The 275,939-nt window shown below is 53.2% G+C and overlaps 11 protein-coding genes, 1 long non-coding RNA gene and 1 pseudogene across 26 annotated transcripts; 9 read left to right on the forward strand and 4 right to left on the reverse strand.

The window, feature by feature from the left end:
• The first annotated feature begins 8,502 nt into the window (after window positions 1-8,502).
• DES (desmin) lies at window positions 8,503-15,565 on the forward strand. Its single transcript, XM_020904836.2, has 9 exons — window positions 8,503-9,154; window positions 10,129-10,189; window positions 10,308-10,403; window positions 10,523-10,684; window positions 10,856-10,981; window positions 11,401-11,621; window positions 12,904-12,947; window positions 14,462-14,544; window positions 14,764-15,565. The coding sequence occupies exons 1-9, from the start codon at window positions 8,577-8,579 to the stop codon at window positions 14,803-14,805; spliced, it is 1,413 nt and encodes a 470-aa protein (XP_020760495.1). The 5' UTR covers window positions 8,503-8,576; the 3' UTR covers window positions 14,806-15,565.
• Window positions 15,566-22,442: 6,877 nt separating this feature from the next.
• Window positions 22,443-80,888, forward strand: SPEG (striated muscle enriched protein kinase). Of its 10 annotated transcripts, none has more exons than XM_070458686.1 (43): window positions 29,032-29,522; window positions 30,512-30,554; window positions 31,516-31,545; window positions 32,115-32,204; window positions 32,287-32,623; window positions 35,449-36,749; window positions 38,781-38,924; window positions 39,298-39,480; window positions 49,494-49,669; window positions 49,901-49,989; window positions 51,028-51,203; window positions 53,670-53,930; window positions 55,049-55,207; window positions 55,310-55,499; window positions 55,609-55,832; window positions 58,251-58,370; window positions 58,610-58,714; window positions 59,572-59,778; window positions 60,176-60,299; window positions 60,413-60,588; window positions 63,066-63,178; window positions 63,468-63,636; window positions 63,864-63,960; window positions 64,062-64,262; window positions 65,603-65,660; window positions 66,240-66,317; window positions 66,423-66,601; window positions 67,112-67,138; window positions 67,760-67,912; window positions 68,089-68,131; window positions 69,422-69,490; window positions 69,731-71,732; window positions 72,239-72,370; window positions 75,444-75,560; window positions 75,710-75,877; window positions 75,976-76,098; window positions 76,248-76,415; window positions 76,543-77,158; window positions 77,613-77,852; window positions 77,935-78,158; window positions 78,996-79,071; window positions 79,296-79,445; window positions 79,820-80,888. In XM_070458686.1, exons 1-43 carry the CDS (start codon window positions 29,490-29,492, stop codon window positions 80,010-80,012), a joined length of 9,564 nt encoding a protein of 3,187 aa, XP_070314787.1. In that variant the 5' UTR covers window positions 29,032-29,489; the 3' UTR covers window positions 80,013-80,888. The 10 variants fall into 10 exon arrangements, with proteins under 10 accessions (XP_020760496.2, XP_070314785.1, XP_070314792.1 ...); XM_070458689.1 differs by having other exon boundaries at window positions 29,482-29,522; window positions 31,511-31,545; XM_070458685.1 differs by having other exon boundaries at window positions 29,030-29,522; window positions 30,512-31,545.
• Window positions 80,889-83,939: 3,051 nt separating this feature from the next.
• Window positions 83,940-85,489, forward strand: SPEGNB (SPEG neighbor). The gene is made up of 3 exons (XM_020904710.2): window positions 83,940-84,333; window positions 84,932-85,073; window positions 85,258-85,489. Exons 1-3 carry the CDS (start codon window positions 83,940-83,942, stop codon window positions 85,304-85,306), a joined length of 585 nt encoding a protein of 194 aa, XP_020760369.2. The 3' UTR covers window positions 85,307-85,489.
• A 520-nt stretch (window positions 85,490-86,009) lies between these two features.
• Window positions 86,010-93,074, forward strand: GMPPA (GDP-mannose pyrophosphorylase A). Of its 3 annotated transcripts, none has more exons than XM_070458694.1 (13): window positions 86,010-86,092; window positions 86,982-87,042; window positions 87,148-87,245; window positions 88,168-88,271; window positions 88,535-88,721; window positions 89,076-89,135; window positions 90,201-90,331; window positions 91,385-91,519; window positions 91,626-91,723; window positions 91,890-91,936; window positions 92,140-92,232; window positions 92,343-92,511; window positions 92,793-93,074. In XM_070458694.1, the coding sequence occupies exons 2-13, from the start codon at window positions 87,003-87,005 to the stop codon at window positions 92,891-92,893; spliced, it is 1,263 nt and encodes a 420-aa protein (XP_070314795.1). In that variant the 5' UTR covers window positions 86,010-86,092; window positions 86,982-87,002; the 3' UTR covers window positions 92,894-93,074. The 3 variants fall into 3 exon arrangements, with proteins under 3 accessions (XP_070314795.1, XP_070314794.1, XP_070314796.1); XM_070458693.1 differs by having other exon boundaries at window positions 86,039-86,329; XM_070458695.1 differs by having other exon boundaries at window positions 86,039-86,329; window positions 86,988-87,042.
• Window positions 93,075-99,208: 6,134 nt separating this feature from the next.
• ASIC4 (acid sensing ion channel subunit family member 4) lies at window positions 99,209-123,548 on the forward strand. Its single transcript, XM_020904711.2, has 10 exons — window positions 99,209-101,556; window positions 117,173-117,317; window positions 117,406-117,533; window positions 117,723-117,885; window positions 118,397-118,453; window positions 120,208-120,361; window positions 121,831-121,922; window positions 121,998-122,077; window positions 122,393-122,497; window positions 122,680-123,548. The coding sequence occupies exons 1-10, from the start codon at window positions 100,600-100,602 to the stop codon at window positions 122,791-122,793; spliced, it is 1,995 nt and encodes a 664-aa protein (XP_020760370.2). The 5' UTR covers window positions 99,209-100,599; the 3' UTR covers window positions 122,794-123,548.
• Window positions 123,549-123,710: 162 nt separating this feature from the next.
• CHPF (chondroitin polymerizing factor) lies at window positions 123,711-128,865 on the reverse strand. The gene is made up of 4 exons (XM_020904847.2): window positions 128,316-128,865; window positions 126,497-127,070; window positions 125,819-125,998; window positions 123,711-125,410 (listed from the first exon to the last, which is right to left on the reverse strand). The coding sequence occupies exons 1-4, from the start codon at window positions 128,627-128,629 to the stop codon at window positions 124,151-124,153; spliced, it is 2,328 nt and encodes a 775-aa protein (XP_020760506.2). The 5' UTR covers window positions 128,630-128,865; the 3' UTR covers window positions 123,711-124,150.
• TMEM198 (transmembrane protein 198) lies at window positions 128,764-135,218 on the forward strand. Its single transcript, XM_020904849.2, has 4 exons — window positions 128,764-129,987; window positions 132,170-132,745; window positions 133,786-133,988; window positions 134,345-135,218. Exons 1-4 carry the CDS (start codon window positions 129,822-129,824, stop codon window positions 134,480-134,482), a joined length of 1,083 nt encoding a protein of 360 aa, XP_020760508.1. The 5' UTR covers window positions 128,764-129,821; the 3' UTR covers window positions 134,483-135,218.
• A 976-nt stretch (window positions 135,219-136,194) lies between these two features.
• On the reverse strand, window positions 136,195-157,336 carry OBSL1 (obscurin like cytoskeletal adaptor 1). Of its 2 annotated transcripts, XM_020904842.2 has the most exons (20): window positions 156,034-157,336; window positions 154,223-154,492; window positions 153,884-154,135; window positions 153,416-153,718; window positions 152,943-153,239; window positions 150,966-151,238; window positions 149,573-149,845; window positions 148,635-148,907; window positions 143,430-143,702; window positions 142,375-142,650; window positions 142,007-142,294; window positions 141,540-141,815; window positions 140,687-140,956; window positions 140,270-140,542; window positions 138,997-139,263; window positions 138,187-138,299; window positions 137,485-137,641; window positions 137,167-137,328; window positions 136,776-136,880; window positions 136,195-136,472 (listed from the first exon to the last, which is right to left on the reverse strand). In XM_020904842.2, exons 1-20 carry the CDS (start codon window positions 157,049-157,051, stop codon window positions 136,195-136,197), a joined length of 5,697 nt encoding a protein of 1,898 aa, XP_020760501.2. In that variant the 5' UTR covers window positions 157,052-157,336. The 2 variants fall into 2 exon arrangements, with proteins under 2 accessions (XP_020760501.2, XP_020760503.2); XM_020904844.2 differs by lacking the exons at window positions 136,195-136,472; window positions 136,776-136,880; window positions 137,167-137,328; ... (7 more) ...; window positions 142,375-142,650; window positions 143,430-143,702 and adding an exon at window positions 147,927-148,212 and having other exon boundaries at window positions 156,034-157,326.
• Window positions 157,337-157,349: 13 nt separating this feature from the next.
• Window positions 157,350-161,178, forward strand: INHA (inhibin subunit alpha). The gene is made up of 2 exons (XM_020904851.2): window positions 157,350-158,341; window positions 160,206-161,178. The coding sequence occupies exons 1-2, from the start codon at window positions 158,080-158,082 to the stop codon at window positions 161,024-161,026; spliced, it is 1,083 nt and encodes a 360-aa protein (XP_020760510.2). The 5' UTR covers window positions 157,350-158,079; the 3' UTR covers window positions 161,027-161,178.
• Window positions 161,179-166,511: 5,333 nt separating this feature from the next.
• LOC139032125 (UBX domain-containing protein 2B-like) lies at window positions 166,512-167,815 on the reverse strand (annotated as a pseudogene).
• Window positions 167,816-169,158: 1,343 nt separating this feature from the next.
• Window positions 169,159-174,679, reverse strand: LOC139032189 (uncharacterized). The gene is made up of 2 exons (XR_011484706.1): window positions 174,603-174,679; window positions 169,159-169,428 (listed from the first exon to the last, which is right to left on the reverse strand). It is a non-coding gene; the product is annotated as an uncharacterized lncRNA (long non-coding RNA).
• On the forward strand, window positions 174,650-189,518 carry STK11IP (serine/threonine kinase 11 interacting protein). 2 transcript variants are annotated; one of them, XM_020904846.2, is made up of 25 exons: window positions 174,650-174,733; window positions 174,918-174,990; window positions 177,736-177,941; window positions 178,143-178,217; window positions 178,494-178,589; window positions 178,984-179,091; window positions 179,216-179,287; window positions 180,300-180,426; window positions 180,690-180,793; window positions 180,912-181,007; window positions 181,256-181,297; window positions 181,496-181,642; window positions 181,807-181,891; window positions 182,437-182,718; window positions 182,880-183,085; window positions 183,385-183,501; window positions 183,600-183,777; window positions 185,366-185,596; window positions 185,678-185,781; window positions 186,732-186,829; window positions 186,926-187,104; window positions 187,311-187,392; window positions 187,583-187,653; window positions 188,141-188,388; window positions 189,091-189,518. In XM_020904846.2, exons 2-25 carry the CDS (start codon window positions 174,930-174,932, stop codon window positions 189,238-189,240), a joined length of 3,165 nt encoding a protein of 1,054 aa, XP_020760505.2. In that variant the 5' UTR covers window positions 174,650-174,733; window positions 174,918-174,929; the 3' UTR covers window positions 189,241-189,518. The 2 variants fall into 2 exon arrangements, with proteins under 2 accessions (XP_020760505.2, XP_070314797.1); XM_070458696.1 differs by lacking the exons at window positions 187,583-187,653; window positions 188,141-188,388; window positions 189,091-189,518 and having other exon boundaries at window positions 174,704-174,990; window positions 187,218-187,387.
• Window positions 189,519-203,442: 13,924 nt separating this feature from the next.
• Window positions 203,443-217,952, forward strand: SLC4A3 (solute carrier family 4 member 3). Of its 2 annotated transcripts, none has more exons than XM_070458697.1 (23): window positions 203,443-203,510; window positions 204,052-204,195; window positions 204,542-204,704; window positions 205,294-205,568; window positions 205,694-205,809; window positions 206,209-206,408; window positions 208,013-208,161; window positions 208,319-208,499; window positions 208,917-209,052; window positions 209,335-209,518; window positions 209,908-210,007; window positions 210,466-210,650; window positions 211,262-211,487; window positions 211,671-211,889; window positions 212,411-212,559; window positions 212,744-212,938; window positions 213,340-213,558; window positions 214,133-214,222; window positions 214,751-214,917; window positions 215,373-215,626; window positions 215,944-216,113; window positions 216,270-216,443; window positions 217,613-217,952. In XM_070458697.1, exons 2-23 carry the CDS (start codon window positions 204,145-204,147, stop codon window positions 217,688-217,690), a joined length of 3,681 nt encoding a protein of 1,226 aa, XP_070314798.1. In that variant the 5' UTR covers window positions 203,443-203,510; window positions 204,052-204,144; the 3' UTR covers window positions 217,691-217,952. The 2 variants fall into 2 exon arrangements, with proteins under 2 accessions (XP_070314798.1, XP_020760511.2); XM_020904852.2 differs by lacking the exon at window positions 203,443-203,510 and adding an exon at window positions 203,568-203,896.
• The last annotated feature ends 57,987 nt before the right edge of the window (window positions 217,953-275,939 follow it).

Here is a 275,939-nt window from a genome sequence, read left to right on the forward strand (position 1 = left end):
AAAGCGCCCAGCACGGCAGGGATATGACCAAACTGGAGGGGTTGAAACCAAAAAAAGCCTGTGAAGAAAGACAAAAGGAATGGGGATAAATCAGGAAGAAGAGAGGGCTGAATGATGGCACTAAGAATGGCAGAGAATCCCAGGGAAGAAAGGAAGCTCTATTTCTCTATCTGGTTAAGGTCCAAGAAAGAAGGAACTTATATTTGAGCAGACAGGTTAGAGTTAGGCCTTGAGCGTCTCTCTAGGGTATGAGTCCGTAGGTAGGTAGAGAAACCCATGAAATCTCCTTTGACGGAGGTTGGAGCAGGGCTGGGTGCCACCCTACACCAGCTCAGCTGCTCCCAACTCACCCTGACACCTTCCCACCCCAGTTCTCACACCCCTGCCCCTCCTCCACCCTGATAAACCCCAGTCTGATCAAGGAGAGTTTTCTCTTATTCTCCTTGGGTTTCAGCTGAGGGGACAGTGCATATCTGTGTTGGGAAGAGACGGCTCCCCTGCCTCTTCAGGAAATGGCTCAGGACTGAGGGGACTTGGAGAATTCAGGGGTGTCCTCCCAGACGGCTGGGAACTGTGGGGAGGTGGCTGGATGTGGTGGGGGAGCAATGTACCAGGACAACTGAGATGCCAGGAACTCATGAGGAAGTGGGGGCTATGTCTGTTTTGTGGGGCAGGACCAGGTGCTCACACAGTGAGGACAGAGACAGCGCGGGCAGGAGGAACCTGCGGGGAGGGAGAATGTGTGTCTACGGACGAGGCTGATTCCATTTCTGCTGGCAGGGGTAGCCACCTCTCATCAACACATGGTGGGGTTGGGTCTGTTCTAGGCATGCACCAATGTCTGGATTTGGCTTGATAGGAGTCTGTCTGAGCAAAAAGGCTTCAAACGAGCAGCCCAGGGAGGCACCTTTTCATAAGAAAGGGCCTCACTCCCTCCTCTTTTGGGGGTCAGGATAGGTAGGGACGTCCAGGATATTTCATTTTAAGCAAGGAGAAACTGCAACCCAGAGAGGAGATGCAACCAGTCCAAGGTCACACAGCTTATCCGGGGCTGACCAGGACTCTGGCCTCCTAAACTTCCAGCCATATGCTGCTCCCAGGGCACCAGGATGCCTTCCTGGGGACCTTCCCTTCATGCTAGCAAAGCCCCCTCCTCTTCCTTCAACCTGACTTCCTGTCTCCATCCTCCTTGCCTCAAACCTCTTACTGATTCGAATAACACCTGAAATCTACCGGATGCGCAGAGTCCACAAAGCACTTTCACCTCCATCTACTAGCTCCTCCCCTTGAGGCTCAGCCTCCCTGTCCCCACCACCTCCTCTCCAGCCTGCAAGGCAGCCTATTTGGTGGAAGTCAAGAGCCGAAAGCCGGGAGGAGGTGAGATCAGCCTCAGACTTCTCCTACTTTGGCAGAAAACCCGCAGCGCTCCATGTCTGTAAAAGGAGCGTGGGGCAGGAGGGGGTTGGAGCCAGCCTGTGGGGCCTCCCCAGAGAAGGAGCTAGGTCAGCGGTGTGGGGGTGACGAGGAGGAGGTGTGGGAGGAATTTATAAGAGCTGGGGTGGGGGTGCCATGAAGGAGGGGTCCCAAGGGAGGGTCTGGGGTCAGAAGGTGGAGAGAGGTGGGAGAGGGAGGCCTGGAGGTCTTAAACCAGTGAGATGTGGAGGGTGGCGGATGAGAGGGGTGGATTGCTGGCTGAGCCGAGGCCAGGGGGGCCAGTGCAGGGGGGAGGCCGGGGTGGCGGGGGATGAGTCTCAGGGATAAACCTGACGCCACCATTCCAGCCGGGGCCCCCCAACTCAACCTCCCCCCTGGTGATATCAGGAAGAAACAATTGCCTCTGGACATTCCTTCCCTTTTACAGTCACTCTGGCTCCTCAGCCGCCTGTGGAGGTTAAGCAGCCCTACAGCTGAGAGGAAGGGGGTGGGGGGTGGGGCAGCATGGAAGGGACTGTGGAGGGCTGGGGCTCTGGGAGCACTGAGGCGGGGAGGGCTCTCCAGGGACCACTCAGTGTCCCACCCCCTGGGCCCAGAGACTCAGAATGTCAGAAGCTGAGGGGGCTTTGGAGATGACCGGGCCTGATCCCCTTTCACACCTGGACATGCGGGGCCAGGCAGGAAATGGGACTTGCCCAGGGGGTACAGATGGCTAGTGGGTGAACCTCCATGCTAAGCAGCCATATCTTAGCTAGCCTCTGGCTGACTGCCTCACCTCCAGACCCCCTTGCGTGGGCCTCCTACCTCCCCACCAAGTGCTGAAGCTCAGGCAAGAGCCAGGGTCCCAGAATCCACACCTGCCACACTGTCCCCAAGCTCTGACGCCACGGCTGACTCCTGGCCCAACCCAGCTTGGGATGGAAGCACAAAGATGCTGGGAAATAGAAAGAGGAGGAGGGGTCCTGGGCAAAGGGACAAAGGCAGCCCTGGAGGTGGGGGTCAGCTGGTGGAGAGGGGGTGCGTGGTGGGGAGGCACCTGCACTGTCTTGCGTCTGGGGTCCTGGAGTAGAACGGGGCTGGGGGATGCTCCCAGAGAGGGCAAGGTGGAAAAGTCACTTCTGGCTCTCTCCTTTTTGACCTTTTTCAGTTTTTTCCTCAATTCAGATGCGCTGTGGTGGCCAAGTCGGTGTCCGCATCCTGGTGATTCATCCATACCAGCTACCTGCTCCCTATCCATGCCATCCATGGGGCCTGGGAGGTCCTATGGTACCAGGGCCCTTGTCTTCTAAGGCGCCCTCCATGAGGTTCTGAGGTCTACCCAGGCATCCACAAGCCCTCCAGTCACTGAGCTTAGAGGAAGGCAGGGAAAAGCTTGGCAGTGTCAGCCAACAAAAAAGAGGCTGTGTGAGGTGAGCCCAAAGGAGAGGTGAGTAAGCTGAGGTTAGCAAGATGGGCAGGGCCAGTTCTGTGGGGCTTTGGAGGCTATGATGAATCTGGGTTTTGCTGGTCCATTAGTTTAGGGAAGGGAGAGAAATTGGGAATGGTGAAATAGGCAAAGTCTCCAAAAGATGTGAGCACTACCCCCAACTATTTGAAGTTGAAATATTCTGAAAGGGATTTCTTTTTGCTCTGTTTGGCTCCCAGGGCAGAATAATAGGTATAGCAGAGACATCTCCTGGGTTCAAATATAAGGAAATGTTTTTGAAGAGCAGGACTGTCTGTTGTCCCATGACCAAGGCATGTTAGTTACCCAATACTCTTTGTGGAGTGGAGTGGGCACCCTGAAGACACTGCATCCCCAGGCAGTAGAGGGATTCAAAGTGGAGCAGTGCTTGTTGGAGTCATAGTAGAAACATTTTAAGCCTTCACTGAGAAGCGGGGGTGTGGGACTGGTTGACCTCGTGACTTATGAAGTTACTTCCAACCTTAAGTTTCCAAGACTCTCCAAGGTTAGAGTAATGTGGGCAGATTTCAAGCAAACATTAGGACTGACTTCCTTTAACGGATTCAACAAAATATATTGGTAATGTGCATTGTATTAAATACAAGGGACTGTTCCATGAACACACATTTATAAATTGCCCCCCTTTTCTGGCAAATGATGAATGAAAAGGTCTATCTTGGTGGACCATCCCATTTCCAATATCACTTAGCTCAGGTGAGAGATGTGACCATAAAATAATGTGATACCTTACCAAAATAATAAAATGCCTTCAGTTCAGTTCAGTTCAGTTCAGTCGCTCAGTCGTGTCCGACTCTTTGCGACCCCTTGAATTGCAGCACGCCAGGCCTCCCTGTCCATCGCAAACTCCCGGAGTTTACTCAAACTCATGCCCATCAAGTCAGTGATGCCATCCAGCCATCTCATTCTCTGTCGTCCCCTTCTCCTCCTGCCCCCAATCCCTCCTAGCATCAGGGTCTTTTCCAACGAGTCAACTCTTCGCATGAGGTGGCCAAAGTATTGGAGTTTCAGCTTCAGCATCAGTCCTTCCAATGACCAATAAAATGCCTTACCAAACTTTATATATTCAGAAGTTTGTCCTGGGACTTCCCTGGTGGTCCAGCAGTTAAGAATCTACCTTGTAATACAGGGGACATGGGTTTGACCCCTGGTCAGGGAACTAAGATCCCACATGCCAAGGAGCAACTAAGCCTGTGTACCACGACTGAAAAGCCCCTGCACCACAGCTAGAGAAAGATCTCTCATGATGGAATGAATATCCCATGTGCTGCAACTAAGACCTGTCACAGCCAAATAAGTAAATAGATATTGTTTTAAAGTTTTGTTCCAAGGATGTTCATACCAGCATTGTTTATAATAGCAAAAGATTGGAAATATTTATCAATAAAAAACTGGCCAAAGATGGTAAATACATACAATGAAATACAAATGAGGATATTAAGAAGAATGATTAAGAAGAATGACTCAAAGTCTCCCAATAAAGAAAAGAGTAAGACAAGATGGCTTCCTTGTTGAATTCTACCAAACATTTCAGAATTAACAACAACCCTTCTTAAAATCTTCTAAAAATTTGAAAAGGAAGTATTTCTTAACACATTCTATGAGGCTAGCATTAGTCTGATACCAAAGCCAGACAAAGACATACAAGAAAATAAAGCTGCAGATCTATATTCCTTATAAATATTGATGTTAAACTTCTCGACAAAACACTAGCAAACCAAAACTCAACAGCATATTAAAAGGATTATATACATGATGACATGGGACTTTTTTCTGGAATGCAGGGATGGTTTAACATATGAAACCCAATCAGTATAATATATCACATTAACAGAATAAAGGGAAAAGCCCTTATTATCAACTTCATCTACAATAGCATCAAAAAGAATAAAATACTTAGAAATAAACATAACTAAGGAAGAGTAAGGCTTGCACATTGAAAGCTACAAAACATTTCTGAAATAAAGAAGACACAAAAATTGAAAGACATCCAGTATTCATTGATTGGAAGACTTAATATTGTTAAGCTTTCAATACTACCAAAGGGACCTGCAGATTCAATGCAACCCCTGTAAAAATCTCACCAAAAATTTTTTTTAAGAAATAGAAAAATTCATTCCATTTAAAATTCAAAATGGAATCTCAATGGAACCTGTATAGCCAAAACATCTTGAAAAAAAACAACAAAGTTGGAGGAGTCACACTTCCTGATTTCAGAAGTTATTACAAAGCTATAGTAATCAAGGCAGTATGGTAGTGGTGTGAGGACAGATACCTAGGTCAATGGACCATAACAGAGAGCCTAGAAGAAAAAAAAAACACTTTGCATATATGGCTAAATTGTTTTCAATAAGAGGGAAAGGACAGTCTTGTCAACAAACGGTGCTGGGAAAATTATCTATCATATAATATTCATATAACATTAATATGAAAAAGAATGAAGTTGGACCCTTAACTTATACTGTGTATGAAAATTAATTCATAATGGATCAAAGACATAAAACTGTAAAGCTCTCAGAAGAAAACACAGGGGATAACATTCTTCACATTAGATTTGGGAATGATTTCTTGGATATGACACCCAAAGCATAGGCAATAAAGAATACATAGATGAACTGGACTTCATCAAAATTAAAAACTTTTGTGCATCAAAGGATACTATCAAGAGAGTGAAAAGGCAATCCACAGAATGAGATCTTTTGCATTTTATGCTAAGTTCATTACCCATCCAGATAAATTATCATTATTTTTAGCATGTCGAGTTCTAAGAAGTCCCAAGGGGAGTCTAAACTCTTACTTCAGTGGTGCTGCCTGGTTCAGAACATGCTTTGGAATGCTACTCTTTCACCTGCCTTCCGAGCCTTAGTGTTGTTTTGCTGCCCTCCATGGTAGCAAATCCTTAGGGGTGGAACCACATTTTGGAAACAGCTCCAAGTGGTTCAGAGCCAAGTCTGGTAGATGTTGATTTTGACTAGAGAATAGACGGTATAATTTATTTCTTTGCTTTCTGTCTCATTTCACTAAGGAACTGAGGCCTCAGGCTGGTCCAAAGGGCAATTTCCTTATGTGGTCTGGAGACTGTTCACAGAGAGGAGTCCCAAAAGTGTTCTGGCCTCTTTAGTGTTGTGGAAATGGGCGCACAGTCTCCTTATAGCATATTAGCCAGGGTTGTTTTGATTACAAATGGCAGTAGCCAATACCAAGTCTCTTCAGTTTAAAAAAAAAAAAAAAAAGAAAAGTTTATTGGCCCCAAACCCAGGAAGGATACTGGGGGAGCTCACAAAATAGAGAACTGAAGAACCAGGGTCCCAGGAGATGGAATTTAGGACTTCCAGCCTCACATTCTCTTTCTCTCTGGGTGTCTCTGCTTCTCCCTGCATGCTGACCTCTTTTTCTTCCTATGCCAGAAAGACCTCCCCAGTGGGCAGGAAACATGGCTGCCAGAGGCTCCAGTTTAGTAATCCCAGTTCCGTGTATAAATTCCGGGGTGGGTCTCTGATTGGCCCTGGTCAGGTCCAGGCCTGCCCCTTGAGCCAACTGCTGCAGTCAGAGGGGTGCAGTTATAAGAGTGGCTGGGATCGCCTGTCCACTCGTGGACAGGTGTGTCTCATGGACGTGTGTGTTTGTGTGCACGCAGCATATATTAACAAAAGACGGGGATGGGAAAGAAATCTTGCAGGCTACTTTGAACAAGGACGGTGCTGCCTGTCCAAAGGGGAGTGCAAAAGAGTCACATGGTCTCCCAAAAATTCTCCAGGAGCCTACAATCTAGTATGGGAGACGAGATACAAAAATAACCAGAACACAACAGCTTGCACTGACTCGAAGGCTGGATAAGAATATCTGGAACTCCCCACCCACCTCATAAGCTTGTCTCTGGGATAAAAATTAGAAACTGAATGTGAAAGGGCTTTGCAAAGACAGCAGCCACAAAGCTCTTTGCAGTTAACCTGGCACATTCACACATACCCTGGGGACAAGCATGGGCTCTGAAGTCAGGCTGCCTCAGCTTCCTGAGCTGCAACATGGGGTGTCAAGAGAACTGGGGATCATGGATGGGGAGCGCTTAGCAGAGTGACACATGGTAGGTGCTCAGAATACACAAGGTAGTATTATTTGCATATTGTTACTTGAGCCTCTTCAAACCCATAGCCGGTAGACACTGCCAGGGTGACCATTCCTACTTTATAGTGAGGACTCAGAGAAGGGAAGGACTTGCCTGCTTGTAATTACATCTTCAGGTGATGGAAGAGCTAGGATAAGACCAGACCTCTATTTCCAAACTTTGCATTCCTAAAGGGTCAGGCCTAAGAGAGACCTGAATAGTGCCAGGTGGAGGTATGGAGAGACAGCCAATATTCATGGAGAAGCGGAAATGTCCTTAGGGGTCAGCCAGTGCCTTGTACTAAGGAGGAGACCTGTGAAGGGATGGACAAGCCCTATTCGGGGCTTCTCTGCTGGGGGCTTGAAGCATGAAGTGGGTGGGAAGTGATTGGGGCTCATCACCTCAAGCCTTCCTCCACCATCTGACACCCATGTCTTCTCAGGTACCCCACCCCCACCCCCCAGAGCGCCTCTCCTGTGTGCTTGTTCCCCGGACTGATGCATTCTCCTCTATAAATACCAGCTCTGGTATTTGGGGTTGGCAGCTGTTGCTGCCAGGGAGATGGCTGGGTTGACATGAGGCTCCTGACAAAACAGAAACCCCCGGTGTGTGGGGGTGGGGGAGGAAGGGGGATGAATCAGAGAGGGGGTGGGGTGGGCTCAGGGGGACAGAAGCCCAGAGAAGTTGGCCGTGTGGGGGTGAGAGTGTACAGTTATAATTGTTATAATTGGAAACTGAGAGCCTACCAGGCCCTTTCTGGAAATCACCCTGCTGTTTATAAACTTGAGTCTTCACCCTCACTGGTAGGGGTGGGGTGGCAAAGGGCCTTCAGGAATCCAGAGGGAAACTGAGGCTGGGAGCTGGAATGCAGGTGCTAGTGGACTCCAGCGGGGATGGCTGCCTGCCCCAGGGAGGCCTTCCCATTCTCCCTGCCTGTCAGAGACCCTCCTCCACTAGGCCTGGCTGGGGCATTCCTGGTCTTTGCCTGAGCTCTCCTAAATGTTTGCCACATTAGAATCTTTAGAGAAAAAGAAAAAGAAAAAAGGTCATTTGGAGACTGTCTTGGATATAGGCCTTGTCTCTTCAGGAAATGACCCAAAGTATCTCCTTGGAGCCAAAAGAAACCCCTCAAACTAAATGGAAGCCTCTCCCCAGCTCTCTCCCCTGACCACCCCAGGAGGAGGCAGGCACCCAAAGACTGAAAGGGGTCTGGCCGGGGGCTCCAGACAGGCTTGCGCCCCGGTGAAGCGCCTGGCAGGCCTGCCTATCCTTTGCCCTCCTAGGTCCACCAGCCTCTCCCACATCCCGCAGGGGCCCCCACCCACCCGCCGGCTGAGGGGCTCAGGACTCTTGCGGGGGAGCTGGCCTCCCCGCCCCCATGCCAGGGGCCGCCCTTTCCTGGCAGGACAGCGGGATCCTGCAGCTGTCAGGGGAGGGGCGGCGGGGGCTGATGTCAGGAGGGATACAAATAGTGCGGACGGCCGGGGGCCCTGTCTCCCCTCGCCACATCCACTCTCCGGCCGGCCGCCCGCCGCCGCCTTCTCCGCGCCGCCCAGCCTCGCCCGCGCCGCCACCATGAGCCAGGCCTACTCGTCCAGCCAGCGGGTGTCGTCCTACCGCCGCACCTTCGGCGGGGCCCCCAGCTTCCCGCTCGGCTCCCCGCTGAGCTCGCCGGTGTTCCCGCGCGCGGGCTTCGGCACCAAGGGCTCCTCGAGCTCGGTGACATCCCGCGTGTACCAGGTGTCGCGCACGTCGGGCGGGGCCGGGGGCCTGGGGGCGCTGCGGGCCAGCCGGCTGGGCTCGACCCGCGTGCCCTCCTCCTACGGCGCGGGCGAGCTGCTGGACTTCTCGCTGGCCGATGCCGTGAACCAGGAGTTCCTGACCACGCGCACCAACGAGAAGGTGGAGCTGCAGGAGCTCAATGATCGCTTCGCCAACTACATCGAGAAGGTGCGCTTCCTGGAGCAGCAGAACGCGGCGCTTGCCGCCGAGGTGAACCGGCTCAAGGGCCGGGAGCCGACGCGCGTGGCCGAGATCTACGAGGAGGAGCTGCGCGAGCTGCGGCGCCAGGTGGAGGTGCTTACTAACCAGCGCGCCCGCGTCGACGTCGAGCGGGACAACCTGCTGGACGACCTGCAGCGGCTCAAGGCCAAGTGAGCACCCGCGAGCACCCCCAGAACCCCCTCCCTCTCCAGGGGCCGGGCACGGGCTGGGCCTGGGGCTGGGTCCAGTGGTCAGTACCCCGTCGTACCCAGGGTGAGGGTGGTCTAGCTGTGTTCCCGGGAGAGGGGTGAGAGACGCCTTGCCCCTCTCTCTCTGTGCCCTCAGGCTGCAGACGAGGCTATGGTCCCAGTTTTCTTGGGGACATCATGGAGTGGTAATGGGCGACCTTGGGAGACCAGGTGCTTCTTAAAAGCATCTTAAGATGCTGGGGTGATGTTTCTGGGTTCAGGTGGGCACATGGAAGAAGAAAGGAGGCCCATAGGCAGTGGGAGGGAGGGGACAGGTTGGTAGGAGACAAGGAAATCTGGGGCCAGCAGTAGCTCTCAGTTCATCTGTGATGAAGCCCTGTGGTTCTGGGTAGAGAGGGGATCTTGACCCCTGGGCCAGACTTAAGCTTTACAGGGAGGGATGGATAAGCTGGAGGAAAGGAGAGAGTGAGTGGGGGTGGGAGGTTGCAGCCCTCAGACAGATTGGAAGACTGATTGTGGGCTCCACCAGGCTCCCTGTGCTTCAGGCAGCAAGAATAGAGCAAATACTGGTGGGTCCTGCTTTTCTGCCCAAGTGATCACTGTCCTACCACCCAGGTCACAAACGTTAAATGAGCACCTGCATGGGCCAGGCTGGGGCTGGGGCCCGGGAACCTGGAGGTGGATAAAATAAGAACCCCGAGGTGGATAAAATAAGACGCGGTTCTTAATCCCAGGGAGGTCACAAACTAGCGAGGACACAGACTTCCAGGGTGTGGTTCCAGGGCAGAGATTGGAGCCACTTCCTGTCCCCTCCCTGTGTGGGCGGGCCCTCCTCACTCTATTCTGAGCCCACTCCCTGGGCAGCCCCCAGTCAGTCTTCTCTGCAGCCCGTTTGATCCTCACCATCTGTCTGTCCTTCTGCCTGTGTCTGCCAGGCTGCAAGAGGAAATTCAGCTGAAAGAAGAAGCGGAGAACAATTTGGCTGCCTTTCGAGCCGTGAGTCCTCTTGGGTCTCCAGCTGCCTTACCCCTTCTGTCCCCTGTGTCACGCGTGGTCTCCCTCTGCCCTGCCCGGGTGATCAGTGTCCTTCTCCCTCTCGCTTGACCTTTCCCAGGACGTGGATGCAGCCACTCTAGCTCGAATTGACCTGGAGCGCAGGATCGAATCTCTCAACGAGGAAATCGCGTTCCTTAAGAAAGTGCACGAAGAGGTACTACGCCCTGGCGAAAGTGGCTGGAGTGGGTGGTGGTGCTGCTGGACTCTGGGAGTTGGGGTGTGAGGGTACATATGGGGGCTGGATGGGGACTGAAGCCTAGCCATACCCTGCAGGAGATCCGCGAGCTACAGGCCCAGCTTCAGGAACAGCAGGTCCAGGTGGAGATGGACATGTCGAAACCAGACCTCACAGCTGCCCTCAGGGACATCCGTGCTCAGTATGAGACCATCGCAGCCAAGAATATCTCGGAAGCCGAGGAATGGTACAAGTCAAAGGTGAGACTCTGGCGGCCCCTCTGGCCCCCTCATTCCCAGTTTGGAGGTACTTCCTATGGCTCCATCCCTGGGGAGGAGGGTGAGCCCGGGGTCTCCATGCTTCCTTGCCCACCCCTTCCGGTATCCTGCATCCTCCCTGTCATCTCAGGGACCCTCTCTCTTTGCCCTTAGGTGTCCGACCTGACCCAGGCAGCCAACAAGAACAATGACGCGCTGCGCCAGGCCAAGCAGGAGATGATGGAGTACCGCCACCAGATTCAGTCCTACACCTGCGAGATCGACGCCCTCAAGGGCACCGTGAGTCCCTGCCCACCTCGCCTGGCCCAGCCCTTCCCATCTGCGGCTCACGCTCTGTGACCTCCGGCCCACCACACACCCTCTCTGGGCCTCTGTCTCCTCATATCTACCACAGGGGTAGAAACAGACAGGTGGACTCCCGGGGCAGGGGGATGCTCTCAGGAATCGTGGGACTCCTGCGTGGAGGCAGGGAGGGTGGGCAGCCGTGCTCCCTTGTATCAGCTGTATTCTCTGAGATTCCACATAAGGCTTCATTTGAGTTCTGAGTCCCCTGGCTCAGAGGACTCTGACAAGTCCTAGGCTTGGCCATCTGGGGTGCCTCGCAGCCCAGAGACTGTGCCTCTCTCCATCCTGGGCCCCACGTGTCCCCCCGACCACCAGCACAGCCTGTCCTTGACCTGGGCACCCCTCCCCTGCAGAACGACTCACTGATGAGGCAGATGAGGGAGCTGGAGGACCGCTTTGCTAGTGAGGCCAGCGGCTACCAGGACAACATCGCCCGCCTGGAGGAGGAGATCCGACACCTCAAGGATGAAATGGCCCGCCACCTGCGCGAGTACCAGGACCTGCTCAATGTCAAGATGGCCTTGGACGTGGAGATTGCCACCTACCGGAAGCTGCTGGAGGGCGAGGAGAGCCGGTGAGGGGCAAGGCAGAGGCTGACTGTGGGGTCCTGGAGGGGGTTGTGCTGAGGGCCCCTTCCTGCCCTGAAGCGGAGCTCAGGATCACCATCACAAGATCTAGAAACAATATTATACAAGAGGCCACCACTCCGCTAATTACAGAAAATTAACCAAAGCCACCTGGGTAAAAAGTGATTTAATTAATAGCTTTTATAAAAAGAGAAATATAAGTATTCCCACATCCACCTTCAGAATTAAGAACCAGAAGCATAAAACCGTATTCAGCAACTAGTAATAAAACATCACTGCCAGTCAAGGGAGAGATAGAAGCAGAGCCGGGAGTGATGAGGAAGGAAAGGGAGGGGGCAGAGAGAGATGAATAGAGACAAATGGAGCCAGGACATAATAGGCTAGGAGAGAAGGTGCAGAGACTCATGCTCAGAGGGTGCACACACACACACGTGTACACACACACATATGCTCACAGGAAAAGATGCAATGACACGCTCAGAACAAATCACCTTTAGACACAAAAACACCATACAACCAAAAAGGGACACAAGGGAACCTTCATTGATGGAAATGTTCTATATCTTGATTTGGACTGGTGGTTACTTGGATGTAGACACTGATCAAAACTCACTGGATTGAACTGTAAAGATCTGTACATTTCACTATGTAAACCTAATGTTAATTCAAAACAGGTCATTTACTCAACAAAATGATGCCCACTGATGCTCACAACAATGATAAAATCTGAAGTTTAAAAAAATCAGCTGACATATTTAGATACAGATGTATAGAGAGGAAGATTTCAGATACTGTAGAATAATATCCGCATATAATGACCCCTTAAGGTAGCTAAGGTCACATTGCATTTTCCCAGCTCTAGGCATAAACAGGGATGGCAGTTCCTGGAACTTGCCTTCATGTGAGTGGACCAGAGATTCCCAGACTGACTGGAGGGTGGGCACGTGCAGTGGATGTCATCCACAGCTCCTGTTGATACACCCTGCAATGCCAAGGGCAAGAAAGACATCCGGGTACAGTGGAGGTTGCAGTGGGGATCCTAGTGTCACACCAGCAGGTCAGAGACGGACTGGGTGATCCTTCCAGAAGGGACAGTTCCTGGGACAGCTCGAGTTGGCCTTTGGCCCCATGCCCCAAGCAGTGTTGAAGTCAGTGGGACTGGGACAGCTGAGGATGGTGTTTACAGAGGATCAGGGCAAGCTTTGAGGGGTGGTGATGAGAGAGATGGAGGGTCCTAACCCTTTGGGGGCCTGGTCTCTCTCCTTTTAGGATCAACCTCCCTATCCAGACCTTCTCTGCCCTCAACTTCCGAGGTGAGTGTGTGTTAGCAAGTGGAGGCTGGAGCGGCAGTGGTAGAAGGCCAGCATGGGCACTGCCCAAGGCCAGCCAGGAGGGGAGGATACACCACAGGGAAAGGACTGGGGTCTGGGGAACAGAAAGGGGGCTGCTACAGGAGAATGGGGAAGTTGAGGTAGAGGCATCTTCTGACAAAAGAAGATTTTTATTTTATTTTTTTATTTCACGGTGTTGTATTGTATGACCATGTCCCCTGCATCTTCTGAGAATATTAAGTGGCCAACAGTTTCTTTTTTCTAATATACCCAAACTCTGAGGAGGTACTAGTGGTATCCTTGGGGACCTGGCAGCAGAAGCATCTAGAACCCTATGCCTGAGCTACAAGGCACCCACCACTTACTGTCTGTTTGATAAGATGCCAAGCACCCCCCACTGCCCTCCAGCTGCTTGTTGAATATTTCCAGCTTTCTGGAGCAAGATGTTGGGTGCTTGCTTTAAAAAATGAAGCCAAACCTTAGCAAAGCCAAACAATTAAAAGAACGAACTCCTAGGGCATTCTGCCATTCTGACATTAGTAATATGCAGATCGAGTGGCTTTCCAACCCCGGAGAGCAGAAAAACATGCTCTAATGATACATTAGGAAAGCAAGTTGGAGTCCTTGGCAGCTTTGCCTTTCCTAGATCAAATCTTTTATATATTCGATGTTCATTTCCATCAGAAAAAAATACACGCTGTGCTCCACCGAACTGCAATGTTCATCACAGGCTGGCTGACTGCTAAGGAGATTTATGAACACCAAACTCATAACACCAAGGACCTAAATTTGACCCTTCCAATAAAACTCAGAATGGCTCTTTTCGGTTAGCAGTTTATGCAGATACCAAGTGTGAGCCTTGCATTTAAAATCGCTTAATGCTTTTTCAAGTCGATAGTTCTGGGCCATGACAGGGCAAGTACCGCTGTTACCATTCATTTCACAGTGGGGAAACTGAGTCATGGAGGGGCAAGTGACTGGCCATCCACACATCAGTGACTGATTCCTGTCCATCTCTCTTTCATTAAGACATCATGTTGTTCATCTGGAGACAAAGGGGGCTGGGGACCATGAGATCCTTCAAAAGAGTGCCTTGGTTCTGGGCTATAGGGTCCTAACTGTCAGGGTACAAATTCCTGCAGGGATCTCCTGGGGACCAGGGGTGGAGAGGGAGTGAGGAGGGGTGCTGGTGGGGGTGGAATGCTGGGTGGCCTGGGGCCTAGGTGGTCCCCACCCTCTTAAACCTGCCAACACTGGAGCACACCTGTAGGCTCCTCGTCTTCTGTCAGCCCTGGGACAGCCCCTTGGGTCTGCAGAGCCACCTACTGCAGACCCAGGACAGGTGAAGATGTTTTGCTGAAAAAGTAACAGGCCCATATTGAGGGGGTGGGCGTCTTCCGGGCTCTGCCCGGTGAGACCAGGGAAGGCCTCCCAGCCACAGAAACAGCCCAGGTCTGGCCTCGGTCAGGCTGAGTGTGTGGATGAATCTGTTACAGAAACAAGCCCCGAGCAGAGGGGTTCTGAGGTCCATACCAAGAAGACGGTGATGATCAAGACCATCGAGACCCGGGACGGGGAGGTGAGTGGTCTGCGTGGTCCCCTTACCCCTGAGGTGGGGGGGCCTGTGGGGTGTGTCTGGGGGGCAGCTATCAGCCAGGTGTCTTCTACCAGCTGTGCTGGTTCTGCCTGGGGGCAGAGGCGTTTGCCATGCTGGGAGCGAGGCGTCCTGGGGTCGTGACTCCATCTGGTCATGACTCCGGCCAGCCTTGGCTTAGACTGGGTTTCTCTTCCTCTCCAGGTCGTCAGTGAGGCCACACAGCAGCAGCATGAGGTGCTCTAAAGCCAGAGACCTCTCTGCCACCAGAGACCGTGCTCACTTCTGTCCTCACTGCCTCCTAAAGCCAGCCTCCCTCCGTCCCAGGGCACCACCCCCAGCCACAGTGCTCCCCTCACAGCCTCTGACCCCTGCTCACTGCGACCACCCCTCCTGGTCCCCACAGGGGACATGGCCCAACCCTCCCGGGCACAGGGAGCCCCTGCTGTGTGAGGTCTGGATGTTGAAGTGAGGGGGCCTGGACCTGGGCCGCCTTTGGAGTGTGCTGGGCAGGGCCAGGCTGGAGCCAAGACAAGGCAACTGACCCTGCCCTTCCCACCTCCATGACCTCAGGCTCTAGTGTGTGGCTTTGGAGAGGACTCCAGAGCAGGACGTAGGATCCCCTAAGGGTAGGTCAAGCCCTGTGGACCTCCCCACTGCCCCCTCCCCAGCCTGAGTCAGAAAGGCAGCAGCCTTAGCAAGCCGGGCAGGTAACTGGGGACATAGTCCCCCCCGTGGGGACTGGGGGGCTTGAGACTGACCCCATGGTCCCTTACTTTCCTGAGGTGGGCTTACAAAGCAGGGGCTGCAAGAGAGAACCCCCGAAGGTGCCAGATGTGGGAGCAGGAGATGCAGAAAGAGAGAGGGTGGGCGAGATGCTGGAGAGAAGAGGAGAGAGGAGAGAGCGGTCTCAGGCAGGTGGCAGGGGGGCCCACCTCCCCGTGCCTGCCCCTTCCCTGCTGCAGGGGCTCTGAACAGAAACAATAAAAAGTTAAGCACAAGCCTAGTACGGCCCCTGCTGTTTTGACTGCCAGGTCTTCTCTGAGAGTGCCCTGTCGCACTACCTTTATTTTTTTTTGGCCACATAACACAACATGTGAGATCTTAGTTCCCCGACCAGGGATGGAACCTATGCCCTTGCGAGGGAAGCATAGAGTCCTAACCACTGGACCACCAGGAAATTCCTTGTATCACTTCTTGAGGTGGACTGTGTGCTGCCCTCCTGCCCAGCCAGACTGTCCCCCAGGGCCTGTCACCCCTTTGGTTCCCAGAGCCTCGCAGCCTGGCTGTATGTGTGTAGCATATGGTGGGGGGAGCTTTTGTTGGGGACTCACACACACCTCTTGTTAGGCCCCATTACCAGGACTGCCCCCACGGACTGCTCTGAAGTAGGGCTCCTGCGGTCCTTGCCTAAGGTAGCTTACACCCTCTTCCCACTAAACCTGCATCTTCGAAGCTCAAAGGCCAATTCAGGAAAAATAACCTTGTTAAGAAAAACAGAAAGCTCTATCTCATCCTTGGAGAAGAAGACTCACTGCTCTAAAGATGTCAAGTCACCCTATGTTAGCTTATAATTTCAGTGTAATGCAATCTTAATTAAAATACCAAAAGGAAATTTTGGGAGAATTTGGGAAGATAGAAGGGGATGTAGGACATATGGAAAAAAAAACCCAGAAAATCATAAAATAAAACATTACCACATATCTTAAAGGTTTCTGTGGGGAAACCTTAATTATTCAGTACTGGGCATGGTAGCTATGGACTGGGGCAGTGGTGAAATCCGTCTTTTCACTCCTTCCAAAATATAAATTCCAGGTGGATCAGAGATTTAGGAAGCTTGATAGATCCATGTAGGTCTCTGTCTTCCAACCACCCTTCAGATTTAAGAGGTTACCCTTGAGAAACAGGAAGAGGGTAGAGATCACAAACATGATAAATTCGGACATTTTGTAAGGGAAATAAATCCAATAGAGATTTAGTCCTAAAGTCCTTAGTATGCTGTTCCTAACTGGCTTTTCTCAGAAGGTTCCAAAAGCCTTTCTGGTGTCTCTTTCTCCCCCTTCTTGGATGCAGCCCTGGCTCATGAGTTGCCAGGCTCCCCCCTGTAACTTGTGTGGTCCCTCCCTCCAGGGCTCCAGGAAGGACCCCCTTTTCAAGGTATGCTATCCTTCATCTTGCCCTGGGAGCATCTGGGGCTAAACCTCATGCTCCCCCACCCTCCCTTCCTTTCCCCCCAATCCTCCAACAGAGTGAACCCTGCAGGCCCTAGAACACTCTGTCCCCCCAATCAACCGGTGGTGGACCCCCAACAGAAATGAGCAGGAGCATTTCCCGTGCACACTGGAATGGAGGCGGGTGGCACCTTCTTATCCTGAGCCTATGGGGGGCCCTGGAATTTGAGCTCCTCTCTGTGTGAGAGAGACTCCTGGGTGAGGTGGGCCCATGTGGATGTGGTGGTGTATGTGTATCTGTGAGTAACCTCCAGAGTCTCTCAGCTTGCTCTTCCCCTTGCATGATTTCCGAGCACTCATCTACCCCACCAAGGATAAAGGGACATGAGGTCAGAGAAAGGCTTAGAGGCTTCCCTACCTTCCCAAAAAAAGCTTAGGTGCAGACTGGTCACTAGAAGGAGAGAGTGGAGGACTCTAGACTGGCAGATCCAGACCTCAAAGGCCCCCAGGCCATGACTTACCCCCTGGGGCCTTGCCCCACATCTTGACCATCTGTCCTCAGGCTCCGCTTGAATGTCTCTGGGGTCTAAGAACACATTGCCACTTCAGGGGCCCCTTCTTGCTGGGACAGCTCTGAAGATCAGAAAGCCCTTCTCACACATGTCTGTCCCTGTGATGGCTACCCATCTGTCCTCAGAGAAGGGAGGAGGCCCAGGGGAAAGCATGGTCTGAGTTGAGCCTTCCTGGACTGGAGCTTCTGGTTCCAAGCCCTCTGTTTTGCCCGTCCCCCTGGAGGTTGGACAGTGACCTAGGAATCTGGGGCAGAGGAGATGCATGTGGCCTGACCCCAGAGAATGGACAAAAATAAACTGAAAAAGATCTGGGTCTCCAGTGGTCATACACATACACCCAGATCTTCAGGTGCACCCACGCACACGTACACCCCATCCCCTCCATGACTAAAACTCTCCCTACTCCTTGGGAACTGGTGTCTGAACACTGAAAAACAAGAGGGTTCAGAGGGCTGACCAGCTTCCCACCATGGGAGCAGTTCCAGACCAACTCAGACCCCTCCTGAGCACATGGAGTGGGAAGGACTGTGAAGGCAAATATGTCCATAAGCCAAGAACTGACGTCTCAGCAGGCCCTTTCCTATCCTGTCTGTCCACTCTGGCTATCCCGCCACCCCTGCGCCTGGAGACAAAGCATTCCACTCACTCACTTCTCTCACTCCTCCTCTGACCACCAGCCTGCCCAGGACTCATATGCAAATCACTGACCTTTGATTCAACACCTAAAATGTCAGCTAACCAAGGGCAAGGTTTTCATTCATTTTATTCACTACTCCTGGTGCCCGGAAGAGGGCTTTGTCCATAGAAGGTGCCCATCAAATATTTAAATACTTGTTGAATGAATACCCACTGGGCACTTTTATTTACTTTTCTCTAAATTAAATATTTACCAGAAAGGTTGACGGTCCCCACTTCATTCACTGATTCATCAGTGAGCTTTTTCCATGTGCCAGGCACATGGTGCCTCATTATGACTTGTAGGAATCTCCCCACGGCCCAGAGAGATGGGTGAACTGCCAAGGTCACACAGCGTATCATTGGCAGAGGACGAGGGCCCCTGCTCCTTGGCCTCCAGAGCGCAGATTTCTTTCCATGACACCACAGGCTTGTGATTGCAAAGCAGGGCAGGCTGGCAGCACACACCAGCCGGGCGCCAGGCCGCGGGGCACGGTGGGGCCGCTCTGAGGGACAGATGAGCGCCTTGCAGCCAGCTGCTCTGGGTGAGGGCCCTGGCGAGGGCCGGAGGGTTTCCGGCGTCACAGCCAGTGCGGGCTCCTCCAGGAGAGGGCGCCCGCGACTTGCCAGGGCCTGTGCCCTCCTGACCCAGGCCTGCACACTCCTGCCCACACCTCAGCAAAAGCCCCCAGTGTGGTCATTCAACCAGGAGAGGATGAGCGACGTTCCAGGCTCTGTGCCAGGCCCTTTTAAATAGTTAATATTTGTTTTAATATTTAATGTAATAATTTAAAGCCATGACAACAACCTAAGCCAGATCATGTAATTCCTCGGCTCAGAATCCTCTGAGATGGCTTCTCGTTTGACTAGGAATAAGAGTCATGGCCTACAAGGTGCTAGGCTATCTGGCCCCTGCTGCCTGTCTGCCCTCCTGTCCCTCCAGCTCCCCACACTGCCCTCAGCCCCGCTCTTCTGGAGCCCCCAGGGTATATGCTTCCTGGAGCGGTCCTGCCCAGACTTCTGCTCCCTTTGCCCCCTCACCCCTTCAAGATTGACTCAACTATTCTGCGTGAGGCCAATTCCTACCACTCTGTTTCAAAGTGCAAGCCCCCCACCACAGTCTCATCTCCCGTGTGTGTGTGTGTGAAGTCACTTCAGTTGTGTCCAACTCTTTGTGATGCTGTAGACTGTAGCCCACCAGGTTCCTCTGTCCATAGGATTCTCCAGGCAAGAATACAGGAATGGGTTGCCATTTCCTCCTCCAGGGGATCTTTCTGACCCAGGGATCGAACCCAAGTTTCCTGCGCCTCCTGCATTGGCAGGTGGTTCCTTTATCACTAGCGCCACCTGGGAAGTACCCCCCACCCCCATCTCCCTTATCCTGCTTCATTGCCTCAGAATACTCATCTTCTACTGATCTTTATAATTTGTTTCTCTATAGTTGTCTCCTTCCTTGAATATAAGCAACACGGGGGTAGGAAGCCTTGTCTGTTTCTTTTTAAAAATTTATTTATTTTTGGCTGCGCTGGGTCTTTGTTGCTGTTGCAGTCTTTCTCTAATTGAGGCGAGTAGGGGCTACTCTCTAGAGGTGGTGCATATGGGCGTTTCCTTGTGGTGGCTTCCCTTGTTGCGGAACACAGGCTCTAGAGCACAGGCTCCAGCAGTTGTGGCATGGGATTAGCTGTCCTTCGGCAAATGGAAATCTTCCTGGACTAGGGATCAAACCCATGTCCCCTGCATTGGCAGGCAGATTCCCAATGACTGGACCACCAGGGAAGTCTCCTTTGTCTGTTTTGTTTGCTGCTATTTCCCTAGTGGCCAGCACAGTGCCAGGCACACAGGAGGAACTCAAAAATGTTTGTTGAATGAATGAATAAACCCTGAGTTGGGCTACTCCCAATTTATAGTTGAGGAGACTGAGGCTTAAAGATGTTAAATAACTTGATCAAAATCACAGAGTTAATTTATTCAACCAACCAGCCAACATTTATTTGCAGACCACCTACCACATTCCATGCAAATTGTTGAGGTATAGTGAGGTATAGGAAGTTTTGGGTTATTGTTTTTTTAAGAATAGTCTCAAATCTTTCAGTCTTGATGTTCTGTGTGCTTACAGTGTCTTCCTCCCCTCCCCATTTTTACTTTATAGAATTCAATTTACGTTTGCGTATTCAACATCAGTGGTTGCCTGAGTTGGTGGAGGGGGCATGGTTGACTATGAAGGAGAAGCTCGGGCCCATCTTTAGGGTGATGAGACTGTTCTGTACGGTCCTGGGGAACCAGGGTCACAGTTGTCTGCATTGTCAAAACCAGCAGAACTGCACAGTACGAAAAGTAAGCATTAATAGATGTAAACTAAAGTCAAAGATTTCATTCCGCAAGGCTCTCGTCCCTATAGACAATCCAGTGTTTACATGGTTTCTTCTCTGCCCTCTGAGTGTACACATAGACACAAGCACACTTTGACTTGAGCCTCCCAGAATGACATTAGGGGTGGGGAGGGTTAAGTTCCCCCAGTGGCTCAGAGGGTAAAGCGTCTGCCTGTAATGCAGGAGACCTGAGTTCAATCCCTGGGTCAGGGAAGATCTCCTGGAGAAGGAGGGTTGGCAGGGAGGGATAAGGGAAACTTTCTCCATATAATGACTCCCAGCTTCTCCCTGCTTTTCCCAGGCTTCTTCCCTCAGGGCTCAAGGTCAGGTCTGGGTCTCTCACCTAAACTTTTTTTAAGCTTTTTCTTTTGAGATCATTGTAGATTCACATGCAGTTATAAGAAACAGTACAGAGAGATCCTGTGTATCATTCACCTGGTTTCCTCGAATGGTAACATCTTAGATAATTCTAGTGCAACATCACAGCCAGGAAACTGCCATCAATACAGTCCACCATCTTCTTCAGATTTTATTAGTTTGTGCACTCATTAGTGTGTGTGTGTGTGTGCAGGTATTTGGTTCTATGCAATTTTATTACATGTGTAGATTCACATGAGTACCACCAGAGTTAAGACACAGATCATCTCATCATAAAAGTCTCACTTAGACTTTTAAAAGCAATAATGTCCTCGCTTGACTTTTCTCAAAGTATGGCTCTCAGGTGCATCAGAGTCACTGGGCTACTGACGGGCCAGTTTTGGGGCCCCCCCCCCAGGGCCCCATACTTTACCTGCACCTCTGGGAGTGGAGCTTGGAAAGCTATGCTTTTAACAGAGGCCCATGGACAAGGGGAGCCTGGTGGGCCATGGTCCATGGGGTCGCAAAGAGTCGGACACGATGGAAGCAGCCTGGCACAGTACACAATACTTTGAGAACCACAGGTTCTAACTGGCTTCCAAGTCTCCTATCTCGAATCCACCCTCTCCACTGTGGCTGCCAGAGGGATCCTTCTAAAAAACAGCTCTGACCGTATTATCCTACTGCTTAATGCCCTGCAGTGCGCCACTGCCCTGCCTCGCCCCAGGCCATCAGGATAGAGACCTTAGCGAGCAAAGGTCCCCCTGTCAGGTCCCACCTCTCACCTGGCCCACTGAGGCTCAATCCTTGCAGACTCCTCTGATTCTCCCTTTGGCTTCGCTGGGTGGCTTGCGAGATTTTCCTTCCGATACCAGAGCTCGAACCCTGTTTGTTTGGCAATCAAAGTGCGGAGTTCTAACCACTTGTCGGCCAAGGAATTCCCCGGACTCCTCTCATTCTTAGCACACATCATCTACTTTCACCATGCTCTGATTTTGGCCATGCTGTTCCCTCTGCCTGGAACATCCTTCCCACTCTTTTCTGCCTGTTGCAACTCTGTACAACGACTCAGTTCTTACAAATGAGGATGTGGAGGTTGAGAGAGGTTTGATGTCACCCAGCAAGTAAGGGCAGGGACTAGCTGGGCGCCGGTCCACCTGACTCCCTGCTCCAGGTCTTTCTGTTCACCACGGCCGTCATGGAGGCTGGGGGAAGCCACTGGTCCCTCTTCCCCAGCCTCTGCTCACCTCCACTTGGGCCTGCTTGCCCATCTGCCTCTCAGAGGTCTCACCCGGACCTTCTCTCTCTCTCTCTCCCCCAGCCGCGTGGGGCTGGGAATCAGAGACCCAGGAGGAGGGAGGAAGGGAAATGGGATTTAGCCCAAGGGTAACCCGACTCCATGAGTGGGTGGCTGGGGGGCGGGGCACACCACAGGGTAGAGGGTTTGGAAAAGGCCTCGGGGACCCCTGTAAGCCAAGTGGGGGGGCGACGGGGACTCCTAAAGGGGGGAGAAGAAGCAGAGTCGAGTCCAAGTCCCCTCCTCTGCCGCCCCCTCCCCCCACTGCGCCCTCGAAACCCGAGCCGGGGGGCCTAAAAATAGCCCCCGAGGCGCAACCGCGGCCGCCCCGGTGACCTTCTGGGTAGCACAGGCCGAAGGCGGGCGGGCGGCAGGAAGGCAGGGCGCCGGCCCCCCAGGACTCATCTCCCAGGGCAACATCCCCCGGGTGCCCCCGTGGCCGTCCAGTTCCGGCGTCTCCCCAGCTCAGCTCGCAGAGGCCATGCAGAAAGCCCGGGGCACGCGAGGCGAGGACGCGGGCAGCAGGGCACCCCCCAGCCCCGGGGTGCCCCCGAAGAGGGCCAAAGTGGGGGCCGGCGGAGGGGCGGCGGCCGCGGTGGCCGGGGCGCCGGTCTTCCTGCGGCCTCTGAAGGACGCGGCGGTGTCTGCGGGCAGCGACGTGCGGCTGCGGGTGGTGGTGAGCGGGACGCCCCAGCCCAGCCTCAGCTGGTTCCGGGATGGGCAGCGCTTGCCCCCGCCGGCCCCCGAGCCCAGCTGCCTGTGGCTGCGGAGCTGCGGGCCGCGGGATGCCGGCATGTACAGCTGCAGGGCCCAGAACGAGCGGGGCCAGGCCTCCTGCGAGGCGGTTCTCACTGTGCTGGAGGTCGGAGGTAATGGGGAGGTGGGGACCAAGCCGGGGGGAGGGGGGTGCTCACAAGTAGAGAAGGTTACCCGGGCCGGGCCGCCGCTCTGTGGAGGCGTCTGTTCATCAGTCTTTCTCTGGGTGCTCTGGCTTCTCAGCTGTACTGACCCAGGAGTGCCCGTCAAGAGGAAAGTGCAGGAAAAGCCGGTGTCAAGGTCAGAGGTTAAGGGTCAGCGTTTGGGAAGCCAAGCCTGAGCCCCACTCAGGCCTCTCTGAGCACTGCATAGTGGGAACCCTCCTAGTTTCCCCGAAGAGAGGGGCATCCTGGGGAAACTGTTTTCACCGGCTCTGATAATTTAGACTCGGAATCTGCCTCTTCAGACGTGCCTGCATGTCTGAAGGAGGAGGCGGGCTCCCCTGGTCTGGCTGTGGTGTTCAGGGGATGGGTCAGAACTCCTCATAGTCCATTGCCAGGGTAGGTTGGTGTGGTCAGCACTAGGCTGGTTGGAAGGGGCCAGTGGGTGGACAAGTACGGATAAGGTGCAGAGCAGCAGGATAGGGTGCAGAGCAGCAGGCGGTAGAGCCTGGGTTGGGGGTTCCCAGCACAGATGGAGGGGAATGCCTGAGAATCCACACGCAAGCATGCCCATGTGCATGTGCACGGGTGGGCAGTGCAGGGGTCTGGTGGGGCCAGCAGATGAGGGGTTTGTGGAATTGGTATGGCAAGTGCATGGGCCATGTCTACCCGAGGTCCAAAGGGCATGGAAGGGGGCATGGCCCTGCCTGTGTGTGTGAAGGGGTGGGTGATTGTCCCAGGTGGAAGGGAAGGGGCATAAGACTTGGCCCTGTGCTCAGGGTCCTGCTGGGGCTGGTATGGGTGCAGGCCAGGGCCGAATCTCCTTGGGTCAGTGTTTTAGGCTTCCTTTTTGTCTTCCTCGGCCCCTAAACCAGTTCTTCTCTAGGCTGAAGACAGAATCTCAGGAGACTGAGTCTTAAGAAATAGACTTCTGAGGAAGAAAACTGCAATTGGGGGAGATGGCAAAGAGCTTGGAGATCATGAGTTTGTCCTGGACATTTTCAGGAGGGAATTCTTACTCTGGCTGGGTAGTGTCATATAGGGGGACATGCTGAGGGGCTGAAGAGGAGGCATACCATGCTCTCCGGGTATAGCGGGCTGCACGGCTCTAGCATCCTGAAGGAACTCAGCAGCTGGAGGGTGAAGAAGGCCGTGGGGTGCTGCTGTTGGGAGCTAGAGCAGGGGCTCGGCCTTCCTCTGCCAGCATCTCCACTCTCTCTCTAGCTCTGCCCTGCCCACCTTCCTCTTCAATGACCGAGAAGGCCAAGGCTGGCTTGTCTTGGTTGGCTTCACACCTGGCCAGGTACAGGCTTTCCTTGAACCCACTCTGGGTTCAGGGGCTGGGGCTCGTCCTGGCAGAACTCTGAGCTGGGGAGGGATCAGACTCCTCGGGGGTCTTTGTTCAGGGGCAAAGGGGGCTGAAAACAGAACATAAATAAAGGCACAATCTATAGGTTGATGAGAATACACTTGGAGGAGAGAGATACGGGGCAGAGCGAAGTGCTGAGAAGGAGCTTGGTGTCATTATGTTTGTTTAGAGTCAGAAAGAACCACAGAGAACTGCACGTCCAAAGGCTGCCTTTTACGGGTGAGGATGCTGTAGTCCAGAGCAGAGGGGGAGGTCATGACTAGCTGTCTGCTTAAAGACAAACAGCTAGTTATGCCCATCCCAGATCTCAGAACCCAGTCCTCTGAGTTTGGGTTCTGGGGGCCTTTTTACCTCTTAAGTTCTGGAGGGAGGAGAGAGAAAAGGGAGACGGAGCTGTCCTTTGTATGGAGGGGAGGGCCTTTCTGAAGATGAGAACCTCCTTGGTCCCCCAGAGTGGGGGGAGTGACAGGATGCTAGAGCCCCCAGCCCCTCTGGAATCCAGGTGGCAGGGTCAGCAGAGCTGAGCCCTGGCTGGACATACCTAGCCAGAGGCCACGAGGCTGGTCTGCAGGCTGCTCTAGTGGAACAGCATGTTTGAAAGGCTGGGGTGAGGAAAGGACCCTGGGTGCTGGGGGACTGGATTGAAGACCTTTTGCCACTCATGTCAAAACAGGAAGAGGGTTGGGCTGCAGCAAGTCACATCTGAGAACTTTTTCATACTGGTAAAAGCTTTGCCCCAGTAGCAGCTTTGCAATTACGATTCATTGGTAATAATTCTTAGTAGCAATTTTTAATAGTATGAATAGTTACTAAGCTGCTGTGTGGCAGGCAATATGCTGTTGTACCCTTTGATATATCATTTAAGTCCCACAGCAGCCCTAGGGAACCTGAGGCCCAGAGGGCTTAAATGAAGCATCTTGGTTGTACTGATAGGAGGTGGCAAGGCAGGGATGGAAGCCTGGGTCTGTCCCACTGCCAAGAACCACAGACTTGACTACTATGCCCCTCCCACCTGATTGGCGAGGGAGGGGCTTTGCTTTGGTGATGTTGGCTGAGTCTGGCTTCCTCCTCTTCCTACTACCCACCTTCCACCAGTCCCTGCCCAGCGAGAGGTCTCGGTCAAGGTCAGTTGGGCAAACAGCTCAGCATTGCTCAGACTTCCTCATGGAAAACTTTCTTGGTTGGGATCAATACCAGGAGGACTTCAGGGTTCTCGAGGAAGTCCAGCCAGGACCTGGCTGCAGAGAGAAGGAGGCAGTTTCCTGGCTGGGATTGCCATCTGGCTCGGCAAGACGGGGTGATGCTAAGGTTCCTGGCACTTCTGAAGCCCAAGATGTTAGCTCAGGGATACAGGGATATTGGCATGGTTGGGGAAGCTGGGGCCTTGAGAAGACAAGAGGGCTGCAGGCTGGAGAATTTGGAGGATGTAAAATAGGAGGGTGGGATTTGGGGGTATAGAAATGAGGAAAGACTAGGAATAGTGAAGATGGCAGAGATGCAGGATACTTGTAGAGTATTTAACATGTGTAAAGCACCCTGTCTCATTTCAGTATTTAATCTTCTAAGTTCCAGGTTACTGTTATGACCATTATACATAGAAGAAAAACTGGAGTTCAAAGAGGGAATTTACCCAGCGTCACATAGCGAATGAGGTGACAGAGCCAGATCTGAGTCTAGGTCCACAGTGCCTGTGGAAGACTGAGGCCAGGATCTAGCAACTATCCCTCTGTCGGTATCCCCAAGTATCCCTCTGCCAGCATCTCCACTCTCTCCCTAGCCTCTGCTGTCTCCAAAATAGGCAGGCATTCTTCTCTGTCAAAACATCAGGCCCATGTGGATGGGCTGAGAAACTATGTGCCAGTCAAGTAATCAGGGCAAGCGCCACCCTCAAGCTTGGGGCATGTGTGACTGGAGAGGGAGGCCTGTACTGAAGGGTGGGGGTTAAGGAGAAGAGAGGACAGCCAAGGGAAGGCACAAGCTGATGATGCTCACCGTGTTTGGCAGTCAGAAGTCTCACAGCCAGGGCCTGGGGGACCCCAGTGCCAACCAGAAGGGCCAAAGGTCAACAGATGGTAGTAAACCATGCAGGGGACTTGACGGCATGGAGAGGAGAGATTAGAGAGGAGGGAAGGCCAATTTAGCAAGAGAAAGGTTGGGGACTCCAGCAGGAACTGCCTGCAGCTGGATGATGCAGTATCATCTTTTTCACCTAGAATGTGGACAGTGTGGAAGAAAAGCCAGGAGGAAACCAGCATGGAGTTGGGAATGGGTATGGAGAGTGGCCCCCTCCATTCATGCCAAGTCCTAATTAGGAAGAGGAGGAGGGGCCAGATCGGGAGCAGTGAGGAGCCCTGGAAGGGGAGAAAGAGAAGAACAGAGAGGCTGTGAAGTCAGCCAAAGCCCACACAGGAGAACTTTCCTAAAGGGAGGGCAGCCCTCCCAGGAAGAAACAAGATGGTCACGTCTCCAGTTTCTAGAAAAGGGTCTGGGTCAGTACAGAGACGGGAGGAAGACTGGAGAATGACCTGCTCCAGCAAGATTCATAGTCCCCATCGCCCCACCCCCATCCTCACCACCAGCAGCTCTGTGCCCCCTCCCATGTGCCACATGTACAGAGTGTCCACCGAGTGCCCGTCACTGTGCTAGGTGCTTGAGATTTATAAGTGAGGGGGAGGGGGGACGACCAAAATCCCTGTCGTCTTAGAGATGACATTCCAGGGAGGGAACACATTATGTATGCAATAATCATAACTATATGAAAATTATATAGTATGTCAGAAAATCAGAGCAGGAGGAAGGAAGGGAGAAGGCTAGAGCAAGGCAGGAAAGAGGGGGGTGTGGGTGTCTGGCTCAGTGGAGGGTCTTTGTGAGAGATGAGACGTGGCATGATAATGGCTTTTCTGTGGTTAAGGGGACATGCTGGCGGGGCAGAAGTTGGAAGTCTGGTGTGGAGAAATGGCAGGGCGGCCCAGCTGCCCAGCCTTGGAAGAAAATGGGGCATTCAGGGGCCAGCTCGGGGAGGCCCACCCTGAGAGCATGCCCCAGGCTGGCCTGCGTGGGTGAGCAGCGAGAGCCCAGAGCAGGAACCGAGTCTCATGGGCCCCTCTTCAGCCCAGCTGTCCCGTCACTCACGCCTGCTGCCCATTGGTTATTTTTGCTATGGAATGTGCCAGCCCCTCGGATTCTCCTGGGGAACAGGGGCTCAAGTTACCCCCTCTCCTCACTCAGCTCCCCCATCTGTGAGTGGGTGTGTTTGGGGGTGGGCAGGGAAATTGCCTATGTGTGTCCAGAGTCCTCCGGCTGGAACTGATAAAGACATACACGTGTCCCCTTCTCATTGCACGTCCTGTGTGTGTGTCTGTAGGTGCAACCTCTGCATCTGGGGGCCTGGGTAACAGGACTGCCTGCAGGCAGTCAGAACATACAAGACATGACCCTAAAACTTTAAAATAAAGAGCCACAAAACTCAAACAACTTCAGGAGCCAAGTAGAAACTGAAAAGGAGAGAGGTGGTCTTGTCAGCAGTTGAATTTGAGCAGGCTTGCCCCATTTAAAATATTGTGCAGGCTGAACACAACTCATCAGTTTGCTCAGTATTTATTTTGGACCCATGCTTTAAAGAAAAAAAGTTAGGGTCCTCCTAACCAATCAGCATATGAGGTTTTATGGCATGGTGGTCAGTAACTCAGTCACGGTGCCTGGGAGAGAATCCCTGGCTCCCAACTACAGGCTCTGTGACCTTGGGCAAGTAACCTCTCTGTGCCTCTGTGCACAGATTGAGTTTATTCATATAAAGTGCCTAGGCCATTGCTCGGTAAATACTAAGCATGCTGTCAGTGTTAATGATAATGACTTTGTAGTCACATCTCAGCAACCAGGATCGGCACTACTTGCGTGTACTGGGGTGGGGATTCGGATCTGGGCAATCATGGAGGCACAGAACCTGTGTGGCTTTGGCTAAGTGATAGGACTTGTCTGAGCCTTAGTCACTTGTTGATTACATGGAGTCAGTTAAATGTTCATAAGAGTTTCAAGCTCACAGGGTTGTTGTCAGGGAGGTAACGTTTATAAAGTGCCTGAAGTTGCTCAGTAATGTCTGACTCTTTGTGACCCCATGGACTGTAGCCCTCCAGGCTCCTCTGTCCATGGGGCTTCCCAGGCAAGAATACTGGAGAGGGTTGCCATTCCCTTCTCCAGGGGATCTTCCAACCCAGGGATCGAACCCAGGTCTCCTGCACTGCAGGCAGATTCTTTACCATCTGAACCACCAGGGAAGCCCGATGAAGTACCTGGCACTTAATAAATGTTTAGGAAACTTAATTATAATGATTGTGTGTGGCGGGGGGAGGGGTAGCATTTTGTGCAGGCAAAATATGCATGGTACGAAATGCCAGGAGGATAAAGAAAATTTGATGTGTGCTCACCCACGAATGAGAAGTTGGGTTATATTTGTGAATAACAGGAAAATCTTTGGGCACCTTAGCTCGTGTGTGTGTGTGTGTGTGTGTGTGTGTGTGTGTGTGTGTATGCCAGGGTGCAGGGACAGAGGACCTAAGATCAGGGAACTTGAGGGCCTTCTCTGACCTTCCTGAGCAGCCTGAGGGGGTTCGCGTTCTGGGTGCAGGTCACTAGGAGGACCCGTGCCCTGTGTATGATCCGGGCGCCCCCGCCCGGCGCCGCGGCCCTGCGATGTGTCGGGTACTGCCTGGTAAGGCGGACGCGCGCGCATGTTTGTGGAGTGAGCCAGTGGAGATGCGGCTGACCTTCTGGAGCGGCCCCGCGGGAGGCGGGCGGGGTGGTTTGGACGCCGCGCTGGGCGGCCAATGAGCGAGTGGCCCGAACTCTCCTAGGGGCCACTGCACCCTTTTCTGTGCCTCAGTTTCCCCATGTGCCCAGGATCCAGGAGGCCGATGCGGGGTGGGGGAGCCGAGAGGCAGGTGATCGCCACCCCCGGGGACGCAGGGCAGCCGGCAAGGGAAGGGGCTCTTGGGGGGGTGCGGGCTGGCGGGGGAAGGGCGGGCTCCGGCCGCCGCCGCCGCCGTCGTCTTCCCCCCGCCCGGGCTCCCGCGGCCCCGAGGCTCCTTCCGCCACCGGCGCCGGCCCCCGCCAGCTCCCCGCCTCGCCCCCGGCCCCGCCTCCGACTCCGCCCCGCCCCCGCCCGTCCCCTCCTCGCCCGGCCGCCGGCCCGGCCCCCTCCCCCGCCATGAAGAAGCTGTGGGTGAAGAAGCGTTTCCAGGTGAGGGCTCCGGGGGCGGGCGGCGCCGGGAGGGGGCAGGAAGGGCTGGGCGCCCCGGAGGGAGGGCGGGTCGCCGCGGCGGGGCCCGGGGGAGGGGGCGCCGGAGACGAGCCTGCCCCACCCCGGCGGCCGAGGCGGCGGGCAGGGCGCGCTCCAGGGGGCTCCCCGGCCTAAGTCAGGCCCCTCCCCGCGCCCAAGGGCAGAGCCCCCCGCCCCCCCAACCCCCAGCACCCGCGATCGCCGCGACCCCCGGGGGCCCCCCCCGCAGCCGGCCTCGGCGTGGAGCGCCCACGGGCTTCTGTACCACCTCTCGCCGCTGTCCGACCCCTCCGTGCCCCTGGCTGGCTCTCCCCAGCCCCCCACTCCGGAGCCTTCCATCTTCCGGGGCTCCTGGAAGCAACGGCGCAGGGATCCGCGCTGAGCTCAGTGCATTCCACTAGCCCTGCCCTGTTCTCCGTGGACCCGGGCCTTCTTCTTGCTATCCTGAGGCTCCCGTCCTTTGGGGGACCTTGCCCTCTGCCCTTGCATCACCCTCCTGCCCTCTTGACACCTATCTCAGGTGTCTGTCCTTCCCCGCCTCCCCAGCAGGAATCTGTGTCCTTGTCCCTCCATCTCCCAGTCATCCAAGCATGCCCCCCCTCCCAATCTCTTCCTTCATATCAGTCAGCCTCTCTATCTCCGGGAGTGTCTCTCAGGTCCCCAGTCCTCTGACCAGCATTTGACCCTTAGTCCTACCTCCTTCCTCCCCAGCTCCTCCCCAGAGCTTCGCAGGAGCTCCAGCTGGGAGGGCTGACAAGCAAGGAAAACTGGAGATATTTATTCCCTTTAGGGGAAGCTGCCTGCCGGGGTCTTTTCCACTTCCCCTGCTCCCAGTGACCACTGGGCCGAGTTTCTGATTGATACAGAGGTTTGGACAAGAGGTATAGGGAGGTCGGAGCATCAGGAGCAAGCCTTCCCCTCAACTCCTCATTCTGGCTTTTCTCTTTCAGAAAACCGGCCACTCCCGCCGGGCCTTTGGCCGACTCACCCATGGTGCGTGGACCGTGAGCTGCCTGCTCTAGCCCGTGCACACTCCTCCTCTTGGTCCATGTCCCTTCATGAGGCACCCAGGCCTGAAGACGGCCCATGAGATACAGGACCCCCACATTCCCTCACCCACCTACCTACCTAACCACCTACCCACCCACCCAAGAAAACCCCTTGCAGCTGAGAAAGGACCTAGCAAAAGGGGTGGGGGTTAACTGGCACACCCCATCATGGGTCCCGGACTTAATTATTCTTCATCTGTGGGCCAGGTGGGGATGAGTTAAGTGCCATGCTTCTACAACCAGCACGTGGCTCCTGCTTGTCATGGCACTCAGGGAGAAACTGAGGCACAGAACCTGATAGAATCTGGGAAAGTTAGAAACATGCCCAAGAAACTTTGCTCCCAGCCTGACCTCATTTTTGAGGACCATTCAGCAGTAGCAGAGAGGGTTTGGGAAGAGGGTGCAGGTCACGTCATGATGCCAAACAGATGGAGAGGTTCTTTTGAGAGGTCAAAGCACAGTGCAGATATTGTACCAGAAGGTGGGCCTGACCCGTAATGGGGGGCCTGGGTCTATGGCTGGGCTGAGTACAAGTGGGTGTGGGGGTGTGTGTGTGTGTATGCGTGCGTGTGTGTGTGTGTGTGTGTGTGTGTGTGTGTGTGGCCAGTGGGAGCACCGGTGAAAGTGTGAAGGGTGCAGAATCACTGATGTCATTGGAAGAATCCCCCAAAGCACACTGGCTCTCTAGTGCTGGGCCCACTGGGGCCGGCAGGCAGGCAGCAAATGAGAGATGCTTTGCTTATCCCAGGTGTCTCCCTCCCCCGACTCCCATCCCCACAGGGCATCTTTGGGCACTGGGTACCCTGATGGCCCCTCTGTCCTGCCTACCCACCATGCCCTACCCCACAAACGCTCTGATAACAGTCTGTCCATGTCTCTCTCCTGCTGCTCCTATGGAAGCGAAGTTTTCCGCTCCTGCAGAAAGCAAAGTTACGGTAGGAAACTGGCTCCTGGCCTAGCCCTCCACTCCCCTGCTTCCCTGCCCGGCCCCGGCCTCTCCTCACCCTGCCTCAGCTGCACCCTGATGTGTTCCGGCTGGTTTGGGGTGAAGGACAGGCTGGCCCTGCGGTTGGTCGAGTGCCCTGACAATACGACTCTGAGGTGACTCCCCTTTGTTCCTGGGTACCAGAACCCAGACTTTAGAGCCTTGGAACCTAGGATCTTGTTATTTGGGGGACTGTGCGGGAACTTAAGTTATCACTGACGGAGAGGAGGGGGAGGGGCTACAGCCCTGCAGTCCATCAAGTGGCCGGGTGGGGGGGCTGCAGGTAGCTTTGAGGGCACTCCCACGGAGGCAGGGGTGAGGAGCCAGAGGACCAGCATGGGAGGGGTGACCCTGAGGCTCCCAGGATGGGCAACGGGATGTGGGGAGCTAAAGGGGAGAAAAGATAGATGCTGGGAGTCCTTCTGGTGGTGATGCGGAGCCTGCTGCGGGGGAGGCAGGAGGGAAGAGTCGGAGTCAGGGGGAGGAGAGCCCTGCCCACACAGACCCCTTCTCCTCCAGACTCGGAGACGGGCGAGGATGACATCAGCGATGTGCAGGGGACCCATCGCCTGGAGCTTCGGGATGACGGGGCCTTCAGCACCCCCACGGGTGAGCTCTCTGGGGTGCACACAGAGCCAGCAGGTGGTCTTCCCTCCAAAGGTGCCTGGCTTCACCGTGTTCCTCTCCCTAGGGGGCTCTGATACGCTGGTGGGCACCTCCCTGGACACGCCCCCGACCTCCGTGACAGGCACCTCAGAGGAGCAAGTGAGCTGGTGGGGCAGCGGGCAGACGGTCCTGGAGCAGGAAGCGGGCAGCAGGGCTGGCACCCGCCGCCTCCCGGGCAGCCCAAGGCAAGCACAGGCAACCGGGGCCGGGCCACGGCACCTGGGGGTGGAGCCGCTGGTACGGGCGTCTCGAGCTAATCTGGTGGGCGCAAGCTGGGGGTCAGAGGATAGCCTTTCGGTGGCCAGTGACCTGTACGGCAGCGCATTCAGCCTGTACAGAGGACGGGCGCTCTCAATCCACGTGTAAGTAACGGCCTTACCTGGGCCCTTCACTGTCCCACCTCACCATGCCGTCCCGCACTGCCCCTCACCGTCCGTCCGTCAGCGTCCATGTCCCACGTCCCCTGCACCATCCATCCCTCTGTGCACTTCTCCACCGCCCCCCATTGCTTCGTCTCCTAGCCCCAGCTGCCCACTCTGTCTTCCCACACGGCTCCATCCTCCTCCTGTTCCATCACCACCCACATGCTCCTGCTCCCACCTGTCCTGGCTCACTGTATCATCTCCATGGTCTCGTGGACCCCTCTCTCCCTTCCTTATCTCCTGCAAGATTTCCACTCTCCCGGGGGCCCTCTCCCGCCTCACCCATTCAGGCTCCAGTTGTCCCCAGGATCCCCACTCCCCCCCCCCCCCACAGGGGCCCCTCCGTGCCTGCTGTCTCAGCAGCTGCTGCCTTTTCATCTCTGCACATTCCTGTTCCCATGTGGGCCTTTTTCTGGGAGGAACGGAACCTTTCTGCACGGCAGCTCCCGGGAGAGCAGGAGGGAGCGAGCGAGAGCACAACCAGGAGACAGAAGAGAGCGAGGTGGTCAGGGGGTTGTTGGGGCCAGGGGCCTGGGAGAGCAGGGGGATGTGAAGTGTGTGGGTGGCAGGGTGCTGGGGCAGGGTGGGATGGAGATTGGGGGTTTGGGGGGCTAGGCTGGAGGCAGAGGGCTCGGAGTGATGGAGGTGGGGGCATGTGAGGACCCCATGTGGGAGACGCCTCAGGGTGGGGTTGAAGGTGGTCCTGGGAGGCCATGGTGAGGCGCCGAGGTGTTGGGAGTGAGGCGTTGGAGCCGGTTTTGGGTTTTGGAGATGTGGGACTGGCAGATACAGAAGGGAGTGCTATGGTAGAAGAGGGGAGTGGCTGATGAGAGAGGTTGTCAGGGGGCATTTGGGGAGCTGAGGGGGGCCTGATTTGTGATGGGTATGGGTGTGTGTGTGGGGGGGGAGGTACCACCATGGAGGAGAAAGAAAGAGCCTGGTGGGGGGAGGCCTTTTTGCGGGTGGCTGAGGTGGCTGGTGGTAGGCAGGGAAGAGGTCTGGGGGCAGGTGCAGAGGAGGCGCCCTTGCTTTATCTGGCTGGCATTAACCAGGCGCTCCCATGCCCTGGACTTGCCTTTTCCTTCCCTGCCTTTCTTTGCCAGGCCCCAGCCGGAGCCTGGAGTTGCTATGGCAACTTCCGCGGAACCCATTTCCTTAGTGATGTCTGTGGTACATAGGCTGGCCTGGAGCTTGAAACTGCCAGCAAGAGATCTCCTCCGCTGTCCCCAATTTCTCTCCCTGCCTCACCCAGTTCCCACAGGCCATTCCTCAGGGACTCTGCTGTCCCTCCCCCAGAGTAGACTCTGCCTCCCTGCAGGTGGCTGGTTGAGGTTTTTCTCCCTAGGGCACTCTAGATTGCATGCCCCTCACCCCCACCCCACACCCTGCTGGAGGTTAGGTTTGCTGTGTAGGTGACTGATCCAGGTAGCCTGACACTCAGGCACCGGAGAATTTATGTTCATGGCCAATACCATGCTATTTCTTCCCTCTCTGTGCCCCCAGAATCCTAGACATTTTGGAGGGAACAAGGGCTTAGAAGCCAGACTACTGGGGTTTCAATCTAGTACCAACTATTTCCTAGCTGTGTTACCTTGGTAAGGCACCTCACCTCTCTAAACCTCAGTTTCTTCATCTGTAAATGGAGATAATAACAGTCCTTGTCGCAAAGGATTGTTGTGAGGATTAAATGACTCAATGCATTTTAAGCATTCAGTACATGCCTGACACACAATAAGTACTCAATGAGCCATTTCATAAGTTTTTATTAAGCTCTCTCTAATGTGTTAGGTAAGACGCTAATATCTCCAATTCCTTTTCTTGCTAATCTCTATGTTTGGTGTGCCCCCAAGAGTCCAGATGGGGGAAACTGAGGCCCAGCTCTTGGGCATCAAAGTTCTGGAGGTGAGAGGGGCAGTCTGGGGCTGCCCAGCTCCTTCCTTCCTCCTCTCCTCCCACACCCACTGTTCAGGCCCACGCAGTAGTTATTTTGGAGCTGAGTTATTCCTGAGCATACCCCTTTGGGGAGCTTCTGTGTTTCTCAGGGGGTGGTTTCCAAGGACTTAAGGTAACTTTCCCAGGGGCAGGACAAAGTCAAAGGCCTTGTACCGGGGCCAGAATGATCAAAGGGCATGGGAACCTGGGTACCCTCGTCTCCCACTCCAGGGACCTCAGCTGTCACCTGCTGTCAGCAGTGGTGGGGGCTCAGGTCTGAGGAGGTGCTAGGCAATCCCGGGGATGAGGGCACTGCTCCTGGAAGGCATGGGTCTGTTCTTCCTGGGGCACAGTGAAGGGGTATGCCCTGCTGAGGAAGGGCAGGGCTTTGGGGGCCAGCTGGGGGCAGGAATGAGTGGGAGGCTGAATTCCTGAGAGGGCCCCGCCCCATCCCACCCTTCCGCCTTCCCTGCCCACTTCATCTTTTGGGTCTTCAGCCTCATCCTTTTATTTCCCCCCACCACTCAGTTTCTGTTTCTGCCCTTTCCCAGCTTCTGGGGCGGGGGAGAGGGGGCTGGCCAGAGCCCCTGGGACTGAGTCTGTTCCTGGACCCAGCCACCAGCCCAATCTTCCGGGGCCAGAGCCGCCAGCCTCTCCCCAGCACCTGCTCTGGCTGTGCCTTCCTCTTCGGGGGGGTGGGGGCGGAGGAGGGGCTGGCCGATGTCACCCCCAAGCCTTCCCAGCATGCCCACCGCCCGATTCCTGTCACGACCCGAAGGTCTGGGAGGGGAGGCCCCCTGAATCTCCTGCCCCTCTTCGTCTTGGTCCCGCAGCAGTGTCCCTCAGAGCGGACCGCACAAGGAGGAGCCTGACCTTCAGCCTCAGCCCGCCAGCGAAGCCCCCCGTCGCCCAGCCCTGCCGCCCCCCTCCAAATCCGCGCTGCTGCCCCCACCGTCCCCTCGGGTGGGTAAGCGGCCCCCGCCGGGACCCGGCAGCCAGCCCCTGGCCACCCCCACGCCGCCCCACCGGCGCTCTCGGGAGCCGGTGCCTCCCGAGGACGCCACCGCCGAAGAGAAGCGAGGGAAAAAGTCCAAGTCGTCCGGGCCCTCGCTAGCGGGCACGGCGGAGTCCCGGCCCCAGACGCCCCTGAGCGAGACCTCGGGCCGCCAGTCGGCGCTGGGGCGCTCCCCGAGGCTGGTGCGCGCTGGCTCCCGCATCCTGGACAAGCTGCAGTTCTTCGAGGAGCGCCGGCGCAGCCTGGAGCGCAGCGACTCGCCGCCGGCGCCCCTGCGGCCCTGGGTGCCCCTGCGCAAGGCCCGTTCGCTGGAGCAGCCTAAGTCTGAGGGCGGCGGGCCGTGGGGCACGCCTGGGGCCTCGCAGGAGGAGCTGCGGGCGCCGGCGGGCAACGTGGCCGAGCGGCGCCGCCTATTCCAGCAGAAGGCGGCCTCGCTGGACGAGCGCACGCGTCAGCGCAGCCCGGCGTCCGACCTCGAGCTGCGCTTCGCCCAGGAGCTGGGCCGCATCCGCCGCTCCACGTCGCGGGAGGAGCTGGTGCGTTCTCACGAGTCCCTGCGCGCCACGCTGCAGCGCGCCCCGTCCCCCCGAGAGCCCGGCGAGCCGCCGCTCTTCTCCCAGCCCTCCACCCCCAAGACCCCGCGGGCCTTGAGCCCCGCCGCCGCCCAGCCGCCCCCTGCGAGCGTCGCGGAAAAGCCCGGGGATGAGCCAGGGAGGCCCCGGGGCCGCGGGCCAGCGGGCAGGACGGAGCTGGGGGAAGGCCCGCAGCAGGAGGTTAGGCGCCGGGACCAGTTCCCGCTGACCCGGAGCAGAGCCATCCAGGAGTGCCGGAGCCCGGTGCCACCCCCCACCTCCGAGCCCCCCGAGACCAGGACGAAAGCTCCCCCGGGTCGGAAGCGGGAGCCCCCGCCGCAGGCCGTGCGCTTCCTGCCCTGGGCCACGCCAGGCCAGGAGGGCGCTACTGTACCCCAGACCTTGGAGAAGAACAGGGCGGGGCCCGAGGCCGAGAAGAGGCTGCGCAGAGGGCCGGAGGAGGACGGTCCTTGGGGGGCCTGGGACCGCCGAGGGGCCCGCAGCCAGGGCAGAGGTCGCCGGGCCCGGCCCACCTCGCCTGAGCTCGGTAAGGCCTCGGGGAGGGTAGAGAAGGTGCTGACTGGGACCTGGGTGGGAGCATGTCTGGAAAGAGCGAGACTGCTGGGCAGTTGCAAGGGTGTGGTTTCAGAGGAAAGGCATGGTCCCAGGTTCCAGTTTGAGTGAAAGATTGTTGAAGGCCCCTTGTGTATGACCTGTGCGATGGTGAGAGTGTGAGAATGTTTTGATGGACGCTGGGCGGAGCCGAGATATGAGCAGAGATCCCATGCCCAATGCCTCCTGTAACGTCCCTTGGGCCCAGTGGCCTGCTGGGCTGTTGGGTCAAGGATCTAATGGTGGGGGGAAACCCTCGACACCCCCACTGGTCTGTGGGGGAAGAGACCAAAGTCCATCTCGATGAATAATTGGTCATGTCCCTCTTACTGTTGAGCTTAGGGCCAGCCAGCTCTCAGTATTGATCTTCTCATCCCCACACATCGCCTGACGTCCATCAGGGCTACTAAGATCTCACCCAGCCTCCCTTCTAGCCTCATCTCTCCTATCTTTTGAGTCCCTGCCTGGCTGAGCTGGCTGTGATCACATGCCAAACAGTGTGTTGTCTCACACTCCTGTGGATGGTGGCCAGTACCCCAAATGCCTCTGCCCCTAATTCTGCTCAACTGAACAGCAACTTGGGGCCACTTCTGGTGCGAGACTGAGGAAGCCATCCTTGGCTCACTCCTGCCTCTGCTGTTTTTCCAGGCCAGATATGTCTAACCTTTGCACTTAAGACACATTGTCGGTGTCTCTTTTCAGTGCACTTACTTCCCCCCTTTTTTTTCATCATTTTATTTTTCATTTTCATATTACTGTCTCAAAATCTTTACAGATGATTAGACACCTGTTCATCGTTCCGTTAGCCACGTTATTGCGTGTCCACAGCCATGTTCCAGGCGTTGTGTGAACTGGGTGTGTTACTTTATTTTAATCTACATGCCAGTTCTCTAGGATGTTGGGTGTTATTTATCAGCTCCATTTTATAGATAAAACTGAGACACAGAGATTATCTAATTTGTCCAAGGTTTTGTAGCTAGAAAACAGCATAACTGAGATCTTCATGGCTCTTTTGACTACAGACACTGTGCATTATCTAGCTCGTGTGTTGTGTTAAGTCACTTTAGTCATGTCCGACTCTTTGCGACCCCATGGACTGTAGCCTGCCCAGGCTTCTCTGTCCATGGGTTTTCCAGCAAGAATACTGGAGTGGGTTGCCATTTTCTTCTCCAGGAAATCTTCCCAACCCAGGGATTGGACCGGCATCCTTTAGTTCTCCTGCATTGGCAGGCGGGTTCTTTACCACTATCGCCATCTGGGAAGCCCGTTATCTAGCTTATAGGATGTCAGAATTAGAAAATACCCAGAGAGAGTCACGACCGTGGAGTTTTATGGTCTCTTCGTGTATACGAGCTTCCTGTAAGCAGGGGCTGCCTCTTATTTCCTACTGTGACCCTGGTACCCATACAGAGTAAGCAGTAAGTGCAGTCTTACTGTTTGGTGAATGGACAGTCAAAGCTGACCTTCATGAGGCCTCTCCTGGCTACTGGAAGCACCTGCTGCTCCCGTTTTTAATCCAGTGGCTTCATTAGTTTGACAGTTTACCACACATTGCCCTGTCACACTAGCGTTGCTTAAGTCTTGGGTTGCTATTGGCTTGTTCTCTGTGTGGAAGCTTATGAAGTCGTGTGTCCCTCAAAGCACCTTGCACAGGGCCTGATCTACGATCGTTGATGACTGACTTGTATAAAGACACACACAGCGTTGTCCCTGTCGTCCTCCAGAAACCAGCCCCCTAACTGTGGCTAAAATTAAGCAGCCAAACCAGCATAGTCTCGCCGCCCTGTTCTGTTTGAGAACTCCCTTCTGTTTTCCTTTCTTCCCTGTCTCAGGAGGTTCGGGAGAGAGACCCTTTGCTCTCCAGCCCTTGCCTTCCAGAAGGCGCTCTCTCTGGGCTTGCCCCCTCTCCCCCGAGTCATCCCCACCGGGACGTGTCCCCTCACCCTCTTGCTCATGTGTCCGGCAGAGTCTTCGGATGACTCCTACGTGTCTGCCGGAGAAGAGCCCCTGGAGGCCCCTGTGTTTGAGATCCCCCTGCAAAATGCAGTGGTGGCCCCGGGGGTGGACGTGCTGCTCAAGTGTATTGTCACCGCCAACCCCCCGCCCCAAGGTGAGCTCTAGGCCTGGGGTCAGGTTAAGACTGAGAGAAGGAGGGGAGATTCCCCCCTCCCTGCCTCCCACCCCAGTCCTTGGGGGGAAGTGGGGGAGGGGGTACGGGGGGCAGACGGGGAGATCATCCATTCCATGGGGCTGGCTGGACTACTGTGTCGTGTGTGTGTTTGTGTGTGTGTGTGTGTTAGGGGGTCACAGTCCCTGGAGAAAGGGGAAGGTGGGCCTGGACTTTTGTGACTGAGGGGCCAGTCCTCGGGATTCCCTGGGGTGGGGAGAGGAGTGCTGTGGGCCCTGTGTGGGGTGGGGGGAGATTGGCCCCAGTGGGCCCCTGTGGGCAAGGACAACCTGGTCACCCTGCTGCTTCCCCACAGTGTCCTGGCAGAAGGATGGGTCCCCGCTGCGCAGTGATGGCCGCCTTCTCATCCGGGCAGAAGGCGAGCGGCACACCCTGCTGCTCCGGGAGGCCCGGGCCGCCGATGCCGGGAGCTATGCAGCCACTGCCACCAATGAGCTGGGCCAGGCCCGCTGTGCTGCCACGCTGGCCGTGAGACCTGGTAGGGAGCCCGCGGGCCCCGGGGCTGGGCGGGGTGAGCAGTGACCCTTCCCACTCCTAGCCTGGTGCTTGGGCTCTCAACCAGTGTGCATTCTAGTCCATTCTCCTGTGTTGGCTGCTCTAGTGGAAGCATTTTAAATGGCCTTGGCCCCAAGGCAGTGGCCAAATTCCCAAGGCACATGCCAGAGAGGCCAGTTCATGAAGTCATTGAAGTGTGTCTTTCAACATCCTCTAAGTGCCCTCCTCCCGTGGCATTTCCCTGAACCAGGTTCTGTGGGGAAAGCAAATTATCCTTGAGTCTCAGAGATAAATCATCTCCCAGCTCAAAGGGTTTAAAAGCCATCAGGAGTCTTCTGAGGACATTTCCTCTCTAGAATGGCCACCTGATTCCCACCTCCTGTAAAAACAGATGCTTTTAAGTGCCACAGCCTTCCTCTGCTCCCTTGCTCCTTCAGTTGAACCCAGAGCCCAAAAGAAGATGCATCTGAGAGTACCTCTTGGGACGTAACTGAGGCTGCCTCGTTTTCTATTTTTATGAAAGTCCTTTCTTGGTGTCGGACTACTTCCTTTGGATTTGAGCCCGGTTTCTTTCAGGTTGAGGAGTGGTGTCAGTGTGCATGGCCAGTTCAAGTCATTCAGGTTGCTGGGCTGACAGAGTGCTGGCCCTGGGCAGTGGGGGGTGGGGTGGGGTGGGGTGGGGTGGGGAGATGAGAGAGGGTAGAGAGTGTTTCAAAAGGAAAAGTCTCACATGGACTGTAGCCTACCAGGCTCCTCCATCCGTGGGATTTTCTAGGCAGGAATACTGGAGTGGGTTGCCATTTCCTTCTCCAGGAGATCTTCCTGACCCAGGGATTGAATCTGAGTCGTCTGCATTGTAGGCAGATGCTGTACCATCTGAGCCAGCAGGGGAGTTCATTAAGATTACCACTGGGTAATCAACCTAGGTCAGTGGACCTGGGATAGAGGACAGTGCAGGGTAGATGAACCTGGTCTCTAGACTGGCCAAGCGGTCTCTTGGTGTTGTGAGAGCCTGGACTGAGAGAGATCAGAGCCCTGAAGGAGCCTGGGAGTTAGACGGGCGGGGGGGGCGCTGGGCGTGCCTGGACGGGAAATAGTACGCCTTGTTCTGTCCTTCACTTTCACTTAGTTCTGCCAGAGACAAGATTACAGAGCCCATTTTGCTGTGGTCCTGGGCCCTCAGCACCTTCACAATCAGAGAGATTAGGGAATTCTTGGTGGTGTCTGACCTGTGTCCCAGTCCTGTCCTTTGGGTGGCACCTGTCTGGCTCTGCAGGCCTGCCTCTTCCTTAGCTTACATCCCCCTCCCAGGAGCCCACGTGTTAGGTATTCTCCTGCTGCTCGCCCCTCCCACCACGCTGAATCATACCCATCCCTCCACTGCATGCTTCCGTCCTTCCATCACCTCCGGGATCTGGCTTCTGACTCAGCTCCCTGCTCCCCTTAGGGGGCCCAGGCCTGGCTCCAGGACCCCGGTCAATACCTGGCTTGGGCTGAGATTTGGCCGAGGGTTGTATTTGCGTGGTGGGGGCGGGGGTGCGGTTTGCCCCAATACTGGCTCAGGGCCATTTGAAAGCCTTTTAAGGTTGGGAAGGAGGCTTGGGGCAAGGCAACTGTCCGCACTTGACTGGGAGTTCTGTGTTCACCACTCTGAACCTCCCTGTACTTTAGTTTCCTCGTTTGTAAACCAGAGATAATTATACCAGCCTCACGGAACGAAAGCAAATGTGTGAACGAGCTTTATGAACTGTAAAGCTGTAGACAAATGTTAGTTGTTAGCATTATTAAGGGGTGACGTTGAGCACAGGAGCATGGGTTTCCAGGAGGCTTCCAGGAAGCTGCCGCTTCCTTTTCTGCCCTTCCTTCAGCCTACCTGTGCCTTGGGGACTCCTTCCCTGCCCTCCCCAGGCCTGCGGCCCACAGCCCCTCTGTATTTCCCAGTCCCTGGGTCTTCAGCCAGCCACAGCATCTCTGTGTCTCCTCCAGCCTGGGGAGTCAGAAGGCCTCATCACATTAGTCAGCCGCACCAGGCACTGCGGCCAAGGAGCAGTTCCCATAAGCCAGGCCGGCTGGAGGGCCCCCAGGCTTGAGGGACAAGCACGTGAGTCTAGACGCGGCTGTCGTGGAGAAAGCAGATTTTCTTACCCTACAAGGCGCTGTTTGGTCCAGAGCAGCTGGACAGGGGCCAGTGGACCTAGAGAGCAGCAGGAATGGGCGGAACCTGTGGGTGGCACAGACATTTGGCAAAGGAGGGGGTCCCAGGCCTGGAGTCTGTGGGGATGGAGGGGGTGGGGCAAGGGTAGGGTGTCAGGCAGTGTGGGAGTGGGTTGAGGGAGGGAAGGTAGGGTGTCTTGTAGGAAGAGGCCTCTTGGAACCACCTTCCTTTTTCTTGCTTCTTCTTGCTCCCCCTTGGTCACCAGGGGTGGCTGCCCAGTGCCCTCTTGGGGATCCCCCCCTCCAACAGGACAAACTTTTGAGATCCGACAGATCTCAGTTCCTGGCTGGGAACTTTGGGATGGGATAACTGAAGAAAAGAGTTGCCTGGGTGCTGGATGTGCAGGACAGAGCCTGCCCTCGCTGCCCCTGCAGCCCCACCCCAGCCCTGGTTCCCTCCCCACCTGCCCCACCCCACTGGATAACTCTGTGGAGACCCAATCATGCTCCCAAGGGTTGTGTGTTGGGGGTGGGGGGCGAGGGGTGGGGGTGTGTGGGAGGTGTGCCTAACTGAAGCTAAGCATTCTCAATGCTGCCCGCATCCATCACACATGCATTTACTGAGCACCAACTGGGTGCCAAGTACTTCATGTCTCTGAGGAGTTTCTTGTGTTTGGAGAGTGCCAGATACTTTTTTCCAAACCCTTTCACATTTCTCCCTTCACTTAAGCTGCATCCCACCACATATACCCCTTGGAGAGGGACATCTCAGGGAGTAACATTGCCGCTTTACAGACGGGATGATGAAAGGGTAAAGTGACAGAGTTAGCACAAGGGCAGCAGCCTTTATTGAGCATCTGTAATCTGCTTCAGAATGTTAGAAGCAACAGGTGATTTAGAGCGATGGAAATACTCACCCATGAAACAAACAAACTTAGCATGGATGGCAGAATAAGGTAACATATTGTTGTTCTTCAGTCAGTGAGTTGTAGCCGACTGTTTGCAACCCCATAGACTGCAGCACGCCAGGCTTCCCTGTCCTTCCCTGTCTCCTGGAGTTTGTTCAAACTCACGTCCATTGAGTCAATGATGCCATGCAGCCATCTCCTCCTCTGTCACCCGCTTCTCCTCCTGCCCTCAGTCTTTCCCACCATCGGGGTCTTTTCCAATGAGTCGGCTGTTTGAATCAGGTGGCCAAAGAACTGGAGCTTCAGCTTCAGCATCAGTCCTTCCAATGAATATTCAGGGTTGATTTCCTTTAGGATTGACTGGTTGGATCTCCTTGCTGTGCAAGGGACTCTTCAAGAGTCTTCTCAAGCACCACAGTTTGAAAGCATCAATTCTTCGGTGCTCAGCCTTGTTTATGGTCCAACTCTCACATCCATACATGACTACTGGAAAAACCATAGCTTTGACTATACAGACCTTTGTCAGCAAAGTGATGTCTCTGCTTTTTATGTGTACCAGGTGTTGATTGGGTTCTCACATGTAATCCCACCTTGGGGGGTAGGCTTTATTATTATGCCCCTGTCGTTGTTGTTGTTCAGTTGCCTAGTCATGTCTGACTCTTTCTGACCCCATGGACTGCAACATACCAGGCCTTTCTGTCTCTCACCATCTCCCAGAGTTTGCCCAAGTTCATGTCCATTGCATCAGTGATGCCATCCAGCCATCTCATCCTCTGACGCCCTCTTCTCCTTCTGCCCGCAGTCTTTCCCAGCATCAGGGACTTTTCCAGTGAGTCAGCTGTTCACATTAAATGACCAAAATAATGGAGTTTCAACTTCAGGATCAGTCCTTTCAATGAGTGCAGGGTTGAGTTCTCTTAAGGTTGACTGATTAGGTCTCCTTGCTGTCCAAGTGACCCTCAGGAGTCTTCTCCAGGACCATAGTTCAAAGGCATCTGTTCTTCTGCTCTCCGCCTTCTTTACGGTCCAACTCTCAACATGAGTTGGGAAGACCATGGCCTTGACTATGTATGGACCTTTGTCAGCAGAGTAATGTCTCTGCTTTTCAGCACACTATCTGAGTTTGTCATGACCATGTTACAGATGAGGAAACAGAGACTTGGGAAGCCTTAGCAAATTGCTCCAGAGCATCACTGATCATAGAACTTCCTGTGATGATAGAAACGTTCTTACTTGCTCTAATAGTGTAGCCACTAACTATAGGTGGCTGTTGAGGACATGAAAGGTGGCCAGTGTGACCGAAGATCTGACTTTTTTGTTTTATTTCATGTTAGTTAAAGTGAACTGAAATTGTCTCAGCCAGCTGGTGACTACCCTGTTGGGTGCTCAGCTCTAGGAGCAGAGGCCGCTGGAGGCCAGATCATGATTTGAAGCTCTGTCTCTGGGTCTCCCGAGCTTGTCCTCCTGATCACTGCACTGTACCATCCCCTCTTCCGCTACCCTGAAGGGGTCAAGGCTCGAAGCACAAGGTTAAAATTGTGCTCTGGAGCTCCAGGGGCGAGGGGCAGAGACTGTCCATGCCCGCTGTGGGTGGGTCAGCCTGGGGGAGGGTTTCTGTCCTTCCTCTCTGAGTCCCCACCTTCCCCGTGGCTATGGTGCTCCTTTGTTTCCCTGCGTACCTGGTGGCTGTACTCAGCTCTCCCCCGCTGCAGGCTCTGGTCAGGAGGAGGGGAGACGGGGATTCATGCACCCAGGCCTCCATCCAGCTGCCTTCAGCCCTCCCCTCAAACACAGGTCTTCTATATTTGAGTCTCGGGTTCTAGCATTTTTCAGCTGAGACCTTGGCCCTAGCTAGCCGCGTGTTCTTGTCTACAAAGCAAGGGTCAGTTTGTAACTCCTGGGCTGCTTTCCTTGGGAAGATTTGTGAGGCTCTGTGGGGCTAATGATTAGGCTAAGGACATTTGGGCCAGAGGATAAGGCTTAACAAAGCTCATTCTGGTCCCACTAATAGGACCAACACTATCATAATAGGGAAGAAGTGGTTTATTGGAGGTCATGAGTGTAAAAGGAAAGGAAGAAGAAATCATGGCACCAACATCCGCCCCCCCCACCCCCACCCCTGCTTCTTCTGGCCTCTGGTCTTAGCCTGTTGCTGCAGAATCACAGGTTTTTCCTTGGGAAGGCAGCAGCTGCCCAAGGATGGGACCTTGAAGTGCCACACGGCCCTTTTGTCCATCTTTGCTGGGTTGGACAGCATCTAAGCAAGCAGTGTGGTCCCTTGACCTGACTCAGCCCACCCCCGCACTGCTCTACCGGAAGCAGGTTGGCCCACAAAAGCTGCTATCCCAGAGTGGGAGTCATCACGCACAGCTGGCAGAAGAATGAGGGGGTGTCCAGTGGTTAGGACTTCGTGTTTTCACCACCGAAGGCCCTGGGTTCGATCCCTGGTCGGAGAACTAAGATCTTACAAGCCATGCGGTATGGCCAAAAAAGAAAAAAAAGGAATGGGGACCTCATCCACCGTTAGTGCCAATTTATCTAAATGTGTGGCAGCCCCAAGTAGGGAATTAACCGCTTCCATGGCTAGGTCAGGCCGACCACGTGAAATTCTCTCCACTTCCAGGTCCATTTTAAGCCAAAACAGAAACACTCTCAGCACAGCCCTTCTCCTTCTCTAAGAGGGGACACTTCCTGGCAGCGCCTGTGGACGCTGCCAGCTGCAGGCCAGCCTTTGCCCTCCCTCCCCTCACTTCCACGGCAGGGTTACCCAGCAGACACTTAGAGGAATCACCTCTAGAGGACCTCCCGAGACAGTGCGTGTGAAGAGCGGGCTGTGAACAACCCGACCACATGTGTCAGTGCTGTGAGCCTCCGGCACGTTACACCTTCCTCAGGTACCTCCTAGAGGTCCCCTTTGCCCTCAGAGTGAAGGCTGCACCCCTGAAGCAGACCTTGACCACCTGGGCCTGAGCATGACCCTGCGATGGCCAAAGACACTGACACTGTCACGTCCCACTTCTTTCTTCTTTACCTAGTTTTGAGCCAGAAGGATGAGCTACAGCTCACTGCACACGCTTTTTGCCTTTGAGCATTTGCTCAGCTGGTTTCCTCTGCCAGGAATGCTTTTCCCTACTTAAACCAAACTATGAATTCTAATAACCACCCTTCCATCAGTTCTCCCTTCTTCCCTGAGCCGAAAGTAACATCCTGTTCTCTGTATTCATCTGGCCCTTATCAGTAAGCCCCACTCTTGCCACCTTATTCATGCTTGCTGTTATAGTCCTGTGTGTATCTGGTTTGTCATCTCAACCAGCTGGAAGTTTCCTGAGGACACCACTCTTGTCTTTACCCCTGCCAGCCCTTCCAGTCATACCTGGAGGCCCTCCTGGGCAGCCAGGGCTGGAGTGGTAGAAGTGGCAGTGAGGGTAGAAGCTTTCACAGCCCCCTGGAAAAGCCTCGGTCACATGCAGAGGCTTGGTGGGATGCAAATCTGCCAAGGGTAATGAGGATCTGCCTGAGAGTGGAGGTTGGGATGGCAGTAGAGACCATAGAATAGTGGTCCCCCAGGTGTGGACGCCAGACCAGGAGCATCAGCATCAGCTTGGGGATGTGTTAGAGATGGAGATAACAGCCCCAGCCATTCATACAGCATTAGAAACTCTGGGGCTAGGGCCCAGCGAACTGCGGTTTAAGGAGCTCTCCACATGATTCTGGTGCCAGGTGAACTCTGAGAAGCACCACCGTGAGTCAGGGGCCTTGTGCCAGGTGAGAGGCCAGTGAAGTCAGTCCTCCAAGGTTTGGAGCTTGGCCTTGAAGTTTGTTGGCCGGCTGAGGTGGGGCTTAGTGATGTCACTTCTTCAGGTTGTCCTCATCTGCTGAGGGTCCTGGGGTCCCTAAGTGTTACTATGCATAAGAATCTCCCTGGGGACGTGCCATTTAAAAAATTTTTTCCTGTTTCAGGAAATCTTAATTCTTCAGGTCAGAAATCTATAGTTTAAATAGGCTGCCAGGTGGTCCTGATATGGGTGGTTCAGGACCACTTTGAGAAGCCCTGATATAGAGGCTTTTCATGTAGGTGGTTGTGACTGTATCTATACCAGCAACACCTCTGGGGATGTTGAGATGCACTGGTCTTAAGAGGGAGAGCTCCCCGAATTGTGGGCTTCCTAATTCCCAACCCAGGAATCGAACTGGGGTCTCCTGAGTTGCAGGCAAATTCTTTACCAGGTAAGCTACCCAGGAAGCCGCTAAGGGACTTGAAGGTGAAAGTGAAAGTCGCTCAGTCGTGTCCGACTCTTTGCGACCCCATGGATTATAGAGTCCATGGAATTCTCTAGGCTAGAATACTGGAGTGGGTAGCCTTTCCCTTCTCCAGGGGATCTTCCCAACCCAGGGATCGAACCCAGGTCTCCCACATTGCAGGCAGATTCTTTACCAGCTGAGCCACAAGGGAAGTTCAAGAATACTGGAGTGGGTAGCCTACCCCTTCTGCAGCGGATCTTCCCGGCCCAGGAATCGAACCGGGATCTCCTGCATTGCAGGTTGATTCCTGAATCACTTGATCACCCCATGCCCCAGGTGCTATTCCCCCAGCCACCACCAGGGGTCCCAGGCTCTCTGCAAACCCTGCTGGTCACGCTCTAATCTCTGCAGTCTCTCTTTGGGCACTTGGGCTGCCTCAGTGCTGTCCAACCTGCCGGTGACCCCACAGGTCACCAGACTCCACGGGGGGGAGGGGGAACACCTGCCTCCAGGGCCTAGGCCTGTGATCTCGGCATCAACTAGTGGTCAAACCCTGAGCAGATGCTCATCAAGTGCCATCCTGACTTCCCTCTGCACCTCCATGTCAGGACAGCCAACCTGAATGGCGGGCCCTCCCCCCTTCTTCACTGGCAGTGCTGGGAAACACAGGTCATAGCTTGGGAATGTGGCCGCAGGGCGGGGGGTGATTGCAGGCGGGGGAAGGCCGTGTGACCTCTCCTCAACAGCTCCCCTGCTCTGCGTCTCCAAGCCCCAGCCCATCCAAGTGCAGATGGGTGCTAGTGGTGAGGGGTCACTGTGGGCAGCGGCCTCTGTCTTCCTGGCCTGTTGGCTCTTGTGGGCAGAGAGGGTGAGGGATGTCGCTGACAGGTCCCTGGTAGAGCCTGTAGAGGAAGGGGCTGGGTGCAAGGCTCAGGAACCCATGGTCGCTGCGGGGCCACACCTGCTGTGGCAGGCCTGGGGAGGCAGAGGGGGGACTCTGGTCCCCTCAAGTGGAAGTCAAGGGTCCCGACAGCTCTCTGATCCTCAGCACCAGGGAGGACTGGGTATGGCCCAGCTCTAGCAGTTGAGGCTTGGTGGTGTGGATTGCAGCGTCAGGGAGCTTGGCCATTTGGTCAGGGAAAAGGGCATCATAGGGGCCGTTTGCCGTCAATACCTCCTGGTGGACACTGCGAGACAAATGGGTCAGTGCAGGTGTTTTGATTGCTGCAGCCAACTGTCACTCTCGTCTTCCCCTGGGGACTGAGTGCCCCCCCCCACCCTTTGAGCTGAGACACCGTTAAGGGGGCTTCTTGTTTGTCAGGGTCCAGAAGCCGTAGGGAGAGAAAAGGCAGATCCCGCCGTTTGGGAATGAGCAGGGTGGCTAAATAGGGAGGCTGCTCTGCCCCTCCCCTCTCCGCCCCCTCCACTCCAGGGCCCAGGCACCACCTCCCCCGGCCAGCTGCCTGCCTGCCACCCAGCCTGTCCCCAGCCAGGCCAGCCCCTACCTCCTCCTTCCCCCTCCCCAGGCTCCTTCCCCTCCCCCCGGACCTCGTGCAGAGCCTCAGCAGAGTGAGTGGGGCTGGGCAGGCTGGGCTCCGGCTCCCTGGGGAGCCGGAGGGGTAGGCAGTGGGCAGTGGGCAGGCTGCAGGAGGCCTGGTGCCAGGACAGAGCCTTCAGGACAAGCGCCGGCTGGGGTCCGTGTGCAGAGTCTCGTGGGGTAAGTTGGGGTGCAAGCCCTGCCCCTGGGCGAAGCCAAAGGGGCTTGGGGTGGGGGACCAGGAGGAGGGGCCAGGGGGCTGTGGCAGATTCATGTCTGTATTTGGCAGTCGGATTGGAGCCAGCTCAGTGAGGCTGGGCCCTTAGCCAGTTGCAGGGGAGGGCGTCAGGGCCCTGGGGACACCCCTCTCCCAAAGCAGTGCTGGCGCCCCCTCCTCTTCCCCTGAGCCGCCCTTCTCTGTGGATGACTCAAAACTCTGCCTTCCCAGCCTCTCAGAGTTTGGGGGTTTGTGCTCCAGGGCTGGGGCCAACAGGTGCCCCTGGGGTATCTGGGGCAGGAAGCTGAGAAGGGAGTGGGGGAAGGGCTGGCTGGACAGTGCCACCTCATGGGCCCTGGCACTGAGGTCAGGATGGGGCTTGTCTGAGGTGTGTGTTCCTCTGCACCAGGCCCAGCTCACCCGAGAAACGGGTGTCCTGATTGTACCACTCTGGGGTCCAGAGACATGAACCACCTGCACTGGGGCCTGCAGTTGGGTGCTGGGAATGCGGGTTCCCTGCTCCGGGGGAATCCTAAGTCTCCCACAAGGTCCAGGAACGGCCCCTCTGGGGCCCGAATTCTTTGCCCCAGGCCGCTACCTATGGTTGCCCCACTCACGAGGATCAGCAGGGTCAGGGCTGGGAGTGTCTGGCAGATCACGAGTCCAGGGCTCTGGGACAGGAAACACCTGGGCAAGGTCACACAGCGAGTGAGTAGGAGCCCCGGGATGTGAAGTCAGGGCAGGGCTGGCCTACGGAGCTTCCTTGGCTCCTGGGCCTTTACAGAGCTACCGCAACTCCTGGGCTCTGACTTTGCAGACCTTATCAGGTCCTTGACCCCAGGCTGTTCCACCAGCTATCTCAGTCTCCCTGCCCACCCCTCCTCTTTCTCCCAGACATCTCTCTCTATGCCACTGTTTCTCCTCTGTCTCTTCTCTAGGTGGGTCTACATCTCCTTTCAGCAGTCCTATCACCTCTGACGAGGAGTATCTGAGCCCCCCAGAGGAGTTCCCAGAACCTGGGGAGACCTGGCCCCGAGCCTCCACCATGAAGCTCAGTCCTGGCCAGAATCGCCGTTCCTTGGACACTGGCTCCAAGGCGCCCCCTACCTTCAAGGTCAGACCCCCTAAGGCCAGCCCCCAGCTCCCTGTTCCTTTGTGTGGCCCTTTGTTCTTGGAACCACACCAGGCTCCAGCAAGGCCTGGGGCTTTTTGTCCCATCAACCCTTCTTACCCGGAGTCGGCCTCTGTCAGACTGGTGTGGAAAAGACCTCTGACCCAGGGTCCCCCCACCGCTAGGAGCCAAAGCTGGGCCCTGTCTCATCTGACACCTCGGGGTCCCCTGTAGGTCTCACTTATGGACCAGTCAGTAAGGGAAGGCCAAGATGTCACCATGAGCATCCGTGTGCAGGGAGAGCCCAAGCCGGTGGTCTCCTGGTGAGTAGCAGCCCCTGACTACCATCTTCCAGCTTTGCTCACTCCGGGCTGGGCCCTGTGAAGCCTGGCTTAGGGTGGGGGGGGCAGTGAACCCTTTGTGGACCTCAGTCAGTCTGAAGGGGCATCATCCCAGGCACAGTGGGATCCCAGGCTACGCGCACCGTGGCTCCACCCCTGCCCTGGTGTTCACACTCACTCAGGGCTTCCCCTCTGTGAGGGATTTGGGTAACAAATAGTCTCCTGTCTGTCTGCTTGGCTTGAATGACCAGGTGTCCTCTCACTCCTGAAGAAGCCTCCCAACTCCCATCCCAACCTCAGCCCTGTGGTTGACAATAGAGTGATTTTCTGAGGCCTGTGCCCAGCCCTGCACTGGGCCCACACTTAATAATTTGTTTCTGAGCTGCCAGCGCCCAGAGTTAAACCTGAGCCTTAGCTGCAAGTCTCATCGCAGGTGCCATTTGATGACTCATTTGACTTAGCTTTTTATTGGTTTGGGTTCTCTTTTTCAATTTTAAATGATTATCTAGTCCCCAGTGTGGTTTTTTTTTTCCCCAGTATGGTTTTTTAACACCGTAAGTTATTTCCTATTCCTTTTGGGAAGTGAGAAAGCTATCTGTCCATTAACATAAGTAAAAACAAGACAAAATCTAAGGATTATCAAGAGCTGAATAGCTTGGTGTTACTGTTAACTGCAGTTGCCCAGAAAATCCCATGGACAGAGGAGCCTGGCGGGCTACAGTCCATAGGGTCACAAAAAGTTGGATGCCAGTAAGCACACACACACACGGACACACAGGTGCAGTTAGGTTCCAAGAAGGGAGTGATCCAGGTGGGCAGAGGGTGTCTTGGAAGTTCCTGGGGGGACATGGTGGTGGGATTGTGCATCAGGGTCAAAAGCAAGCCCTGTAACTCAGGGGTACCCATGCCCGGTGAGACATATCTGGGGAGTGGACAAACGATGTTGGGGTGGGAGGCCTGCTTGGCTCTGCAGCCCCATGCTCACGAGGCTCGGGGACTGAGTTCTCTCCCTCCCGACAGGCTGAGAAACCGTCAGCCCGTGCGCCCAGACCAGCGGCGCTTTGCCGAGGAGGCAGAGGATGGGCTATGCCGGCTTCGGATCCTGGCTGCTGAGCGGGGCGATGCGGGCTTCTACACCTGCAAGGCGGTCAACGAGTATGGCGCTCGACAGTGCGAGGCGCGCCTGGAGGTCAGAGGTGAGTACCTCATGCTCTCTATGAACCCCTCACCCTGGCCCCGGCCTCATCCCTGCCCAGTTGCCAATTTTTACACAAGCTTAGTTAATGGCGTGCCACAACTAAAAGGGCCTTCGAGGTCCCCAGGTTCAGCTGCTCATGCTGTAGTAAGCTGAGACCCAGAGAGGGGAGGCAATTTGCCCTAGGTCACACAGCAAATTGTTGAGCGCTTAGCTTACTCCACAGTACTGCCCTCCCAATGCTCCATCACGCCTGCTCTGGTGCCAGCTGGAGAGACCCTGCTTCCTGTCGCCGGCGGTCCTCATCTCACACTCTTCTAGGCCTTGGTCACCTCGCCAGGCCCCTTCCTCACACCTACTCCCTGCTCCTCTCTTGCCTCTTCCACCCATCCCATCGCTGTGTGGGCGATACCGTGGTTGGGGGTGGCAGTGGGGAGTGTTTGATAGTCGGACCCGTCCGGAGGGGCCCTCGGAGTGACTTGGGCATGGAGCATTGCAGGGACCCCGGGGTCACCAGGGTGAGCAGAGCTGGGAAGAGATGGAGAGGACTGGGCCCCTGGAGTTGGGGCATAAGGGCAGGTGGCCTCTAGGCCTCAGGGACGGCAGGCAGCCCCGTGGGGCTGATGCTTTTCCTCCCTAGTGCAGGCCGTCTGCCTTATCTTCTACTCCCCCCCACTTCCCTGTGGGCAGTTCAGGGCCAGGAACCCCTCTCCCCAGCTCCACACTCAGCCACCACCCCCTCCTGCTGGCAGAGGCCAGCTCTGAGGAGCCCCCCAGCCCCCTGTTGGAGCCTGGACCCTGAGAGTCATGGTCACCTCCCCAGTCCCCACGCGCTTAGTGACCGACCATGCCCATGCCTGCAGTGCCTGGGGCTGCCACCTCTTCCATCTCTGAATTCTTTAGCTCTCCTCCCACTCACACCCTCCCCAAGCCCAGCCCCCTTCCCTGTCCTGCTCCTTCCCCCAACCCCCACCCAGGGCCTGGCTCTGCCTTGCTTTTCTGTGTTAACCCACGTCTCTCGGTGCTTCTCTCTTTGGGATTCCTCCCAGTGTCCCCCAGGCTGTGGGGGTGCTCCTGAAGCCTAGGAATGCCTTTCTCTTGGTTGCCCAGGGCCTCTGCCTGCCCAGGAACCCTGGAGACCTGGCCTCTGGCTGACTGCCGCCCTCTCCCCCCAGGGCTGACCTGGGGGGGAGCCGAAAGTAGCCATGCCGCCCTGGCAGTCTTAAGAGGGGCCCTAGCCAGGTCTGCGTGCGTGTGCGTGCCTGTGCGTGCGTGTGCGTGTGCCGCACTAACCTGCCGCTTGCTGACTGAGGTTTTTGTCTGTACACAGGCGAGTGAGCTCAGGGGGCCGCCTGCGCTCCCCCCGCTACCCTCCGAGCCGCGCCCCTGTCTCAGGCACCTCTCGGACCTCGCTGTGTTTCACTGCCTCCTGCCCACAGACCCTGCCGGCCCGGACCCTGTCCCAGCCTCCCCTCCCCTCCCCACCCATGCAGCGTCCTGGGACAGCCCATGAGCCCCTATGGACCCTCCCTCCCCAAGCGGACACATGGTCGGGCAGGCTGGGAGCTCCCCCACGGACTGGGTGCCAGGAGGGGGGGGGGCGGCTGTGAGGGGTATCAAGACCACCCCCCAGTCTCTCCCCGAAGGGGAGCACCCAGCGAGTGCATGTGCTGCCGCTGCTATAGGCCCTGTCTGTCTTTCCGTTTGTCTGTCTGTGTGTCTGTGACAGTCAGGGAAGGATGCCCCCCATCTGGCGTGGGGTCAGGCAGAGGGGGAGAGGACGTGGCCTGGCGTCCGTAGGAAGGATGGAGGGAACCAGAGGGGCGGGGGCTGTGGGCAAGGGGCTCAGGGGCACTGACCATTCCAGAAATGGGTTTCAAATGGCACAATCCTTTCTATTTCACAAGAGACCAAAAACCAGAGGCCCTTCCTTGGGCCCTGTGCTGATAAGGAGGCCTGGCTGAGGCCCTGCCCTGGGCGGCAGGCTTAGGGCCCTTTGGGGCTCCCTTGTTCACCATCAGGGCCAGGGATGCTCTATTGAGAATGACAGTTAGCCAGGCTTGGCGCAGGAGTAGGGGCCTGCTATAGCGGGTGTGGACGTATTCAGAGATTCCTGTTTCTTAGTTCAAATAAAGTCCAGTTTGTACCCAGCTGGTGTGCTGTGTCTTCTTTTTCCGCCGCCGTCTCTGTCCCCATGTGGCCCTCTCGGTTTTCATGCCCTTGATTCCCTCCTGCTTCCCCTGAGTCCCTCCTCTCTGGCCCAGGTGGGATGGCCATGTGAAGCCAGGCCTGGGAGCTCCTTGCTGTCTTGGCCTGCTGGGCGGGCGGGCGTTCCCTGTCTCCAAAGGAACAAAATGCATCTCTCTCTCTGTGTCTGTCTGTCTCCCTGTGTGTGTGCGTGTGTGTCTCCCTCGCCCCATGTTTCTCTGCTCCGTGTGTGCCCCCTCTGGCCGCTTCCCCCACCCAGCACACCCTGAAAGCCGGTCCCTGGCCGTGCTGGCCCCTCTGCAGGACGTGGACGTGGGGGCCGGGGAGATGGCGCTGTTTGAGTGCCTGGTGGCGGGTCCCACCGACGTGGAGGTAGACTGGCTGTGCCGAGGCCGCCTGCTGCAGCCCGCACTACTCAAATGCAAGATGCATTTCGATGGCCGCAAATGCAAGCTGCTGCTCACCTCTGTGCATGAGGACGACAGTGGCGTCTACACCTGCAAGCTCAGCACGGCCAAAGGTAATTGCCCACTTGGGCCCAAGGGCTACCGCCGGCTCCCAGGAGCTGGAGGGAGGGGAGTGGAAGTGAAGGAGCCCTGATGGAGCTGGTGTCGAATAAGACGACCAGGAAATGGGCCTCCATCTCCGGGGAAAAGAGCTGTGGGGTGGGAGAGAGTGCAGTACATCTGCCTCCATCAAGTCAGCACAAAGCAGATGTTTGACATGGTGCAGTGTTCACTCTCGTTCCTCTTGGGGAAGCCCACTGCCAACGTGTAGCAACCACACCTGGACTGGGGTTCCAGGTCTTGCCCTACCACACGGCAGCCACGTAACTGGACAAGTCACTTCATTTCTCTGAGCTTCAGGCCATTCGGCTGTAAACAGGGACCGTGATAATGCCTGCCTCATAGGAGGAGCGCTAGGACTAATGAGATAATGTATGGATGGACAAAGCTGAGCACCTGGTGAAGGATGGTACCTAATGAATGTCTGCTGTTATTATTATTAATGACATCTCTGACCTGGTCCCTGTCCTCGTTTGAGGAGCTGAGATAATGCCTCATCTGGTTGTGGTGACGTGCACCTAAAGGGGATACTGAGGCCTTTATAAGCAGGAAGGGATCAGGTCAGTGTCAGGGGCTGCTGTTTTCCCCAGAAGATCCTGTGTGCAGTGGTAGTGTGGGGCACAGGGGCATGTGCTCTGGGTCTGGGATGGGGGCGAGGGAGTGTGGGCACGACCTGGGCATAGAGGAGAGTTCCAAGTGTAGGGGGAAGGGGTGTCGAGGACGGAGTGGGCTTGGCTCTAGGCCCTTCTCTTAGAGCTGTGCTGAGGTTCACCCTGGGTGGGCAGGACGAGGTGAGGAGGGGAGAGCCAGGCCATGCCCTGGTCTCCCACGTGTCCCCACTGCCCCAGCAGCCTGCTGCCTCCTCTCGCTGCCACCAGCCTCTGGAGAGGGTCCGGCGTCTCGATCTTGCCCGTGGCCTCAGTCTGGTGCCCCGGGACCTGGCTGGGCTCTTCGCAGGCTCCAACTTTTGTCTGAGCTCCTTTTACCTGCCTAGCACGAGGGCGGGACTGGCGGGTTGGGGTGCCAGGGCTCCACAGCCTTCCCTGCCCCAGTGCTGACCCCTCCCCACCAGATGAACTGACCTGCAGTGCCCGGCTGACCGTGCGGCCCTCGCTGGCACCCCTGTTCACGCGGCTGCTGGAGGACGTGGAAGTGCTGGAGGGCCGCGCGGCCCGCTTCGACTGCAAGATCAGCGGGAGCCCGCCCCCCTCTGTTACCTGGACTCACTTTGGTATGGCCCTCCACCCTGCAGATGTCAGGGGCAGGGAACCCCCAGGGGTCAGAGGGCAGGGCCCCTGGCTGAGGCTGCCGCCTGCCCCCCTGTCCCTCACAGGCCGCCCTGTGGAGGAGAGCGAGAACGTGCGGCTGCGGCAGGACGGGGGCCTGCATTCGCTGCACATCGCACACGTGGGCAGTGAGGATGAGGGGCTCTACGCGGTCAGTGCCGCCAACACCCATGGCCAGGCCCACTGCTCGGCCCAGCTTTATGTGGAGGAGCCTCGGACGGCTGCCACCGGCCCTAGGTACCACCCTGGGCACCCCCGCCCCACGGCCAGGGCTGCCTCTGGGGGCCCCAGCCCTGTGGCAGGAGGCATGACTCTGGGCCCCTGGGCCACTGTGTGGTTCTTACAGCTCCAAGCTGGAGAAGATGCCCTCCATCCCTGAGGAGCCGGAGCAGGGTGAGCTGGAGCGGCTGTCCATGCCTGACTTCCTGCGGCCGCTGCAGGACCTGGACGTGGGACTGGCCAAGGAGGCCATGCTGGAGTGCCAGGTGACCGGCCTGCCCTACCCCACCATCAGCTGGTTCCACAACGGCCACCGCATCCAGAGCAGCGATGACCGGCGCATGACACAGTGTACGTGTCCGAGAAGGGACCCTGGGGCTGTCCCCTCCAGCACCCTCTTTACTTGCAAGAGCCCATCCCCTCTTCCCACCCTCAGGCCTTCCTTCTCTCACCTGGTCAGGGCTGGGGGTGCCTGGGAGCCCTGAGAGGCTATGGGGTCACAGCCTCCTGCCTTGAGCCCACCCGGCCCCCATCTGCTGGGTCACCACTCTCGGCCTCAGAGGCCCGTTAGTACTTACTGGCCCAGCAGTCCAGCCTGGTACTGACTGTGGGCAAGTTACAGAACTCTCCAGGCCTTAGTTTCCTCGTCTGCGGTAGGCTTGTTGTGGGAATTGAATCAGTTAATACACAGCGAGCACTTAGGGCAAATAGCAAGGGGCCAGTGAGTGTTAAATGTCACTGTTATGGCTGCTGTTGTTACCATTACCATCATCCTTGTTGATAAAGTGATGCTGCTCACACCCTCCTGGAGAAATTCCAGTGAAAAACCCGATGTGGGTAGCGTGTGCATCAAAAGGATGCTTGGTCCAGGGTTGTTCAATAACAAATAAAGAAGAAAGAGCAGCAGGAAAATTACAGAGGAACATATTTGGGATGGTGTTCTCCTAGCCCGGGGTATTTTCTCAAGGAGTAGCTCAGTTCCATCCTTGAAGGAATCTGAGCCTCATGTGAGAAGGTCTACCTATACCCTCTCAGACAGTGCCACCCCGAGACCCGTGATGGGTTCCTCTAACTGCTGCTGCAGTGTGACAAAACTCGCCTTTGGTAAGCACTTCTTGAGTGCCAGGCCCTGATGCTAAAGGCCTGATATGAGAATCCCACCTTCCTCACCACAGGCCTGTAAGGCAAGTATTATGGTCCCTGTTTACAGATGGGAAAACTGAGGCTTACAGAGGGAGAGATTTACCTAAAGGCAGACAAATACCATCTGACTTCCTAACCAGGACATCTCCTGTCACCCATGCTCTACTCACCCCTCCCTTCCCCAGTGTCACCGCCTTGGTGCTGACCCTCCCCTCCATCCCCATCCACCGCTGTGTTTGCTCAGTCCACAGGCTTCCCATCTCCCAATCTGCTCTGAGGCCCAGGCTGAGTGTCTGTCTTAGGGTCTGAGCCGGCGCCTCTGTTTCTGTCTGTATCTGGGGTCAGCAGTGGCCCTGGGCTTCTCTTCCTTTATAAATAGTATCAGCAGAGATAAATGAATGGGTGGCTGTTCTGGGCAGAGATAACCTCTAAGAGTGGGGAGGGGTGTTTGGGGACAGCCCTGACTTCAAGGAGGAAGGACAATGCAGATCTCTTCCCCTTCATGTCCCTCTGGGGGGTGGGCTCCTCACCATCATTCAAGAAGCACGGTGTAGAGAGAGACCTTGGGAATCAGAGGGAACCAAGTTCGAGCCATGGCTTCATTGACTATTAGTGGTGTGACCTTGGAACAAGTCTGTTAATGTCTCTGGCCTCATTGGTAACATGAGGACACTTTTGCAGGGTTGTTGAAAGGATATGGAGAAAGAAATGCACGTCAAATATCTGGCACGGACTGGGCACAGTGCTAACAAATTTTATTGTAATTTATAATCTAATGTATTTGGCATTTACTGCATGCAAGGCATTCAATTCTGAGCCTGGTAGGACAAATCAGCTCTGTCTTCAAGGAGCTTACAGGAAGCAGGACACGTGCAAGAAAAGAGGAAGGGCCACCTGAAACAGTGGGCTGGGTGCTGGGGATCCTGGGGAGGGAGTCAGAGATGGAGGTGCCGAGGGGACCAGGGACATGGAGAGGAGTGCCCAGGGGTGGCGCTCACTAAACTACATCTTGAAGAAGGAGGCCTCAGGTAAGAAAAGAACAGTCCGGAAGAGAGGAATTTTGTGAGCAGAGACCTGGAGATGGGTCTCATGTGGCTTGTTCAGGGACCTGATGGTGGGTCAGGGTCAGGACATGGAAGAAGAGCAGGAGACAGGGGTGGATGAGAATTTGGACTGAGGGATTTGGAGGCCACCTATTTGGCAGTAGTTGCCATGAAGGGCCTCAGATAGAGAGATCACACGTGATGCGGCTGGTAGGGTGTGGACCACACAAGTGGAGGCTTTCATGGACTCTGCGCTTGAGATGGGATGGGCAGTGGCGCTGAGGATGGAAAAGAGAGAACTGTCCGGGGTAGGAACCTGCAGAGGGTGAAGTGTTGTGGAGGATGATGAGAAGGTCTGGGCCTGAGTGCTGGGGGACTGGGAGGGAGGGGCAGGGCCGCAGGTGTGGACGGGCAGCCTGGACCTAGAGTGTGACTCCCTTCTGTGTCTGCCCTGCCCTTCCTTCCCGCCTATAGCGGGTTGGGCGGGAGTGGGCGGTGAAGGGCCAGGCCTGGATGGCATGGGCCTACCCTCCGGAGTATCCTCCCAGCTCAGGCCCAGTGTCATGTCCCTCCCCGCCCCCAGACAGGGATGTCCATCGCTTGGTGTTCCCCGCCGTGGGACCTCAGCATGCTGGCGTCTACAAGAGCGTCATCGCTAACAAGCTGGGCAAAGCCGCCTGCTATGCTCATCTCTATGTCACAGGTGAGGCAGGTACCCTCCAGTCAGCTGGGTACACAGTCTGGCCTCTGGCCCACCTGGGGACCTGGGTGAGGGCAGGGCCTCTGCCCCAGCTCTCTTTTTCCTCCGTTCTCTGGGGAGCCACCTGGCCTTGCCTGTGCCCCCGGGGCTTTACCTCCAGCCCGTGCCCCAATGCTTGGCGATCCTGTGGGGACTGTTGGGCCCTAAAGGACCCCCACGGACACTGGACCTGTGGCTTTCAGATGTGGTTCCAGGCCCCCCAGACGGCGCCCCTCAGGTAGTGGCTGTGACCGGGAGGATGATCACACTTGCATGGAACCCCCCCAGGAGCCTGGACATGGCTATCGGTGGGTTCCAGCTACATGGGGCCATGGGTGGGGAGGGGGGGCGTAGACAAGACAGGCTCAGGCAGGGCACCCAGGGGGCCAGGAGAGGAAGGCAAGGCCCAGGGGGACATACAGGTTGGAGTGGGGATGGATGGAGCATTGGGAACAGGACAGAAGTGGCTTTGTGGGCCCCCTCTCTGCAGTCGACAGAGCCCTGGCTCTGGGTCGGGGGGGAGACAAAACGGGGGCTGCCATGTTGCCTTCTCGTCTCAGAGGGACTGGGTGCCTGGGTTGTGGTTCGTCCCCTTGCACAGTTTCCTTCTGCTCTGTGCCTCAGTCTGTCTACCTCGGGTGGTAGCAAGGAATTAGAACTAAGTTAAGCTCCCTCCCCTCCAGGACTCTTGCCTGGAAAATCCCATGGACGGAGGAGCCTGGTGGGCTGCAGTCCATGGGGTCTCTAAGAGTCGGACACGACTGAGCGACTTCACTTTCCTTTTTCACTTTAATACATTGGAGAGGGAAATGACAACCCACTCCAGTATTCTTGCCTGGGAAAACCCGGGGATGGCAGAGTCTGGTGGGCTGCCCTCTATGGGGTCGCACAGAGTCGGACACGACTGAAGTGACTTAGCAGCAGCAGCAGTAGCTAGCACCCTCCCTGCCTATAACTGGACTGCATGCCTGACACCTCGTGGGCTCTGAGCCTTCCCCCGCCTGTGGTTGGGCAGGAGCATGTGGGGGAATGGGCAGAAGTGACAGGAGAAACTGAGGCAGGTCCTCAGACCAGACTGATGATGAGTCCCTGGGTCCCGAGCTAGCAGAACGGGGGCAGGGGGCACCCCAACGAGGCCCGCCTCTAGCAGCTGCCTCCCCACCAGACCCAGACGCCCTGACCTACACCGTGCAGCACCAGGTGCTGGGCTCAGACCAGTGGACGGTGCTGGTCACGGGCCTGCGGCAGCCCGGGTGGGCAGCCACCGGATTGCGAAAGGGGGTCCAGCACGTCTTCCGGGTTCTCAGCACCACCATCAAGAGCAGCAGCAAGCCCTCACCCCCGTCTGAGCCCGTGCAGCTGCTGGAGCGCGGTGAGCCTGGTGTTCCTGGAGGGGGCAGGCGAGAGCCATCGGGCCAGGGGACTGGGTGTCCGTAGAGGAGGCTCCAGGGCTGGTGTGGACGCAATAACTGGCAGGATTGGCATGGCTGGGCACACCCCCTGCCTGTCAAGAGTGCTTCCTTCTCCCTCCTGAAAGCTGCACGCACTGTGGTTGAGGCTGAGGCTCTGGGTCAGAGGAGCTGGGGGTCCAATCCCAGCTCTGCCGCTCCTGGCTGAGTTCCCTAGACAAGCTGCTAAACCTCTTTGAACCTCAGCTTCCTCGTCTATAAAAAAATGGAGCTCACATGATGATGGGGAGGATTCCAAGAGCAGTGGGTGCTGAGGATCTGATGTCAGGCTCAGCACTGAGCCAGCCCTCCTGTTCCCAGGCCCACCCCTGGAGGAGGCACCCACTGTGCTGGACAAGCCAGACATCGTGTATGTGGTGGAGGGACAGCCCGCCAGTGTCACCGTCACCTTCAACCACGTGGAGGCCCAGGTCGTCTGGAGGAGGTGGGCCCTGCCTTGCCTGCCCTACTCCTCACATGAGGCGTCCGGCTCCAGCTGGCCAGGCTGACCTCCCTGGGGCTGGATCCTGGGTGACCGCCCCGTCCTGTGTCCCTCAGCTGCCGAGGGGCCCTCCTAGAGGCCCGGGCAGGTGTGTACGAGCTGAGCCAGCCGGATGACGACCAGTACTCTCTTCGGATCTGCCGGGTGAGCCGCCGGGACCTGGGAGCCCTCACTTGCACTGCCCGCAACCGCCACGGCACACAGGCCTGCTCGGTCACCCTGGAGCCGGCAGGTGGGTGACTGTGGCCTCTCTGTCTCTCCCTGCTCTGAGGCCCGCAGCTTTCTCCTCATCCCCCGGGGGTACGCACCCAACTGACCATCCTAGGTGCCTCTGCTCAGGCTTGTCCATCTGATGGCCATGATACTGCAGCAGTAGTAAAAGTAATGGTACTAGTACTAATAAGATATTAATTGAGAATTTATTGAGTATGTGGTAGGCTCGGTGTTGAGTACCTTACATTTATTATTCGTTTAATATTTAGATCAACCCTGTGAGATGGAGTCAGCTATTATCTGCATTTTACAGATGGGGAAACTGAGGCCCAGAGAATGTGCTAAGTAACAGGCCTGGAGTCACACAATGTAATAAGTCAGGAGCTAAGATTCAAGCCTGGATGCCCTACTCCAAAGCCAGACAGTGTTCCTAGCTCCTGTGTTAAACATAGCAGGAAATAGTACTTCCAGAATAACAAACTGGGGTGGGGGCGGGGATGAAGGTGGAGAAAAAGGCCCAAATGAGAGCATCTTATCACCAGACTCCCAGCTCTGGGATCCTGGCTGCTGCCCTTTTGCACAAACCTGTTTGACAGAGCCTCCCAACCTTTGCAGCGAGGTTTCTCCTTTCAAGATGTAGTCTCTCAGACCATAGTCTGCATTAACTAGTAATTGTCTTGTTTTCCGGTTTGTTAATTAACTCTAGACACATGTAACTGCCACTCAGAATTTCGGATCAGCATGAGCAAACAGTTACCTGCTGAGTAGATAAGATTCCAAGCAAATGCAAAGAAAGTGACATTTTAGTTAGCACAGGCCATCTTATCACCGGGTAAATGTGCATCTTCTGGTGCTTTAAAGAAATTGTTGAAACTTTCTGATCCTTTTGACCTTCGTAGACTGACCTCTGCCACCACCTCCATCCCATACCCAGCATACTAGGGACCAGATTCCTAGAGGGCAGGACGGGCAGCTTTAAAGTGGGAGAGAGGTGGCCGTAGGGTGTGTGAGGAGGAGATATGGGGGCCCTTCTGACCCTGCTGTGGATGGTGGATGGGGTGGAGCCACTGATGGTCTGGGTCCCTGGTTTCCGTTTACTGTGTCTTCCCCTCTGCCCCGCATCCTCCCACCCTACCCCACCCCGGCACTTCCCACTCAGCCACCCCTTTGCTTCTTGGTTGTGATTTTTTCTGTTTTGGGGGAGGTTTTTTGGTCATACTGCATGACTTTTGGGATCTCAGTTCCCCAACTAGGGATCAAACCTGAGCCCCAGGAAGCAGAGTCCTAACCCCTAGACCACTAGGGAAGTGCCAACCACTTGCTCCTTGTTAGTACCACCTGTAGGATTCATCTTTCTTCCCAGGTGTAGGCGGAGCCCAGGGGTTTGGGGGGGCCCTGGACACTGAGAGAGCAGCAGCCAGCCTTGGTGGGCAGTGACTGAGGGAGACTGAGTCCCATTTGCCAGATCTAGAGCAGGCCTGGGCTTGGACCACACCCCTTTCTGTTGTGCCCACCCCTGTCCCCCAGGCAGTGGAGTGGTCCCTTCCCTCCACACCAGGCCATGGATGCATTTTTCCCAGGATGCTGCCCCTTTTGTTCTGTGCAGAAGTCGAGCTGTGTGCCTGCGGCTGGGTGGTGCTCCCCGCCCAGCACCCCTGCTTCCCCCCTACTCCCCTTAAAGCCCAGATCCTCCAACACTCTGAAAGGAGGGGGAGGGCACCAGAAGTTTCTCCAAAAAAACACAAGCACATTGGAATATGTATTGAATTCCGTCATGAGAATTAGGAGCTGCTTTAACCAGGAAATAACATGGTATGTGTGGAGAATAAAATCAGTCACATGGGGGAGAACTAAACTGAGAATCGGTGACTATTCATCTTGCCATCTTCCAGATGGTAGAAGGCCCCTTAAATATTTAAATAAGATTCAGAGAGAAAACCTCAAGATGGAAGCTGTGCCATCCGTGAACTCCACGCAGGGTCACAGACTGAGCCGCCCACCAGGCCCTGGATGGGTACAGTCAGAGAAGCCCGCAGCAGGACTGTGCTGAGGGCCACCACCCACAGGGGGCAGTGTCGGGCCACTCCGCAACAGCCCATTAATGCAGTGGGAAGCAGCTCAGGACAGCCAGTCCTGTTTTTCCAATAGAGGCAGGAAATCCAGATTTCTTTTGTGTGTGAAAATCTCCTAATTTCAAAGCTGGCCAATGAATCCTGAGAGCCCAACAAAGCAAGCCTGCACCCCCTGGCTGAGGTTTCCCGAGATTTGCAGAACATCACGTTTAGATTTACAGGGAGAGTGCTTAGTTCAGGCCAGGAATTCAGGTTCTTCCGGCCAAGTTTGAGAGCCCCAGGGTGGGGTGTTGGGACTCAGAGGGGTGTGGGAGGGGGGCGGGGTCTGATGTTCTGCCTGAGGGAAGGCTCAGAGAGGGGCTGAGGAGGGAGGCCCTTGTGACCCCGACATTCTGTTTCCCCACCACCACCACCCGTGTTTCAGAGGCCCCTCGGTTTGAGTCCATCATGGAGGATGTGGAGGTGGGGGCTGGAGAGACGGCTCGCTTCGCCGTGGTGGTGGACGGGAAGCCCCTGCCGGACATCATGTGGTACAAGGTCAGAGGCTGGCTGCGGCCTCCTTCCGAGCATGGGTGGAGGTGGGGGGAGTGGAGGGATGACTTCTTGGGTGTGTGGAGGGGGTCAGGGAAGCCTGGACAGAGAGGAGGAGGAAGTGGGACCCAGAGGCGTTGGTGACGCTGGGAAACAAGGGTGGCGCCAGGCCCCTAGGGGAGCTAGCGCTAGGCCCTGAGGGCAGGGTGAGACTGGGTCTCTGGTGTGGAGGTAGAACTGGGTCCCAGGCAGACAGGAAGCCAGGCCTGGGCTGGGGTGACGGCCACCTCTGCAGGACGAGGCGCTGCTGACCGAGAGCAACCATGTGAGCTTCGTGTACGAGGAGAACGAGTGCTCCCTGGTGGTGCTCAGCGCGGGAGCCCAGGATGGAGGGGTCTACACCTGCACGGCCCGTAACCTGGCTGGCGAAGTCTCCTGCAAAGCAGAGCTGGCTGTGCAGTCAGGTGGGCTGGAACTCAAGGGGAGCAACTCCGAGTGCTCACCCAGGGATCCAATGATGTGGCCCCCAAGCGGGAAGCATTCTCCTAGCCCTTCACTCTAGACCACCCCCTCCTCCAGCCCCAGCTCCAACATTAGCGCTTCTCTTCTGTGCCCTCCATCTGCCCCGCCCAGCCGAGTCTCTGCCCCTTGTCTTGTCCTCGCCACCTAACACCAGGCATCTCTTTCTCAGCCCAGACAGCTATGGAGGTGGAAGGGATCGGGGAAGACGAGGAGCAGCGAGGAAGGAGGCTCAGCGACTTCTATGACATCCACCAGGAGATCGGCAGGTGTGGGGCTCAGAGTGGGTACGGTGTCTGGGGGCCAATAGAGGCTGGGCCTGAGGCTCAGCAACACCTGAGCCCCGTCCTCTCCTTGCATCCTCACCCAGGGGTGCCTTCTCCTACCTGCGCCGTGTAGTGGAGCGAAGCTCCGGACTGGAGTTTGCAGCCAAGTTCATCCCCAGTCAGGCCAAGCCAAAGGCATCAGCGTGGCGGGAGGCCCGGCTGCTGGCCCGGCTCCAGCACGACTGTGTCCTCTACTTCCACGAGGCCTTCGAGAGGCGCCGGGGACTGGTCATCGTCACCGAGCTGTATCCTGGGACAGGCTGGGCGGGTGGGGGACACGCAGCCTGAACAACTGGTCCTTGGAACAGCCAATTAGCAACATGGTTTACACTTTACAAAGTGGTCCCGTCGACAACTGGGATTTCTCGAGGCATCTTTATTTTTTTTAATTTTTATTTATTTTTGGCTGCACTGGGTTATTTTGTGGCTGCGTGCAGGCTTTCTCTAGTTGCAGAGAGCCGGGGGTACTCTGATACGGCGCACAGGCTTCTCATTGCAGTGGCTTCTCTTGTTGCAGAGCACAGGCTCTAGAGCGCATGGGCTCCAGGAGTTGTGGCACACAGACTTAGTTGCTTGGAGGCATGTGAGATCTTCTCAGACCAGGGATCAAACCCGTGTCCCCTGCACTGGCAGGTGGATTCTTAACCACTGGACCCCCAGGGAAGTCCAAGACATCTTATAAACACTTCACAGAATGGAGTCCAGAGACGTGTCTGAGGACCAACATTTTTTAGCTTAAATTTACAAAGTACTTGATGTGTGCCTGGCAGTGTTCTGGGAGCTTTACCAATATCTGTTTCATCATCATATATATTTATCTCTCGGAATTTTATTTTCCCCATTTTATAGATGATGAAACTAAGGTGTAGAGAGATAAAGTAACTCACCCAAGATCACACAGTTGGCAAGAGGCATATGATTTTTATCATGAAATGCAGTACAGTATATCCAAACATTTGCAGCAACCGCATTTCAGATACACGTTAATATTTGGCTTTATTTTGGAGGCTCTTCTCATACAGACGGATTTTATTTTTTCATAAGAGCTGTAGTTAAACAAAGTCACACTGAGGTAAGGATGCTAGTGACTTGTGACTGCCACTAGCAGGGTGACCATGTCTTACACACTAGCTTCCTAGTCTGCACTGTTAGAACCCAGACCTCAGCAAAATGACAAATTATTATGTGTCATGGGCCTTCTGGGTCATTCTCAAATAGAGTCAAGAGGTTCCATCCACAGTCAACAAAATGCTGCTCTAACTTGAGCCTTACAGACACTTCACAGGGTAGGTGAGAAGAACATTATCCCTATTTGACACTGGTAGGAACCTTGGCTCAGAGAGGTTAGGTGACTTGCCTGAGATCCCACAGCAAGTGAGAGTTCAAGCGGGGTTGTCCCATCTACACACCCGGATGACAGGGGATGGGGACGATACAGTTGATAACTGGTAGCAGATACGCTTTTGGGGGAAAGAGAACCCTGTGCTGAGCTGGGACCCAACCGGAGCTCTGGGAGTGGAGGGCACTGCCTAAGGTGGGCCCAGCTGTTGGCACTGGTCACTGTTCTCCTTGATCCAGGACATAGCTGCACAGAGGAGCTTCTGGAGCGAATGGCCAGGAAACCCACCGTGTGTGAGTCTGAGGTGAGGGCAGTGGGTGGGAGGGGCCAGGCTGGGCAGGCTGGGCACCAGCATTCACCCACCTGAGCTCTGGGACCCAAGGGGTGCATCCTGGGCATACCATCTGTGCCCATAAACAGGCCAAGGTGGTGTGGATAGCACTGTCAGGCAGGCAGCAGAGCCTCCTTCCCTGCTCAGAGCAGACCCCCACGCTGGGACTTGGACTGTCTTCTGTAAATCTCAGCACCCGCCCTGGCCCCCAGCTCTGTTGTTTTTCAGCCTTCCTCACATAAAGGTCACTCACACGTTACCCCAGGAGCCCCATCCAGACTCGTCCAGTCTCAGTGCTATCCTGCCGTGTAGGGCTGTACAAATTGTGCACTGCACAATTCTCCTTATTATCATGTAAATGGTGCCCTCCTCTAATTGTGCTCTGCTCAGCCTGTGCAGCTGTCCATGGAAACCCTGGACCTCAGTAACCCCAAGCCTGTGTTTCGGCCCCCTCCTGAAGGCCACTTCCCAGGCATAGCCTGGCTTCTTGCCACAGCCCTGGTGGCGATCAAACATAATACTCCCCGGACTCTGGGCCTCCTGTCTCCACAGATCCGGGCCTACATGCGGCAGGTGCTAGAAGGAATAGGCTACTTGCACGAAAACCACGTGCTGCACCTGGACGTCAAGGTGAGATGCAGGTGGGGGTGGGAGCAGGCAGCACCTGTGGGAGCCAGGCCCTGGGGTGTCCTCCCCTCGGCCCTCAGCTCCCATGTCTCGCCTTGTGTCCTGCAGCCTGAGAACTTGCTGGTGTGGGATGGTGTTGAGGGCGAGGAGCAGGTGAGGATCTGTGACTTTGGGAACGCTCAGGAGCTGACACCGGGAGAACCCCAGTATTGCCAGTATGGCACACCTGAGTTCGTGGCGCCCGAGATTGTCAACCAGACCCCTGTGTCTGGAGTCACTGACATCTGGTAACGTTGGCATGCTGGGCTGCTGGGGTGGGCCGGGGCAGCTTCCCCCCATGCCATGCTGAGGACTCACTCGGGCAGAGGGGAGCTTTATTAAGCCCGGATGCCTGCCTTCTCTGACAGTCAGCTGCTGACCTTGCTCACAGGTCTCCTGCCCTTGTTACTATCTCCCTCTCCTCCCGCAGGGCCGACCTAGCCACTCAAGGCCTCAGCCCTGTAGTCCTGGGTGCTGGGCCTCCCCACCAGTGAAGCAGGCACAGTCTCTTGGTCCCCAGATTCCTCCAGACTTCCTAGGCCAGCCCTGCCATGATCCTTGAGTCCTCCAGGCATGTCGTGACCTCTGGGTTCAGGGTGTTCCCCCAAAGGAGGCGCCCCTGTGCCTGTTTGTCCACGGCAGTGTTCACAGGGAGGACCCTTCCTCAGTCGATCAGCGGATCAGCGGTAGTGAGAGGATCGCTCACTTCTGATGGGGCGGGGCTGCCCTCTTACCCGCTTACTCTCCTTTCCCCACAGGCCCGTGGGTGTCGTCGCCTTCCTCTGGTAAGAAGCCCTCTGCTCTCAGGAACCCCGTCTCCTACCAGTTTCTCGTAGCAGGTCCAAACGCTAGCAGAGCCCGGAGTAACAGAACATTTGAGGGCTGCAGCCTGCCTCTTCTCTTCCATACCCTGGCTGCTTCCTGCCCTGGAAGGGGCCTCACGAGCATAAACGTGGACACCCTGCCTGCATGTCCAAGCTTTGTCCACCACCATGTGTCTCCATGAGGGGCGGACATACTGATAGCATGCTTGGGAAGGCCAGTGCTGACTCAGAGCTATTAAGACTGGGGACCAGTCCAGAAGATGGGCTAGAAAGGGAAGGGCCAGGCTCCGGGGGCATATCCCCTTGGCACAGACTCCTCACTGCAGGAACGGGCTGCGGCTGGGGGAGGGCTGGCACAGGTATGCTAGAGCGTGGGCCGAGGGCAGGGATCTGGCTGCCCAGGGCTCAAGGCAGTGCTACCATCAGGGGGACGAGAAGGGGCAGGACAGGCAAGATTCTGCCCGGATTCTCCCAGCCTCCGCCCACCCCCTGTCCCCAGCCCTGTGCTCCTGCTGGCATCCTACTCTGTCTCCTCTCAGCCCCAGGCCCCCCCTCTCACTCCAGCCCTCTCCACCCCTGCAGCCTGACGGGAATCTCCCCGTTCGTTGGGGAAAACGATCGGACGACACTGATGAACATCCGAAACTACAACGTGGCCTTCGAGGAGACCACGTTCCTGAGCCTGAGCAGGGAGGCCCGGGGCTTCCTCATCAAAGTGCTTGTGCGCGACCGGCTGTGAGTACAAGGCCCTGGAGCCTCCCCACTGCAGAGCTCCCTCACACCGCCCCTGCTCCGGCCCAAGGCCTTGCCTGTAGACAATCAGTCCCCCAACTCCTTAGGGGCCCCGTTTTCCCAAACATTTACTGAATGAATGAATGATAAATGCCTTTTTAATACTCCTTCCTTTACAGGAGGCCTACTGCAGAGGAGACCCTTGAACATCCTTGGTTTAAAGTGAGTCTTGCAAAATGGTGGTAGAAGAGGTGGAAGGAGAGAACATTATTAGCAGCTCCGTTTATTGAGTCCCTCCTGTGTGCAGTAACCATGCTATGCATTTTATTTACTTATAATCTGTTACAGATTACTTATAATCTGTTAGCCTCACAATAGCTCTATCACTCCGCTTTGGCTGATAAGGAATCTGAGGCTCAAATTGGGGTATCACAGACTATCACTATTACAGACTGTAAGGCACAGGTCTGACCCGCCCCCCCAACATCCTAGGCATCCTCATGAGAGTTCTCCTTGGCTCCTGAGACCAGTCCTGGGTGTCCTCACTCCTTGAGCTCACCTCTGTCCTGCCCGGGTCCTGCATACTGTGGTTGGTGGGTGGCCTGACTGGTTTGTCCTCTTGGTTTTGAATTCTCTGTGGACAGAGTTCTCACTCATCTTCAGACCCCCAGCACTGCAGGGCATAGCACCAGGCAGAGAGAGGGGTTCAGCAAATGACCCAGTCAAAGCAAACTGTTCAGGGAGAACTGTGCTGGGTCAACAGAAGGCTGAGGTCATTCTGGTATCCGTGCTTGGAATACAAGCCTGGTCACTCAGATCAGAAACGAGCTCTGAAAAGGACAGCCTGGGTGGGTGGCTGAGGAGAGTATCTGAGGTCTGACCCACAAAGGCTGCAGATGTCTGGGGCTCTGGCTCTTCAGGAAGACAGTTGGTAAACTGGGGAGCAGGTTTCAAGTGAGACGCCTGAGCACAGGCCTCCCAGGGCAGCCAGTGTACCATGATTGGGCCTTGAGCCCTGGCATACGGTCTGGAGTCTGGGAGCCACCGATTTCTTCTCTCGGTACTTGCATGTGCTCAGTAGCTTCAGTCGTGTCCGCCTCTTTGCAACGCTATGGACATTAGCCCACCAGGCTCCTCCATCCATGGGATTCTCCAGACAAGAATACTGGAGTGGGTTGCCGTGCCTTCCTCCAGGGGATCTTCCTGACCCAGGGGTTGAACCCACATCTCTATGCTCATTCTGCACTGGCAAGCAGGTTCTTTACCACTAGCACCATGTGGGAAGCCTGAGGTGCCTCTTCATTTAGGTTCAGGGGGTAATTTGTCCACATGTGGGCACCTTGACAGTGGGAGTTGTTGTGACAGATCCCCTGGGAAGGGAGCCTCAGGAGCCCAGACTCGATGCTGCTGTATCTGCTGTCCCCTCCTGTGGACATTATCTCTGCACTGCCGAAGCTGGAGGGTTAGGGTTGACGGAGGACTTTCCCTCAGGCCCTCTTTCTTGGTTTACAGGCACAGGCAAAGGGTGCAGAGGTGAGCACGGATCACCTAAAGCTATTCCTCTCCCGGCGGAGGTGGCAGGTGAGCTTGGCTGGGCCCCGCCTCTCTGTCTTCATCTTCTACATTCTGCAACTTTCTGTCTCTAATGCTGCCTTTTCTGTCAGATGCTCTCACTTCTGCGCATCTGTCTTCATCCACTTTTTAATTCTCTCAGCTGCCACATCTGCCTGTGTTAAGCCTTCTCCCCCGGGGATGAGTGGGCCCGAGCGGTCGTTTGGCCCTGGAGGGCTCTCAGGTCTGACTCTGGCACCCTGTCTCTAGCGCTCCCAGATCAGCTACAAGTGCCACCTGGTGCTGCGCCCCATCCCGGAGCTGCTGCGGGCGCCCCCGGAGCGGGTGTGGGTGGCCGTGCCCCGAAGACCACCCCCCAGTGGAGGGCTGTCATCGTCGTCCGACTCTGAAGAGGAAGAGCTGGAGGAGCTGCCTTCCGTGCCCCGACCTCTGCAGCCCGAGTTCTCGGGCTCCCGGGTGTCCCTCACTGACATTCCCACCGAGGACGAGGCCCTCGGGGCCCTGGAGGCTGGGGTGGCCACCCCCATGGATTGGCAGGAACAAGGAAAGGCACCCTCTCAGGACCAGGAAGCCCCCAGCCCTCAGGCACTCCCCTCCCCAGGCCAGGAGTCCCCGTCCGGGCCCAGCCCCAGGCGGGGAGAGCTCCGCAGGGGCAGCTCGGCTGAGAGCGCCCTGCCCCGGGCCGGGCCGAGGGAACCGGGCCGGGGCCTGCACAAGGCAGCGTCCGTGGAGCTGCCGCAGCGCCGAAGCCCCAGCCCGGGGGCCACCCGCCTGACCCGAGGAGGCCTGGGCGAGGGCGAGTATGCCCAGAGGCTGCAGGCCCTGCGCCAGCGGCTGCTGAGGGGTGGCCCCGATGATGGCAAGGTCAGTGGCCTCAGGGGCCCCCTGCTGGAGAGCCTGGGGGGCCGGGCTCGGGACCCCCGGCTGGCGCGGGCGGCCTCCAGCGAGGCAGCACCCCACCACCAGCACCCACCTGAGGCTCGGGGCCTGCAGAAGAGCAGCAGCTTCTCTCAGGGTGAGGCGGAGCCCCGGGGCCGGCACCGCCGAGCGGGGGCACCCCTGGAGATCCCCGTGGCCCGGCTGGGGGCCCGCAAGCTGCAGGAGTCCCCCTCCCTGTCCGCCCTCAGCGAGGCCCAGCCACCTAGCCCCGTGCGGCCCAGTGTGGCCAAGCCCAGCACCCCTAAGGCTTCAGAACCTCCTGTGGGCACCCCCAGTGAGGCTGCACAGTCCCCAGCACCCCAGCCTGCCCGAGAGAAGGCCCCAGAATCCACACCAGAACCAGCCCGGGCCCCTAAGCCCGCACAGCCCCGGACAGCTCTGCAAACCCTCGCGCCTCCGCTCACTCCCTACGCCCAGATCATGCAGTCGCTCCAGCTGTCAGGCCAGGCGCAAGGTCCCCCGCAGGGCGCAGTCGTATCTCCTGCATCTCGGTCTCCAGCATCTCGGTTGGAGCCCAAGCCCCACCCGGCTGTGTTCTCCAGGGTGGCCTCCCCACCTCCGGGAGCTTCTGAGAAGCGCCTGCTCCCGGGAGCCGGGGCAGCCCCCGGGCCAGCCGAGAAAGCCCGGGTCCCTGCGGTGCCCCGCAGGCCAGGGAGCAGTCTCAGCAGCAGCATCGAGAACCTGGAGTCGGAGGCCGTGTTCGAGGCCAAGTTCAAGCGCAGCCGGGAGTCGCCCCTGTCGCGGGGCCTGCGGCTGCTGAGTCGCTCGCGGTCGGAGGAGCGCGGCCCCTTCCGCGGGGCGGATGAGGAGGACGGCATCTACCGGCCCAGCCCGGCGGGCACGCCGCTGGAGCTGGTGCGACGGCCCGAGCGCTCGCGCTCCGTGCAGGACCTCAGGGCGATCGGGGAGCCGGGCCTCGTGCGCCGCCTCTCGCTGTCTCTGTCCCAGCGCCTGCGGCGGACCCCGCCCGCGCAGCGCCACCCGGCCTGGGAGCCCCGCGGCGGGGACGGCGAGAGCTCGGAGGGCGGCAGCTCGGCGCGAGGCTCCCCGGTGCTGACGGTGCGCCGGAGGCTCAGCTCCACGCTGGAGCGGCTGTCGAGCCGGTTGCAGCGCAGCGGCAGCAGCGAGGACTCGGGGGGCGCGTCGGGCCGCAGCACGCCGCTGTTCGGCCGGCTGCGTAGGGCCACCTCCGAGGGCGAGAGTCTGCGGCGTCTGGGCCTCGCGCACAACCAGCTGGCGGCCCAAGCCGGCGCCGCCACGCCTTCCGCGGAGTCCCTGGGCTCCGAGGCCAGCGCTACGTCTGGCTCCTCCGGTGAGAAGGGGTCCCCGGGGGCGAGTGGAGGGTGAAAGTGTAAACAGGTGTGGTGGGATCTGGGGATGCGGGGCTGGGATGTCAGGTGCGCTGAGAAGGAGAGGGCCAGGGACTCCCAGCGCAAAGAAGCAGAGACATTTCTGGAGGCCCCCAGGACAGAACTGGCAGGACTGGGGCCGCGGGAGGCTGAAGGGTAGAGGCTCTTGGAGGAGTCGGCCAGAGTCGAGGCTGTGTGTTAGTCGCTTCGTGTCTTTGGGACTCTTTGGGACCCTATGGACTGTGGCCTGCCAGGCTCCTTTGTTCATGGAATTCTCCAAGCAAGAATACTGGAGTGGGTTGCCATGCCCTTCTCCAGGGGATCTTCTAGACCCAGGGATTGAACCCTGGGTTTCCTGCATTTCAGGCAGATTCTTTACCGACTGAACCACCAGGGAAGGGTCAGGGCTAGAAGTCCTCTATTCCCCGGTAGAGGCCGGGCAAGTGCTCACAGGGTTGGTTCTTCCCAGCTCCTGCAGAAAGTCGAAGCCGCCTACGCTGGGGCCTCTCTCGGCTGCGGAAGGACAAGGGGTTGTCACAGCCAAACCTCTCTGGCAGTGTCCAGGAGGATTTGGGTCACCAGTATGTGCGCAGTGAGTCAGGTAATCCAGGCCTGCTGGGTGAGTAGCCCCCTGCAAGCCCCAGGGAAAAGTTACAGTTGGGTACAACGTGGCTACAAGTTGTAGCTTGGAGGAGCCCTGGCAGTGGTGGAGGGGGCCTGGAGTCAGGAAAGAACAGCAATCATCTAATAGCTTCAGCTGTCATTAATTAGTGGCACCAAGTGTCCTTTAAGCAGTTAACAAGCATTGCCTCACTCACCCCTCGCATGTTTGCTTAGGAACTAGTCTAAAATGTCATCTGCCCATTTTACAGGTGAGGGAACAGAGGCTTAGCCCTGCTAAGTAGCTTGTCCGAGTCACAGAGCTGGTAGTAAGTTGGACTCTATGACCCTCTGCACCCAGAGCCCAGAAGTGCCTTTGTGACATTGTACTCATGCCTTTCTTTGGCCAGCCACCCTCCCCCCAGAAGGTCTCTGTCCCTGGGTGTGGTTCTGAGGGAGCTCAGGATCGGACTCCCTGCCCCTCAGCACCCCCTGATGCTGTGTGTACACGGGATTGTTGTGTGTGTTCTCATTTGCATCCAACGCTTTGCAACCCCATGGATTATAACCACCAGGCTTCTCTGTTCATGGAATTTTCTAGGCATGAATACTGGGGTGGGTTACCATTTCCCGCTCCAGGGGATCTTCCCGACCCAGGGATCGAACCCCGTCTCTTGAGTCTCCTGCATTAGCAGGCAGATTCTTTACCCCCTGAGCCATCTGGGAAGCCCGTGAACATGCTCCCAAAGACACTCTTTCTCTCCCAGCCTGGAGGCCCACAGTCTGGACTGTGCCTTCAAGCTTCCATTTTTCTGTAGCCCCAAACACCTGATCACCCCTCCCTGTCCCCTCTGCCCCCACTGAAGACTCTGCACACAGACAAGCCTCCTCCGGGGCTCTTTGCTGGGGGGAGCAACACCTGGGATATGCCCTGGTCTCTCTCTCTGCCCACATGTCCCGGGGCTGCGGCGGGGGAGGTATTTCCTCCCTGGGTGACCTCAGTCCTCCACTTGAAAGTGGGGAGCATTACTCATGGGTGGCAGAAATTCAGGAGGCCAGGGTTTCCAGACCAACCTGCAGAGAGGGGCAGGTCCACCACACCAGGCTACAAGCAGGGCCTTTATCAGTCACCGATCTCTTCTTCTCCAGTTTCCGATAAAACTCAGAACTGTTCCAGATGCATCTCAGCAGGGCTCATGACTGAACATGTGACCTCGTCCCTCCTTGGCCAGGGGAACCTGGGCATCTCACTCTAAGCAGTGGGTGGAGAGGGCAGTAGTGAGGGAAGAGGAGGGACGGAGGCCAGATGGCGGGGGCAGGGGCAGTGAAGGAGGTGCAGGTGGGGGAGAGTTGCGTAGAGAGAGAAACCAGCCCGAGGCCTGGGGACAGTTGATCCCTTCCCATCTGGGGCCCCCCTCCCGACTGTTTTGCTTGTGCAGCTGGTTTCTTGCCGAGGCTGTGTCTTCTTACTTCACCCTCTGCCTTTCTCCCCTCGGGAAGAAGGCTGTCCCACATCCACCTTCCCAAGTCAGGCTGGCCCCTGGGAGGATCATGAGTGGGACTGGCAGAGCTGGACCAGGGTCACCTTTCATCTCTCCTTCTCCTTGGCTCCCTCTCTCTCCCCACTACCCAGTATCCTCCCTTGATCTGAAGGTGGTCATTGACAAAACCATATTCCCTTTATGTTGATGGCACCTGGGTGTGGGAGCCCTCCTAGGGGAACCCTGGGGTACAGTAGGAAAAGGGGCAGGCTGACGTCCTGTCAGCCTCTTCTGCAGACCCTCTTCTCCCAGCTCATCCACACCCCACCCCCTGCTGGTTCCACAGACAGGCAGGAGCCAGGGCTCCCAGGTGTATCTACCTGTCAGTCCACATGAAAGAAATCCACCTCCCCCCCACACCACTACCATCCCCAGACCAGGATGGGATTTTTCTAAAAAGACATTCCCAGGGAGCAGGAGTGCAAATCCTTAGGGCACTAAGGAGCCACAGGCCAGCAAAGACCTGGAGCAAAGACAGTGGCCATCTGCAGCCCTGCCGTGGGCTCATTCACCAGCCTGCTGTGAAGCCAGCTTTGCTGAAACAGCCTCTTCCTCTGGGGGTCTGTGCCTGGCTTCTCCACTGGGCATGTTAACGAGATAATAATCACAACAATAGAAGCTAGCATCTATGAGCGTTTATTATATGTTAGACATCTGCTAAGTGCTTTACTTGCCTCTTTGAATGCTCATGACAACTCTGTGAGCTTGGTATTATTTTCCTCAATTTACAGACACGGTCCAAGGTCATGCAGATCCGGTGTCCTTCCTTTTCAAAAGCTCTCGCCACTTAGCGGATCTGCGGGAGGGTGTAGAAGGTCTGGGACAGGTGCCCCAGACCTTGGGGGGACGAGGGATGGGGGAGACTGACACACTTTGGGGGTCTGCCCCAGGTTTGCCTTGACTTTAGGTCTTTTGAAATTGCACATTTTGATTGAACATATGTTCAGTCTTGGGAGTCTCAGGTCAGGTCACCAGCTCCTGTCACTTGCCCTATGGTACCCCAGAACGAATGGGTATTGCAGGAGCTTAACCATTGTAGTTTTTTAATATTTGTTTTCATCTTATTTAGCAAGTGCTTATAGGGATTTCCCTGGGGTTCCAGTGGTTAAGACTCTGTGCTACCACTGCAAAGGGGCGCCAGTTCAATCCCTGGTCGGGGAACTAAGATCTTGCATGTCGTGCAGCATAGCCAAATAAACAAAAATAAAACAAAACCAGGTGTTTGTAGAGCACTTAGTGCCAAGCTGTGCTTAAAGTGACTTCTAAACATATGAGATAGCAACTACGGCATGTCTTCAATAATCAGTGAAAGGAAAAGATCGTTCTACACACAGCAAGTGCTTGGGAAAGTGATGCTCACCCCAAAGGAAATTATCAAAGGCAACACCTCCTTCCCCTATCTGTCTGAGAAGAGATGGCCTTTCACTCTGCTCTCTGCAGGCAGCGCTAGCTCTCGCATGCCTCCTCCCTTCCATCAGCGGTGAGGGAGCCAGGGTCCCCGCAGACCCATGACCATCTTTGCTCTTGCTCCAGACTTTCCCCCAGTCTTCCACATCAAACTCAAGGACCAGGTGCTGCTGGAGGGAGAGGCAGCCACCCTGCTCTGCCTGCCGGCGGCTTGCCCTGCACCCCACATCTCCTGGATGAAAGGTGAGGTGATCACGTCTCCCCCAGAGAGAGGGGTAGGCAAGTGGCCCCACGGCCAGGGGATGTTCAGTGGGAAGTGGCAGCTGAGGGGGCCCAGAGGACACGTGTGCTGCTTCACTCTGCAACCCCTCCCTCTCCTCCTTTGCCCACAGACAAGCAGTCCCTGCGGTCAGAGCCCTCGGTGATCATCGTGTCCTGCAAAGATGGTCGTCAGCTACTGAGCATCCCCCGGGCGGGCAAGCGGCACGCGGGGCTCTACGAGTGCTCTGCCACCAACGTCCTGGGCAGCATCACCAGCTCCTGTACCGTGGCTGTGGCTCGTGAGTCCAGGGCAGGGACCCAGGAGGTAGTGATGCGGGTGGTGGGACAGGGCTCGATGGGGTGCAGGGGCTCACTGGGGCTCCGCTTCTCTTACCAGGTACCCCAGGAAAGCTGGCTCCTCCCGAGGTGCCCCAGACCTACCAGGACACGGCACTGGTGCTCTGGAAGCCGGGAGACAGCAAGGCACCTTGCACATACACGCTGGAGCGGCGGGTGGATGGTGAGGGACTGGCAGGCTGGTCAGGGGTGGGGGGCTGGTGGAGGGCGGAGAAGCTGGGGAGACATGTACCTTCCCTGAGCTCCTCACGGCACCGGGAGCTTGGGCCACCTCTTCTTGTGGCCTCAGCCCCTGCCTCGTGCTCCCTGCAGGGGAGTCGTCCTGGCACCCCGTGAGCTCGGGCATCCCCGACTGCTACTACAATGTGACCCACCTACCAGTCGGCATGACTGTGAGGTTCCGTGTGGCCTGTGCCAATCGTGCTGGGCAAGGGCCTTTCAGCAACCCTTCTGAAAAGGTCCTCGTCAGGGGCGTGCAAGGTCAGTGGGACAGGGCAGGGGTGGCCAGGGAGGGCAGGGTCACTGGGCCCAGGGTCCGGCCCCTCCTTGGAGCACCTGGTTTTACCCCCGAGGCACAATGGTGATGGTTTTCTCTGTCTCTACTTAGATTCCTCAGCTCTGCCATCTGCTGCTCACAGAGATGCCCCTGTTACCTCAGGGCCAGCCAGGGCCCCGCCTCCTGACGCTCCTACCTCACTGGCCCCTCCACTGAGCCCCTCCCCAGCTCCTGCTCCCCCAGGCCCCCAGGCAGCCCCTCTCAGCCCCTCATCTTCCCCAGCACCCCCCAGCCAGGCCTTGTCCTCCCTCAAGGCTGTGGGTCCACCACCCCAAACCCCCCCACGAAAGCACCGGGGCCTGCAGGCTGCCCAGCAAGTAGAACCTACCCCACCCAGTGCCCAGGACTCCCCAGGCGAGCCCAAACCTTCCGTCCCTGACACTGAGACCCCCACCCCTGCCTCTGCCCCTCAAGCGGTAAAAACAGCCTCTTCCTCAATGCCCCTGTATATGGTGACCTCCTTTGTGTCTGCACCACCAGCCCCTGAGCCCCCAGCCCCTGAACCCCCTCCTGAGCCCACTAAAGTGACTGTGCGGAGCCTCAGCCCAGCCAAGGAGGTGGTCGGCTCCCCTGGGGGTGGTCCCGCCAGGGCTCCTGGGCCAGAAGGCACCACTCTTCGACAGGGCCCCCCTCAGAAACCCTACACCTTCCTGGAGGAGAAGGCCAGGCAAGCAGGACCAGGGTTGGGGGAGGGAAGGAGGACAGAGGTGGGGAGTGCATGGAGCTCTGGCAACAACGGGGATTCAGAGAGAAGACCAGCCCGCCAGGGGTGTTGGGGTGCCTGGGGAGATGAGATCTGGGTCCTTAACACAGTTAAGTTCAGATTTTCTCTGTGCCAGGCATCATGCCCAGTGCTTTGGCCACGTGATCTTAATTTTCACAACTGAGAGGGGCGCTGCATTATTCCATTCCATGGATGGGTTGGGGAGGTTACGGGATATGCCTGAAGTGAAGGGCAGAGCTGGGACTCAAACCCAGGTTCCTAGGAGTGAACTCCAGGCCCCACCCTGGGAACCATAGCATCCTTGCTCCCAGGGGTCCCTGCTTACCCTCTGCTTAGCCGGCACAGTGCAAGTGTCCCCTCGCTCCTCTGAGCCTATGATATGCCCCCTAATGCATAGGGGTCGCTTTGGTGTGGTGCGTGCCTGCCGGGAGAATGCCACCGGGCGAACATTCGTGGCCAAGATCGTGCCGTATGCGGCCGAGGGCAAGCGGCAGGTCCTGCAAGAGTACGAGGTGTTGAGGACCCTGCACCACGAGCGGCTCATGGCCCTGCACGAGGCCTACATCACCCCGCGCTACCTCGTGCTCATCGCCGAGAGCTGCGGCAACCGGGAACTCCTCTGTGGGCTCAGCGACAGGTAGCTGGGCATCTGGGGGAGCAGAGAGCAGGGGTTGGGGGGAGCTGGGCTCGGCTATCCCCTGACCGCCCCACCCCTCCAGATTCCGGTATTCAGAGGACGATGTGGCCACGTATGTGGTGCAGCTGCTACAAGGCCTGGACTACCTCCATGGCCGCCACGTGCTGCACCTGGACATCAAGCCAGACAACCTGCTGCTGGCCCCTGACAACGCCCTCAAGATCGTGGACTTCGGCAGTGCCCAGCCCTACAACCCCCAGGCCCTGCGGCCCCTGGGTCACCGCACGGGCACACTGGAGTTCATGGGTGAGGGCACCATGCCATCCAAGGGGGGATGGGTTACTGCCAAAGGGGCAGCAGCCATGGCTCCACCCACTTCACCCACATACATGCCATTTATTGAGTGCTTACTCTATGTAAGCAGCGAATTAAGTCCTTTTCATGGTTTTTTTTTCAATTTTTCTTTATAATAGCCCTGGAGATTGGCATATTATCCCTGTTTTACAGATGAGGAAACAGAGGTGCAGGGAGGTGTTTGTTCAGTATCAGTGTACATGGTAGACCCAGGATGTGATAAAGTTGAAAAGACAGGGGAATTGATTATTAATTTATATAAATAAGGGAAACTAGCTACCATTTAGCTACCTGCTAAATACTCTGTTCATCATCTGTATTCCCTAGAATAACTGTGCGAGCCACGCTTTACAGAGGAGGAGATGGAAAGCCAGATGGGTTTAGTACATTGCTCAGGGTCCTGTCACTAGAACGGGCAGGCTGGGATTAGAACCAGCCTGGCTGATTTCAGAGGCTCTTAATCTCGGTGTTGGCCACACTCTTTGTGAATGGGCGCCCACCTTTGGAGCTGATCTGAAAGAGCTTGTGATCATCTGCTTCTTAGCTCCTCTGTGGTTCTGGGGATGCCCCCCCCAACATTCAGTGCCTGGGCTGATTCCTCAGGTGTCCCAAGTCTCCCTTGGGGGCCATGCAGCCCACCAGTATCCGGGGCCTGCTGCTCTGCTTGTATTCGTGGTCTGGTGACCTGGGCACCGTCCTGCTTCCCAAGCCCCCAGGGGCATACTCTGCCTCTCTCTGCTCCCTTGCTACCTGGAAGCTGGTTCACAGTGGTCTCTTATCTCCTGTCAGCTCCTGAAATGGTAAAGGGAGACCCCATCGGTTCTGCCACGGACATCTGGGGAGCGGGTGTGCTCACTTACATCATGTGAGTACCCCCAGGCCCTGCCCTCTGCCTGCACCCCCCACCTCCCCAGCCACACATGCATGTGCACGACTTGTGCACACACACACACATGCATGTGCACTCACAAGTACGCAGGTAGCTTGTCCCTGAGTGCTGTGCTCCTAGAAACCCCCACACTACTATCCTCCTGGACCTGTGAGTTCCCCCTCAGTCTGCATCTGTTAACTGAACTGTCTCCTCTGCAGGCTCAGTGGACGCTCCCCATTCTATGAGCCAGACCCCCAGGAAACAGAGGCTCGCATTGTGGGGGGCCGCTTTGATTCCTTCCAGCTGTACCCCAACACATCCCAGAGTGCCACCCTCTTCTTGCGAAAGGTCCTCTCAGTACATCCCTGGTGAGTGGGTCTCACACCTGCCAGCCTCCCAGCATGACCTTCTCCTAGCCTCACACTGCCCTGGCTCAGCCCACACCTAAGCCCCCCAACTCCTACCCCACACAAATAATATGCTGCTGCTGCTATTACTACGGTCACTACTCCTCCTTCTCCGAAGTGGCTGTTCTACCACCATATAAAGCCCATAACAGCCCTATGACACAGGCAGAATCATTGTCCCCATTTCAGAGACTGGGAAACTGAGTCCCAGAGTTGTCCAAGCTCACTCCCTAGGGGTCAATCCTGGATTGGGAGTCCTGTCTCTGGGAGGGTGGAGTTTGTCCTGCTCCGGGAGCCATGCCTCCAGGCTCACTGTCCCTGGCTTGGCCTGGCAGGAGCCGGCCCTCCGTGCAGGACTGCCTGGCCCACCCGTGGCTGCAGGATGCCTACCTGATGAAACTGCGCCGCCAGACGCTCACCTTCACCACCAACCGGCTCAAGGAGTTCCTGAGCGAGCAGCGGCGCCGCCGGGCCGAGGCTGCCACCCGCCACAAGGTGCTGCTCCGCTCTTACCCAGGCAGCCCCTAGCGCCTCGGACCATAGCCCAGCCACGGGCTTCGACTCGGGGTTCCCGCTGACGCCCCGGGACATTCCAGGGTCCCCGCGGAGCCGGGTGGGCCCGGGGGGCTTCGGACACCACCAGCAGCAACATCAGGCCGGGCTATTACCTCATGGACCTGTGGGGACAGAGACCCAGGGCTTCAGTCGATGCCACCCAGCTGGAGCCAGAGCGGGAGACCCATGGGCCAGGCTGGGTGGGGTCAGGATCAGGTCAAGAGGGACAAGGCAGGAATGGGCAAGTGAGGGAAAGCAGCCGAGGCATAGGGAGGGGGAGACTCTACTGAGGTTCTGGGGGAGGGAGACAGAGCATCTGGGGGAGAACCAACCCAGGAGGGTATGAATGAATGGAGAGGAGGAAATGTGGGGAGCCCAGGGTGTCTACAGGCCAGGGGCTGGGAGTGTTACTGAAGCAGGGACAGGACGTGGAGACAGTGTCAGGGAGCCAGAGGCAGTACGTGAGAGAGGGCAGCGAGGTGAGAGAGGGAGAGGAGAGAGGACTCGGGTGGGGGCGAGCGGCCAGCTGCCAGCCTCCCCAGAAGGTGAAGCTTGGAGGGCTGAAGGCTGGAGGCGGGGTCTCTCAAGCCAGCAGCGCTCTCCTCCTATCCTGGTGAATGCAGCGCTGGGCCCTCTGCGCTGGCCCGAGGATGTCCCCGCCGCCTCTCTGTGGCCTTCACCCTCCTTCTCATTCATATTTATTTATTTATTGACTTTTATGAAGTCTCCCTGCCATCCAATCCCTCTTGCCTATGTTGTCCTGACCATCCCCCCCCCCCAGCCATCCAGCTGTCTGTGCAGCTGTCTGTCTGTCTGTCACAAAGAAAATAAAAACGGCAAGCAGCAGGACCTATGTGTGTGGTCTATGGGGAGGGATGGCTGGGGGTACCGCGCGTACACGATGCTGGGGTACTGGAAAAGGGCATTCCAGCCTTTTCTGGGCCAGTGAGAACTGAGGTATATCACCTAGCACCTTAGGACCTTCCTCCCCTGCCCCCTGACCCTCCTGGCCCCTCACCTGTCCCTAATTCCTTGAGAGAGGAAAGATGTGGGTCTGTTTCTCCCTCTAAAGTTTCTGAAATCCTGGCAGGACCACTGAATCCCCACCACCAGCCTCTAACCATACGGGTGGCTCCCACCTCTTCTCACATGTTCCATCATCACAGTGGGAGGATGCTGGGCTCTGGAAGGGACCAGCCCACACCCCCATCCTGGCTCAGCCTTCTTCACTCTGTTCAGGGGACAGGGCAGCTCTGGTCCTGACCCCTGGAGCAGAGGGGGTTTCATCATGATGATTGGTGAGAGCAGATGGTGAGAAGAACTGTAGGGGAAAGCAGGACAGGCTCACGAGCCCACGCTCTGAGTCAGAGCACCAATCAGGACACACGGGGCATCTGTGAGTGCTGCAGTCAGCGCACCTGCTGTGATGGGACCATAGATGAGGACTTTTCTGGGGCCCAGGGACACTCAGCCTGGCCCTTCTTATTCCCACTGGGTGCTAAGGTGCCTTGACTCTAGCTGACCCCCTTCAGTGCCACAGAAGGGTCACTGGGTCCTGTAACTGGGCTGCCCACCCTGAGGTGGATGGAGGGGGAGCCAGTTCTTTGTCCAGAGGGACTATGCCCCCCCTGTCCCTCCCCAGACTGAATATTATGTTCTTGGTAATGTAAAAGAAATAAAGCTTTTCACCATGAGCACAGAGAGCTGGTGCTGGTGTATTGCTGATCAAGGTTGAGGGTCCCTTGGCTGTAGTCCAAACCACCTTTTGCCCAGCCCAGCCTCTCTGGCTTCTCAGAACACCAGGGAAGAGCCAAACCCCATCATCATAAAATAACAGGATGTTAGGGCCAGCTGGAAGGGGCCAGAGAGCCACCTTTCCCACCTGCCATTTTAGCAATGAAGATATACAGGTTGCCTGTGAGAGTCTCTAATCCCCTACACACTGCAAGTGTTTTCATATAAAAATGAGGTGCCTGAACTCATATCTTGATAAATGGTAAAATTCTGCTCCCGTCCCCCCTCTGATCTTGAGCTTCCCTCTCATCTCCATTGGAAATGGCATGTGAACTGCTTGTTCCAAACTCGGAGGAGCAAAGGTAATTTATGTCAGCAGAGCCGTGTCAAAACTGCTCTGATCAAAAGCTGACAGCACTCTGCACCTGGGCAGGCAGTTACAGTGAAGGGAAGCAAGGCTTGCCCTGGCGTGGGTGGACTGGACTCCAGGCAAATCTCGGAGGAGTTAGCCCCCTCACCCCTGGTGATCTGATGCCCCTATATACCAGCTTGTGCCCAGGGAGGGAGCTTAGGCAGACCAAGAGTGTCAGAGTCAGGGCCAATCTCCAGGGACAGTGTAGCCCAGCCAGACCCTATGATGTCACATGGAGGGGAGTGTGGGAATGGGGAGGCAGGAGAGGATGCTGTTCTCAAAAATCCTTAAGGTCCCTTCTAGGTTTATCTGTTCACCACCAGGAGGCACAGCGTGGAAATGACAACCCTAGACTCCTGGGTTGGGGGGAGTAAGGTCTTTCCAGATTGGTCCTGACTGCCATGTGGGTCCCTCCTAATTGGCTAGCTGGACGGTGAAGCCCATCGCCACTATGGCTTCATTCAAGGGCACCTCCACAAACACTCACACCCCTTAACTGACTGTGTCCAGGAACGACGTGTTGTTCCTCTCTCTAGGGACTGACCTGAGTGTAAACTGCCCCAGCAGGGAGCTGAGTCTCCTGTTGACCTGAGACCTGAAGCCATGCCTAGTTCTCCTGGGATTGAGATGGAGAGCCCCTGCTCTGGGAAGGGGATGGGGCCATGCCCAGCTGCCCAGTTCTCCGGGTGCTGACATGTGGTGCACCCCAGAGCTGCTCGGGTTTCCCCTGGGGGCTGCCCCAGTGGCTGAGCTAGCATCCCAGGCATCCTCAGGCTAAATAAGGAGACTGTGTGGGTCAGGGAATGGGGGCTGGGGTCCCCTGGGGCTTGGGGCAACCACGCCAAAGAAGGCAAGGAGGGGAGCCATGTATTAAACCTGGGCCTAGGGCTGAACACCTACCCATGCCCTGGCCCTGCCGTTTGGAAGGGCATGCTGCCTGCCACCCAGCTAGTCGACCCACGTCCTGAACTTGAGCCCTCACGAGTCTAGATCTTCAGGTCAGCCTAGACACTCCCACATAGGGGGATGTTCTGAACCTACAGGGAAAAGTCTGAAGTTCGGAATCTCTGTGTCAGCCTAGACCTCTTTGTTTGTTTCCTGCTCCCCAGATGTCCAAAGCAGCTCCCACCAAAAAACCAGCGGCCCCTCCCTGTGGATGTACACTGGATATCAACGATCCCCAGGTTCAGAAAGCAACCGTTCTCATCTAGGCCTCTTACCAGGACCACAGGTAAGGGGGAGCTCTGAGGAATCACTGGAGGAAGGGAGCTGTAGCTGCAGAAGGTTCACAATTGCATTTGGGGGGTGGGGGTAGACTGAACACTGTATTTGGGTGGTGGGGGGAGACTGATGCTGAAGCTGAAACTCCAGTACTTTGGCCAACTGATGCAAAGACCTGACTCATTGGAAAAGACCCTGATGCTGGGAAAGATTGAAGGAGGGAGGAGAATGGATGGATGGTTGGTTGGCATCACCGACTTGATGGACACGAGTTTGAGTAAGCTCCGGGAACTGGTGATGGACAGGGAAGCCTGGCATGTGCAGTCCACGGGGTCGGAAAGAGTCAGACACGACTGAGCACAGTGTCATGTACCTATAGGGTCACTGGACTTAGAGGAGAGTGGTTTCTGAGGGGAGGAGGGGTGGCTGTCAGAATAGACAATTTTACTAACAATTCTGGAGCGGCTGCCTTCCCTACCCACCCCCACACGTTTAAGGGCCTAGTGGGCTGAGGTGGGGGAGGGGAGCAGGGGATGCTGTACGGATGGACAGGGCTGCAGGTGGGCCCGGGCCGCGTCAGGAGAGCTTGGGGCCATGACCTGGACCGTGCTGGTAGGTCCTGGAAGGAGCTGCGCGAGAAGAGGCCGCCGAGAGTGCTGGAGCCGCTGAAGGACGTGGTGCTGCTGATGGAGTGCAGCGCGGCGAAACTGACTTGCCGTGTTTCGGCGTTCCCGGACCCATTCATCCGCTGGGGCAAGGACCGCAAGGAACTGCGCAACGGGCCCAAGTATCGTTACGTCTTCAAGGACCCTGACGTAGTGGCACTGGTGGTGCACGATCGCGAGCTGGCAGATCTGAGCCAGTATAGCATCAACGTAAGCAACCCCTTCGGCCAGTGCTCCGACTCGGCGCGCATCCTTGGGGAAGGTACTTCTCGCCCTGGCTGCAGTGTCACCGCGCGAAGCAGCACCAGCTAGCGGGCGCCCACAGCCTGGTCTTGCTGCACTTACCGCTGGGCCTCCCGGTGTCCGCAGGGGGGTGTGGCCCAGCCCCCGCACAGCCTGAGCGGCAGACCAGAGCGCAGCGCTGGCCGCGCGCGTACTCCTTTCCTACCCTCAGAATTCCATCCCATCCAGCCTAAGAAGCCCGCTAAGGGCTTCAGTCACGCGATTCCAGGGCCCCAAGGTCACCGAGAGCCAGAAGCAGAGGCAGGGGTAGAGCCCTGGTCTTCTGGCTCTCAGCCCAGCGCAATTTCCGAGGCACCGCTAGATGTGCGAACATTTCCAGGTTTTCAGCCCTAGAATCTCTACTGATCCTTCTTCATTAACCTCTGCGAAGGGCGGGATTAGTCCCGCTTGACGGTTGAGGAGATGATGACTCAGCGAGGTTAAAGACCTGCCCAACGTCACACAGCGAGCTTAAATCCATCTAGTATTTAGAGACGGGTATTAGCTGGGGAGGTGATGCCCTGCCTGCCTCATCTCTAGGTCCTTAACTGGGTGGCTGTCCCTCTCCTTTCCTCTAGTTCCAGCGAAGATTCAGAAGGGACAGGATAACACTAAGGCGCGCAAAGGCGCCACGGTAACGCCGATTGCCGAGATCCTGGGTGAGCCTGCGCCCGACATGGACTGGGCCAAGAACGGGGAAGACATCGAAGAAGACGACAGGTGAGGGCGGGGACTTGCGCAAGGACAGCACCTGGAGCGGGAGCTCGGGCAGGGCGGGGTCCAGAAACTGGCGGGAGTGGGGCGGGGGCGGGGAACTGGGCGACGAAGAATGGAGCTCTCAGTACCCCGGCCGCAATCCGCCTAAACTGATCCCAGGCCCTGCCCTCCCCTTCTTCCCACCTAGAGTGTTCTTTGAGATCGACAGTACCTCCACGACGCTGACTATTCGCTAGGCCACGCTGGAGGACAGCGGCAAGTACGAAGTGTACGTGGAGAACAGCCTGGGCATGGACCATCCATCGCTCGCGTGGTTGTGGCCTGAAAGGGACCCTCAGACCCGTCGCCCTGGCCGGAGCCCCGGGCGGGTGGGTCAGATAACCCTCCTTCATCTTGTTTAATAAAGCTGCTCTCTTTGATTCTTGGCGTCTATTCTGTTCTTTTGAGACGCCATTTCCCCTGCACTTGCACCCACACTTTTTCCAGATCAACACACCAAGGTCACAGAAAGTTGGGATCAGAATGTTTGGAGGGTGCCTAGTCCAGTGGTTCATTTTGCAGACAGTGAATCTGAGATATGACTTTTCTCACGGTCAAAAAGTTCCCGCACTTGAAAGTCTATCACTCCGTCTTCTCTTTTGCATAGCTCAAGCCCCACCTTCTCCTGGGGGATTTGCACTCTGGCCCAGTCCATCTCAAGGCTGGCCACACTCCGTCAGGTCTCTAGCCTCGCTCTTCCCTGGGACCTGGCCCAGACAGCTCAGGTCCTAATCTTAAATTCCAATCTCAGTTTCTCAGGCTCCGTTCTTCTAATTTGGATCCGCCCCCCTAGATTTCTTGGCCACGCCCCCGTGCTCTCCCATAAATCTCACCTCCTCGCTCCTGGTTAGAAAGCAGGAGGATAGTTAAGAACTACAATTCCCGGCAGACTCTGCGAAGGAGTTCTCGCGAGTTGCGAGAAGACACGTGCGCGGAAGGACCAAGCAGTAGCGGGCGACAGATCTGGCGAAAGGGGACTAGTGGTAAAGGGAGCTGATGGAGGGGCGCCGAAAAGGGTAGAGGGCACAGGACTGTAGACCGAGAGCGGCTCGGAGGCCTCGACTGGCTCTCCGCCCTAACGCTCTCGTGTGGGTCCCACAGTCTCTGGCTGCGCGAGGCTAGGATTTATTAGAGTCAGTTGTGCAGTTTAGAGGGTCAACAATCAGTTCTCCGAATCCAGAGATTCATTACTTGTCGTCAGTATCGGTGCTCAGGGCTTGGTAGGTTCGGTGTTTGGGACGCTAAAGAAATCTGTCTTTTGATTCAGGGTTCATCACCTAGAGGTTAGTTTTAGGATTCAGGTTCAGCCTATATAGGTTTATTTTAAATTGGATTTGGGATGCATTATATACGCATCAGAGTTAGTTCAGTACTTGGAAGCCATTCTTAGGATTGTAGTTAGATATTTGGGACTCAGGGTCTGAGGTTCAGTATTCAGGGTTCACTGTTGGGGTACAGGGCTTAAGATCTAGAGTCAGGATGCAACAATTGAGAATTGATGGGTTTGGAGTTTAGGTTTCTTGAGGTTTGAGATCTGAGAAGGGTGTCTCTTGCTGAGTTGCTGAGTTTCTGAGTTTGCTGAATCTGTGGCCAGAGGGAAGACTATTAGGGGTCAAATTGTGGGGTGTGAATTTCAGAATTTGGGTGGATTCATTGTGGGGTTTGAAGGCCAGCTGGAGTCTGGGCTGGGATTTGAGTTGTGTGAAATATACGAGGTGTTGTATCCTGGGCAGGTGCATACTGAACTTTGGATTTACATCCTTGGAGAGGGCTAAGTGCTGCTATTTGGGATTTGGGGCCTAGTTGGGGTATGAATCAGGTTCCTGGGTTGGGGTGTGAGATCTGAGCCTGACTTCTCTGTTGGGATTTGAGGTTTAGGTAGCAATCGCCATCATGCTCAAAGCTGTGATCCTGATTGGAGGCCCTCAAAAGGGTGAGGAGCCAGGGGAATGAGGGGAGGAGGCTGGGCTGAAGTGGTTAACTGGGTGAGCACAGAGAGAGGCAGGAAGATGAAATGTGCTTCTTTCCCCTCTTCCAGGGACTCGCTTCAGGCCTTTGTCATTTGAGGTGCCCAAACCCCTGTTTCCTGTGGCGGGGGTGCCTATGATCCAGCACCATATTGAGGCTTGTGCCCAGGTAACCCCGTAGGCTCCCCTCTCCCACTTCACTTCCTGCTCATCTCCTTTCATGCCATATTTCCCCCTTTTCCAACCATGACCTTCCCACAAGGCATAACTTCAGGGACCACCATTTACAAATGAAAATGTGGATGTTGCCCCCTGGAGTTGTTCTGTATGGCTGCCCTACTGTCTTCTCCTAACCTAGTCTCATCTGGCCTCTTGCTCAGATTCCTCTCCTATTTTTAAAGCATGGAATGTGAGATCAGGCAAAAATCTTAGAGACAATTTAACGCTGTAGCTTGGGGAACCTTAATGATAGCAAAGCACAGAACTCATACCTTTGCTCACTGAGGAGCTAATTTCTTTATTGGTTTTGGTATTGAAGCAGGCAGGGTTTTATTTGAATCTCGTTTCTACCTGCTGTAAGGACATGAGCAAATTTCCCAGTCTTTCTGAGCCTTAGTTTCCTTATTTGTAAAAATGGAGATGATTAGACCTGCTTTGTGAGGTGGCGAAGCTTGCAACCGTGTTTGTAAAGTGCCTAGTACAGTATAGGTGCTTGATAAATAATATCCTCATCTCAAGCTCATATTGACAGATGACAAATACGGGGGCGGGGGGCGGAAATGAATGGGTTATTCTTTAACACAGCTTGGTAGGCAAAATCTTCCCTAGGGTGAGCCCCAATTCAGATGTGAGAGGGCAGGGGATAATAGAATAATAAAAGATGTAAACATCAGGGACTGAGGCTTCTCCAAACTTCCTCATTGTCCAGAAGAGGAAACAGGCCAGAGTGGTAAAGTGAGTGCCCAGGGGCCTCACAGCTGAGAAAGAAACTGTGGTCTCCAGACTTCGCAGCCAGCACCAGGGATTTCTCCCCGTTTTCATTCTTTCCTATCAGATATTTTTTTTCTTCCAACCTTTTCCTTTATCCCCAGGTCCCTGGGATGCAGGAGATTCTGCTCATTGGCTTCTACCAGCCTGATGAGCCCCTTACCCGGTTCCTGGAAGCTGCCCAGCAGGAGTTTAACCTTCCCATCAGGTGTTTGTGCACATGGGTGGTGTGGGGGTTGGGGGGCAGTGCCCCGAACTTCTGGTTCTCGGGAGTGGGGTCCATCCACTGGACTTCACCCTCACACACTAGGAGGATTCTTACTGGGGCATCTGTGAATCCCTGAGTTTATTGAGTTTCTCTGTGGGCCGCGGGCGGGTGTACCTCTGGGAGCAGGAGGAGTCAGGCACCGAGGCTCCTCGTATCTGTCTCTCCTGATCTCACTGAGCTGGCCCTGGGGTCCCTGGGGACAGGTACCTGCAGGAATTTGCCCCTCTGGGCACAGGGGGTGGTCTCTACCATTTCCGGGACCAGATCCTAGCTGGAAGCCCTGAAGCCTTCTTCGTGCTCAACGCTGATGTCTGCTCCGACTTCCCGTTGAGCGCCATGTTGGATGTCCACAGACACCAGCCACACCCCTTCTTGCTTCTTGGCACCACGGTCAGGGGGCCCCGGGGGGCTGGAGGGTGCTGAGGGGAGTAATCCAGAAGTGTTTCTGGAATGCAGGCTGTTGGGGAGGCAGCCCAGGGGTTGGACTGGGAACGGGCATCAGGAGGGAGGTGTGCCAGAAACTGCAGGAGCAGTGGAGGGGGCGGTGGAGATCGCAAGCCCTTTGGCTGCTCAGCCGCAGGGAGCGGGTGAGGGGGTGGCGGCAGCTGTCAATTCTCGCCCTTGCTGAAGCCCTGTCTGCCATGGAGGTGCGTGCCAAGTGCTGTAGGAGAGGGAAAGAAAGAGGAAACAGACCCTGCTGCTCTGGAGCTAGCAGGTCACTGTCTCGGTGGGTCTGTCTTTCAGGCTAATAGGACACAGTCCCTCAACTACGGCTGCATTGTAGAGAATCCACAGACGCATGAGGTGAGAGCAGAGAGGGGGCTGGCTTGCTCTGGGAATGAGAAGATGGTGATGAGTGAATGAGGCGTGAGATCGGAGATGGGCGTGGGAGGAGGGAGTGGAGGGCCTGTGTGTGTCATCATTCCCCAGCCACTCCACCTCTGGAAATGCTGCACCACTTGGGGGGTGGCCACTCTTGTCAAACAGGTGGGGCATGTCCTCCCTCGTTTATCATGTATCCCTTCTAGAGAAATTGGAGAGAGTGAAAGCGTCACAGTAGATAAATGCCTGGGGTGCTACTGAGAGCACAAAAAGAAGCCCAACCCAGCCTTACCTGGGTGGGGGAGGGGAAGGCTACATGGAGAAAGTCTGTTTAGATGAAGGAGACGGGAAGGCATTGCATGTAGAGAGACCGGCATGTGCAAAGGCCCGGAGGCAGGAAACCACATAGCATCTCCGGAATTACGGAAGTCAGAGCATAAGCAGCAATGTGGAGAGTCTCTGTCCTTGTTTGTGAAGCTCCCTGAGCCTGACTTTCATGCACCCCTTTTATTTGTTCCACCCCTTTTTATTTGTGCATTAAAAATACATGTACACACACATGTGTGTGCATAAATTTTATTCTGAAGTCTTGGGCTAGGTACTAGCTAGGTGTAAGAGAAGTAGAGCTGAAGGACAATCCCTGTTTCTAAGCATCTCAGACTAGTGGGAAACCCAGCCATCACAAATGATACAGTGCTATGTGAGGTGTGGCCAGAGGTCAGGGGTGCCCAGATCTGAGAAGCCAGCTCTGGGGCAGAGTGGCCTCACACTGGGTTTTGAAAGCCTAGTTTTTCAGATGAAGAGATGGGAACGGGCATTCCCGAAACAGGTATGTAATAGCATGGAGTTATGTTCCGGGAACACTGGGAGGTGGGAAGGAGAAAGGCATGTAGTTCAGACTTACCGTGAAGGTGAAGGCCAACAGCTGGGGGCAGTCTGCGTTGCAGGAAGACCACTCTGGCAGCAGGGAAGATCTGGAGCTCAGGGGGTCTTAGAGGTGGTGGCAGTGGCCTCTTCTCCCCTAACCCCAGCCTACTCTGTCCTCAGGTCCTGCACTATGTGGAGAAGCCCAGCACGTTCGTCAGTGACATCATCAACTGCGGCATCTACCTCTTTTCCCCGGAAGCCCTGAAACCCCTCCGAGATGTCTTCCAGCGAAATCAGCAGGATAGGCAACTGTGAGGCAGGCCCCATGACCCTGTGACCCCAAGTGCCCCTGGGCACAGACACCCCCCCTCCGCCCCCACCACCTCCCCCCAGTCTCTGCAGGCTCCACGTCCACCCGCTCACCTTCCTTGTCCTTCTTGTCTCCACTTGTCATCTCCAGCCGAGCCTCCCCATCCCTCCCTTCCTAACCTCATTCTGTCCCTCTTCCTTATCCATCTCAGTTCGTCTTCTGTCACTGCCTGCCCACTCCCCTTCTGGTCCATTTCTCTCAACCCCTGAGTGTCCCAGAGATGCCTTTCCAAACAGACGGCAACACACACACTTGGGTGCACACAGGCTTGTGTGTGCACGCACACGCACGTGCGCGTGTACAGCTGTACTCTCAGGCTCAGGCTCCCCCTGGAGCACAGTGCCCCAGAGCCCTGCTCACCATTGGCCACAGCCCAGGGTCGTCCTCTTGGCTGGGACCTGCTCCTTCCCTGGATCCCTGCCTTCACTCCCTCCTCCCCCACCCATCTCCCATCTCATGCCTCATTCACGCATCACCATTTTCTCACTCCCACCCATCTCTCTGCTTTTCTCTCCATCTCTCCTGGCCTCTCTGTTTCTGCTGAGCTGGCATCTCCACCATCTCTCTCTTTCTCTCTCTCTCCGTCTCTCTCTGTGACTGTCTCTGCCCTCACCAGCTGCCTTCCTCTGGGGTGAGTCTGTCTGTGTTTCATTCCATCCAGTGAGAGGGAGGGCGGATGGTGGGGAGAATGGGAAAAGGGAGGAGAACCCAGGTCTGGTCGAAGGGCAGGATGGGCAGCAGGTCTGTGCCTGGGAACACAGCAACTCGGGGGGTGGGGAAAGGGAGGTGATGTGTGCGAGGGTGATGTGTGCGAGGGTGATGTGTGCAAGGGTGATGGGAGAGCTTCCTGGATGTAAGCATCCCTCTGGAGTAGATCTGACCAGACCTGGAGAGGTGGTGGGATTCGCTTTGATCCCTGTCCCCAAGTGATTGTGTTGGCCCCCAGTCAGGCTCAGCTGGGGAACTGATGTCAGTATCCCTCCCTCCGTGCCAGGGAGGACTCTTCAGGCCTATGGCCCGGGGCAGGTACCATCCGCCTGGAGCAGGATGTGTTCTCCGCCCTGGCCGGGCAGGGCCAGATCTACGTGCACCTCACTGACGGGATCTGGAGCCAGATCAAGTCCGCAGGGTATGGGAGTGGCCTCTGATGGGATGGTTGGGTCGTTTGAGACTTTGGGGCAGTGGGCACAGGCCCTGCTGGCCCCTGAGCCCCCGTTCCACTTTCTGGCCCCTAGCTCAGCCCTCTATGCCTCCCGCCTCTATCTGAGCCAGTACCAGCTCACTCACCCAGAACGCCTGGCCAAGCACACGCCAGGGGGTCCACGGATTCGAGGTACCCATCCTGCCCAAATCCCTAACCCTTGCCCCCGAGTCCAGCCCTGCTCCCCTCTGAGCTGTGACTCCTGGTCACAGATCCAGAGGTGAAGTCTCAGCCCCACCCTCCCTGAACCAGGTGTGGTTTAGGGGCATTTGCCCCCAGTCCTTTCTTCTGCTTCTAGGAAATGTTTACATCCACCCGACGGCTAAGGTGGCCCCGTCGGCAGTGGTAAGCAGTGGCCCAGCCCAGAGGAAGGGAGGTGGCCATCAGAATGGGTGGGGTGGTACAGATTCTCCCGAGCTCAGGATGGGGTCTCACCTTCATGCACGGCTTGTAGAGTGGCCTCAAGCAGGTCCCTTCCCCTTTATCTGTTCTGTGAGGGGACTGGACTGGGGACCCTCCAAGGCCTACGGTTGTGCTGTTCTCCACAGCTGGGCCCCAACGTCTCCATCGGGGAGGGAGTGACCATAGGCGAGGGCGTGCGGCTCCGAGAGAGCATCGTCCTCCACGGAGCCACACTGCAGGTAGGCACCCAGGCCCACGCTGCACATGTGGCGCCCCCAGAGGCCAAGCGGAAGGGTATGCACCATGGGCTGTGCATCTGGCCCCTCACTCCCTTCTTGCTGTTTGTCAGGAGCACACGTGTGTTCTGCACAGCATCGTGGGCTGGGGGAGCACCGTGGGGCGCTGGGCCCGCGTGGAGGGTACCCCCAATGACCCCAACCCCAACGACCCCCGAGCCCACATGGACAGTGAGAGCCTGTTCAAGGACGGGAAGCTGCTGCCCGCCATCACTATCCTAGGTATGCTTTCTTGGTCGCTGGACTGCAAGAAACTTCCACAGGTGATGGCCATGCCCTGTGGGAGCATTTGTGTGCCTATGTGTATGTGTGTCTGTGTGTGTGTATTCCTTGAGCAAACATTTACCCAGTGTCTGCTGTGTGTCAGGTCCTGTGTAAGTCACAGGGGGCACAGATGGGCAGGGAGGGGTCCCCCCCACCCCCAGATAGCAGTGGTCCCCAGCTCATTGCCCCTCGCCTCCCCTCCCCATGGCTTCTCCCTGGTGCCCTGGTCCACACTGCAGGCTGCCGCGTCCGGATCCCTGCCGAGGTGCTCATCCTGAACTCGATTGTTCTGCCACACAAGGAGCTGAGCCGCAGCTTCACCAACCAGATCATCCTCTGAGGGGGCCTGCCAGAAGGCCCCCCTGAACTCCAGTCTGCTCCCCTGAGGCTCCTGCCTGCCTGCGTGGCCAGCCTTTGTCCAGGCAGGCTCTTCACAGGCACGTTTGCGGGGAGCAACGTGGGTGGTCGGAGGACTCGTGCCCTCCCTCTCCACTCCCTAATAAACCCGGGTGAACCCTGGAGCCTGCATGGACTCCGCTTGTGCCTGGGCTGGGGGTGATGGTGGAAGGGGGGCAGCTGAGTCAGGCCCCCCCACATTAGCATTTAAATTGGAGTCGTTGCTTCGGGCTCATGAATAATGAATCTGGAGCCCTGGTAAATTTCCCCCTCCTACTGCCTCAGCCTCTCTGCCGCTCTGGAGGAAGGCCCTCCAGGCTCCTAGCCCGCCGGTCCTGCTTTCACCCTGATGCTGCCTCCCTGTTCCCCTTTACTGGGCCTGGCTCAGGCTCCGGAGTGTAAGGGTTCCAAGGGGAAGGGGGAGGGATTTCGGTTGGCTGGTGGGGGTGCAGGCAGCAGGCATGGGGATTGGGCCTGGGAGCCCAGGGCCCAAGGTTGGATCACCTGGTGTCCAGTCTCTTTGGTGCCTGCGCAGTCCCGGCCCGCTTTCCGCTTTGCCAGCTCCATCTGCTCCCAGCTTGGCTTTTGGCAGGATGGGGGGATTCTCCCCCGCCCGAGGCCACGTCTCTTGTCTTCTAGTCCCTGGCAGGCAGGATGAACCTGAGCTGCTGCCTTCTCCAGAAGCGCAGTGGGAGCTACTCCATTCTGGGAGGGGAGGAGCCCTGGCCACCTCCTGCACCCTGGCTCTGCCCTCTGCGGGCCAGTGAGTGGGTAGGTGGAGGGTCCTCAGTCTTCCTTCCACATTCCTGAAGCCCCAGAGAAACCCAGCTCTCTCTGGTGTTCACCCGTGACCCCCGTGTGCCCCTCCTGGTGCCCCCCCCTTTCCCCAGCTGTGGGTGCAGAGCTTGGTTGCCAGATGAGCTGGTAATGATCGTAATCTGCTAATTGAGAAGAATCTAATTACCCGAAGAGAATGGGGGGGCAGGGCGTGGGTGGGAGGGAGGAGGGGGTCCTGGCAGCCGGCAGGGGTGGCAGGCAGCAGGGTGCCAGGGCCTTTATCAAAGCCCAGGATTTCAGAGCTTTGGAGCTGGGCACTTAGAAAGATGTGCTTTCTCGGGGGCTGGGCTGAGGCTGACCTGGGTATTGGGCTAGGTGTGACCTCCCAGCCCCTGGAGGCCCCTGCAGGCCGAGTCAGAGCACCTGTGAAACAACCCCGGGGGTTTCAGCACTCCTGATCTACAATACGTCTGCCTTGACTCAGCCTCTTGCCTCGTTCCCACTCCTCGTCCCTCCAGTCTCTTGCCTCCAGCCCGGACCTTCTGTCGCCTCTGCGTGGGGTCCGCAGGGGGCTGCAGATGGCTCCTCTAGGCTGGGGTCAGCCCCTGAGGGAAAGGCTGGGAGAGGGGTGGGCCATGGGGCCAGGGGCCCGGTCCCTTCCTCTCCTCCCCCCAGTCCTGACCCTTCTGTTCCGAGTGGTTGGCAGAGGCCATGGCAGCTTCATCATAAATATGATAATTTAATTATTTTCTCAGCAAAACACCGTGAAATCCAATAAGTCTGTGTCAGGCCCTGGCCCCCAGGAACCCCCTCCTGGGCCCAGTGGGGGTGGGGGCAGGGGCAGGGGCAGGGGCAGGGTCAGTGTTAAAAGTGGAGGGGGCTAGTGAAGCTGAGGTCCCTGTGGTGTGCACGACCCCCCACCCCCCCCCACCCCCCCCCACCCCCCACCCCCGCCCCAGGCAGAGCAGGTGACTGTTGTCTATGTGCTTAGGTGGAGAGGGGGCGTCTAGGGAGAGAAGTTCCATTGCTCTCCACTCCCTTCAAGCATAGTCTAGAAGGGGACTAGTCCCCCTCCACCCCTAAGAGAACATCCCAGGACCCAGTACGTGGGAGTGTCCGGCCTCCTGAGGGGAGAGCGCTGGGGTCCCCCTTCCTACCTCCGGGACTTCGTTGGCCCTGTAGGGGTAGGAGGGTGCTGGCCCTGGGGAAAAGAGAGGGAACTGGGGTGGGAAGTATGGGATGCGGGGGAGGGGTTTGCTCCTGCCATTAGCGCTTTTTTTTTTTTTCCAGTTTCCATAAAAAGATTATTCTGTAAAATCAGCGAGGGGGAGCGAGCTGGGGGCCGGGGAGGGGGGGCGGGTCCCTGGCACCAAGCTGGATGGGGTGACAGAGGAGGAGAGCTGGGGAGGGGGACTGAGGGGCCTGAGCGTGGAGAAAAATTTGGACGGGCTTCAGGAGCCAGGCAGGGGAAGAGGCCGAGCCAAGAACACAGATTGGGGGGAGGCTGGCCAGGGTGGGGTGTGGCAGGGACCGGGCCTCCTTCCCACCCCGTCCCCATCCCCTCCCCCTGGCACTTAGCAGCCATTATCGGGGGAGCAGATTGCAGCCCCTCCCCCTCTCCGGGAAGCCGGCACAGCTGGGGCCCCGCCACATCTGCCGCATCAGCACGGAGCACAGCTGGGTGTGCCCAGAGCCGCGCTCCCCAAAACACGACGTGGGGGCGGGGGGGCCAGGGAGAGCCCAGACCCCCCTGAGACAGACACACTGACACCTCTGCCAACAGACACAGACTCCTGGAGGCGAAGCTACACCCACCGCCACACAGGCTCCCTCGAGCGCGGAGACAGGAGCACTCACAAACATGCAATTACTCTGCCCCGCCCGCCGCCCTCGCCCCTTCCGCCGCCTCCTCCCCTTCCTTCCCTCGAGGCTCCCCTCCGCCATCCGGGCCACCTCTGAACCGCCCTCGGCCCTCGTCCGTTGGGAGCAGGGGTTTCGCCCTCACCAGGCACCCTTCTGGAAGGTTTGAAGAACAGGTGGGCAGCGGGTGGTAAGGGGCCTCGGGTCTGAGGCTTGAGCTGGGGGAAGCCACTGCCCCACTCCGCGCCCACGCCCCTACCCACAGAGAGACACCCTCCCCTCTGAAACACTGGTCATTGCCACCCTGGACGTAAGTGGGGGTCTCCATCCCCCAGTGGGCCCTTGATTGTGGTCAAGGTCCCTGTGACACGGTTTCCACTGGCCGCCTCAAGGAGGCGCTGCGTGTCCTGTCTGTCCAAGTTCTAATCGGAGCTCGGAGGCTCCCAGGGCCCGCCCCTGCCACCCGCCTCCCCGACAGTCTCCAGTAGCCTCCCACTCCCAAGGAATGCCCCTCTCCGCTCAGCTCTGCTACCCCGACGGGAGCAGCGTATGGGGGCTCCATCAGTGGCGGAAAAGTACCCCCTCCTCAGCAGAGATGAGCAGGAGTCCGTCCCCTCCCCACTCCTCAACCAGGCGACGACCACGTGTGGCCTCTGGTTAAATCCTGCCCCCTCGCAGCCCTCGTTTCCCGCACTCATCTCCTTGGCCCCGGGGTCCGGCCCTCAGCCTTCTCCTCCCCGCCTCCCACCACCCCGCCCCCGCCCCGGCCCCGGCCCCTCGAAGCTTTAATCCCTCCCGCTGCCGTACCGCCTTATCTGCTCCCAGCAGCTTTCACTGCTGCAAAGCCCTCTCCCCCCCTCCTTCCCTGGATCTTCTTCCCCCTCCTTCCGCGTCCTCTCTTCTCTCTGACCACCACCACCCCCCACCCCCGGCCTGCCTCTTTCTCTCGGGCCCCTACGATGACTCCTGGCTGCCACCAGATACGAACGCCAGTGCCCTTGGCCCTTTCTCCAGCCTCAGCTCCGAGGTTGCCAGCTGCCTACCCGGCCTCACACTGGCCTCTCCCCACCCCAACCCTCCCCCGACAGACTCCACAGACTTGGTCAGCTTCTGACCAGCCGAGATTTTGCATCTTTCTTCCCTTCCTGCCCTCCCTTCTCTGTCCCCCGCCCCTTGTTCCTCCAGCGGCCCCCTCGATCTCAGACGTGGTCCCCTTCAACCCCCGGTCACCCACTGCACCCACTGGGCGGGCCCCCAATCCTGATGCGGGGCTTTCGGTACCAGCCACAGGAGACGGGTCAAGGCTGGGCTGACCGGCCCTCGGACAGAGCAGGGGGTGCCCAGTGCTGGCGGCCAGTGGGGGCAGGGCCCGGCGGCGGGACGCTAACCCTCTTCAGTTGCCTCAGATCACGTCCGGGCCTCCCCACCCCCTTCGCTGGGACTCTCATTAACCGCTTCTCCTGCCTCGTCCGCGGCATAAATAACCCAGATAAATCAGCCGCCGTCCGCCCCCCGCCCCTCGGCCCCCGCACAGCCCGTTTGTCACCGCTGCTCGCTCACCAGCCAGGACTGGCCCAGTCCCGGCCTCTGCCCCCCCCATCCGTGTCCCTTTCCCACCCACGTCTGTTCCACACTGGCCGGTGCCCGGGGTCCCCAGCAGAGCCAGGCCTGGGACAGGTATCAGCTGGGCTGGGCAGGGTGGCAGGGGGGTGTGCTCTGGGAGCTGAGGGCAGCTGGGGCCTCGCTCTAGGACCATGCTGTCTAGGAGTTTGGGGGGTCATGTCATTTATGAGTGGGTTCACCCAGGCTGGGCGCGTGAGACCCACGAAGAGGGTGGGGGGAAGGGGCCAATGTAGCTTAGCTTGGGGGTTCCAGCTGGGAGAAGAGGCAACTCAAGGCCTGAGGGTGCAGGGCAAGTTAGCTGGGAACCCCCAAGCTGGATCCTGAGAGGCCTCCAGGTCTACCTTCTGGAGCACTTTGCCCAAATAAAACCTCCATGCCCCCTACCAGGGGCTCTGAGTCAGAACCCTCCGGCCCTCCCTCACCTATCCGCCCCCCATTCCCCTGCGCTGCCTGGTCAGGCCGTAGAGATGCGCCACTCTAATCGCTGCCTCAGTCCATCCACCAAGCTCTCTCTGTCGGGAAGCCTACTTCAGCCAGGTGGGGGTGGGTGGAGAGCTGGACTGGGAACAAGTCTGGGCAGTGGGGCCAACGGGAGGGTGGGCGGAGGACGCCTGGCTAAGGCTCCTTGTCTTGACCCTGCCCTCCCCCCATCCCCCCAACTCCTCCCCTCCAACCTGCACCCACATTCCCAGCCCCAGAGTCCTGGGCAGCCCCTCCCTCCTTGCTCACACCCGGCCGGGTCCCAGCTAGCCACACTTGGCCCTGATGCTCACTGCAGGGGGCAGCCGGTCCCCTGGGAGTGGGTGGGAGAAGCAGGGGGAAAGGGAAGGGGGAGCTTGGGCGCAGGGCCGGGGGTGGGGGCGGGGAAGAAGCTGGGCCGGGCCCCAGGGACCAGCTGGGCAATGAGCCGGGGAAGCAGCCGGGAGGCTAAATGAGGGAGATTATCACCCAACTGCAGCCGGGCAGAGAGGGAAGCAGGCAGGGAAGCGGGGAGAGGCGGGGAGAAGGGACGGGGCCAGAGGGGAAGGGGGTGTAAAGGGGATGGGGTGGGGGTGACAGGGGAGGCTGGAGGGACTGGGGGGGAAGGCCAGAGGATAAGCTGGAAGGACATGGAGGGGCTCCCACTGAGCACAGCCATATTCCCGGGGTCTGGGAGACTGGATGGTGGGGACTTGGGAACAATTGGAGACAGCTGGCTGTGGGGCAGCGGGAGGGGGGGCGCGTGCGGCTAACTGCTGCTCCACTTTGCAGTGGCCTGGAACTCCCCTCACCACCCTCCGCCCCCTGACCCCCTTATCCCCCCTACACAGGGTTACCACCCAACTTCACTCCTGCTAGAGGCTGAAGGCTTCCTGAAGCACCCTCAGGAGGAAAAGGGTGTGCTTTGGGCTCGCGATGGAGGCCAGTTATGTTGGGGGACACGACCTGTGTTCACAGGACACTTTAGTAATATGCATGGAGTCCTGGGCGGCAACCAGTGCTGGGGGAGAGCTTGGGGGGTAGCTCCCCGTTTTCTTGGCAGAGCCCCAGACTGAAGTAACCTTAAAAAAGCAATTAAATCACCTTAAAAAAAAAACAGTAAAGAAAAATCAATACCAGGAGAAAGGGGGGAGAGGCTGGGGAAGACAAGGAGGTGGGGGAGGAAGGCTGGAAGGGTCTGGTGGTCTACAGGGAGGGGTGAGCATGGCAGAGGCTGCCTAGGCAGGGGCAGCGATGGGGGCTCTCGGTGGTCACTTGGCGACTCTGAGTGCTAACTCAGCAGCTGCTCTCAGTACCAACCCCTGTCCCCTCTGGGACTTGGCCAGACGAAGCCCCTGGCCCCAGGAGTGGGCTCCTCAGAGTGAAGGAGCTGGCCCAGCCAAGGGGCCCCTGAAGAAGCTACTTTGATGAGAGGCTGGGGCCAACCCCCGCAGGGTGCTACACAGGGCTGGGGTTGGGGGGGGCTGTGTGTGTGTGTGTGTGTGTGTGTGTGTGGGCTCCACGCCTGGGTGACCTGCAGTGGACATGGCCTGACCTGGGCTTGCAGCCAAGGGTGTGTAGAGCCATTCCCTGCCCCCCTGGGGAGCCACTCCTGGGCCCCTTTCTGGGGTAAGGCAGGCCTGCCGCAGGGGAGGGGTGGCCGCTGGGCAGTGGGTGGACCTCAGGCTCTAATCCCCGGCTGCTGCCGTTTCCCTCAGATCGATTCCCTTCTCACTTTTTTTTTTCAGCTGCTGGTTCCACGGCTCGGATCGATGGAGCCGCCTTCCCCGCCCCTCTGAGCTTCCTCTCCCTGCTGCTCATTAGCGCCCCGATTAATCAGGCCCCCCCTTTCCTCTAGGGGACAAGTGCTTCCTCTCCCATGAGGGCTTCACTCTCGCACAGCTCCCCCCTCCAGGGCACAGGCAGCTCACTGTGACCACTCCACCTTGGGGGTACCCCGGCATCATCCCTTCTGGGCCAGCCACCACGGGCCCCATCCTGCCTCTCCTCTGCGAGGCGCAGCCACCCCAGCGCTCCCCTGCCCCTTTGCCTGGCACCCCCTGTGCCTGCTTCTTTAGGACTGCATTCCCTCCAATTCAAACCCAGCACATCTGTGCTTCCTCCAGAACCCCCATTTGGGCTCTTCCTGACCTCCATGCCATACCCTTTCCCCCACATCATACCGCCTCTGCTCCCTGGCCTGGCCACCCAACACGTTCCCCCACCCCCACCACAGGCCTGGCTGTGGCAAGGGATTTTGGAAATATTTGGGGAGACAAAGTGGCCACAGATGTTTATGCCAGCCAGGGTGCCCTCTATCACAGACACACGAGAGACTGAGTTTGGGGATGGAGATGAAGTGGGGGAGAGGGCGGCCAAAATCGGAGCGCAGGCAGAGGCATGGTGGATGTTAAGTCCGGAGCAAAGCTCTAAGGAAGTCAAGTATCTGGATGGAGCCATCACTGACCCCTTGTCTGTCTTGCCTGCCGTTCACTACCCTCCCCTCCCCTCCCTCATTCAAACAAGTGGCTTTCCTGAGGAGTTCTCTGGAAGGTGCTGTGAGTAGGGTAGCGAGGTCAGGTGATGGTTGGGTGCTGCTGTTAGGAGTCAGGGAGGCCAGGAGGGGGGGGATGGAGTTGGCTGACCCTTCTCAGGGTGTGGTCCAGAAAAGTGGCAGAATAAGCTAAGGACTCTGGGTGCAAACCTCTTCCCTGGTGGCCTGGGAGTGGGACCAGGTGGGGACCCCACGCGTGACGAGGGTGTAGCAAGAGTTTGGGGGCCTCCCGACGAGGTCCCAGGCAGGGCCCGGAGATCCCTGTCTGGGGCTGGGGGCTGCCCCCCTCGCCTGGCCTGGCTCCTGCCGCCCGTGCCGCCGGTGAAACGCTGTTGACATGTCCTGAATTATTAAGCACGGGGTGGGCTCCGGAGCACATGCTGAGCGGAGCGGCTGGGGCTGCACGGCGTGGCGGAGCAGCGCTCGCTCCCTCGCTCACTCGCTCGCTCGCAGGGACACACGCAGGGGCTGACAGCTGTGCTGGTGCTGATAAGGGAAGCCACAAGGAGACGATCGAGGAGAGAGACAAGCGGCGGCAGAGGCAGAGGCATCACCAGGGCTGCGGAGCTGCTGGGAGTGGGAGTGACTCCCCCACCTCGGGCCCCCACCCTGTCCCCATCCTCTTCCCCGTTTGCCCTGAGTTTAGAAGAGCCGCTGCTGCCAGCGCCGCCACTCCGGAGGGCACCGGGGGCTGCTGGCCAGGGAGGGACAGGGGCAGGAAGGCTCCGGCTGGTCCCAGCATCTGGGGACAGATGCCGATCGAGATTGTGTGCAAAATCAAATTTGCAGAGGAGGATGCGAAACCCAAGGAGAAGGAGGCAGGGGATGAGCAGAGCCTCCTGGGGGCCGCTCAGGGGGCAGCAGCCCCCCGGGACCTGGCCACCTTCGCCAGCACCAGCACTCTGCATGGGCTGGGCCGGGCCTGTGGCCCAGGCCCCCATGGACTGCGGAGAACCCTCTGGGCACTGGCCCTCCTCACCTCTCTGGCTGCCTTCCTGTACCAGGCGGCCGGCCTGGCCCGGGGCTACCTGACCCGGCCTCACCTGGTGGTGATGGACCCCGCTGCCCCAGCCCCGGCAGCTGGCTTCCCCGCCGTCACCCTCTGCAACATCAACCGCTTCCGGCATTCGGCCCTCAGCGACGCCGACATCTTCCACCTGGCCAACCTGACCGGGCTGCCCCCCAAAGACCGGGATGGGCACCGTGCCGCTGGCTTGCGCTACCCGGAGCCCGACATGGTAGACATCCTCAACCGCACCGGCCACCAGCTCGCCGACATGCTCAAGAGCTGCAACTTCAGCGGCCACCACTGCTCTGCCAGCAACTTCTCCGTGGTGAGTCCTGCCAGGCGGCCTGGCCGGCCCGGGGTGGCTGGAGGCTGGCGGTGGGGGTGCGGGTGGCGCGCAGGGTATCCTCGACAGGGCTTTCCCTCCTTCCGCTGCCAGAGGCTGGCCTCGTGTCACCCCCCAGCCTGGTGTTTCCCTCGGGGCTCCCCGGCGGGGAGCAGTGGACGCTCCTGGGGGCTTACCCAGCCGCTGCTGCTGCTCCTCCGCTGGCTCTCCTGCTGCCGCAGCGCCAGGGTCTGGGGGCCCAGGGGTCCTGGGATGGGCCTGGGGGGGCCCGGAAGCCAGTCAGCTTGCTGGGAAGGGATGCACCAGGCCATGGCCAGACCAACTGACCCCTGCTTTTCTCTTACTCCCCTTTTCTTCTGTGGCCGCTGGATTTTTCTCCCCCCCACCAAACAAGAGCGTTGGGGAGAGCGTATCTGGGGGCTCCAGCAAGGGAGGGACTCGGGGCTGCATCTGGGGGAGCCGACCCGGCTGGCAGACTGGATAGAGCCGATCTTCGCAGACACTGGATGCCAGTGTCTCTCGCCGTCTCTGTGTCTCTCACACACACCCCCTTTCACGAACTCCCTCACACATCCCTCTTTCATGCTCCCAGCTTCTCCGGCTGCCCAGGCCCTCCCTCTGTTTCCTGGTTCTTGCTGCTCCCTTGCCTGGCTCTGGCTCTTACACTGAGAATCACTCATTCACTCTTACGAGTGTGGCTCACCCTCACTGCTGCCCCCAGCACACACGTGCGTACAACACACACACACGTGTACACACATGCACATGCACACCTACTGCATGGGGACATAGTTCCTGCACACTCTCACACACACTCAGCGTCCCTGTCGCCACACTCGTGTGCACACCTGCACACCCACGCACACATCCAGAGAGCTACTCATCCACGTGCCCACAGCCCAGCCCTTACTCAGCTGCCCAAGACAGGGTCACCCCCTGGATACCGACCCACCTTGTGACCCCAGCTATGTCAGCCCCAGCTCCCTGTCTCGCGTATGTGTGAATGCACGCGGAGACACACACACTCTCACATGGAGGCGTGGGGCCACCCGCCCATGCACACCTCCCATAATCCAGGTGTGTGAGGTGTGTGTGGGGGTGTGTGTGTCTTGTATGCTGTCTGTCTGTTGGTGCTCCATTCACCCACAGTCACAGGCTGTGTCTGTAATTGCCAGGGCTTGAGATGCTGTCCCCGGTCCAGTTTACTCCCGGCATTATGTATGTGTGGAGTGTGGGGAGTGTGTTTTCATTCTTGTGACCGTGCCCAACACATATGCAAATACATGGCATCAACATGGTGCCCGTCCAGCCCAGGCTTTAAAGCCAGCCCCAAATGGGGTGCTCTTCCTTGTCATGACCCGGGGCTCCCCACCCAGGGTCTCCTTCACTCACTGCCTCAGTAGCACCAGGAAATATGCTCCAGCCATGTTCCTGCCCCCACCAAGCCTGCAGCCTCGGGGTCCTCCTGCCGTGAGGTGGGGGCAGTGGGGTGGAAATGGAGGAAGGGACGAGAAGGAGGACTGTGCTGAGAGAGGAATGGGGGCGGGTGGGCGCTGGCCTTGTGGTCCAACCACACACCCCTTCCTCCAGGAAAAATCACTGCTCTCAAAGCGATTGTCCCTAAGAAGTGTGTGAATGTGGCCTCTCGGGTCCCAGGGGCTCCTCCTGCGACATCCCCACCCCTCCGGGTTGGTGGGGGGACAGAGCCCAGTGTCAGCAGGTGTTGTTGGGGCAGAAATCAATGGGGGCTTTGTGTCCCTGAGTGGGAGTTTGTGTCCCAGGCCCCAGTGCAGGGGTGGAAGGAAAAGGGGAAGAGTGATGAAACCTCAGTGGGGAGGGAGAGATAGGGGTCAAGGAAGCAAGGTGAGGGAGGCCGGAGTTTCCTGCCTGGCCTCCAGGGAAGGGAGACACGCCTGCAGGACGTGGGAATGGGGAGTCCCGGGATCAAAGCTGGTGAGTCCCTTTGAATGTGGGGATGGCCAGGCACGGCTGAGGGTGGATCTCCCACAGGCCCTTTGCAATGAAGAGAAAAGGACTGAAAACTGTGGTTCTCTGCTCTGGCTGCAGCAGGACAGTGAGGGGTGGAGGAGCAGAGCCCGCACTGGGGGAGAGGAATGTCCCTTGGACCCACCTGTCCCCCCACCCAGCCTAGGCCCCGTACCCTTCTCCCAAACCTCAACCCCCATCTGCCAAGTGGAACTCTTCCCTGGACCTGGCATTCTAGGGCTGAGTCCTTATTGGCAGTTTACCACGGTCTGGCATTATGGTTGGGATGGGAGGATCCATGGCAATGGGGAAACTGGGAGTGTGCTGTGTGGGCAAGACTGGAGAAGGGGTATGGAGAGACAAAGACATCAGGCTCTCTGATGGGGACGTGAGGTCACAGTAGACTCTATGGTGAGAATATGGAGCCCACGATGGGGATTTGGGATCCATGGAGGGGAGACGGGTACAGGGATCAGTGATGGGAACCTCCAGTCCATGGGTGCTGAGACAGACAGTGACAGCGATGGATGGGGCATGGGTAAGGGGCTGGTGTGTGTTTTCTGCTGCTTTCCCCGTTTTCTCCTTCCCACTCCCCACTCTGCTGTGACCTTTCCTCCGAATCTAAGTTAATAAATGTCACATTTTCCAGCCTATTTTTACTCTGGGTAATGCACCCTCCCCCAGTCCCCTCAGCTGCAGCTCTTGCTTCTGTTACCACTGCCATCGCTCTTACCCCTGGCTCCATAATGTCCCCTCATCGACTTCCAGCCAGTCACTCAATCAACACGGAATTCTGAGCACCTGCTATGTGCCAGGCTCCCTGCCACGTGCTGTGGGGGCAAAGAATGGGGGAGCCCTGGTCCCCAGTCCCTGTCCTCAAGCAGCCTCCAGTCTCGTGGTGGGGCGGGGACGGGGAGACTTCAGAGCTTAACCAACCATGCAAGAGTTAACCAGCCATGCAAGCAGTGTCAGGAGGCGCCAGGATTAATTGCCAAACGAGGTACATGGATAGTGAGAGCCAGGGTTCGGAGAGGCACTCTGCTGAAGAGGGCTGGGAAGGCTTAAAAGGGATGAGGCAGGCTGGGCTAGGTCTGGGGAGGAGGGGAGAGGGTTGAGAGAGAGGAGAGGGCTCCTGGGTGGTGGGGGATGCTCCCACCTCTCCACCCATACGCGCCTCCACCTAGCTCACCCCATCTCTTCTCTTTTCTGCCCCCCCGCCTCACCCAGTCTCATACCAACCCACTCCCACCACCACCTCCTCCTTCCATCACCACCTATATACTCTCTCTTCCTCCTCGATTCCTACCACCATCGGCTCCCCCACCCCAGTGTGCCAAGCCCCATCTATACTTTCCCTGGCTGCGGCTTGCTCTGAGCCTGCCCACTTACTAGAAGGCAGAAATCACTCTTTCTCCCTAGGCTTCGTTTCTTCAGCTGTAAAATGCAGCTCTAAAACTCAGCATCTCCTCTCATCTGGGGATTGTATGGTGAAGCAATCAAGTGTGTGGGTTCTGGAGCCAGACTGCCTGGATTCGAACCTTGGCTGTGTGGCCTTGGAGAAGTCAGAAAGCTGCTGTGAGCATACACTTCTGTATTCGTTAAAAACAATAGTAGAACCTAAAAAAAAAATTGGGTGGTTGTGATAATCAAAAGAGATGGCTGTAAAGGGCTTAGTCCACTGCCTGGCTCACACACACACACACACGTAGTGTGCACTCAGAGTGTCAGCTGTTAGAAACGCCACCACCCCAGCTCCTGGCCCTCCTTAACCTGACTGTTCCCAGCACCACCTGCTGTTTTCCAACCCATGTGCTGGCATCTTCGCTGCTCTCCACCACCTAGCCTTGCTCCTCTTCTGACCCTCAAGCCCGCACCCCACCTCTGTCATAGCATCCCCATGCTCCCCACTCCTTCCCAAGATTCAGTTACTTGTGTGCGTGCAAAGGAGTGCACACACTTGCAATCTATGCTGAACCACAGAACACTCTGTGATGATGGAAACATCCTGAATCTGTGCTATCCACGGTGGTCATCATTAGCCACACTGGCCAGGGAGCATCTGCGGTGTGATTAGCATGGAGGACCAACATTCCATTCAAACAGCCGAACATGGCCAGTGACTGCAGTATCGGACAGTGGGGCTCCAGGTGGTTGTGGGGACGGGGTTCAAGCTGCCAGGTTGGGGAGGGTAGGCTTTCCAACTGGCGTCAAAGGATATGAAGTGGTAGCGGTGGGCTGTGATCAGAAGTCTGGCCGTCTACTAAGGTTCCAGGTTGAGCCAAGGATGGGGCCTGTGCCTTGGGACATCGAGGTGTCTGCTCACCACGTGAGCAGGTACACCTTACTTCCCAGGTATAGGATGTGACCTTGGTCTTTTCTGTTCTGTTGTCTGGGAAACTGAGGCACAGGGAAGGTGGAGAATCCGTGAGGAGGTAGAGGGAGGCCAGCTCATCTCAGTTTGTCCTTTGGGGTCTGGGCAGCCCCCTGGAGGGCCAGGTGACTGGGGACCTGTGTGCGCTTCCCTGTCTCTATCCCCTCTCAGACTTCCCTCCCCCTCCCAACCCTCCTTCCCCACGTGCTGGTGACTGCCGTGACTATTAATCACTCGCCCTGTTCTCTTCCTCTCTACTAATCAGGCACAATTAGACAAGGCCTCTTCCAGCTGGGCAGTCCCCCTCCCTGCCCTCTTCCCTCCTCTCCCAGCCCCACCCCAGCTGCCATCAGGATGGCTCGGAGGCAGAGGGAGCAGCAAGTCGCCCTCGATCACTCTCTGGCTGCTCCAGCCCCTAGTTGGAGGCTCCTCCACCATCTCCTGCCTTCAATCCAAGCTTCCACCTGAACCCGCCCCTTTCACAGTGCGGTCAAGCCAGTACCCCCTTCTCTGGTATGGTCAGGCCAGTACTGACAGTCTCCACACCCGCTCTTTGATTGTAGCAGGGGCTCCTCTGCAGACATCCCAGCTCCATACCTTTGCCCGAAGGCTGCCCCTCCTCGCCCCCTTGACGCAGGAGGCGAGAGGCTTCCGGCTGAGCTTGGTCCAGGGCACTCATCTACCATATGAACTTGCCTCTGACCCTCACTGCCAGTCCAGCCCTCTGTGCCCTCCAGCCCCACCTTCTCCCGAGACAAGAACCGGGAGAACATTTAACTCAACATCTAGTTCAGGGTTGGTCCTGCCTTTCACCCAGTAGGGAAGGGTTGGGGGGTGAGAAGGGATGGTCACTTACCTTTGAAGGGAGCAACAGCTTCTCAGCCTCACATAACTGTTGCCCTCGGGTCAGGATGCCCGGTGTCAGGAAGGTGAGGGGGGGTTTCCCATTTGTTCAGAGAAGCCGAGAGTCTTGATTACTTTAATTAAAAATTTCTTGATTAAAAAAATAATTCCAAGGGCTACCTACAACTTGGATTGCAGAACTCAGTGAGCCTGCCCTCCCCACCGTGGGCCCCATCATTGGCTGCTGCCCCTCTGGCCCACCTGAAGGGGGCGCTCTCAGCCTGGGTACCTCCCATTGGCTAGTGGCGTTGCTGCGGGGGATTTGAGTGCCGTGGCCCAGACACCGCGAGCAGGCACTGTTACTGTTACCCAGGGCTGGTCTGCAAGGGCCGTGCAGACCCGGGGAGGGCCGTGCCCCACCCGGCCCCACTCAGCAGCCCGGTGGCCTCTTTATTAATCAGGAATCAGCCCCGAGCTGGGCTCATTATCAGCTCAGCTTCTTGTGGCACTGCCGGAAGATGCTGATTAGCATTTGAAGAAATGGCCCCCGCATTCGTGTCTTCCCTCTGTCTCCCCTACCTGTGCTCCTTCCGGGCCCCCCACTCCCGCCCTTACGTTCCCTCTGCTGGCTGGTGGCAGGGCCGACTCCGCCGCCAAGCCCAGGCTAGGGGCAGAAGAGATCAGGGATTGGGGCGGGGGGTGGGGCTGGGCTGGGAGGCATGAAGACCTCAAGGAGCACTCCGAGTGTAGAGCTTCAAGGCTGCTCAGTTTGGGGCCCTTGAGTCAGTGAGTCCCCCGGGAGGAGGGGGGGGGGTGAAGGCGGGTGAAGACTCAGGGTGGTCTCGAGAGATGGATAGCCTCCCTGGAGGAGGGGGGTGAGAGGGCAGCTTCAGGCTGAGTTATCAGTGTTTCCTGCCCTTCCAGGCTCTCGCAGTAATGCTACCTCCTTGGAGCAGTAGGCAGAGAGGGTGGGGACAGTCAGAACCGTAGACAGGAGGCATAAGAGGTTTTTTCTTTGGGGGAGGGAGGGGGTAAATCCCGCAGGAGGTTTAGGGTCTTGGAGCCATCCCACATGAATGGGGTGGGAGGACAGAGACCCCCCCCCAGGGGTGGAGATCACAGGCTTCAGAGTGCAGTTTTCCAGAAAAGGGAGGGGTGCCTGCAGTTTTTCCCTGGCTCCCAGCCCCCAGGCAGCACTGAAAATCCAACCCACCCCCCAAATGGTCACTATGCCCTTGGGACACCCATTTTGAGTCAGAGGGGGAACAGTTCCAGAAAGACAGGCAGAGGCTGCAGCCGCCGAGGCAGCAGCGAGAGAGTTCAGAGAGGAGCCACGGGATGATTAAGGGGAAATGGAGGATTGATTTAGGAGGAAAGATTAAAGGAGCTAAATCCGTGGCGCTTGGCTCAGCGGTGACTAAGCGTGGACAGGATAATAGCTTACAAATGTGTGAAAGGTGTAAATACCAACGGGGGGAGGGGAGGCGGCTCGGCGGCCAGGGGAGCGGGGCTGGGGGGCTGGGGAGGCCCCCGGAAGGGCAGGGGATCCTCGGGCGATGGCCCCGTAGAGGGCTGGCTCCTCGCCAGTGGGAGTGCAGCGCAAGCAAACACGGGTGTCGGGGAGCCCGGGTTCCCAGCAGGGGTTCCATTTCGGGGGCACAGCTTCGCCGGCATGTGCTACCTCCACATCCCACTCTCGCCCCGCTGAGGATCTGAGGCCGCAGGTTCAAATCCCATCGGAGTCCCTCCGCGGCCCTGGGCACCCCGCCTTCCTCTCTGCAGCCCTCCGCTGGGGCCCCCGCCCGTCCCCGGCCGAGGAGGGCGGCGGGAGGCGGGGTCTCCCTCCGCGGTGGAAGCCTTTGGCGCGGCTGTGTGCGGAGGTCACTTTGCCGAGGAGCCGGGAGCCGGGGGAATGCAAATGAGGCAAACCCAGGGAGGAGAGCGGAGGAGCCCGGAGGAGACGGGAGGGAGGGCGCCCAGGCTCCGTGATGGATGCCTACCCCGCGGGAGGGACGAGAGAGGCGGCGAGGAGCGCCAGGCGGTGGGTGCGGCCCTCTGGGTGCGCGTGGGCCCGACCTGGATGCTCCGGTGCACCCGCGAGGTGGGGGCGATGGCACACCCACTGTTTCACCGCCGCTACCACCTTCTCGTCCCCAGTTCCTAAACGCCCGCCGGGCTACGAGTGCGATTCACTGTGCAAGCAAACTCTAGTAACTACTAACTTTGCATCGAAGGCTGGAACATCAGGGAGGGACTTCGTTACAAATGCAATATATTCCTGCCTGCAAGACGGGGCCTTCCCTGGAAGCTCAGACGCTAAAAAAAAAAAAAAAAAATCCGCCTGCAATGCGGGAGAGCTGGGTTCGATCCCCTGGAGAAGCGAACGGCTACCCACTCCAGTATTCTTGCCTGGAGAATTCCAGGGACAGAGGAACCTGGCGGGCCACAGTTGATGGGACTGAGCGACTTTCACTTATGCAAGACTGGCTTTCTAGAGTTTAAGGCCAATGCGGTCGCTACTGGGAACAGGTCCGGCTGTTTACCTGGGTCCCGGGTGCCGCCCTCTCTCCTCCGCTGTGGAGACAAGGCGCTCCCTGAAATCGCCCTGTTTTCCCCTGGCCTCACGTGCTCCTGCTCGGCCTCGGCCCGGAGTCGCAAGGCCTTGACTGTCTGGTACTTCACCACCACTGCTCATGCATTTACATTTGAACAAACATCGTACCCATTTCCTGCTAGACTCACAAGCACCTCTACCTTGAAGTCGCCTTGAAAAGTACCTGGGAGCCGGGGGCTGGGGTGTGCTGCGTCATGGTCCCTGTGGTAGGGGAGGGGGCCAGGCTTATGGGGTGGGGGTCGTGCGTGCTAAGTCGCCTCAGTTGTGTCCAACTCTTTGTAACCCTGTGGACGTAGCCCGCCAGGTTCCTCTGTCCTTGGGATTCTCCACGCAAGAATACTGGAGTGGGTTGCATGTCCTCCTCCAGGGAATCTTCCCTACCCAGGGATCTCATGTCTTCTGCATTGGCAGGTGGGTTCTTTACTACTAGTGCCCCTTGGGAATCCCTTAAGGGGGTGGAGTAGGGGGGGTATGCTCTCTGGGTCTGACTGTTCTGTGATCAGATGCCCTTCCTGGGTGGGTGAGTGCTCTTGCTCTGGGAAGCTTGACTCTCCAACCCAAGTTGAATTCCTGTTCCACAGTCATAGGACTTGGATCCGTCCCCCTATCACAGCCCACGTCCCAGCTACTAACATTTGCTTGTCCCGGGGATTGTTGGTTTTCTGTGCTTTGTTCTCCACTGTTGTACACCTGGCTCCCAGCACTGGTGCTCAACAAACACTTTGGGAATGAATAAATGCCTCTGGGGCCAAACAGCCAACTCCTCCAGGGCAGAAGCCAGTGATTTTGTTCTCTGAATTATCCCCAGCAGCAAGCACAGTGCCAGGCATCCTGCACAGGCTCAAGGACCAGTGTAGGACAAGTAAGCCTGCTGTGAACGCCCACCGCTTCACGAGCTCCTCCTAGTCCTAGGGGCTGTACCAGGACACAGTGGCCTTGAGCCCAGAGTCCCATGCCCCTGACTCGGTCCCCTCCTCTGCTATCTCACGTGACTCTGGCCTGCTCCTTACCCTCTCTGGTCTTCCATTGTCTTGTCTGTAAAATGGAGACGTTAAGACATCTCCAGTGGAGGGTTTTTGTGAGAATTAAGGTCCCTGGGTCAGGAAGATCTCCTGGGGGAGGGCATGGCAACTGACTCCAGTATTCTTGCCTGGAGAATCCCATGGACAGAGGAGCCCAGCAGTCCTATAGGCCATCAGTTCAGTTCAGTCGCTCAGTCGTGTCCGACTCTTTGCAACCCCATGGACTGCTATAGTCCGTAGGGTCGCACAGAGTTGGACACGACTAAAGTGCCTTAGTATGCATGTACACAAGGAGTTAATTTATATAAAAGGCTTAGGACTGTGCTTGGCACAGAGTAAGCACTGAATAAATGTTAACTGTCGCTATTATTTATGTATTCGATACATTTTCTCTTTTTCATTACACCTCCGATGATGCCTATTATTATTCCCATTTTACAGAAGAAAAATGGAGGGTCAGAGAGGTTAAATGACTGAACCCGAATCTCACAGACAGTGGGGCTGCTGGCCTACACCCTCCTCTGGTAGGACAGCCAGATCTCAGAGCCTGGGGGGTTTGCTTTGACAGCATTTCATCCTCGCCCCCAACTGCTGAGACAGCCTTTACCAAGGGGCATTGTGCCCAGTGAGAACGGGCCCTGGAGGGATCCAAGGTCAAATGGCTGCCCCAGTTGGGCTCCCCCACTTTCTAGAGCACCTAGCATGCGTCTCTCTGGACTTACCTCTGATCCTCACTGTGAACCTCAGGAGGAGGAATTACCATTACCCCTTTTACAGAAGAGTAATCTGAGGCTCAGAGAGGTTAAATCACCACCCAAGGTTGTTTGTTCAAGGTTGGTGGCAGAGCCAGGATTTGAACCCTATTCTGTTAGACTTCAAAATGTGCACCTATTTTTCCACCTTATGAATCTTATGTGGATCCTTTCCTAGCACCACATCCACTGGCCAATCTCTGACCTAGTTTGGATCTTACTGGTCTCCACAACACCCTTATAACTAATATTGAGGCCTCATGTATGTGATTTTACCTTGCAAATGCCTTTCACCTACTTCATCTCTTTTGAGACTTATAACCAACCTGTGAGATAAGACGATCAGGAGTTCCTATCCCCACTCAACAGATGAGGAAACTGAGGACCAAAGAAGTCAGTAAATCACTTTAATAACCAAATTACACAGCTGTCACTGGTGGAGGGAGGCCTAGGACCAGGGTCTACTGACTTCCAGGGTGGGTAATGAGGGTTAGTGGACAATGCTGGGGCCCAGTGGTGGCTGGGGGCTGCATTCTAGTTCTGAATGTGCCCTCTTTTTTCTATATGCCCTTAGGTATGTCCCTTGCCATCTCTAGGCTTTAGATTTGGCCTTTGTACAATGAGGATTTGGACTGAGTGACCTCCCAGTTCTGACCAGTGCAGACACCCCAGGCATTTTGAGTTGGCACTGTCTTCCCTGGCGAGGACAGAGAAGGAGGAGGCTTTGAACCTGGATGCTTGGGTCACCCCTGAATGAAGCTGGGACTGGAGAGCCATCTGACCTGGGATGCTAGTCACGGTCCACGGTAGATGAAAATATAACCCCTCTACTGGCTACCCAGGGTCCCTGAGCACTTGATTAAGGGGAGTTCGTTCCAGGGGCTGAAGTGAGAGGCATGGGGCTGGACCACATCAGGGGAGGGCTGATGGAATTTGAAGGGATAAAGCTGCCGTGGAAAAGAGGGGTGGGGAGGAGGTGCCAAGGCCTTGGCAGAGGCAGGGTGCCCAGAAGGCAATGGAGATAAAGCCCAGGCCGCAGATTAGTGCTGGGATTAGCCCGGCCTCGGCTGCTCCTGGCTGCTTCTTATCTCCTGGAGGCCCAGAGCCCTCTCCCCTACCGCTCTGAGCCCTGGCCCTGCTAATTGCCTGTTAACCCCGTGGGCTCCAGGACTGCAGGGAGGATGAGGGGGTGGGAAGGGGTGAGGGCGGATACCAGCCAGCCAAGGCAATGGGAGCTGTGGACAGATGGAACTCAAGGGGCTGAGAGAGAAGCCATCGCTCAGAGGAGCACGCTGTGGACAGATCTCTCCCAGTCTCTGGTCATTGGTCGCCATCTGGGGCAGACCTGGAGAAGCAGGCAGGGAGAAGGAGGGAGGCACACCTGGGCAGGGACTCTTGGTCAGGGAGATGGTTTCAGGCCCAGGGAAAAATCAAGAGGAGGAAGACACTGGATACCTAGTCTAGGGGATAGACAAAAAAGCAAACAGGTAGAGATGCAATGGGCAAAAGAACAGAGAGGTGGGGGGAGGGGGTGGTGTACCCAGGCCAGTGGGAAAAAGGCCAGGCCAGGGGGATGGACAGGCAGACAGAGGGCATGGTGCAGAGACACAGGCCAGATGAATAATTGATCAGATGCTGAGGACAGAGAAAGACCCAAGAGGATGCAGAGAGGCTTGAGAGACAAACTGAGATCAAGGGATGGGGAGGCTGGAGAGGCAGACAGACCCAGGCCAGCGCTGAAGGCGAGGAACAGGCAGAGAGCTGGCAGGAAGCAAGCTGGGGGAGGGGTCCAGGGGTCTGCCTGCAGTGCGGACACAGCCCTGTCTAGAAGCTGTCCAGCCCAGGCCCAGAGGGGCTCCGCCCACATCCAGGAGGGCAGACCTAGGAATGAGGGCAGGGAGCAAGGGAGGGCTGAGAAGAGGGAGAACCAGGCCGGAGAAGAAGGTATTGCTGGGATGGGAACAGGCTGAAGGCTGAGGCTAGTGGTGGCAGATCTGGAAATAGCCCCTCAGTCCATCAGGGCACATCCTGGCCCAGGACATGCCTCTTTCCGTGGCCGGACTCTGGAGCCTCAACTCCTGTGCACACACCCTCCTCTGGGGCCAGTCCTTGGGGAGAGCGCAGTGGGCAGCCAGTGGGACCTTGTGGCTGAGCAGCTGTGCCGTCTCCATGGAAGAGGCTGTGGACTGTGCTGCCACCAGGGTTCTGCCACTTAGGAGCCGGCAGCTACACCCGCTGCTGCCTGCCTGGCCCAGGGACTGTCTCCAGGGCAACACTCTGCTCTGCCCAGCAGTGGGGCCTGACCCAGGCGGTGCAGGTGGCCTGGCCCTGCCAGTCTGGCCTGTCCACTCCCTACAGAGCATTGTCCATCAGACCCAGAGTCCTTCCACCCATCTTCCTTTGTCACCTTCTCCCTGCACAGTCTCCTCGAGGGCAGAGGTACCAGGTAGCCACCCCCATCTGAAGCCATTGGAGCCCAAGCCTTCCGAGTTGGCTCTGCTCTGCACAAGGCTAGTCTCAGTATCATGTAGTCTGTGTCTGTGTGTGTGTGTGTGTGGTGGAAGGATCAGATAGGGAGGCAGCCCTGGCCCCACCCAGGTTCAGATTCAAGAGACACAGGTTCGATCGATCCCTGGGTCAGGAAGATCCCCTGGAGGAGGGCATGGCAACCCACTCCAGTGTTCTTGCCTAAAGGATCCCATGGACAGAGGAGGAGGCTAGCAGGCTACAGTCCACGGGGTTGCAAAGAGTTAGACACAACTGAAGCGACTTGGCAGGCACTGGGGATACCAAGACAGTGAAATGGGGGCTCCCAGCCTCAAGGAATCCACGGTCCCATGGGAGAGATCATGACAGTGCCCAGGGGTCAGGGTCAGTCACTGCATGCTGGGGGGGCACTTGTGAGCAGCTCCCTACCAGGGTTCCCCATGCAGCCTGGTACCTTGTTTAGCTGCCCCCCTGGAGCCTACACTGAAAAATGGCTGCAGCATCAAAAGCTGATTCCAGCATCTGCTTGGCCCAAAATAGGAAGGGGGTGAGTGCTTTGAGAATTGGGGCAAATGCTTACATATTCTCCCCCCTCTGCCTTTCCCATACCACTGAGGATCCAGTGATCTTGCCCCCAGCCCTGTTCAAAGCTCTCTTCCCTTTGGGGACATGTTGTGAAAACACAGATCTAGAGTTGGGCTGTCTTGCTGGACTCTGGCCCTTTTGTCTAGGGACTTTTGACCCATAGCGTGGTCTGCAGACCAGTGGGTTGTTAGAAATGCAGAATCTCAGTCCTGCTCCCCAAGACACGTTTACCGACTCAGAACCTACCTTTTTTTTTTTTTTTTTTTTTTTTAGAACCTACCTTTTAACAAGACCTCTAGGTGCTTGTGCTCGGTGTGCACATTAGAGTTTAAGAAGCACTGATCGTGGAGACCTTGGCAAATCAGCCAACCTTGGGACCTCAGTTTCCTCATCTGCAGGATGTCAGGTGGCTGTGAGATTTGACTGGAATTGGAAAGAGCCTGTGAAGCATTGAGCGCAGTGCCTGGGGCAGAGCGAATGCTCTAGGGCTGTCAGCCATGCCCACTCCTGCCCCACTGATGCCACCCCGCAGGGAGCTGGGGCAGGGGTGTGACGGACACGGTCAGTGACGACTGGAGCCCAGCAGCTGGCATGGCTGCGAAGGTGGAGTAGAGGGACGGGTGAGGGACTGAACCGAGAGGCAGCAGATATGGAAAAGAGAGTAGGGAAGGTGTAGAGGACTGCAGTGAATGGGAAGGCGGGATGGAAGAAAAGGGGTTGAGTGTTGAGACTCCAGTCTCCTTTTGGCTGGATGGGGCCGGGACAGGGGCTGGGACTTGGGGCGGGGTAGGCTGGGGTTGGGGCAGTTGCCAGCACTGGATGGTGGGAACCCCTGAGTTCTATCTCAGTCAGCTGCACCTCTCCCACTGACTAGTTGTGTGACCTTGGGCAACTCACATCGCCTCTCTGAGCTGCGGCTTCCTCATCTGTAATCATCAGGCTCATTAAACCTACCTGATACCAGGGTTGCCGAGGAGATGCAATGGGGCAGCAGACGTTGCCTTGTTTCGTAAACTGCACAGTGCTTGTTACGTGAGTCCTTTTGTTTTGAGAATCTGAGGTGAGGTGCTTGGGTGATAGAACTGTCTGAGAGGGAAGAATTAGCAGGATCATTAACCTAGTAGAGATGGGAGGTTGAGACAACCCTGCCCCACTACGGGGGCATCCCTGGCCCCCAGTTCCTAGAACTCTTCACTCACACTGCCCTCAACCCAGCCCTCCCCTTTCCCTGGAGCTAGGCGTTTAGGAATCTTTTCCCTTACACGGCCTCCTCATGCCTCTCCTCCCAGCTTTCAGCAGAGTGAAAATGTTCCCGAGGAGAGGGGGAGAGAGAGAGAGAGATTGAGTGCGCTGACCTCCTTACCCCCAGGGAAGGTGCTGCCTGTGATGGGTTTGACCCGGGGGCTGGTCTCTGTGGGGTGAGCCCGGCAGGGGGGAACTTCCATCTGCCTCCCTCCCTCAACCTCCTCCCCACCCCAGTCGCTTGCAACTAACTCCCAACCGCAGCTCTGTCCCCGCCGGAGTCTCGGCTTCCATCTCCGGGGCGCCGGCGCCATCTGGTGTCCATATGGGAGAACTCGCCGCAGAGGAAACCGGGGATGGGCTTCAGTTCAGCGCGGGTCGTCTTTTCTTAAAGCATCCCTTGTGCCCTGCACTGGGGATGCTCGACTCACTGCCTTTGTGTAGCATGAAGTCGAGTGAGGGATGATGATTGCTGCTCAGGGAGACAAACAGATGAGCAAGTTTATCTCAGGTCTTGATGAGTATTTTGAGCAAACCCACAAACACACTGATCAAGGAAGGGTGACACTGTGAACATGGGTGTGACCTATGAGTGTGCATCTGAAGGGACACTTAAGCTCAGGTTAAAAGATGAGCAGCTGGGCCATGCCAGCTGGGTGGAAGGGAGCATTCCAGGAGAGGGAACTGCATGAACAAAGGCCCCGGGAGAGAGGTTGCTCCATAAGTTTGAATTTGTCATGAAGATCTGGGGGGTGGAAAAGCAGGAGAGAGGCAAAGGTCACCTCTTGTGGATACTTTCAGGCAAGGAGGGAACTTGGCTTTATTCTCTGGGGAATGGGAAGCAGTTGTTGGGCTTTAAGATGGCAAATGACTTGATTGGATCTCCGCAGTTTAGAATGAACACTCTGGCTACCGTGTTGTGAATGGCTTGGCAGAAAAAAACTTAAACACACCAATGCTCAATCATGTCTGACTTGGAAGGGAGAGGCAAAGGCGGATGCAGGGACACTAGTTAGGAGCCTGCCGCCATGGCCAGAGGCAGATGATAATGAAAGTGGGACATGAGATGGAAGGAAACTGGATGGATTCTAAATAGATTTCGGAAGTAGAATTGCCCAAGATGGCTGCTGGATTAGATGCCTGGTCACCCCTGTTCCATATGTCAGCAACCAACTTACCGGGAGAAGGCAATTTCAGGGATTCCGACCCTAGAAACTAGGTTGAGAGCAGGGCCCTTTACTCAGAGGAGGAGAAGGAGTCAGGGACAGGATTTGGGAAAACATCAAGAGTTCTGCTACTGATATATGAAGCTGGAAAAGAAAAGTAAAAGTGTTGGTCACTCATTCGTGCAACCCCACGGACTGTAGCCCACCAGGCTCCTCTGTGCATAGGATTTACCAGACAGGAATACTGGAGTGGGTTGCAATTTCCTTCTCCAGGGGATCTTCCTGACCCAGGGCAGATTCTTTACTGGCTGAGCCACCAGGGAAGCCCCATTAAGCTGAAGGTGCCTTTTAACCATTGAAGAGAGGATGTCAGTAGAAAAGATGGAACTTGAGGGAGCGGCTGGGCTGTAGGTTGGTTGCTGGGATATAGGACAGGGGTGACCAGGCAGGTCTGGTGGCCCTTATAGACCACCAAAGCTTAAGGGGTTCTCTTTCATTGCACACCCTGCCCTGCCTCTCTCTCACGCCAGGTCTATACTCGCTATGGAAAGTGTTATACCTTCAACGCGGATCCGCAGAGCTCTCTGCCCAGCCGGGCGGGGGGCATGGGCAGCGGCCTGGAAATCATGTTGGACATTCAACAGGAGGAGTACCTGCCCATCTGGAGAGAGACAAGTATGCAGGCGGGAAAGGGACAGGGACTCCAGCCAGGGTCTTCTGCCTGCAACGAAGGTTTCCTAAGGACCCCATCTTCACTGTGCAGATGAGACATCATTTGAAGCGGGCATTCGAGTGCAGATCCACAGCCAGGAGGAGCCACCCTACATCCACCAGCTGGGATTCGGCGTGTCCCCAGGCTTCCAGACCTTTGTGTCCTGCCAGGAACAGCGGGTGAGCACGCCCAACTGCGTCCTGGGTTGGCCCTGGGGTGGGGCCTTTGGGCCCGAAGTGGAGGCTCACCGGATCTGCCCTCCAGAAGCTCACATCCCCCCAGCCCTTCCACAGCCTTTGCTGGGGCTGTGGGTGCTGGGGGCCAGGTGAGACTTCTGTGCTTGACTCCATCGTGCCCTGCCTCTTCAGCTGACTTACCTGCCCCAGCCCTGGGGCAACTGCCGAGCAGAGAGTGGGCTCGGGGAGCCTGAGCTTCAGGGCTACTCAGCCTACAGCGTGTCTGCCTGCCGGCTGCGCTGTGAAAAGGAGGCCGTGCTTCAGCGCTGCCACTGCCGGATGGTGCACATGCCAGGTGGGCACCCCACCCCCACCAGCCCTCCGTGCCACCCTGCCAGGCTCCAGAACCTCTGAGGGCAGAACACTGCTCACGTGCATGGGGGCAGCTGCATGTGTATGACCACATGTGTGCATGTGTCTACCCACGTGAGGGTACCTGGTATGTGTTTGGGATTTTGTGCATGTTTTCACATATGCATATATATCTATGCCTGTTACTATGTATTTCTGCATACATGTACTTGTGTAATCTGTACTTGTGTACTTGGGTTGTGTGCACGTGTTTCATCACGTGCATGTAAATGCATGTGCATAGTCGTGTCCATGCAAGCGTGCATGGCTTGCATGCACATATGCACGCACACATCTCCATGCTTCTAGGCACAAACACGTGCACATTCATGCATTCACATATATGTGCAGAGAACCAAATGTGTGCGCATGAACATGTGTGCCCACATTTGGGAATGTTGGGGTGGAGAGTGGATGGAACCATAGACTCCAGGAATAATCTTCTCTCCTTTCAGGCAATGAGACCATCTGCCCGCCAAATATCTACATCGAGTGTGCCGACCACACACTGGGTCCGTGCTGCCTTCTCGCCCTGCCTCTCCGCCCCACTCCTCTTCACCTCTCTGTCCACCTTTCTCCTCACTGCCTTGGCTCCTCCCCTCCCAGTCTCCTCCTGGGGTTTTTCCTGGGGGCTGAGCCTTATCCCATACCTCCAGGGGTCTGAGGACCTTTGCAGGTGTGGTACTTGGGTAAGTGGAGGCCTCAGGGTGGGAGGTTGCCGAGAACCGGAACTGAGAGTGAGGGGTGGGGCTTCTCATCTTGGTCCAGCAAATGAGCTTGCCTCTCCGGGAAAGGGAAGTGACTTCTCCCTTGGTGTGAGGAAAGGTGCATTGCTGGCTGTCAGTGTGGGTAAGGCAACCCCTTCTGTCCTTAGATCTCACCTGATCCACGCTTCATTCATTCATTCATTTATTCATTCTACAGATGTTTACAGCCTGCGCTGGTGCCAGAGGTAAGAATGGGAATGAGAGCCCTGCTCTGGGGTGCTTACTACCCAGCAGGGGTGTGGATGGGCATCACAATATAGCCTGTTAGACCTTGGGTAGGGGAACCTCAGTGATTCTATGGGCCCCCAGCAAAGGCAGGCAGCCCCACCTGGGCAGGCAGGGAGGATTTCCAGAGGAAGTGACGTATGAGCTGAGGCTTGAAGGATGTGGAGAAATCAGGCTGGTGAAGAGGGGGACACTTCTAGGTGGTGGGAGCAGCTCTTGCTAAGACTTGTGGCCAGAGAGAGCACACATGAGTCTGGGGCCCTGAAAGGTCAGTGTGGCTGGAGGGCAGAGAAGAAAGGAGGGCATGGTAAGCGCAGAGGAGGCCCTGGGAAGCCAACAATGGCTTAAGGCCAGGCAAGAATGTCTTCTGCTTTTACAAAGGGGACTCTGATGAGATGCGAGGATGGAAAGGTGAGGAGGAAGAGAGGAGGAAGACTAGACTCAGGGTGACTGATCAGGAACACACTGAGGAATCCAGATGCTAGCCGCAGGGGTGGGCTTGAGTCACACCTTCTCTGTCCTACAACTTCATTTGTCAAAGGGGTGACTGAAGAGTGTTTCATGAAGAAACAGATATGAATGGGGATAAGGGGACCACAAGGAAGGGTGAGACTCCACAGAACTAGGGGCACCCAGAGAGGGACCTGTGACTGTCCGAGATGGACAGGAGCTGGGAGCTGAGGCCACAAGAGGAGAGATGCAAACTCTACCCCAAACCAGAGGTCAGGGAGTCTGGGTGATGCATTTGGCAGAGATCAGCTTCCTGGGACAGAGCAAGGTGGGGAGAGTGGATCTGAAGGGGTGAACAGGGAAAGCCCAGTACACTGAGCCACAGGGATCTTGCCCACTGTTCTTCTGTCTGTTCATTCATCTGCTCATCCATCCATCCACTCTTCCATAGGCATATGTAAAAACATTCATTGATTCCATTCATCCCAGCATCTTCTCCAAGCCCCTCGTGTGTCTGTGGCCTCACATGATTGATTAGCTCTGGTAGGTGGGCTGAGCCCTCCCTCTAAGCCACGACGACCTCTCCGCCCCGCGGGGCTGGGCAGCAGAGGGAGAAAGAATGTGCTGGGGGTTCTGCCCCCGCCCACTTTCTTGGATGGTCTGAAACTGAACCAGGAAGCCTGTCTGGTGCCAGAGCTGGTCAGAACCGGCCCTCCGTGTGGGCATGGCTGCCTCAGGACCACCCCAAGGCTTCCTTCCAAGAGCTGGTGGGCCTCTGGGCCGTCCTTCCCTCCCCCACTGCACTCTCTGCCTCTGTGTTGCAGACTCCCTGGGTGGGGGCTCCGGAGGCCCGTGTTTCTGTCCTACCCCCTGCAATCTGACCCGCTACGGGAAAGAGATCTCCATGGTCAGGATCCCCAACAGGGGCTCGGCCCGGTACCTGGCAAGAAAATACAATCGCAACGAGACCTACATACGGTATGTGTATGTGTGTGTGTGTGTGTGTGTGTGTGTGTGTGTGTGTGTAATGGAGACCGTCCTCAATAGGTCTGGTGTGTGTGTGTGTATGTGTGTAATGGAGACCACCCTCAATAGGTCTAGTATATGATGGAGGCTAGGAATGGATTGCAGCTTTGTTAATAATGAGCGTTCTGCCAGGAATGCCTTTCAGGATCTTGATCTGTTTTTTTCTAACTAACCCCTGCCCACCCTCCAAGTCACATCCTTTGTCTTCGCCTCCAGGGAAGCCCTTCTGAGTCCAAATGCCTTTCATCTGAGTTCCCACAGCATGCTGTCCGTATCTCTATCGTTGCATTAGCCTGCTGTTTTAGAACCCTCTGTTTGCGTGTCTTTCTGCCCCAGAAACCTGGGAACTGTTCGGTGCATGTCCAGTTCTGTGCAGAGGGAGAGAAACTGGAAGGGATTGGGTAGGAGCCAGGTGGCCCACAGGTGGCCCCACTGAGCCCTGGATCTGGTATCCTGCATCCAATCTACAAATGCTGAGCATCCTCTGAGTGCCAGGCCCAGCGCTGGGCCCTGTGGGGACAGAGATGATTATAACTCACGCCACAGTTTGTGGATGAGGCCTTGTTTGAAAGTGTTTTTAGGCCCCTAGGAGAGACGACTGTGGGTGGGTTAAGGGGAGTGGGGGAAGCATGAGCTGGGCCTCTGTGGACCCCCAGTTTGAGTCCATGAGAAGAGGAGAGAGGTGGGAATCCCAGTTAGAGATGTGTGGGATGCTGTGGAGACCAGCCTGGGCGTCAGGAAGGCTGTGTGGAGAGAAGCAGATAAGAGCGCAGTTTGGACAAGAACGTACAGTGCAGCGGATCACAGGCAGTCTTAAAAGTCTGGAAGAGGAATTATGGAGTGGACTGCAGGGTAATAGGGAGCCACTGAAGGTTCTGTGGGGCTTCTCAGGTGGAGCTAGGGGTAAAGAACCTGCTTGCCCATGCAGGAGACACAAGAGACTCAGGTTTGATCCCTGGGTCAGGAAGATCCCCTGGAGGAGGCCACAGCCACCCATTCCAGTATTCTTGCCTGGAGAATCCCTTGGACAGAGGAGCCTGGCAGGCTATAGTCCATAGGGTTGCAAAGAGTTAGACATGACTGAAGCGAATTAGCATGCACGCACACCCACACACACGAAGATTCTACAGAGGTACGGGGATGAGGCAAAGTGAATGCTAATTGCTCTTTTAGAGAAGGCCGGAGGGAAGGCAGGCCTGGGAGTTTAGTTTTGTCCTCCCAGGCCTTTTGCTAGCCCTCAGAACACGAAGCTGACAGGAATCTGGGCCTGCTTCTCCTCACAGCCTTTGGGAGCCTGGGGGTGATCACCAGTTTCTCTGTGCAGGGGCCTCAGATCTGGGTCTGCTGGGTCTGGGATGTCCCGCCAGCTGTCTCCTTGAGACGATGGCCTCTCAGGGATACCCTGCTTCCTGTCTCTGCAGAGAGAACTTCCTGGTTCTCGATGTCTTTTTTGAAGCCCTGACCTCTGAAGCCATGGAGCAGCGAGCAGCCTACGGCCTGTCAGCCCTGCTGGGTGAGCCTGGGCTGTGATTGCACGGGGATGGAGCAGCCAGCTTCCTCCCGCTGACCCCGCTCTCGTGCTCTCCAGGAGACCTCGGGGGACAGATGGGACTGTTCATCGGGGCCAGCATCCTCACGTTGCTGGAGATCCTCGACTACATCTACGAGGCAAGGGTCGGGGGCCTGGTGGGTAGGAGGAGGGGCTGGGGGGAAAGCAGAGAGGCCCGCAGGCTTTCTGGTACACCTGGACTGGCAGGAAGTCAAGCTCAGGGTTCTTTACTAACCCTCCCTCCTCCCTTGACTGGCCAGAAGGTCTGAGCGCAAGGAGGGGCAAAGAGAAGGGGGATGGGGGAGGAGGGCTGGGGTGTCCTGGTGGGGGTTTGCTGCGGCAGCAAGTCCTATGTAGTGGGGCTGGTGAGGCCCGTCCTTCTCCTCTAGCAAGTTTCCTGAGCCCACTGCTGTCCCCCCACCCTGAACCCAAAGGTGTCCTGGGACCGACTGAAGCGGGCGTGGCGTCGTCCCAAGACCCCCCTCCGGACCTCCACCGGGGGCATCTCCACTTTGGGGCTTCAGGAGCTGAAGGAGCAGGTGAGGATGAGTATGCAGCCAGCGCTGTCACCCAGGACTGAATCCCCCCATAACCTCTGACCTAGCCCTCCAGGGTGGGGTTCCTGGAGCCTCTGCCCCCCACGGACGAGGGAAGGCTGTCTGTGAGAGGCCTGGGGGCTCCACTCCATCTCTCCCTGTCCCCCTCCCTTTTCACCTTGCAGAGTCCCTGCCCAAGCCGGGGCCGGGCTGAAGGCGGGGGTGCCAGCAGCCTGCTCCCCAACCACCACCACCCCCACGGCCCCCCAGGAGGCCTCTTTGAAGACTTCGCTTGCTAGGATGGTGCTGTGTCCAAAAGGACCCAGGAGTCTGGGACTCTTCCTTGGATCCCCCCCTGGACTCCGGCTTCCAGAACAGGAGGCCTGGGGTGGGGGGGTGGGCGCCAAGGCTGAGGGAGCGAGAGCAGTGCCCACTGGAAGGGTGGGGCCTCTCACTCACCCTGGCACCAGGTGCTTTGCACAAGGCTTCCTCTTGTGCACACCCTCCACCCCAGGCTGGTGACCAGGGAGAACTGCAGATCAGGACGTGGGCCCCTGAGGAGGAGAGAAGGGGTGGGGGAGGAAAGAGGGAGGAGGAAAAAGGGGCCCACTCCAGGAGTGGAACCCTCTGTACATTTGTATATATTCAGGGACAGGGTGGGGGTAGGGTACCAGGGTACCAATGTAGAAGGCGGGTGGGACAATGGTGATCGGGGTGGGTAGTTTAGGGACAGCCAGGACCCCAGTCCTGCAGTGTCAGCAGGAGAGGGCAGGCCCCCAGGACTCAGGACAGCTGGGCTGGTCCTGCTTCCTGCCCTGCTCCAGACCCGGCTCCCCTTTCGGCAGGGGAGTGGGTGATCCAGCCGGCCTGGCCCAGCTCCCAGTTTCCCCTGCCCCAACTCCACTCCCTGAAGCCTGCGCCACAGGGAGCAGCAGCTCTTCCAGACCTTGGCTGAGCTTGGGGGTGGGAAAGGGGGCTTCCTCAGGCCTCTCTGCTTCTGATCTGGTTTTATAAAGTGCTGACAAAATTGGGAATAAAGAGGCATTAAGAATTCTCTGTGTGTGTATGTGACTAAGCCGGGAGCTGGGGCGTGGCAGGGCACACGCATGACTCGGTCCCTTGGAAGAGGAAATCCAGGCGCCAGCCAGCACCAGGAAGCCTCCATCCTCAGTCCTCCCTGCCTCCACGCCCACCTTTCAAAGACTCAAGACACTAGTCCACACTCAAACAGTTTATTAAAGTCAGGGAGCTTCATCAGGAATGCAGAGGGGAGAAGATGGGAGATGCCCCACCCTCCTCTCTCAGCTACCCTTCTCCAACAACTCATCTGCAGCCCAGGCCCCCTGGGCTGACCCTAGGAGGTGGGGCTGGCGTCAGGCAGACTGCACTGCATAAATATTCGGAGGCCACAGCCTGAATCAGCAGCGTCAAGGGGCCAGGGAGACGGGATCTGGGGCAGGAAAAGGTGGCTCCAAGGGTACCTCTTCCCAGGCTTGCTCTGAGCCGGAGGGCGACCCCACGCCAGAGAGAGGGGCCCCTGGGGTCTGGGGCTGTGGCCAGCCCTATCCTTCGAGTCTGGCAGGTGGCTCCGGGTGGTTGGGGGAGGAGCGGGGCCAGGCGCCGCCGCCTTGCCGGTTTCGGGGGCACAGGGCGGGGTCAGGTGCTGTTGCCCTGCTCCTGCTCAAAGAGCAGCATGGCCAGCTGCGAGCGGGAGCCGAGGCTCTCGAGCGCGCTCTGGCGGCAGCGGTGGTAGAGGTCCTCGCTGAGCCGTGCACTGCACGTCTGCGCCCGATAGCGCTGCAGCAGTGCCGGCTCCACAGCCCGCAGCACATGCAGGCTGGAGAAACGCAGGAACAGCTCGTACACATCCAGGCTCTCCATCAGCTCCTCCTCCTGGTCCGAGGATGCTGCCAGCCGTGCTCGGGCCGCCACGTAGTCGGAATTGTAGAAGCAGGCCTCAGTGGCCGCCTGGCGATCGAAACGGCCTGTATCGCGGCCCAGTTCGGGGGGTCCTGGGCCCTGGGGTGGGGCCACGGCCGGGTGGAAGGCCTGGAAGTGCATGGGGAAGAAGGCCTGCCAGCCAGAGATGGCATGCATGCGGCAGCGGTTCAGGAAGTCAGGAGTGAGCACCGTATCTGGCCCGGCCAGCAGGAACAGCGTGTCCAGCGGGTGCTTCTTGGAGAGGAGATCCATGAGGCGCAGCGGGGAGGGTGCGGCTGTCTGCACGCTGAGCCAGGGCACCCGGGCACCAGGGAAACGCCGCTCCAGTTCTGCCACATGGGCCTTGACGGGGGCAAAGACATCGGCGTGGGCCGCCCGCTGGGCCTGTCGGGGCTCATATAGTAGCAGCAGGGTCAGGGCTGCGGCAGCATCACCAGGCTCCAGCGCCGCCGTGGCAAAGGCCTCCAGGAAGGCAGGGGCCAGGTCACGCTCAGCCGCGGCCAGTGGGAGTAACACAGTGAGACGCGAGGCCTCCGTGACGTAGGGCACGGGCAAGATCTCCACGCGGCTCAGTGGCCGTAGCAGCTGCACCCGGCGGGTGAGGGGCCGGCGGCCCCCCTGGGGGGTCAGTGCCTCCAGCTGCAAGTCCAGCGTGTACTCCATCCCGCGGGCAGGATCGAAGCGTCGGTAGCCGTTAACCAGTTGCTGTTTCTGGAGCCGCAGGGCCGGGTGATATCGGCGGTTGAGCTCCTCTAGGGCTGCCCCCAGAACGTCAGCCACATCGGCCCGGTCAGCCCCACGCAGCGGGCAGCGGGGGGAGCCATCAGCGCAGGAGAAAGCATGTTGCTCTGTGAAATAGTCCCAGCGCAGCACCTCAAAGCGGGAGGCAGGGCGAGACGGTGCTGGAATGCCCACTGGCCAGGCGGCTGCCCGCTCCCCATCTGCTGCCAGGCGGCTGGTGTTCTGGATCTCCCACTGGGTTGGAGGAAGAGGCCATGAGCCAGGCGCGGACCACGGGGGCCAGCACGCAGCCGGGAGGCTGGGCAGGAGCACGTGGCACTTAGCACAAGTCCCCAGTCCCTTGCCAACCTCAGCCCACTCAATGCTCCCACCTGTCCTTTCCCCAGATGGGAGGCAGCCTAAGAATTAAATTGGAGAGGCTCCTCAGAAAAGGTAGAAGCAGACAGGGACCAGAGAGCAGAGATGCTGTGATTCTTGTGCTAATTTTTTTATTTTCCTGGGATCTCTGAGACCTCTTAGGAAACCCCACTCTCCACTCCTCACCCCCTACCCCCATCCTCCACCTCCTACCCTCCACACCCCCCTACTCCTAACTCCCCACCCCCCAGACTCCCTACCCCTCACCCCCAGCCCAGACCATACCTGTAACTCCTGGATCTCCTGGTATGTGCGTTCCAGTTCAGCTCGAGCAAAAGCCTTGTGCAGCTGGTACACGTGCACAGGGTCACGGACAGGGTGAGCAGTCAGGGCACTACGGAAACGAGGGTCCCCCTCCTGCATGGGCTCCCCAGGGCTCAGCTCCAGGTAGCTATAGTGGACCCCCTGGGGAGAGGAAGGGAAGTGGGAAGTATGAAGGGAGAGTGCCCCACGCCCCCAATAGTGTGTGTCTCATCTCTCCATCCTATGACCTTTTGTGGACTTGGGGTCAGAATTCTGTGGGTGTTGGCCTAACTTGACCAGTTGTGAGCTTGTGTGACCTTGGGTAAACCTCTGCCAGCTCATCTGTGAAACAGGCATGTGTCCTATCTCAGAGCTGTCCAGAGTCTCAAATAAAATAATAATGGCCAATACCAAACACCTACTATGTGCAAGCCTCCCTTATTTTTTCTAATCCTTATAACAAGCCTGAGAAATAATTATTTCCATTGGTATGGATGAGGACGCTCAGGACATTCAGTAACTTACCCAAGGTCACAGGGATAGAAAATGACAGAACTGCAGAGAAACCCAGGCCTGTATCTCCAACCACTCTCTCTGCCTCTCAGGGGGATGTGCACACGCCCAGATGGGAGGCACCAGTGGGGAGGCTTCTCTTCTTACCTCGTGGTCGCCAGTGCAGCCCACCCCGGTGGCATCAAGGATGCAGCGGCCCAGCCACTCATCCGGGCGCGCACTGACGATGTCATTGCGACAGGCTTCCAGGTGGGGGCGCAGCTGCTGCAGCAGTGTACGCGACAGCAGCACCCCAAAACCCCCGTGGCAGTAGCGGCCTGGGGCAGGCTCTCCACCGATGAAGTCCTGGGGCCGGCCCAGATAGAGGTGGGCAGCGGCTGCCAGGCTGAGACGGCCGACTAGGCGAGCCAGTCCGTGTGCCTCGGTGTAGGTGGCATCGGGTACTAGGAAGAACCAGTCGAAGTCGTCGCCGTGCTGTTCCAGCAGGTGCCGCAGTGCCAGGTGCAGGTGCCCAATGGGCCGCTCCTCGCCTAGCGTCACCACGGCCATACCTGGTGGTGCCCGGCGGCCCCTCGAGCCTGTCAGGAACACCACACGCTCCAGCCTGTGCCCCAGCGTGCGGTTCACGGCCACGCCCAGCGTAGGCAACGTGGCCTGTGAGGTCAGCACCGCCACGAGCAACTTCTGCCTGATGCCCAGCTCCGTGCTGATGTAGCGAGTCCTGGGGGTGGGGGAAAGATGGCACAAAGTTATAAAAAACACAAGTAGGCCAGGCAGAGGGTGGCATACGTAGGCTTCAGCAGGTCATGTCCTCGTTGGGCCTGTTTCCTCGTTTATGATAGAATAACTCTGTTCCAGGGGTCACGAGGATTTAAGGGAATTGTTGACCCTACCTATCCAAATGCTTTTAAAAGGGAGATAGTATTATCCATGCAGATATGAGAGATATATTATGGGTCTGATTCTCCATTTTGCTATTTAGTAGTTGAGTCTTTGAGCGAGTTATTTAACCCACCTAAACCTTGGGTAGCCTCATCTGTAAAATGGGATGATTGTATCTCTTTAAAGCACTTAGCCAAATTCTTGGCACACAGGTACTCCACACATCACGTACATACTTATTTCTAAATAATATGCCATTATACCACAAATACATCACAGAAACGATGGAAAGGGGTAGATGACACTGAGGCATAGTGAATGTGTTTGGGGGGGCTCAGGGGTTCCAGAAACTTACCTTCCATAATATAGAAGGTAAGCTGAAGAACTGGAATTTGAACTCAGTGTTACTTAGGAGAAATTATTTCAACTCACAGGCAGAGGCACTAATGGGATGGATACATCATCCTTTCCCCACAAACCTCCCTCTTTCCCAGGTGCCCACCCAGGAACAGGAGATATAGGCAAATCCTTGTTGTTGTTTAGTCAGTAAGTCACACCTGACTCTTTATGACCCCCTATAACCCACCAGGATCTTCTGTCCATGGGATTTCCCAGGCAAGAATATTGGAGTGGGTTGCCATTGCCTTCTCTAGGGGATTTTCCTGACCCAAGGATCAAATCCAGGTCTCCTGCATTGGCAGGCGAATTCTCTTACTGATGAGCTACCAGGGAAGCCCCCATAGGTAAATCCTAGTTCTCTCTTTTCTCTTTCCCTCTCTCAATGCACCCACTCTATATACTAGTCATTTCTCTAAACCTAACACCCAGTCAGTGAGCTCTGAAGACCTTTGAGGGTCCAGGGGGTCAAGCAGGTTTAGGTCAGAGGCGAGTGAGTTCTGCCCAGGTCTGGATGGGGCCTCCAAACCTTCCCAGGGAGCAGGGCCATCGGAAATGATCAGGGCCCAAAGACTTCCTGGCTTGTCAGACCCTTCCTTCCGGGGCCTGACCCAGCCCCAGGCGGCGTCCGCTGCGCACCCATCCCAGCCGGTTCCCAGGGGGTGGGGCTGGCGGGTCCAATCCCTACCTGACGGCCTTTTTGGCGGCCTGGCCAGGCTGTGCAGGGTGGTAGGGCAAGACACGCGGCTCCCAGTTCTCCCCGGCACCTGCACCGTTCCCGGGCCTCTCGCGCTCCGCTCCGGGCTGCACCGAGTTGGGCCGGCGCGCCGCATTGGTGTTGCCGCGCGGAGGCAGCTCAGAATCTCCGGGCTGGGGCGGCCCTGGGCCGCAAGGCTCCTCCACCCAGGTGACGCTGAGTAGGCTCAGAGTGAAGCCCAAAGAGATACCCACGGCCACGGGCCCCGCGGGCCTCAGCACCGACAACAGCAGCGATGCCCGCATGGCGCCCGGACCGCGGGCCCCCAGCCCTGGAGCAGCCCCAGAGCAGCAAAAGGAGGCTTCGAGGGGGCGGGACCGGGGAGGGGGCGGATCCGGAGGTCCTGAGCCAAGCGGGCGGGTCCCCTCCCTCCCCGCCGAGCAAGGCCAGCCGCCGGAGCGGAATGCCCTGCGCCGCGTTCCTGTGCCCCTCCAGCTGCCGCTCGGTACCGCGTAGGGTCCCGGCGCTGGGCGCGGGAGCCTCCGCTAAGGCCGCCGCTGTCCGACGTGTCACTGGAAGGGCCCCGCCCCCGGGGTGGGGTCTCGGGCTCCAGCTACCGGAGAGGGAGGAGAAGGGGGAGGTTAAAGGGGAAGGACCCCCGGAAGTGCCCCCTCCTCAGTGCGGGAGAGGCAGACGTCGGGGGCGGAGTCCCTTACCTCCCCCCCGGCGTGGTTGGTGCGTCCCGTGTGACGTCAGAAGCAGCCCGCCCCTGCCTGGATGGTGCGCCCTGAGTGACGTAAGGAGCAGAGGCCGGAGCTGTCCATCAGCACCAAAGGCCGCGGGCGGGCTCAGGGCATGGGGCCGCGGCTCTGGGGCAGCCCGAGCCCCTGCTCCTGCTTCTTTCCCTTCCCCAGGCCCAACCTAAGTCCCCGGACGTCGCGGGACTGGAGTGCCACCCGGTGTTGGAGGCGGAGCGGCGTCGCCGCCGCGCAGGGACCGGTCCCTCCGGCCCAGCAGCCCCTTTCCCCTCACCGCGGACTTTTACCGGACCCCAGTCAGCTGGAGGCTCTGGCGCCTGGCGACCGCGGCCCCTCCGGTCCCTGCACAGCCTCTTTCGCTCAGAAGCTCAGGTCGCCTCCAGCCCAGGTAGATCTTGGATAATCCCAGATTTAGCCGCCCACAGACCAGTCTCCTGGCTGCCTTCTCACCAGCAGCACACTGCCCTCATCTCCCCCCAACGCAGTCCCCTTTTAACTTCTTCATCCCAGCTCCCTCTAGCCAGGCACTCTTTCCCTCTTTTGTCTTTTGTCCCTTACTTCAGGGATGCTTCCAGAGCTGTGTAATGTGGGCACCACTCCTTTGTCCACTGTATCTTTGCCTAGTTCTCCACTCCCATCTCACCCTCATCCTGGTGGAGACCCAGGACTCCTCCTTGACCCCCAACTTCCTCTCTGTCAGGCTGACGTGGGAGGGTGACTCCCTTCTGTTCCCAGCACTATGCCGGGCACTGTGGCAACACTTCGGTTCCAGCTGCTGCCCCCAGAGCCAGATGATGCCTTCTGGGGAGCACCCTGTGAACAGCCCCTGGAGCGCCGGTACGAGGCACTGCCGGCCCTCGTTTGCATCATGTGCTGTCTGTTTGGAGTCGTCTACTGCTTCTTCGGTAAGACCCCATCTCATTCCTCACTTGCTCCCCCCCCCCCCCAACGCTGGTTCCCCAAGTTATTTTTCTGAGGCATCTCAAACCTTCTTTGGAACTTTACCATGAACTATCTTTCTTTTCTCTTTTTTCATCCCGTACATGTTTGTAGATAATTTAGACTCTAGATCCTAGAGGACACAGGTTTTGAATTAGGCATGCTTGGATTCGAACGTGGTTCTGCACTTTACTAATTACGATGCCTTGGGCACATTAACCTTTCTAAGCCTCGGTTTTCTCATCTGAACAGTGGAAACAATGATATTTATCTCACATGAGGTTGTTGTGAAAATTAATAAGCACTCAATAAATAATAGTTATTGTGGTAAAGATGTGTTTGGGTCACTATGCTAGGTGGGCACCAAAAACATTTAGAAGGGTGAGTTAACATGGTCCCTTACCACAGGGTATAATGTCTAATGAGGGAGAGACTTCTGTCTCATTCATACCTATGATACATGTTAGAGGGAGCTAAATGGTGATCACATACATGGGGATATATGTATAAGGAAAGCTCCAGTAATCAGTGCTACTGTGAATTGTCCAGGACACAAGGGAGTTCGGTTGGATAGGCAAGTGGGGGCTGAAATCCAGACCGTGCTCTACTTGCCAAACTCTAGAGCTTGGTGCAAGGCTGCTTTGCCTAGAGGAAGGCACAACTTTTTCTAATTTGTACCAAAGTGCCAGATGGTCTAGTGGAGTAGGTGCCCAGTGACTACAGCAAGAAGTACAGAACTTCAGATAGGGAAGTGAGGTTTATTGGCTGAGCATCCAGGGAAAGCCTCCAGGCAGAGCATTACAGGTGGCTGGATGAAGTGCAAAGGAAGGTTGGAGGTCTGAGTTCCAGGTTGGGCAGAAATAGGGCAGGACTTATGTTCTGCAGCCTTTACACCTCCCCCTAGAATGGCTGGGTAGTAGGCAGGCATGGAAGCCAGATGGTCCCTCTCCTTCCACCTCCAAACTCTGGGCTGAACAATTGCAGAGTGGGCAGGAGGAAGAGCCCTTCTATAGGTTCAGGACACATTCTGGGTCTCCAAGGAGTCTGTGTCACCTCACCCCCTCCATTATTTATACCCAATCCCTCTACAGTTGCTCAATGCAGCCTGCCAATCCCTCTCCTGGTCTTCCCTGCCCTGTGGCTCTTGGAGGCGCCCACTCTCAGGCTCTTGGACCCTTTGAGCCATTGTGCCTGCCCTACTCCTTTTCATGATCCTAGAACCTCCTGGACTCCAGTGCTTCCTCTCATTCCTAGCACTGATTCTCCTTTTTATAACCTTTCTCTTTGGCTCTCCCTGACCATTTGACCCCCATCTCTGACTTCCATCTTCTCAGCTTTTCAGGGTCCCTCACACTTCCAGGTACCCTTTCTGGGCCTAATGGCCTTATAACCTCCATTTTTCTGAAACTCCACACCACTATTTGCCCTATAATCCTCTTCAACTCCCTATGGCTCCTTGTGAGCCCTATTGACGCCCCCCCCCCCCCCCCCCCAGCCACCAAGCTATCTCATTACCTTCCATCCATCTGACTCTCTATTACTCCTAACACAGGGGAATCCCTATGACCCCATTGTCTGTTTGCCCCCTATGATCTCAATGTTTACATTTTCTGGCTTCAATATTATTACCCTCTCTCAAAAACCCTTTAATATGCTCAGTGATACCACATCTGTCAATTCCCTTGACCTTAAAAGGCTTCATCTTTCTGAACCTGTGTGACCTCATCTCTCATGCTCTTTCTGACTTCCAAATACCTCATCTCTCTGAATAATCCCACCCTAAGGACTCCAGGGATTTTATTGGTCATCTATCTGTGAGCCCAGTGACCTCTCTCCCTGATCTCTATGATCCCCAAAACCCCAGTGACCCTGAAACGGATACAGTGATCTATCTCTATCTCAAAAACCCAACATTCCTTTTAATGACTGTCTGTTTCCCACAGACTCCCAATGACCTACCTCTCTGACCTTCTTTGACCCCAGTGGTCCCTTCACTGTTGCCCTCAGGACCCCAGGGACCCCCAATTCTCTGAGCTTAGTGTCCTGCCTCTGGTTCCCCTGTGATTCCTTGTTCTTGACCCCTCTGACCTCCTACCTCCAGCCCTGTGACCTTGTTTTGGCCTCTCACTAGCCCCTGTTTCCCTCCAGGTTACCGTTGCTTCAAGGCAGTACTCTTTCTCACTGGGTTGCTGTTTGGCTCGGTGGTCATCTTCCTGCTGTGCTACCGAGAGCGGGTGCTGGAGACGCAGCTGAGTGCCGGGGCAAGCGCAGGCATTGCGCTAGGCATCGGGCTGCTCTGCGGGCTGGTGGCCATGCTGGTGCGCAGCGTGGGCCTCTTCCTGGTGGGCCTGCTGCTTGGCCTTCTGCTTGCCGCTGCTGCCCTGCTGGGCTCTGCACCCTACTACCAGCCGGGCTCTGTCTGGGGCCCCCTGGGGCTGCTGCTGGGGGGTGGCCTGCTCTGCGCCCTGCTCACTCTGCGCTGGCCCCGCCCGCTCACCACCCTGGCCACTGCGGTGACCGGTGCCGCACTCATCGCCACGGCTGCTGACTACTTTGCCGAGCTGCTGCTGCTGGCGCGCTACGCGGTAGAGCGTCTGCGGGCCGCCCCCGTACCCCCGCTCTGCTGGCGGAGCTGGGCCTTGCTGGCACTGTGGCCCCTGCTCAGCCTCATGGGCGTTCTGGTGCAGTGGCGGGTGACGGCCGAGCGGGATTCCCACACGGAAGGTGAGAGGGTACAGGCCAGGGTGGGCATGACAGAGATGGGTGGTTGGGTAGGGGAGGTCTAAGCTGTTGTGGATGGGGAACGGAGCTGTAGGCACCAGCAGCAGAAGGCCTCAGTTGAGTTACAGAGAGCAGACTGGCTCAGGGTCTGGGAGAGCAGGACCTCAGTGCCACCATCCATGCCACAACAACAGATGGAACAGCAGCTCTGTGCCAAGCCCCTTCCAGACATCTGGGGATGCAACAGAGACAAAAACGGAAAACTCCCCCCGTCCTTCCAGGGTTACATTCAGGGTGAGGGAGACAGACAACAGACAGGCAGACTAACGAGATAATTCCCATTGTGTGGACTGATATGAAAGAGGTGTGCAGGGTAATGTGACATATGGATGGGGTGGCCAAGGAGGGGTGTCACATGGAAGAGGTGACATTTAAGCAGAGACCTGAAGGATAAGGGATCAGCCATGCAAAGACCTAGAGAAGAGGGAAGAGCAAGGGTGAGGGCCTGAGAGGGAATGAGCTTGGCCTGGTGAGGAGGTGGGGTGGGAGTTGGGGGGTAAGGGGGGCGACTATGTGGCCACAGTGGGCCATGATGAGGACTCCGGATTTTATTAGAGGGCTGGTGCAATGCCATTGGAAGTTTAGCAGGAAGGATATAAACTAATTATTTTCTGGCTGCTGCAGAAAGCATCAGGGAAGGCAAGTGTAGAAGGGAAGCCAGTGGGGAGGCAGCTTAGTTGGCCAGTTTAGAGATGATGATGGCCAATCTAGGTGAGTCACCTATGGCTCCAGATTAGGGGAGAGGTATGGTAGCAGCCTGGAAGAGGTACCTAGAGCCTAGGAATCTTCCCTAAAGACCTTTGGAAGAAAAGACCTGTGGGAGGCCCTATCTGGCAAGTGGGAGACCAGGAGAGTAAAGGAGGAGAGGTTTCAGACCAGGGGAATCTGGGGGCCTGGAGTCCCCAGGTAGGAAGGGGCGGGGATCCTTGGGTGAGATGAGGTACGTGGGCCTCTGAGAGCCTGCTCTTCCCCACCCTTCTCAGTGGTCATCAGCCGGCAGCGCCGACGTGTGCAGCTGATGCGGATTCGGCAGCAAGAAGAACGCAAGGAGAAGCGGCGCAAAAAGAGACCCCCAAGGGCTCTCCCCAGAGGCTCTCGGGCTCCTCCGAGGCCTGGGCCCCCTGACCCTGCTTATCGGCGTAGGCCAGTGCCCATCAAGCGCTTCAATGGAGACATCCTCTCCCCGGTGAGCACCCCGAGCCCTTCCCTCCAGCCCAAGTGGGGAGAAGGGGGTGTTGGACTCTGTCCAAGCAGGACTGGGCCTTCCCCAGGGCTGGTCACCACCAAGAAGGCCTAGGGCTTGTCCACCACTTAGGGGCCTGATGGGTGGGGGAGAGGTGTCCTGAGTGTGGATTTTAATGAGGCATGGTACAGGGAAGGGCTTCAGGGCCATGGACTCTGGGGGTGGTTAGGTCCCAGGCTGGCAGAGGACCGGGATGGGTCCCAGGCTTGTGATGGCTCAGGCTGAGGCCGTCTGCCTGGGTGGCTTTCAGGGCAGGTGTCTGCAGTGGCACCCTCACACCTGTTTCTCCTCTCCCACAGAGTTACATCCAGAGCTTCCGGGATCGGCAGACCGGGAGCTCTCTGAGCTCCTTCATGGCCTCGCCCACAGATGCGGACTATGAGTACGGGTCCCGGGGCCCGCTGACGGCCTGCTCTGGGCCTCCCGTGCGGGTATAGCAGTCCAGCTGCTCCTGCCCGCCTACACTCATCGGTCACCAGCTCTGCCGGCTCGGGGAGGCCTGTTGGGCCAAGGCTCAGCCACCTGGCCTTGTGCCCTTTGGCCGTTCCTTTTCCCACCCTGGAGAGGGATGGCTTGGCCACCAGATGGCAGGACCTGGCTCAGGCTTGGCCTGGCCTGAGGGGAGAGCCCCTTCCCAAGCTCCCCGGGAGCTCTTAAGGGACGCGAGTGTGAGCCCTGCTGGGCTGTGCTCAGGGTTGTGAGTGTCGCCTGTGTGTGCGCGTGTGGAGGGGTGGGCTTGGAGGGGACCCTGGGACCCTTGCCTTAGATTTCTGATTGGTAGGGCTTCTCCAAGGGTGGCCCCACCTCCTTGCCCACTGCTGGGGTCCCATGGGCCACTCTCCTGCATGTCTAAGTGGAGGAAGTCTGCCTTTCTCCCCCATCACCTCCACCTCTCAGCCAGACTCATCTAAGCTTCTTGTCCTTGTCCATGGGGCAGACTGCAGTGGTCCTCACTCTGATCTCCTGTCCTCTGCAAGTCACCAGCCTGAGGGGAGTGGCAGGGGATGGGGTGGGCGGTGCTGCTTGGGGCTGGGTCTGGGAAGGGGGCTTGGAGGAGGGGGCTTAAGTGCGCGGTGCATGTCCGGTGTCTGTCATGCCACCCTGGACACCTCATGCTTCTGTCTCCTCCCACCCCACCCTGTTTTACATCTTTTATAAATGTGCCAAACTGTGCGGCTTCTGCCAGGAGTGGTGGTCTTTGGTGGCTGGCACTTCTAGGAGCCAAGATGGAAGCATTGCAGGCTTTGGTCCCCTGCATCACTCATTCTGCGGGGGCTCCAGGCGAGTTCTGTCCTCCCATGTCACAAAGAGAGCCAGGAAAGGAGCTGTACCTTTTTTATTGTCTCCCAACACCTTGGGTCCCCTCCCTCCCTACCTCCTCCCAGGGTAAGGGCATGTGCCCTCCAGGCTATCTGAGGGCACCTGCCTGGCCTGGTTCTGGCCTCCTAGCTACCTGCAGAGGAATGACTGTGAGTGGGGCTGGGGAGACAGTGGTTACCACATTCCTCTCCCCTGGCAGAGCCTCGGTACCCACACAGGAAGAACTGGGCCCTCACCCTCTGACCCACCCCTTCTAGGCCTGTCAGGGCTGAAGCAGGACAGTGTGGGTGGTCAGTCAGAGGTGGGACAAGGCAGGCATCTGAAGGGAACGCAGGAATTCAGGTGGAGAGTGGGGCATCTCCTATGTGGAAGAGGAAAGAGATGGGACTAGCTCAGAAGCCCTCTGCCCAGGCCAAGGTGGAACTCGCTGAGATGGGCAGAGAGCAGGAGAGGATGAGGGACAGGTGGGGGGCACAGACCTGGGGCCAGCAGGTTGGAGGGAGAGGAACTTGGGTACAAATGGGAGTGTTTGGGAGAGATGAGTGTGGTCCAGAGGCGGGAGGGAGGGAGGAGAAGCTCAGACAGGAAGGGATGTAGCAAGGTGGAACAGCTGCCCTGAACCAAGTGGTTCCTGTTGACACCCTAGAGCTTCCTCTCAGCCTTGGCTGTGTGATCTCCTGCCTCCCCACTCCCCACCTCCAACACATCTCAGAACCAGCTGGCCATCCCAAGTCCTGGAAAACCTGCAGGAGGTGTGTGTCTCAGCCCACCAGCTCCTAGGAGCCCCCTGGCCAGCCGGCTCACCTCATTGACCTGTGCCCAGTCAGCTTTACTCACCCTCTACCAGCAGCCGTGTGTAGGCGCTGTCTTGGCCGGCCTGGCAGCAGTAGGTGCCCTGATCCTCAGGTCGAACGTCATGGATGACCAGGCTGTGGGTGGGGCCGTGGCTGCGCAGCTGATACTTGTCCCCTGGGCACAGCTCGGCCCCTTCCCGCAACCAGCACACTTGACCCCCCGGCCGGGACACTGTCACCTCCAGCACCGCCCGGCGACCGACCAGAACCGTCTTCTCGCGAGGGGGCCGGCGGTGCATCTGCAGAGGCAGGGCTGAGAGTGGAGAACGAGGGCTTATTAAGTTAATAGGGACACGCAGGACCCCAGGAGAGACGCATCTTCCCTACCGCTCTGGCCTCCATTCCTGATCTTAGATCTCTATGCCACCAGCCCATTTCTCTCTACCCTCAACGCAAAGTCTCCTCTTCCTCAGGAAACGCACTGCCCTCTGTGACCCGCCCCCGGAGAGTCTCTCGAGGAAGGGGTGGGGAAGCAGGTTTCCTCGGACCAATCGCCAGCCTGCCAGTTCCGGGGGAAACCGTGTTCATTCCTGGTCGTCCCTGCCCCAGTTCTTACCCTCCACCTCCAGTTGAGCCACGGACTGGGCGGGTCCCGCCTGGAAGCGGACCTCACCAGCGTCCTCTGCGCGCAGTTCGCTCAGCACCAGAATGTGTTTCTTCCCTGGGGGTATAGGAGGCGCTAGCGAGGCCGGAGCGGCCTCTGGGGAAGGTGGGGGCTATAAAGATAGGGCCAGAGTAGGTCCCGGGGAGGAACGGGGATGCCGAGGGGGAAGAGGGGGCGGTCCAGCACCCAGGACTCCTGAGCTGGAGGTCAGGGAGAGGCGGAGAGACAGCTTCTGGGGCCGCGGGGCGGGACTCCTCGGAGCTGGAGGTGGACCTTAGGGCGGGGTCTGTCTGAGCCGGGGGGTGGGGCAGCAAGGGGGCCAGAGTGGGTAGAGGCTGCAGACCTTCTTGTCGGATGCGAACGCGGCCTCCGGGTCTCAGCATGCGGCCTCCGAGCTCCCAGCTCCCAGCTGTCTCGACCTCCGACACGGTGCACTCGAACGTGGCTCCGTCGCCTTCGCGGGCGCTCACGGACCTCAGCTCAGAGAGGACAGACACCTTGCGCTCTGGGGCGGAGCCAGGGGGCGTGAGGAGGGCGGTACAAGGCCCCGCCCATGCCACGCCCCCTCCTTAGAAGACGCTTCGCAAGTCCCCGGGGCAAGTCCGATCCGCAGCCCCGGCACCCACAGTAACGCCCGGCCCGGGCAGCACCTGGTACCCACCGTGCACCACTAGGTGAACGGGCCCAGCTCGGGCCATCCCCACCACGCAGCTGTAGGTCCCTGCATCCAAGGGGCTGCAGCGCCGCAGCTGGAGAAGGCGGCGCGTGCCGAGGGCCTGGACCCTGAGCCGAGAGCTGGGGGTGAGCGGCTGCCCATCCTAGGGGCGGGGGTTGCAAAGGGTCGCGGTGAAAACTCGGCCGGGCACAAGCGGCCCCGGCCCTGGTAGGCGGCGGCGCCCTCTGTTGATACCAAACACTTTCGAGGCACGCTTATGCTACGGGGTAGGGGCCTCCCCCTACCCCTAGGGGCCTTCTGGGCCCCGCCAGGAGTCTCATTGGGACGGCGTCACCCTTTGGGGACATTTGGTCTGAGAAGGGGCGCCACGACGCGGGAAGCTGAGAGTCATGTACCAATCATGTCAGCCATGTGTGTGGATTCTGGAATCAGGAAACCTGGATTCAAATGTGAACTCTATGTCTGCCTGGGGCAATACTTCACTCCACTGAACATCAGTCTCCTTAGAGATAATGAGGAGATCATAAGACCTGCCTCACTGGGCTGCTATAAGGTTAGAGGCTTAAATGTAAAGTAAACCTTAGCACATGCCAGGCACATGGCTTACTGAGTAGTAGTTCTTTCTGTTGGGGCATTGTTACTGCTCTCATGATGCTGAGGTGGGTTGGGCTTGGGCTGGGCTCTGACCTTCTCCCAGGTGACATCAGCCAAGGCCTGGGAAAGTGCGCACTCGAACGTAGCTGTGTCACCCTCGGTCACTTCAAGGTCCTGGAGCCCCCGCACAATGGTCACTGGGGCCTCTGGGAGTGGGAGAAGGAGGACACACTTGGACACAAGGGTCACTGATGGGCACATTTAGACAAGGTCACTTGTCTAGATCAACAGAGGCCACTGGTGAGTGGGGGGCATGCTGGGACAAGGGGTCCAAAGGGGATGCTGGTCAGTGGGGGACACAGTGAGATCAGAGGGGTCAACAGGGCAGGAATGGCCAGCCAGGGATGGGTCATCCCCCAGCCGGGGGTGGTCAGTGGGGGACATGGTGGGGCCAGAGGGGCATGGGAGAGACTGGAGCAGAGATGCCACCGCAGTCACCCATAGGCAGGCATAGTCACACTGGCTGGAATGGACAGGAGACCCTGGCCAGTGAGGGACACCAGGGGTTCAGAGGAGCAATGGGGGGACCCCAGAGTAGATGTGGTCAGTGGGGAACACACCAGGGCTGTAAGCAAGAGAAGGGGTCACTGAAGCAGAGTTGCCCATGGAGTCACTCTTTGGCACTGTTGAGGCTTAGTGATTAGAGGACCACACTCAGGCAGGCAGGCAGAGCTGCAGCAGGCAGTGGTGGCTAGTGGGCCCACACAGGCAAGGCAGTCACCAAGGACGTGGCGAGTCAGGGCGTCACACTCTGGGAGGGTCAGTGGGGGCCACACGGGTAGTGGGGTCAGCAGAATCACACCGGAGCAGTCAGCAGGCAGGCAGCAGTCCTAGAGGCCACACCTCTCACGGTGAGTCTGGCTGCGCAGCGCAGCGCATCCGCAGTGAAGGAGATGCAGCCTGAGTCGGCCAGGCCCAGGCCACTGAGGACCAGGTGGTGAGCGTGGCCCTCAGCCTGAATTTGGCACTTGGGCCCCGGCTGCAGCCGGACTCCACCCCGGGCCCATTCCCCAGTCACCCCCTCCTGGGACAGCTCCAGCTGGAATGTAGCACTGCCCCCCTCGATGACGGTCACATCCTCCAGAGGTCGAAGCACCCTTAGCTGCTTTGCTAGTTGGGGGGAGATGGGGAAAGAGGGGGAAAATGAGGCCTCCACATCTGGGCAGGGCTTTTGGGAGCCCCACACACCCCTTGGCTCTGTCTGCCTCTAACCCCTAATCTAGTAAGGCCCTTAGAACAAAGTTCAGAACCAGGGAGCAGGAAGAAAGGAGTGAAACCAGCCAGATGTGGGTGGAGAGAGGGGCTTACTGGGGTTAGGAGAGGGGACACATGAAAGGGGTGATGTGTGGTGGGGGTGGGTGAAGAGTTGGGGTGAGGGGTACTGTGACAAGAATTTAAAGTCAGACACATCAGGACTAGATCCCAACTCTGCCACATAGTTTGCTATGTAACGTTTGGCATACTGCTTGAACTCCCTGGGCCTCAGTTTCCTCAACTGTACAATAGTCGTTAGACATGTTAATAGCCGTGAGACATGGGTTTGTTGCGATTGAATGAATGAAATAAATCAGAAAAGAATACACATCACCACCAACAACCATTTACCAAGTTCTGTGTGGGTATTTCTCATATTATCCCGATTAAGGTTCTCAAAGACCCTTTTTTAGAGAAAACTTGGCTCAGAGAGGTTAAATAATTTGCCTGAGGCCATACAGTTGATAGAGGGCTCCATCTTGGGGGTGTGGAGGTGCTACTGCCAATCACCCCTACTTCTCAGATGGGCTTGTATATCCTGGGGCAGGTGACTGAAGGATAAATATGGCAAGTCTTTCTGGAATATAATAGTTATGTTTATAGCAAAGCCAACTTGGACATATGAAATGGAAACCAAAATCCACAGGGACTTCTACGGTAAATAGAAAACAGTAGAAAAAGAAAAGTTTTGTTTTGGGCAGGCTGCTTTGGGTCACGCTCCTGGGGGTCAGCCAAGGCTGACCTGCCTTGCTGGCGAGGGGCACTTTGGTGTGTGTCGGGGGCGGTCTGAGGGGCCCTGGGCCAGCCAGGAGAGGCTGCACCGCGGGGAAAGGGAGGCGTCAGGAGAAGACGGGGCACTCACGCCTCACGCTGAGCCGGGCCAGGGTGCGGTCGTGACGGCTCTCGCAGCCGTAGGTGCCCTGGTCGGCCAGCACGACGCCGTGGATGAAGAGGCGGTAGACGTGGCCGTCCTGGGCTGTGGACAGGCGGGAGTCAGGGGGCAGGGGCGCCCCACCTCGCATCCAGCGCACGGCCCCTGCCGCCCCCACACGGCCGGTCTCCACTTCGAGGCACACGTCCTGGCCTTCCTCCGCCCGCACGTCCTGCAGCCGCCGCAGGAACAGCAGCTCCGTTTCTGGGCAGGAAGAGAGAGCGGACCATGGAGCCTGGTGGGGCCGAATCCTGGCTCCCCCTTCTCAGGGACTGGTCTCCTGCCAGGGCTGGGGCTGGGAGAACAGGTTCGGGAACAGAACTTATTTCGTCTCCACCAGGACCGAACCTCGAACGTGCAGCCGGGCACTCGTGGACGTGCCCCCAGCCCGGGCAGTCACAGTCCCCGCGTCCTCGAGCCGGCAGCTTCTCACGGTCAGTGTGCGGCTTGACCCATTCTGGGTCATTTCTAGCTGGGGCCCTGGCGTGACAACGACCCCATTGCGCAGCCAAGTGATGTCGGCGTCTGGCGGGGAGACTTCACACCGGAACGTGGCGTCATCCCCCTCGTGGACAGTGAGCGGCGTCAGCTCTGAGACCAGCTTCACCAGTGGGGGTTCTGGGTGGGGGGGACAGGATCAGACAGTGAGGTGGGCTGGGTCTTTCTACTGCCCTCCTCCTCAGCCCCTCCTCATCCCCAGTAACAAGCCCTCATCCCCCAGTTATTAAACAGAATCTTCCCGAGGACCAGCTGTGTGTCAGTCATGAGCTGTTTTAAAGGACAAGATGTCAACTCCCTGCCTGCCACTCCTCACCACCTCATCTTCATGCTGGCCAGGCACCCAGCATGACTGACTCCCTAATAGTAACAGATTGTTTAGGACGAACCCTGCTGATCTTATGTAACTGTCACAACAGCCCTATAGGACAAACACTATCCTCCCCCTTGGGACCTGGGGCTCAGACAGTTTAAGTAACTAGCCAGTGTGTTAGACAACTACTGGGAAGGAGATTCGAGATCGGAACCTGGGGGGTTGACTCCAGAGCCCTCTGTCCCTGCTCTTTGAGGATGCCTGGAAAGGGGAGCCCTGAGCCCTCATCCACGGGATAGCTGTGCATGCACTGGTGGGCAGCGAGGTGGGTGGGGGTGAAGCCCTTGGTGGGAGGCCGGGGCCCCAGGGGCGTGAGGGGGGCACTGTTACCTTCCACGCTGACGAGGAAGATGCGGCTGTCCTGGGGCGTGTCGCACAGGTACTCCCCAGCGTCCCTGCTCCGTGCCCCCCGCACCCGCAGCACCTGCCTCGCCCCGTCCTGCTCCAGCTGCACCCGCCCCTGGCTGGCCAGGCGCTCCCCGTCCTTGTACCAGCGCACAGGGCCCCCCGGCCCGGAGAGGTGCACGGCCAGCTCTAGATCCCCGCCTGGGGTGCTGCGAACCCTCGTCTGGGCTGCCTCAGGGGCCACCACCCGCATGGGGGGCTCTGTAGGGTCAGGGCTGGGGGTCATTGGGAGGGAATGGCTCAAGGGCTGGGGAGGAGGGTGGTGGGAGGCCAGATGGGGAGAGGGACTGAGAGCCGTGGGGCAGGGGTGGGAGCTGGATGCACTAGAGAGGGGGAAGACTCGAGGGTTTAGGGGAGAGACTCTCAGGTTTCCTGCCCGGGGCTATACTCACCAGCCACTTGGACGGTGAAGCTGAGGCTGGGGGCCCCCGGTGCTGCCCCACACTGGCAGGTGTAGAGGCCTGTGTGGGTCGGGTCTGCAGCCCGGATGCAGAGGACGCGGCGGGGTCCTTCGGCTCGGAGCTCCAGGCCCTCGCCTGCCTGCACCGGCTTCCCGTTATGGTTCCAGAAGACCAGGGCACCAGCTCTGGACAGTTCACAGCTCAGCACCACCGGCTCCCCAGGGGCCACGCAGAGCGGGCCAGGGGCTGCCTCTGGGGCAAGGAACTGGACAGGGGGCTCTGGACAGAGAGCAGGTGTGTCAGCTCAGTGATGCCCCCCGCCCCCGCCTCCCAGACCCGGGCTGGCCAGGAGCACCCACCAGCCAGGCTGACGTTGAAGGTGACGGCTTCATCGCGAGTCTCACACACATACTCCCCGGCGTCCTCCGACTGGGCATGAGGCAAGGTCAGGGTGCGGGTGGGCCCCTCGGCCCCCAGCTGCAGGGCATCCGATGCTTCCACCTCCAGCCCATCCTTGTACCAGCGCACCTGGGACCCAGCCGGGGCCACCTCGCAGCGCAGCTCCACGCGCCCTGGAGCCCTGAACTGCAGGTCCAGGGAGCGGGCTGCTGGGTGCACAATCCTCTCTGGAGGGGCTGGTGGGTGAACAGAGAGAGAGGCAGGTGGGCTCGGCCTCTACCAGCCCGACCACTGGCTTCCCAGTCCTCTCCCTTTGCAGAGCAGCTCTTGGGAAATGGTACCACCCACAATCCATGGGCACTTACGTGTGCCAGGTGTCATGCTAAGGACACTACAGTTCTTTTCTCAGCTACTCCTGACACTCCCTATTGCTGGCTTCACTTTATAGATGAGGACCTGAAGCCTCTTTACAGGGAACTGACTTGCCCAGGGTTGCATGGACAGAAAGAGGTAGACCCACACTCACGGATCTATCTAACCCCAAAGCACAGCCCTCCCTACACCCCATTTCCTGTCTCTTTTCCCTGCTTTGCCTCCAATGACCTGATCACCACTTGAAAAACCACCTGTTTCCTTTATTTGCTGTCTGTCTGCTCTCACAAGAAGGCAAGCTCCATAAAGACAGGTTTTCTCCCCTTGTTTCATTACTGAGTCCATCAGCAACAGAACAGTGCTAAGCAGATCAGTGTTTGTTGAATACAAGAATGAATGAGCACTCCTGATTGCTAGGCTCTCACCATCAGGCCTCTGGCCACTGTCCCAACCTGGTTAAGGCAACTCAGGGCTCTCTGATGGCTGAGAATAAGGAGGCTGGGAGAGGAGGGCAGGCTGGACAGGGGGAAAGCTGTGTGCGGCACGTGGGGGCCCCGAAGGTGCAGGAACTGGGAGGGGTGGGTGTCTGTCCCTCAGCCTCCTGCCTCACTTCCTCCCCAGGGGGGTCTCAGAGCCTGCCCACCTGTGACGGTGACAGTGAAGAAGGCTGAGTCGTCTCCGGCGTCGCATACGAACTCGCCCCCATCCTCGGGCTGGGCGGCGGGCAGCACCAGGCGACGGCGGGGCCCGTCGCTCTCCAGCACCAGGGCCTCGCTCTCCTCCACCTCCAGCCCATCCTTGTACCAGCGCACCGGGGCGTCCTCCCGAGACAGCTCACACATCAGCACCACACACTCCAAGCTCACGGCCACCAAGGTCACCTCGTCTCGGGGGTATAGGATGCGCACTGGGGGTTCTGCAGAGTAGGGACAACCATAGCCTGTCACAGACTCACCGTCAGCCTCCCTGGAGCCATCTGGCAGCATGAAGTCCCGGTCGCCCAAATCGTTGAGTGATAAAGATAGTAATAGGTCCAAAATCTGTTCTCTGAAATCCCCGGGGCCATAAGTGTTACAGAATCCAGAATGCTTCCAATTCTAGAAATGGTGCATTTATCATATAGAACATACTCCTCCTTAGCCCTCACTGTGGGACCCCCCCATAATCAATCATATCAACATCTCTGCAGTGTAACATATGGAGATACACCCTAAGCAGGATAATTTAAAAGTGCAAATAGCTTCACAGAGTTAAGCTCAGGTTTTACGGAAATAACTTCTAATACCAAACATACAAAAAGTCTTTGGATTTTAAGTGGGTTTTTTTTTGTTGTTGTTGTTTCAGGATTGTGGATAAGGGATGGCAGATCTTTAATAGTATTGGTAAGTACTTGTATATCACTTGCTAAAGTTCCAGGACAGTTGTAAGCACTTTACACCCTGATAGCAATCCTAGGGAGTAGGTACTGTTTTATACTCATTTCCCAGACAAAGAAACTGAGGCATAGAGTGGTTAAACAACTTCCTTATGGTCACAGCTGGCTACACCTACCCTAGGGCAGGAGGAAAAACCACCATTCGATAAAGGGAAGCTCCCTATTGCAAAATTCAAACTTAAATTGAAGAGAGTGGGGAAAACCAGTAGATCATTCAGGTATGACCTAAATCAAACCCCTTAGGATTACACACTTGAAGTGAGACATAGATTCAAGGGATTAGATCTGATAGACAGAGTGCCTGAAGAACTATGGACAGAGGTTTGCAACATTGTACAGGAGGCAGTGATCAAGACCATCCCCAAGAAAAAGAAATGCAAAAAGGTGAAATGGTTGTCTGAGGAGGCCTTACACATAGCTGAGAAAAGAAGAAAAGCAAAAAGCAAAGGAGAAAAGGAAAGATATACCCATGTGAATGCAGAGTTCCAAAGAATAGCAAGAGAGATAAGAAAGCCTTCCTCAGAGATCAATGCAAAGAAAGAGAGGAAAACAACAGAATGGGAAAGACTAGAGATCTCTTCAAGAAAATTAGATATACCAAGGGAACTTTTCATGCAAAGATGGGCACAATAAAGGACAGAAATGGTATGGACCTAACAGAAGCAGAAGATATTAAGAAAAGGTGACAAGAATACACAGAAGAAAAATCTTCATGACCCAGATAACCACAATGGTGTGATCATTCACCTAGAGCCAGACATCCTGGAATGCAAAGTTAAGTGGGCCTTAGGAAGCATCACTATGAACAAAGCTAGTGGAGGTGATGGAATTCCAGTTGAGCTATTTCAAATCCTCTATGATGCTATGAAAGTGCTGCACTCCATACGTCAGCAAATTTGGAAAACTCAGCAGTGGCTACAGGACTGGAAAAGGTCGGTTTTCATTCCAATCCCAAAGAAAGGCAAAGCCAAAGAATGTTCAAACTACTCCACAATTGCACTCATCTCACACACTGGCAAAGTAATGCTCAAAATTCTCCAAGCCAGGCTTCAACAGTATGTGAACTGTGAACTTCCAGATGTTCAAGCTGGATTTTGCAAAGGCAGAGGAACTAGAGATCAAATTGCCAACATCTGTTGGATCATAGAAAAAGCAAGAGTTCCAGAAAACATATACTTCTGCTTTATTGACTACGCCAAAGCCTTTGACTGTGTGGATCACAACAAACTGTGGAAAATTCTTAGAGATGGGAATACCAGACCACCTTACCTGCTTCTTGAGAAATCTGTCTGCAGGTCAAGAAGCAATAGTTAGAACTGGACATGGAACAATAGACTGGTTCGATATTGGGAAAGGAGTACGTCAAAGCTATATATTGTCACCCTGCTTATTTAACTTATATGCAGAGTACATCACATGAAATGCCAGGCTGGATAAAGCACAAGCTGGAATCAAGATTGCCAGGAGAAATATCAATAATCTTATATATGCAGATGACACCACCCTTATGGCAGGAAGTGAAGAAGAACTGAAGAGCTTCTTGATGAAAGTGAAAGAAAACAGTGAAAAAGTTGGCTTAAAACTCAGCATTCAGAAAACTAAGATCATGACATCTGGACCCATCACTTCATGGCACATATATGGGGAAACAGTGGAAACAATGACAGATTTTATTTTCTTGGGTTTCAAAATCACTGCAGATAGATGGTGACTGCAGTCATGAAATTAAAAGACACTTGCTCCTTGGAAGAAAAGTTATGACCAACCTAGACAGCATATTAAAAAGCAGAGACATTACTTTGCCGACAAAGGTCTGTCTAGTCAAAGCTATGGTTTTTCCAATAGTCATGTATGGATGTGACAGTTGGACTATAAAGAAAGCTGAGCACCAAAGATTTGATGCTTTTGAACTGTGGTGTTGGAGAAGACTCTTGAGAGTCCCTAGGACTACAAGGAGATCCAACCTGTCCATCCTAAAGGAAATCAATCCTGAATATTCATTGGAAGGACTGATGCTGAGGCTGAAACTTCAATACTTTGGTCACCTGATGTGAAGAACTGACTCATTTGAAAAGACCCTGATGCTGGGCAAGATTGAAGGCAGGAGAAGAAGGGGACGACAGGGGATGAGATGGTTGGATGGCATCACCGACTCGATGGACATGAGTTTGAGCAAGCTCTGGGAGTTGGTGATGGACTGGGAAGCCTGGTGTGCTGCAGTCCATGGGATCACAAAGAGTCGGACACAACTGAGCGACTGAACTGAACTGACAAGACTCTGCCAGCAGTGGTAGGGATTCCAGGCGAAGGCTTGTAGGAAACTCAGTAATGAATTTGCATCTGTGCCCGAGTCCCCTGGGGATGTTAAATGCCGATTCGAGTTCATCTCTAACTGCTCTGGAGTGGTCAGCCTTTCACAGAAAGGAGCCATGTCAATGTGGGAGGTGACCAGGGCATTGAGCGCCTGCCTGCCCAGGTATCTACGCACCTTGGAGGTCTCCCAGAATCGTCTCCAAGACTCAGAAGTGGTACTTCAGCATTCGGCCCCCTTGTGGCTGGCTGGGGAACTGCTAGCTTCCCAGTCTAGGTCTTTGGAGTGGGGTTGTATGGGCAGACATGCCCACCAGTGCACATCCAGCTCTTGCCTCTGCCTCCCTAACTGGGCTTGTTCTAAGAGTCTGTAGGATGCAGGTTGGTTCTCTGGGCCTAGCAGTGCCATGAGATGTTGGAGTGTGGCTGCCTGAGTGGAGGGGAGGTGATGGAGGCAGAGGAGTGAGGATGGCATGCAGCCATGGGACTGGGGAGCCTGCACGGCTGTGGGACCTCAGCTTGGCATTGGACCTGATTCTCCTGGTCCACAGCCAAGGTGGTGTGTTGTGCGAACTTCCCAGGAAGAATCTGGTGTTTTGTGGGGAGGCCAATTATGGGCTGGAATGTGTGTGTCTGCAGCCACGATGTCTGGCCAGGGCTTGGGCTGGGAGAGGCTGAAGGGACCCACTACAGGATAGAATATGTGCAGAAAGGCCTTTTTTGGTTTTGTGGCTTGTGTGTTTCAGGCTGTCCTGTCTGGGGTGCAGAGAGTTGGGAGGCCCTAAGTAGCTCAAATCTAGGCTGAAGCCTTGTTTCTAGAGCAGTGGGGAGGGCAACCAGAAGGTTCCGACATCGGGATGGTTGCTCCAGTGCAGCCAGTGGGTTCTTCAGTGCCACCCAGAGCCGCCTGGGTTTTACACTCCCTGCCCCGCTCAGGTACACACTGGGATCGGCGCTATGAGCTGCAGCCCCAAAGTTTCTGGCAATGAACCATCACTTCCATAATCATCCTGTGCCTTCCCGCTTTGAACATTCACCTCTGACCTTCAGTCCAAACCCAGACCCCCACTTAGCTAACTCAGCCCCTGCTCCAAATATCTGTTCTGAAGCCACTTCCTGCCTGCTAGCCAACCAGGTTAGCATCCCCCAGCCCTGAGCTCTCACTGCACCTTACTGCGACACTCCCTCCAAGACTTAAGGTGTCTGGCTTTCCTGCCAGGCTATGCACTCCTGCACAGGATGCACGTGTGTCTGTGAGCTACCGAGTGTCCAGAGCCTGGCCCAGGACTGGCTCCTGCGGGTGGCACGGTGACTCTCCCCGAGGCCCTCCCTGACCTCCTGTCGGGCTCTCAAGCCCTCATCCCTCCACAGCACTTGTCACGAAGTGTCACCGTACATTTATTTGCGTGTTTATTGGTTAAACACAGGGGTCGCAAACTCAAATGCCCACGGGGGCCAGGCTGAAGCAGTCTAGGAAGGGGAGCAAAAAAGAACAGTGGGGGGTGGGGGTGGGTGTGAGACAGAGGAATGTGGGCCCCGAATTATGGGGGCAGCTGCTACTCAGCGCCAGCTGTTCGTCGCCAAGGGGGGAAGCGGGACCAGAGGCGCCGGGTCTTCGGCTTTTTCAAGAGGATGCATAACTCCGGGTTGTTATTGGAACTGTCCTGACTTTGGTATGACTCTGCAGGCCAAACACAACACACCTGTGGGCTGTATGGAGCCCAAGGGACTGCCGGTTTGCGACCCCTGGTTAACAGCTGTACCCCCCCACCCAGCTAGACCGGCACCTGTCTGAAAGCAGGGACTTTATCTGCAATAAGCATCAGCGACCCACAGCACCTAGCCCAGTGCCTGACACATATAAAGTGCTCAGTTAGTGAGCTGGTGGAGCACAGCTATTCCCGGCCTTAGGCGCCAGGGATGAGCCTGCTTCCTCCAACAGGGACCCTGGGGTCTTCTGGGCAGGGACCACCCCCCCCACCAGTTCATGCACCCACAGTCCCCCTCCCCCTCCCCAATGTGCTAGCTAGGGGCTATGTGGCCAGCTCCCCAAGGGCTCAGGGCCGTCCTCTGGTGACCCCAGGGGCGGGGGTGGGCCCACACCTGTGACGGTGACCGTGAACGAGGCGGATTCGTCATCGATTTCACACAAGTACTCGCCCGAGTCTTCGAGCTGAACGGCGGGCAGCACCAGGCGGCGCACCGTGTCCTCCTTCTGCAGGAGCAGCGCAGGACTCTCCACCACCTCCTCGCCATCCTTGGTCCAGCGCACCTCGGCCCAGGGCCGGCACAGCTCGCAGGTCAGCACCACGCGCTCCAGGCGCACGGCCGCCACATACACCTTGCCGCTGGGGTACACGATCCACGAGGAGACGTCTGCAGGACACGACACAGCCATGGCTGGGCATCTGGGGCTGGGGCCGAGGTGCCCAGCCACCTTGCCCGGTTCACGCCTGTTCCCTACTCCCAGAAGGTGGGCTGCATGCTGAAGAAGAGGGTCTTCCCTTGGACCAGGGCTCACAGTGGTTCAGAAGGTTACTCACAAGGTTACTCACAGCTAGAGACATGACCATGGTCCCCAAAGCACAGCAGGGGCGTGGTGGCACAGTGGGGACCGTGGTGTCAGCCTTACCTGTGGAAACTCTCCATTCTCTGGGTGGGGACAGGGCTATACGAAGGGTGAGGTTGGGGAGAGGAGGGCTGGGTGCCCAGATAGAGCTGGGGTCTCCCACAGGAGATCTTTGACTCCTCTAGTGCTTGGGTCTCCTCACCCCCCACTACCATCCCTAAGGCTCCCCTTGAAGGGCCTTCAGGAAAACAGAGAAGGCAGGCTTCCTTGTGCCATGTAGGTATGGCTAGTGTGCTTATAATAATACATTTTCTGCAGTGGCTGAACCTCAGCATGCAGACCATGGGTCGGGGGGAAAAGGGTGGGGTGTGATCAGCTGGGGGGGTTGGGAATGGTGGCCCAGGAGTGTGCCGGCTGTCCAGGCGGGAGCAGGGCACAGCTGCCCCATCCCGTGGCCCGCCTGGAGCCCCACCTGTGATGGTCACAGTGAAGTAGGCGCGCTCGTCCCCAGCGACGCACTGGAACTCGCCCCCGACGGAAGGCTGGGCAGAGGGCAGCACGAGACGGCGGTGGGGCCCTTCACTCTCCAGCAGCACGAAGTCGCTCTCCTCCACCTCCTGCCCGTCCTTGTACCAGTGCACGGGGGCATCCTCCCGGTCCACCTCACAGGTCAGCATGACGCACTCGGAGGTGATGGCATGCACAAACACGTGCTCCCGGGGGGCCACGAGGTGCACTGGGGGGTCTGGGGGGAGCAGAGATGGGGTCACACCGACACCCACACACAGAACACCTGAGTCCATGGTGGCTGGGAGGAGGGCGGGTTCTGGGGCAATGACGTGGAGTACTCAGGGCATGGTGGGTGAGGAGTCACAGGTCAGTATCGCCGATCCTGCGGACAGGCCTGTGAGTCCCCAGAGGATCCGAGGATGCTGGGTGGGGACACAGAGGGCCTTTGTCTAGGCTGAGAGGAGGTCACTGCTTGCTGCTGCTTTTACCAGGAAGCCCCCGGTGCATTGACCCCAGGACAGGGAGGAGGTGGGAGATGGGAATGATTCAGTGTTGTCACCTTGGTGTAACACCCCCTACAGGTAGTGAGCTCCCCGTCACAGAGCACATTCACGCAGGGGCAGAGGACCTTCTGGCAATGGGGCTGTAACAGGATTTCCACTCAAGTGAGAAGACTGAGCTGGTTCAATGGTTCCAGAGTTGTCCTCCTAGAGTGGATCTCAAAGCTCTGTCCTGGATATTCTGGCTCTGGAGGCCTGGGGTGGGGGTGGGGGGTGGGGAGGGGCTATGCACTAATAACAGGTTTCCAGGGTGTCTCTGAAGCAGCCAGAACATAGACTGGCTTCCAAGAACCTCTGGACCACTGCACCTAAAGCTTTCCTTTGACCCTGACCTCCCGCGGCATGGAATAAGCAGTCCTGGGTGTGAACCCAGATAGCATAGTTGCTGGCTGTGTGATTGTGAGCAAGTTGCATAACCTCTCTGAGTCTCAGCTACTTCATCCGTGAATGGAGATATACTGGCTCTCATGTAGCCTTGAATGTTGAATGAAAGTGTACATTTCAAGTATCCAGCACAGGGCTTGGCTAGCAGGTGCCTAACAAATGTTAGCTCCCACCTCCCCTGCCCTTCACTGATTTGAGGTCCCCTCACATCCCTCCCAGCAGAGGGTACATGAGGGCCAAGTGTGCTGGAGGGTAGTGTGGGGGCAGCGTGATCTGCAAACATGTCCCCTGGCCCCCCAGGCCCTCCCTGGAAGGGACCCTCAAGCAGGCAGAGCAGGGGGTGGGGTAGGATGGGCACAGCCCCCTGGGTCAGCCTCAGCTAGGGGAGCCTAGGCCGCCTCAGTCCCTGACCTTGGACGGAGACGCTGAAAAAGGCTGAGACGCCTTCCGTCCTGCACTCGAACTCGCCGCTGTCCAGGACCTGGGCCTCGGGCAGGATCAGGCGGTGTTTGCGCCCGTCCATCTTCACCACCAGTGACTCGCTCTCCTCCACCTGCTGCCCATCCTTGTACCAGCTCGCTGGGAAGTCCACCCGCGAGAGCTCACAGGTCAGTACCACCCGATCCAAGGTCGTGAAGGTCAGCGACACCTTGTCCTGGGGGCTCAGGATGTGCACAGGGCTCTCTGCGTGGGGAAGAGGTGTGGTCATGGGTAGCACCCTGGTCGTGCTCTGCTTACCCAGTGAGCACCCCACTGCAGGGCACGTGCTGGGGGTGGGGGCTGGGCACATCAGGCCAGACGACTGTCGTGATGCATTTGTTGGTTTTAAAAATTTGTTTTGCATTTACACACCAACTCTCAAGAGCAGTGGTTTTAGTGTGCAGAAGAATTCCCAGAGAGCCTGCTAAAAATGCAGATTCCTAGGCTTTGCCCCTGCCCCCGTCCCAGCATGCAAGGGTCAAAGACTCTGCATTATAAACCAGCCCTCAGCATGACTCTGACATTGGTGAAAGTATTAGTCATTCAGCCTTGTCTGATTCTTTGCAACCCCATGGACTTCTCCAGGAAAGAATGGGTTGCCATTCTTCTCTCCAAGGGAGCTTCCTGACCCTTCCTGACCTGATTGAATCCAGGTCTCCAGCATTGCAGGCAGATTCTTTACCACCTGAATCACCAGGGAAGCCCAATGTTAGTGAAAAAAAGTGAAAGTATTAGTTGCTCAGTTGTGTGTCTGACTCTTTGAGACCCCATGGACTATAGCTTGCTAGGCTAATCTGTCCACAGAATTCTCCAGGCAAGAAGGATTGGGTTGCTATTTCTTTCTCCAGGAGTTCTTCCCAACCTAGGGATTGAATCCAGGTCTCCTGCATTGCAGGTAGATTCTTTACCATCTGAACCTGGGTTGTATTTTAGTAATGCTGCTCTTTGTGGTTATTTCTTACTTTGTCCTCCTCCTGGGCTGCTGCCGGCTAACTGCCTCCAGGCCCTGTACGTGGACACTGAGGAATTCCATGACTGGCCTTACAAATTCCAGCAATGGTGCAACAGCAAATGCCAGTGCGTTCCCTGAACTTTCAGACTCCTGCCAAGAACTGTCATCCTCAGGGAGGCCTCATTCCTTCTCCTCTCCTCTTTCCTCAGGGTGGCAGAGTGCGATACTGAAGCCAGACCTCCTGCATTCATAATCCGGCACTAGCACTCATCAGTTTTATGACTTTGGGCAAGTCACTGAACCTGTGTCTGTTTTCCCAATCTGTAAAATGGGATGACAAAAAACACATCTTGTAGGGCTGTTGAGAGGTCTGTGCTAATTAATACATGTAAAGCAATTAGGATTATGCCCGGCACATAGGAAGTGACTCCGATAGTGTTAACCATCACACAGTAGGGCAGGAAATGGTCAGGGACTAGGGGCCAAGGTCTGTGTCTTTAAGATGACAAAACATGACAGAATTCTGCAAACCACAAAGTACCCCTAGAGAATTTGGATATGAGGCTGGTGAAGATAACAAGGGGTCTCCTATACTGGCTTTTCTGGTGGCTCAGACGGTAAAGAATCCGCCTACAATGCAGGAGACGTAGGTCTGATCTCTGGGTTGGAAAGATCCCCTGGAGGAAAGAACGGCAGCCCACACCAGTATTCTTGCCTGGAGAATCCCCATGGACAGAGGAGCCTGTCAGGGTCGCAGAGAGTCAGACACGACTAAGCGACTAAGCACAGGTAGAAACTGAACTTCTGGATCCCTGAGTGCTCAATCTGAGCTCACCTGGGATGCTCCTGGTTCCTGGCCCAGATGTGAGAAGCACGAATAGCAGGTGCCTCATTTTGCTAACGGGACTTCTATGTCTTGACCCGATCTGCCCACCGTGGTCCCCACCAGCACCAACCTTGGATGGTGAGGGCGGCCGAGTCCTGCACACCAGGGCAGCTGAAGCCGATCAAGGCGCCGCTGTCCTGATGTCGGACGGCCTGCAGGATGAGCCTGTGCTGCAGGCCATGCTGTTCCATCCGGTACCGCAGGGGCCCGGGCCCCACCTGGCCCTCTGGCTCCTTACTCTTGAGCTCCTCCCCGTTAAGGAACCAGGTGCCCTGGATGACGGTGGAGAGATCCAGGGAGAAGACGGCGTCTTCCCCGTCATACACCTGCACGTCCTCCAGACCGGCCACCAGGCGAGCTGTGGGCACTGAGTTTGCACAGAGCACAGCTATGAGAACCAGGGGGCGGGCAGAGGGCAGAGGCTGGCAGGTAGACGGCATGTAGCAGAGGGATGGGGGAGGGCGGGGAATGGAGGAAGAGTGACGGGGAGGGCACGACTTCAGGTACAGCCACTGACAGCCTGGGCTGACAGGACCGACTCACCCAGGTGAGCAGACCCGTGGAACACCACGTGGGGGCTGCGGCCGTGTTCGCTGACGGTGCAGACCCGGAAGCGGTAGTCGCCCTCGGTCGGCACACAGTCCCCGGGCACTTCCACAGCCCCGGCTTTCTCAATGCTGAAGCACTGGACCCAGTCTTCCGAGCCCACCTCCTGCCGCTCCAGCCGGTAGATGAAGGGGGTTTCGGGGGTGGGGTCTGGAGGCTTCCAGGTGAGCAGGACTGTGTTCCTGTGGCCCTTGAACATCTCGGCCAACAGTGGGGGTCCCGGGGGATTATGCTTGACGCCTGAGACAGAGGCAAGGTTTGCATCCGAGCCCTGTTCCAGCCTCCCACAGCCCTGCGACCTAAAGTCGCCTTTGCCAACCCAGACTCTGTCATCTGGTCACCTTCCTACCCTGACCGTCATGTCCAGCCCTTGAGGAGGCTGCCTAGGGGCTTTGGGGCCCTCACATTTGACTCTGAGCAGAGTGGTGGTCCGGGAGTTGCCCAGACTGAAGGTGACCTCCCCGGCATCTTCTCGGGTGACCCCTGGAAGGACCAGGGCGTGCATGTGGCCCGAGCTGCTCTGGCAGGTGGCCGGCAGGTCCTCCCCGTCGCGGCTCCAGCGTCCCTCCACCCCAGCCTCGCGAGTCTCCACCAGCAGCACCGCGTTTTCGCCCTCAAAAACGTCGAGCTTCCGGGGCAGCCGCTTCAGGATTGGCCCTGAGACACGGATGGGATATTATCAGCCCGCGGTCTGGGCACCGGACTGCCTCGGTCTCGGCCTCCCCCCGCCACCAGCCAGCCGACCTTTGACCGTCACGTTGGCCACGGTGCGCACCCGGCCGCGCATCTCGCACAGGTAGACGCCGTCGTCGTCCGCCTTCAGCCTGTGGATGATGAGGCGGCGGACCGTGCCCTCCTCGATTTGCTCGTACTTGCGGCAGGGCAGCAGCCGCTGGTCCTCGCGGAACCAGGCGGTGGGAATGCGCGAGTTGGGGACTTTACACTCCAGCACCGCAATTCCATGCTCCCGGCCCTCCACGTCCTGCAGCGGCCTCGAGAAGCGGAGGCGGGGCTCTGTGGAGAAGGTAGAGACCAGAGAAGGTTCTGGAGAGGGCCCTGACTGGAAGAAAGACCCTCCTCCGTCACCCACTGCCTAAACCCACGGTAGCTCGGGCCATTTGTTCTTCTCCCAGAGCTAGAGGCGTTGTATAATCAGAAAAACCCTCAGAAAGGAAGTCAGACGACCCGAATTCTAGTTGACCCTAACACATCACCTTGACCAAGGCCATCTTGGGCTTAGATGTTGGGCTGCAGTTTCTTTATTTTTAGAGCAGAAAAAGGGATGAAAGGGCTTGGGGCTGTATCAGGGATTTTCAAAATATTCCGTGGGGCCCCTCATGGGCACCACACACAATTCTACAAGGGTTTGAGTTGAACTTCATTTTGAAAGTACTTCAACCACTTTTAAAACTGCATTTTATAAAAAGAAAGCATGATGACAGAAACCGCCAGTGGGGTCACTCGGGCTGCCAGGAGAGCACGTCTGTCTTGTCACTTGGCTCTGGGAATCCTGGCCTTCGTCCTGGGCTTTTCTGTCCTCAGGGGGTGAGAGTTCAGCTCTGCCTGGCCGGTTTGTGCACGTCAAACTGTACCCAAGAGGCCACCACCGTGGTACAGGTGCCACATGCTTGACTGCGTGCCTGGCCGGACTCGGGAGATTTGCCAACTATTTTTCCTCTGAGGGAAAGAGTTGGGTAATAACTAGTGAAGGTATTATGCCGTGAGGTTGTGATGAGCTCCTATTATAGGCAGCTTTAACTTCCAATGTGAATTGGGTGTGTTTTTCACCCCTGACTTTTGTATTTATGAGCAATGTAAGCGTTTATTTACCATTGGGGGCTCAACTTTGAAATATAAATTTCCTCTCCTTCACCTTCTTCCTCTTGCAAACCTGGAGAGCAGTCTGATGACAGAATATTCAAAAATTGGGGGACATTTTTTTTGCCCTCAAGTTTTCTCCCTTTGGTGTGAATCAGGAGTTTGTCAGTGTGACACCTGAAGCTACGCTTTCCCCATGGGCTCAAAAGCTAGACCCAGTTATGAATGGTTAAAATGTGTGTGGTTAATAAGATAGATCCCTTGTTCTCATTGACTGACTTTATAAATATATGTTACAAATTTGGATTTAGAAATTTACACCCATAAAACAATCCTTTTATATAATATACGGGGCCCCAATGGGGTTTCCATTGGGGGATGGGTAGTGAAATAACAAAGAGGCTGAAAAACACTGAACTACAAGAGTTGTAGGCCCCTCTGGGTCAATCATTCAATCATTCCTTGAAGCCCTTTATGGAAGAGTGGTTTTCCACCATCTGCCTCAGAATCATTTGGAGAGAGCTTGCTAAGAAGTTCCTGGAGCAGGGACCTTGGAGCTGGCCTAAACCCGAATCCCTGGGGGATGGGAGGGAGGGAGGTGGGAAATGGCATTTTAATATTTAGCCTCCCTTACTCCTCGCTGCCTTCTAGGCACTGAGTGGGGCTGGAGTTAGGGGGGTCAGGGAGGGCGCTGGAGGCCCCTCCCCGGCCCCGGCCGCCCGGGGGCGCCGCGGTACCTTTCACGTGCAGCTGCACGGCACTCAGCGTCTGGCCCGCCGAATTGCGCGCGGCGCACACGTAGAGCCCGCGGTCCTTGGCCTGGCAGTACAGCACCTTGAGCACAAAGCCGCCGTCTCGGTCGCGGTACATGAGGCGGCGGCGATCGGGGAGCAGCGGGCGGCCCTCCCAGTGCCATTCGATCTCGGGCTCCGGCTTGCCCATCACGTAGCAGCGGAACTTGGCGTGCTTGCCCTCGTTCACCCAGAAGGTCTTGGGCGCGCACTTGAGCGGCTCCACCACGGGCGTGGGGGCCTCGTCGGGGTCCTCGGGCGGGCTCTCGGGGGGCTGCTGCACCTGCAGCAGCGCCCCGGCCCGCGCGTGGCCGTGCGCGTTGCGGGCGTGGCACACGTAGACGCCCGAGTCGGGCAGCCGAGCCGCCAGGATGCGAAGCGCCAGGTTCGCGCCCGCGCCCGCTCGGCCCTCGACGCTGCCCGGCTCGAGTGAGAAGTGGCTGCTGTCCCACACTTCGTCCAGCGCCATCCCATCCTTCTCCCAGTAGAGCGTGGGCGCGGGGAGGCCCCCCACCTGACACTCTAGCACCACCTCCGCCCCCCGCAGCACCCACTGGGACCGGGGCCCCGTCAGGAACACTGGGGCGCCCTCCCCGGCTCCGGGCGGCGGCAGCGGGCGCTCGGCGAGCTGGGGCTCGGGCTCGGGGGCCGGCGGCTCCAGCACGGTGACGGCGGCCGCCGCGTAGGCCTCTCCGGCCGAGTTGCGGGCGCGGCACACGTAGACCCCAGCGTCGGTGGGCAGGGCGCCGCTCAGCAGCAGGCAGTGCTCGGCGCCGTCCACCGGGAAGCTCAGGCGATCGGAGGCCGCCAACTGCTGCCCGCCCTTCTCCCACACGACAATGGGCGGCGGCTCCCCCAGCACCACGCACTTGAGCTCGGCCTCCGCGCCACTTACCACCCGCACGGGCCGCGGGAAGCGCAGGAAGCACGGGGGGCTCCCCTGATCCCCCGAGCCCGCCTTCATCGCGGCGGCGCAAGGGCAGGCCGCGAGCGGCGGCGGGAGCCTGGGAGGCGGGGCGCGTCCGGGGACTGGGCGCCGGGACCCGCGGGGCTCTCTGCTGGCCGCCCGCTCGCGGCTCGCCTCCTTACCCTCCGCCCGGAGCTGCGGCGGCAGCGGCGGCAGCAATTCTCGGGCTGGGGGCCCAGGGCTCAGGGGGGAGTCCTTCCTGTTTGCCTCACCAGCGAGGGGCCCCGCAGCCTCCCCTGCCTGCGGCCTGGCTTCCTGCTCCGGAGAGCCGGCCTTCCCAGCCCCCTCCCACAGCCAGGGCCTCTTTCCCCTCCTCCCTCCCACCTCCAGCCGCCAGGTCCCCAGCAGTCCGCCAGGATCGGGCCTGAGTGACAGAGAAGCCTGCAGCTGCCAATCCCAAAAATATTCTCTGATGACACAGCTGGAGGACGAGAGCTCAGATCGGCTCCTCCAGGCTAAGTTTAGAGCAGGCGGGACCCCTGCCCCCCGCCCTAACCCCAGTTCTAGCCCCCGCCCCGGCCCTTCCCCCCAGGACTGGTCCAGCAGCTGCTGGGTTGAAAAGGGCCCCAGAAGCTGCGAGGGCCTGCCATGCTCTGTTTCCCTGACAAATAACGCTTTTTAGAGCTGGCAGACCCCCCAGTTAACAGGCTCCTGGCCCATCTGGTGCTGGGTTGTGACTGTGTGTGTGTGTGTGTGTGTGTGGGTGTGGAGGGTGAGGGCTTGTATGTGTGGTTTAGGTCACTTGGGGTGAAAGCCCTCTCCAGCCCCTCCCCCACATTCCTGGCGGGAGTGGGAGATAAGGCTCAGGGCCACAGACATCTGCGTCAGAGATAGGAGGTCTCAATGCCATGGGCAGGGGCAACTCGACTGCGGGGCGTGGGAAGGGCTGGGGAAGACTGGGGTGAGAAGGGTAGAAGAGGGCGGTGGTGGGATGGGGAGGGTGGAGTGGGGAGGCCCTGGGCAGACCCTGGCAGAAGGGGCACAGGGCAGGGTGTGGGTTCCCGGTGGGCAGGGCCAGGTAAGCTATGTGGCTTCAGCTGCTCCTCTTGCTGCTGGCCCCTCAGGGCGGGCATGGCTGTCATGGGCCGGAGCTGGACCGGGAACTCGTCCTGGCCAAGGTGAGGGCCCTGTTCCTGGATGCCTTGGGGCCCCCGCCGGTGACTGGGGAAGGTGGAGATCCTGGAGTCAGGCGTCTGCCCCGAAGGCATGCCGTGGGGGGCTTCATGCGCAGGGGCTCTGAGCCCGAGAACCAAGATGTCTCCCAGGCCATCCTCTTCCCGGCTGCAGGTAATGAGGGTGGGGTACTGGCACCTTGACTCTGACAGAGTGTGGTGTAGCCTGGGCTTGGGAGCTAGGCAGGTCTGGGGTTGAATCCCAGACCTGACACTCAACTGACTACAATAATGGACCAGCTACTAAACCTTCCTGAGCCTCCTGTCTCCTCATCTGTGAAAAGCGCTATAATGTCTACCTCGCAGGATTGAGTGAGATGGTGTATCCAGAGTGCCTGGTTCATAGGAGCCATTTGGGAGATAGTCATCTGGAAGGCCAAGGGTCTCTAGGGACAGAGATATCTGGGCACGGGCCCCTTCCTGCCATCTTTCCTCCTACCTTTGCTTTTGCTCCCTGCTCCGAACACTGTTTTTTTTAGCCCCAGATAGCTGAGGCTTGAGAAGATATCAGGGATTTGGGAGAACAGTTAGCTGGGAAACTAACCTACCTTCTCTTGAATTCCCTTGTCATCTCCCCAGTCAGTTGCACTGACTCAGTGAGTAAAGCCCTCCTCTGACTGGACCTTCTTGTAACTTGGCTCATTTTTCTTTCAGAGAGGATGCCCTGCCTCCCTGTGCTTCGGGCCCCAGGCAGCACAGTGCGTGTGGCTTTAGGATCAGGCAGAATCCCAGCCTGGGCACTTAGTTTAATGGCTTTTCATCTTTCTAACCTTCCCTTTGCGCTGGTGGCTCGGATGGTTAAACATTTGTCTGCAGTGTGGGAGACCCAGGTTCGATCCCTGGGTTGGGAGGATCCCCTGCAGAAGGGAATGGCAACCCACTCCAGTATTCTGGCCTGGAGAATCCCATGGACAGAGGAGCCTGGTGGGCCATGGGGTCACAGAGTCAGACATGACTGAGGGACTAACACTTCTCATCTGCTAGATGGATCAGTTGTTGTGAGGTTTATAATGAGATGTTCCACATAACAGTACAGCCCCAATTGCTAGTTCTTTAACTCGTGCTGGTTCGTGACTGTTTGATGCAGTCTATATACCTGTCAGGGTAAGGGTGCCAACTGCATTTTCTTAGAAAGCACTGTCTTTGATTCTGAGCTGAATCCTTTCTCCTCCTCCCCATCCCCTACCTCCTTCTTCTTCCTGGTGTTAACCTTTTTAAAGTGGAGTTATTTTAAAGGATTTCTCATGCAGTATTTCTGACATGAGTAATATAACAAATGCCTGTGTACACAGCATTCAACGTACCATTTCATAGTGTCAGATAAACAACAATTTAAATAGAAACTAACAGTTCTAAGCAATGGTGAAGGGAGAGAGTGCAGGGCATCTTACATATCACCAATGGGAATATTAATTGGTAAAACCACTTCAGAGAGAAGTTTGCAGGGGCTGGCATTTTTTAAGTCTTTTAATGTTGAAGTAACACATGGGGATTTTCCTAAAGGAGATCAGTCCTGAATATTCATTGGAAGGACTGATGCTGAAGCTGAAACTCCAATACTTTGGCTACCTGATGCAAAGAATTGACTCATTTGAAAAGACTCTGATGCTGGGAAAGATTGAAGGTGGGAGGAGAAGGGGACAACAGAGGATGAGATGGTTGGATGGCATCACCGATTCAATGGACATAACTCTAGAAATTGGTGATGGACAGGGAGGCCTGGTATGCTGCAGTTCATGGGGTTGAAAAGAGTCAGATACAACTGAACGACTGAACTGAAGAGAACTGAGCACATTGGGGGGGGGGGGGGGCGTCTCTGTCAGTTGCCCGAAGATTGGGGAGGGTCATGGCCTCTGGCCAAGCACTCCACGTGGTGCCTGGCAGGCTCGCGAGTGGCAGCCAGATCCCTCCTGCTGAGGGGGAGGGGTCCCAGGTTTTGCGGTCCTGGCCGCCCTCTCCCTTCCCTCTGCCCCCTGCAGGTGCCAGCTGTGGCGATGAGCCAGATGCTGGGGAGGCTGAGGAGGGCCTCTTCACGTACGTGTTCCGGCCATCCCAGCACACATGCAGCCGCCAGGTGACTTCGGCCCAGCTGTGGTTCCACACGGGACTGGACAGACAGCAGACCACTGCCGCCAATAGCTCTGAGCCCCTGCTCGACCTGCTGGTACTGACATCCGGGGGTCCCACGTCTGTGCCCATGTCGCTGGGCCAGGCCCCCCCTCGCTGGGCTGTCCTGCACCTGGCCACCTCCGCCTTCCCTCTGCTGACCCATCCTGTCCTGGTGCTCCTGCTGCGGTGTCCTCTCTGTTCCTGCTCCGCCCTGCCTGAGGCCACCCCCTTCCTGGTGGCCCACACACGGGCCAGGCCACCCAGTGGAGGGGAGAGGGCCCGGCGCTCCACGCCCCCGCTGCCCTGGCCTTGGTCTCCCGCTGCACTGCGTCTGCTGCAGAGGCCTCCAGAGGAGCCCGCCGCTCATGCCGACTGCCACAGAGCCGCCCTCAATATCTCCTTCCAGGAGCTGGGCTGGGACCGGTGGATCGTGCACCCTCCCAGTTTCATCTTCCACTACTGTCACGGGGGGTGTGGGCTGCCCACCCCACAGGACCTGCCCCTGCCTGTTCCCGGGGTGCCCCCTACCCCTTTCCAGCCCCCCTCTCTGGTGCCAGGGGCCCAGCCCTGTTGCGCTGCCCTCCCGGGGACCATGAGGCCTCTACACGTCCGCACCACCTCGGATGGAGGTTACTCTTTTAAGTATGAGATGGTGCCCAACCTTCTCACCCAGCACTGTGCTTGCATCTAAGGGAATCCTGCTGATGCCCGAGCTCCTATGGTCACCAGCCTGGAGGAAAGGCAGGCTGCCCGCTCCCTCTCTCCTCTCTGCCGGGAGGCTCCCCTCTCCTCATTCCTGCCCCTGTTTCATGAGGAATGTGACAATAAATGACATAGCACATATGACTTGGCATGCCTTCTCAGGCTTCTCTGATAAGTGTGTTTGTCCGGGTGAGGTCTGGACCCCGGGAGCATGGGATTATGGGGGCTCAGGTCACTCAACCTCACTTGATCTAGGAGATAGGGGTTTGCCAGCTGTAACTGGATGTGTATCTGGTGGGAAGCTACCATGCTTGCGGAGGACAAATAGGTGCTGTCAGCTTAGGAAAGCGACTCTGGAGCCAGAACTGGCCCTCATACAAGCTGGCCCTGATGTGTCAACTGGGTGGTCTGCCACGCACACCTCATAGTGCCTACGCTCGAGTGTCATAACCACCCCACTCTGCCCTAGCTGGTGGACAACAAGCTCAAGTTCTGGTGATCTACAGACTGGCCAGAGAGCATGGCTTTGGGGGCCCCACTGAGACAGATGTTCAGAGCTGTCCAGGCGTTTCCTCTGCCAGGGATGTGGGTGACATTGGAGGGCTGGGAACCCTCTACTGAGAGGCACAGAGTTCTCTACTAGGTCAGTTAGGAGATCAGTGTTGCTAGGGAAGTGTCACATATCTGAGACAGAGAGACTTGAGTGCCACAGAGTAACTTTCACAAACCTAAGGGTATTCGTTTTAAATGACTGCCCCGTATTCTACAGTTATCCTTCATGAGTGTGTGTCAAAGTGTCATTTCTTTTATGATATTATGGTGATAGTAGATAGCAGTGTTTTTTTTTTAATGTGTTTGTTTTCAGATTTTTACATAACAAAATTAAAACTTGGCAATTTGAATTTGGATCCTAAGATTTTTCTTTGTAATTTTGCTGCTGAAATCTGTGAAATCCTAAAGTCTGGGAGTCACTGGTCTGGGCCTCCCCTTCCAGAGTCTCCAAGGTCTTTGATTCCACTAGCTTAGCAAGTGAGGAAGAAATGTCCACCCCTACCTAAGAGGAGCCAACAGTGCCTAAGAAAATCTGTGTCCACTCCTGGCCATGAGACCAAGAGCAGGAGACTTCCTTGTTTTCCCTGTTCCCAGTGGTAATCATTAGAGACACTGAATAATCTTCATTCAGAGTCCATTTGAACAGAAAATTCAACTCAAACTGGCTTAGACCAAAAAAATAAAATTAAAAAACCCCAGCAGCCTATGACAAGTCCACAAGCACAGTTGCTAAATTACAGCTCGATTCGAGGCTCAAAGATGCTCCCAGGATTCAGCTATCGGCTCCCAAGCCCCTGGGTGGGCTCCATCTCAGGTCCACAGCTGTCCGGGGCTGGCCCAGATGCCCAAGTGACGCCACTGGGTCTCGCAGGAGGGAGTCTGCTTACAGAAGTCCCAGGTCGGGTCTTGGCGGCCTGACTGTCTTGATTAGGGTCATGTGCTCCTCCAGGAAAAGCGGGAACAGAACAAGTTAACGATTCAGAGCAGGAGTCCCACCCCTGGAGTCCAGGGCCTGAAGCAGGAGGTGAAGTTACGCCTGCTTCCCCTCGGCAGAGTGCAGTTACCACACAAAGAGGGGTAGATGCTGAGAGAAAGCACTCTTGGTTTTTCTTCCCAGTTCTCAAATCTAGCCCTTTCCCTCTCTCTGCATGAACACCACTTTGCCATTTAAGGGGCAGTTCTTTTTTTTTAAATTGAAGAATAAGTGATTTACAGTATTGTGTTAGTTTCGAGTGTATGGCAAAGTGATTCTCAGTTATATATGTTGTATTTTTTCAGATAATTCTTCATTATAGGTTATTTCAAGGTATTGAATATAGCTCCCTGTGTTATACAGTAAATCCTTATTGCTTATGTAATTTACGTATATAGTAGTTTATATGTGTTAATCCCATACTCCTAATTTATCTCCTGCTTTCCCCTCTGGTAACCATAGTTTGTTTTCTATGTCTATGAGTCTGTGTCTGCTTTGTATGTAGATTAATTTGCACTATTTTTTTTTAGATTTCACATATAAGTGATCTAATCATATAATATTCATTTTTCTCTGACTTACTTTATTTAGTATGATGTTCTCAAAGTCCAATCATGTTGCAGCAAATGGCATATTTCATTCTTTTTTATGACTAACATTCCATTTTATATATTTATATACACACACTGCATCTTAAGGGCTTCCCAGGTGGTGGTTCAGTGGAAAAAGAACCTGCCAGCCAATGCAGGAGATGAAAGAGACTCAGGTTCAATCCCTGGGTCCGGAAGATTCCTTGGAGGAGGGCATGGCAACCTGCTCCAGTATTCTTGCTGGAGAATCCTATGGACAGAGGAGCCTGGCAGGCTACAGTCCATGGGATCACAGAGTCAGACATGAATGAAGCAACTTAGCACACAATACATCTTAAACCAATCGCCTGGTGATGGGCACTTGAGTTGTTTCCAAGTCTTGGCTATTATAAATAGTGCTGCTATGAACACTGGGTAGACGTATCTTTTAGGATTAGAGTTTTTGTCTTTTCTGGACATATGCACAGGAGTGAGATTGCTGGCCCATATGATAACTCTATTTTTAGTTTTAAAAGGACCGCCCATAGCGTTCTCCACAGTGGCTGCACAGTGGCTTCAGTTTACATTCTGAAGAGCCATTCTTGATTGGGCAGCTCAGCAGCCTCCTTACTCTAAGCAGTCACTCTCTACCTCTCCAGTCCATGTCCCTCCTGGTGCCCAGGGGTAACTTCTTTGATGATTTTATCCCTTAGGTGACTTAAAAACTTTGTCTATATAAAGTTCAACCTGCTTTGTGGGGTGTAACAGCCCTTTCCAATAGATCTTTCACCTGTCACTGCAGCCTTGGAGTGATACAGTCATGAGCTAAGGGATGCCAGCAGGTGCCACAGGTTGGGAGAAGCTGAGAATAGATTCTCTCCCAAAGCCTCCAACAGAGGCTGTGATGTGTTACTTTACCTGGCAAAGTGGCCTTTGCAGATGTGATTAAGGCTACTACAGACCCTAAGATGCAGGGAGATAACTGGATTATCCTGTGAGCCCAATCTAATCACAGGAGTCCTTAAAAACAGAGACTCTCTTCTGGCTGTTGTCAGAGAGATGTGATGACAGGATAGAGTCAGAGAGATGCAACGTTACTAGCTTTGAAGGTAGAAGAAGGGGGCTGAACGTCAAGGAGCAGAGACAGTTTCTAGAAGCTGGAAAGGCCAGGAACTGATTTTTTCCTTCAAGCCTCCTGAAAGGAACGCAGCCCTGCTGTCATCTGGATTTTAGCTCAGGGAGACCCATATCAGACTTCTAACCTAAGGAGTTGTAGGATCATTAATCTGTGTTCTTTTAAGCCACCAAACTTGTGATGCTCTGTTATGGCAGTTAACAGAAGACTAACCAGAAATAGTGACCAAAGATGAAGTGGCGTCTGGAGAGAAGAAAAAGCTTTTCTCTGCTTCTGATGTAGTCTGTCTCATCCAGGAAATACTTGGCTCCAGCAGAATTTCGAATATTTATATGGATCATTCTTCAGATTCAGTATGTTTGATGAATAATACATTCCTGAATTTCTACACAAGTTTTGTCTTGGAGTAGAATATATTCTGGGTTGAACAGTTAGAATGAAAGTGAAGAAGTGAAAGTTGCTCAGTCGTGTCCAACTCTTTGCAACCCCATGGACTATATAGTCCATGGAATTCTCCAGGTCAGAATACTGGAGTGGGTAGCCTTTCCCTTCTCCAGGGGATCTTCCCAACCCAGGGATTGAACCCAGGTCTCCCACATTGCAGGCAGATTCTTTACCTGCTGAGCCACCAGGGAAGCCCAATATATATGTGTGTCCCCTAGAAAAATGTGTTCAATGAATAAATGAGTGTGATCAAGATAGGCTCTGAAAGGGACTGTAATTACTCGATTTTCAAGTGCTGTTTAGGGACTTCCTTGGTGGTCCAGTGGTAAAGAACTGCTTTCTAATGCAGGGGATGAGGGTTCAATCCTTAGTTGGGGAACTAAGATCCCACATTGTGCAGGGTAACAAAGCCTGTGTGCTGTAACTAGAGAGCCCGCACACCACGAAGAGCCCATAAGACACAATAAAACCCAGCACAACCATAAATAAATAAATAGAATGTTGTTTAACATGTCTTCCCAAGGATTACTGACCTTAATGTCTTTGTGTTTCATAGTTTATGATGGTCGTACCTTTACACGTAACAATGCCAAGCTGTATTTTTTGATCTTGGTAATACATAGCTAAATCAATAAGTTAAACGATGCATAATGTCTTAGTAGGAGAAATAATTATTGAATGATCAAATTAGTTCAAAATCAGGATATAGATACTTTTCAGTATATATCACAAAAAACTTATTTTGACAAAAAGATTTCTTAATGGCTGTTGGTCAAAACATTATAGACAAACTTCAGTGCAAATTCTACCAAATGATTTATCAAAAGGGGTTTTGTTCATTTTTTGCCCCTGCAAGCAAATATTGTTACATTAATACTGAGCTTGTAACAAACTGGTTTGCCTGGATGTTTAAAAGTTTCAACACAAACCAGCCTTGCAACTAAAAATTGGAACATATTTATCTCAAGACCTGTTCCTGTTCCAAATGTATCTATACTAAGGCTGGAAGACAAAATAACAATAAAACCAAAATGCATCTGGAAAGTAATAAAAATAATTTGTTTGTTTTTATGCTGGAAGTATTTTTCTTATTAATACAGCACACCATCTTTCTGATCTGCTACTACTTGGATAGGAATAATATTATTTTAGTTGCTGGAGTACCATGGCATTAAGAATTATCTGTTTCTTGTTGACTCTGGAAATGAAGGCCAAGAATAAGTAAAATGTTGCAAATTCAGGACAGAGTGTACAATAAAGTCAGAAACATCCAGGATCCTGTGTGTAATGTTGAATCTTTGTATCAAATGACTCTCACTGGCAAACCTGATTGGAATTTTCCTCATTGGCACTGAGTTGTTAACAGGAACAACTGCATTAAGTACTGACTTTTTTTCTGGGGGGGAAGGTGTATTAATGATTTCAGGTGTAAGGCTTCCAAGTTCTTGCTTTATCTCCTAAAAGCCTTGAATCTTATTCTAGGTTATACTTATCTTGATACTCCTCTGTACCCAAGTTCACGTGGCCACTCTGAACCAGTTGCAGAAGCTCCAGAGGAATTTCTTTTGAAATCTGCCAGCAATGCCAGTTTATACAGATGGCTAATAAACACAGAAAAAGATACTAAACATCACTCATTATTACAGAAATGCAAATCAAAACCACAATGAGCTCAAATCTGGTGCTCTGAGACAATCTAGAGTGGTGGGATGGGGTTGGAGGTGGGAAGGAGGGAGGTTCAAGAGGTAGGGGATATATGCTGATGTACCATGGAAACCAATACAGTACTGTAAAGCAATTATCAATTAAAAATAGATGAATAAAATAATGCCAGTTTAAAGATTTATAATATTAGTTGCTGAATTTCAGGCATACATGCAAAGACAGTTACACTTCTCTTAACAGACTTCAGAAATTGAACATTTGTTGGGTCATTGTAAGGTCTCAATTCTCCATCAAATAAATTGAAGCTGCTGCTTCACAGTTTAAGCAGAATCTAACATCTGGCTGCTGATTTTCTCCATTGATATATTCAGATCACTTACAAAAGGAATGACCCAATCTCTATCCTCCACCTGTAGATGACTTAGATTTCTCATGACCCAAAGCTCCTGAGGCTACATTCAGAGGAGCAGTCCCGTGTTCCCTTTCCTCTTTAGCTTATTCACAATTTTCCCAGTAGAAAGTTGAATTATATGTAATCCCCTGTATCCATGTTCACTTGAATAGAACCTTAATGATGGAATGATGTGGTTGTCAGCTCCTTAAAACAAGTGAATGTTTTCCCCAGTAGTGGGAAAATGTCTGTGGGCTTTTAAAGACTAACTTTAGGTCTATTAGATTTGGAAGATTTGCATTTCACTTTGTCTTTATACAGTTCTGCTAATTTATTTTTTGATACATCATCGCTTTGGTTGTTTTCAGGTTTCCTGGCAAGATCTTCATACTTTTATTAAATTCTGCAAATCCTGGGCTTGTGCGGGCCACAGCTCTGAAGACTTCCTTTCCTACTCTTTGGCAAGGTGCTGCCGTCACCATTTGCCACCAGCTCCTTGCTTCTTAATCTTTTAATGTTTCTCCCCACACCCTTCCTCCCCACCCCCCATTTTGTCCTACTCTTTAGTTTGAGAGGGCTTCCCTGATAGCTCAGTTGATAAAGAATCTGCCTGCAATGCAGGAGACACTGGTTTGATTCCTGGGTTGGGAAGTTCTTTAGTTTGAATAAATTTTCTGAAGTCTTTGCTGACCATTGCTTTTTGCCTTTTTCTTGGGCTCATTTTTCTTAGTATTGATATACCTTCTTTTATTATTTATTTCAGAGTAAGTCTGTAGGTGATAAACTTTCTAAGTCCTTTGCAACAGAAAAAGTCTTTATTTTTGCACTTGAATGGTGATGTTTGGGCTGTGGGTATAACTCTATTGTCAAAGATTTTTTCCTCTGAATTTTAAAAATTCTCTCTGCTTCTTGTATCCTGGTTTTCAATGAGACTTAATGCTCATATGATTCTCATACTTTTGTACTTCATCTATTTATTTTTTCCAATCAGAAATTTTCAAGATTTCCTCCTTACCATGCATCTGAAATTGTGTCACACTAAATCTCATGTTAATCTGTAAAAGGGATCCTAAATGGCAATTGATGGGACCTTTCAAACTGAAGATTCATGTTTGTTATTTGTTTTCATTTCTAGGATATTTTGTTCCTTTGTTTGTGTATAACTTCCTTTCATATTCTATTTTCTCCTTCAGAGCCTTATTATTAGCTGATGTTGAAAGTGTTAGATCAATCCTCTGGGTATCTTAGTTTAAAAAAAATAAAAATACTTTGTATATTTGCTGTTGAGCTATGTGCTGGAAAAACACATATTTGCTCAATCTTCCTGGTCACACATGTATCCTTTACCTGGGCTTACTCTGATCACTCTTTTGAGGATTTTTGTTGCTTCATAATCATGTTCAGTTTTTCAGTTGATTAGAAAAAGTCAGTGTGATATCTTTTTCCGCCCAAGAATGTTATAACTCTTCTAAAGTCTTGTTTTTGCTCTCTGATTTATTTCACTGCATGAAAGTTTCTCTATGCACTGCTGTCTCTTTTAAGATGCCTTCTCCCAATGTTAATTACTGGGGGGAAAAATGGTAATTATAGGTTGGAGGCTCCTCCTTTACCTCAGATTCCCATATGACTGTACACTCTTCAGCAAAATGAGGTATGAGATAACATCATGGTATACATCATCATCTTGTCAGCTACTGTGGGCAGGGGGATACACTCAGAGGTAGGATGTTTTGGCAGCTCATCTTCCACAATCAGGTGCTCCCTTTTCCTCCTTTATGTCACCAGTCACCAAGAACACGGTCATTTTTCTCCATCTGACAATCTTCTATCCACTGCTCCCACCTGAAGGCGTATACTCCTGCTGGAATTTCGTGGCCCCAGGAGACAAGAAGGGGGAGCCTGTGTGGAGTGGCTGACATGCTGCAGCATGCTGAATAATCAGTGCGCTGTTGATGACTCCTGAGGCTGGGAGCTCCCAGGATCCGCCCTCTCTGGGCACTGCATGCTCTTGCGGCTGTTTTCAACTCCTGTGGCAGTCTACTGTTATGCACATTTGGGGCTGTGATCTTGTCTGTCCAGTTTCCATTTGCCATCCTTCTTTCAGGGACTCCTCATGGTTTCTGGCCCACCTCCTTGCTATCCAGGGTGATTAAGAATTTATTTACCTGTTTTTATATGTTTTCTGACTATCTGGGATGAGAGGGAGAGGCTGCAGCAGGAATTCAGTTTCCAGTCTGGGATGAAACCCATCTCCCATATCACTATCTCTACTATAACATGCATCACGCTTGTGATAGGCAGCATAATGGCCCCTCCCCACAAAGAGCTCTATGTCTTAATTCCCAGAATCTGGGCAAATGTTACATGTACAGTCTAATAAATTTACACAATGTTATATGTCAAATTTATTCAATTAAAAATGTTATGTTATATGGCAAGGGAGAATTAAGATTGTAGATGGCATGGAAGTTGTAAATCAACTGACCAGAGAATAAAGTTATTCTGGAGCACCCAGGTGAGTCCGATGTAATCACAATGATCCTCTTTAAATGGAGAAGAAGGAATCAGAAGGGTCAGTGTCAAGAGTGATGTGATGTCAAAAAGACTCAGTCATTGCTGGCTGCGAAGATGGAAAGGGGCCACCCACCAGGGATGCAGGCAGCTGAAAAGACAAGATAACAGATTCTCCCCTGGAACCTCCAGAAAGCAACAAAGCCCCAAGGACACTTTAATTTTTAGCTCAATGAGATCCATTTTGGACTCCTGATCTTCAGAATTATAAGCTAATAAACGTGTGTTGTTTCAAGCAACTGTTTGGTGTCATTTGTTACAGCAATGATAGGAAGCAATACAGTGTTGAGATGTGATTGCTGGAGTCTCTCTTCCACCACACTGGTGGCTCTTGACAACAAGAGCCGCACTGTTGTCGTCTATACCTACTAGGAATGCAGCACAGAATCTGGCACATAGTCAGGGCTCAGTAAATACTGGTTGAATGAGTGAGAGAGTGCTCTAAGTTTGAGGTTCTACTGAAGCTCTAAGATTTCAAAGCAGGCTCTGCCTTTCCCCTTCCCTCGGTCCTGGAGACCCTAAGCTCTCTGATCTCACTTCTCTTTGTTTCACTTTGCAGGTTTTTATTGCTATTCTATTTGCAGCTTCTTCCCTTGCTGTGCACCATTTCTTTCCTCTCTCCAGCCTTGCATGTAGGCAGAACTGCAATGGCAGACACTTGTCACATATGTACCTGTCTTTGTCAACAGGTCTTGAATGGGTTATGCCTGAAACAGTGACTTATGTCTGCTTTCTTCTCTTCTCCATAGCTGCCTCCACTCTCATCTCCTATCAGGCTTTTGCTGTTTTCCCATGAGCTTGAATAGCGAATGTAGTTCTCATACCATCTTTCCCTTTTGGTGTTCTGAATTAAACCCAAGGTCAATCTTTTTATAGCCCTTCTTAGCCCTCTCCTCAGATGATTCCATGGGCTGCCAGGATAGATAATGAAAAGAATTAAAGGCACTCTTAGGTGACTTCAGGTTTACTATAAAGCCACTCAGGGAATCCCTCAGTGTACTTATGCAGAACTGCAATTCCTCCTGGGCTGGGTAACCACGGCTGCTGCTGGGTCACTGAAACATTATTTTGCAGCTTCTCAGCCAGCTGTTCGTTCTCAGGCTTTCGCTGATTTCGTATTGAACTCGGCTTCTGCCTCTCCAGCTTTCCCTCCGTGCACCTAACATTCAGTCTCTCCTGTAACCAGGCAGGATGGGCTTGCTTAGTTGCGGTCCAACGCAGAGTTCTCAGGCCAGATCTCCTCCAGTACTGCTGACTTGTCCCATATGTTTGATTGTGGTGACTCGGTCAGTTCCTGGACCAGTCTTTTGTGGCTCAGTCCGGGAGCAGAGCCAAGAGACATGATATGTGGTTCTAACACAGACTGCCTCTGACCACTGAATTCTGGGGCTGTGGGTGCCAGGCACACAGACTAACTAGTACAAATTCTTTTACCAAAATCTACTTTTGGAGGTTAATATTTGCACCTCTTCATTCCCTTTCATGTTCCCTCAACCCTTGCCTTTCCACTCCACGAAGATACCTAGTTGATGAAACAAAGCATCCAATTTCACCCTTCCTACCCACAATGTAATTCCAAGTGTGAAAGTTTCATTACGAAGGAATCCTTAGGTTTCGGTCATCTGATCTGCTGCAGGAGGCTGTTGCACCAGAGTGGTGAGGTCCAGGTCAGAGACGAGGCTCACGTCGTAAAGATGAACTATTACTTCTGTTCCCCCGTGGGCAACAGTCCAGGGGATTGCATGCTCCAAGGCTGCAGAAACAAACAAGCCCTGGACCAGGATGCTGAGGTTTACATTCTCTGGGGGCTGATTTTGTCATTCTTGTATGAAGATACCTTTCCTTCCTTCTCTCCTCCCTTGCTGCCTAAGCTAGTCACCAGCACAACTTCCTTTACCCCTTCAGACACAGCATTTTGCGGATGCTACTCCAGGGAACTTGAGGTGTCAGGGAAGCTAGCAGTGACATCTGCTTATAGCTCACTTTCCTCCTCACACAATAATATGGAGATGAAACCTGATGCACATATCTGATTTTAGGTGGAGTGTGATTCCTGTGGCATAAAACTCAGAAGGGTGTTTGTAAATTAAGAGCATGTCATTGTTATGCCCGATGTCCGAATCCCCGAGCGGGAAGAGAGAAGTCCCAAGAGACAATGCAAAACGCAAGAAGGAAGTTTATTGCTAGCTCGAGCTAGGGCCCCCGCTGTGTCCAACGTAGTGGCGCACAGGCTGAGGGCCCTGAGCCCGGTTTTTCTACTCATATTTATAGGACATCCAATTTCAAACATAAGCAGGGGTCAATTAGCGAAGCGGATTGGTTACATGTTCGCGCGCGGGACTTTTCCGAAAACAGGTTCTGATTGGCTGTATCTGGGTGGCCTGATAATCGTCCTAGTTGCCAGAGGAGGGTCTTTCCCTTCCCGCCTCTGTCTCCTATCATGGCGTTATGTTTGCTCTTCCTACATTCCATTTGTTCTTCCTACAGTCATAGCATTTCTTTGCAAAATATAATTTTATTAATGATAATATGGAAAAGTCCCTGATGCCGGGAAAGATTGAGAGCAAGAGAAGAATGGGGCCACAGAGGATGAGATGGTTAGATGGCATCACTGACTCGGTGGACCTGAATTTGAACAAACTCAGGAAGGTAGTGAAGGACAGGGAAGCCTGGCATGCTGCAGCTCTTGGGGGTGCAAAGAGTCAGACATAACTTATCGACTGAACAATATGCAATTATGCAGTAGCAAGGCCTGTATATTATTTTCTAAGGATAATTTTTTTGAAATGACATTGCATATTCTTAAAATTAAGATAGTAATTCTTTAAGAGGTGAATTTGAACTTCAAACTTTAAAGAGTCCTTAGGGTTAATTTTTAAAACAATGTTTAGCTCTTTGATCCTTCTGGAATTTAATCTGTGTGATGTAAGGTTAGGAACTTAAGTATTTTTCAGATGGAAAGTTAGTTGTTCCAAAACTATGGACAACTCACTTTATTAATACCATTAAAGTCAATTGGAGAAGAAATGGCAACGCACTCCAGTATCTTGCCTGGAGAATCCCATGGACAGAGGAGCCTAGCAGGCTACAGTCCATGGGGTCGCAAGTTGGTAATGGCTTAGCGACTAAAAAGAGAGAGAGTTAAAAAAAAATTGCCATGTAATCTTAGTTGTTTCTATCGATATTTGCGTATCTCTTTGTCAGTATCATGCTGCTTTGGTTACTGTGGCTTCACGGGTCACTCTGCTATCTGGTAGGGCATGGTCCCTCTAAGTGCCTCTTGTTCTATTTTCTCCTCAAAGTTTCTTGGCAGTGCTCATATGTTTAGTCTTCCAGAGGACTTTTAGAATCAACTTGTCGAGTTCCAAAATCTTACCATTAAAATTTTGATGGAAATTACATAAAATTGACATCAGTATAATATTGAATCTTTTCATTAGAACATGTTGTCTTTTCAATTACTTAGGTCATTTCTAATGTCCTTAAAATTCTCTGGTTTTCTGCATATAGATATTGCATATTTCTCAAAATATAGGTGTATGCTTTTTTTTTTCTGTTATGGTAAAAGGGTAATTTTTTTCCCTTTAAGACTTTAAGTTTTTGCAAAGGTTTTGTCTTAGGCAGCACTTTACAGAAATACACTATAACTTAGAGGGAAAAAGCGGGGTGGGGTGGGGTGGGGAGAATTCATTGGAAGGTGGCCAAGGCCTCCCCTCCAGGCAAGGGCAGAAAGGGGAATTGGCCTCACCAAGGGCTGGGGGAAAAAAGCTGCTTAGTCTCTTGTTGCTGCTTCTCTCAGGAGCTATTTTCTTCTTCCAGTTAAGCTTTCTTTGCTGCTCTTTGCCCCCACTTTTACATTCAAGGGGATGCAGAACAAATCTGGCGGGGGTGGGGGTGGGGCAGCGGGGGTGGGGCCGCGGGCGGGGGTGGCTACCCATATCAATGGTGAAAAACTGTGGGCTGGAGAGGCACCCCTGAAATTGATTTTTTTTTTTTTTACCACTACAATATTGTAAAGTAATGAAATTGATTTCAAAGCACTGCAATGTCAGATACATCAAAACAAGCTGTCTCTTCTTGTCTAAAAAAAATGAGAATTAGCAGTAGCCCTATGGGAGAACCCACTTCCTAAATTCCAGCCACTTTCTAGTTCCAGCCACTCCCTAGTTCCAGGCCACTGATAAACCGGGACTGACAATCATCACCTTTATGGGATTAATAATCAACAAAAATATATTGAGGTCCCACTGTTACTTTATATTTGTATACTGCTTTGCTGTTCATGATGTGTTTCCTCTTAGTCTCTTTCACTCTTAGGCTCTGGGTTCAGGTCACACATAGTTTGCCACAGTCGCCAAGTTGTGTGCTTTAGAGGCGTTAAGTTGCCATTTCAAATATTTTGTCTTCAAAAAAGAAGATCCTTCAAATTTTGTAACTCGGAATAAAAATGACTATGACCTTATTCTTAATCTCAACTGGCCTACCATTAACTTTAAAAATAAATCAGGAGATTGGGTGTTACATTAAAAAAAACCAAACCCTTCCTTAAAACAAGAAATTCTGTTAAGAGGCATTACTCGTTAATTCTGTAGTCAACATCTGTATTTGACCGGGACCGGGTGAAAGCTACAATGGGAACGCTGCAGTCTCGGAGCTATCGGTTATTTATTGAATGACCTTCCCAAGTAACCTAGGCTTTTGTGAATCTATTTACACATTTTCACACTCAAAACAATAACTTTTAAATTCAAGTGTTAGGAGTCGAAACAAAGCAAAAATAAAGGTCGTGGTGTTATGTGGAGCGTTACGAAGCTAATGTGAGAGGCTGATATTCACGAAAGAAAAAGAAAAGCGAGTCTGGAGGAAGATGAAGGAAAAACGGTCAGAGACCCCAGAAATGGCACCTCGGTCAGTCCCAGCTTTCACACAGATGTTAAAAAACAGCCTCCCATGCCGGACACGCTCTCCTTTAACTGAAAAAGGAGTCTTCGGATGAGTCTTTTCCTCAGTAACAGAAAACTCCTTTTCTCCCAACTTTGCTTCCCTGCCCAGTCTGCAAACAAGGAGTCAGATTTTCCTCACTGACCTGGAGCGGCCCCAGCCGAGCTCAGCGGGTGGCTCAGGCCTTGCGGGGCCCACAAAGGGGAAGCAAGGGCGGAGGCCCAGTTTGGGATTGGGGTCTGGGCTCAGGAAGCTGAGGCGCGAAAGTACCGCCTCCGCCAGAACCAGAGGGCACCGCCCCCATTCGACATTCGCATGACTTACGGCATGGTTTCCAGCAGCGCCCGCTTACTTTCTGGCCGTCCCTTCCGAGCGCCTCTCTTCCGGGGCGGGACTTCCTGTCTATTATTGATAGGCGTCCGGCTGTAGAGCTGGTGGGAGGATCACACAGCAAGGTCAGTCTGGCTGGTCAGGCCTTATGCTCTTTGAAAGGGATCCAAAGAGGAGCTCTTTCTCGCCCTCTTGTTTGATTTTTTTTTTTCCTCCGCGAGGCTTCGGTTTGCGCGGACGTCCTGGCGTTTTGGCACTACTACCACCTGAAGCTCTTCCGCTTCCTCTTTTCTCTGGCTCCGCCCCCAGCGTCCTGTGGCCATGACGACCGCCCCGCGGGACTCTCTGGTGTGGAAGCTCGCGGGGCTTCTGCGCGAGTCCGGTGAGTGAACTTCCGGTTGGGCTGAGGCTGGCCGAGAGGGGCTACTTCCTACGTTCTAGAGACATGCCTAGTTAGGAGTCATGGGATTACAGCTGTTCAGGGTCACGAGGATTTGGGTGTCAAAGAATTAATTTCTCTACTCCTCCCGGAGTTTGTTCGCTCTGTCGCTCTTTGTCTTTGACGGTCTAAACCTTAGCCATCCTTCTAGGCCAAACTCGGGTGCTACTTTCTTCATGCATTTTCTGATACTCACAGAGGGGAGTGATCGTTACTTGGCCGTAAGCCTTTCTAGTCCAAGGACTAGTCATAATCGTTGACCTGTGGCGCTAATTTAAAAAAAGGTGTTATTTGGGCAAAATGAGGACTATAGCCCATGAGATAGCATCTCAAACACTAAAAGGCAAAATGAGGACTATAGCCCATGAGCTAGCATCTCAGATGGCTCTGAGAAACTGCTCCAGAGAGGTAGAGGGGAAGGTCAGTATATATGTGATTTTGATGGAGAGTAAATGCTATCAAGCACATATTGTTTTGCAGACCGTTTCTGCTAGTGATGAGCAACAGTTGTCACCACGAAGGATTTTAGTGTTTTTATGAGGAGGGCTAGATGTGAAGAGATACAAGAATTGGGCTCATAATAAAATTGGTTCCTGAAAATATCTATCTGAAGACCTGTGCTGCCAGGTTTTTTTAAATTGTTCCAGAGCACCAAGTTCCTCATTTCTGCTCTCCACCCTAAACTCTGCAGGGGGTGTCGACAATCAGCTTCTGCAGTAGCACGTGATTTAATCCTTGTAGAGGTGGATGACAAGTGCTAGTGTCAAGTGCCAATTTGTAGTTGACAGTGGCAAAACATGAAGTATAGCATAATTAAAAGCCCCTGGGTTGGAATCCCAGCTCTTTCAAATATGACCAAATTGTTTAAGTTTTCTGAGCTTTAGTTCTTCCTCATCAGCAAAATGGGATAACGATTGTACTTAACTGAAAGATTGCTAGGGGGATTAATTTTAATTCACATAAAGCGTTTAGAACAGTGATTGCATACATGGTAAGCACTCAAAATTGTTAGTAATTATTATAGTTTTTTTCTTCCGAGCCTAGACACAGTGGCGTCATTGTAGTTATTCAGTAATGGTTGGCATTAGTTGTAGAAGTTTTGGCTTTGAGAGCAGATGGGAGTAACAACTTCCTATCAGATTTATGATCTCTATTGAGATTCTTAACTTTTCTGCGCTCCAGTTTCCATATTTGTAAGCAGGTATTAACAGTGCTTTTTAGGAGATTTTGGTGAAGTTTAAATGGAGTAACATACGTCTGACACGTATTACTCAATGTTAGCTGCCTTTCCATCTCTCTGCACTCCTGTTGGTGGTATCTGTATAGCATTTTTACTTTCTGGCTTGTAGTATTAACTGTGCACATGTCTTATCTCCTCTTCTAGACTGGGAGGCTCTTTCGGGGTGGGGAGAGTCCTTGAACCTCGTCTGTATCTATCCTTACTGTCTATTACATAGAAAATCCTTCATACAAGGTTGTAGGATTTGATAACTTATTTAGCAAGAATCTGACTTCGTGCCAGAGGTTAGGGCTGATAGGGGATGTGTGTGAGTCCATGCACACAGGCATACAAGTGACTAAAGGTGTAGCAGGAGGGAGAATGCTGCAGTGATGAAATAGTTTTATATCTTGATTGTGGTAGTTGTTACAGGAATCTACGTGTAACAAAATGGCATAGAACTATATGTACAAGTTGTCCACAGTGCTCATTTCCTGATTTTGATATTGTACTCCATATAAAACAAAATCATTGGTGGTTACATATAAGGGTATGGAGATCTCTCTGTATTATTTCTGTAAACTCCTTCTAGTCAATCCTTATTTTTTCCAAGAAACTTAAAAATCTCTGTACCTACCTTGTAGTGGTACTTTTACTTATTTATTTTTATTGAAGTATGATTTATTTACCGTGTTGTGCCAAGCTCTGCTGTACAGTGAAGTGACTCAGTTATACACACATATACATTCTAAGTATTTTTTTCCACTGTGGTTTATCACAAGGTATTGAATATAGCTCCCTGCTCTATACAGTAGGACCTTGTAGCTATATTTTGTTAGATGCAGTAATGAATACCAGAAGATGCCCTCAAGGACAAGAGAAGGCAGGTTTAACCTGGAGAGCAGTAGCAATACCTTAGTGCTTAAATGAGTGGTTACTTTTTTGACATGCATTTTAGTGTTTTTGAAAGTTTCTGTAAGTGCACATGTTCCTTGTACAATGAGACAAAGAAGTACAGGTACAACTTCTCATTTGCTCTCATATAAATTGAAGTAGTTATGGTGAAAAGTTCAGCGGTGGTGCATGCTGAGAAAGCTTCCTGGAGAAAGGTGGGCCTTGAGCTGGGCAGAGTGGAAGGGGGTGTGTCAGAAAATGAGGAAGCTGAGAGAGCCAGTGCTGTTTCCAGCACTATGAGTAGGCCAGGCTCTTTTGAGCAGAAGGCGAAGGAAAATTTAGAAAAGTTGGAGTCTTGTAGTAAAGCAATCTACCAGGCGGAAAAGTTAGGACGTTTTGAAAGATAGAGGAGAGCCATTGAAGACTTTTGAGTGAGGAAGAGTAGTGAAGTTTGATCCTATTGGGATCAAACAGGTCTGTGAGTGAGAACAGGTCTGTGAGTGGGAGTGGATGTACCCTGTGGTTGTAAGTCTTAGAATAAATGGAGCCCCTCTTGTTTGCCCCTCTCCCTGCAGGGGATGTGGTGCTGTCTGGCCATAGCACCCTGACCCTGCTGACTGCCACACTGCAGCACCTGAACCACGTATTTGAGCTGCATCTGGGGCCATGGGGCCCTGGCCAAACAGGCTTTGTGTCTCTGCCCTCCCATCCCGCCGACTCCCCCATCATCCTCCAGCTTCAGTTCCTCTTCGACGTGCTGCAGAAAACGCTTTCACTCAAGGTTCTGGGGTGGGGATGGGATGGTGGGTACTGAGAGCACAAGAGGAGAGGGGAGGTGGGGCTGGGGTGTGGCCTGCATGCACAAAATCTACAGGGCCCGGACCCAGGTGAGGAGCGCGCTGTGCTTGGCAGTGCTAAAGGAAAGGGACGTGTGCCGGGCCTCAGTGACCTGATTAGTTTTTTGTTTTTTGTTTTTTTTTAGCTGGTCCATGTCCCAGGTCTTGGCCTCTCAGGGCCCATCAAAATTTTTCCCTTCAAGTCCCTTCGACAGCTGGAGGTATGGGGCATTGGGGGATGTTGGTGCATAAAACCCAGCTCCAGTAGACATTTGGGGCAGGGACAGGGAGGTGGCCTCTTGGTGGGTTGTGGGGGGCAGACCGTGTATGCCTGTTGCTCTGCAGTGATACCCACCCACTCTTCCATTTAGGGCTGCCCTGAACCATAGGTAGCTTTGTCATCGTTCCCCTCTTCCCAATTGGGAGGTGGGGATGAGACATCTGTCCTCCGTGAAGTTCAGTCTCCCTCCGCCCCTCCCTCCCTTCCCTTGCTCCAGCTCCGAGGTGTCCCCCTCCACTGCCTCCATGGCCTCCGTGGCATCTATTCCCAGCTGGAGACCCTGATCTGCAGCAGGAGCCTCCAGGCATTAGAGGTAAGGAGGGTCAGGGGCAAGCCCGGAAGCCTTGTCTTGAGGGACGTGGAGGACCAAGCTCTGATGTTGCCCCTTCTCTGCAGCGTACCCTGCCTCCTGCCTCCTGTGTCCTGCTAGACAGTGTCTTCACCCTCTCTGCTGTGTTCCCACAGTAACCTGTGCCCATGGAGCTTAGAGTCACACCGAGCATATTGTGTTCGACATTCTCACATCTGCCTTCCTTTCTGCCCTGTCTGCTCACATTTCTTGGGAAGAGGACCTTGGGCTTTCTTTAAGTCTGCATTTCCAGACAGAGCTCAGTATATAGAGTGAATGCATGGCCAGGTGACAGAGCGTGGCCTTGGCGTGGTCGGGGGTGGAGAGTGGAGGTAACAGCACCCGCCTGTCTGTGCAGGAGCTGCTCTCAGCCTGCGGTGGTGACCTCTGCTCTGCCCTGCCCTGGCTGGCTCTGCTATCTGCTGACTTCAGCTACAATGCCCTGACTGCCTTAGACAGCTCCCTGGTGAGTGAGCCTCAGGAGGGGCTGGGGAAACTGGGGAACCACAGGGATGGGCCCTTAGGGTGGCGGGCCAGTTGACTGCCTGGGGGTGTCCGATTTTCTGCTTCCTGTCCCTATCCCCCCTTAGCGTCTCTTGTCAGCTCTTCGCTTCTTGAACCTTAGCCACAATCAAGTCCAGGACTGCAAGGGCTTCCTGATGGTGAGTATGAACAGCCTGGCTGGGCAGGTGCCACCTGGGCCTCCACTTTTTTTGCTCCCACCTTGCTCTTGCCTCTCATCTGCCACCCCCCTGCTTCCCCACCCCTACTCCCCATGGAATCACATCTTGGGAGGCAGTACTCTTTGGAGGCACAGACTCTGGCATAAGACAAACCAGTGTTCAAACCTCAACTCCTAATCTCCGTGGGACAAATTAGTTAACTTCTCAATTCTTTCATCTGTAAAGTATACATCATACAAGTACCTACTTTAATAGTATGAAAACGATTGTGAAGAGAATCTGATGATACTTAGCTCAAGGTCTAGCTCAGTAAAGGGTAGCTTTCATGGTGAACTTGAAGAACCCTTCTCCTATGTCTCCTTGTCAGAGATAAAGCTGGATTCTGGTTAAAATGGCAAAAAACTATTGGTGATATTTAATTAGTAGTAAAACTGTTTTAATCAGTAATAAGCTTCTTGGTGTGAACTGAATTCCAGTTTGATTTGTGCAGAGATGAGCATTTTCAAGGGAGCATGAGGCAGTGGGAAGTGGGATGGTGGAGGCTTGGGCAGATTCTCTCTTTGACCAAACCCTAGTCGGGTTCCTCTGAAGTTGGGAAAGTGGACATGTAAGAAAAACAGGAAGGGGCGTTGGTCCATGTGAACCTGTCTAGTTTGCTAACTGGCACTTGTCAAAGCCCCACGGAGGCAGAGAGCTGGGCCCTATCTTTCAGGTGTTGTCTGGAGCAAACTCAATCCTTCTGGCACCTTCAGTTTTCCTGGGCAGTGACGTCAGGGGACTGGGGTGGTCATTCCGGAGCTGTTAGAAACTGGTAGATTTGTTCGTCTTAACGTAGGGGTTGATAGAGGGGCAGGTGAAATCATTTGTGCTGAGAGTCCGTAGTCTTTGTAGGCCAAGTTTGAGGCCTAGTCAAGAAGCGGGTTCAGAGGAGGCTGGCTAGAGTGTGGCCAAGGAGAGACTCTGCATCACCGCCCCCTGCATCCCCTCTCAGGATTTGTCTGAGCTCTGTCACCTGGACATCTCTTACAACCACCTGCGTTTAGTGCCGAAAATGGGACCCTCAGGGGCTGCTCTGGGAACCCTGATTCTGCGGGGCAATGAGCTCCAGAGCCTGCATGGTGAGTGGGGGAGTGTGCTGGGGGTGGGGTGGTGGTCCAGCATGGAAGGGAATGAGGGCGGTATGAGACTCAGGGTGGCCTGGGATCCCTGTGCCTACCAGAGCCTCCTGCGGCCTTCAGACAGGTATGGAGTGCCCAGGCTGGCCTTTCTGCCGTGCCTTCCCCCAGCACGCCCCCTCCACTCCACTCCGCCCCACCCCACACCCCTCCACCCTTGCTCACCCACAGCCTTGCTCACACCTCCCCTCTCATCTCTGCCCCAGGCCTGGAACAGCTGCGAAACCTGCGGCACCTGGATGTGGCCTACAACCTGCTGGAGAGACACAGGGAGCTGGCGCCACTGTGGCTGCTGACGGAGCTCCGCAAGGTGAGGACCGGGGAGCTGGCTTCGTGCCGTCCCCCCCACCTTCCCCCATGCTGAGTTGGTCAGCCCCCTTCCTCACAGAAGGAGGCCCAAGGCACACCTCAGTCTCCTCTGTGCCCAGCTCTGCCTGGAGGGGAACCCCTTGTGGTTCCACCCTGAACACCGCGTGGCCACCGCCCGGTACCTGTCGCCCCGCGCCCGGGACGCTGCTGCTGGGGTGAGTGTCTGCCCATGTCTGCTCCGCCTTCCCTTTCCTGCTAGGCCTCCCTCACTCCTGCACACTCTTGCCTTTCCCCACATCCCTTGGTGAGGGGCTGAGGCCCCAGACTGCTGGCTTATTATACCTTTCCCCCTCACCGAACCTGCTGGTCCTTATAAGACTAGGAGGGCTCCCAACCCTGGCTAGGGGCTCCCCAGAGTATGTGCTCCCCACCGACACCGCCCTCCCCTTTTATCTTTGCTCAGTTCCTTCTTGATGGAAAGGCCTTGTCACTGACTGATTTACAGGTTCGTGTGGTGGGAGTGACGGGGCGGGATCCATTTGGGAGGAGGTGAAGGAAGGGCACTAGCCGAGGGAAACAGAGGGGAGTTGGGGAAGGATCTGTCCGATCGGCTGGAAGGTAGTCCCCGTCTCTTGGGAGCATGAGCAGAAGAGGGGTGCGCCCTGGCTCCAGCCTCTGTCTCCTACCTGTTGTCACACGCCAGAGCTCCACGTCCTCAGGGCTCAGCACCACGGCACCACCTCCGCCCTGGCCAGTGGGGAGTACGATTGAAACCTCCGGTGGCCCTGACGTGAGTGACAGCCCCTCGTCAGGGGGCGTTGTGGCCCAGCCCCCGCTCCGCAAGGTGAAGGTAAATGGGGTCCTAGGCTGCCTCGTGCCTCGGCTTGGGTGCGTTTACGGGGGCTCTGGGCTGCAGGGGTCCTGGGAGTGGTCAGGGCGTGTCCTTGCCTGCGGGTGGGTGGGGTGGGAGGCCACTGGCTTTCATAGAACGTGGGTTCCCTCTCCCAACCTCAGAGCCGAGTCCGCGTGAGGCGGGCGAGTATCTCGGAACCCAGTGACACAGACCCGGAGCCCCGGACTCTGGACCCCTCCCCGGCTGGTGAGTCGGCCCACCCCCAGCCTCCTGGCCCGTCCCTTGCGCTCCAGTCTTCTAGTTGGGAGGACTTCTCTTTTTGGTGGATTGGAGCATTGCGGGTACCTCATCTTCCTTCCTGTTTCAGTCTGGGGGAAGGAGAAGAGACTGCTCCTGGGCAGCACTTTCCAAAGGGTTTTTCAGGGAATGTTATCTTTGTTGGGTGTCAGTGGGTTGGATAATGAGAGGATTCCGTGGCCCCATCAGTTCGGGAAAAGCTGCGTTAAACCAGAGGACGTCTCTGGACCTTAAATGCGCTGCCCTGTCTCTCCAGTCTCCCTAAGCGGCAGGCGCTTTGCGCTTCTGAGTTGCACGTGACCCCAGTGTCACGTAGAACTCGCTTCAAGACCTGCTGCCAAAGGGGCAGACTTTGGCTTCCCTCTGAGCTGGCCATCCCCTGCCGTCACACCCCCTTTTTTACCTCACCCTGAGGGGCACGCCCAGAAGATGGGGCGGCTGGGGGTCATGGTGGGGCCGGGTTTGCTAAGCTGCGCGCTCCCCCGCCTGCCCAGGGTGGTTTGTGCAGCAGCATCGGGAGCTGGAACTCATGAGCAGCTTTCGGGAGCGGTTCGGCTGCGACTGGCTGCAGTATCGGAATCACCTGAAGGCCTCTGCCCCCAGCACGTTGTCCCCGGACGCCCTGAGCCCAGGGCCTGCGCCCAGCCCTCCACCGCTTGAGGAGTCTCCGCAGGAGGTGGCAGAGGAGGTCCGGCCAGAGCTGGAGCCTCCGGAGGAAGAGGAGCTGGAGGAGCAGGGAGAAGAGGAGGGAGGAGAGGAGCAAAGCGAAGTGGAGGGTGAGCGCTCAGTGGCCGCGAGGGAGGCCAGAACTAGGTGGTGGTCACGTGTCCGGGGGTTAGGAGAGCCCACGTACGGGGGTGGACGGCCGCCCCACAGCGGGGGCTGAGTCTTGGCCGCCTCTCCCTCCTCACGTGTCCCCGTCTCTGTCTCTCCTCAGTGGAGCTCTGCCGGCCCATGTTGGTGTGTCCCCTGGAGGGGCCCGAGGGCGTGCGGGGCAGGGAATGCTTTCTCTGGGTCACTACGGGCCACCTGTTTGAGGTGGAGCTCCAAGCGGCTCGAACCCTGCAACGGCTTGAGCTTCAGAGTCTGGAGGCAGCTGAGATAGAGGCAGAGACCCAGACCCAGAGCGAGCAGGTGCCTGAGGTGAGCTGTGGAAGCAGGGCTTCTGGAAGGGGTGCTAGGCTTTTTTCTGGAACTGACTCTTGACAGCCTGGTCAGGCACTGGGACGACTGTTTCCCATGCTCTGTCACTGGGCTTGGATCTGGGAGGGGCACTAAGGGGGCAAAGACAGGCCCCAGGCCACTCGGAGGCTGGGCTGAGGGACAGAGCTCCTGGGCTGTAGCGTGGCTGTCAGCAAAAGCACTTTTACAGAGGCCAGAGCTATTGTTTCCGTCACGCTCTCAGCATAACCCTAATCCCACTGACCCCTCTTCCTGTGCAGGGCTCAGATCCACGACCCCAGGGCCCCGTCCTTGCTCTCCGCTTCTCCTACATTTGCCCCGACCGGCAGCTGCGTCGCTACATGGTGCTGGAGCCAGATGCCCAGGCGGCTGTCCAGGTGACGGAACCTAGCGTGGGGCCCAGGCAGCTGGGGGAGGCTGGGAGCCTGAGGACTTGGGTCCTGCTCACAGCTGTGTCCGGCCCACCCTGTTTCAGGAGCTGCTGGCTGTGCTGACCCCAGCAGCCACCTCTCAGCATCAGCTTGAGGAAGCAGGGGGCCCACCAGGGGACAGACTCCAGTGTCTGCGCTGTGGCCGCGAGTTCAAGCCAGAGGAGCCCAGGTTGGGGCTGGACGGTGAGGAAGGCTGGAGGCCACTGTTCTCCCGGAAGACAGGTACCAGCCCTGCCCTTGACTTCAGTGTCCTTGTGCCTCCTGCTGCTTCAGGGAAAAATGGCTTTGAGCTGGGAGTGTGGAGGGGGAACCCTAGGGAAGAAAGGAGCAGGGGCCAACTTTTCAGCCTGGAAGAGAAATTAAAATTGTCTGCCTGCCACATTTACAAAAAAATAAACTACATCCTCTTTTTCTCTTAAGTCAGGAACTACAGTCTGTGTAACTGCTTAAACATATCCATTATTTTCCCATAACTTGCAGCATTTCCCTCCTTTTTTTTTTGGCTACTGTTTCAGAAGCCACATAAAACATACGAGCACTCCCTGCAGTGTGGGGCTGTCTGGCAGCCGTAGTGGGATGCTGTGTGAGGGGGCTTAGGTTGTCCTTCCCTGACTGACCTTGTGAGTCACTTGAGTAACACCTCATGGCATTTCTTCACACTCTGTTAGGATGACAGATTTTTCCATTGCAGACCAGTCAAAAAGTCATGTCTTTGAAGACATTGAAGAAGAAAAAAATATTCTTGGTAACACTTGCACTGAAATGTTTGATTTTTATTATCACATTTTTTTTTTTTTCCTGGCAGTAGCTGGAACAGGGGTTTAAATTTTATTCAGAAATCAAGCTCTCTTCATTCATTCTCCAACCTGAACTTGCCTGGGCAGCTGCAAGCCCAGCAGTACAGTATGTATAACAGGAACAGCCCTACCGGGTCCCAGACCCTGTCTGTACTCCAAGGGTCATATGGCCCTGGCGTCCCTTTGGTGGTGGCGTTAGTCTTGTGCATTCCTATGTGCTCTGGTCTCCTTTGATCTGAGCCTCAGTCACCTCGTCTGAGCAAAGAAGAGGATGGACTTGCCCCATGACATGAGGAGAGTTCAGTGTGACAAAACAGCACCAGGAACCATGCCTAGCTCAGAACCGAGGTCTTCCACACACAGTAGCTGCTGCCTTGACCCGAGCTGCATGGCCTTGGCAGGGCACATCAGTGACTCCATCTTTGCTTTCCTCACTTGCACAATAGGGTCAGGAGAGTTGCGATACAGCTGTCAGAGGCTCTAGCACATTCCAGCACGTCATAGCTGCTCAAAGAGTGTTTCCTGTCTCGTCGCTGATCTGTGGCCTGGTTTCTTTACCCAATTCTGTTCACTCGTCCTGACAACCCTCTGGGAGCGTCATCATCCCCATCTCACAGATGGAGAACCGAGCATAGAGAACCTGGAATTCTACCCTTATCTGTTGATTTCGGGCTCTCAGACTTCACGTACATGCCCAGCCCAGGGCTGTGGGAGGGGCCCACAGCAGGGCCTGGGTGGGTGTGGACCTCCTGAAATGAGAAGGCAGGTGTATTGAGGAGCTTGTGAGCCTGCTCATCTGTCACTGGGATGGGGAGTGATTGGTTAGCAGTTTGGCCTGCTGAGGGCATCAGGTTGGGTGGGAGCATGGGGAGCGTGTGAAGCTGGAGATGGGGCCCAGGAGTCCCAGAGTGTGGAGGAAGTATTGTGAGCACAGCGGGGTGGGGTTGGGGGTGAGGGATATTATGTGTGTGTGTATGTGTGTGGTTGATGACCTGTCTCCATCCCCCCTCCAGAATCATCTGCTGTGTGTCCGTACTGTGGTAGTGATCACGTGGTTCTTCTGGCCGTGTCCCCCGGAACTCCCAGTGGGGAGCGGAGACAGGAAGAGCAATCACTGGCCCCCTCGCAGTCCCCGAGCACTGTCCATGACCCTCCTGGCCACACCGACCCCAGCAACGGGGCTGGCAGTGCCCCATCCCAGGCCCCAGCCTCCCATGACCACCACAGTTGGAGCCTCAGCCCGCGTGAGTCTAGGCGAACAGAGGTGTTGGGGGAGGGGTGCAGGGGTGGCCCGGGCAGGCTGACGGCCCACTGCTCACCCCCAGCCCCTGAGCGCTGCGGCCTCCGCTCCGTGGACCACCGACTCCGACTCTTCCTGGATGTCGAGGTGTTCAACGATGCCCAGGAGGAGTTCCAGTGCTGCTTCAAGGTCTGTGCCAGCTCGGCCCTGCCCTGTGCCCCCGTGCCTTATTTCCACCACAGCAGACTGTCTGGGCAGTCACTCTGGAGCCACCAGGCTTGGCTTCCAGTTTGAATGCCATCGGTGACTCTCAGTGTGGCTGTGGACCTGCTCCTTGGTATTTGAGCCTCCGAAGTCTCCCCTTTCCCACGGGGAGGGCCCTGCTCACCTCACAGGGTGTGTGGCCTACGTGGGAGCCGGTGTCTGCAGGCTGCCTGGTGCAGCCTCTGGCCATTGTTGCAAATCCACCTCGCTCTCGGTCCCTCTCTGGATCTGTGAGCACTTGCAGGACCCTGAGGGCCTAGAGTACAGCAGTCTCACTCTCCATCCTCTCTCTTGGTGTGAGGAACAGGCAGCCATGGTGAGAATCAGGCTCAGAATCAGGCTCAGGCCCTTGAGGGGCGTCTGATCCCAGCCTGTGGGGACCGGGGAAGCCTCTCCTTCCTGCAGGATGAGTGACGGGAGGGAGAAAAAAGGTGATCTAGGGAAAGGAGGCAGCAACTACACAGAGGCCTGAGAGGAGCTGGTGGGGAGAAGTGGCTGAGCGGTGCAGCCAGAGTGTGGGCGGGGCAGATGTCCCGAGAGGAGCCTGGAAGCATCGTCTGGTGTCTGTCACGTAGCCTGGACTTGATCCCGAGGCCTGTAGAGCCTCTGAAGTCTGGGGAGCTGGGGAGTGGTGGTGGGTTTTGTGTTTGGGGGCAGTCGTCCTCTCAGAGGGTGAGCTGGAGGGGCCAAAATGACGGTCAGGGAGACCTGCTAAGAGCCTGACGTGGGTCCGAGTGCAGGCGGGGCTGTGGGCTGGAGAACGAGGCAGACGGAGAGGCCGGATGGGTGAACAGTGTCACCAGGAGCTCAGCCCTCAATCTGCTGGCCGCCTCCCTAGTTCTCTCTGTTTCTCATCAACCTCCTCTTCCCCTTAGGTACCGCTGGCATTGGCAGGCCACCCGGGGGAATTTCTGTGTCTTGTGGTTGTGTCTGACCAAAGGTTCTACGTGTTGAAGGTGACAGGGGAGATCTGGTGAGTGGGCAGGGCTGCTGCCAGGGAAGGGCCCGGGCCCCCAGGCTCTGACTGTGCTCTCACTTTCCTGCCACTCTGCCCTCACCATCTCCACAGTGGGCCCCCGGCAAGCTGGCTGCAGCCGGCTCTGGCTGTTCCCCTGCAGGATCTGCGGCACATAGAGCTGGGCCTGGCGGGACAGAGCCTGCGGCTGGAGTGGGCAGCCGGGGCGGGGGCCTGTATCCTGCTGCCCCGAGAGGCCAAGCGCTGCCGGGCCTTCCTGGAGGAGCTCACTGGTGAGAAGGGGCAGGGGGCAGAGGGAGGCTGGGGCCGGGGGCTGTGGACCACAGCGCCACAGTGGCGCCCGCAGTGAAGACATACGGGTAACAGGACCCATCCCTCTTGGAAGTTCCGCAGCGCGGAGGATGGGAAGGTGTGGAGAGGTTGGGATGGAAGAGCCGGAGTCGTTGAGGGCTCCCTGTCCCCGGCTGGCTCTGTCCAGATGTCTTGCAGTCCTTGCCTCCGACGCGGAGGAGCAGTGTCAGCGCCACGGAGGAGGAGGTGACCCCGAAGCACAGGCTCTGGTGAGTTGGAGAGGGAGCTGAGGCCCAGACGGCTGCTCGTGGAGCACAGCCCTTCCCCTCACAAGCCCCAGGTGGAGTCCTGAGCGCCTGTGCCTCCTGACCTGGGCCTGGCCTTCTCACTCCACCCCTCTGTGGCTCTTCCCACTCCGTGGCTGACCGCTCCTTCCTGGGCCTGCCGCCTTCTCCCCAGGCCACTGCTGAAGACAGACTCTTCCTCGGAGCCTCCCCGGTTCTTCTACCTTCGAGCGTTCCTGGTTGAAGGTGAGGTCTGGCCCCGGGCTTCCAACCCTCCAGCCCCTGGGCACCTCTTTATGCCTTTGTAGTAATTCACAGTGCTGGGATGTGGACTTCACCCAGTAACAGTCTCGGTGTCCCAGCCTCTTTGGAGAGGCAAGGGAGTGCCCTGGGTTGCCTTTGCTTTGGGGCCCAGGCTCTCTGGGAAGCGGAGCAGATCATCTCAGTCCGCCCTGTCCTACCCTTTTGGTGAGGGGAGAGTGGGTGCATCTTTCTGATGTGGGGGTGAGGGTGGGGCAAGTTCCCTTTGACTTGGGCCTCAGAGCTTTTGGAGGCTAGAGATCCCTGGACTTTGGGAAAGGGAAGACCTTGGCCCCCAGAGGCACAGGCCATGCTGTGGCCACCTCTGTGTGGTCACTCCTCCTCTCTGGAGCAGCACTGGGACACTGGCCCGGGGATCTGGGCTTTTCCAAGGCCTTCTTCTCCGGGCCTCACCCTGTCTCTTATACCCTAGGACCCACTGCCTGCCCTGTGTCCCTGTTGCTGACTCTGTCCACCCTGTACCTGTTAGATGAGGACCCTACAGGGTCCCAGGCAGAGCCCCCTCCTCCAGCAGCGTCTGGCGAAGCATCTGAGAAGGCCCCACCCCCTAGGCCAGGCCCCTCAGTGAGCGTCAGGGAGCAGCAGCCCCTCAGCTGCCTGAGCTCCGTGCTGCTGTATCGCGTGGCCCCGGAGGCCCTGCGGCTGGTCTTCTACGACGAGGTGTGGAGCGAGTGAGAGGGGTGGGTCGGGGGCGGTGGGGGGCGGTACAGCGAGTGGGTCTAGGAAGACTCGGATCTGGGCTCTAGGGAACTTAACCACAGGCAGTCATGATGCGGGGGAACGCAGAGAACAGGGTGCCGGGACCTGGGAGGCCGTCACGGGGTGTGGACAGTAGTGAGGAAGCAGTTATGGGCAGTGGGAACACTGGACTTGAAGCCCAACTTTGTGTTAGCTCGGAGGCCCTGATGAAGCAAACGCTGCTTGGAGTTTGTATCTCTTTGGGCCTGTGCGCCAGCCATGTGATTTTTACAGCCTCTACGTGAGGAGGCAGTATGGTTTTTAGCTCAGTTACAGTTGAGGCCTCTGAGGCTGGGGGGATGTTAACCAGTGGGCCCAGGTCATAAATGACAGAGCCAGGAACTAAGTCCCAGCGATTCCTTGGAGCTGACTCCAGAACTGACAGTCTGAAAGCAGGGAGGGTTAAAGACACAAGGTGGTAACAAGAAAGCCCTCTTGGGGGTTCTTCCATCAGTGCTGATTGCGTTCTGTTTTAGAAGCTGAGTCAGGATCTTTTCTGGAGAGAGACAGGCCTGGGGACGCCTTGAACTGGGAGGGGCAGTGGGTGCTCCTGAGACCCACCCCGCTGCCTCCTGCTTGGGCACGGCCCTCGTGCATCTCACCTCACTGCCGCTTGTATGCCAGGTGTCCCGGCTGGAGAGCTTTTGGGCACTCCGAGTTGTGTGTCCGGAGCAGCTGACGGCCTTGCTGGCCTGGATCCGGAAGCCCTGGGAGGAGCTGTTTTCCATCGGCCTCCGAACTGTGACCCAGGAGGCTCTGGACCTTGACCAGTGAGGCTGCTGGGCTGCCCCCGCCCCTGCCGTAGAAGCCACGGCTGCAGATGTCCTCTCTCCAGACTCTGGCCCCTGACTTGTCTGGCCTCTGGGCACTGGCCAGCAAGGCCCCGGATGACCCCAGCGCATGGGCAGGGTGAGAGGACTAGTCCGGCCTCTAGTTGACCTGGCCCCAAAGGGTGGGCCGAGTGGTCAGAAGGAGTGTTTCTCTTGCACTTTCCTCAGGTATCAATAAAGCTGTTTCCATTCCAGATGCCATAGGGGCACCTGGAAGTGTCACTTGTGAGGCCTGCTGTCCCCCGCTTCTTCTAACAGAAACTGCCCCGCCCGTGGCTCTTCCACAATGGACCGGCCAGGCAACCTCGTGTGAACTGCGACACCAACCATCTTCCAACCCTGCTTTGGCTCTGCCGACGGGATCAAGTTGGACTCCTACCCATGGGCACTCGTCCTCAGCCAGCAGTGCCTGTCATGTGACCTGGCGAGGAAATCCCTGCCCAACCAACAGCTGGGCCAGTTCAGTTCCCACTCTCTCGAGTTTCAGATGGGGACTAACGAGCATCTCAGGCCACTGGCAGTGCGAGCTGGAAGGGAGTGTGACTGGGGAGTGGGTGTGCAGAGCTGGGGTGTGGTGGGAGGACGGGTGAGCGAGCATCTGGGGGTTTCCGTCCCTGCCGCCTTCTCTCCTGCACCGCCTCGTTCAGCCCAGGGCCTGGGTGGGTTGACCCCACTGCTTTACCTGTGTCTCCACAGCCATGGTGAGTGGTTCAGGAATGCCCATGGTTTGGCCTACCAAGCCTCAGGCCTGGCTTTTTGCCAGAACAACCAAGAAAGAGGCAGATTTCCCCCAGGAGGGCTGCTCAGAGAATAAGCCTGCAGCTGCTGATCATGAGAGGCGGGTAACCAGGCCGAGAGAGGGAGTCAGAGCTGAGAGGCAGGTGGGGTGAATGAGGCCAAGTCTGGGTGGTGTCCATGGAGTCCTGGGGTCCGACTGTGCCCAGAGGCAGATACCCTGGAATTTTTGGTTTTGTGAGTCAAAGGAGACCTGTTTGTTTCTTTTTGGCTTTAGCTAATTTGAGCCAGATATGAGGCACTGAAAGGGTCCTCATTGCATACACCCCTACTCTGACTTGAGGCAGCCTGAGTCGGGATCTGTTTCCGGCATGCAAGAATAACCCAAGGGGAGTGGTGGTACCCAAATAGTTGTGTACAGAGGTCCTGTGAGAGGACTTGAGCAGGGAGTGTTGGGGACTCCCTTTGAACTCCTGAGCCCGGCTCGGGCTGAGTGTGTGTGTGGTTTTGAGAATCAAATAGATGGGTTTCATTTCGGGAGCATGTACATGCCAGGCACTGAATTCAGTGCTGATAGTCTGCTCCACGCAGAGATCCTAGGAGACAATGGCATCTTGTTACAGGTGAGGAAACTGAGGCTGAGAGGAGGTGAATGACTGGCTGTGATCCCGTCAGTAAGTAGAGGAGACCTGATTAGGTCCAGGCTCATATGACTTCAAACCTGGGCTGTCAGCAAAGGAGTGTAAATGTCCTTTAACAGAGGAATGGATAAAGAAGATACGGTACATACATACAATGGAATGTTACTCAGCCATAAAAAGGATGAAATAACAGCATTTGCAGCAACGTGGTTGGACCTAGAGACTGTCACACTCCACCCCTTCACCCCACCCCCACCGCTTCCCTGCAGTGCCTGGACCTCTGTGCCAGGCCTGCTTACAGAGATGTCACTCTGCACCCTGCCATGGGCTGGGGATTTTTGAATAATTGTACGCTTGTCTAGGACAGACAGGCCCCAAAGCACCGTCTTTGAAGTTCTTCTCTCCCATGATGAGATGGTGAGATATTAACAGAAGTATTAATTCATGGCTGTTTTTCTCCCCTCCCAGCTGGACTCGGAAGCACTAGATGCTGGGTCTTCCAGCTTTAAGTGAAAGGACTAAGCCGTAGGAAGAGATCTGAAAGGGGTCATAACTAGTAAGAGGTCTGGAGTGGGAGAGGGGAGGGTCTTTAGAGAAGAGCATTAGAGGCAATGTTGGTGCAACTCCCTTGACTTTAGGGAGGTTCTCCTGGTGGAGGGCCCTGGGCCCTGTCCCCTGTTTGGAATTAGGGAAGACACTGACCTGTCAGATGCTGTCAGGGCAGGCTACCACAGCAGCTGGAGATTCGGCAGTTTGAAAGGACCTGGCAGAACAGGGCTGGTGAATAAAAGCAAAAATAAGTAAATGGGATCTAATTAAACTTAAAAGCATTTGCAAAACAAAGGAAACCATAAAGAAAATGAATGAACCCTCAGAATGTGACAAAATATTTGCAAACAAAGCAATCTACAAAGGATTAATCTCTATATAAATGGCACATGCAGCTCAGAATCAAGAAGGCAAACAACACAATGAAAAAATGGGCAGAAGATCTAAGTAGCCATTTCTCCAAAGAAGACATACATATGGTCAAAAAGTACATGAAAAGATTCTCAACATCAGTAATTAGATGCAAATCAAAACTACCATGAGGTATCACCTCACCCTGATCAGAATGGCCATCATCAAAAAATTTACAAACAAGAAATGTTGGAGAGGGTGTAGAGAAAAGGAAACCGTCTTACACTACTGGTGGGAATATAAACTGGTACGGCCAGTATGGAGTACGGAAGTTCTTAAAAAACTAAAAATAGAGCTACCGTGTGATCCAACAATCCCACTCCTGGGCATATATCCAGAGAAAACCATAATTTGAAAAAATAACGTGCTCCACAGCATTTATTGCAGCACTATTTACAATGGCCAGGACATGGAAAGAATGTAAATTTCCATTAACAGGGGAATGGATAAAGAAGATATGGTACATATATACAATGGAATATTATTCAGCCATAAAAAGGATGAAAAACAGCATTTGCAGCAACACGGATGGACCTGGAGATTGTCATAGTGAAGGAAGAGACAAATGCTGTATGATATTACTTTTGTGTGGAATTTAAAAGTGGTACAAATGAGCTTCCAAAACAAAGTCACAGATGTGGAAAACAAATGTTTGGTGACCAGGGGAAAGCAGTGGGAGGGATAAATTGGAAGACTGGGACACACACTCCTGTATACAAAATAGGTAACTAAAAGGATCTACGGTATAGCACAGGGAACTCAAACTGTAATGGCCCATATGGGAAAAGAATCTGAAAAATAATGGAGATACATATGTATATAACCGATGCACTTTACACCTGAAGCTAATGCAATACTGTAAACTATACACCAATAAAAATGAAAAAAGAATAGGGCTGATGACGCTTGCTCAGAGATTCCTCGACTGGAGAAGGAAGCTGGCCCAGAAGATCCTGTGGGCCCATAGTGGGGCCCAGAAGCCAGCTGAGAGGGTGCTGGAGAGTGTGCAGGGGCCACTGCAGAGAATGGGATAGGCCTGGCCGCCATGTGGGGAAGTGACCAAATTAGACTCAAACCGATTGTGTTTAAATCACTGGACTGAGTTCACTGGACTGAGTTCACTGGAATGTTAAGCTAACTTTTCTGTTGGTTATCAGTGAGGACTCGTTACAAAGATCAGCTGAGTTATAGAGGAAAAAGCACCCCCAGGTGCTCCTTGGGCTGGGGGGCAGGGAGGAGACTTAAATCCTTCTGGGGTCTGGTCCCATCCTTGACCCACCCAGCCCTCTGTAAACTCTGGGTCTTGGGAGAATGGAACCGTGTGAGAAAGAATCAGTACTGCTGGGGGACGGTCACTCAGCCTCAGGCCCTCATGAATGGCTGAAAGTCCTGTCTCCAGGTTCTTGGATTTTGAGGAGGGAGAAGAGCTGTTGGGCCCCAGTGGGAAGAAGGCATTTAGGGTAGTTAGGGTCACTCTTAGCAGCTCTGCCTTTCCTGGCCTCTGTGTGGGTCAGCATTGTCTGTCTCCTGAAGCATGTGCATTACATATTCATTCATAAATCCACTGATGGGATGCGTTCATCCGTCCCTTCACTCAGCAGGGGTTAAAAGGACACAGGTTCTACCACAGAGCCCATTAGAGCATAACTCAGGGCAAGAGAGGTTCTCCATTGCTCATAAATGACTCCCGTGAAACAACTGCTCTCTGGGCCAGGACGGGCAGGGTGGGTGTGGTTGGGCCAGGACTTAAGGTTTGGAGATTTACAGAGGGACGCACCTAAACAGTCCTCAGCTGTAGCAAGATGCCATGGCTTAGTGAGTCCTTATGACGTTCCATGCATTGCTTGAAGCATCTAATCTTCCCAGGCATTTCTCATATTCCTTTAGTCAAAAGATACAAAGCTGAGAAGCTCAAGAAAAGAGCCTTCAGTGTATAGGCATGACCCAGACCTGAAGACTGGTGCTGAGGCTCCAGAGACGGGTTTTTCCTGTTTTTTTTGGAGCCAGATGGTTTCTCTCTTTCCTTCCCTGCAGGGCCCTAGTCTGGTCTGGCAGAAGAGTGGGTATAAATCCGTGTGAATCTGAGAACTGGCCAGTTGGGAAAAGCTGGCCAGGGTGGAGGCTCCCTCACTGACAGGCCTGCAGAGGGCTGGAGGGGCCCAGGGAAGACAGTGCAGAGGTTCAGGAAATAAGTTCACCTACTTCTGCTTTGTTCAGAGCTGGCCTGAATTTTTAATTGATGCAAATTAAAACTTCCCAAAAATATTAGTCCACTTTGTTGGCAGTGAGCACACCCCCTTCCCCATCAGTGATTTGGCACCATCTGCAAACAAGAGTCTGTGCTGCCGAAGGCCTTCCCCAGCTGCCGGCCCAGAGCCGCCTTTCAGAGAGGCCGGGTCCATGGACAAGCACATTCCCAGGAGCCCCATTGGGTCATGGTTCAGGTGGGGTAGAATAATCTCCAGTCATCTCAGCGTGACCTGGAAAGCAGTGCGAGGCTGGGGGACCTGAAAGAAAAGCTTCATCCATTTCCTCCTGCTTAAAATCTCTGGGCATGTTTTTGTTTTCTGTGACAATTGAGCAAGTCCTCTGCACCCTTTGTCCTGTGGATGCTGTTTGGTGAGCCAGAGGACAGAGGTGCTGGTGGTGTCCGCTGCGGCCATCACACTCCTGGGGGTGTCTGACCTTTAGCCCTGCACCCCACCTGGAGGAGGCGCCGGGACATTACTCCTCCTCTGATGGACCACAACTTTGCCACCTGGCATGCATGCATAGATGTTAGTCAGCAGGACTTGCCTTCTACACCCTGAACTGACCCCAGAGATCGATTTGGCCACTCAGCTTGGCCTTTCCCTTCCAATGAGTGCTTATCGATTGCCTGTTTGGCCCTGGGCTTACAGGCAGAGGAGGCCCGAGGTGGTGGAGAGAAAGGATTCGCTCCCTAAAATTGTACATAACAACACTATGTCACATTTTCTGTAGAAACAAGGTGAGAGAAGGGGAAATAGACATTCACATTTGCTTCTATTTGTATTAAAATAGATTATGGAGGGAATAAAAGGATTTGGAGGCTTCCCATGCAGCACTAGTGGTAAAGAACCCACCTGCCAAGGCAGGTTAGATGTAAGAGATGCAGATTCAATCCCTGGGCCCAAAAGATACCCTGTAGGAGGGCAAAGCAACCCACTCCAGCACTCTTGCCTGGAGAATCCCATGGACAGAGGAGCCTGGCAGGCTGCAGTCCATGAGGTCACACAGAGTTGGACACGACTGAAGCAACTTAGCACACACACACATTAAATATTTTATTAAATAAAAAGAGTGAAGATGGGACAAGGTAGATGGAGAGGGGTGGTATTGAGGGTTTTAAAAAACTTTATTGAGAAATATTTAAAACTCAAGTATTATGATTCAAAAATTATATTAAACATTTATATGAGGCTCTGGGGTAGGGATCAGTTGCCAAACTGAGTGATGTAAACTTTGATTCTGAAGACTTTGGAAGAAGGGGAGCAGGTCAACTTGAAAACCTCGCCTTCTTTCTTTGCTGATGGGTCACATCACGTGGAGTGAGGGGTGGTGTCCTTTGCCAACATGCTGCAGTAGCTTCTAAGAAGACCTTGCCCAGATTGGGTAGCTGGGGCTGGAACCTCAGCCACTGTTCTGTGTGGTTGCTTTGCCCATCTCTGGGTGTGTGCAGTGTTTTGCACCCACCTACTCAAGAGTCAGCGTGTGTGATGGTCACACATGAAAAGGCACAGGGGATTTAGATCTGAAAGATCCAAGATTATGTCTTAGTCTCGCATCTCACAGTTTAACCCGTAGGAAGGCAACTTGCCCTTGCTGCTCTGTGGCTCCTTTGTCTACAGTGAGGGGATGACTAATCAATCACTTACCCAGGTCACAAAATTGTTGAGTGTGGTAATACACATGGAAGTGCTAGGTGAACCACGAGGCAGTAAATAGCTGGTTTTAAAAAATACTGCCTGTTAGTACAATATGCTTTGTTGCCTAGAAAAATCCTTTGTAAGCAGGAAAGACTGCATCTTCTGCCTGGGTGTTTATGAGTGGCTATTTCTCCAGAGTGCTTCAAAGGGAACCTCAGACAGTGCTCGGGACGTGAGTAGGCCATGACATGTTTCTCTTGGCCCATACTTGGTCATTTGATCATCTTGAAACTAGTGACTTCTATGCCTTCCACAAAAACATTCTTCAGTTTATTAGTTACTATAATTACTTGTGCACTGGCCTTCAATGCCATGACATTATTGAACTCTTAGTGCACTACACTCTCTGTGAGAAGAGGGTGGGATATGAGGCTCTGGCTCTCAAGAGGTTTACCTCCCAGGAAGGGACTGGGGAAGGATGCCTCGGAGCTGGGTCTTGAGGATGGGAAAGATTATAGAAGGCGAATGTCATCGTAATGGCCATCTACTTGGTTCTACTTGGAGAAGGAAATGGCAACCTACTCCAGTATTCTTGCCTGGGAAGTCAAATGGACATAGGAGTCCATGGGGTCTTAAAGAATTGGACAAGACTGAAGTGACTAAGCTCTAGACCAGCACTTTGCTCAAATCATTTCATAGACATCATTGCACTCAGTACAATCCTGAAGGAAAACTGTGATCTCTACTTCCCAGGGGAGGAAGCTGAGACTCAGGTTAAGAAAGGTGATTCTCACCAAGGGGATGCTGGATCCCAAATTCATGCTTTCTTTCTGTTTCCATGAAACCGTATACCCTCATAGACCTTCCAGGATACCCACCCTCTAGTCCTTTTAAATCTGTCTCCTTGTGGCACCAGGTTCCCGGGCTGCCACATCCCACCACCATATAGATCCTCCGCACCCAAATCCCCACACAGATGCTGTTCTTTCCCACCCCAGGGCTTTTCCAGAGCTCCTCCTCTGCTGTGAGTGCTTCTGCTTCCTCACCCCACCTCTCATTGCATGACTGATTCTCACCATTCAGGTCTTTGCATAACTGTCTCCTCCTCACAGAGCATGTTTGTAACTACGTTACCTGAGTGTTCCCTGTAAATGTGCCTTTCTCCCCGTGGCGCTTGCCCCATTTCATAATTATAAATTTATGCATTTGCTTGCTTGTTGTCTGTAAGGTGCCTAAGGGCAGCGGCCACGTCAGATTTTCTTCACTGATGTGTACCCAACACCTGGTGTAGAGTGTAGAGTGAGTGTGTGGGTCTCAGTTTACATACTTGGGGTGCAGGAAACATTACATTTTCAACACAGCCTTTAATTTCAAGTCCCCATCCCGTGGGGTTGGCAGGACTCACTGACCGCCGCCTCCTGGCCCCCCACCTTGGGATGTGGGGGAACCTCCTTCTTTGCTAATGGGGGAAGGCAAAGAGTAGTTTCTCTACCTCCCTCCTCGCCCCCAGCTCCTGGCCAAGACACTTTGGGTCTTGCCAACCTTTTATTTTTCCTCCTCTTCAAACTTTCCTAGGTTTCCCAAGACTTTGGCTCTGAATGAACAAAAGGCAGAGAGGCTCTCTGGCTTTCTGTCTCACCCATTTCCCCCAAATAATGAAATCTAAAGCAGGCTAGTTGTCTGGGGAAGGAGAGTGAAAGGACCTAGACTCATGTCAAAATGCCACCCCAGTGCAAATAACTCTGCACCTCTGGAGCTGAAAGGTGGACTCTGTAGGGTGAGAGCCTGGAAGGGGTTTGTTTCAAAGCTGGGTCAGGTTTACTGAGGGACACATGGACTACTACAGGATAAACCACTGCAGAGTAACAATAGTAAATAAGAAGAATGACATTTATTGAGCACCTATTCTGTGCTAAGCATTGAACTGGCATTTATATATAGCATCTCCAACTCCAGAGTCTGGGCTTTTTATCAAAGCCATGTTGCTTCTCTAGTAAAAAAAAGGTCTTGTTCACCATAAGGCTGGGGCTTCCCTGGTGGCTGAGATGGTAAAGAATCTGCCTGCAATGCAGGAGACCTGGTTTTGATCCCTGGGATGGGAAGATCCCCTGAAGGGAATGGTTACCCACTTCAATATTCTTGCCTGAAGAATTCCATGGACAGAGGAACCTGGTGGGCTATAGTCCATGGGGTCCCAAAGAGTCAGACATGACTGAGTCACACACACACACATACACACAATGAGGCCAGTCAACAGCATTCAACACTGGGTGGTCTGTTTTGGGGAGCAAGGAGGAGATGCTCTTGGCAAGAGGGAATTCCAGGCCAGTCTCAGTGACAGCCTGGAGTTACCTGAACCCAGACCTTACTGTCTTCCAGAAACTCTTCATCCTGCCAAGTTAGGGTTATAAATGCAAAGCTTGGTCCACTGGCCAAGGACTGTCAGAACTTACCTGGTGGAGGTAGGTTTTGCATCACATCTTTGTCTTCTCTGAACTGGTGTGGTTGGTAACTTCAGTTTAGCTGCAAGACACACTGCCCTTTGAGATGTAAGCCAATTTTCACTCATTCCATGTGTGTACATTTCATCATTTTTCAAACTGCAAATTACCTGAGGGCTTTTGTGTCCCTGATTTGTAGTAGTACTGAGGCTAGTTTAATGTTTATCAAGCACTATGTGTCAGGTACTGGTCTAAGTGCTTCACACAGAGGAGTTCATGTCATTCTCTTAACAGCCCTGTTTTTTTTTTTTAACTTGAAAAAAAATGTTTTTGGCTGTGCTGAGTCTTCGTTGCTGCAGAGGCTTTTCTCTCGTTGCAGTGAGTGGGGGCTATTCTCTAGCTGTGGTGTGCAGGCTTCTCATAGCGGCAGCTTCTGCTGCAGCGCATGTGCTCTATGATGCTTGGGCTTCACTAGTCGGAGCATGTGGGCTCAGTAGTTGTGGCTCTCGGGCTCTAGCGCACAGGCTCGGGAGTTGTGGTGCATGGGCTTAGTTGCTCCATGGCCGTGGGATCTTCCTGTACCAGGGATCAAACCTGTGTCTCCTGCACTGGCAGGCGGATTCTTTACCACTGAGTCACCAGGGAAGCCCATCATTCCTGTTCTGATTCCCATTTTGCAGATGAGAAATCTGAGGCCCATAGAGGGTAAATAACTTGCTCCAGGTCATGCAATTACCAGTGACTGGTCTATGAACTTGCGCTGCTTGATCCCTCCCCCGTATGGCTTCTGGTAGCAAAGATGCTGTCTCCTTAAAAAACTCATCTGGAAAGTGAGTGGTATATTTCAGTTTGTTCTCCGGGCATGGAAGGTTTATTTATTTATTTGTATATTTGTTTGTATATTTTTACAAAATATATTTTGTATACAAAATTATTGTATACAGATTTGTATGCAAAATAAATCTGTACATTTATTTGTATATAAATTTATTTGTATATTTATTTACAAATATACACAATTTATTTATTTTTCTCTACTGGGTCTTTAACAGCTATGGAAAGGCACCAAGGTGTGGTGGTGGGGGCAGGGAGCACTGTAGTGTATGCGCATAAACATTAGACATGGAGCCACAAGCCCTCAGGTTCAATTCCCAGCCATGCTGGCTAGGAGCCTTTGACCTTAGGCAAGTCGCTTGCACTTCCTGAGCCTCACTCTTCTTGCCTGTTAAATGGGATTAAGATGTCTACCTTAGAGGGTTGTTGTGAGCTCATGAGAATATGAATATTAAAGTGGTTTGTACCTAAATTTAGGGTGATGAAATGATCATGGTTGCTACCTTTACTTTTTTTTTGTTGTTGTTGTTGGCTGCACCGTGGGGCCCGCAGGGTCTCATTTCCCTGACTAGGGATTGAACCTGGGCCACAGCAATGAAAGCCCAGAATCTTAACCACTGTGCCAACCAGGAATTCCCATTATCTTAAAAAAATTTTTTTTTATTTAAAAAATTTATTTATTTGTCTCCACTGGGTCTTAGTTGCAGCTCAGGATTTAGTTGCAGCATATGGGATCTTTAGTTGCAGTGTGAAAATTCAGTTGTGGCATGTGGAATCTAGTTCCCTGACTAGGGATTGAATCTGGGCCCCCTGAACTGGGAGGGCAGAGTCTTAGCTACTGGACCTCCAGGGACGTCTTTCCCATTATCTTTAGGATTAAAGGATGAATATGGTGAGGAATGACTAGTAACAGAAAAGGCGGGGCTACTGGGCCTGCTAATAGGATATCATTCTCTCTCTTGTGCTCTTCCCCAGCTCTCTGATAATGCCTCTAATGCCTGGTGCCTGTTCAGCCCATGCCCTGGACTCAGAGCCCGTTTCTTTGGTTCTGTCAGTCAGGACGCCAAACTGCAAACAGCAGCTACTCTCAACTGGAAAGGAATTTATGAAAGGGAATAATGAATATTAGGTGGTATTCTGGGGAGGAAGGGAGAGCTGGGAATAATGACCAGCCACATTACCAGGGCTTTTGTATTTCTGTTGGGCACCAAAACCTCCAATACACACACACATACACACACACACACACACACACACAGAGTGGCTATCCTTTGTATATGCAAGGCACACTGTTTTGTTATAGCAATGACTTCATTGGGAACTTTCCACAGTTCAGTTGCTCAGTTGTGTCCGACTCTTTGTGACCCCACAGACTGCAGCACACCAGGCCTCCCTGTCCATCACCAACTCCCGGAGTTTACCCAAACTCATGTCCATTGAGTTGGTGATGCCATCCAACCATCTCATCCTCTGTTGTCCCCTTCTTCTCCCACTTTCAATCTTTCCCAGCATCAGGGTCTTTTCAAATGAGTCAGCTCTTCCTATCAGGTGGCCAAAGTATTGGAGTTTCAGCTTCAACATCAGTCCTTCCAATGAATATTCAGGACTGATCTCCTTTAGGATGGACCGGTTGGATCTCCTTGCCGTCCAAGGGACTCTCAAGAGTCTTCTCCAGCACCACAGTTCAAAAGCATCAATTCTTCAGTGCTCAGCTTTCTTTATAGTCCTAACTCTCACATCCATGCATGACTACTGGAAAAACCATAGGGGACTGACAATTTACAGGTGCACTGGAGATAGTGGGACACAGTGGAAAAGCCTCCTGATGCTAGGAGATCTTAGTGGGAATAACGAAAGCACACATTGCTGTTAATAGGAGAAGTTGGTCTGAAACAGCTGGGGCCATCGGCATCTCGCTCTCCACCCCAGAAGAAGTGATGAGCACGGGTGTCCAAAGACCCAAGGGGAGATTTCACTCCATCTCACTCCCCAGGGGCTAGGGGATAGAGGAAGGGGCTTGCAAAGCTAGAGACCAAAGCTTCTGAGTCGGGGCAGGGTGGGGGACTCCCCAACTGGGAAGAGGATGGGAGTCTGAGGGCCCTAGGAAGATGAGACCTCTACTCAGGTTAATACCTGGGGAGGGTGGGGCCTCAGAGGGACATTTTGCGGTGCCCTTAAGGCATCAATATCCAGGGACTAGGTTGGCAAGACCCTCCCCAAGCTGCCTCGGTATTAAAGTAGCTGCCATCTGACTTTACAAGCTAGAAGACGGAGCCCGAGGCCACGAGCAGGACCAGGTGTCAGAGGACCCTGGGAAATGTTCCCAAAGGTGGGAACTCCCAGGGTCCTGTTTACCTCTAAGGAAGGGTAGGCTCCACCAAAGCATGTAAGGTAGAGACTTGGAACCGAGTTACTGGATTCAGAGTGATAACGGACCATGTATTAGCGTGCTGGGGCTGCCATAACAAAGTTCCATGAACAAAATGGCTTAAACAACAGAAGTCTGTTGTCTCACAGCTCTGGAGGCTGAAAATCTGAGATCGAGACACCAGAAGGGCCGTGTTCCCTCTAAAGGCCCAAGGGAAGGATCTATTCCCAGGTTCTGGTTGTTCCTGGGCTGGTGGCAGCTCAACTCCAAACTTCACACAGCATTCTCCCGAGTATGTCTGTGTCCACATTTCCCCTTTTTATAAGGACACCATTTAATACTCTGGCCACCTGATCCCAAGAGCCGACTCATTGGGAAAAAACCTGATGCTAGGAAAGATTGAAGGCAGGAGGAGAACGGGGCGGTATAGGATGAGAAGGTTGGATGGCATCACCGACTCAGTGGACATGAGTTTGAGCAAGCTCCGGGAGACAGTGAAGGACAGGGAAGCCTGACGTGCTGCAGTCCACATGGTCAGAGTCAGACACCACTCAGCAACGGAACAACTCTCATATTAGAAAAGGAGCCCACCCTCTCCCAGTATAACCTCATTTCCAAATAAGGTTACCTTTGGAGGTACTGGGGATTAAGATTTCAACCTATGAATTGGTGGGGTGTGTGTGTGCGCGCGTGCGTGTGCGTGCACGCGGGGGAGGGTGCACAATTCAACCTGTAACAGATGGGTCTCACACCCTGAGTTTCGGGGCACACTCTACTTAAACCCAGCTGACTCTCTCATGGGCGTCTTGGTTCACCCTCCCTACACCCTGTGAGCCTGGAAGGCTGACCACCTCTCCTTTGCTGAAAGAGGTTGGGAGCAGTAACAGGCAGCTGCCGGGACATGTACTGAAGATGCCCTGTCAGCAGCCTGCTTCCTGGATGCGACCTTGGCAGGGTCACAGCCTCCCTGAATCTCAGCTGTGATGAGGCCAAGAGGAGGATGGAGAGGGCCCAGACTGGACGCAGTGCTCAGCCAATGCTAGCTGCCTTACCCTCTCTCTGCCGTTGGCTCTGAATGGAGAAAACCTTCCTTCAGGTTGAGTGGAGACCCAGCTGAGGCCAGGGTTTTGTGGGTGTGTCAGTCACTCAGTTGTATCCCACACTTTTGCGACCCCAGAGAAGACTCTTGAGAGTCCCTTGGACTGCAAGGACATCCAACCAGTCCATCCTAAAGGAGATCAGTCCTGAATATTCATTGGAAGGACTGGGTTGAAGCTGAAACTCCCGATACTTTGGCCACCTGATGCGAAGAGCTGACTCATTTGAAAAGACCCTGATGCTGGGAAAGATTGAGGGCAGGAGGAGAAGGGGACGACAGACGATGAGACAGTTGGATGGCATCACCGCCTCGATGGACATGAGTGTGGGTAAATTCTGGGAGTTGGTGATGGACAGGGAGGTCTGGCGTGCTGCAGTTCATGGGGTCGCAAAGAGTTGGACACGACTGAGCGACTGAACTGACTGACTGACTGGACTGTCGCCCACCAGGCTCCTCTGTCCATGGGATTCTCCAGGCAAGAATACTGGAGCGGGTAGTCATTCCCTTCTCCAGGGGATCTCCCTCACTAGGGATTGAACCCGGGTCACCTGCATTGCAGGGAGATTCTTTACCATCTGATCCAGAGGGCAGGGCTGGGAGAGGGGAAATTACCCGTCCAAGGTAACAGGGTTAAACCTCTTTTCCCACCTGGAGCCCATCATGCCCAGCACCCTGTACCACACTCGCGATGTTGGTTTCCCTCTCCTGGGTCTGGTCAGTGCCACTCTCCCCTGCCCATCAGCTCCATCCTGGGTTCTCCCTGCACATCCTCCTAAGTTCTCCTAAGGATTCAGGGACGTGTCTTCATCAGCTGTAAAGCGAGGGGGAGTTAGGGACTTGGCAATGTGCTGGGTGCCTAGTTTTATCCAGACCCCAGAGGGTCAAATTGGGATCCAGTGTAGCCTTCCAGAGACTTTGCCCTTGCGAAAGGAGAAGTGACTACTTCAGGGATTGGAGGAGGGGGGAGGTCGAGGAAACTGAGCTAGAGAATCTTAGAGCTGGAAGGAACTTTGGAACGCCCTGATTCCAGGCCCCTCTGGCTACGATGGAGAAACCAAGGCCCAGGGAGGGGAGGTAACTGCCAAGGTCAAATGCTGGGCGGTGCCCGGCAGCAGGAGCCAGGCATCTGGGGCTATGTCGGGACTGAAGGGGCAGGTGGTGAGTGCTCCCCCAGGTCTGCGAGGAGGGGCTGGCGGCTGCGGAGGGGTCGCCTCCAGAACTCTTGCGGGGAGGGGAGGCTAAAAGCAAGGTTGGTGCGTGAATCTGGGGATTGTGGGAGTGGAGGGTGGCGCACGCGCCCGGGGCAACGCGTGGGGCGCGGGAGAAGGGGCTGGTGGAAAGGTGGGGTCCTGCGGGGGCCGGCGCGTGGGAGCCGGGCCGGCCGGGGCGGGGTGAGTCACCGCTCGCCCGCTCCCATTGTGCGGCCCAGCGGCGGCGGCGGCGGAGCTGCGGAGCCGAGCGCGAGGAGGTGGAGCCGCGGGCTGCGGGCTCCGGCGCCTGCGTCCGCCCGACTCCCCGCGGCCGCGGGCGCCCCCCGGCCGTCCGACCCTGCGTGGCGACAGGCCCCGGAGCCCGCGCCGGAGGGAGATGGGGCGCGGCGGCCGGCCCGGGCCTCGCACGCTCCGGAGCCCTGAGGTACCGCAGGGCGGGGCGGGGAGCGGCGCGCCCGGCCCGGGGGCGTCCGGGGTGCGGCGGGGCCTGGATGGGCGCTGGGGAGACCGGGGGATCCGGCTCTTAAGAGAGGGAGGGGGCGGCGGCGCGAGACTCCTGACCCCGCCCTCCTTCCCCAGGGCTCCCCATTAGGTTCGCGCAGCGCCCCCTTCTTCTCACCCGGGTCACGGGTCCCTCAGTGAGTCCAAGCCTCCCAAGCCGCTTCTCCGGACATGGCCAACGGAGTGATCCCGCCACCCGGGGGCGCCTCCCCCCTACCCCAGGTGACTGACGCTCGCGGGGGTGGGAGAAGAGGAGGGGGAGGGACCGCAGGAGGAGGTGGGGGTGTCCTCTGGTCGACTCTGGGACACCCCCCCCCACCCCGATCCAGGGATGGAGCTGGGCGGGGATATGGAGAAGGAGGGGGGTGGTCTTTTGGTATTTTTCCTATCTGTTGACCCCTCTGGTCCCAAGCCCTTGAGAGCCCGGGAGGCTGACCCCAGTCTGGGCCTCAGGGAGTAGAAGATGGGGTCTGCTGGTCTCCCCCACCTCCACCTGGGGCTTGGAGTTGGGGTAGGTGTGTCAAGTTCATAGGTCGCGGGTCCTTAGGAGAGACTGCTGGGTCTGCAGGTCCGGGTGCCCTTGGAGGAGCCACCTCTGAGTCCAGACATGGAGGAGGACGATGACTTGGGCAAGACCTTGGCTGTGAGCAGGTTTGGGGACCTCATCAGCAAGCCCCCAGCCTGGGACCCCGAGAAGCCCAGCCGCAGCTACAGCGAGCGGGACTTTGAGTGTGGGTAGCCTGGGGACCCCTAGTGTGGCCGCCCTCACCGCCATCACCTTCATTTGCCACCATCACCGTGCTCACCACTGGCTGGGTCACCCAGGGCCATCTTATGCTGGACGCTGCGCTGGGCCACCATGCCGTGTTAAGTCATCCTGCCTCACTCACCCATCACCTGTCTGCCTGCCAGGGGAGCTGGGCCCCAGACCCAGGGGAGATGTAGGGAGATGGGCCTGAGGCCGCCCTTGGTGACCTTCATCTTCCTCAAGGCTCTGTCCTTCCTCTGGCCCTGCCCTTTCCTCTCGGCCACCTCTTGTCCTTCCTTGTCTCGGCTGACTCCACCTTTACCTTCCTTGCTGTATGTATCCTGGCCTCTCATACCCCCATCCTCCCCTCTCCATCACTCCATCCCCCACTCTACCAGGCCTTACCCATGACAGGCTGTGGATACAGGTGTTGGGGGGAGCCTGACTCTGGAGGAAGGACCAGGGTGCCCTTCTTTGCAGCCTTGAGCTAGAATAATAAGGTGTGTGCCCCTAGGGTGGTGAGGGGCCCCCTTCTGCTGTGGGGGCCCCAACCGGCTCTCCTGCACCCCCAGTTCACCGACACACATCCCACCACACCCACCACCCGCTCTCGGCGCGCCTGCCTCCACCCCACAAGCTGCGGCGACTGCCCCCCACCTCTGCTCGGCAGACCAGGAGGAAGAGGAAGAAGGAGAAAACCTCTGCTCCCCCCTCCGAGGGGACCCCTCCCATCCAGGAGGAGGGGGGAACCGGAGTGGATGAGGAGGAGGAGGAAGAGGAAGAAGAGGGGGAATCTGAGGCAGAACCTGCGGAGCCCCCACCCCCAGGGTCCCCACCAAAAGCAAAGGTAGGGACCCCCGAAGGGGTGCTGGCTGCTCAGGGAGGGGCGCGGAGAGGAGGGGAGGCCTGGCAGTGGGGGATTGAGGGGCTGGGTCGGAGCACGGACCCAGGGCACACGTGGTTTATCCACAGTTTTCCATCGGAAGTGACGAGGATGACAGTCCCGGCCTCTCTGGGAGGGCCGCCTTCACCAAGCCCCTGCCCTCGGTGGGCCCGAGCTCGGACAAGAGCCCCCAGCACTCGGTCAGGTACCGGCCCCAGGCCCAGCTCAGCGCAGGTCCCTTCCTGAACCCCAGAGAAGAAGCTGGGAGGAGATGAGAGAAGGGGGCAGAGGAGGCAGACAGGGTGTGCCCCTTCTCTGCACGAAGGACCAGGAGAGGACCGGAGGGTCTGCAGGGACAGTCTTCCAGGAGAGAGAGGGTGTCTGAGTGGAGAGGAGAATGGGACAAAGAGGACCTGGGGACCCGTGTGATAGGCTCAGGAAGGTGGAGATAAGCTTTTTCTCTGCCCAGGAGAAGCCTATGTTTAGTCCCCAGGGGGCCAATCCAGCCCCATCCCAAGCTGGGGGAGGGTAGGGGACCCCCTCACCTGGCCCATCTCCACGGAGCTTCCCTGCCAAGTTCAAGGCTGCCGTGTTGCCTCCTCAGCTCTCCTAGTCCCCGGGCCCGCGTCTCCCGAGTCACCGGAGAGAAGGGCCGACTGTGGAGCCCATCAGCCAGCTATGACCTGCGGGAGCGGCTGTGCCCGGGCAGTGCCCTGGGCGGCCCAGGCGGCCCGGAGCAGCAGGTGCCCACTGACGAGGCGGAGGCCCAGATGCTGGGCTCTGCGGACCTGGACGATATGAAGAGTGAGTGACACCCACTCCCAGGGGCGCCCAGCCTGTGAGGGACCTTGGAGAAGCTCGGTGCTCTCCCCTACCCAGGGCTGAGCCCCCTCTGCGGTATCCCTGCTTGCTGGAATGTGGCCAGTGACAGGGAGCTCACTACCTCACCAGACCATGCCTCGGGTGCCAGAGCTGAGATTTCCCCTGGCGACACCTCTGCCCTTCCGTCCTGGTTGTGTCCTCTGAGTCACCCCCGGAATGAGGCAGCCCCCACGTGACGTTTAGAAACATCCTTGTACCCTCTCCCCCGAGGCTCCTCTCCTTGGGGCAGACTCTTGTTAACCCCCCTGCCCCGAACCAGCCCCATGAGTCTGGGCCACTCATCTTGGTCCTTCCTCTCCCTGCGTTGGGGCCCCTTTGCTCCCACCACACCACCCTCGACCGGGCCTGGCTGTGATCTCGGCACATTCCTTCCATCTTATCAGTGCCCTGGTTTCTGTGGCACCTGTCATCACCCATGGGGCACTGTGCCCAGGCCAGGGGCATCACCGACCCCTCCCTCCTCCCCCTTGGAACCACAGTGTGCCGGGTCGGGGGGGGCAGTTGGAGGGAGGGCTTTAGCTCAGTACGTCATGGAAAGTTGCCAGGGCCTGAGGACAGGGGCAGGAACAATCCGATGGCAGCAGGAGCAGCAGCAGCAGCAGCGATGGCGGCGGGATGGGGGGGCCAGGGGGAGGGCGTGTTTACAGGCCCAGTGTGGGGGCTGGAAGCAGCGGGCAGCAGGCTTGGGGACCTAGGGAGTTGGGGTCGGGAGGCCCGGCCACTTGCAGCTCTGGTTGGACCAAGACCGCCGCCGTCCAGGCTCCCATCTCTCCGGAGGGTCAGGGCTCTGAGAAGGAGCAGGGGGCTGCAGCCTCGGCCATCTAGGGGATGACGAGCCCCCTGGAGGAGGTCACAGAGCCCAAGGGGGCATCGAGCCCTGGGCCCGGGGATGCTGAGGACCAGGGCCCTGGGAGGGCTCCAACCCCCAGCCCTCGAGACTCACTGACCTCAGAGGACTTAGAGATGTTTGTGCTGGACTTTGAGGACTATGACCTGTGGGAATCCATCAAGGGCCAACTGAGCCCCATGGCGGGGGGACTGGCTTGTGAGTAACTGGACTGCTGGCCTTGTTCTGGCTCCGGGCCTGGAAGGGGTGCGCGGGGAGAGAGGGAGGGAAGCTCTGCCTGAGTGTGCCCATGTGGGGGACGTGGGTGCCAGGGGGCACAGGCAGGGTCCTGAGGGTGCAGAGCCTGGGGACTTACTGTGGGTCCTGGCTCTACAGATTGAGAGGCAGTGGCCATGGCAGGGGCTGTGGACTGGGTTGGGTGGGGGTCTGCCTTTTTCTATGGCTTAGCCAGCATCCTCTGTGTGACTTTGGACTCGTCCTGTCCCCTTTCTGAGCCTCAGTCTCCTCATGTATGAGATGCGCCCCCCACCCCAGACAATGTGGTTTCGTTGGCATGGCCCCTGGGTGACTGGGGCGCCCCCTCCAAGTAGACTGGCTGGGCGGAGCTGGGGGAGCTGGCTGTGACCCCGGGGGGCCCTGAGCTGGTGCCCTGGGACGGCTGAGCCCACCTTCTCCACAGGTCACCGGCTGGAGGACAACCCCGGCGTGCGGCGGCACCTGGTCAAGAAGCCGTCTCGGACGCAGAGCGGGAGGGGCAGCGCCGGCGGCCTGGCCCCCGTCCTGCGCAGGAAGAAGAAGCAGCAGCAACTGGACCGGCGGCCCCATGAGGTACCAGACCCCGTGGGGATGGGCCTTTCGGTCCCGCTTGCCTCTCTTCCCACCTTTTCCCTCCCTCCCTGCCTGCCTGGCCCATCACCCACATCCCCAGGGCAGCCAGGCCCACCTGGCGGCCCCCCCAGGCCTCACCCTGGGCACCCCACCCCAGGTGTTTGTGGAGCTGAATGAGCTGATGCTGGATCGCAGCCAGGAGCCCCACTGGCGGGAGACGGCCCGCTGGATCAAGTTTGAGGAGGACGTGGAGGAAGAGACGGAGCGCTGGGGGAAGCCCCACGTGGCCTCGCTCTCCTTCCGAAGCCTGCTGGAACTCAGGAGGACAATAGCCCACGGTAGGGGCGCTGCAGAGCTCGGCCGGGGCCAGGCTGCCCAGCTCCCAGGACGATGCCCAGGGGCTGGGCGAGGTCTGGCTGCCCCTCGGGAATGTGGGGTCTGCACAGTCATACTCTGGGGGGCGGGGCTGTGCATGGGGACCTGGCTCTATTCCTGGGGCATAGTAGGTATCTGTCCAGGCAGTAAGCGGACAGATGACCCCTCTCTGGGCAAGGAGGGGTGATGCCCTCACCCCGTGCTCTCTTTTCCATCCCTTTCGGGCTGGACTGTGGCCACGTGGAACTGTGTATCTGCCTGGGCACGTGGGATGCTATGCTCACCCGGCATACTTACCTGCCCCTGGGGGAGCAAGGCCACTGGGAGGGGTGTTTCTATATCTTACGGGAATGAGATCCCTTCCTTGTCTGTTCCCCCAGGGGCTGCCCTTCTCGACCTGGAGCAGACCACTCTGCCAGGCATTGCACACCTCGTGGTGGAGACCATGATTGTGTCTGACCAGATCCGGCCGGAGGACAGGGCCAGTGTCCTTCGCACTCTGCTGCTGAAACACAGGTGCCAGGGTGCGGTGCCTGGGAGGGGGGATGGCCTTCAGGTTTAGCTGCCTTCCAGGAGCACAGACTCTCTCAAGTGGCTCTTTCCCATCTGCCTGAGTACCTCAAGTGACAGAGAGCTCATTCCTTCACTCTTTAGAAAGCATCGACTATTAAAAAGTTCCTAATTACAGTGAGGCAGAGAGAATGGAGGCCCCAACCCTCCATATCTCATTTCCCCATGACCTCAGGCCACCAAGGACCTCTCCTGCTCACCTGCCTGCCCCCTCTGCCCTCTCTCCAGCCATCCCAATGATGACAAGGACAGTGGCTTCTTTCCCCGAAATGCGTCCAGCTCCAGTGTGAACTCCGTCCTAGGGAATCACCACCCAACCCCCAGCCACGGCCCTGACGGTGCAGTGCCCACCATGGCCGATGACCTGGGGGAGCCAGCCCCTCTCTGGCCTCATGACCCTGAGGCCAAGGAGGTCAGTTGCCTTGCTCTGACCTGGGCTGGGGACAGCAAGGGTTTCATTGAGTGGATCAGGAAGGTTGGATGCCTGGTGCCAAGCTAGGCATGGAGAAACAGGAGGCTTAAATGGGATCATGGGGCAGGGCCAGGGGAGCCATTTAAATAAGATAAAGCTGAGGTGGTGGTGGGGCTTGGAGGAGGGGTCCAGATCCTGGGCTGGTCCCCTCCTGATGTGGGGCATATCACCAGGAGCCCCTACCCTGGCTGGATTGGGGGGGCGGCGGGGAGAAAGCAAGGCCCAGATCCAGGGATTGGAGGCAGAGTCCAGGCCTGGAGTGAGGGATGGGAGGGCCTGCCACGGCCTCCGGTCTGGGTCCCAGCCCTATTCCAGTTCTGCGTCCTCAGAAGCCCCTGCACATGCCCGGGGGAGATGGTCACCGGGGGAAAAGCCTGAAGCTGCTGGAGAAGATCCCTGAAGATGCTGAGGCTACTGTTGTGCTCGTGGGTAAGGAGGGCTGGGCGCTGGGGATAGGGGTTACGGGGCGTGTATGCCTCCACCGCAGTCTGCTTGTCTTGACTTTGGCCTGCAGGCTGCCTCTTCCATTCCAGCCAGGCCCTAAACCTGCCCCTTCTCTTCCTCTCAGCCCATCTTGCCCCAACCTTTTCTTCCCTAATCCTCTGCTTCTTGTTCAGTTTTCTGCTATCTTGACCTGATGGTGGTCCATATAGCACCTTTGTGAGAATTAGACAAAGGCAACTCTTTCTTAATACCCTTGATCTCCACCTGTTGGTAAACTATAATAAATATACAAACATATAAACAAATAGGGCTACTTTAGTTTGGGGTTCCTTTATGCAGTGTGCAACCTGCTCAACTGTACATGATGGCCCCAAATAGCCCCTGCGGGGCCTGCCTTGACCTCTCCCCTTGGTCCAGCACCCTGTGCCTTGCTCTCCCTCCAGGCTGTGTGCCTTTCTTGGAGCAGCCAGCGGCCGCCTTTGTGCGCCTGAACGAGGCCGTGCTCTTGGAGTCTGTGCTTGAGGTCCCCGTGCCAGTTCGGTTCCTCTTTGTGATGCTGGGGCCAAGCCACACCAGCACCGACTATCACGAGCTTGGGCGGTCCATTGCCACCCTCATGTCTGACAAGGTGGGTCTTGTTCCCCGGAGCCCTGTTTGTTCCCCGTCCCTCTCACTGCCCCCCAGTGGCACCCACGGATGCAGGGGTGCAATGGGCCCCCTGGGTGGAGACAGTACTCTGGAGTGGTGGAGGCAGCTGTGAGCTGAGACAGAAAAGGGGGCTGGGGCACAGGGAGGTGGATGCAGGAGAGAAGCCCAGACTCTGAAGCTTTGGATGTGACAGGAGACTTGAAAGGGAGGCAGCATCCTCCAGGGCTTGGACAGGAGGGATCTCTAGCCAGGGATGGTGTTTGAAATACTTACTGACCAGCAGGCTGTGGGCACTCTCCAATTGGAATGGAGGTTGGATTGGTAAGGCCATGCCGGGCATCACTGTTGCATTGTGGAAAAGTCTGGAGGTTCTCCCAGGGGGATAGAGAATGCTCGCGGGGGTGAGGGGTGGTGTTCAGGGCCGTGGCTCCCTGCCAGAAGGGACCTGAGCCATAGCTCTGACCAGCATCCTGGACCTGTGTGTGTGGCCGAACATCCCCCTTGCCTCTGGCTCTGTGATGGCCCAACACCTCCTCCCCGAAGGCCCCCTCCCTGGGCTGTGGGCTCAGCCCCTGCCTCTCCTGCCCCCAGCTGTTCCACGAGGCTGCCTACCAGGCGGACGACCGGCAGGACCTCCTGAGCGCCATCAGCGAGTTCCTGGATGGCAGCATCGTGATCCCCCCGTCCGAGGTGGAGGGCCGAGATCTGCTGCGCTCTGTGGCTGCCTTCCAGCGCGAGCTGCTCAGAAAGCGCCGGGAGCGTGAGCAGACCAAAGCCGAGCTGACCACCCAGGGTGGCTACGTGGCCCCCGGGAAAGGTCTGACCCTATGGGGCCCAGGCCCCCCTGCACCCATGTCTCCCTGGCCCCGTCTGACTCCTGAGTGCCGCATTCCGGCTTCTAATCCCTGACCCGCGTCTCTGCCCTGGGACCTGGGCTGGGAGGATGCGGCCCAGGATCTGCTCCCAGCACAAGGTTCCAGCAGCCCCTGTGTTCCCCCAGAACTGTCGATGGAACTGGGGAGCTCTGAGGCCGCCCCTGATGACGACCCCCTGCTGCGGACCGGCTCGGTGTTCGGGGGGCTTGTCCGGGACGTGAAGCGCCGGTACCCGCACTACCCCAGCGACCTGCGGGACGCCCTGCACTCCCAGTGCGTGGCCGCCGTGCTCTTCATCTACTTCGCTGCCCTCAGTCCCGCCATCACCTTCGGGGGGCTGCTAGGTGAGGGGCAGGAGGAGAGGTGAAGGGACTCAGTGTCACCTGTAGTATTCCTGGGCCAGGGGGTCCCATGGTCACTTCTGGGATGCCTGTAATGTGAGAGGGAGTGGGGCATCCGGTGACCACCCTGGGGGGCTGGTGCTGACGGTGGTGAGGGGCCCTGTCTACCACTCTGAGGGTGCTGCTCTGTATTTCCTAGGTCCCCAGGTTAGGGGAGGGCTTCCCTGGTGGCTCAGATGGTAGAGAATCCACCTGCAATGGGGGGAGACCTGGGTTCGATCCCTGGGTTGGGAAGATTCTCCTGGAGGAGGGCATGGCAGCCCAGTCCCGTATTCTTGCCTGGAAAAACCCCCATGGACAGAGGAGCCTGGTGGGCTACAGTCCAGGGGTCGCAAAGAGTCGAGCATGACTGAGCGACTCAGCACAGCACAGCACAGCACAGGTTAGGGGAAGCTAGATGCGAAAGGGGGGCCAGGTGGAAGGAGCCGGGCCACGGCCACCCCACTGACCCTCGCTCGCTCCAGGGGAGAAGACGGAGGGGCTGATGGGTGTGTCTGAGCTGATCGTGTCCACGGCTGTGCTTGGCGTCCTCTTTTCTCTGCTGGGGGCCCAGCCGCTTCTCGTGGTCGGCTTCTCGGGGCCACTGCTCGTCTTCGAAGAAGCCTTCTTCAAGGTGACTGCCACCCAGTCCCTCCCCAGGGGTCACTGGCTCTGCCCGGTGCCCCTGGCCCAGGTGATGGGCCTCTGGGGTGGCTCCCTCCCCTCCCTCGGGGGTTCGCCTGTCCCGCCTGTCCCGCGGGGCCCTGACAGCCAGGGCAGACGGCTGTGGGTAAGTGCCTCTCTCTGCGGATCTCTAGTTCTGCCGGGCCCAGGACTTGGAGTATCTCACGGGCCGTGTGTGGGTGGGCCTCTGGCTGGTGGTGTTCGTCCTCGCCCTGGTGGCCGCGGAAGGCAGCTTCCTGGTCCGCTACATCTCGCCTTTCACCCAGGAGATCTTCGCCTTCCTCATCTCGCTCATTTTCATCTATGAGACCTTCCACAAGCTCTACAAGGTGGCAGCCCCCAGAGGTCTTGGGGGTGGGTTTACATGGGGGCTGGGCAGCGCCCTGGGTGGGGTGCGGAGCGCTGGAGGGTGAGGGGACAAGAGGAAGCCTCTGTAGGTTGTGGGTGTGGGGGGTGAGGATGCGCTCAGCCAGATCTGGGCTGAAGCGCAGGTGCCAAAGCCAGAGGTTTAAAGTCTGGGTTTTGCCTGCACCGGTATGGGATGAAAGGGGGTCCTTGGGTCACTGTGTGTAGAGGAGCTGCGTGTGTGTGTGTGTGAGATGGAGCTGGATGTCCTGTGTTACGTGTGGGAGGAGAGGGGCCCACTGTCTCCCTCATGGTGTGTACTGATGCTGTGAAGTCAGGCTCACCTGCCCAGGTGAGCACTGGGGCAACCTTGTAACCCACCCAGGTCTTCACGGAGCACCCACTGCTGCCATTCTACCCGCCCGAGGGAGCCCTGCGGGCGGAGCTGGACCTGAATGCGAGTGCCCTGCCCCCCACCGAGGGGCCACCCAGCCCCAGGAACCAGCCCAACACGGCGCTGCTGTCCCTCATCCTCATGCTGGGGACCTTCCTCATCGCTTTCTTCCTGCGCAAGTTCAGAAACAGCCGCTTCCTGGGCGGCAAGGTGCGTGGTCGGCGGGAGTGGGGCCTGTAGAGTCCCCGTGGGCGTCCCTCCGTTCCTGCTGGCACCACCAGGCTCCGCTCTGGAGAGGAGGGGCTCCTCCCTTTCCTGGTCATGGGAGACCCCAGCCAAGTCCGTGCAGCCCCCCGCCCCCTGTCTGAAGCCCTCAGAGAAGTGTGACCAGGGGAGGAATGCCCTCCTGGGTTGGGTGGGCACCTGTGGGGTTTAAAGGTTCAGGTCAGGAGACTTCTGGCTCCTGCTTAGGCTTCCCTGGTAGCTCAGCTGGTAAAGAATCTGCCTGCAGTGCAGAAGACCGGAGTTCGATCCCTGGGTTGGGAGGATCCCCTGGAGAAGGGCATGGCAATCCACTCCAGTATTCTTGCCTGGAGAATCCCATGGACAGAGGAACCTGCTGGGCTACAGTCCATGGGGTCACAAAGAGTCAGACAGAATGGAGTAACTAACGCTGCTACTACTGCAGGCTCAAGAAGGGTCTGGGTAATAAGCCCCCATGTCGGTCTCCTGACCCTTCCTTTATCCCCCTCTGGCTTCCTTCCCCTGACTGGTCCTTCTCAAGGCTCGCCGCATCATCGGGGACTTTGGCATCCCCATCTCCATTCTGGTGATGGTCCTGGTGGATTACTCCATCACAGACACCTACACACAGGTGAGTGAGCCCCAACCCCCTCTGGCAGCTGGTTCTCACCCCCAGGGCCTTAAGAGGGTGGCCATAACAGGTCCCCACTGCCCCAGCAGCCAGTCAGGGCTGGAACTCAGCTTTCCTAGTGGAGTGGCTACATGCTGGTGCCGCATAGGGGTGGGTGGCTGGGGGGTTTCAGAAGCAGCCGTGTGGTCCAGCTGTGGAGGCCAGCAGGGGGTCTGGGGCTGTGTGCGACCCTTAGTCAAGACTCTTGGAGGAAGCGGTGTGGGACTGGGGGCAGAATGACAGGTGCCCCCAAAGCAGGTCTCCTGACAGCTCCCCTGGGGCTCAGGGAGAAGGTGGATCATTTCCTCATTCACTGCCAGAACCTTGGAGGGACAATGATTTTGGAGGATTACAGAACTAATTTTCCCCAAAGCTGTTCACACCCCAATTCCCTGGAGCCCTGGTGCCGGGGACTCAGAGCTGGGTGGGAACAGCTGCTACATGGAGTGGCTGGCGTCCCTGAACCCAGTCTTCCTTCTGGCCGTGCAGAAGCTGACGGTGCCCACGGGGCTCTCGGTGACCTCCCCCAGCAAGCGCACGTGGTTCATCCCGCCCCTGGGCAGTGCGCGTCCTTTCCCGCCCTGGATGATGGTGGCGGCCGCTGTGCCCGCACTTCTGGTCCTCATCCTGATCTTCATGGAGACACAGATCACTGCGTGAGGGGACGGGGCGGGCCTGGGGCGGAGGAGGTGGGGGAGGAGTGGGGTCGTGGGACTGGCAGCCTCCTGGGGGGGTTCCCTGGGCCTGGGGCATGGTGTCCCTGTGGTGCTCTGAGAGGATATCTGTCGCCACCACCACTTGCAGGGTGGCACTTGACAGTCCTCAGAACGCGCTGGCAGCACGCTCTCTCAGTCAGGGATCCTCACATGTGTCTCATTTTGGTTAAACCACAATGACGTGGTGAGAGCTGGCATCTGGCTTTTGTGGTATTTGAATATCCACAGTATTGGGAATTTGCCTCAAACTTGCTTAAATGTGAGAACTTCAGTTTGAGAGCTTGGAAGAGAAAGCTGGCAGGTCCTGGCGGACAGACTCCGCTCTGCATGTCCTCCACCCTCTTCTGGTCCCCGCTGTGTGTGCCCACCTGCCCCTCACCCCTGCTCTCCCCCAGGCTCATCGTTAGCCAGAAGGCGCGGAGGCTGCTCAAAGGCTCTGGCTTCCACCTGGACCTGCTTCTGATCGGCTCCCTGGGTGGGCTCTGTGGGTTGTTTGGGTTGCCCTGGCTCACGGCCGCCACCGTCCGCTCGGTGACCCACGTGAACGCGCTGACTGTTATGCGCACTGCCATTGCGCCCGGTGACAAGCCCCAGATCCAGGAGGTGCGGGAGCAGCGGGTCACTGGAGTGCTCATCGCCAGCCTTGTAGGTGAGAGCGCCTGTCTTGTAAAGCCCCGGCCCCCACCCCACAGACTTGCCTTCTGGGACCTGAAATCCTTTCTCCATCCCTGACTTGACCCAGATATTTTCTGAGTTTCCAAACGCATCATGAATAGCCCCAGCTCTGACCCCAGACCTGTTCCTTGACACTCACGTTCCTTGGTTCTCTGTCCGGCTCTATCTTCTCTTGGTCGCAGTGACTGCACAGGCGCATCCATCCCCACAGGGGCTGTTGGAGGGGTCTCGTGTGTGTCTGTCTTCTCCAGGCCTGTCCATCACCGTGGGGGTGTCTATCTCCTCCTCCAGGCCTGTCCATCGTCATGGGGGCTGTGCTACGTCGGATCCCACTGGCCGTGCTCTTTGGGATTTTCCTGTACATGGGGGTCACATCGCTGTCTGGTATCCAGCTGTCCCAGCGTCTACTGCTCATCCTCATGCCGGCAAAACACCATCCCGAACAGCCCTATGTGACCAAGGTAGGGCCGAGAGGCATGGAGATGGGGAGACGGGGTAATGGGGGGACTCTGAGGGACCCCAGCACTGGAGATGGACTCGATGACTCTGGAGGATAAGTTGGGACCTGCGGAGCCGAGTCCCCAAGGATGTGGTGAGACCCGACACCTGTTCCCCAGGTGAAGACCTGGCGGATGCACCTCTTTACGTGCATTCAGCTGGGCTGCATCGCACTGCTCTGGGTGGTCAAGTCCACGGCGGCCTCACTCGCCTTTCCCTTCGTGCTGCTGCTCACAGTGCCTCTGAGGCGTTGCCTTCTGCCCCGGCTCTTCCAGGACAGGGAGCTGCAGGCGGTAAGGGATGGTGCTTGGGTCGGTCTTAGGGGGCCTGGGCCCTGGATCAGGGAGGCCTGGCTCCCAGTCTCTTTGTTGTGTGACTGATCTTCTGAAATCTCAGTGGGGCTCCTGGGTTTCTGGTAGCTCAACTGGTAAAGAATCTGCCTGCAATGCAGGAGACCCCAGTTGGATTCCTGGGTTGGGAAGGTCCCCTGGAGAAGGGATAGGCTACCCATTCCAGTATTCTTGGGCTTCCCTGGTGGCTCAGTTGGTTAAAAATCCACCTGCAATGCGAGACCTGGGTTCGATCCCTGGGTTGGGAAGATCCCTTGGAGGAGGGCATGGCAACCCATTCCTGTATTCTTGCCTGAGAATCCCCATGAACAGAGGAGCCTGGCAGGCTTTAGTCCATGGGATCGGAAAAAGTTGGACATGACTGAGTGACTAAGTACAGCACAATAGGGCTACTAATAGATTCTCCCTTATGAAATTGTGGTGAGGATTAAACATGAGTCCAGGTAAAGCAATGAGAAGGGTGGTTTGGTGTGAAGGAAGCAGAGGCTGTTGGAGACAATTGTGCAGGTTGTGTCCTGAACAAAAGCACACAGCTGAGGGACAGGTTGGGGGGCGTGGCATTGAAATCCATCCTGAGCCCTGCTTCGGTCAGCTGGAGCAGGCATCCCCGCTCCCCAGGATCTAATGCCTGATGATCTGACGTGGAGCTGTTGTAATAATAATAATGGAAATACTGTGCACAATAAATGTGATGTGCTTGAATCAGCCCGAAACCCTCTCCACCCACCACCCCCATCCCATTCTGTGGAAAACCTGTCTTCCGTGAAACTGGTCCAGGCTAGGATCCTCTGAGCTAGAGGAAGGGGCATCTTTTTGAAAATGTCCATTCACACATGGTGTACAAAGGCACCCCAGGAGCTCGGAGCACCAGGAAAGTTTTTCTGTGTGCTAGCTGCTATCATCATCATTATTATTAGGAGGCATCACTAGGGGGTGACCCGAAGCTTTTGACCAGCGGGAGGTGCTTCAGCCTGGGGCCATGGTCCCTGTAGACAGTGAGGCTGGAAAGGTCTGGGGGCAGTGAGGGCTGCCAGCCAGAGGAGGAGCTGGTGAGTGGGAGGTGGCAAGCCCACTTCCCCTGCCTTTCCCCAACTTTCCACTCCCTTCTACAGCTGGACTCTGAAGATGCTGAACCAAACTTTGATGAAGATGGCCAGGACGAGTACAACGAACTTCACATGCCCGTGTGATCCTCCATCATGGTGGAGGCCGCTGGGCGACCCTGACACCTTAGTGATCAACACCCGGGCCCCAGTCAGAGCCCAGCCCCAGGGCCAGCTGGCTCTTCATGACCCAGAGACGTGCCTGGAACCACTACTGTTGCCTCAGCCAGAAGGACCCCCTGACTCTACCCCAGGCGCTGACCTCGTCTCACCCAGGTCCTTTCACACACCAGACTGGCACAGGCTTTGAGCTCATTATAACCACACTCCTTGTCTTGTGTCTGCTTCACTTTCTTGGTTCCCTTTCTGGTTTCTGGGGTTATACTTACCATCTGGAATTGGAAGTATTCTGTTTTCAGGGTCATCAAAATCAGAGTTTTGAGGCAAGGACAGAATTCTTGGGTGAAAGGGAGAGAATCAAGACCACAGAAGGTCAGAGTTGGGCCTTATCACCCACCCCCAACCCTACCCCCGACTCCTCTGAAGTATAGTTCAGCTGCTGGAGGCTCAAGGTCTGGCTTAAGGTCATTTGCCATTAATGCAGCCCCAGTTTAGAAGGGGAGGGAGGGAGAGGGGAGAGAGCAGGTTGCTCTGCTTTAGCCACTAGGGAAACCAGAGCGTCCCAATGACTGTGGAGCTACTGAGGGGAATGGAAAATGTTTATTTTCTTTTCATGATCCTGGACATTCCGAAGAGCTGGGACAGTAGCTGCCCAGTCCCCTAGACGCCAGGGTGGAGCTGGATTTGGGGTCCCTGGACCATTTTAGATTCTCCAGGCTTAAAGGAGAGGCAATTCTGGGACTCCTGAGGCCACTCCTTGTGCAACAGTCTTTGTTAGGCCAGAAATAACCTGGGAGGCCTTGAGGAGGGTGCAAACTGGGAGCCGGTTGCGTCATAGTTACTAGGCAACCCGCAGCGTGGTTCAGCCGCTAGTCCCTGTGTTGCCCTCTGGTGGCCGCTCTCTTACACTGCAGGCCCTGTCCGGTCTGAGCCCGGGAAGCACTGCCACCTGGTGGACCCGCTGTGCTCAAAGATCCCATTGAAGTACATTTAGTTCCTCCTAGGGAAACAGCTCTTACGGCTTCCCTGGGGGCTCAGTCGGTAAAGAACCCACCTGCAGTGCAGGAGACCTGGCTTCGATTCCTGGGTTGGGAAGAGTCCCTGGAGGAGGGCAGAGCAACCCACTCCAGTATTCTTGTTTGGAGAATCCCCATGGACAGAGGAGCCTGGCGAGCTGCAGTCCGTGGGGTCGCAAAGAGTTGGACACGGCTGAGCAACTAAGCATAGCATAGGGAGACAAGGGGGTGGGGCCAAGAAGTGTCATGGACTCCCGTGAGCACCCGAACTGGGATGCCTCGACCCCACGTCAACCACTTCCTCTGGGGCTAGCTCAACTTCTTCCTTATTTCCCCATTTTCCTCCCAGGTGTTCAGGCCGACAGCTAGAGCCCTGAAATTTGGAGAGGGCGTAGAGAGCTGTGAGACTGTTCTGTTCATAAGGAAGAGAGATGCCAGGTGCCCCTCCAGCTGTCCTCGGTTGTCATTCAGACTTAAGTATTAATATTTCAGTCCAGTCTGCTGCTTGAGTCTCTGGCGCCATGAAGGCCTCCAATTGCATCTGCCCTCTGTGAGGATAAGATTCCTTTTCCCTTAGATGGGCCAAGGCCAGGTGGAATTGCTGAGGAACTTCGCCAAGGAGCAAAGTGAAGGTCAAACATAAACTGGGACAGAGACATGCAAAGCCGATACAAAATGCGGAGATGGCAGCGACCACACATAGAGATAGGCTTGGCAGAGAAACTTTGCACTTTCCTTTCCTGAGCTCTAAATCAGGTTGCCTGGTCCCATCTTCTGAGTCTTGGGGCAGCTTCCCTTTTGGGTCTGGGGGATGCTGAGACGCCCACAGGAAGGAACCTACTTCTACCAGAACACCTGAGAGGAATAGTGACCTGGACCCTGAAATCGCGGCTCTTCATTGGACAGAGTTTGTGTCAGTCATCTCTGCCTGGCGAATAACTGAGAACTGTGGGCGTTGCTCAACTGGAAAAATGAGAAGAGGGCGGGGCCTTTTGAAACTGGATGAGTCCTGGTCCTGGCTAATGGGTCTGGTGGCCTCCAGTATAACTAGGCCTTTGAGGCCTCAGAACAATGTGGATGATGATTTAGCTGCTAATTCGTGTCCCCCTCTTGCGACTCCATGGTCTGTAGCCTGCCAGGGTTCTCTGCTCATGAGATTTCCCAGGCAAGAACACAGGCATGGGTTGCCATTTCCTTTTACAGGGGATCTTCCCAACCCAGGGATCAAACCCAGCGTCTCCTGAATCCATGGCAGAATCTTTACCAACTGAGCCACCAAGGAAATTAGAACAATAAGTGAACAAATTTCAGTGAAAGATTGAGTGAATTATAATCTCTGGCTATGGACATCCCTTCCCAATCCCCTCCATGGGAAAGGACATGAATAAGGCCTAAGAGCTTGGAGCCTTAGAGATCATCACCTTTACCCTCACCTTCCCCCACCTCTACCCCAGAGGGAAGACAACTGTAGGGAAGTGCAAGGCCAGAGTTGGCCAACATAAGCGCTGAACTGGGCCTGCATTGGGGGGAATTCTTTCTTACCCAGGATGGGGGTCTGTGGAGGTGCTGAGAGCACTTAGGGGGCTGAGCAGCTCACAGGTTTGCCAGGGATGGGTCCCTTGAGGGATGGCCGAGGAGAGGGAGAGTGGGGCCAGGGTAAGACAAGGGGGATGGGACAGTGACAAACGCACAGAAAGACTCCTGGCCTGGCCTTTCAGAGATCATTCAAAGATCTTTAAGTTTGGAGACTTTCAGAGTGTGCCCTGAGGCCTTGGCGGCATCTGTGTTTTCTCTGACTTTCTCTTCACTGACCCTTCAACTTTATCCCTCCGGGGGTCTGCAGCTTGACTGAGGCCACCTTCTTCCAAGAGTGGAGGGGACTCAAGGGAGAGGAGCCCATGAGGCCCTGGTGGTGCAGCTCTGGGGGATAAGGGCAGGTAGAGGCCATACTTCTGAGTGACTGGCCCCAGGGGATAAGGGAGGGTAGAGGCTGTACTTTGAGTACTTTGAGCCCCGCCACCTCCTGCTTTATAATGGAAGCAGCTTGGCAAGTGGGCACATCCGGGGTGGCCCAGGACCCTTCCAATAAGGAGGAGAGTGGGCTCATTGCCATCTTAGCCCTCCCCCTTGCGGCTCTCTGAGCAGGGATATGGCCACATCCTGGGCAGCTGCCCCAAGCTTTCAGGATCCTTGGACAAGTTCAAGTCCCCTTCAGGCCCAGAGAAGGGCTAGTTCATTCTTCTCTGAGCAAAGAGGGTGGCTGGTGTTTCCTTGATCAGTGCTGAAGATTCAGCTCACTCGTGACTCTGATGCCCCTGTGAAAGCTTCTGGCTGTCAGAGCTCATAGACCATCTGCTTGGATTGCCCCGGCCCCTTCCCTCGGGGCACACAACCTGGCAATAATGTGTCCTGTTTGGCAGCTCGTGTGACATCTCTTCTTGTATGGTATCAGGTTACTCAGATAACGATCGTGCCTGTTGACACTTAGAGTTCTCAAAGGGAATTCTGAGCAGCAGTGGAAAGATGAAACGAACCCAAGGGCGCTTGCACCAAACCCTGCCTGAACAGCTGGCGCTTAAGCCGTTGCTGAAAATAACAATCAGACAGCTTCTGGGCAAGCATCGCATGGGGGATTGAATCCTATCTGGCAAATAGGAAACTCAGAGTGAGGAGTCTGGGTTCTAGATAAATAGATGTTATAATTACCCGAGAGAGAACTTGATCGGTTGTGTGACTCACCACTTGTGCCAAGAACAAACTTCAATATTTGTAGGGTTTATGTTCTAGAAGGAAGATTTAATGTTCAAAACCTCTGCTGGGATTATTTTTAATTTGGTTGGAAATGTTTCTTTTTATTGAACAAATTTTATCAAGTGCTGACTAAGCAGACAGCTGTTGGGATGTTTGGTGGGTGGTGGGTGAATGCCACTTGGATCCGAGGGGCTGGGAGGAGGAGCAGGGAACTCCAGGGAGGAGGTTGCCTGGATCATGGAAGGGGAGGGACGGAGAGGAGGAGGGACACAGCTGGAGATGGAGTGGGGGGGGAGTGGGGGACCCTGGATGCTTCTGGAATGACAAAGGAAGGGGGAGGGGAGCATTGAGGAGCATTAGAAATGACTTTCCTTTTTTAAAAAAAAAAACAAAAACTTTTATTTTGTATTGGAGTATAGCCGATTAACAAACGATGTTGTGAGAGTATCAGGTGAAGAGCTAAGGGACTGAGCCATACATATGTATTTGTACATGTATCCTTTCTCCCCCAAACTCCCCTCCCATCCAGGTTGCCACATAACACTGATCAGAGTTCCATGTGCTGGACAGGAGGACCTTGTTGGTTATCCATTTTAAATGTAACAGTGTGTGCATGGCCTTCCCAAAGTCCCTGACTGTCTCTTCCCCGCCCGCACACCGGGCAACCATAAGTTGGTAGAATGACTTTTTAAAAAAAATCCCGTGTAAGTCATTGCACAGTATTAAGCCAAGTTCCCTGTGCTATATACTAGGTCCTTATTAGTGATCTATTTTACATACAGTAATGTGTATGTGTCAGTCTTAACCTTTCAGTTAACCCCTCCTCTCCCCTTACCCCCAAGTAATAAGTTTGCTTTCTGTCAATACATCTATAACTATTTCTGTTTTGTAAATAAGTTCATGTGTAGCCTTTTCTTAGATTCCTCATATAAGCGGTATCATATAATATTTGACAAGACTTTCTTTAGAGACTCCCTTGACGTGCCGAGGTCTTCTCTGGTGGTTCAGTCGGTAAAGAGTCTGCCTGCAGTGTGGGAGACCTGGGTTCAATCCCTGGGTTGGGAAGATGCCCTGGAGAAGAAAATAGCAACCCACCCCAGTATTCTTGCCTGCAGAATTCCATGGACAGAGGGGCCCGGTGGGCTACAGTCCATGGGGTCACAAAGAGTTGGACACAAAGAGTCACACTTTCACTTTCTTCCTTTGATGTGCCTACTGTGGCACCTCTTCCGCCCCACCCTCCGACTTGTACTTGTCCGTCCCCCTTCTCAGCCATAAGATGGGCAGAGACTCCCCCTTAGCCCTTTTTATACCCTTAACAACAAAACAATGCCTGGCCACAGGGTGCTCAGAGCATATGACTGAGCAGGTGGCAGAGAAGGAAGGGCCAAGAGGTCAAGGACGCTGCCCCACTGAGGATCCAGTGATAGCCAAGGGTGACGGCAGTAAAACTTTTAAAGAATTCTGAGAGAACTAGAACAAATAATTTCACAATTTGTATGGAAATACAAAAAACCTCGAATAGCCAAAGTAATCCTGAGAAAGAAGAATGGAACTGGAGGAATCAATCTGCCTGACTTCAGACTATACTACAAAGCCACAGTCATCAAGACAGTATGGTACTGGCACAAAGACAGAAATATAGATCAATGGAACAGAATAGAAAGCCCAGAGATAAATCCACGAACCTATGGTCACCTTATCTTCGACAAAGGAGGCAAGGATATACAATGGAAAAAAGATAACCTCTTTAACAAGTGGTGCTGGGAAAACTGGTCAACCACCTGTAAAAGAATGAAACTAGAACACTTTCTAACACCATACACAAAAATAAACTCAAAATGGATTAAAGATCTAAATGTAAGACCAGAAACTATCAAACTCCTAGAGGAGAACATAGGCAAAACACTCTCCGACATAAATCACAGCAGGATCCTCTATGACCCACATCCCAGAATTTTAGAAATAAAAGCAAAAATAAACAAATGGGACCTAATGAAACTTAAAAGCTTTTGCACAACAAAGGAAACTATAAGCAAGGTGAAAAGACAGCCCTCAGATTGGGAGAAAATAATAGCAAACGAAGCAACAGACAAAGGATTAATCTCAAAAATATACAAGCAACTCCTCCAGCTCATCTCCAGAAAAATAAATGACCCAATCAAAAAATGGGCCAAAGAACTCAACAGACATTTCTCCAAGGAAGACATACAGATGGCTAACAAACACATGAAAAGATGCTCAACGTCACTCATTATCAGAGAAATGCAAATCAAAACCACAATGAGGTACCATTATACGCCAGTCAGGATGGCTGCTATCCAAAAGTCTACAAGCAATAAATGCTGGAGCGGGTGTGGAGAAAAGGGAACCCTCTTACACTGTTGGTGGGAATGCAAATTAGTACAGCCACTATGGAAAACAGTGTGGAGATTTCTTAAAAAGCTGGAAATAGAACTGCCATATGACCCAGCAATCCCACTTCTGGGCATACACACCAAGGAAATCAGATCTGAAAGAGACACGTGCACCCCAATGTTCATCGCAGCACTGTTTATAATAGCCAGGACATGGAAGCAACCCAGATGCCCATCAGCAGACGAATGGATGAGGAAGCTGTGGTACATATACACCATGGAATATTACTCAGCCATTAAAAAGAATTCATTGGAATCAGTTCTAATGAGATGGATGAAACTGGAGCCCATTATACAGAGCGAAGTAAGCCAGAAAGATAAAGACCATTACAGTATACTAACACATATATATGGACTTTAGAAAGATGGTAACGATAACCCTATATGCAAAACAGAAAAAGAGACTCAGATGTATGGAACAGACTTGTGGACTCTGGGAGAAGGCGAGGGTGGGATGTTTCAAGAGAACAGCATTGAAACATGTATATTATCTAGGGTGAAACGGATAACCAGCCCAGGTTGGGTACATGAGACAAGTGCTCGGGCCTAGTGCACTGGGAAGACCCAGAGGGATCGGGTGGAGAGGGAGGTGGGAGGGGGGGACTGGGATGGGGAGTACATGTAAATCCATGGCTAATTCATTTCAATGTATAACAAAAACTACTGTAATGATGTAAAGTAATTAGCCTCCAACTAATAAAAATTAAAAAAAAAAAAAAAAGAATATTTATAGCAGTTTTAGTCATAATAGCCCCCAAACTGGAGACAATCCAAATGTTTATTAACTACAGGATGAATAAATAAATTATAGTTTATTCATATAATGGTATATTCTATTACAATAACTAAGAATGATACACAAACAGAAATGAATCTTACAGACATTATATTAAGTGAAAGAAGTCAGACGCAAAAGATAACATATACTAAGTAAAAAAAAAAAAGAATTCTGAGAATGTTTTGCTTTTTTATGTTTGTTAGTTTTGATTACAGCATCACTTTCTCTGTGTCTGTTGGTAATAATACCCTCCAAACCCAAAGAGGCATTGTGGCTTTCCTTCCCAGCCAGCTGGTGGGGGAGATGTTGGCGAGCCTGCATACCAGGTTGATGGGAAAGAGAAAGTGCTGCCAGAAGCCCCAGGAGTCATAGGAGACAAGATGGGGTTTGAACTAGCAGGAAGGTTCAACTTCCATCTGAGCTGTCCTGTTCCTACTCCACCAGTGGTTCTTCAAAATGCTAATAACGGAGGGACCAGAGCATCTTCACTCTGGCTTTTGGAGGGGACGTCCCTGGTGGTCCAGTGGTAAAGAATCCGCCTTCCTGTGTGGGGATATGGGTTCAGGCTCTGACTTGGGAACTAAGACCCCACATGCTACAGCTAAGTCCTCGTGCCACAACTAGAGAAGTGCAAAGAAGCCCATGCTTGTCACAACTAGAGAAAGCCCAGGTACCGCAAGGAAGACCCAGTGCAGCCAAGAAAGAAAATCTGGCTTTTGTACAAGGCTCTTTTGTAAGGGCTTTCCCCAAGGCTGGGACTCCTGGAGGCCACCCTCATACCCTGTTTTCTTTCCTTCAGCGCCTGCTCCTTGGGCCCCAGCCCTGCCCCCAGATTCCCACCATAGCTGACAATCATTTCTTATTATTGCTTCTCCCTAGTATGAAAATACAAATACCTGGTATGTACATTTATTTTCAGCCACCGAGCGACTTTTTTATTTTAGAAATGGCGGGAACCATACCTATTTTGATGCTGTTTATCAAGCAACTGAAAGGGCTGTACCCAGCCCCGCTCTAATGTTTGGGCTGGTTGGGGCTCTGATCTCTGAGCTCCTTCCTGTCTTTTCTGACTTTGCTCTTGTTGAGGGCATTGTGGTTGAGTGGTCAGAGCACAGAGCTGGGAGTTGGGAGTCCTGGGTTGTACTGTTAGTTCAGGAACCGGCTGGTGACTTGGTAATGTTCCCTCATCTTTCTGGGAGGTTAGGGGTTTGCTCCAGTGTCTCTGGATGTGGACCTTGTTCTTCCAGGAGACCTTGGCCATTGCAGTGCCTGTTCCAAGAAGGTGGGAAGCAGGAGGCTATAGTGCCATTGTAACTCTAGGCTGTTTCTGAGAGAAGGTACTAGGCTTAAGAATGTTTTCCTTTGCCTTGCCAGGTAGAAAGGAGCATAGATCTTGAGAGGAGCCTGCTTTTCCACCCCCTGGAGAATTAGGAACTCAGGGACTGAAGTGGGTAAGGTAGGGTGAGAGGATGGGGCTGAGTGATGACCTTGGAGAATGACTTTGGGAGTTATAACAGTAATCAGGCAAAGCTCTGAGAGATAACCAGAATTAAATTGACAAAAGTTTAATATCCATAAGAATTATGCAGTCCCAGGGGATAAGAAGCATATGGAAAGAATGTAGGGTTCTTTAGAGTTATATGAAAAAATACGTAGTTATGCATAATGAAAGTGAAAGTGAAAGTAGCTCAGTCCTGTCTGACTCTTTGCGACTCCATGGACTGTATAGTCCGTGGAATTCTCCAGGTCAGAATATTGGAGTGGGTAGCATTCCCTTCTCCAGGGGATCTTCTCAACCCAGGTCTCGTGCATTGCAGGTGGATGCTTTACCAGCTGAGCCCCCAGGGAAGCCCCTTGAGTCAAGCAAATACAAAATCAGGGGACTTCTCTAGTGGTCCAGTGCTAAGACTTCACCTTCTAATGCAGGGTGTACAAGTTTGATCCCTGGTTGGGGAGCTAAGATCCCACATGCCTGGCCACCAGAAAACCCAAACCATATTGTAACAAATTCAATAGAGACTTTAAAATTTAACAAACAAACAACAAAATATAAAATCAGGTGTGGGTCTTGGATGAGGGTTATGGACTGGACTCTGGTTTGAAAACCAGTGATCAATCACTTGTATCTAATAGGGTGATCTCTTTGGTTACCTCCATCTTCTAAAAAAAGGCTTCCCTGGTGGCTCAGGGAAAGCTTCCCTGCAATGCGGGAGACCTGAGTTCAATCCCTGGGTCGGGAAGATGCCCTGGAGAAGGAAATGGCAACCCACTCCAGTACCCTTGCCTGGAAAAATCCCATGGACAGAGGAGCCTGATAGGCTACAGTCCACGGGGTCGCAAAAAATGTTTTGTTTTTTAAAAAATGTTTATTTCTTTAGTCATTTCCGCTGCACTGGGTCTCTGTTGCTGTGCGCTGGTTTTCCCTAGCTATGATGAGTGGGGGCCTCTCTTCAGTGGTGGTGTGCAGGCATCTCATTGTGGTGGCTTCTGTTTTGCAGAGGACAGGCTCTAGGGCACACAGGCTTCAGTAGTTATGGGGCACAGGCTTTAGTTGCCCCTGGGCACGTGGAATCTTCCTGGACCAGGGATGGAACCTGTGTCCCCTGCATCGGCAGATGGATTCTTAACCATTGGACCACCAGGGAAGTCCTGGCTACTTCCATCTTTAAGTCAGAAAATTAGAGACTGCAAATAGGGCTTGACTGGTCCATAGAGTCACCTGTCTAGTGAAGATGCAGTCTCGTTGATTAACAACCTGAGAAGAAAGGAAGTAACCTCCCTTATGCATAGGCATTTTAGTAGCCCAGGGAAAATTAAAAATTCAGCACACAATTGTTTAAGGGAATCAAAACTAGTAGTGTTAATATTTTCAAGTTCAAAGAATTTGTTCATCTATTGTTATCTTAGCCCATTCAGGGTGCTATGAAAAATACTATAGACTATGTAGCTCATAAGCAACAGAAAGTTACTTCTCATCCTTCTGGAGGCTGGGAAGTCCCTGATCAAGGTGCTACAGATTTGGTGTCTTGTGAGAGCCCACTTCCTGGTTCATAGACAGTAGTTGTCTTTTTTAAAAAATTGATTTGTAGTTGATTTACAATATTATATTAGTTTCAGGTGTTCAACATAATGATTCAATATTTTTATAGATTATATTCCATTTAAAATTATTATAAACTATTGGCTGTATTCCTTGTGCTGTGCATTATATACTTGTATCATATTTATTTTATATCTAGTAGTTTGTACCTACTGATCCCCTTCCTACGTCTTGTCTGTCCCCACCCATCTCCCCCTGGTAATCACTAGTTTGTATCCATTTGTCTGTTTCTGTTTTGTTACAGTCATTCATTTGTTTTATTTTTTAGATTCCACTTACAAGTGAGAGCATACAATATTTGTCTTTCTCTGTCTGATCTATTTCACTAAGCTTAATACCCTCCCGTCCATCCATGTTGTTGCAGGTTGGTCATCTGTTTTCTTGTTGTGTTCTCATATGGCTGAAGGGACAAGGAAGATCTTTGGGGTCTCTTTCATAAGGGAACTAACTTCATTCATGGGGGCTCCACCTTCATGACCTAATCATCTCCCAAAGGCCCCTATTAATATCATCACTTTGGGCACTAGAGCTTCAACCTGTGGGTTTGAGGGGGGCACAGACATTGAGTCTATAGCAATGATACTTAATGATATTTAATATTCATGCAATTTTAAAGAGATTTTGCTTCCTCTTTTGTATTTCACTGGGATGATTGATTGAGATTTGTGATTTTAAGATGAAATCCTTCTAAGTTTGCATATAGATTGGAAATTTAAGAGAATTTAAACCTGACCATTTTTTGTATGCTTAATTTATTAAATCTATAAGAGTCACCTTACTACTCGGGAAGGTTTGTCAGATGAAGTACTTAAAAAGGAATTGAATAAATTAAATTATAAATGCTGCTTAAAATGTTAAAGAGGTTTAATTAACTAAGTGTATAAATGGGACTAAACATTAATCAAAAGCCCTCTCAAAGTAATTGTTAATATTTGCTAGACTTATAAATAGGATAATAACATTCCTAAGCTGATTTTTTTAAAGCTGCTTAAGGAAGAACCATTTATTTCTGAATCTACACATTTAGTAAATCAAATTCTAATTTTCAGGACCCAAGTAAAACTATGAGTGATCTTTTTCATGCACAAAAGCCACCTTCAAGGATGTAAAAAAATCTTCCCTCTAACCAGTGAGTGAGTCTTCAATGGTGTGGGAGGGAGGAATGAAGAGAGCATAAGATTTTAATGTCACCGGGATTGTCTGATTCACGAGGTCAGGCTAGTTAGTGTATTCCACCCAATGCCCACTTGCTCATCTCAAAGTAGAGACTGTAATTAAGTTCATGCTCACTGTGTGGGGGATAATAACCCATGGGAGCATTTGGCAGCTAAGACAGTGGGTTCCATCATTGTATCTTTGAGCTCCTAGTTGCCCTTCTCAGCAGCCCCTTCTAGGTTAAGTTCCACTACTCCATTAGCTATAAGTTACTCTCCAAATTATTTTCCCTAAGCAAGAATAAGGATGTTTGTGATAAAGGCTGAGATTTTTGTTTCCCAGAGGGGTTTGCAGCTGAGAGCCAGTGGAATGTGCAATCAGTCAGAATGCTTATTTGCATCCAATGGAAGCTAGATTTAGCCAATTTAAGCAGAAACAGACTGTGGAAAGCCACCCACAGAATCACTAGGGAAGTAGGAGAACGCAGCTCAGAAGCAATACTGACCAGAACCACAAAGATATGTCACAGAAAAGTTTTGGTGAGTACACTGCTGTCCCCACTGGGCTAGCCCTGGTCTGAGCCCCTGGTGGTGCATGCTCTCCCTGGCATTGTTGCCATGGTTGCCCCTGGAATGGCCACCAGAAGGAGCCAACAAGTCACTTCACCACCCCTGCTGGGGTGGTGTCATAGAGGCCAAGTCAGGGGCCTGGATTTCCTCCCCACATAGTAGTAATGAAACCCTTTTTTCCTCCCATCAGGGTGATTTCAGAGGGGTCCTAGTGGAGAGTCGGAACTTTTCTTGTTGCCCATCAGCAGGAGACAGAGGGAAAGATGATAGAATGATGAAAGAGTCAATCTACCAAGATTAACAACCCCAAATGTGTATTCATCAAACAACAGGGCAATGGAATATTTGAGGCAAAAACTGAGCTGAAAGGAGAAACAGACAAGCCATAATTCTTGTTGGAGACTTCAACACTTCTCTCTCAGCAACTGATAGAACAATGGCTAGAAAATCAGCAAGGATGTAGAAGAACTCAGCAACACCATAAACCAGTAGGATCAAGTGAACATTACAGAACAATAACCCAACAACATCAGAATACATATTCTTTTCCAGTGATCGTGGAGACTATACCAAGATAGACCACATCCTGGGCCATAAAGCAAATTGCAACGCACTTAATAGAATCAAAATTACACAGAATTTATTTTCTGACCACAGTGGAATTAAACTAGAAAATGAACAACAGGAAACTAACAGGAAAAGTTAAAACTTAAAAATGAAGTAACACTCTAAAATATTCCATGAACCAAAAAATTCTCAGGGAAGTAAAAAAAAATGCTAAATTGAATGAAATGAAAATATAACGTATCAAAATTCATGGGACACAGTTAAAGCAGTGCTCAGAGAGAAATTTATAGCACTAAATGTATACATTAGAAAAGAGGGAAAGCCTCAAATCAATAACCTAAATTCCCACTTCAAGAATCTAGAATTAAGATGAGCAAACTAAACCCAAAGCAAATGGAAGGAAGGAATAATGAAGAGCAGAAGTCAATAGAAATGAAAACAAACAAACAAAAAAACCAATAGAGAAAACCAATGAAATGAATAACTTGTTCTTTGAAAAAAACCAAGAAAATTGATGAATCACTAGCAAGATTGATAAAATAAAAAAGAGAGAAGGCACAAATTACGGCTATATGGAATGACAGGTGATGTCACTACTGACACTCTAGACTTTAAAATAGGGGACATTATGAAGAAGTTTGTATATACCACATTCCAGGTAGATTCTTTACCATTTGAGCCACAAGGGAAGCCTAGGAATACTGGAGTGGGTAGCCTATCCCTTCTCCAGTGGATTTTCCCGACACAGGAATTGAACCAGGGTCTCCTGCATTGCAGATGGATTCCTTACTAACTGAGCTATCAGGAAAGCCCCAAAGTGAAAGTTGCTCAGTTGTGTCTTGACTCTTTGTGACCCCAAAGACTATACATGCCATAGACTTCTCCAGGCCAGAATCCAGGAGTGGCAGCCTTTCCCTTCTCCAGGGGATCTTCCCAACCCAGGGATCAACCCCAAGTCTCCCACATCACAGGTGGGCTCTACCAGCTGAGCATCAGAAGGGAAACCCAATAAACTTGACATCTATGTGTATTCTGATGTTAGGTGTCAAGTTATGTTACGTGAAATGTACCATTTCTCAAAAAACACGAACTATCATAACTCAATATAAAAGAGATAATTTGAATAGTCCTATAATAATGAAGAAAGCTGGATTCTTACTTTAACAACTCCAGAATAAAAAATCTCCAGGCCCAGATCATTTCACTGGAGAATTCTCTTAAGTAGTCAAAGAAAAATTAATATCAATTTGACATAATCTTTTCCAGAAAGCAGAGAGGAAGGAACACTTTCTAATTCATTTTATGAATTACTACCTTGATACCAAGACCAAAAATAAAATAAAATGAAACTGAAGACCAGTATCCTTTATGAATACGATGCAAGAAATAGTTTTTAGAATTTGCAAATATAAATCAGAAGTATAAAAAAGAATTAAAGGATTTCTCTGGTGGTTCAGTGGCAAAGAATTTGCCTGCCAATGCAGGCGACATGGGTTTAATCCCTGGTCCGGGAGGATCCCACATGCCACGGAGCAACTAAGCCTGGGTACCACAACTATTGCAACTGTGCTCTGGAGTCTCTGCACTGCAATAAGAGAAGCCACCCCAATTAGAAGCCTGTGCACTGCACCTAGAGAGTAGCCCTCACTAACCTCAACTAGAGAAAAGTCTGGCAGCAAAAAAGGCCCTGCACAGAAAAAAAAAAAAAAAAGAATTATGCGTTTTTAGCAACTAAGTTTATTCCAGAGATGCAAAGCTGGTTCAACATTCAGAAATTAACCAACATAACCCCCTATGTTAACACATGATTGTATCAATTGATACAGAAAAAAGCATTTGGCAAAATTCAATATCTGTTCATGATCAAAACTCTCAAAAATAGAAATAGAGGGGAATTTCCTCAATGGAATAAAGGAAAAAAATAGATAAATTGGACTTCATCAAAATTTTAAAATTATTCTCTGCAGTAGACCTCAAAAGGATGAAATGATAAGTTACAGATTAGGAGAAAATATTTATATCTGACAAAGGAGTAGTAGCTAGAATATATAAAGAATTCTCAAAACTCAACAGCAAACCCCAAACAATCCAATTTGAAAAAACAGGCAAAACACACAAAGAAACATTTCACTGAATTAAATATACAGATGACAAATAAGCACATGAAAAGGTGTTCAGTGTTACTGACTTTTAAGGAAATGCAAATTAAAATTGCAAGATACCACTGCACACCTATCAGAATGGCTAAAATAAAGAAATAATGACAACAGAAAAAGCTGATAAAGATACGAGGAAACTGGGTCACTCACTCATACACTACTGGTGGACAAGTAAAATGGAGCAGCCACTCTGAAAAACAGTTTGGCAGTTTCTTAAAAACTTAGACATCCAAGTATCATATGACTTAGAAATTGCCCTCTTGGGCATTTATCCCAGAGAAATGAAGACATGTGTTCACATAAAACTTGTACAGAAATATTTATGGCAGTTTTACTCATAGTAACCCCAAACTAGGAACAACCCGTACATCCTTTAATGGCCGAATGATTAAACAAACTGGACTAATAGTCAACAATGAAAAGGAATGAAATTTGGATACGCATACAGCCTGTGTGTATCACCAGGGCATAATGTTGAGTGAAAACAGCCAGTCCCCAAGGGTTACATTCTGTATGAGACATTTATATAATATTTTTGGGGTGAGCAAATTGCAGAAATAAGGAACAAGTTAGTGACTTGCAGGAGTTAAAGAAAGGATGTGGATAGGAAGGTAGTGGGCGGCTATAAAAGACAGCATGAAGGGTCATCCTGGTATGTATGTTGGCTGTGTCAAGGTCAATATCTTAGTTGTGATATTGATCTCAGCATAAAAAACAATTAAAAAATAAATTATACAAACTCAATGGAATACATTATATTAGAAACAAAAGTATTAAATACTCAGAATTTGTCACTTCCTAATTATTTTATTACTTTTACTATTTTCCATACTTCTGAAGTTATTGATGCCTTTTGTATCTGGATGGTGGAAATACCCTACAGTGGTGTGCCATGGAGTCTCTCTTCCTATTCTGCATTCGGTGACATCACTTTGCTCCCCTGAAATCAGCCGTAGTAGGAGAATCTACACCACAGACATGGGCAAACACTGCAAGTTGTGTCTCCCCCGCGTTTCCAGCAGGTTGTTAAACTTTTACCAGGACGCCACTGCTTATAAGGTAAGACATTTCCCAAACATCAAAGTGGATTTAGATATTGGGTGACCACCTCATCCTCCCCAATAACAAACATCTATCAGAAAAATGAATAATGATTCAGGTCAGTTATGAGAGGGAGAAGAAACTTGGCTTCTTAAGGCTATTTTCTCTTTAGTTCATTGCCACTCTCATTTTATACAAGGCAATTGTGGATTGCAGGTGAGGTGGGCTCTGGGGGAGTGAAATTGTTATTGTTGATGATCTTGTTCTTTGAATGTTCAACAAAGAAATGGTGAGATGGTAGAACTACAAAAAACTGGAACTGTATGAAGGCTCAGATATCTTTGTATGTTTCCCTAGGTGATATCGCCTCTAGTCTCTCTCCATCAAATTCTGATTCTTTAGCACCCTAGCCTCGGGCCCATGTAGTTATTTGTTTTGCTCTTCCAGCAAACTTTTTCTTCCTATGTTTCTCCATTTGGCTGGAGGTGGGATGAAAGTGGGAGGGAGTAGGCCTGTGGATAGGGATCTGATCAACCATTCTGTCCCTTATTTGGCCATGTTGACTGGTCCAAAGTGTGGGCATGCACAGACAAGGGATACGTGGACATTTGGTATGAGTTCTCTTCATTTACTGGGATTGCTAGATTGGCACCGGCAGCCTCCATGCTCCCTGCCACACAGAGACGGCCTCTCTGCAGCCAGAGTGTGGCCAGCACAGAGCTAGTGCCAGATGAGAAATGGACAGAGAGACAGAGGGGGTACTATTTGGGCTTAGTCCCTGGGAACCCCTGTGGTTCTGTTCCCTGCGGCTCATCCTTCCCAGGTAATTTCACTTTTTGCTGAAGAAAATGCTAGTTGAGATTGTTTGGCATGTGCACCCACCACATTCCCAGCATTCCTTGTAGACTCTGCTGGTCTCCGTGGCTTCTTTTCCCTTTTCCTGCCCCTGATTCCTCTCCCCTATATTTGGAATTTATCTATGTGGTCTAAAATTGCCAGCCACAACCTAAAACACCCTTTCCACCTAGAGATCTGGTGAACTTACAGAGATCTTCAGAGGGCCCTGTGGAGGCTGCTCCCTCCTCTGAGAGTCTTTGGATGCTACAGACAGAGTTGAGTCAGAGGCATGGGGAACAGCACGTTTATAGCCTGCTGGTTTATAGCCTGAAAGAAACATTTGGGCAGAAATACACTTTTTTTCAATATAGAAGATATCTCCCAGAAGCCAGCCAAATACTTCTGAGAAACACTTTACTGCGGTAAACTGATTGGGCGCTAATACACCTCCATCTTCGGCTCCCATATTCCCTGATTTATTTTGGCACCAGAATGTCAGCAGTGCCAACATCTAGCCACATGTTATTATTATTATTTTTTCGACTGTGCAAGGGGGTAAACTGCATACGCTTTATTTCAATTAGCTTAATTGTTTTTGGTATTTAATACTAATTGTTTTAATTAGTTTCCAAAGCACAACAATGCCGACAACGGGAACAACTACATCTTATCCGTATGGTTACAGAAGACGGATGACTCAATTTCCCATCCTCAGTCTGTGCGAGTCGCGGGAGGAGGACCAGGCAGATGTGAGAGGAGGAAGATGTAAGTCCTCTAGAGAGCTGACCTAGCCTTGAATGCAAAACCTGAATCTCAAGAATGAATGAGGAGGTGATGGACAGGAGAATAAAACAGGAGAATGAAGGATTTATGCAGGATTTGGGTCATCTGTTTTCTTAATGTGCATCCCATGGAGTGATGCTGGCTGAATAAGAATAACAACAAATTTCCCTGTGCCAACAGCCTATATTGGCTCTGAGCTGAAGATGCAATGTTTGAAGACCAAATTGTAGGAGACTGAAAGTGAGAAATGTCCCGTAGTACAATCTGTCTTGGGAAAAGCTCATACCAGTCAAAAACTGGGTGACATTTCTCGGGCAAATCTGGCTTAGAAAAAGTTCATAGCTAGCGTCTGGCATATATTGGGAGCTTAATAGATGTTTTAATCAGCATCTGTCAGAAAGTCCTTTGAGCTTAGTCTTCAAAGTATATTTAGAACCTGACACTTAGCACCTCCTACAACTGCCACTATCCTGCTCTGATCTACTCTACTCTTCGACCTGCCCGCCCCACCAGCCTCTCACTTTGTCTCCCTGTGTCTACCTACCTTCAGCCCCTACTGTGTATTCTTAACAGAGCAGCCAGAGGAATCTTTTAAGACATAAATCATATCACTGCTCTTCTCAGAACCCTCTGATGGCTCCCATCTCACTCAGAATAAGAGCAGAGTCCTTGTGATGACTGGCAGGGTCCTTCTCCATGACCTGCCTTACCTTTCTGAGCGCCTCCCCTCTGGCTTTCCCCCACTGCCTCCTTCACTGTGCCTGCCCTCAGCATCCCTGGCATGACTGCACTGAAGGAGCGAATCGCCCAGGTCCATACCCACCAGCGCCAGGTGGCTAGTGACTCTTGTAACTGGACAGCACACAGATGGCGTGTTCCCACTGTCCCAGACAGCTCTATGGGACGGGGCTGTCCTGGGACTTCACCCTGGCTGGAAAGCTCTTTCCAAAAGCACCACGTGGCAGACTCACTGAAATGATGACTCTTTGCTCGAATGTCACCTTTCCTAAACGCCCCTCTAAAACCATCCAGTTAAAAATCTCACCCCACAACCTAGCTCCTTATCAATCATTCCTGGTCCTCTCACTCTGCTCTATTTTTTCCTTAGTACTTAACACCTGATAGCACCCTGGGTGTTTGCTAAGTCACTTCAGTTATGTCTGACTCTTGGCAGCCCATGGGCTGTAGCCCTCCAAGCTCCTCTGTCCGTAAGATTCTCCAGGCAAGAATATTGGAGTGGGTTGCCATGCCTTCCTCCAGGGGATCTTTCTGACTCAGGAATTGAACCTGCATCTCTTATGTCTCCTGCATTGGCAGGCGGGTTCTTTACCACTAGCGCCACTTGGGAAGCCCCAATAGCGCATTATACAATTTAGTTTTATTATTGTCATGGATTATTGTTAGTCCCCCCATGAAAATGTATATTCCAAGAATAGAGGGTTTTTCATTTTTGACCCCTGCTGTATCCCCAACATCTAGTGCCAGCGCAGAGTAAACATTCATGAAAATTTTGTTGAAGAAACTAGTCAATAGGTCAACATATTTTTGTGTCACCTACTGTATCCCAGGCTCTGGGCTGGGCACTGGGGATACACAGAACAGTGAAATAGACATTGTTCCTGCTATCATGAGGCTTCTAGTCTAGTGGGAGAGATATTCTGGGAAGTTTTATAGAAGAGACAAATAGCAGAAACAATGAATATCATGTGTGTGTGTGTGTGTGTGTGTGTGTGTGTGTGTGTTTTGGGATGCGAAAGACTTTTTGATGAGGACAGGCTGGCTAAGTAATGAAGGGTGAAGGGGGAGTGTTGCAGGAAGGGATTGAAGGATATTACAGAGGAAAGAGCATGCGCAGAGGCCCTGACACAGGCAGACGGGCATGCAGAGGTAAGTGAAGGGTGTGTGTGAGATGGCTGTGAATTAGGAATCACCGTCAATCAGGCACTGGGTGGGTGCTGCCTTCTTCGACAACACTACCCGGAGCGTGCTCTCAAACGAGCATTGTTCAAATCATCGGGGATCTTGTTAGAAATGCAGATTTACAAGGCCAACCCCGCACTTGGGAACCCGTGTTTTAACAAGCCTTCAGGTGGTGCTGATGCTCACTGTTCTTTACTGCTGTGCCCCTTTATCGAATGTAAGCACATGGCGGGTGCCGATGACCATTATGGGCTAGATGGATGGATGGATGAATGAATGATGAGGGGATTTGTGTAACTATCACCACAGTGCCCGTTCCTTTTTATGTTCTCTTTCTTTGGCTGAGGTTCAGAAGATAATTAACATGAAATACAAAGAGATTCTCTGTTAATTGAGCCAGAGGTCCATCATTAACTGCAAGAATGAAAAAGCAGGAAATACAGCCCTGTATCAGAGTAATTCAGAGAGTTGGATTTAGAGGGGAGGGTGAAGGGTGTTCCTGAAGGGGTCAAGCAGAGGTTTGAGGCCAAGAGGAGCATGGCTTGATCATGGCAGAAGGGAGGCCAGCACCAGCAAGGGTAGTTTGTGTGAGAGGAGGTGGAGAGGACCCTCGAAGATGGACAGGCCGTTGCTGCTTGTGTAGCCAGTACACAGGACGTGAGGCGAGTTGGCCTGTGGATGTTTTAGGAAGGTGGTGTCGTGATTTGTGAGATGACTGGAGTGCCAAAACATACAGTGGTTTTGGCACTACTTACAGAATACCTTGGCTGTGCATTTAGCATTTAGAAGCATAGGAAGGTACTGTCACCATCTAGCATTTTTTATATGCCACACACTGTTTTAAGCATTTTACATGCATATGCAATTCAATTCTTGTAGTCCAGTGAGGTAGTTACTCTTTTATTTCACCAATAAAGGGATTGTGGCGCAGAAGGGTCAAGGTCTCCCTTGACAAGGGTGTATAATTTACCCAAGGTCACCCAGCCCGTAAGTGGTCAGCAGGTACTGAATCCAGGTGACCTGGTTTCACTGCAGGCTGCTGCCTTGACTATATTCTGAGTCCAAAAGACCTTGGGAAGCAGGTCTGCCTTGCCACTCACCAGTCCCCTCGGAGGCCCTCCTGGGAGTGGGGAGCTTCAGAAAGCCCCTCTTTCCTGGCTCCCTCTTCCTCTCGTCTGTCTGTCCTCTCCCTGGTCCCACTCCTCCCTCCACCACCCTCAGGTTCCTGTGGGCAGTGGGGAGGGGGAATGCTGCAAATAGGAGGAAGGGTGGTGGCCTAGTCCCAGGTCTGGGTAGGGGTGCAGTTGGATTTTATAGGGCCTGAAGTTTATGCTTTCTGAGGAGTCTTCTTTAAGAAAAAAATACAAAAAATGTCATGCTTTTGCAAACTTTATTAAATCATTAACCTTGTGAGTTCTCTAGAACCCTCTCCACCAACCCAGGGCCTCAGAAGGGGCCTCATTAGCTTCTCAGAAAAGCTACCTCTGGGTCTGTGCCTGGTTTTTTCCAGTCATCCAAGGCTGGAAAGACAAGCATTTTTCTCTTTCTCATATCCATCTCCTTTTACAGCATAAGTCAAGTGCATGAATGCACTCCTGGAATCTCTTTTTCCTGCCTCGCCAAAGCCTTGGGGTTGCTTTCCATCATTTTAGGAGGGGAGAGAGCAAGGAAACTCTGTTCTGCTTCCTTTAGAAGAACAGGGGTTTATCGAAGGGCAGGCAGTAAGGTGCTGGAGAAGACTCTTGAGAGTTCCTTGGAAAGCAAGGAGATAAAACCAGTCAGTCCTAAAGGAAATCAACCCTGAATATTTATTGGAAGGACTGATGCTGAAGCTGAAGCTCCAATATTTTGACCACCTGATGAGAAGAACTGACTCATTGGAAAAGACCCTGATGCTGGGAAAGATAGACAGCAGGAGGAGAAGGGGACGACAGAGGATGAGATGGTTGGATGGCATCATCAAACCAATGGACATGAGTTTAAGCAAGCTCTGGGAGATGGTGAAGGGCTGGGAAAACTAGCATGCTGCAGTCCATGGGGTTGCAAGGAGTCGGACATGACTTAACGAATAAACAACAACAACAAGGGCAGTAGTGGAGGGTCCTACAGTGCTTGAGTCCCCAGTTCTGACCCCATGCTGTGCCCTGGGACACATGGACTTTTTGCCAGAAAAGGAACTGGCATTCTTCTGGCTGGGCTCCAAGGTACAGGCTGCCATCCACTGCAGCAAACGACCCCAATTCCTTCCCTTTTACTGGTTTCATATTTATTTTAGCCGGTGTTTGCACATGTTTTGTAAACGTGGTCCAGTCAGGGAGTGGTCTGGCTGTAGCCTCCACAAAGACTTGGCTTTTTGTGTAAGTAATCTAGCAGATGGCAAAGCTAGATATGTAGCTTCTAGATATAAGCCTTTCCCCGGGCCCCCTCTGGGCTGTCAGGGCTTTGCCAGAAACTGGTTCTGGCTTGTGCTTAACACAGGGACAAGCATACTATGGTTTTAGGAGTGGGGCTTCCCTGGTGGTTCAGTGGATAAGAATCCACCTGCCAATGCAGGGAACATGGGTTCGATACCTGGTCTGGGAAGATTCCACATGCCACGGAGCAGCTAAGCCCATGCGCCACAACTACTGAGCCTGTGCTTTAACGCCTGGGAGCCGCAACTACTGGGCCACACTTAGAGCCCGTGCTCTGCAAGAAGGGAGTGAGGAGCCCACACACCACAACCAGAGAAAGCTTGCTCACAGCAAAGAAGATCCAGTGCAGCCAAAAAAAAAAAAAAAAAAAGACACGGTTTTAGGGGTGTTAATCGAGAGGTTTGGACAGAATTCAAGCCAGGAGAGGCAGAAAGACAAGCTAGGGGGTAGGGACCTGAGGTGAGGGATGAGGGGTGATGCTTGGAGGTGGGGGATGAGGCTTGAACACTTTCCACCGTCAGTACCCACCATAGGGGTTTCTCATCAGAGAAGGCTCCACTTCAACAGGGGGTGACGTGTGGTTTTAGCTTGTGGGCTGCCAGCTTCACTGTGGTTCTCCTGGGACTCCATTGAAAGGGCTCACTTGATATTTAAATATTCTCCTGTTTCATTTTCTTCTCTCTCTCTGAGGAAATTGACTATCAATGGCAACTTCATAGACAGTCTTGAGCTGCAAATTAAGCTAAGCCAACAGTCCTGGGATTTACAATCATAACCTTGTGGAACTGAACCATTAACTAATCCAAACACAAGTATATTAAGTGGCCAGCCCTGGCTTCAGCAATTTTCAGCAGCACCTCGTTCATCAATAATTCTAAAATGGCTGGAACTGCTGCCGCCTGTTTAATCAGGTCTCAAGCCTCAGGAGGCTGACAGGTTCCTGTTTTCTGCCTCCTTCATGTTTTCTCTGAAAGAATTTCAAGGACCAGATGGGATGTCTTTTTTTTTTTCCATCCCTCGGGGAATCATGTGATACAATTTGAAGGCTGAAGATAGTAAAACAGAAAATTAAGTGCTAAATGTTCAAGTTTCTTAAAATGTATCTGTTCCTTTTAAGAAGGACCACTTTATTTGAACAAGAACAATCGGCAGAGCTCAGGAGGTACAGAAATGACCAGTGAGTTGTAAAAGAAATACTTGTTCAAGGTAACAAGTCAATAAGGCAGATTGACCTTGAGAGCAGGAGTTGTTTTTTTTATCAAGGTCTCCACCTAGCGAATACTAGTCCTGACTATAAATGTGTGGACCTGGGCTGGCGTGTCTCCCTCCTGATTCAGGCTGCTCTCGCTCAGCGGTTGCTGAGGGATGGGGATTTTAGGTGATGGATGTACAGCATTAAGTAACATCACGAGAAAGGGATTCTGATTAGAGTCACACTGGCTTGAATCCTGGCTTCACCATGGACTTAATCTCCCTGTTTCAGTTTCCACGTTTCTCGGGGGAGCTGAGATTGAGTTCTGCCTTTTGGGATTGTTATGAGAACTGTGCCTGGCAATAGTTATCTAAGTATTTATTGTTATGATGATGAATTTGTTTTCAATGATTCTGGTTAGTTAAAGAAAAAGTCTCAGTTTGATACTAACATGTCTTGAACACCCTCTCTAGGCATTTGCTAATTTCTCTTTAATGGAGAGCAGGGCTTAGTTTCAGAGTTAGCTAGAATGTAATGATACTGTTTTTCATTATATTTATTTTTTATGATTGTTTCCTATTTATATGGCAAGTGAAACTGATTTTCTCTTTATAACAGTGACATAATTTAAAAAAATTTAAATTGAAGTATAGTTGATTTACAATATTGTGTTAATTTCAGGTGTACAGCAAAGTGATTAAGTGATTTCAGATTATTTTCCATGAGAAGTTGTTGTAAGACATTGAATATAGTTCTCTGTGCTATGTAGTAAATTCTTGTTGTTTATCTATTTTATGTATAGTAGTGTATATGCATTAATCCCATACTCCTAATTTATCCTTCTCACCCTCTCTTTCCTCTTCAGTAACCATAAGTTTGTTTTCTAGTGACATAGCTTCTTTATGAAAATAACTTTACTTAAATAAATTGTGAGCTGATATAATTAAAAAGATACATGTACCCCTGTGTCCATAGCTCTTTCATAATAGCCAAGACATGGAAACAACCTAAATGTCCTCCCACAGATAAGTGGATAAAGAAGATGAGGTATCTATAGACAATGAAATATTAACCATAAAAAAGAATGAAACGATGTCATTTGCAGCAACATGGATGAAACTAGAGATTAGCATATTAATTGAAGTAAGTCAGAAAGAGAAAGACAAGTACCAAATGATATCATTTACATGTTGAATCTAAAATATGACACAGATGAACCTATCTATGAGACAGAAGCAGAATCACGGACTTAGAGAGCAGACTGGTGGTTGCAAGGGGGAGGGGGTTGGGAGAGGGATGGAGCAGGAGGCTGGGGCTAGCAGATGTAAGCTTCAGTATCATACAGAATGGATACACAACCAGATCCTACTATGCAGCAAAGAGAATCATGTTCCGTATCCTACGATGAACCATAGTGGAAAAGAATACCAAAAAAGAATGCATGTATGTGTATAACTGAATCAGTTTGCTATACAGCAGAAATTAGCACAACATTGGAAATCACCTGTACTTTAATTAAAAAAAAACTGGTTGCCAACATTTAAAAATTGAAAGATTTCAAAGAAAAAAAAGTGAGTTGATGTAAACAAAAATATTAAGAAAATGGTATATGTAAGTGGAAAATGAAGAAGACAGAATAACAGTGGGTCATGACTAACAGAAGTAGCAGACTAGGTCACCTTGTGTAAAACAATTTCCAGCTCAAAAATGTTGAGGTTGGTGACACCTTTGGCATTTTTATATTCGGGTGGGGGTGCTGAGGAGGAAGTTTCCTCTGGCTTCCTCCTGTCTTTTAGTCTCTCACTTGAGACTGGCCACAGGAATGAGTCACTGGGTCTGCCGAGCGACTGCCCCATCGAAGTGCGATGCCCTCCCCACGCCCCTGACCCCTCTGACCGCTGGGAGTCAGGCTTCCAGAGCAAAGAGGCAGACTCGGATCCTCAGCGCAGGGCGCGGGGCTGTCCCACGACATGGGAACGTGGACTTTTGAAAAACTGATAATTTCGATCAATCATGAACAACTGACGTGGCTTGGGTAAGCCTGAACCCATGGCTTCCCTTTCCTGACAAGGGACTCCTCACTTCTCCTAAATGAGGCAGAGCAGGTCTGCCAAGTCTCAGGAAAGCAAAGGAATTGAGCAGGAGCTATTTCCACCGCGGGGGTGGTGGGGAGGCTGGCAGAATAGGATGGAGGCGGAAAGACACAAAGAACATTTTTAGATACCACAGATTAACTGATTTAAAAAATGGAAATGAACAATTCTGGAAATGACACGACGTAAGTGAGTTATTATAGAAAGACAGATTTGGGGCTCATCTGAGGAAAATCTGAGTAACATAAGTCATACATTAATGGATCACATGGTTGGTTAAATATAGATTTTTAATGAAACCCCCAACTGTGAGAATTTCTGTTTCTCTAACTATCCCTTGGACCTCCAGAGTCCTCGTCTTGGGGCTCCATCCTAGGGAAGTTAGTGCCAGCTCTCGACTGGTTCTGTGTGAGGGGAGGTAGGCTACATAGCTCCACCAAAATGTCCCGCTGTTACTGTAAACTAAAGTATCCTTGACTTTTTCTTTTCAAATCCCATTTTTGCATCCATAGTATTCCTGGTATATAGGCCCTAAGGTTCAAAACCTTTGGGTCCAGAGTCCAATTTTCCTTCCTCTTTATGTCTCCATCCAACGACTCATTAATTTCTCAAAAAATTTTTTTGCGTGTGTGTGATTATTACATGATTATTGTGAGCTCAGGGTCTTTATGTTCATTCTTCTGATTTCCACTGCCATCTTCCTCAGCTGATTCTTCATTCAATAAACACCAACTACTTACTGTGTGCTGGAACAAGACCTGTGTCATCTTATGTCTGAATCCTTTTTTTAAAAAAATTATTTATTGTTAGAATTGGATTATAATTGATTTACAATGTTTAAGGTGTATAGCAAAGTGATTCAGTTACACATTCACACACATATATTCTATAAATATGTATTCCACATCTTCTTTATCCATTCATCTGTTGATGGACATTTAGGCTGCTTCTGTGGCTTGTTTGGTTATTGTAAACAGCGCTGCTATAAACTTTGGGCTGCATGTACCTTTTCAGATTAGAGTCTTTGTCTTCTCCAGATACATGCCCAGAAGTGGGATAGCAGGATAACATGATAACTCTATTTTTAGTTTTTATGAGAAACCTCCACATTTGTTCTCCAGAGTGGCTGCCCTGATTTACATTCCCACCAACAGTGTAGGAGGGTTTCCTTTTCTCCACACACTCTGAAGCATTTATTTTTGTAGAGGTTTTGATGAAGGCCCTTCTTACTGGTGTGAGGTGATCCTTCATTGTATTAATAGTTTTGATTTGCATTTCTCTAGTATTTAGTGATGTTGAACATCTTTTCATGTGCCTGTTGGCCATTGGTTATGTCTTCTTTGAAGACACGTCTGTTTATGTCTTCTGCCCATTTTTAAAATTGGGTTTTTTTATGTTGAGCTGTATGAGGTATTTGCATATTTTGGAAATTAATCCCTGTTGGCTGCATTGTTTGAAAATATTTTCTCCCATTCCACAGGTTGTCTCTGAATCCTTGACTACAATTTCAGGCACATAATTGGTGCTTAGGAGGTATTTACTGAATTAATATAAAGGTGTCTCAGTCTTTTTTATTTTGCTGGGGATGTTTTTGATGCCTTGGTGGGGAGAGAAATGCTTTCATGATACTTTGGTCCTGCTTGAATCTCTAGGACTTCCCTGAAACTAAAGTCTTCATGGGGACCAGTTTTAGGGATCTACTCTTACTTGTCCTCCTAAAAAGTCCTATCCTGGGAGTATGAGAGGGTAGGTGGACATCCATGGAGCTTCATTCACTGGGTGCCCAGAAAGTCAAACATATCAAGGCATGAATCTGCAGGCAGCTGGGGGCTGGAGCTGCAGGTAAACATCACCAGAGATGCTCTACCTTGGGTCCTTGAAGCTGAAGTTAACCCACCCTCTGCTTTCACTTCTAGTTAGTTTTCAGAGAATCTTTTTTCACTGGGGGAATCTAAGTTAGCATTTTTTACTACTAAAGGTAACTGACAAACCATAGGAAGTATTTATATACCTAAACTCAGTCCCTGTGTGGAGAAACACTTTGTTGATGTAAGCAGGGTGCTTTATTATAGATAGATTTGTCCCGTTCTCATTGAATAAATTTGGCTTCCCTGGTGGCTCAGATGGTAAAGAATCCACCTGCAACGCAGGACACCTGAGTTTGATCCCTGGGTTGGGAAGATCCCCTGGAGAAAGGAGCAGCTACCCACTCCAGTATTCTTGCCTGAAGAATTCCATGGACAGAGGAGCCTGGCGGGCTATCACTCATGGGGTTGAAAAGAGTCAGGCATGACTGAATGACTAACACTATTACTACTACATTGAATAAATAATCAGACTTTAATGCTGGGGTTGCATGTTGGAGTTGAGAGGAAGATGGCTCGTCACATTTCATTACACATTTTTCAATAGAATCCCCTTGGGGTAAATATTTCTTATTCTGAAATGATTTGCCATAGCGTCTCCAGAAAGATTTCTTATTCAACAGTAAACTGGTTGTGTTATTTTGATTACTTTCTCGCTCCTTGGTAATTGTCTAATTTTCCTTTTGTAAAAGGAATTCAGACACCTAACACAATTGTATGTTGACATCAGATCATCATGAAGAATTTTGTGGATAGGATTCAGTGTGTTGTGAATACCTCCTTTGTCCACATTTGGTTTCCTCCAATCATCTGTGATTCATAGGTAGCACAGATGTTCCCAGCTGCTGGAAAATGAAGCTTGAAGTTCATGCTGATAAGGAGAAAAATACCTAATTCAAATTCCAAGGCTTATTTGACCTAAATCAATTTCAACTTGAGAAAATGGGGTCAACTCTCTTTACCCCAGAAGAACCACCCTGGTGATTAAAAAGTAAATCTTGGAGAATTAAATTATGTTGCTGTTCAGCTTTCATATGCATACTTAGGAAAAAAAACCCAGAGCATCAAAGACTGTCGGAATAACTCAATTTAGTGATGGTGGCAAAGCACTGCTGAAAAAAAGGCTTTTCTAAGGCATTGAGCTTTGCTCCAGGGAACTGCTACACACTTCAATTGGTATCCGAGAGAAAAGGAGAAGTCTTTCAAATGAATAATTTTATGACTTTCAACCACACACATACTGCTTGAATATCAAATTATTTTAAATGAGAACTTCAAAAAGATCTACCTGTTAAATGAGTAAAAAGCCCTAAACCACTGCCTAACAGAGCAAAGAGATTTCGATTAAAATGCCAAGCGGAGAGGGATCTGGGGTGGGACACTGTTAGGTCATGAGTCCCAAGATGTGTCCAAAGAAGAGTTTACCCCCTGAAGGAAGGGGGGCATTGACCCCAGGATTTTAGAGATAAACATGCAGTTGTGTTAGGTATCTGATTTCCTTTTACAAAAGGAACATGAGACAATGACCAAGAAATGAGAACGTAATCAAAATAACACAACCAATTTACTGCTGAATAGGCTTAAAGCTCAACATTCAGAAAACTAAGATCATGGCATCCGGTCCCATCACTTCATGGCAAATAGGTGGGGAAACAGTGGAAACAGTGGCTGATTTTATTTTTCTGGACTCCAAAAATCACTGCAGATGGTGATTACAGCCATGAAGTTAAAAGATGCTTACTTCTTGGAAGGAAAGTTATGACCAATCTAGATAGCATATTAAAAAGCAGAGACATTACTTTGCCAACAAAGGTCCATCTAGTCAAGGCTATGGTTTTTCCAGTGGTCACGTATGGATGTGAAATTTGGACTATAAAGAAAACTGAGTGCTGAAGAATTGATGCCTTTGAACTGTGGTGTTGGAGAAGACTCCTGAGAGTCCCTTGGACTGCAAGGAGATCCAACCAGTCCATCCTAAAGGAGATCAGTCCTGGGTGTTCACTGGAAGGACTGATGCTGAAGCTGAAACTCCAATACTTTGGCCACCTGATGCGAAGAGCTGACTCATTTGAAAAGACCCTGATGCTGGGATAAGATTGAGGGCAGGAGGAGAAGGGAATGACAGAGGATGAGATGGTTGGATGGCATCACTGACTCGATGGACATGGGTTTGGGTAAACTCTGGGAATTGGTGATGGACAGGGAGGCCTGGCGTTCTGCAGTTCATGGGGTCGCAAAGAGTTGGACACGACTGAGTGACTGAATTGAACTGAACTGAAGATAATCCAGCCTTTCTTGTTTTACAGGTGAAAACATTGAGGCTGGAGCACAGGTGTCTTGCCAGACCCCGCCCCCAGCCTATGCAGTGTCTAGTCTAGACACATCCCAGGTTGGGTTTTTCTGAGTGACATGGGGAATAGCTAGTGGTTAACTGGTCTGAGTTGTGGGATTAACAAAGGATAGTGGTTTATATATGTCTACCATCCTAGATGTTGTTGTTCAGTCACTAAGTCATGTCTGACTCTTTTTGACCCCATGGACTGCAGCACGTCAGGCTTCCATGTCCTCCACTATCTTCTGGAGTTTCCACAAGTTCATGTCCATAGAGTCAGTGATGCTATCTAACCAACTTATCCCAGATGTTATTTGATTTTTCCAATATCTCTAACCCTTAGCTCACTGCTAAGGTAGGGATTTTCAGGCGTCCCTCCCTCATCCTTTATATCAACAAGAAGATATATAAACATGAAGTTGTCTACTGGGTATTGTAGAGGAAAAGTGAAGTTCTTTCTGGTAGTTGGAAGATGTGAATTCTTGTCTTGAATCTGCCAACAAAGAGCCACATGTGACCCTGGGTATTTGGTTTATCCAAGATGAGCTTCAGAAAAGTGGGCTTGTGGATTGTGGCCCCAGGTTTCTTCTTTCTCAGGGAAGCTGTAAAGAAAATACAGGTTCCCGAAAGACAAAATGCTCTGTGAGCTGGGAGATATAACAGGAAGCTATATTCCTCATGTCTTTTTGTTTTGTGTTTTTGATGCTTTGACATCTTGGGGCTTTGCTGACTCTGGAGAGATCTCCCTTCCCAGGGAGAGCTAATTTCTAGAGATAGCCAATGACTCACCTGCATGCCCACCGATCCAGAGCCAGTGCCCCCAGTCACCTCCCACATCACATTCATACCCTCTGGGTGGCTATTCTCCTGCCTTAATCACGTGACGGCAGGTACCAGACACCTAGACACAGCCTCTCTGCCCCGGTGCCCGGGGAATCATTCAAAGTAGCCAGTGCTAAGCTTGCTTACCCTGCCTCACCTGTTTCTTCACGTGGGAACCACAATAAACGCTCTGTCTTTTTTAATGCTTATTTTAAAAATTCATTTATTGGCATGCAGGATCTATTGGGAATTGAACCTGGGCCCCCTGCATTGGAAACGCAGAGCCTTAGGACTGGACCACCAGGGACATCCCACACAATAAAGCCTCTTGACCCCGTTTTCCCTCTGCTCCTTGTGCCTCTTGACTGGCCCTGGTGCTTCCCTGTGTGCCCAGTGGTATGCTGGTATGGCCCCCTTTTGGGGGCCTATGAGTATAACAATCTTTTAAAAAATAATCAGCTAATTGTTATTTTAAAATCAAGACTTTATTTTATAGAAGTAGTTCAAAGTCCACAGCAAAAGTGAAGGGAAGGTACATAGATTTCCCATGTGCCCTCTGCCCTCACACACTTATAGCCTCCCCTAACTATTAACATTTCCTACCCCCAGAGAGGTACATTGGTTACAAATGATGAACCTACACTGATCCAAAGTCCATGGTGCATATGACTGTTCACTCCAGGTGTTGGGTGTTCTATGGGTTTGGACAAACGTATAATGACATGTACCCACTATTGTGCTATCACACAGAGTGTTTTCTCTGCCCTAGAATTTCCTTGTTGCTCGATCTATTCATCCACCACCAACCCTTTGTAACCACTGATCTTTTTATTGTCTCTGTAGTTCTGCTTTTTCCTGAATGTCATATAGTCAGAATCTCACAATATGGATGTTCTTCAGATTGGCTTCTCTCACTTGGTAACGTTCAGATAAGTTTCCTCCATGTCTTTTCACGGCTTGATAGCTCATTTCCTTTTAGTACTGAATGAATTCTGTTGTCTACATACCACAGTTTATTTGTCCACTCACCCACTGAAAGATATTTTGGTTGCTTCTAAGTTTTGGTAACTGTGAGTAAAGCAGCCATAAAAATCCCTGTGCAGGCTTTTGTGTGGACATAAGTTTTCAGCTCCTTTGAGTCAGTACCAAGGACTGCAATTGCTGGATCAAATGGTAAGTATATTTTAGCTTTATGAGAAACCACTGAAGTGTCTTCCACAGTGGCTGTACCGTTTTGCATTCTCAATGAGAGTTCCAATTGCTCCACATCCTCTCCAGCATTTGGTGTTGTCAGTGTTCTGGATTTTGGCCATTCTAAAGTAGATAATAGTATCTCATTGTTTTTATTTACATTTTCCTGATAACAATGATGTGGAGTATCTTTTCACATGCTTATTTGCCATCTATATATCTTCTTTGGTGAGGTGTCTTTTGAGATTATCAGTCCATTTTTAAATTAATTTTTTTTTTATTGTTGAGTTTTGAGTTCTTTGTATATTTTGGATAACGGTTCTTTATCAGATGTGTCCTTTGCAAATAATTTCTCCCTATCTGTGGCTTGTCCTCTCATTTTCTTCACATGTGTCTTTCACAGAGCAGGTGTTTTAAATTCTAATGAAGTCTAGCTTATCAATGATTACTTTTATGGATCATTGAAGACACCAAACATGCCTTTGGTATTTTATCTAAAAAATTATCACCACACCCAAGGTCATCTAGGTTTTCTCCTATGTTATCTTCTAGGAATTTTATAGTTTTGTGCTTTACATTTGGATCTGTGATCCATTTTGACTTAATTTTTTTTAACACGTATAAGGTCTGTGTCTAGATTTTTTTTTTTAACATGTGGTTGTCTAGTTATTCCAGCAACATTTGTTGAAAAGGCACAAACTATCATTTTCAATGGTAGGCATTGCCAGATTTACTGGCTGTTCCATACTTAAATAATACACAAATCTATATTTAAAAACAGAAAGTCTAAGTACTTCCCTGATATCCAGGGGTTAAGACTCCACACTTCCACTGTAGGGGGTACAGGTTTGATCCCTGGTCAGGGAGTTGAGGTCCAACAGTGTGACCAAAAACCAAAATCAAAACAGAGGGTCTGATTTTTATTTATCTGGGATGGGATGCTGCTTGGGTTAGCAACTGTGCCTCTGCTGACCAGTGTCCACCTTTGCTGGCTTGTTCAGTCCCAGGTCTGCCCCTAAACCTTGGGGGTCTAGAGTTCAACCCATTTCCGGTGGGGAGTGTTGACTCAGAGCTGGATGATGGAAATAGAGAGTAGCTCCTCCCCAGCCTTGCCCAGAGCCATAGGCAACCACACCCCCATGGGCTCAGAAAGAATTCCAGCTTCTCTTTTCCCACCTCTGCCCCTCTTTTCTCCTTTAGCTGGTGTCTCTGATCCCCATTCTCTAGTGCCATGTGTGTATTCTCCCATTCTAACTAATCATCTGCCTAGCTTTTAAAAATTTATGGGATCTAAAAAATTTATAGCATTTTAAAATTTTTTCTTCATATAGATTCTGCACATTCCTTATGGGGTTTTTCCTTAGTTTTGTTTGTCTTGACTTTTTGGCTTTTTTTGATTGTTCCCTTTTAAATGGATTTTTTCTTTCATTATATTTTCAAATTAGTTATATGTATGTAGCATGCTATTGATTTTCATATATAAATTTGTACAGCTAGCCACCTTATTGAATTTTCCTATTGATTTCAACAGTTCTTTTTTTTTTACTTGATTTCCTTTGGTTTTTTAGGTATCCAGTCAAAACTAGCTGCAAATAAGGATAATTTTTCTTATTTATGTTTATGACAGTCTCTGAAGAGCAATGTTACATTATAGTGGTGAGAGTGGACATTCTTTTCCTGCTTGCTTGGCTTTTCAGTTTGGTTTCATGAGGATTCTGCCTCTGGTCTGGGATACTGAACCTGAGTTCTAACATAGCACTCTGGTCTCTCATTGGTTGAAAGTCAAAGATATTAGCAGGTCCTGAAGTTCTCAGGGCTCGGAATCCACTTAAAAAGTTAATGGACCACTTAACCTTTTCCACATCTCCAACAGGTATCCCTGTCCCCCTCCCAACTTCTGTTTTGGAAATTCCTTCGGCTTGACCTGTATTTTTCAACAGTTTAGCAAGTAATCTTAGAGGAGGGAACCACAGAAAAAAGAAATAGTCACAAAACTAGCATTATTTCAATGAATTGTGTAATTCATTGAGACATAATGAATGTATTTCTAAGTATTTTTGCCCTTGAAATTTTTTTAATTACTCAGTCAATGACAGAAATCCAAATCAAATTAAAAAAAGAATTTTTTGATTCCTATAGGCAAGCTGCAGGGAGACTGGGTTGCTCATTCCTGCCTCCTTTGAAGACTGATTTACCCCTAAAGCTGGCGCCATGGCATAGGCAGCTCTGGAGATGTTGTCTCTAACATAATAACAACCATCTATAGAACTGGTTAGTAAATCAGGCTCTGCTCTAGGCATGTGATATACATTCTCACTGAACCCGCCGAACAACCCTATGTGTGTGTGGTTATCCCATTTTACAAATGAGGAGATGGCGCCTTGGTGAAGAACCTCCACAGGCTCACAGAAACAGGGCCTGATCACAGAGACAGGATCACAGAGACAGAGATGGGCCTGGAATGTGGGGTCATTCTGACTGAAGAGCTTGGGCTCTTCTCTTCTGTACACTCTACTATCCAGACCAAAGCGACCTCTTCCTACAAACTCCAGTTTGAAACATTCCTGAGTGTGGCCTCTGAGTGGCCTGGTGGTGTCATTTGCATATCCCTGGGCCAATCATTGATGTAAAAAAGACCAGTTACTAGGATTAGTCCAGACTGAGTCATATGCCGATCTCAGGGCAAACGAGAACCAAACATGGTAGAAAAAATAATACATGTCCTCTCCAGCTCCTAAATCCAAACCCTCCACTCCAGGTAAGCCAGCCATCTTCATGCTCTGGGAAGAAACCTGGCATTCCTGGCTTCCCCACATTTTTGTGCAAGCCATTCTTTCTCTTGGAAATGCCTTTTCACCTAAGTTTTGGGTACCATGTCCTTGCTTTCTATGTGCAGTACCTTTCTTTAGATAGCATCAAGCTTCCTTCCTTCCTGCTGATTTTGGGGAGTAGCTCTGTAGATTTCCCCAGTCTTTTGACTGATGAGAAGATGATTCTGTATTCTTGGGGAAAAAGAAAAGTTTCCTCCTCTCACTTTTCTAAGATCTTGCTCACCCCTTTGAATTTTCCAGCTGATGGAACTTAGTTGGGAAGTCAGTGGCTCAAGGTGCCTGTGCCAAGATATTAGCATATACCACCTGAAGCAAAGACGCCACTGGAGCGCTCCATCTGTTTTGCCACGTTCTGTTATGTATGTGACAGCTGAGGGTATCTTTTAAGAAACGCAGTGTTTGTGAGTGATGTGTCTTAATAGAAGAACGATGAGACATACCAGCATGCAGAACTCACTTTGTGGGAGCAGGTTTTCCACTGAACCGTAGTTTGGAGGTTCAAGGATGTGTAGGAGGAATGGCAATCAGGGTGGGTGGTGGGTTAGCGTGATGGCAGGAGGAATCTTTTCATTTCGGAAGCATTGTTGGCAGCTGAGACTCCTCCAGAGTGCACCGACCTTACAACAGGGTGGACTCGATTTTGGAAAGACAACCCCCAAGGAGTTGGCTGGGGCCACTCCCCTCTCTTCTTCCACCAGGTGAGAGACCACCTCATGTGTGAAAAGTCACGTCTGACTTGTGATTCTGGATCTTATCTGTAAACTTGGGAGCGGTTGCGTTCACTTGGTCAGTGTGGTGGTTATAAAACCTGGCTCCAGACTTCCGTGGCGCTCTTCCTGTCAAGGGGTGGGATCTGTGTCTCTTCCTGTTGATTCTGGGCAGATTGTGATCACCTTGGCCGGAAGAGTGTGATGGAAAGTCTAGAAAAGGCTATGAGGCTTCCTTTTGGTCCTCTGACCTTGCTTGCTCTTCAGAGATGCCATCTTGCGAAGCCGCCTGCCACTGTGTTGTGAGAAACCTAACCCACATGGAGAGGCCACGTGTAGGCAGGTGTGCTGGCCAGTCCTTTAGCCATCCCAGCCCAAGGGCAGACGTGTGCCTGCAGAAGCCAACTTGGAAACCCCAGATAATCAGGAAGCAGAAGAGAGCCATCCCTACTGTGCTTGAATTCCTGACCCCTGGAATCTGCGAGGGCTTCCCTGGAGGCTCAGATGGTAAAGAATCTGCCTGCAATGAGGGAGACCTGGGTTCGATCCCTGGGTTGGGAAGATCCCCTCGCTGTGAGCAAAAGATGATGGAGGTTGTTTTATACCGTGCAGTCCGAAATGTTTATTATAAAACAGCGACACCAGAGTCTCTTGGCATCAACTACAACTGAGGGCCCCAGAACCGCCTCTGGCTCTGTGTGTTCTGTGCAGAGCATGGTTCTTTAAAATACTAGGATCCCAGGCTGTCTGGTGGTATTTTATAAGCCTTCCAGTAAGTAATAAAATGATGCCCTCTTTCCCAGGATTATTCTCCCAGCTTGAGTCTGTTTTTGACATCTGGGCCCTCTGCCCTACTCTGTCAACCTTGATGGAAAATTCCAATGGACCTTTTTCTTCTATAGCTATATTTAGTTTATAAGAAGCAAGATCTGACACCCTATCCCCAGGGTTTGCCAGTTTATATGGAATATTTGTTCTCAATACCTTTCCTTCTCCTGTCATCTTATTCATCTCACTGAAAATGAAACTGGGTTTTTAGATTGTGGAAACTTCCAGGAGTTCTACTAGTCAATCAACAATTGGTAGTAGAGTGACTAATATCTTTTAAGGGTCTGTGGAAGAAATAAAAAACTATGTGACTTAATCCACACTCTCATTTGTGTGTGCATGCTCAGTCGTGTCTGACTCTTTCTGATCCCATGGACTGTAAGCCCACCAAGCTCCTCTGTCTAAGGGATTTTTCAGGCAAGAATACTGGAGTGGGTTGCCATTTCCTCCTCCAGGGGGATCTTTCCCACCCAGGGATCAAACTTGAGTCCTCTGTGTCTCCTGCACTAGAGGCAGCAGAGTCTTTAACCATTGAGCCATGGGGAAGACCCATAATCCATGTTCTCAAGAGTTGGCAATTTATTTGGGGAAATAAGACATGTACATGAAAAGTAAAATAGCCCAAAGATATGATATTTCTAGTATTTAAATAGTGCATTTACCTATAAGAATGGGTAGCAAGTACTTCTCATCTTTTTTGAGTCTGACAGAACCCAGGAAACTCTTTTATAATACATAAAATTACAAAACAAACCAACCACTAAAAACAAAAACAAATCTGTGAATGTAGTAATAGCTATAATCTTCTGTATTGCCCACTAAATAAGATCTAGCAGTAGTCTTTTTTTTAGCAGTTAAAAAATTATAATTGTCACAAAGGCAAGTCTAGCAGCAGTCTTTTAAAAAAATATTTATTTATTTAGATATTTGACTTCCTCGGGTCTTAGTTGCAGCATACAAAATTTTTGTTGCATCATGTGTGATCTTTTGTTGGGGTGCTCGGACTTTATAGTTGCGGTGTGAAGGCCCAGCTGCCCTGTGGCATGTGGGATACTGGTGGTATTGTTTAGTTGCTAAGTCATGTTTGTGACCCCATGGACTGTAGCCCACCAGGATCTTCTGTCCATGGGATTTCCCAGGCAAGAATACTGGAGTGGGTTGCCATGCCCTCCTCCAGGGGATCTTCCCAACCCAGAGATTGAACCTGGGTTTCCTGGATCGCAGGCAGATTCTTTACCATTGAGCCATCAGGGAAGACCATTATTTCCCAGACCAGGAAGCAAACCTGTGTCTTCCAGACCGCCCACTCGATTCCTAACCACTGGATCACCAGGGAAGTCCCTAGCAACAGTCTTATAACCACCATAATTTTGAGGTAACAATGAGCGTAAATGACATCCTGGGACCTGGGAGATGCCTGCATCAAGTATAATATGGTACAAAATACCTGCAATTTCTATTGGTGACAGAAATCACAGGTACTGTGACTCAGTGGTAAAGAATCCACCTGCCAATGTAGGAGATATGCAGGAGATGGGAGCTTGATCCCTGGGTTGGGAAGATCCTTGGAGCAGGAGGCAATCTGCTCCAGTATTCTTGCCTGGAAAATCCTGTGAACAGAGGAACCTGGTGGGCTACAGTCCATGGGGTTGCAAAGAGTCAAACATGACTGAATGACTGAGCATGCACACTATTACTATAGCCATACAGTGGATGGGGCGTGCCTACATTTATAACTGAGAGAGATGCTAAATTTTAATTAGTGCAGATATAAAGGGTACATGGTATTTAGCAAATCAATAACAAAATTGAAGTCAGTCTTGCTTTTATTATCATCATGCACCATCAATTTAAAATAATATCAGTGACAGAAGCATTCCTGCAGGGGTCAATGATTACCATTGTCCACCTGCACCAGCAACACCAGGATGCCAGTGAGGAAGCAGATGGCTTTTCCCTATCCAAGCTCACAGACCCCTGAATTCTACCCACAGACCCCCATGACAGTCTCAGACTCCAGGTTACAAACACTAGTTGTGTGTTATGTCCTGGTTTAGAGGAGGATCTTTGGAATCAGACAGGACTGGGCTTGAGTCTGTTGTCCTAGTTAGTTACATGACTTTGAGAAAACTGTTTAACCTCTTAGAGGATCAGTTTTCCTTCTCTGGAAAATGGAGTATAATAATGGCACCTTTCCCATCATTGTTGGGTGGATTCATGGAGATCAAAAAGTAAGCGAAGTGGTTTGTCCACTGTTGGTGGGAATGTAAATTCATGCGGCCACTGTGGAAAACAATATGGAGGTTTCTCAAAAAACTAAAAACAGAACTACCATATGACCTAGCAATTCCACTTCTGGGTATGTATCTGAAAAAACAAAAACACTAATTTGAAAAGATACAGGCACTCTAATTTTCAGAGCTGCATTGTTCACAATAGATAAGATTCGAAAGCAACCTAAGTGTCCATCAACAGATGAATGGATAAAGATGTGACATATATGTCTATGTATGTGTGTAGAACAGAACACTACTCAGAGTTAAAAAGAATGAAAATTTGCCATTTGCCATAACTTGGGTGGACTTAGAGGGTATTATGCTAAGTAAAATAAGTCAGACAGAGAAAAGCAAATCTGCATTTACATGTAAAATCTAAAATACACAACAAACTACAGAATATAAAAGAAAAAAGACATAGACTCACAGAAAAAACTACTGGTTATTAGTAGTGGGGAGAAGGAAGGGGGAGGGGTAAGAAAAGGGTTGGGGATTAGGGTGTATCAACTATTAGGTATAAAATAAGACACAAGGATACATTATACAACATGGGGAATATAGCCAGTATTTTACAATAACTATAAATGGATTATAACTTTAAAAAATTGTGAGTCACTACATTGTATTTCTTTAAATTATATAATTTTGAACATCAGCTATATTTTTTATATTTCAATAAAAAAAACAGAAGTGAGTGAAGTGGGGAACACTGCTCCATCCATGGTGGTGGCGCTGGTGGTCATAGTAACAGTTGATCTTCCCACTGGCTCTGGGAGGAAGGGACTGATGTCTTGTTTTACCAGGTGAGAAAGCCAGGTCTTTATGCCTGCCGAGGGGATCTGGTGGGGCAGGAGATGCCTGCTGCTCTATTGTCACCTACCTGCCAAGGGTGGCTGGCCTTTCTGAATTGGTTTCCCTCTCTTCCATCAGCGTCCTCCTGTCCATAGTGGGAGCTGGGTCACAGGCTCGAGCTGCTATCCTTGCTCAGGCTTGAACTGACCTGGGATGAGGTGGGTTCTCCTGGACCTGCTGATAAATGTTAGATTTCCAGCCCCTTGGGAAGGCTTCAATGACACTGCAAAGCCAAAGTCTTTTGACCTTGAGGGTCACTCCCCTGTTAGAACATTTGGAATCCTCCTGGTCTCGGCCACTCATCTGACACTTGATGTACACGGGGCTGTGATTGTTTTTCTTATTCCAGCTGCTATCCTCGGTTAGATCATAGATGGATGGAGGGCACAGTGTGGCAAGATAATTCCTCTGGATGGAAGGAACATTTCATCTTTTTTCCTCCCTCTCCAGCTGACAGCCTGACACTTCATAAGTGCTTGAAGAATGTTTATTGGATGAATAGACAGATCAGTGGGGGAAGGGTCTGGCCACAGGATATTGGGGCACTTCTCAGAGCAGCCAGCTCTGGGCCCTGTGCCCCTGGCCCAGGTCTGTCCATGCTGTGGTCTATCACAGAGTTCATGCCATGTGTTTGCATCACTGGTTCCTCTGCTGGGGAGGTTGTCAGGACAGATTGATCATGTCAGAATGGCAAACAGCCGGTCAGTGTGGTGTCCTCAGAAAGGTGGCTTTTCAACTTCATCTGGAGTGCAACTGGGAGCCAAAAATCCTGATGCACTGGCCTCATACTCAGAGATTCAGATCTAAGTGGTCTGGGATGGGGTCCCCAAAGTTCCCATCAACCCTGGCTGAGAACCACTGCCCAATACTAACATGGAGGGGGTCCAGGCAGTGGGGGGCTTTCTCTGGTCTGAGTGTGTGGGATCTCCCACCCAGTAGAATGTGTGATACTAGGTAAGTGGCATAACCTCTTTTTAAAAAAATTTTTATTTTATATTTTTGACCACCCTATGCGACATGTGGGATCCTAGTTCCCCGATAAGGGATCAAACCCATGGCTCCGGCATTGGGAGCTCAGAGCCTTAACCACTGGACCACCAGGGAAGTTCTGTGATATTACCTCTTTGCGCCTCAATTCCCTCACCTGTAAAATGGGAGTTGTGATAGTTCCCAGCCTTTAGGGAGGTCAGGAGGGTTGAACGAGACTATGCATGCAATGCTCTTAGCATGTTTTAAGTGCTCAATAAATAGTCACTGCCATTATTATTGTTAATTATTATTTTACTGACACATATGAGTGAAGGTGGAGGAGAATGTTTGGTCATAAAGACGGTCTGACTCCCTGCCGTGCTGTGTTTTTGTGTAAATCTGTATCCACCAACCCAGCACACACGTACACTCCTGTCAGGAGGACTGACACACTCCAGCAGGCCACATGTCAGGAGGAATGTAAAGGAAGAGACTTCTGCACTTAAAGCATTTTTACTTGATTAAGAGCCTTTCTAATGTAAAAAACGCTCGCTCAGTCACTTTCCGTGGCAGCCACATTACCATTATTTTCAATGCTCTGAGGACAAAATGAGATTAGGTGTGAGGAAGGGGCGAGGTAGGGCGAGAATTCAAGGGCTGGATTTAAATCCAATTCTGCAGGTTGAACCCGTGTTAATGCAATATTATAGGATTTGAAGGCAAGGGCCTCTGTGGCTTAGTCCAGGGTTTCTCCAACATCTGGGTCATTGGCAATGTCACCACTGCTTTTATGCTAACTATATCAAGGGGATACTCTGAGAGAGAGAGAGAGCTGATTATTAATTTCCACAATTGCTTGCCTTTAAGGCACCAAACAGACACTCCTGCCAGGCAACCTTTTTTGATCACAGAGACCTGAAATAGAAATGTGTTAACCCTTTCTGATGATTAGACAAGGCACAGAAACACACGTCCCCGGAATCTTTCCACTCCAACCAGATGAATTTCAAACAGGAGAGCTCAGAGATCAAAGAAGAAGTATATTTAATTACCCCACTGCAGCCACACATCTGCTCAGCCTGCTGGGAGGCTCCAAGAACCAGCACACACACTCACCAGGCACAGATGTACCAAAGTGCTGTGTACTGGGCCCTGGGAGTGGTTCAGTGATTGAGAACTCAGTCCCTTCCAGAGAGAGTTCAGAGTTGAGCATGTGAAAAAGTATAATAAAAGAGATGACTATGACCAAAGCCTTAAGAATACAGGGCAGATCCTCTTCCAAGGCTGGCCTAAGAGCCATTATTAACTTCTTTCGCCTTTTCCTCATCTACTTTATAGTCTGGGGAATTATAGTGTCATTTCCTACCCTCCACTGCAACTAGAAGTATGGGGGTATGAATTATTAAGTAGAAGCCTGTTGGTGGGTTTTTTGCCAGGAAAACTTTTGTTTTCCTGGCAAAAATGGAGAAGAAGCTGGAAAGCAAAAACGATTTACCTGGAAATCAAACATGATGCCTGGATGTGTGGCAGTCATCTTGCAACCATGAGGCAATGAACCCAAGAGGCAATGAACCCTCTGTCGAGCTGTTACCTGGATATTGTGAGACCTTTCAGTCAACTAGAAGCTGCCTTCCTTGAGACTTCTTGTTGTGTGAGAAAAATACATCCCTAAGCTGTGACTTTATTTTTTTGGGCTTTAAAATCACAGCAGATAGTGACTACAGCCATGAAATTAAAAGACACTTATCCTTTGAAGGAAAGTTATGACCAATCTAGACAGCATATTAAAAAGCAGAGACATTACTTTGCCAACAAAGGTCCGTCTAGTCAAGGCTATGGTTTCTCCAGTAGTCACATGTGGATGTGACAGCTGGACTGTAAAGACAGCTGAGCACCAAGGAATTGATGCTTTTGAACTGTGGTGTTGGAGAAGACTCTTGAGAGTCCTTCGGACTGCAAGGAGATCCAGCCAGTCCATCCCAAAGGAGATCAGTCCTGAGTGTTCACTGGAAGGACTGATGTTGAAGCTGAAACTCCAATACTTTGGCCACCTGATGCGAAGAGCTGACTCATTGGAAAAGACCCTGATGCTGGGAAAGATTGAGGGCAGGAGGAGAAGGGGATGATGGAGGATGAGATGGTTGGATGGCATCACTGACTCAATGGACATGAGTTTGGGTAAACTCCGAGAGTTGGTGATGGACAGGGAGGCCTGGCGTTCTGCGGTCCATGGGGTCGCAAAGTCAGACATGACTAAATGACTGAATGAAACTGAACTGAAGCTGTTGTAAGTCAACTTTCTATTTCCTGGAGCTGAGTGTCATTCTGATGGACACAGAAAAGTACGGATGAAGTGTCAGTGGCCTGTCAAGGTGGGAGAAGTGAGTTGATACAAGAGCAGGTCAAGAAAGGCTTCAAGGAGGAAGTGGCGGTGGCATTTGAGTTGGGACTTAAAAGCTTTTAGGGTTCAGGGTGTAGACATGAGAGAGAAAGACTATAACATGAGCAGACACAGAAGCTGGGTAAAGTGGTGAATTAGTGCTTTGTCTGTAAGCTGCAGAAACCAAAGTCAAACTAGACTGAATGACAAAGGATGATTGTTTACTCATGTGATTGGAAAACCCAAGAGTTGACTTGCTTAAGACCCATTGGATCCAGGAACATAAATTTTGTGGGCAGGAGTTTACCTTGTTGCCTTTTTTGCTCTTTCCTCTCGCTGGTTTTGCTTTTAGAGAACTGTCTTTGAGTAGCAGAAAGATGACTGGCCACAGGTTAGACTCATTCTCCCAGCTTAGAAACCTCTGGAGAAGGAGAAATTTGGAGTCTTACTGTTCATATATTTTATTGTTCGTTTGGGCAAGACATCTATTGGCCTTGCTTGGGTCATTTCTGACAGATGTTGTGTAGAGAAGGAATCTGAAATGAGAGATCTCTCTGAAAGGGCAGCCCGAGCCTGAGACGTCCCACCAGATGTGACAGCCCCAAGGCACCCCAGGGAGCGAGGGAGGGGTGAGTCCCCCAAGGGACTAGAAGATGGTGGAGAGGCAAAACCACGGTGACTGTGGTCCTTGATGAGCCAGCTGCTTGGCTGCAACTAGATTGGGAGCTCTTGTCTCAGGGTCATCTGATCCTCCTTGATGGAAATTGTGAAGAATATGAGCTCTGGAGGGCTCCCCTGGTGGCTCAGATGGTAAAGGATCTGCCTGCAATGCAGGAGACCTGTGTTCGATCCCTGGGTTGGGAAGATCCCTTGGAGACGGGAATGGCTACCTACTCCAGTATACCCACTCAAGTATTCTTGCCTGGAGAATCTTTCCCAGCACCAGGGTCTTTTCCAGTGAGTCAGTTGTTTGCATCAGGCGGCCAAAGTATTGGAGCTTCAGCTTCAACAGCAGTCTTTCCAATATTCAGGGTTAATTTCCCTTAAAATTCACTGGTTTGATTTCCTTGCTGTCCAAGGGACTCTCAAGAGTTTTTCCCAACACCACAGTTTGAAAACTTCAATTCTCCGTCGTTCTGCTTTCTTTATGGTCCGTCTCCCCCTGGGGCCTGTTCTACTTCTCTCCATGACCTCTGGCTCCCACGGGCCTATGGAAACATTTCATTGTTTACAGTTGTTTTCTTTGTAATATATATGAATCTCTTACTCTTGTAGTTTGCTCTTGATGTGCAGTTGTAGTTTGCCTTCCTATACACCTCCTGGCTCTTATAGAAATATTTCTACTTGGAGGCAGCAAATGTGGTGGAAAGAACAGGCAATTCAGATGTGAGTGCTGGCATTGTCACTCACTGTGACCTTGGGCAAGTGGCTTAAGCTCTCTGAGCCCATTTCTTCAACTGGACAATGGGTATGATGTTCACACCCACCCATAGGTCTTTCATGGGGATTAAATGAAATGATCCGTGGGATAGCACGACACAGGCATTTCATGTTCATGGGTTGTGCAGAAGGTGACTTTAGTCCTGACTGTGGCAAAGGGGTGTTCATGCACTCACTGGGAACCGTCCTCAACATCCAGCTTCAAGAGTAAGGAAATCTTGAAATCTTTATTTACAGTGCTTCCTATCCTGGCCCCATAGGAGGATATTGGAAGCTGACAGAGATGTTTTCTGGATGAATTGCCCCCAAACATTCAGGGTTTTATGTTTCAGAAAGTCTGAACAAGCTGGAATTTTAATCTCCCTTCTGCCACTCCTAGTCTCATTTTGGAAATGGACTTAAAGTCACATTTTTGAGATTCTGAATGCGTGACCCCCTGAGTTATTTGAAGTGTCGTTTGCTGTTTATAATTTGGGCTTCTGATCTGGTTTCTCTCAAAGCTTGGACTCAGCTGAAGACCCCAGGCTCGTTGTGTCATCTCCCCTTTCTGGCCTCTGGTTTTGGGTGTCATGTCGCTTGGTTTCTGATTTAGATTGGGCATCTCGCAGGTGCCTTGGCTACTGACTGTACATCCTATGACTCTCAGCCTGCCTTTCCTTCCCAGCCTATCAGGTGCCACTTAGCCTTTTAGGTGGTCTAAACCTTTTCTGGAATTTTCTGGTGGGAAGGCTATTCCTTCCTTGACCTTAAGCGATACTGCTTTCTTTTTGCTTTGAAACTGAATTCCAACTGAATTCTTTATGCTTCAGTGAGAATTGCTTTATTTACCTGTGCAAAAGATACATTCTTTCCTTTCTCCCCAAATATATACTTTGGCCACCTGATGTGAAGAACTGCTCTTCGGAAAAGACCCTGATGCTGGGAAAAACTGTAGGCAGGACGAGAAGGGGATGACAGAGGATTAGATGGTTGGATGGTGTCATTGACTCGATAGACATGAGTTTGAGCAAGCTCCGGCTGTTGGTGATGGACAGGGAAGCCTGGCGTGTTGTACTCCATGGGGTTGCAAAGAGTCTGACACAGCTGAACGACTGAACTGAACTGAAGTATATACTGTATACACAATATATCATTTGATCATATTTTATATAATGTATGCTACTTTGTACATTACATATAACACATATATAATACATTTTGTATTACATATAATACATACAATATATAACAACATACAGGTTTCCCTGTGAGTCTAACGCATTGGTTTTAGGGCTACATATTCAAAAGTAGAAACAAAGATGTAAAATAATGGGCCATGCTACCCCCTAGTGGCTTAGCGTGGCAACACATCTTAGCCAAGGGGAAAGTTTGTGTTTCTCTTCTTACCAAAAGTAAAAAACCAGAGACCACACAGATGAACATGGAATTTAGATAATTCCCTTTCTGTTATAGATTTAAGTGTACTTCTGCTACAAACTGCATTCTTTACGAAGTTTTTTTTGGAGTTCTGTGATATTAAGCCTTTTATGTAGGGAAATCCGCTGGAGAAGGGATAGGCTATCCACTCCAACATTCTTGGGCTGCCCTTGTAGTTTAGCTGGTTAAGAATCCGCCCGCGATGAGGGAGACCTGGGTTCTATCCCTGGGTTGTGAAGATCCCCTGGAGAAAGGAAAGGCTACCCACTCCAGTATTCTGGCCTGGAGAATTCCATGGACTATATATAGTCCATGGGGTTGCAAAGACTTCCAATAGACTATTAGCCAAAAGTGAAAGTGAAAGTTGTTCAGTCGTGTCTGACTCTTTGTGATCCCATGAACTATACAGTTCATGGAATTCTCTAGGCCAGAATAGTGGAGTGGGTAGCCTTTCCTTTCTCCAGGAGATCTTCCAAACACAGGGATCGAACTCAGGTCTCCTGTATTGCAGGTGGATGCTTTACTAGTTGAGCCACCAGGGAAGCCCCCCATAAATTTGCCTTGAAAAGAGTTATTTGGAAAGTGAAAGTGAAAGTTGACCAAATAACCGAATAAACAAAAGGTATTATTTTCTTATGGATGCACAATACTGTATCCTGTATTTATATGAATAAAATAATGTTTTCCTATATAGTTGATATATTTAAAAACAACTCTGTAAAACTGAGATATGTCTTACACCTCTGGATATTTCCCATGCTGACAGATCAGGTCTTATACTGGTTCTAGAGCACAAATAGCCTTTGTGTGCCCACAAAAGACTTCTTGGGAGCTAAGAACCCTGAGCATCTGACCTCAGGTTGTCTTCTACTGGAGTCCAGTAGGCAGCCAGGCACTCTGAATGGGGTTCTTAGCTGCTGCTTAAGCTTCCTTTGGTCCCTTTTTGTTTATCCTTTGAGCACCTCCACCTGCTACCTCCCCTCTCCCTCCCTCCCACCCCAGAACCCAGGCCCAGGACTCTGGCAATAGACATAAAGGATCCTCCAGCTGTTGACCTGACACTGCAACCTCCCGAGGCATTCCAGGGCCTCAGTCACACTGGGGGAAAAAAAAAAAAAAAAAATATATATATATATATATATATATATATTAGGAGGATCATTTAAAAAATTTTTTATTTTATGTTAGAGTATGGCCTATTAACAACATTGTGATAGTTTCAGGTGAACGGCAAAGGGACTAAGCTATACATATAGATGTATCCATTCTCCCCTAAATTCCGCTCCCTGATGGGATATGCCGCATAACATTGAACAGAGTTCCCTATGCTATACAGTAGGTCCTTGTTGGTCAGCCACTTTAAAATACAGCAGTGTGTACATGTCCACTCCAAACTCCCTAACTATCCGTTTTTCCCCATCTCCCCACCTGGTAACACACTGACAATAGTTAACACTTACAACATACCAGAGCGAGAGTGGGCAGACTTCCTGAAAAGAGCCAGAAAGTAAATATTTTAGACATGTGGCCCATACCGTCTCTGTCACAAGTCTTTAGTTCTGCTGTTATTGGGTCGAAGCGGCCGTAGGCAATATAGACACGAATGGATGTGTCTGTGTCCCATTAAAACTTCCTGAACACAGAAATTTGAATTTCATCAAACTTTCATATGTCAGGAAATATTATCCCCCCCTTTGATTTTTTTTCCCCAAACATTTTAACATGCAAAACTCACTCTTAGCTTGCCAATGTTATTAACATAAAAATAGCTTATAGGCTGGAGTTGGCTCATGGGCCTTGGTTTGCTGACCGTGGAGTCAGAGTGAGTATTCCATCACACCTTTCTAGCAGATGGCAGTTTTCCTGACAGCTACCACCAACTGGATTCAGGACTCTCTTCTATCCAGTTTCCAAGATAAAACACAGTTCATAAGGGGTTAAACTTTTTTGTCAGTTCCAAACAGACTTGTATTTATTTAGGTGTTTGAAACTGCTTGGCTGAGCAGGCCTTTTATTTCCTTAAAAGAATTTGTTGATCGACTGAAAATTCTCTTTGAAAAGCAGCCTCGTGGATGTTTTATAGAAGTCAGATTGAGAACCTTTGGGGCCTCGCTCAGTCACTTCTGCCTCCTCTTCTCTCTGTGTCTATACCTCTGTCCCTTTTCTCCTTCCCTCTTCCTAACCGGCTGATTATATAATTAAACATTTCTTCATTTAGAGCCCTTTTATCATCCCGTGGCTCTCCTGTGGCCTCTTCAGTTTCCTTCTGAGACAAGGTGCCCAGGACCAAATGGCAGTCAAGGTCGAGGCGCCCGGAGTGGTACGACATACTGGCACCATTACCGTGGCGATCGTGCCTCTTTAATACGGACTAATGGCTCATTCTCCTCGGTGACCTCCAGTGAGCATGGGGCAGTCACCTTCTGTGATAATTTCAAGATCTCCTCCTCAGGAAGTGATCACTAATTCAGGGCCCATCAGCTATCATAAAGAGCTTAAATTGCTCCTCTGAGTGCGAACTGCCTCCCACGGGCCGTTTAATTGACCAGGTGTCCCCTGACTGTGCTTGTCCCAGACCAGCAGCTGTCCCTGCCCTAGTTAACTGTTTCCATGTCTTCCTTTGGTCCAGCTGGGAGAGACGGAACTTACATTTGGGAATGAACAGGTGTCCTGCTATTGACCCGTCCCGCAAGGCATTCATGATGGATTTGATCAGACTGAAAGTGTTTTAAACCCAAGGAGGCTGCCTCTGGATGATTTTCAGAAGGTCAGACTGACCCCGATTGTGCTCAGAGTTTGTTTGCTTCTGTTCAGGGAAAACATAGGGATTTTACTTTACTTGAAACTTTCCCCGTTTGAGGGTTTTATTGTTTTTTTTGTAATTCACCACTCTGGAGAACTTCTGAGACAGGGTTTGGCCCAGCTAAGTTTTTAGGTGCCCCCAACTGGTAATTGTTGCAGATGTTTAAATTCACTAATTATATTGGTAAATTTTGAATATAGATTGTGATTAGATAACAATATTGTATTAATGTTGTTCACTTTCCTGAATTGGATAATTGCTGCTGTGATTAGAGGAGAGAATGTCCTGGAACTTGAGAGATGCATGCTAAGGGAATTAGGGGTGAGAGGTCATGATGTTGACCCCTTATTTCAAATGGTTCAAGACACATTCATATATACATATATAATGTGCACGTTAGTGCATACATCAACCCACATATATGGAGACGATGAAGCAGATATGGCAAAATGTTAGTGAAGGGCAGTAAAGGCTGAGTCTAAATGAAGAGGATATGGGAGTTCGGTTGTATTGTTTTTGCCACTTCTATGTTGGTCTGACGGAGAAGGCAATGGCATCCCACTCCAGTACTCTTGCCTGGAAAATCCCATGAATGGAGGAGCCTGGTAGGCTATAGTCCATGGGGTCGTGAAGAGTCGGACACGACTGAGCGACTTCACTTTCACTTTTCACTTTCATGCACTGGAGAAGGAAATTGCAACCTACTCCAGTATTCTTGCCTGGAGAATCCCAGGGACGGGAGCCTGGTGGGCTGCCGTCTATGGGGTCACACAGAGTTGGACACGACTGATGTGACTTAGCAGCAGCAGCAGCAGCATGTTGGTCTGAAGTTCTTTGCAAATACATAGTTTAATTAGGAAGGTTTAGTAATGATAATGACAGCACCTGAGACTTTCACAGCTGGCTGGCCTGGCCTGGCCCTGCCTACCCCCGCCCCTGCCCCCAATCCCATCCTCCTCTTCCTTCTCATCCACTCTGCCCAGTGCATGTTCTTACTATTTTACTCCCTGTCCCCACTGGTCTGCCCCATCTCAGTTAAGAGTCATCAAACATGGGTTGATCATCAGTAGGTAACTGGCGCTGGCAGGGCCAGGGGGGTGGAGACATTGTTCTCATCCTTGGGGAGCTACCGTCCAGCAGGAAGGACAGAAACTAACAGAGAATCACCAAAGGCTGTACAAGAGAAGTGCTGAAAGCGTGTCATAGGATCTAATCCCTTTAGGGGCTCCGGGGAGCCCTCCTGGGGAAGTGGTATTTGAGCCCAGAGCTATCGGAGGGTGGGGATGAGCATGGGAAAGAGAGGGTGGCGGAGGGACCAGTGTATGTGTATGGGGCTTGAGGGGTGTGTTGGAGGTGTGAAGAGAGGCTCAGCCCGGCTGGAGCAGAGTGGGGGCCACGGCAGAGGAGGTGGCAGGGGAGGTCAGACCACTTGGATCATTTATTTTTCCTTCTTCTAACCCTAACCCTGGGACAGCAGTAGACCATAACATCGTGATTAGCTTTGCATTGTTAAAAAAAAAAATCCCTCTAGCTGCAGGGTAGAGAGCTGGGAAAAGCACATGTGTGGTAGAGAGAGAGGCTGCAGCAGTCCTGCGTGGAGCAGTGTCGCTATCCTGGACCTCACGGAGCTGTGTCCACAGAAAGAACTGGGTGGATATCAGAGATGTAGAGGAGGGCTTGGCCGGACTTGGTGATTGATTGGACAATCTCATTCTGATGTCCCTTTATTGACAAATTTCTCTGTTTGTCTTTTAGTTTTATAGATCTGGTTGGAAAATACTGTTTTTTTTTCCCCCCAAAAGCATTTACAAATATACCCCTTTACATGACATTGACTAATTGTCTTTACCATGTGCGCCTGAGATGAATAAATATTCCTTGCACAAAGACGATGGCTTATCTGGTTCAATAAAATCCTGATAATTTGGAAATGAGAGCTACACATCTCACACATTCTAGAAGCTAGAGAGGTGGGAGATAGAAATTAATGTAGTTTTAGAACAATCTATTGCACTTAAGAAATTGCACATTAGACTATGGGCTTTGTGTTGGAAGGTACAAATTTTGACAAGAAAGAGACCCTGTATGATGCAATCACCATTCTGACAAATAAATGCCATGGTACCTTTTCCATGGCAAAGGTGATTTACAATTATAGTCATACATGGTTTTCTTTGATTTATGGCATCCTGTTAGCCATGGAATTACTTAGCGAAATCAGTTTGGCTTGATGTAAGATTTTTTTTTCTTTGCCTAGAAAAAATTTTGGCCTGAAGAAAAGATGACATTAATTTAGGAATAGTGGAGTTATCATTGAGTTATCAAAATAAATCTGAGGCCATAAATCAATTCTACTGCACGGAGAATGCTAAATCGATAAGTCCAGAAAGACTTATTGATTTCATGGCAATCACTCAAGTCTTCCTCAGTAGGTTCCTCAGCCATATGTTTAATTGAAATGATAATGTAGATAACTTTGGGTAAATCCATGAATCCTGACTTTGATACGAGGTTGTTTGAGGCAATGGAAATGATTTAGCCAGGCTGGCTTTCTCCTTCAGATTCACGAGGTTCCAAGGACAACACATCTTCCTGTGTCCTGGAGCAGGTGATGTCTCAGCAGCTTGTTCCTTTGCTTTTTCTTTTTGCCTTGCCATGTGGCTTGTGGGATTTTAGTTCCCTGACCAGGGATTGAACCTGGTCACAGCAGTGAACGCTCCGAATCCTAACCGCTGGACCACCAGCGAATTCCCAACTTAATAGTTTTAAATCACTCCTTTTAAATTTAATTTACAAATTTAACGCACAAATAAACTGATCACACTGTTAGTTGCTCAGTTGTGTCCGACTCTTTGCGAGTCCCCGTGGACTGTAGCCTGCCAGGCTCTTCTGTCCATGGAATTTTTCAGGCAAGAATGTTGGAGTGGGTAGCCAGCCATTCCCTTCTCCAGGGGATCTTCCTTACCCAGGGATCAAACCCAGGTTTCCTGCATTGCAGGCAGATTCTTTACTGTCTGAGCCACCAGGGAAGCCCATATAACTGATCACAGTATTAAAGGAACATTAAAAAAACATTATTTGTAGCTAACACTCTGACATATCAGCAACTATTATGCCGAATTGTACTATTTATTTCTGTGTCTTGTCTCTCTCACATATAAGATTTGAGCCATTGAGGGTGAGAGTCTTTTTATCTTAGTAACCTCTAGATCTTATTTAAAGGCATGTATATTGTTACATAGTTGTAATCAGAACAGTATCTGTTTGCTTTTGCTGCCTAATGAACAACCTCAACTTTAGTGGCTTAAAACAATGATCTTTTTATATTTTGCTCGTTATTCTGTGGATCAGATAGGTGGTTCTTCTGTTCTTAGCTGGGACTGAATAGTTTAGAATGACTTCACTCATGTTTCTAGCAGTTGATGATGACCTTGTGATGAAGGCCACCTGTCTTATTATCCAGTAGGCAGTTCACATGATGGCAGAAGGGTACCCATCAGCAAGGAGGGGCGTAATTGTCAAGCACTTGTGCAAGTACTATCAAGCTTTTGCTTGTGTCACATGTGCTAATAGTCCCTTGACCAAAGCCAGTTACATGCCAAACCTGTATTTGAGAGGTCGAGAAATAGATTCTAACTCTTGATGAAAGGACCTACAAATATTGTGATCTTTTTTCAATATGCTGCAAAAAATATAAGTAAAATTGTATTTTATGCTTTTTGCCTTAACTATAAATGCTTCCTTTTGTTATACTTATTATTTTTAAAAAGCTAATATGTTGACTGCCATGTGCTAATTGCTTTAGAAACATAAAACATTTAGTCTTCAGATAGCCCTAAAAGATGGGCAAAACTATTATCCTCATGTTACTAATGAGGAAATGGAATCTCAGAGACATCAAGCAACTCACTGAAGGTCACACAGCTAACAAGTAGGAAAGGAGAGATTGTAGCTCTGATTTCTTCGGCTTGAGAGCCTAACTTTTAGCAGGTTTTCATGATGATTATCACTTCCTTCTTGATATTTAAACATTGATAATTTTTTTAAGTTATAGAAAATATCACCAGGAGAATTTCCTAAATTGTGTACAAGACTGGCTTTCCACTCTCAAGCCTTCCTTATCTAAAGGTGACTTGGGCTTTGCAGAAGAGCCATGCAATCTCCCAAGTCCACAAATAGGACTCCTTCTGACTTAGAGTAATTTTGATGTTTGTGTTTTCTTAGGCTTAGGCCATGGAGGTGAAGTGGTGATAGATCTGTTAAGCTCTAAAATAAGGGTCTGGGCACCATCCTGAGTGACTGAATGGTGCCCAGGCAGGCAGAATACTGCAGCGAGTCTCACCTAAGCACTAAAACGTGGCCCAGGAATTTTATTTTCTTGCCTCCTCTTCCTGGATCAAGTATCTCCCAAATGATGTCATGTAATCATTCAGGCATCCTCTTGCCTTATTCTGCCTGCCATCTTCTTGGGGTTGATCAGCTGACCATTGCCTCCTGGTGGAGCCAAGCTATTCAGACTGTATGTTGAAGAAAGAAAAGCCAGCCTCAAGAACCACCCCCTTAAACGGGTGGGATTCAGGATAAAACAAAATAGTTGTTTAGATATAAATGTTGGACTGGAAAGATCATACATGAAGATTTACATAGACACTTAGGAGGAGCCTTTGGAGATGTCCAGAAGTTTGGTCAAGAGCTCAGAGGGGTTTCTCCACATCTTAACCGCCGTTTCAAGTACGTGGGCCAAAAGTAGGCATAAAGGAAGAACCACATTCTTCCTCTGTTTCTCCTTTATTCTTATAATACTACTGCACTCACAACATTTATGACCCCTGATGTGTGGGTTTTCCACATTTCAAATAACTCTGTGGTACAAGCTAGGCATCTACCATTCAGTTCAATCCTGACACCAACCGGAGTTATCGTGGCTCCACAAGTTAAGGACTCAGTCCCACAAGAACCTTGCTTCAGATGCCAAATGCAAATAGTAGGTCTCCAGGTTACCCACAACTTCTGTCTCACTAGTTACAAGTTGGAGTTTCCCATTATGCTCCTTCTTGGATTTGATCATTTGCTAGAAGAGCTCACAGAACTTAGGGAAACACACATTTATATATAATATAAATGTGTTTACTTGTCTATGTGTTTACAAGCTTGCTTGTTTACTATATAATAAAGGATACAGATGCACAATCAGATGAAGAGGTTCATAGAGTGAGTTCTCGAAGGGTTCCGAGTGCAGGAGCTTCTGTCCTTGCGGAGCTGAGGTGCACCATCCTCCTGACATGTGAATGTGTTCCCCTACCTGGAAGCTCTCTACATCCGGTACTTTTGGGATTTTTATAGAGGCTTTATCACATAGGAATGACCAGTCATTAACTCAGTTTTCAGTCTCTTTTCCCCTCCTGGAGAGTATGGATGGGGTGGGGCTAAAAGTTCCAATCTTCTAATCATTTGGTCTTTCTGGTGACCAGTCCCCCCTGCAGAACGGGGAGGGATTCAGGAGTTGCCTTATTAAAGTAAAAGACATTGCTATCACCTAGGAAATTCCGAGGGTTTAGATGCTCCATGCCAGACACTGGGGTCAGAGACCAATGCTTATATACATATTTTTCTATTCTTTCACAGTAAGCAACTTCCCTATACACATAAAACCTATGTGCATGAACATCTCAAATGCTCGGCCTCTCAAAAAGTCCAGCCCCAATGGGTGTTTTTTGGGTACACTTCAGATATGTATTGGTATTGGTTCATACCAGCTTGCTTGTCCTATAACTTATTATCAAATTGTCAGGAATTTTGCACCCATTATTAACAATTAAATTATATACACTTACAATTAAATAAATTATATGAAAGAAGCAAATCAGACCTCATCACTTACTATTTATTTTACCTTTTACTGGTATCTATGCTGCTGAGGTTATTTATATCTATTTTATCAGTGTGGTAGAGTTATATCATCATGTACTGCTTCTCATTTCTTCCCAGCAGCATTCATGACATCATATTGGTAGCTTGGAATCAGTCATGGTGGGCTTATTTACACCTGGAAATCTGAAAATATGGCAAATTAGGGCTTGATTCCCTCAGATTGGGAGAAAATAATAGCAAATGAAGCAACAGACAAAGGATTAATCTCAAATATATACAAGCAACTCCTCCAGCTCAACTCCAGAAAAATAAATGACCCAATCAAAAAATGGGCCAAAGAACTAAACAGACATTTCTCCAAGGAAGACATACGGATGGCCAAAAAACACATGAAAAGATGCTCAACATCACTCATTATCAGAGAAATGCAAATCAAAACCACAATGAGGTACCATTATACACCAGTCAGGATGGCTGCTATCCAAAAGTCTACAAGCAATAAATGCTGGAGAGGGTGTGGAGAAAAGGGAACCCTCTTACACTGTTGGTGGGAATGCAAATTAGTACAGCCACTATGGAAAACAGTGTGGAGATTCCTTAAAAAGCTGGAAATAGATCTGCCATATGACCCAGCAATACCACTTCTAGGCATACACACTGAGGAAACCAGATCTGAAAGAGACACGTGCACCCCAATGTTCATCGCAGCACTGTTTATAATAGCCAGGTCATGGAAGCAACCTAGATGCCCATCAGCAGACGAATGGATGAGGAAGCTGTGGTACATATACACCATGGAATATTACTCAGCCATTAAAAAGAATTCATTTGAATCAGTTCTAATGAGATGGGTGAAACTGGAACCCATTATACAGAGCGAAGTAAGCCAGAAAGATAAAGACCATTACAGTATACTAACACATATATATGGAATTTAGAAAGATGGTAACGATAACCTTATATGCAAAAAAAGAAAAAAGAGACTCAGATGTATAGAACAGACTTGTGGACTCTGTGGGAGAAGGCGAGGGTGGGATGTTTCAAGAGAACAGCATCGAAACATGTATATCTAGGGTGAAACAGATCACCAGCCCAGGTTGGATGCATGAGACAAGTGCTCAGGCCTGGTGCACTGGGAAGACCCAGAGGGATGGGGTGGAGAGGGAGGTGGGAGGGGGGACCGGGATGGGGAATACATGTAAATCCATGGCTAATTCATTTCAATGTATGACAAAAACCACTGCAATGTTGTAAAGTAATTAGCCTCCAACAAATAAAAATAAATGGAAGAAAAAAAAAATTAGGGCTTGATTTATTTTTGTTTTGTTGATTGCCTAGACTTAAGACAATAATGGAGAAAAGCAAATAAGGCATATTAAACTTAAAAGTGGGTCATATCTGTACCTGTGGCATTGAGAACAGTCCAAAAAATGGAGGAAATTCTCATGGTATTGATACTAATATCTGATTCAGCAAGGAGGTCGCCATGTTGTTGATAAGCAAGTGAAGTTCTGACATCCATCTTCATCATTTTACTTTCTTTTTTCTTGTTAATGGGAAGGAAGCTATCAACTAACATTTGTGTTGTAACTGTACTAGTTTGTCATTTGCAGCCATAGCTTGACTATGGATACAGGGATTTGACAAAAGTCAAGAAAACACTGTGTGAGTCCATTGGCTACGTGGGATTTACAACAAAGGGTGTTGTATAATTTATTATTTATTAATCAGTGCTTTTTATCAGTAAAATTTATATTAAATCTATAAACATATTATAGCCATATATGCACACATTTTTTTCCTTTAGAGAGACGTTGTTAAGCATTTACCATCACTTCATCAGCACATTCCCACCATTCTCTTACTGGTTACTTATGAGAAATTGGGGGATTTTCCTCTTCAGTCTGTACGCTTGAAAACACCATCTTTCTTCTTATCCTTGGCTCACTCAGTCACAGGGAGCCCTGCAAATCATCAAATTTAGCCTGCAGAGGACCAAAAATGACTTTCTTACAATCTGAATCCTTTTCTACAAAGAAAGTTCCAAAAAAGTTTCCTCCCAAGAAAGAGTTGGCAGTTCTTGGGTCTTCTGTAAGGGAGTATCTTGTTCATCACAAAGGAGCACTTTAGGGTTTTTGTATGTGCATGAATCAAATAATAATGACAACAAGTATTTGTATGTTTTATCAGTATATTGAAAATATTTTTTCACCAAAGCCTATCCAAATTTATCAGCTCATTTCATACTTCTCAAGTTTTCTCTGTTTCTTTTTAAAGAAATTCTAGTATTTCATATATTTACTTATAACGTTTCCCATTACAGTATTACATGTAGTTTTGATGAAACAAATATTCAACACATCCGTGAATTTCTCTGTTTCTAGCGATTCACATGCAGCTGGAGAAGGGGAATATTTATCACAGCTTTAGAGGCTAGCTAGCTCTTTCCTCTCCACGATGTTATTGCCTCTCAGACATGGTATTAAAGGCGTTTACTTGCTATTTCCTACACTATTATACCAAATCTGCAGTGAATTCAGGGCAGGAAATAAAACCCCTTAAGGGGATATTAATAGTTCTAGTGGAAAGGGTAATCCCACTTGCCAAAAGTAAGTATGATGTAGTTGACTTTCAATCTATGTCTCTCTTGGGGTATCGGGTGGAGAAGCATATTGGGAATGCTAAGGAGAGGAGAGAGGAGCAAGGAGCTGCCTCAATGATTGTAGACAGAGTTCTTGACTAAATATGGTACCTGTTTTAGTTTTCATCGTGATGGAGGAAAACACCATCCAATTCATCTTCTTTGTTGTTGTCATCAACATCATAGGATGTAAGGTTTGCTCTGGAAAATCCTGCATGGAATAAGGTATGAATTTATTCAAAATTAGGGAGCAACTCATTTGTAATAGTTCATGCCTGTTAACAACAATTAGACGAGGTCTCTGTAGCACTTAGGGTGCTGGAAGTTTGGCTAGTAGTCAGTTAATATTATTGATTTTCAGTGCTACTCAGGATCTCTCAGATCTGAAAAATGGGCATTTGGGACTAAAAGAACTGATTTGATGATCTCTGATGATCAAACTAAATCAGATTGCTATCAGATCTTAACTTTATGCTGCGTGAACTCGGACTGTCTACAATAGCATCCTTGGTAAGCTTGGGAATGAAAAAAATTCAATTTCAAAAGTAAACACAGAGAACAAGAGTAGTTCAGAGGACAGCTTACACTAGAACAAAACCCAGCTAATTAGGGGTAACAAATACAGCTGAAGGTGGCAGAACCTGAAGTAGTATTTTACACAGCAAAGAGAAACAAATATATTTTTTTCACCAAGATTTGCTTTTTTCTCTTAAGTTATTGATTACCTTTGTGAAGGAGAGAATATTGACATGTGCAGAAGACTGGAACGAGTTGAAATAGTTTTAGATAGAGTATCTTTGGCAGGTCTTCGTGTTCTGATTTAAGTGGGAACCACTGTGGGTTCTGAAATAGCTTCTATAACCAGTTTCATCACAGACCTAATCATCCAAATCGTCATTCTCTGTAATTTGACTGAAAGGCAGTGGGACAGCAAAATCTTCAATTCTTGAAAAGGATTTAGCAGCCAGCCAGCTTATGCTTATTAGAGACGCTTTTACACCATCTCCTCCCCTGTCTCTTTACTCCAACCACGACTAAATAAATCCAGAGGCTTGAATCAAAGTACAGAGTGGGTAGGGTCAGGAGAGAGGATCTGAACAGATTCCTGGAGAAAAATAGTTCAGTTAAAAAAAGTATTACACAAGGCTTTACTATCCTACAGAAGTGCCAGTCTCAAATACTGAGAACTTGAAGATAAATCTTTTTTTTTTTTTTTTTTTTCAGAGAACGGGCGAGGACAAACCCTCAGGCCAGATTAGAGTGGAAAAAATCCAGAGCTTCACATGACCTGGATCCTGGAAACTCTTCTCCACTGTGTGACCTTTGACGAGACTCAGCCTCAATGAGCATTAGTCCCTTGTTTGAGTCTGTTTGCTTTCAACCCTTTACATTTTTTTCCCCGTAGTAAACCTTTCCCCCTTTAGAATTTAGATCTTTTCAAGACTTTGCTTTCACACTGGGTTGTCTTTTAATTTTTACACTTTCGATCTTTAGCAAACATCATTTAGAAACTATATTGGGGATATCTGGGAAGGCCAGATATTTTTGTAAGGAAATGTAAGAAAAGTACCATCCATCAGTTAAACTTACTTTATTACAAACCAGTCCTCATTTTGATTATGTATGCCAAGGCATTGAAAACAAGCACATACAAACTAGTGTAAACATGTGACCCAAGTGTCTGCTTCTCCCCTTGCATATTCTAGACATATATTACAGCTGAATTCCTCTAACATATTATTTTTGCTTATGTCTGTGTTAGCTGTGGCCCTCCTTTTGTCTTCACCATTCTCTTCTCACATTTACACTGTCTCCTGGGACTGCTCAGTTCAGTTCAGTTCAGTGGCTCAGTCGTGTCTGACTCTTTGCGACCCCATGAACCACAGCACGCCAGGCCTCCCTGTCCATCACCAACTCCCAGAGTTTTCTCAAACTCATCTCCACTGAGTCGGTGATACCATCCAACCATCTCACCCTCTGTCGTCCCCTTCTCCTCCTGCCCTCAACCTTTCCCAGCATCAGGGTCTTTTCCAATGAGTCAGCTCTTTGCATCGGGTGTCCAAAGTATTGGCGTTTCAGCTTCAACATCAGTCCTTCCAATGAACACCCAGGACTGATCTCCTTTAGGATGGACTGGTTGGATCTCCTTGCAAAGCAGTATCTCTGCTTTTTAATATGCTGTCTAGGTTGGTCATAACTT

Source organism: Odocoileus virginianus, chromosome 30 (assembly GCF_023699985.2).
Source record: "Odocoileus virginianus isolate 20LAN1187 ecotype Illinois chromosome 30, Ovbor_1.2, whole genome shotgun sequence".
Taxonomy (NCBI): Eukaryota; Metazoa; Chordata; class Mammalia; order Artiodactyla; family Cervidae; genus Odocoileus; species Odocoileus virginianus.

What these genes read in the sequence shown, in the direction of transcription:
- INHA (XM_020904851.2), top strand. Translation starts at nt 158,080, where the DNA reads ATGTGGCTTCAGCTGCTCCTCTTGCTGCTGGCCCCTCAGGGCGGGCAT. An exon ending in CATCCTCTTCCCGGCTGCAG is followed by an intron (nt 158,342 to 160,205) that starts GTAATGAGGGTG and finishes TGCCCCCTGCAG; the next exon opens with GTGCCAGCTGTGGCGATGAG.
- SPEGNB (XM_020904710.2), top strand. Translation starts at nt 83,940, where the DNA reads ATGCTGTACGGATGGACAGGGCTGCAGGTGGGCCCGGGCCGCGTCAGG. An exon ending in GGCGCGCATCCTTGGGGAAG is followed by an intron (nt 84,334 to 84,931) that starts GTACTTCTCGCC and finishes CCTTTCCTCTAG; the next exon opens with TTCCAGCGAAGATTCAGAAG. An exon ending in GACATCGAAGAAGACGACAG is followed by an intron (nt 85,074 to 85,257) that starts GTGAGGGCGGGG and finishes CTTCCCACCTAG; the next exon opens with AGTGTTCTTTGAGATCGACA.
- CHPF (XM_020904847.2), bottom strand. Translation starts at nt 128,629, where the DNA reads ATGCGGGCATCGCTGCTGTTGTCGGTGCTGAGGCCCGCGGGGCCCGTG. An exon ending in GCTGCACTGGCGACCACGAG is followed by an intron (nt 125,999 to 126,496) that starts GTAAGAAGAGAA and finishes TCCTCTCCCCAG; the next exon opens with GGGGTCCACTATAGCTACCT. An exon ending in AGGAGATCCAGGAGTTACAG is followed by an intron (nt 125,411 to 125,818) that starts GTATGGTCTGGG and finishes CCTCCAACCCAG; the next exon opens with TGGGAGATCCAGAACACCAG.
- SPEG (XM_020904837.2), top strand. Translation starts at nt 22,482, where the DNA reads ATGCAGAAAGCCCGGGGCACGCGAGGCGAGGACGCGGGCAGCAGGGCA. An exon ending in CACGCTGGCCGTGAGACCTG is followed by an intron (nt 39,481 to 49,493) that starts GTAGGGAGCCCG and finishes TCTCTTCTCTAG; the next exon opens with GTGGGTCTACATCTCCTTTC. An exon ending in CCTCGTCAGGGGCGTGCAAG is followed by an intron (nt 76,416 to 76,542) that starts GTCAGTGGGACA and finishes GTCTCTACTTAG; the next exon opens with ATTCCTCAGCTCTGCCATCT.
- SLC4A3 (XM_070458697.1), top strand. Translation starts at nt 204,145, where the DNA reads ATGGCCAACGGAGTGATCCCGCCACCCGGGGGCGCCTCCCCCCTACCC. An exon ending in ATGACCCTGAGGCCAAGGAG is followed by an intron (nt 209,519 to 209,907) that starts GTCAGTTGCCTT and finishes CTGCGTCCTCAG; the next exon opens with AAGCCCCTGCACATGCCCGG. An exon ending in GCCGCTTCCTGGGCGGCAAG is followed by an intron (nt 213,559 to 214,132) that starts GTGCGTGGTCGG and finishes GTCCTTCTCAAG; the next exon opens with GCTCGCCGCATCATCGGGGA.
- OBSL1 (XM_020904842.2), bottom strand. Translation starts at nt 157,051, where the DNA reads ATGAAGGCGGGCTCGGGGGATCAGGGGAGCCCCCCGTGCTTCCTGCGC. An exon ending in CTTCACCGTCCAAGTGGCTG is followed by an intron (nt 141,816 to 142,006) that starts GTGAGTATAGCC and finishes CTGACCCTACAG; the next exon opens with AGCCCCCCATGCGGGTGGTG. An exon ending in CTGATGTCACCTGGGAGAAG is followed by an intron (nt 137,642 to 138,186) that starts GTCAGAGCCCAG and finishes CCCCGCCCCTAG; the next exon opens with GATGGGCAGCCGCTCACCCC.
- STK11IP (XM_020904846.2), top strand. Translation starts at nt 174,930, where the DNA reads ATGACGACCGCCCCGCGGGACTCTCTGGTGTGGAAGCTCGCGGGGCTT. An exon ending in CCCGGGACGCTGCTGCTGGG is followed by an intron (nt 181,008 to 181,255) that starts GTGAGTGTCTGC and finishes ATCTTTGCTCAG; the next exon opens with TTCCTTCTTGATGGAAAGGC. An exon ending in TCGAGCGTTCCTGGTTGAAG is followed by an intron (nt 187,654 to 188,140) that starts GTGAGGTCTGGC and finishes CTTATACCCTAG; the next exon opens with GACCCACTGCCTGCCCTGTG.
- GMPPA (XM_070458694.1), top strand. Translation starts at nt 87,003, where the DNA reads ATGCTCAAAGCTGTGATCCTGATTGGAGGCCCTCAAAAGG. An exon ending in GATTGGAGGCCCTCAAAAGG is followed by an intron (nt 87,043 to 87,147) that starts GTGAGGAGCCAG and finishes CCCCTCTTCCAG; the next exon opens with GGACTCGCTTCAGGCCTTTG. An exon ending in TCCACGGAGCCACACTGCAG is followed by an intron (nt 92,233 to 92,342) that starts GTAGGCACCCAG and finishes GCTGTTTGTCAG; the next exon opens with GAGCACACGTGTGTTCTGCA.
- ASIC4 (XM_020904711.2), top strand. Translation starts at nt 100,600, where the DNA reads ATGCTGAGCGGAGCGGCTGGGGCTGCACGGCGTGGCGGAGCAGCGCTC. An exon ending in GCCCATCTGGAGAGAGACAA is followed by an intron (nt 117,318 to 117,405) that starts GTATGCAGGCGG and finishes TTCACTGTGCAG; the next exon opens with ATGAGACATCATTTGAAGCG. An exon ending in TTCAGGAGCTGAAGGAGCAG is followed by an intron (nt 122,498 to 122,679) that starts GTGAGGATGAGT and finishes TTCACCTTGCAG; the next exon opens with AGTCCCTGCCCAAGCCGGGG.
- DES (XM_020904836.2), top strand. Translation starts at nt 8,577, where the DNA reads ATGAGCCAGGCCTACTCGTCCAGCCAGCGGGTGTCGTCCTACCGCCGC. An exon ending in TTAAGAAAGTGCACGAAGAG is followed by an intron (nt 10,404 to 10,522) that starts GTACTACGCCCT and finishes CATACCCTGCAG; the next exon opens with GAGATCCGCGAGCTACAGGC. An exon ending in TCGAGACCCGGGACGGGGAG is followed by an intron (nt 14,545 to 14,763) that starts GTGAGTGGTCTG and finishes CTTCCTCTCCAG; the next exon opens with GTCGTCAGTGAGGCCACACA.
- TMEM198 (XM_020904849.2), top strand. Translation starts at nt 129,822, where the DNA reads ATGCCGGGCACTGTGGCAACACTTCGGTTCCAGCTGCTGCCCCCAGAG. An exon ending in AGTCGTCTACTGCTTCTTCG is followed by an intron (nt 129,988 to 132,169) that starts GTAAGACCCCAT and finishes GTTTCCCTCCAG; the next exon opens with GTTACCGTTGCTTCAAGGCA. An exon ending in GCGGGATTCCCACACGGAAG is followed by an intron (nt 132,746 to 133,785) that starts GTGAGAGGGTAC and finishes CACCCTTCTCAG; the next exon opens with TGGTCATCAGCCGGCAGCGC.